The sequence below is a fragment of the Martes martes genome, assembly GCF_963455335.1.
Source record: "Martes martes genome assembly, chromosome: 2".
Lineage (NCBI taxonomy): Eukaryota > Metazoa > Chordata > Mammalia > Carnivora > Mustelidae > Martes > Martes martes.
In genome coordinates this window covers 15,848,255-16,136,612 of record NC_137889.1, presented here as the reverse complement: position 1 = coordinate 16,136,612, position 288,358 = coordinate 15,848,255, and the positions used below count along the sequence as shown (strand labels likewise).

Here is a 288,358-nt window from a genome sequence, read left to right as displayed (position 1 = left end):
CCATCCTTCTCTTCTCTCCCTGCTCTTCCCACCTTCTCTCCTTCCCTTCCTGAAATTAATCCAAAAGTAATCTTCACTTTAGGCTCTGGATGCATAGACAAAGTTAAGTCAAAAGAAGCAAGTCTCTTTATGTGATTTGCCCAGGGTCATGCCTCTCCTAACAGACCGATCCCAGATACACCCCCAATGCTGTAAATCCAGCACCCGTTTCCCAAATTAACTGTATTTACTGTAGCTTACACTTCTCTGAGAAGAGTTGCCTACAGAAGGAGTCATTGGATTCCTCTTCTTTCCCTTCTATTTATCCCTAAACATAAATCAAATCTGAAGTTCTAGTAAAAAGTATCATCAGAATATGCAAATGAAGCAAGACACCATTTGATATAATTTAAAAACCTATTCCACGTTTTAGATAAAAGATTTGAAAGCAAACCTATGCTAATTTCAGCATTTCCCCAAAGAAAATCCATATGGCTTGCTCGGATGAGCAGCACGACACGAGAGATCAATGACAACCCCGAGAGAGATCAGTCACATCTACACATAAATTGGGTTCTGTCATCAGCCATAAAAAGATGACATTCAGCAAGGTATTCTGCACAAGGAAATGTAAAATCAGATCCAGAAAGCTGGCACAATATCAGGGCTGTACATCTGAGGAGAGGTGCATTGCTAAGCCAGAGTGACTCAGGAGGAGAGATGGCCACCATCCCCAGAACCTTAACACTGACTGCAGCCATCAACTCCAGGACAGCCTTACGAGGGAAGAGGCGGGACCTTACTGCAGAAACACCCGCTGACCCAGCAGTCACTGTCATAACCACTGTGCCTTATAGCAGTAAGGGCAGTGAAAGAAAGAGGATTCAGAACCTCTTTCAGGAGGAAGCCACTCCCTGCAGAATTTGAACATTTCAAGGGTCCACAGGTTATGTTATATTTTTCTTCTCAGTATCAGTTTTAGTCTCCGCAAACTGTAACATTATCAGGGCTTGATTGTTTTGTCGGTTATCTTAAATAAGTGAAGAGGAAGCTGTGTTTCTATAGGAACCAGACATTCCTCATAGCACTTAAATGGGTAGGTAAGCTCCCTCATTGTTTTCATTTGCAAAATCTGTGTTATTCTGATTTGTGGTGTGGGATCCTTGTATTTCAGGATTGTTTCATGAGTTCAGTGTTCTGGGAGCCGTAAGTGCTCGGTATGGTCAGAAGAGTAGGAGTACGTTGAAAAAGTTGCACATAGTTTACATTTTGTTAAGGTGTAAAAGAACAAAAGTCACCTTTTAAATGTGCTTAGGTTTGCAAAGTGCCTGACACTGCACCCCATATAAAGACTATATGGAAATACAAATCAAAAAGATTATATGGTTATAGGGGAGTAAATATACAGTGTGTGGTTTTGAACAACTATATGATCAAAAGCTATATGCTACTTTTTTAAAAAAGATTTTATTTATTTATTTGACAGAGAGAGAGATCACAAGTAGGCAGAGAGGCAGGCAGAGACAGAGGGGGAAGCAGGCTCCCTGCTGAGCAGAAAGCCCGACGTGGGACTCGATCCCAGGACCCTGAGACCACGACCCGAGCCGAAGGCAGCGGCTTAACCCACTGAGCCACCCAGGTGTCCCTATATGCTACTTTTTGATAGTTGTGTTAATTTTCTTTGTTTTCCCCTAGCTTTATTGAGATATAACTAACACATAACACTGTGTAAGCTTAAGTTATGCAACATGTTGATTTGATCCACTTATATTTGCGAAATTATCACCACCATAATGTTAGCTAACACCTCCATCATGTCACATAAATGTCATTTCTTTTTTGCGGTTAGAACCTTTAGGCTCTACTATTTTAGACATTTTCGATTATATAACACAGTATTTTTAACTAGAATCATCATGCTGTACGTTAGATCTCAAGAATGTATTTATCCTGTGCTGCTCTTTTCTCCACATCCTCGCCAACATTTGGTATCTCTTGTATTTTTGACGATAGCCCTTTTAGCAGGTATGAGGTGATATCTTACAGTTCTTATTTGCTGCATAAACTTTCTATTTGGGAAATTATTTCTGAGTCCCTACATGGAATGGAGGGTTTAGCAATCACCATGTGCATGGGGAAAGAAGTTAAAGGAGAGAATGACCAATGTCACTTAACCTTGCTTCCTGAAACCCTAACACAGTGTTGGATTCTTAACAGATGCTCAGAAAGTTTAAATGAATAAGGTTTCTTTCCTTAATGTTCATGGAAATATTAGGAAAACAAATCCTTGATCAGTATTGCTTCTATAAATGGGACAACAGTGTACTCCTTCTAACCAGTTAGTATCACCTCATCAAAGTGGATTCTTAAAACTTTCCAAAAAAAGACCTGGTCCCAAGATTCACCTGGCAGCAGTCATTCTCCAAAACCTTTTCAAAGGCGATAATAATTCACTGCAGAAGGCACCTGAGAAAGCAAACCGGGGATCCTGTATGGTTCTCCCTGAGTTCTCAGTGCAGCATCAGCCTAACTAAGCTGACCTCAGAAGCGTGCTGGGCAGGGTTTTCTGGTGCTGCCAGCGGGTTTGGTCTCATTAGAGACACAGCTATTTTGATCAAAGTTCACATGGGATCAGAGACAAACAGTTTGAAACATAACACTAAAAGATTGGTTGTGGCTTCCAATTATTTTGAATGGATCTCCTTTGTTGGGATAAAGAGTTGGGAAGCCTATGGTAGATCATAAGAGGAAGAGAGGCAGGGCTCTGAGAGAGAAAAGTTTTCCGTGAGAGGCCGGGGCAGGTAGGGTTATGCTGTAGTGCGGGTATCTCTCATCTCCTGAAATTCCCCTAAGTTGGGAACCATCTTTTTACTGATATCCCTTTGCATTAGGTCTCGAGCTATGAGGGCACTCCTCAATGACAATTGCCTTTGCCTCACATAAAAGGCAGAGGAAGGCCGAAGTTTAGAGCATACAGTGGCCCAACTAGTTTGAAAATGTACTGTTCTAATTGTGGAACTTTATGTAGTGGCCAGTGGTTATAATTATTTCATTGCTAATGCACAGTACAGTTGATTGAAAGTCTTACTCTCTGAGGAAGATTTTTCAATTTTTTATTCCCCAGGGGCTTATCAACACAAAGAGATTCGCGGTTTTATGTTTTACGGTTATCTTTTATTTTATTTTTTTAAAGATTTTATTTATTTATTTGACAGACAGATCACAAGCAGGCAGAGAGGCAGGCAGAGAGAGAGAGGAGGAAGCAGGCTCCCCGCTGAGCAGAGAGCCCAATGTGGGGCTCGATCCCAGGACCCTGAGATCATGACCTGAGTCGAAGGCAGAGGCTTAACCCACTGAGCCACCAAGGCACCCCTATGGTTATCTTTTATTTGAAGGAAATGTAATAAAGTAACTGACACATTGAAATGATTCCTCAAAGAAACCCATTCTCCCAGAACTAGAAAAAGAATCTCCTTCATTTTGCAGGTGGGATATTTGCTAAATGTGCGGAGTCAAAAGCAGAAATGAGGCTCGGTTTCCAAGTTCATGCACCTGCCTAGTGACTACAGCAGTTCATTCCCTGCCTGGTCACAGCGGCAGTCACCCCAGCCCGCCTGCCTAATATCCAGTCTCCTTTCTTGCTAAGAGACCCCAGGCTGCATTTAAGTGACAACAAGTAAAAACTACATTTCCCAGCACCCATTGCAGCCAGATTGGGGCAATGAAATGCCAGCGTCAGTCCACAGCATGAGGCTTCAAGAAATGTTGCCATGTGCCTTCTTGCCCTTCCTGCTTTCTCCTTTTCTTTTCTGTCTGAAATATGAATGTGAGAGCTGCGGTTGCAGCAGCCATCCCGTCTGAGCGAAAAATGTGGCCATATACTAAGGATGGGAAAGCACAAAGCTAGGCAGATTCTGAAACAGAATAATAGAGTGGATCCTTCCTCAAAGCTTTGATTTGCCTACTTGACTAAAAGAAAATAAAATAAATCCCTAATTTGTTTAAGTTACTCAGGTTTCTCCTTACTTGAATGAATATTCCGACTGAAAGAATGCCCTACTGTAGTTCTTCAGTAAATCAGAAAGACCACAAAAACATTTTCTATCCATTATTTCTATCAGCTCTGTTCTTAGAGTTGGCTGTTTCGAATAGAGCACCGTCTGCCTGGGATAGTCTCTGGCTCATTGATGAGGTCCTCATCCTTCCGCTGTATGCTTTTCCGTTTTGTTTCACCCATTCCCAACCAAAAGCAAATTCTTACCCAGTAGCCTGAGCATCCACAACTTTGTCGTGATGTTTATTTTATGTTCCATAAAATCAGGGTGATTTCTCCTCTAGATCAACCCTGGAGGACTTTGTCTTTATCGCTTTGTACTTCCTGCAAAACATTATGACCTATCTTGAATGAACATCCGAGTTATATCTCACAAATTGCCCAACGGCTGCCCCAAACAAGGGATTTTCTGCATCAGTTCAGAAGCGATACTCTCTGGTAGTTATCTGACACAGCGTGGTATCCTTCTGGTTGTGGAGAACATTTCCCTGCCACTGAATTTTGCCACACGTCTTTAACTTTTCTGTCATCCACTAACCAGGCTTTATCAAAAGGGGTCAACATAAAAAAAAAAAAAATTACATGAGGTAACAGTACAAAAAAGAGAACATTTATTTAAGATCTTAAATAGTGGTAAGGTAATTTATTGAAATACCAATGTGGCTGTGGTTTGTTTAATCCCTTCATGCTTCTCTCCCCAGCATGAGTCTCCTTCTCCTCAGATTTTAGGGTTTAGACCTATAGAAAGTAGAAGTGTCTTATTCCTACCTTACTACTCTACTCTTCTCCATTCCTTGACTTCCCATTAAATGTTAGAGGTATCTCCTGTCTATCATAGCAGCTTAAATGAATTCAGATTAGGCAAGGGAGAAAGGATTTGGCTTTGGAAGGCCTCCAAGAGAGAGATTTCCTAACAGATGACATAGAGGGGGTCGTATTTCTCCTGTGAGTAGTCTGTGGAGTTAGTTGGGGGGAACCTCAGAGTTGGCCATGTGGTGCCTTTTAGAAAAGGTGCCCCTGAAGGCACAGACACCCCAGTTTCACCAGGGAGTCCAGAGCCAAGCGTGGCAATAAACAGTAGAGTCCCCAGACCTGAAGATGCTACAGAAAGGTTAGAAAATGGATAGAATTTGTACTTGTAACTGGGGCTTCTTCTCAGTACCTCTGAATCTAGAAAGATACCAGAACTGTCCACGATGGGGATGTGGTTCCAGAAAAAGAACCTCTGACGATGACGACGGTTTCAATTCCCGACAGTCCAACGGCCGAATTCAAATTGAAGTTGACTTAAACAAAGGAGGAATGTGACCATTCCTCTCCACCTGACTTCCTCTCCAAGATTCTCACTATAACATTGTTTCTAGGGGAAAGGAAGGATCGGCAAACAGAAATCTCACAACCCTGACGCAAAGTTTCCTCTGACCCTGACACCTTTCTAGTTCCATTTGTGCCTGTGTATCTTATCAGTTGAATAGGGATCATTGTGACATCATTCAGAATCTGGATTGGTTAACAATTAGGTAACCCTTTGCTGATAGAAAGTACTCTTCTGATCTTTAAAACAAGCTTGAGTATTTTGGTATATGCTGCATTACACGTGAATGATACCGCTTTCTCATTAGAGCACTGCCAGTATTACTGTCTGAGGGCTCAGAGCTCCTGCCTTCATTCTGGCGATTCTGAAATTCTGAAACTGAAAGAAACAGCTAGCTGAAATAAACAATCCAGATTAACAAACGTGCATTTATCGAAGCCGGCAATGCAGGGTATAGCAGCACTAGCAATAAAATAAATCCCGAGATAGCGGGAACCTGTGTCTTCTACCGAGGTTACAAGCCAACTGCCAAGATGGGAAACACATATATTCGTCCTAAGTAATTATTTTATTAAGATTATAATTAAGAAACGAGATAGAGGGAAAAGGGAAAATGGAAACAAAACAAAACAAAACATGGACTCTCTCCCATCTACAAATAATTTTTAAAATGACGAACTAGGGACGCCTGGGTGACTTAGCTGATTGAGCAGCTAACACTTGATTTCTGCTCAGGTCATGATGTCAGGGTCCTGGGATAGAGCCCTGCGGTAGGCTCTGCACTCCGTGAGGAGTCTGCTTGAAGTTTCTCTCTCCCTCTGCCTCTGCAGCTCCCTCCCAGCTCCCTCTCTCTCTCAAATAAATAAAATTTTAAAAATAATAATAATAAATGAATACATAAAAATGACTTGAACTAAATGCATTAAAACAGAGCAATCTTCAATTTATGCAAAGCAGGCTGATTGAATTTGTTATCACCTCCACTATGGATGATAGGATAGAGAATGGGAGGAAGGAAATCATGCCCTCGAATCCGATTCATAGCCCTTATAGAGCTGAATGTGTTTTGAAGGCAGTGTATGTGTATGAGGGTATAATTGCAACCAAGAAGGGTGGTTCTCTTTAACTCAAAATCATTTTCAGCATATGATATTTTATTTTGAGTGTTGTCATTAATAATTAAATTCAGTGAACAGAAATGAAATTTGATTTGGAGCAAGCACTCCTTTTTGGCTTCCTGGTAAACACTGCATTTGGTTTGTTTGCTGCAAGGCTGGGAACATTGGCTTGTTTGGTCTCAAGGCTGGTACTCGCCCAACACCAACCTCCCCCAGCTGCCCACTGGGAATAGTTACCACTATTCTTACAATCCCAACTGGCTGCTGACAGGGATATTTTAACTACAGAAGCCAATACAGGGATTAAAAAACAGGAAAACCCTCACAAAGATGACTACATTTTTGAGGACTTCTGGAATTTCCCCTGGCAACTTGTACAAATCATGACCTGCATTTCCTGGGTGAGAGTTCAAGAAGACACATGGCAAAAAGCCTGGTTAAATCATGTCATTTGAAACTGGTTCGTGGACAGTTTTTCCTTCAGAGCCAAACCTGTTTCATCACTAGAATAAAAATCTCAGCACCGTGAGTAAAATAAACTAAAAGATGGTGTTTATCAGGAAGAAGATAGAATGTTAGTTTTGGGGAATCTAATAAAAATTGGGAGAATTTAAAATGGCACTGTGGCTTGACTTGAGACCAGAACAAGAGGTTATGGTAGAGAGGACTAGAGACAAACATGAAGGGTCTGAAGTGGAAGGAAACACCTAGAAGCTAAGGTAGAAGAAGGCTGAAAATATCCTTAGTGGTGAATAATTCCTTTAGTAAGGATGCTCTTGGAAATAGTGTAAAATTTTCAGTGTTCCCACTTCAGAACGTAACACCCCTCAAAGCCTATATATATCCTCAGAATTTTATTTTTTTACTGGGTCTCAGGGGAGACAGAAATAGTCTGCTGATCGGAGGTCAGAGCTTTATATACGACACTTCAGCAAAGAGGATTATGCCTAACAGTTAAGCTAATTAACGGGTGTTGGGAAGGGTGGGCGTGCCAGGGCGCAGGGTGGAAGGAGCCACAACAGGAAAGAAACAGTAGGGGTTGTGAAGTCACGTGGGGCGACTGCTCCTGTGCTCCTGGGCAGGGGACTGTCCTGTATGCTATTGTTCCTGTGTCTCTATCGTAATCACTTGAGTTGATGATTAGACGTAGGTGAATTACTCTCTTTTACTCTTAAAGAGAACTCTTAAGTTACTCCATTTTGTCAGCCACATCAAAGACAGGAAAACACGGAAAGATAGGAAAACAGAAAGATGCCCAAGGTAACGTCTCAGCTGAGCACTCATCTGGGGCGGAAGGAAAGTTGCAAGAATTTGGGCTGGGCAAGGGCAAAGGGGAGATCTGTCCTAGAGCAACCACCTTTAACATCCCCTACTGCCTGCCAACTTCTATTAATCTTTACCTCCTATTCTTGCTACATACAGCTGACTTCCTATGGGATATTTTATTTGCCCCCATCAAGTTACTTTCTTTTGGTAAATTGTTAAATAACTCCTTGCCTGCCCCCTCTTTCCAAATTCTTAGAACTTAAATTTGATTAAACGAATCTAGTGATAGGGTGATGGCTTCAAATCCCCAAATGTGATAAAAATCTAAATTTCAGTTGGCATCTTTCTATCCCAACTTCTGCACTTTGTGGAAGAGTTTGCAAATCCACATGGAAAAGTCTCACCGTGTAAGTAATAAACAGAGCATCATGAAATGAACAGGACATGAAACCATTCATTTCTGAGGTACCACTTCCATTTGGGCTTTTAATATCTTTCTTTGAATCTAATGCTTTCTTGTGGGGAAAATTCAACGTGCTATTCTTTGCCTCAAAGGTATTTTGTTGGTTGGATGAGGGTTTTTTCCTTGAAACATGTTTTCACCCTTCTGGCTTTTTATAGTATTATGAGAACAATGACCTCATTCTCTCCAGTTGATAATAAGGCATACTTTTTATAACTTGAAAAGGCATCTGCTTATTGATATGGGAGTTAAAATTAACTATAACGTAAGAGTTAGCCATTGCATGCCTCGCCTTATCTTGCGGAACAAAATAAATAGGATGGAAAACACGTGAAGCTTGTGTTCATTTGAGTCTTTGTGAATGATAATCTGTGCGCTGGTAGAGAGACATTTATCTTCTTTTTGTGTTTTAGTTCACAGCTGAAAAATTATCCAGTATTTTTGAAAATATCCCTTTCTACATAAGACGAAAAAGGGGGGAATATAAAAGTCCTATAATGCAGAGGTCACATTTAATCCACAATCATAACATTTGACAGGTTAACAAGAATGTGAACACTGATAAGCTAATCCTTCTCTCTGGAGGTGATACATCCCACCTGGGTCTGGACTCTATCACATTTTCTGTGGGACTCTATTCTACTTAGAAATCACAAAAATACCATTAAAACTGATTAGAGGTTCAATCCTAAGCAAGAAGAAAGATGATAAATGAATTTAAGGAGTCTGGTGAGATAAGAAACCTGAAAACTGAATAATTGTAATAATTTTATGCAATGGCACTAATATTTCTGATTAATCTGTGAAATCACTTAATCTCCAATGGATGAGAAAACCATGCATTTAACATGAAGTCTCTAGTTTAAGAGTAGTCAAACCTGCTGGGATGGTGGGGTGCAAATAGTGATCAATTCCAGACTGAAATGAGGCTATGACTGTGCACAGTATTGCAATTATCTACTCACTTATGTGTCTTCCTCAGTGAATTAAAGTATCCTTACAGGACTGCTTATTATTTTTAACTCCTCGGTACTCAGCACATTGCCTGGCACACATGGGCACATGATAAAGGCTTATTGTTATTCAGACTATACAGATGGCTGAAAGAAGGCAGATCCTACAAGCTTTAACCTAGCCCAGTGTCCTTTGTGAATTTTTTAATACCATGCTCATCCTGTCGTAAAAATGCAAATACCATGTGGAGGGATTATGCGTTTGGTCTAATCAGCACTGCACACATGAGGATAACAGATCATTTAAGCTATTTGAGAGTTTTGCACCACCCTCTCCTTGTCCCATCTCACCCCTGCACTAGAGTGCAGGGCATTGGGCCTGGTGGGGATGAGGGTGTACGAAGGCTGACCCTAGACCACTGAGCCGGGTGAGCGGAAAGAATCCACAGGGCTCTAAAGGGTAGGGGGCGACCAAAGCTGAATTTCACCAGCTTCCCAACTGTAATTATGGCCAGGCTTCATCACTGACCCAGAAGGTGGCAGGTGTATGAAAGAAGGCAAGCCACCCCCTCACTACAAAGGGGACCAGGGATGAGGACAGAGGAAGAAGTGCCAGAGTCCCCAAGCCTTACCTCGGAGCCGACATAATCCCATACCATGGAACACTCATTCAAGAAATACTTTTTCTTGCTTATGATGTGCGAGTACTGTCTGGGCCTTGCTGGCTGTTTTCAAAAAATGAATCACAGCAGCTGCTCTGCTGCCTTCGGGGTGCAAAGAACTTAGTAAGCGAGCCCGGAGCTCCACGCGAACACGGCCGCAGCAAGGCCCACGGGGAGGTGGGCCACATGAGGGGTCGCGGTGAACCTTCTGTGGAAGAGAGGAAGACCCCTTAGAAAGCTCTCCCACCGTGATGTGAGCCCAACATCTGGGGGCCCTCCAGGGCTCTCTTCACAGCAGCCCCAGAAAGGCAGTGTTGCTCAAGGTCAGACTTAACCATGTCACTCTCCTGCCTGAAACCTCTCAGTGCCCATTCTTCATGGCTTCTCGGATAAATCAAACTCTGTACCATGGCCTAGAGGGCTTGAGGCTGTGCCTCATCGGGCCTCTTCGACCTAACTGTAGTCACTGCCTCTTCTGTTGTGTTGCAGATGCACTAGAATTCCTCTCCCTCCTACTCTCCCTCTGTCTCTCTGTCTCTCTGTCTCTGTCTCTGTGTGTCTCTCTGTCTCCTTCTGTTCTCTCTCTCTCTCTCTCTCTCTCTCACACACACACACACACACACAGAGTTTTCTATTCCATTTGCATAGTATGTCTGAAAAGTATGGTCCCCTCCACCCTCTCCGCCCAACGAATCCCCATGGTTTCATGTTCTCCCCTCTGCCGCTGCTCCCCGCTCAGGTCACCCGCCACTGTCTCTCACCGCCGTCGTCTCTCACCGCCGACGTCTCTCACCCGGACTACTGCTCTCATTGCCCTGCTTCCAGCTGCTTCTTCCCTGTTATCAAGAATCTACAGAGCAGGCAGTGCCCTTTATAAAATATAAATCAGGTCTCTTTTCACTTATTTAATTAAAATCCTGCAATAATAAAAGCCAGATTCCTCTCCAGGCCACCTAAGGCACTGCATTTGCTGCTTTCTCTCCATTTCCCCAGCCTCATTACACGAATCACCGTTTTCCTCCAACTCTGGGCTCGGCCGCACTTGCCCTCTCTTGGTTCCTCGGGGACTCTGAACGCCCTCTGATCTCAAGGACCCAGACACATCCCATCTGCCTAGAACTCTCTCCTTCCAGAGGTCCTCGAGGATTTTCTAGTCACTGAGGTCTCAGCATAAATGTCAACTCCTTAGAGAGGACTTTTCTAACCAGCCAAACCCAAGTACTGTAGCAGTCTTTCAGTTACGGTCTTATCGCATGGTCCTCTTTATTATCTTCCTGATACTCCGCACTATCTGAAATTGACTATAGATTGGGGTACTTGTTTGTTTACTTGTCTCTCTTCCCCTGCACTGGAATGCAAGTTCCCCAAGATAAGGAACAATGGCAGCCTTGTTTATCCAGTGTGTATTAAGTGACTGGTGATTTACAGCCAACAACTCTTCCCTGAATTAATAAGTGGGTCTTCTTTCTCTCACTCTTTTCAGTCTTCATTTGCTCATTTTTTGGTGTGTGTAATTCTATTTCATATCACACTCACAGTAGAAGGTTTCCCAGAACATACAGGTGCTTACAGAATTCCCCTTTATTTGTGGACCACCTTCAAGCAACCTCCGAAGTTAAATAGAAAAAAAAAGTTAATAAATAAGGGAAGAATATTTAGCATATGGTTAAAATTGTAAAAACTCAGTATCATTTTTTACCTACCATTCCTCTCTCTCAGTGACTCACAGTATTTGTGTCTTTATCTGTGCATTATTTCCAAGCATCTGTGCTTGGAAATACTAACCCCCCAGCATCTTAGGTTTTGTTCATGGTCCACACCCCTTGTTTCAAGTTCTTATCCTCTCTGCTATAGCTTTTCATTTGTTCCCCATCTTTCAATGGTCACGTATTATGCACCAGGCACCAAGAATGCAAAAATGACTCAAAAAGGGTGCCTGGCTTCAGGAAGCTTACAGTCTCCTAGTGAGGACTGATCTGTAAACCAACTAGAGCAAAATACACGGAAGGGTCTAGAATACAGAAATGTGCAGGAAATAGCGGTGTTTAAATAAGAGAAAGTGGCTGATTTTCCATGGTGGGTGGTGTGATGGGGCTGTGGAAGGGGGAGAGGTTCAGGACAGGCTTTGCAGAGGTGGAACAGGAATTCCTAGCAAGGAAGCCAGGTCAAAAAAACGTTGGAGTTATAAAATACTCCAGTGCGTTGAGGCACTGCACAGAGCTCAGCAAGTGTAGGACAAGAGGGGGTTGGATTAAGAGATGAGAAGAGCGAGGCAGGGATGGAGCAGAGCCTTCAGAGGATGAACTATGCTCTGCTGAAATCTTTGAGTCTTACCCATGGCAGAAACGGCCATGAAGGTGTTTATTTTATACCCTAAGGAACCCTAAGAAAGCCACAGTCCACTTGCAGAATGAATTTAATTTCTTCAGTCTTTTTGACTGAAGTAAGTCCTAGTAAGTCTAATATTGTATTTTTTAAAGACTTGACAGAAACCTCCTGACAGACAATGAACTCAGCCAAGATGGTTGTTGTGATTATTCTTTGGTTCATAATTTCCTCCATGTTTTCTCCTGTCATTGTTTTCCACTGTTCTTTTGGGTTCCCCAAAGCTAATCCCAATAATGATAAACTGTTAAAGGCTTGAGAGGAACTAATCAATAATTAGTACTTCGGAGGTATTATTGGAGACTGCTATAAATATCTAGACTCTTCTTGATGTTCTTGGCCTCTTTTGCTGTAAGAAATAGACAAAGTGGGGCGCCTGGGCGGCTCCGTCAGTTAAGTGTCTGCGTTTGGCTCGGGGCGTGATCCCAGGGTCCTGGGATCGAGCCCTGCCTCGGGCTCCTCCCTCTCCCTGCCTCTCCCCCTACTTCTGTGCACTCTCTGACAAATAAATGAAATCTTAGACATTTAAAAAAAAAAGAAATAGATAAAGTTATCACAAGGAAAGAAAATGGAAAGTTGTCACATCTTTTATTATACCTTTTGGATTTCCTCCAGTTCTTAGAGTAAATTCATGAAGCTAATTAATTCATTAGGTAAAAATTTGTTCAGGGGCGCCTGCGTGGCTTAGTCGGTTGAGGGGCTGCCTCTTGGTTTCCCCTCAGGTCATGGTCTTGGGGCTCCTGGGATTAAGCCCCATGTGAGGCTCTGTGCTCAGCGAGGAGTCTGCTTGAGTCTTGTCTCTCTCTCCCTTTCCCCCCAACTCCCATGGACATACATATACTTGCTCTTTTTCTCTCTAAAATAAGTAAATCTTTAAAAAAATGTGCTCAGATTTCTGTTTAAAGTAGATTTTGTTGTTATTACAGGGTAGGTTATGTGGGCTTCTTTAAAATGTTTTTTGTCCTCTTCCTTATGGCCTGCTTTGAAACACCGACTTGACCGAGAGACTGGTTGCCGTGTTTGCAGCAACCCCAGCAAAAAGGCAATTTATGGATCCGGTGGAAAGGAAATGTGTCAAATGGCAATCTGCAACAGCCGACAAATGCAAAGTGCCTGATTTTACCCTAGCATTTCCATTTCTGCTGTCTAAGGGAGAATTGTGTGTGTTGGGGGGAAGGAGGGTGAGACTAGGAAATATAAAAATAGGCAGTAAAAAAAAAAAGAGTATTTTAATCTATGATGCTAGGGGAAAAAAGTGGCTAGAGGGGCTTTGACACCAGTGAAAATCCTGAGATTTGCAAAATGACAAGGGTTTTAGCTGTCGGTAAGATAGTGGAGTGATTAAAAGGGAGAGGTGGGAGGAACAGAGAAGTAACTTGCCGTGTATGTCTTCTAAGCCAGGCAGCGACCCAGGCATATTAATTCATAATCCCATCTATTCCTGGCCCCAATTTTGAATCATTGTCAGATGGTATTGTTGGGATTTTTACCTAGGAGGAAGTAAGACTCAATGGCCACATAGGTGAGAGGGAATGGGATTAGAATCGTGCCTGGTTCTGAAGCCCATCATCTTTCTCCTTCATAAACAACACTGCTTCTCATTCTGCTCTAGGAACATTCTGGTTACGATGCATGGTTTAAATCGGACTTGCGACTAAAAGGGAGGAATGTAAGGGGTGCCTGGGTGGCTCAGTCATTAAGCATCTCCCTTTGGCTCAGGCCATGATCCCAGGGTCCTGGGATGGAGCCCTACATTGGGCTCCCTGCTCAGCGGGGAGCCTGCTTCTCCCTCTCCCACTCTCCCTGCTGGTGTTCCCTCTCTTGCTGTGTCTCTCTCTGTCTAATACATAAAATCTTTAAAAAAAAAAAAAAAAGGAAGAAACGTATGAAATGCACTGACAGGTATCCTAGCGTTTGTTTGCATTTTGTACTTTCTAATGAACAGTTCAATCTGAGTGGAAGTGTAGTATTATAATCTACAGTGTAGATTTATGTTAGACTGAGGTTGATTGAGTGCCGACGATATGCTGAAAATCTCACAGGCAGAGTTTTCATTAAAACAGATCGATTCAGAGCGCCTGGGTGGCTCAGTGGGTTAAGCCTCTGCTTTCAGCTCAGGTCATGATCTCAGGGTCCTGGGATTAAGCCCCTCATGGGGCTCTCTGCTCAGCAGGAGCCTGCTTCCCCCTCTCTCTATGCCTGCCTCCCTGCCTACTTGTGATCTCTGTCTGTCAAATAAATAAATAAAATCTTAAAAAAAAATAAAATAAAACAGTGTGATTCGTTCCATGAACCCCCAACCAAGGCAGTGCCTTACCGTCCTCTGACAGCTGGCCATACTTTACGTTGAGGGACTAAAGGAAAATGGCATCTTGATGCTGAACTCGTACCTCAGATGTTCATTAGAGCAGCAAACGGTGGCACTTCAGCAGGTGAGACTGTGCGGGTGAAGGAGCGCTTCTGGGGGCCCTGAGACCAGTGGGGGGTGTAGCGTGCGCACCCACAGCAGCTCGGACTCCCGGTGCAGACCCTCCTCCTTGTCCTGCTTTGATTCCTGATGACTTTTCAGTGTTTGCGTTTTCCGAAGAGAAGCAGACCTCTCCGGGTGCGCTTTCAGAAAGTGCTTTCCCAAATGGTTTGCTTTTCAGGGGGAAAGTTGTTTCCAGATCAATGTGCTTAAGGAAATGAAAAGCCCTTGATTAGCAGCCAAGAAACCTCCTAATGAAATGACATTTCCCTCCAGGGATTTCAAGTGCCAAATAAAATCTAGTGCTCTCTGCGTAGAGTGCTTATCTTAGTTGTGTGATTTTCCGAGGTGCACTTCATAAACATGGGTACACCCAGCCGGATGAATGTGTGCGTCCGCATTATGCATTGAGGTAAAAGCTTTATCGGCTTCCCGCACCTGGGTTGCATAGCTCAAGGAAGATGACCAAATCCACATCCCTGAATAAACTCCACAGAAGCATTGGGCCCCCAGAGAGGGAACCCCGTACTTGTTAGTCTGAAAACACCATGATCTCCTAAAATCCTGGAGAGAATGTAGGACTTTATTGTGAGGAAAAACTAAGTGGTTAATTCTTGGTGAAACAGATCATCTCTGGTGATTTTGGCAGAGGTGACCAACTGTTAGACTATGGTCTTTATTATGTCAGCATTTAAATGGGTATTGTAAAGCTATAAAGAGATTATAGTCTTTATGGTGTCTTCATATAAATGTATGCGCAGAAAAGACCAATTTTAAGTATGAGAAATCCATGAGTAGCACAGGGTTTGAAACTAGTAGGAAACATTCTAACGTTGTGGGAGAGTTTCATGGCACCAATGGGAAGTGTGCATTTGGGATCAGAGAACTAGCAATTTCTCTCTCTCTTTCTTTCTCATTTCTGCTTCTCCCTTTCTCTCTGGGTGGCTTCTTTATTCCTCTTTCTGCGTGGGTAAGATTTCTCTAGCCACGACAAGAATTTCTAGTTGTACATCTCTCTCATCAAGAGAATCTGTTTGGGAATAGAATCTTTGAGCTCCAAGTTTAGATCCATAATAGACTCACTTTATTTTACTAAAACACAGTGATATGTTCCAGAACATCTCTTAACACCAACTCTTCATATTAACATCTCTTAAGAGATTGTCATCTCTTAACAATCGACCATAGTTTACCTCAAGTGACAAGAAAAATAAAGTGTTTTAACCCCAAATTAGTATCCCAGATGTAAATGACAATAGCAATGCCTAGCTTGGGACAGCTGCCATTTCCTGAAACAGTTGGCTGTAGGCAGGGGCTCCGGCTCAGGCTGGCATGAGGAGCTTTGATATTATAAAAATATTTGAGGGGGGTGGACATAGACATTACCTCACCCAAAAAAGATGAGGCAAAGAAAAAGTCACTATGTCCCCCTTAGTGACCTTCTAGAATTAAAGAGATTTCAAGTTAAGATGGAACCATTGCATTTTGCAGCTAAACTTCAAAACAAAAAATTACTGCCACTAATGTTTTTGATATTCCCTATAAATCTGTCTCTACCTAGAATATCCTCACACCCTTGATGACCAACAAAAACCTAAAAGTAAGCTTTGCACAGTGGCAGTATCATAGCCAATGAGGTTTATCCAAGGCATAATTATTGCTAATTGAAAACCTAAAAGTAATGTCTCAATAATATGTCTCTATTTCATTTTTTTCACCTATTTGGTGCTTACTGAAAGGCTTACCAGAAGTCCTGACACATGTCAATTATGCCTCAGCTGATAATAAAGTCAGTGAGCATAAGAAAAAAAATCCTAGACACGAACCAGACTCCATAGTCTTGCCCTCACCTTAGAAAATACAAAATAATTTTCCTTCCATTTCCTTCTTAGACCTTGTTCAGGGTGCGTAGGTATCAGCCCCATCAAAAAGAAACTTTCTGGGGAACCTGGGTGGCTCAGTGGGTTAAAGCCTCTGCTTTCGGCTCAGGTCATGATCCCAGTGTCCTGGGATCGAGTCCCGCGTCCGGCTCTCTGCTCAGCAGGGAGCCTGCTTCCTCCTCTCTCTCTGCCTGCCTCTCTGCCTACTTGTGATCTCTGTCTGTCAAATAAATAAATAAAATCTTTAAAAAGAAAAAAAAAGAAACTTTCTGGTACACTCTCCAGTTTCTACTGCTTGTCCGATGGCATAATCCTATACGCATATACGTAAAAGAGTCTTTGAGAACTTACAAATATAATATAGAGAAAGAAATTCTGACACTTGTTTTAGATCTCACAAAAGAAAATTAAGTTTGCACATTTCTCCCCCAAAGTGGACAGGAGATATATCTCATTAAGTATCCCTCTGATTCTTTTCCTTTTACAACTAGAAGAAAGAAAGATTATACAGCTGTCGTCGTGTATCGCTATTTGGGCAGCTCTCCCACGCACCCCCCCACCACACACATTTGGGAAGTAGTAGGAATCCTATATGTGAACTAAAAGAAGTCAAGATCATGCCTCAAAGAATGCCAAGGTGACGAATTTTCTGGTTCTACATTATATATTTGGGGAAAGGATATGTACTTCATCTTAGAAGACTTTGGAAAAGTGATTTTATTTCTTTTAGCTTCAATTTCTTCATCCATAAAATCAGCCTTATAGGGGCGCCTGGATGGCTCAGTTGGTGAAGCAGTGGACTCTGATTTCTGTTCAGGTTATGATCTCAGAGTCGTGAGATCAAGGTCCGTGTCAGGTCAAGGTCAAGGTCTGCCCTGAGCAGATCAAGGTCTGCCCTGAGCTTGGAGCCTGCTTGAGATTCTCTCTCTCTCTCTCTCTCTCTCTGTTGTTCCCTCTGTGCCCCTCCCCCCACCTGCACAGGGCTCTCTCTTTCTCCTAAAAAAAAAAAAAAGAAGCCACCTAACACTAGCCTCCCTGGACAGTTGTCATGGCTACTATTATTTATGTAAACCTCCAAGCATCTGTCAAGTATCATTTCCCTCCCTGTGCTCTTCAAGTTCAGGTTGATACTCAGGTGGGAAGCGAGGCTCAGGGGCGCCACATGCACACTTGTGGGAAGGAGCTACAGTTGATGTGTGCACACCACTCATCGGTGTGCATCTTTGGCAGTTTGTTTCCACCAACCTACTCCCATCACTTACCTTTAGAGTATGGTGACCTTCATGACCCCCAAGGACCCATGGCAGAGATACAGGGTAGGGAGCCTCTACAGAACCAAGAGATCATACAGATCACAGCTTCCTGGAGTAGTGATTTGCTTGGTGGTGAATAGTTTAATGCACTGTTTTTATATTAATGCAAGTAATAAAGGAAAACTGGCAGGACACTATGTGCTAGTGGGAGACTGCTTCCAACTCTTCCCAGACACCCAGGATTTGAGTCCACTTTTCTCTGCATTTAGGGTTTTGGATGGATTTGAGAAGCGGTCAGAATGGAATACCCAGAAAAGCTGTGAGCAAAGTAATGTACCATGGAGATTAGACTCTGATAACCTACACTCAGTCTGAACTGCAACTCAGAAATCCATTTCTTTTTTCAAGACTTCCTGACATTCAAGGAAATCCCTTGAAACTTACAGAAATATGGGGCACCTGGGTGGCTCAGTCGGTTAAGCATCTGCCTTTGGCTCAGGTCATGATCCCAGAGTCCTGGGCTGGAACCCCACGTAGTCAGGCTCTCTGCTCAGCAGGGAGCCTACATCTCCCTCCCCCTCTGCCTGCCACTCCCCTTGCCTGGGCTCACTCTCTCTCTCCCTCGCAAATAAATAAGTAAAATATTAAAAAAAAAAAAAAGAAAGAAAGAAACGTACAGAAATGACAAAACCAAGGAACATCCTACAAAAACAACTAGCTGACCTGGGTTTTCTAGAGTGGACCCAGATTAAAATGTTTGCACCTATTTTCCCCACAAATATAATTGTGCTTGTTAGAGACCTACTTCCATTTTTTTGGCTGGATGTCAATTTCACAACTTTGGTCACTTTGTATCTGTGAAAGATGGCTACAATCCTCAGTTAATACAGAATAGTACCCAGCTCTGTAAACAACAGTTTGGAACCAAAAGGTGATAAAGAGGTCTATGGACATACGGCAATAAGCCTAAAGCCCTAGTTCCTAACCTATCTTCTGTTCCAACCTGCCTGAGTGATAGAACATGGTGAAGAGTAACTTAGAAACCATGGCTTTGTAAGAGGGCATATCAGGACGCAAGGAATGGGAGTAGAATTTATAGTTCTACAAAGTGTACAGAGGATGTTTACGGGGACCTGTTGCCTCGAGCAGCATTGAGTACATGGGTTTTGCAGTAAATTTACCAAAAGCTTTGAATTATAGTACACTAAAAGGGTTTACTCACTTCACAAAGGATTATTTCCTGATGTAAGCAGGCTCTACATTATATGAGGGTCTCGGTTACACACTCAAAGTTTTTCTCTACATTCTTCCAAGGGATGTTATTTTATTTTTATTTTTATTTATTTATTTTTAAAGATTTAATTCATTAATTTATTTGACAGACAGAGATCACAAGTAGGCAGAGAGGCAGGCAGAGAGAGAGGGGGAAGCAGGCTCCCCTCTGAGCAGAGAGCCCAATGTGGGGCTCGATCCCAGGACCCTGAGATCATGACCTGAGCCGAAGGCAGAGGCTTTAACCCACTGAGCCACCCAGGTGCCCCGGGATGTCATTTTAAAAGAGAAAATGACAGTGAGCGTGGATTAGGAAGATCCCATAAGAACAATTGTAAGTTATTACATATTTATAACTCCTTGCTTATTTCTCTTAGGCATGAGGAGGCCATCTCAGAAAAAAACGACTACTAATTAATCTATCTTTCCTTTGTCATCATATTACTATGTGTCCTGAAAGGAGTATGAGAACATTAAAAAAAAATCAGTTTGTAAAAAAAATTATAAATATCAAATCATGATCATTTGGTAGTTTAAGGTATATTTCTTTATTTCTGGGAATACACAGGCTTTCTGAGCTTAACAATAGCCACTTCAGGGGCAAAATACGGAAGAAAAGCTGTGCATCTTTTTAGCTCTGAGGAGTTTTTGACAAGGGCTCTAAGTATATCCCAAAGTCACTGAAATTGATGTCAGTCAAATGATGAAAGTGGTATCTTGCAAAATATATGGTATCCAGAGATCAGTATTAGCACAGGTGTTAGCCAGAGCAACTACAGTGTCTCAAAGGAGGGGGGCAGTTTAATCACCCATAAACCAAGGCATGAAGTCCATTTTCTCATGTACAAGAACAGAGCTAACATTTGGAGAAAACGTTTCCTAAAGCCTGTGAGGCCAGGATATCAATGAACTGTGTGCTATCGTTTGCGTGAGTTTTTCTGACAACCATGAAGAAACTGTCCTCTTTCCCTCCAGCAACTTTTTCTTTTCTTTCTTTCTTTCTTTTTTATTTTCATAAAGATGTTAGACTCAACATATGGGATAAGCCAATGGAGCAGAATGTTAAACTTCCTGTAATATCTCGGCATCTCTCAGGATTGCTGTGAGAACCCATGACATGTGGATGGCTAGGGAGTTGTGTGGTTTTCCCAGCTCTGTCATTACCAAGTGTGCAACCCACATGAAAGCCTCATTTAGTAGTTCTCCATATTTCAAGAGGAAATGGTGACTCATGCCTGAGAGGCAGGATGGAGAGAAAGGTCTCCTAGGCATCTCTAATCACATTCTTTTCTCCTCTGCACTTATACTGTGAACAAGTTTCATTTCATAACAAACCAGAGAGCAAGTCTAAATTAGTATCCACACAATCCTGAAGTCTTGAAGGCTTCTACGGTCGCAGTAGTTGTCCGCCTGGTTGTGGATCAAAAAGCAATGGAGACACCCTCATGCCATTGAAAACAGATTGTCTTCTCGAACTCCAGTTGTTTGTGTAATTTTAACAACCATATGCTTGTGTTCTGTTTTCTGGCAATCTAGATCTGCTCTTTATTTCTTTTTTAGTCTCAATAGAAATTAAGTGGTTTTGGCCGTCAACATTCCTGCCTGTCTTCTTTCAGTCTCCTGTGAAGAGGACCAGATGGAATAAGGCCTTTTATAGTTCTGACACATTCATCGGAATTGAAATAATGGTCTGCAAATGTCCCATCTTTCGAGGCAAAGACCTAGGCCTGCCCCATGGGAGCGTGGCATGCTGGGCTACTATCTTACTCTCCAACGAGGGGTGCAGCCTCTAAGATTGGCTCAAACAGAATAATTGCAGAGACAGAGGGTTAGTTAGGAGGAGAATTTCAGAGTGTATGAGTGAAGATTTATCCTTGCATTGGAGCTGACCTGTTTTTCATCGGAATGCTACCAGAATCTTAAAAAAAAAAAAGACGAGGGGAGGGAGAGTGGTAAATGACAATTCAACACAACCCGTCTGAGCCATCAATTCAGAACGTCACTTTGAATTCATGAATTCTTTACTTGTCCACTGAACAGAAATAATTAGGAAAGGCTTTTCCATCGGGGAAAATGCTACTTCAAAATACAATGGGCTGTCTTGCGAAATTTCAAGCCAGAATTCACAGCGGCCTTGGTGAAACTCCAGTGCCCCCCCTAATATAGAAGTGTCTGCTCTCCAGAATGGCAATGGAATCAACAAGCACGCGCCAAGATTCGAGGACCTTCTGAGACCCCTCGTGGGAAAGAGCTGCTCTATCATTCTGACAGATGGAACGGTGGGCCTTGGACTGAGAAGAGAGCTCAGATAGCTCTCTCATGACCAAAGAGCATTATCCAAGAGAGTAAAGACCAAGCTTTTCCAGACCAGTCAGTAGCCCAGTCCCTGCAACTCAAGTGTGTCACTATTACTTACTTCTTTGACACAATTAATCCACAGTGGTAAAAGTGTCACAGTAGATACTCCACTCTAGCTCTACTGGGGTCCTGCAACGATCTCCAGCAACTTGAGAATGTTCCGGATACATTATCGATAGGAAGGAAACAAGTAACTGTGCCCAGTGGACTTAATAGTGAGAGAAAAAACTTAAAACACTGTGTCAGGAAATGTCCTTAAAAAAGAATACACTTATATTTGTATTTCTAATGTCCTTGGGGCACCCGGGCGGCTCAGTCAGTTAAATGTCCAACTCTTTGTTTCAGCTCAGGTCCTGATCTCATGGTTGGTGAGATCAAGCCCCTCCTTGGGACTCCATGCTCAGTGGTGCATCTGCTTGAAGATTCTTTCCTCTGCCCCTCCCCCCAACATGTGTGTATGCATGCTCTCTCTTTTTCTCTCTCAAATAAGTAAATCTTAAAAAAATATAGTTATAATATCCTTATATAAAGGACAATTAAAACTTTGGTTTGATTCTGAACCATGAGAATCTTCATTTCTATGACAGTTTTCTTAGTTTTTATAAAGTTTATTTGTCATAAATTTGTATCTATTTGAATTTCCCTTTGCGTTCAGATAGATTTCCTAATTTCAAAATCACAGAGTCATGAAGTTATTGTCATGAAGAAAAACTGCCAAAGCAAAGGTTAAGACAGTGTGTCATGGGCGCCTGGGTGGCTCAGTGGGTTAAGCCTCTACCTTCAGCTCGGGTCATGATCTCAGGGTCCTGGGATCGAGCCCCGCATCAGGCTCTCTGCTCAGCAGGGAGCCTGTTTCATCCCATCCCTCTGCCTGCCTCTCTTGCCTACTTGTGATCTCTGTCTTCAAATAAATAAATAAAATCTTAAAAAAAAAAAGACACAACGGGATTTCATAGGGTTAAAAACATCCTGCCCCTACTATGAAATGACCTCCTTTTCCTTTCTTATTCCACAATCTTAGGGGATCTGTGGTTAAAGGCAGGTTGACCGTCACCCATATGACAGACAACTTCCTCGAAGACCTGACTCACCATAGGAACCATTAAATTTGATCTGAATCCTAAAACCTTTATGAAAAAAATTGTCATAGCTATATCCTTTCCTCTGTCTCCATTCCACTGTACCCATATAATGCAGGGGTATCTGGGGCCAGAGCGTAAAGCCCAATTCCCAAGGGTCTCTACAGTTCATCAAATTCTCCGGACTGCCCTAAACTCAAGCCGTGACTTGAGCACTAATTAGCATTCTTAAATTTCTGGATAGTTCAGATCCCAGGGTGGAGACCAGGCCAACCCTGCATCCCAGGCTGAATGTGAGAAGCTTGTGGAATGCCAAAGTACCAGCTAGCTCTAACCTGAGAGAGTCAATTATTCAGTGATGAGACCAGCCATCCAAAATGGTTGTAGAAAAATCCTTTCCATTGTGTAAAAGGCATCACTTGTTCTAGACATTTTAGTCGTTGTCTATTAAGTCACTTCCTGTCTGATGGACAAGTATCCTTAGATGTGAGCTCCCGCAGCGTAGTCATCATTCCAGGGCCCTAGGGCACAATGTATTGCTCTGGAGTAGTGCATTGCTAAGTAGTCTGTGGGGTTTAAGTTGTCACATTCCTTAGGGAGTCAAGGTTACTATAATCGTCACTACAGCAGCTCTGGGAAGGGTAACAGGGTGGAGGGGAATTTCACACATGCCATGTGTCGCTTACTCATCCTGTGAAGTCTGGCTTGGACTTGCTGCAGTTGGGAAGAGGGAGGAGAAGGATCTGGAGGCTGCACACACGGGGACCCCAGATCCCACAAGGCTGGATTCTGAGCTATAATTGCTCACCGTGACTCACGTGGCCAGCTGGATTCTATGGCACTAACATTTCGGCACTCAGCAGTCACCTCCACACTGGGCAGAGTGAGAATTTGGTGCATCAATCCAAAAGATACTGAAAGTGTTTGCAAAGGGAAGCCAAGTCAGATCGTTTCTTCCAACCCCAAAGAAAGTGACTTACCTCACCATTTACTAAGTAGGCAGAAGAGAAATTAGATTTTTTTTTTTTCTTATCTTAGAACAAATTGTTTCTGGTTAGTTAAGGCTCAAATACAAGGTGGTAAGAGAATTGAAAATAATATCAATACTGGATCTGTTATTGGATACAAGATGAGTGTAAGTTTATGGAACATAATTTCTCTAGTTGGTTTAGCTTGCATTTCCTGTTGTCATAAAATACCTCATCTCCATCGCCACTCCTGCTAACTGAACTCACAGTGAGTCATTCTCTTCTTCTGGGGATCCTCATTAAACAAAAAGGTTTGCCAAGCTTTCCTTTCCCTAGTTTTTATGTGATAGATAAGCTTCTTTCTCCAAATTAAATATCATAAATAAGATTATTCAAACGCAAATGCCCCTGGAGATGCTAAATCATTGTGCCCTCTTTCTGTCCCACCCCACTGCCCCCTCCCCACCAAACTTCTCTGGTTTTGAATTACAAGCCTAGAGGAAAAGACACATGGCAGTTTAACTTGATTAATGTAAAACTGAGCAGAGGCCCACATCTCATTCTCTGCAGAACGCCTTGCTTTCTACCTCATTGAATAAATGTATGCTATTATCTCAATCTTGCTTCAGGCTTTACCAGTGAAATTGCTCTCGATAGAACTGCCCAATGCCCTTTCATTTGCTTTAACCAACTGGTATTCTCCATCATTTTTTATAACCAGATTTATAAAAGTATAATTTATAATACAGTAAAATTCACCCCTTTTAGGTGTATGGTTATATGAATGTTGAAAAATGCATGCAATCATGTAACTCCCACCATATCAAGATATAGGAAATTTCCATCCATCCAGAAAGGATCGTTGTGTCCCTTTATAATCATGTCCTCCCCCAACTCCAGCCCCTGGCAACTCTTGATCTGCTTTTGGTCCCCATAGTTTTGCCTTTCCAGAATGTCCTATTAATGGAAACGTGCAATCTGCAGCCTTTTGTGTCTATCTGCTTTCACCAGCAAAACCTATTTCATATTTGTCCTTGTTCTTGGATACCTCAGTAACTTTTCCTTTTTATTGTTGAGTAACATTCTATGGTATGAATGTACCATTCTCCAGTTAATGGATATTTGTGATGTTTTCAGATTTTAGTGATTATGAAGAAAGTACCTATAAACATTTATGTATAGGTTTTTCTGTGGACACGTATTTTCATTTCTCTTAGATAAATACCAGGGAGTGGGAAACAACCAAACTGCTTTCCAAAGGCCCTTTTGCTTTCCTACTAGAAATGAATGGCGGTTACTGTTCCTCTATATCTTTGCCAGCATTTGCTCTTGTCAGTTTTTTTTTTAAATTTTAGCCATTTTAATGTATGTGTCATAGTATCTCATTGTGATTTTAGTTTGCATTTCCCTAACAACTAATAATATTAAGCATTTTATCGTGTTCTTATTTGCCATCTGTATCTCTTTTCTTTGGTGAAGTATCTGTTCAAAGCTTTTGTCTATTTTTTAAAATGAGTTCTTTTATTATTGAGTTGTGAAAACTTTTTATATATTCTGGATATGAATCTAACTTTGGATATATATTTTGCAAATATTTTCTCCCAGTATGTAGCTTCCTTTTCATTATCACACAATGTGTTGATTTTTGTTTTGTGTCTTCCATTTAGCATTAGTTTTCAAGGTTCATTCATGTATCAGTAATTCACTCCCTTTTATGACTAATATTTTAATGTACAGATGTACCATATTTTGTTTATACACTCATTACTCAATGGATATTTGGCTTATTTCCACCTTTGGCTACTATAAATAATGCTGCTATGAGCATTTGTGTGCAAGTTTTGTTTGAACACCTGTTTTCAGTTCTTTTGAGTATATGCATAGGAGCAGAATTGCTGGGTCCTATAGTAATACTATGTTTAATTTATTGAGGAATCACCAAACTGTTCTCCTTTGGCTTCACCATTTTATATCCCACCAGCAATGTATAGTACTCTGATTTCTCTATATCCTTGCCAATATTTGTCATTTGTCTTTTTATTATTTATCTTCTTATTATTGTTATTATTATCATCCTAATAGGTATGAAGTGTTACCTCATTGTGGTTTTATTTTACATTTCCCCGAAGTGTACTGAAGATTTTGAGCATCTTTTCATAGGCGTGTTGACCATTTGTATATCTTCATTGGAGATATGTCTTTTCAAGTCTTTTGCCCATTTTCAACTGAGTTCTTTTTTTTTTTTTTCTTTTTACCTTTATAGTTTTAAGTTTTACATTTGGTTCTATGACCCATTTCAGGCTAATATGGTTCAAGATATTTGTCAAGGTTCATTTTTACACATTCAGTGCCAGGCCATTTGTTTAAAAGACTATCTTTTTTTCATTGAATTGCCTTGCTTGAATAGGATTGTTGATGGCATAGGATACTCTTGGCCTTTTCTACTAATCTATGTGTCTTTCCTTTAGGAATGTGTTATTTCATATACTCTTGGAGTGTCCATTCTTAAACACTATAGCTTCATAGTAAGTCTTGAACTCAGACAGTGTGACTCTTCCAACTGTTCTTCTTATCCCAGATTGTGTGGGCTATTCTACTCACTTTGATTTTCCATATAAATTTAGAATAAGTTTATCAATATCTAAAAATACCTTGTTGAGATGAGATTTTGATTGAAATGGAATTTGATTGGGATTGATTACATTGAATCTAATGATCTCCTTGGGGAAAACTGACATCTTAACACAATTGAATTTTCTCATCCATGAACATAACATATGTTTCTTTCATTAATAATTTACAGTTATCAGCATACGAATCTTACATGTATCTTCTTAGATTTATTCCTAAGTATTTTGTGTTTTTGGTGCCATTGTGAATGTTATTATTTATTAATGTTAGTTTCCAATCATTTATTGTTAATGTGTAGAATTATGATTGACTTTTTATATTTACTTTATATCCTGCAGTCTTTACAAATTCATTTATTAGCTCTGGTAGCTTTCTCACACATTCTTTGAGATTTTCCACATAGCCAGGGTCATCTGTGTGAGTGAAGACAGTTTTCTCTCTTCTCCTCCTACATGTATGACAGCTATTTCTTTTTCTTGCCTTACTTCTCTGTTTAGGATCACCAATACAATAATGAATAATAGTAGTGAGAGTGGACAGTTTTTCCCTGTTTCTAATCTCAGTCTTGTTTAAGTGCTTTTTTACTTTCCCTTACTGAAATTCTCTTGACTTCTGTAATTCCACACCTCCCACATTCCCTTTGGCTCTTCTTCTTTTATTTCTTTTGTAGGGGACTCTTCTTGCAGTTACTCTTTGAGGTTCCACACAGTCTGCTTAACCAGATGCTCTGTGCTTTTCATACATACTCCCTGTGTTACCCTATATACTCTTGGAGTACCCAGTGTAACCTATGCACAGATAATTCCTAATTCCACATTCAATACCAGACCTTTCCTAACAGACTCCCCATCCAGTTGCTTGCCAGTTACATGTCCCAGAGGCATGTTAGATTTAATATTTTTAATATTTATCCTATCATTCCTATCCTCTGCGTTTGCCTTGACAAGTTAGTTGGTTTCTATAGAGAGAGTTTTTAAACGCAAATCTGATTGTGTTATTTTTTGGCTTAAACTTTCTAATATCTTATTCCAAACTCTTCACAATGGCTTATAATCCCTTATTACCATGGCTTCTAAGTTCCTATGTAATCTGAGTCCTAATAACTCTCAGCCTTCATTTCCTATTACTTCCCTTCTTGTCCACCAGGCTCTAGTCACATGGGCCTCCATTCTCCTCCTTGAGACAACCAACTTTGTTGTTACCTTATTTAAGAAATGAATTTTTGCATGACTAGTGCTTTTTGGCCACTGAGGCCATGCAAGGCTCAAATGTGGTCTCCTTCCTAAAGCTTTCCTCTATTTAATCTAAGTTAGCCACTCCACTACCTACACATTGTCTTTCATTTGGTCCTCTTTTATTTTCTTCCTGAGAGTTCCTTCCATCTGCAATCAAATTGCTTAGTTATTGGTTTCTTGTACTCTTTTATTTCTTCCTCTAGAAATTAAGCTCCAGGAGGGCAGAAGCAATGATCATTTCGACAGCAGTGACTGTAGCCATACCAATGCCTGGATGTATAGATGTTCATTAAATGATGAATGCTGAGTGGATGAATAGATACATTTTCTAATTCATCATCTACCTGATTACATAAGCCAGAAACCTGGGTATCATCTGATTTCATCGGCTTGTTCAGGAAAACAGATATTTTAAGCAGGAAAGGATTTAATACAGAGAATTCAGAAATTCCAGAATAAATTTTAAGCACTAAAGAAGGAAAGGTCAGAGAAGCTGCTGCTAGTCTTGAGGGAAAGAAAGTACAGACATTTTGAAGAACCTCCACCCCAAATCCCAGCAATCGATAGCACCCAAATTGGTGAGCCTCAAGAGATTACCCTGACACTACTAGCAAAACCACATTCTGCTGCCTGCTAAAACCCATGCTCCTACTCACCATGGCTGGAATAATAATAGACTTTCCTTCTTTTCTCTTTTCTAAATCTTTCTTGCGTACATATTGTGGGAAGAACCTAACATGAGAAACTGCTAGCCAGAGAGTGAGAAAAATGTATGTCCCAAGGCTCTGACATCTTCAATATAGTGTAAGAGTATAGAAGCAAAGAACGGCATTGAAACATTAACAACCATCCAGCCCAGGAACTCATCCTCCTCCAATGCATGAGTGAGTGCTCTAGATTTTACAGCTGCATTTCCCTTAGATATCTTAAATGTCTTGCCTCCACGAATCCCTTCCCCCTTTGCTTCCATTTAGGCTCTTATTATCTTTTGCTGGTGTCCCTTTCTTCAAAGCCTTGTTTTCTTAAAATCATCTCTCTAAAGTGTAACTCTGACTGTGTTATTCCTCATTCAGTTCAAGGGCCTTTAATGCTTTACATCACCTACAAGGTAAATTCAAGTTCCGTAGCAGGGGAAGAAAGGCCCAGCCATTTGACCTCCTTTATTCTTCCATAACGCGGTGCACACCACGCATTTCCTCACTGCTCTGTCTTTCTTCATCTCATCCCTTTTGCTTGGTGTGCTTCCCGCCCTCCTCTACCTCATTCCCACTTACTCCCTAAGACATAGCTCAGGTGTCTTCTGCCCTTCAAAGCCTTGCTTTATCTTCTCTCTCCTCCTTCCCCCAGGCCCTCTAACACCTACACCGTCTGAGTTAGGACCATCTCCTTAGTGCTTCTAGTCATATGGTAAGAGTTTATGGATTTGCCTCCCTAGCAAGAGAGTTATCATCTTCAGAAATCAGATTCTGTGGGCACCTGGGTGGTTCGGTGGGTCAAAGCCCCTGCCTTCGGCTCCGGTTATGATCTCAGGGTCCTGGGATCGAGCCCCGCATCGGGCTCTCTGCTCAGCAGGGAGCCTGCTTCCTGCCCCACCCCCGGCCCCGCCTGTCTCTCTGATTTCTAAATAAAATCTTAAAAGAAAAAAAATCAGATTCTGCCACCTTGTTTTGGTATGAAGTGCCTGACAGAGCACGCAGCAAACTTCGATGAACGGTTGAATGAATAAATAGATGCACACGTAAGTACTACATGTATTTGATCCCTTTATTATTTTTAAAGACTGTGCATATGCAAAGTGAGAATTTTGGAGAAACAAAATGGAAGTGTACCTAAAATGGGGCCAGCACCTCCTACTTCTCAGAGACCCCGTCTGATTTCTGTTCTAAGAGTAACACATTTTCTTTCCTTCTGCCTGGTTGGATTTGATGGAAAAAGAAGATTGGAATGGAATTAAAAGGGTTTTTGTACCACTCAGATAGCTTACAGCCATGCTTAGAGGAAATTAATAGCAGGGGCCAGGGATCAGATGTGCAGATACTAGCGTTGTTATTCTTTTGAATCAAGCAGTTGGCCACACAAAAGAGATGCTTGCAAAAGAACCACACCAGAACCCAACCAGATTCAATCTAGCATGAATGAGAGATATTTCTGGTCTACAAATAAGTAGGTACTTAATACTTTGGCATTCTCTTTGACCCATTCGCGTGAAGTTGCCTGCTATGCTCAGGGCATTTCTGTACTACCGGAAGATTTTGCTTTCATCTGTTTACCCAAACAATATGCTTAAAATGAACAGGCCCTGTCTGCCCAGAAAACACCCTGACTCTGCCAATAGGATAAACAGCACAGAACCTCCCTATTTGTCTTCACAGCTAGTGGTCTACACCTGTGCTCCCAGGCTGCCTGCAGTCATGTTCGCGCTTAGAGACAAGTGCTGGTGTGAAATCCTGCCTGGAGCTTTGCTGCTCCCAGCTGCTCCCAGCTGCTCCCAGCTGCTTTTCACCACCGTTTCTATTGCTTCCATGGGAAATGACTCATGGCGAGTACCAGTTTATCTCCTACCCAGCAAACACAGTACACGATGCTTTCTTCCTCCCCTCCACTCGCTGCTGGCCCTCTTACTTCTCTTCTCATGCCAATGCTCTCTGCTTTGATGACTCTGCACCTCGGAGGGCCCTTCCTTGATCAAGACAAACACCCGGTGCTGCTAGGGAATAACTTAAGATTTCTTGTTTTACCTCCCCAGATCCAAAGCACACAACATTTTAATTGGTACAAACTGCCTTGATTTGATGGGGCTATGGCTTGTAATGTACATTTTAGAGCAATAGAAGTGTGCCCTTTATTGAACAAGACTCAGAAGACAATCCCATCAAAAAACAATTCCTGACTGCACTGTACACAAATTACAAGCACAAGAAGGACCGTGATGCATGAGATGTCCCCTTCCTCTTCCTAGGTTCACCCCCATGCACCTTCCCTAGGGAACAAACAGTGCACTATAGCTTTTTTTTGAAATGGCGACTGCAGGATACATGGATGTTATAAATATCACCAAAAAGATCCCTTGCAGCCCTCCTGCTCAACTACTGGGGCCTGTGTCAGTCCCAGAATTGCATTAAGAGCATGCATCTTGAGTAAAATAGTCTGATTTTTCCAGATCTGCTACAGTTCTCACCTAGAGACTCATCCGGAAATTCTTAGAACCTTATTCATCTTGTATATGTCCTCTTTCTCTGCCTGGAGCCAGTGACAAAGATTTAATCAGAGGGCTGTATCTGAGTTTTCCTGGACATTTGCCATTTGAATTTGCCTTCTGATTCAGTTCTCTCCTGAAAAGTTCCTTTTTTCACCATGAAACATGATTCCCATTCTTACTGAGTCTCTCTAAAGATAGACTATACAATATAAGAAGAGAACTCTTGACTCCTCCCTTGGAAAATAACACCATGTAGCATCTGGACCTTGGAGATTCAGCGCCCAGTTGATGCCCCATGGAAGAGAATGGTACCTGCTAGAAGGACAAATATGCCTCATATGTATCATGTGGTAGCCAAGCAGACATGTTTGTGAGTGTCTGTGAGATACTTCCTGGTGATTCTCAAATCCTCACCATGAACTACTAAATACAGGAGGTTCAATGTCAAGGAGAAGACAGTATGGTTACAGTTCCTAGGTCTTAACCCGTTTCCCTAGAACACAGTTCAGCAGGATTTATGTGCTAAGATAATACTTTATGGAGGAAAGAAGGGAAAGTGCAATCCAGAGATCCAAGAGTAAGGGGAACTGATGGAGAGGCAGGCAAAGAAGAAAAGCAAATACAAGTTGATACATTACTGAACTAGCCAGAGTTTCTCAAGGAAATATGTATGGCTTTTAGGTAATATGGAGTGAATTACTACATCTCAGCTCTGTTGGCTCCTCCCTCTCCTTTCTCTCTTGGTCTGTGTTAATTCCTTCACACTCCCAGGTTCTCCTAGATGACCCCTTGGGTAGCCTCTGGGGAAAACAGAGTGCTCATGAGTTGCCCTGGGCCAGACCAGGGTGATGACTGACAGGGTGGGTGGGGCCACCCAGATCAATGGTGCATATAATATGGGTCCTACACGTGGTCCAGCATGCCACAGGTTGGGAAGGTGAGGGGAGGTACTAGTTGCAGCCAAGGTTTGTAAATTTTAAGTAACAACCTTAGAAAATCCCATCAACTGGAATTAGCGTCAAATGGGAAACCTTATAAAGGAAGTTGTAGAATTTCGGTAAGGATAAATACAGATTCCTACACTTGGCTAAACAGAAGAGTTGTTAGAGATCATCAACACATGCAAAAAAACCCTTCAAATAGAAGAGGTTAGGTGACTTCCCTACACAGCACCACAAAAGAATCCAGAATCATCCTTCCTTTTCTGAAAGCCGTGCTTTTTTTTTTTTTTTTTTTTTTTAAATAAAAGAAGGTATGCCTTTTGGGGATAGTCTGTATAGTTGTAATTTAGGTAATATTTGCCTTTAGATCCTTTTCATATTTACAATTTTATATTTTAACACTTTCATGATGATAACTACGCAGAGATTTACAGGCTTTTCAAAAGAAATATCTCAACATGTCTCAAAGTTGTTTGTAAAGAACGATCTGACTGCAGGAATGTTAACAATTCTATCAGGGGTTCTGATCATAAGTCTAAAGGAGAATACCACCTCAACTTAATTAGAATGAAAGCCATTTGAGCAAAGTCATGAGCATATATCTTCTTTCAACATAGTTGCCTTTAATTAAGGATAGTATGAGAACTTGTCCCACACTTGGCTTTTCTTCTGAAGTTTTTGAAATGCTTAAGGGGGAAAAAAGTATTTATTACAAGAGCTTTGAAACCAATAGCTTCCTGTTTCTAAAATGTAGAGAACACTAGAGCCTAAAAGTCAACAATTTCAAAAACATTTTTCAGGTTGAGATTCCCTGGCTCACCTGCAGTTCCTGGCCTGGAAGTAAATGGTTTTGCGACTTCTAGGAAATGCTCTGGCCGTCATCTGTGTTTAGACCTGCCTTTCACTACACACAAAGAGCGGATGAACTCTGTTTTATATGAAATTCAAAAATCCATGTAAATTCAACCATTTCCGGATATCAAGCTAACTTAGAGTCACATTAATTTTAACTTTTGCATATATTTATATTAGTTCTAATATACCTATATTAGTTTTAATATACCTACATATCAGAAAACAGTTCAATATTGATTTCTATAGTACCATGAAAAATGTGAGACCCTATGTATAGGCAAGAGATATGATATGAATAATGTAAGATCTCTCTTTTTTTAAAGATCTCTTTTTTGAAAAAACTTGTGGGTAAAAGAGACTCATGACTAAATACCAGTTGTAAAAGGCAGTAAATAGTTCTGATTCCAAGTGTTGTGTGATCATAACCATCATATAGTTTTAGAAGTAGAAAAAGCTAAGCCATTTTTGTAAACTGAGTACATGGGAGTCAAGAGATCTGAAGTGGCTATCCCTCGACCACAGAGACAGATTTTGGCAAAAATGCATCTTTTGAAAACTCCAGCAACTTGTATGCTTTCTTATTCAGCTCAGTCCTTTTAGGTATTAAAATTCAAAATAAGATTTGTTGTATGAGTAACTTGGAATAAGAGGAGCTTGATTCTTCTTTTTTTTTTTTTTCAAAGATTTTTTTTATTTATTTGACAGGCAGAGATCACAAGTAGGCAGAGAGGCAGGCAGAGAGAGAGGAAGGGAAGCAGGCTCCCTGCCGAGAGAGAGCCCATGCGATGCGGGGCTCAATCCCAGGACCCTGGGATCATGACCTGAGCTGAAGGCAGAGGCTTAACCCACTGAGCCACCCAGGCGCCCCAGGAGCTTGATTCTTCTTATCAAAGGCATTATAGTGTCATTATAGTGAATAGCCCCCGGGTTTGAATCAAGGCTACTAGTTGTGTGACCTTGGCAAGTTATGTAACTCTCTGAGGCTCAGGGACCTGGTCTGTAGAATGGGGATAAATTTTATGCCCACCTCATCGATTCATTGTAAAGATTAAATGAGTGACTTCCATAAAGCACTTAGTCATGGGCACAGAGGAAGCACTTAATGAATATTGTTTATTATGATAATTATTTTAATCAATTTATGAGACAATTTTATAATATACTTATCTTCACAATCCCTAATTTTTTTTTTCTGTATACCACCTGGCCTCTTCCTCAAGCTGCCTTTTACCTGCCCTGATCAGGACCCTGGCAGTGTAGCTGTGCTTGAAAGCAGAAAATAAAGCAGGTGTAGAAAGAGATGTGGAGAACTAGAAAATGGTGATGTGTACCGAGCCTCATCACTGGGGTGGTTTCATTGGACCACTATGGACTGTGACACATGAATTTCCCAACTACTTTAGGAAAGTACTCCATGATGATGCTCTTTAGCAAATGAGACTGGTTCATGATTAGAGTTCCAGTAGGTTTTTGTAGCTCTTAGCCTCAAGCTTTTTATCGGTGACGTGCCAGAGACCTAGCTGTTGTTTATTCTTGCCTAGAGCCCCCAGAATTAAACTCTTTTCAAGGTTTTATTTATGCATTTGAGAGAGAGGGAGAAAGAGCCTGTGCAGGCAACGGGGAGGGGCAGAGGGAGAGGGATACCCTGAGATCATGACCTGAGCCAAAGGCACTTAACTGAGTGAGCCACCCAGGTGTCCCCCCAGAATTAAACTTGACTGTCATAATGAGAGACTTCAACTCTGGATATGTCAAAAGGCTTCATATTTTCCTTTGAGTCTATCATAGATGGTTTATGGAAATTCTTCAAGGCTGAGCTGAGTCTCTTCAGAAATTCCTCATCTTGTGAAACTAAGTCTCCCACCTTCAAAGGAAGTTTTCAAAAAATTGAAAGTTTGACTCTCATGCCATTATATTGGTTTCTGGGTAGAGGAGAACTGACAAAAGTGTTTTTCTATTACTTAATACCCATTAGCTGAATACTGCTGCTGCTACAAAAAAAAATTTTTTTCAAAACTGGCAAAATCACAATTTAAATTTAAATTCCCTACATCCTCACTTTTTTGAGCAATGCTCATATAAATTCTCATTTGAATTTTTATTTATGTAAGCATATTCTAATGTTCTGTTGATAAATTTTTTTTCCACTGTAGTCTAGATTCCTCAGGGGGAAATGGGAATTGTTCACCTGAATGTAAGATGATATGAATTCCTTCCTTTTTCTACTAAACAAATCAATATAACATTGAACTCCATGACAATTGCAATATTGTTTTATTTTCCTTAACCAAGCGACATTCTTCTATAATCACTTATATGCTTTATTCCATCCCACCTTTTTCCAGTAAAATTATTAAAATTATTTTTAGAGGTACTTTTTGATATATTTCATAACTTTCAATGTTAGGTTGCTTTATAACTTACAAACATCTTTACTTTGAGGTTATGTTTTGAAAAACGATAGTATAGGTCCTAGCAGAAAATTATTATTTTTAGTGTGTTCAAATCAAATCAAATATACACTGATATTCTGTAATATCCATAATTAAGTCACTTGGTGTTAAAATGTATAAGGCCCAAACTTAGAATTATTTTAGGTAGAGACATTTATATTCATGATTTTGGGAAAATAAAGAAAAGTTCTCAGTAGCATATATCTGGTAGAGAAATATATACATATAGCATTGAGCCCACTGTACCTGATTTGAGAATTCTGTGTGTATATTTTTTCTTCACTTCATGAATCTAAACTTTTCAAGAGCAAGGGGACATATTTTGTTCCTAAACACATGGTAGTAACATACACATGTGTTTATCTAATTAGTGTCTCAGATGTGCATTTATTTTATACCTTGTGTTTATTTATGGAACATGTATTGTAAAAACACATTAGTGATTTCATTATCATCTGGATAACTATTAACTGGCATTTCTAATGTCATAATTTATATTGGTATTGTCCCTTGATAAATTCTAGAACTATCTGCTGTGCACATGTTACATTCTAGGAATTGTGCTACCCGCTCCTGGAGCTTTCAGTCCAATGAAGAAGTCAGACATTATTCATGTGATTCAAAAACATCAGGAGTCTTCTGAATCAACATTTAAGAATAATTATTTCCATCACAATTATAGGGTAGAATTTTATTACATTTTAGCTCTTTTATTAATTGCAATAAAGATTAGTTGAGAATTAGCATTAAATATTAATTGAAAATTAAATACTAAGATTAAAGAGTAATTGAATTAAATGGCCTGTGTCAATCCTTACAAAAGCCTACGATGCTATAATTCTCCTTTTACATATGGAAAAACATTAAGATGATATTCCATAGTCATAAAGTTATAAACATTGATAATCCTTTTGTATTTCATATGTGGTAGTAATCTATTACTGAAAAAAGTGTGTTTAAGGCATATATTAATTATATGGCTTAGTAATGCTAATTGCTTAGCTTCTTACATTTGATAGAATTTAATTAGGCAAACTTAAAAGCACAGAAGCTACAGTTTTACAAGATAATAATCCCAGGAGCCGTGTACATGATGTCATTTAATTAGTTTGAATGGCCAGGTTCTGGAATGTTTAAGCTTTGTTTGGCATTCAGGAACAAAGGGAACCGTGACCTCCCCATGAAAAGAATGCCGTGGATAAGCTGACCGGTTACTTATCAGCTCTGCTATTGTAGCTGTGCCAACCAGACATGTTCGCATTACTTGGACGTGATGTGCAGTGGTAGTTCTACTCAGACAGGGGCGATAAAAATAAAATTATGACTTCATTTCCCCTGGATAACTTATCCTTTGTTCTTTGGAATCCACCATTTTAAGACCACAGATGAGAAAAAGGTAATTCTGAAAAATGTTCAGCTTGTACAGTAGTCTCATTAATACTGTGTAACAGCTAGATGGGCATGTTCTTATAAATATCACACCTGATAAACTCTGCTGTTATCAGAAGAAAAAAAATTTTCAAAAAGTGGAAGATAAGTTTAAAAAAATAGCAAAGCTCAGCATTACACTTGAATTCTCACTAACGATTCATGATAAAGAATTTCATTTTGTTCAGAAGTGATTTCCAACTTAGATTTTGAAAATGACTTACAATGATTGTAGGATTGACTATAGTTATAACCAGAGAACACCAATAAGAGTGATAATAATATTTAACATTCATTGAACAGTGTGTGCCAGACACCGTGCTAAGCTGTTTGTAGGAATTTTTCACTTAATCTGTAGCTCTGTTAAATGCTATCATTAGTTCCAATTTAAAGATGAGGAAATTGAGGTCTTTCTAACTTCATAGTTTTGCTTCTGGTCAGCCCTAAGTAGATAAACAGGGATTGCATTTATCTATCTAGCTATCTATCTGTCTATTTACTTATTTTAAAGATTTTATTTATTTATTTGACAGAGATCACAAGTAGGCAGAGAGGCAGGCAGAGAAGAGAGGAGGAGGCAGGCTCCCTGCTGAGCAGAGCCCTCGATGTGGGGCTCGAACCCAGGACCCTGAGATCATGACGCGATCTAAAGGCAGATGCTTAACCCACTGAGCCACCCAGGTGCCCCAGGGTTGCATTTATTTTTAAAGATTTATTTTATTTATTTGAGAGAGAGCATAGGGTGGAGGGGTAGAGGGAGAGAGTGTGTTTAAGCAGACTCCACACTGAGCGCACAGCCTCGTATGGCGCTTGATCTCATGACCCTGAGATCATGACCTGAGCCCAAACCAAGAATCAGACATTTAACCGACATTTAACCACTGAGGCACACCAGGGACTGCGTTTCTTTAAAGCACCAATAACGTGGCAGAGTGTAGTGGGAAAAGCAGAACTTTAGGAGTCAAGAGACCTCCATGCTAGTCTAGACTGTCAGCTATCTGAAGGCTGTGTCTTGCTTACTATTCAATGACCAACACCTATCCTAATACCTGTGACATAATAAATACTTAGTATGTCTTTACGGAATAACTGCATGAGTAAATAAATAAACAAAAGGCAGGTAACTCCGTTTATGACCTGACCTTATGATCTCCACTCCTTTTTAATTCCTTATTAGTTTTATACCTTCCTTGTTTCCAAAAATGATTTCAGGCATCATAATAAAAGAGACAGCTGTGTAAGAGCTTTAAAGTAAAGGTAAATGATCAAGAGTGATGTACTTAAAGAAGGGGGGAAAACAGATCCAAAATCAAGGATAAGAATAGTGGTTTCATTTGAAATGAAATTTAGAGGGCAAGTTGCTGCAGAAACAGAGCATCTGCTTCCAACTACCCTACCTACCAGCTCTTCCTCTGCCACATTTGGTCACAGCAGTCTGAGCCTGGAAGAAGTCTTGGAGAAAAGAAGAAAAAACCTCCAAACATCATCTATGCTATTTAATTATTTTTAATCATTAAATCATTCCAATTCTAGGTGATCATGGTTAGGTCCATTTCAGAGTCATGATCTAAAATCCAAACAACAGAGAAACCTGGGGTAAAGAAACAGGCTTCTTTCTTTAGTGAAATCTGAAATACCCCCATTGACTGAAGCAATTAGGCTGGACTGAAAAGTAAGGAAGAGGTCTAAAGGGCAAGTTTAAAAGATCTAAAAGATTCAAGTCCCAGCAAACCGTGAGTATTAACGTAGCAGCTCAACTTAGCCCTGACCCTCACGAGCAGAATGGTTGCTGGAAACAAGAGAGATTGTAAGAGAAAGAACAGAAAGTATGTTTCACCCCCATCACACAAACCCATCCTTGACACCATCACTTGCTGCTCTAAGTGGATTGTTTGTTTTGGGTTCAGACACAGCAGTTTGATAAGAAAAGAATCCGATCCCAATGGTGAGGAAGGTAAATAATTAACCATGCTGCTTTGGCAACCAGTGGTACTCTAAGATACCCAGGTTATGCCTCAAAAAAGAAAGAAAGAAAGAAAGAAAGAAAGAAAAGAAAAAAAAAAAAGCATTAGTACCAGCAAGGGTCCATCCTGAGAAAATTTTCTTTACCTTTTGGATGTCAGCTTCTTTGCTTTTACTGCAGAAACCACCCCCTTTCTTGAGCTGGACCAGGTTATTCTTCAGAGATCAAAAGGAGGCCCTTTCCAACGCATTAAATACATGCTCCTACGTCTTCAGTGTTTATGATGTTTACTCAGCTGCTCCCTCCCATAACTGTTTTCTGTTTGCAGAATTAAAGATATCGGTGATACGCAGTGCTATTAAAAAAATGCTTTATCACCTTAAAGCCTCTCGTGGGTGTTCTGGATCTCCTGCCTCTATATGGTTATCTTGCCAATTCCTTAATTGGGAAATTTCCAATAGCTTAGTGGCTCATTCTCCAACCTATGGTCTGAAGGCATCTAAATGATTGACCAGAATGTAAATTTTCTCACTATTGTTCTGAGCACCTTTCAATTTTCTATCCCTGGGTTAATAATAGTAACCAGGGAAATGGGAAAAAAAAAGTGAAAAGAAAGAAGTAAAAAGAATACAACTTGATTTGAAAAATTGTCAGTATAAGTATACAGTCATTATGCTTCTTAAAGCTATGTCACACGTGAGGATTAGAACCCTTGGGGCAATTATGGTGGAAATTATTGAATTAAAAGATACAGAATGCATTAGTTATACTTCTCCTCCTCTTCTCAGCCCAACAGTCATTTCAACTGAAGGTTTAAATCTGAAGATTAAATTACTTATTTTGATCTACATAGCAATACATGTTTGGTACCACTCAAGAAATTGGTAGAGAAATTAGAAAGTATGGATTGACTGCATAAAGTACATGGTTGGAATTAATAATTAATGAAAAAATATCAAGGCATTCTATGTGAAATGATTTTTTCATGGATGTTTTATTCCAGTGCATAAGTACAGAGTAGGGGTTAACATTTTATAAATAATGACTATGTGACAGAAATGGGGTGCAAAGCTTAAAGAAAACTCAGTCCTCTATCTTTTGCTAAGTAGGCCATTCAATCTGCTTCATCTAATCTTTCAGAGTCATCTCTTGGTTTGTGTGTCTATGTGTCTAGTGGGTAGAATAGGGATGGGATAGAAATGACCTTTCCTCTCTCTTTCATTGTTTTCTCTCATTCCCTAAATTTTCCATGTTTTTCTGTCCAATATTTTTATTTATCTCTGTATATGTATATGGGCTTGTGTATATAATTACCTCAGTAAGATTGAAAACAACAACAACATCCAAACAAAATTAGAATCCACCATCTCAATAGTTGGAATGAAAGACAAACTGAAGTTTTACTCATCTATGCAAAGTCCTACACTAGCATAAAAAAAGGGGCCAGTTGCATTAGGACAAGACTAAGAGACAAATGGCTTTAAAACAGCTTTATTTACTTTATTTAGGGGCACCTGGGGGGCTCAGTGGGTTAGGTGTCTGCCTTCAGCTCAGGTCATGATCTCAGGATCCTGGGATCGAGTCCTGCATCGGGCTCTCTGCTCAGCAGGGAGCCTGCTTCCCCCTATTTCTCTGTCTGCCTTTCTGCCTACTTGTGATCTCTCTCTCTCTCTCTCTTTCCATGAAATAAATAAATAAAATCTTTGATTAAAAAAAAAAACAGCTGTATTTAGCAACCATATCACAGTGTTCACACAGCTTAGAGTCTAGTATTTTAATATTAGGCCACATGAAGAGAGGCCCAGTAGCAAGAGGGAAGATTGTCCCATTCTTTGCATGAGTTAGAGAAAACTTGGAGCAATCTTCACAGTTTAAGAGGAAAAAAAGGATAGAGACCAGGTATAAGTTTTAAACTATTACAAATTAAGAACAATTTTGGGAATTAAGTACACTTCACTCAAGAAGAAAATATACATGGCACATATGGAAGATAGAGTAAATCTATTCTGTTATCCTACAGCATAGCAATGGGACCAATGGAGAAAGTAAATCCCACTCACACAGGAAGAAGTCCCTGACAACAGATTAGGCTGCTTGGGAATGTAGTGAGCCTTCATTGCTGAAGCTGATCCCTCCAATAAAGATTGGATAGTGTTTGTCAGGGTCACTAAGGAGAGCTCAACCACAAGGCAGCACTTATATCAACTGACCTGCAAAGTCCCTCTCACCCTGAGACTCTATCATTCAGGGAAAGAAATGGGAATTGAAGAGTGTTCAATGCGGAGACAAGAGATTTTTGGTTTGGAATTGATGTACTATGCTATGTGTCTTCTTCTTGGGCCAGGTGGGATGTGATCTCACCATGACTGTGGGTGGAGAATAGTTCCTGGCCTTCCTAAGATGCTCTTGAGTTTTAGCTATAATTTGATGCTGCCTATCGGTGCAGCCCTATCTTCTCTTTCTTTGTTGTATTAGAGAAGAGACATGGAATGACTGTGTCCTCCAGGATTTCTTGAAGGCCATTTCAAGCCACAGATGATGATGGTGATGGTGGTGGTGGCAGTGGTGGTGGTGATTTTGCTAGACGTTGCAATCCCTCCTATCTTCTCCTCGGGACCAAGGCACACTCATTCACGCAGACTCCAAAGCGTGTGCTGCTGAAGACTGACAACTGAGTCTCTCTCCAAGAACGGCTTCACTCAAAGTTATGCCTCCGACACGTAGGTAGCCTGCATGCAATGAGTGGAGGCCCAGCCCCCTTGTCTTCACTTGGGACAGCTTGAAAGGGTTATCTCAGCACTGTAACTTCCTGTGGCCTCTCCTGAAACTTCGCCAGCATTCACCTTCTCTCCAAGTTTCCCTCTCACACTCCCTTACAGGTATTTTAAGGACAGGTGCTCACCAATAAACCTTTTCTAGTAAATCCCCTGTTTCTAGGGAACCAACCTAAGACTACATAGCAATTATGATGATGGGAATGAAGATGGTGATGACAAAGATGATGGAGGCAGGAAGGCCCGTGGCAGCAGTGGAGAAGGAAATCATGCCAAATTCCATCTCACTGCCCTTTATACTAGCAAATAAAAAGGTTCATTTGGTCCTCATAATAATTTGTGAGTGGGCAGGGGCCCGAAACATTCCCAATCTACAAATAAGGGAGCTGAGAAATGCAGTTGGTGATTTGCTCATGATCATATGGTTAGGGATAAGTTTTATAGTAATTCTGTCTCCTGGTTCTCATTTTAATGTTATTTCACTGATTATAGTGCCTGGCACATCAAAGAACTCAGAAATATATTTGTTAGCTAAATTAGTGTGATTTCATTGGTCCCTTATCTTTCTTTTTTCCCTCCACTAACCCTGCAAATTAGGATAAAAGGGGGGAATATTATATATTAATAACCCTGATTTTACAAGCAAATCATGATTTCGAATCTGCTGAATTATTTTTATCGACAAATTTGCTAATACTCACCAGCTGACATGACCAACTTCTTTTGTTTAGAAAATATGATGACATACTCAAATAATGTACAGGGCAAAGAGAAAGAAAACATGTGAAAGAAAACTGAAGGAAGATTTCCATGACATGTTGGCACAGGGCACTGTGATCCTGGATTTATGTTTATCATAGACTGGTGTAACTTGAATAACAGGTATTAATGGTCAAGAAATGTACATACCTCAGCCCAGTAAGTATACATGATGGGCTACTCTTGAATAAAAAATATTGCCACCAAATTGTAGATACAAAGAAAACCTTTAGAGAAAACCATCCTGGTTCTGGAGAGCATGGGAGCTCTAAAAAATGTTTGTTATTATATAAAATGCAGTGATATGGCAATGAATTTAAAAGAATTTCAGTCCACGTTTGAAGAGGTGTCACTGGTTAAAATATTGCTGACTACAATCTTGCTCCCCTACTTCGATTTTGCTTGAATAAAGTTCTTGTTTGGCTTCTTAAGCCATGGACTTTAAATGCTTTCAGGCCAGCTTGTTTAATTAACTGCAGAAAGACTCCCTGTGGTGACCTGGGCTATTTCACTTTGCAGGAGTTTTAGGTGAAGATATTCTGTTGCACAGAGAGGAAATCTTAAGTGAGGTAGGTCATTGCAACTGAGAGAAAATCAAAACCATTATTCTTTTTTCTTCGCAGTGGACTTAGACCCAGTGTAAAGAACAGCTGGAAACAGAAAGGGTTTCATTCATTTCAGGAGCAATTCTGTAGTTTGATTCTTAAGTGATGACTGTTGCTAGCAAAATTACCTAGCATCTAAATTCTGATAATGCTTCCTCTCTTTTCACGGTCCTGTGTGACTTCAAAGCAGTGAAAAATAGAATACATTTATTCTAAGACGAAGAAACTATAATGAGAATGATCAAAATGATTTATCCAAGATAAATGGCCAAAAATGTTGGGAATGTCACCATTGCTTTTTAAGTTGACTTCCAGTATTCTGATTCAAACAGAACTAACAGGAGTCTCGACATCTACAGGCAACTAATTAAAACAGTGTTTAATAAGAAACTTAGTATCGTAGAAAGATGATGTGATTCTCCGACCTTGAAAGCCATGATTTTTCAAAGTCTAATTTCTCATCTGTCCAACAAAAATAATTCCAACTTGGCAGGTCTACTATGAGGAACAGATTTAATATTTATAAAACGTGCAGCATGGTGGCTGGCACATGGTAATTTGCTAAATAAATTACACTGACAATTATTGAACTGTGCTTTGAAATTAGAAATGATTTCCAATGCACTAAATACGAAACAGAACAAAATGAACAATTAAAAATTGTTTTCCACGTGCCTAATAATTTTCTGCAATTTTAAGCTGCAATAACTGCCTTAGGTCACTGGTGGCCTGAAGCTGCTTAAACCGCTTGACCTATAATTGGAGGATGCTGTAATGTCTTTGGAAACCTGACTGAAGAAGCAATGTCTGCATTTGGAGACACAACGAAATCATACATGTTTCCTCTCAAAAACTGATAGCTAAAGAGAACTCAGAAGCCCACTGATCTATTTCAGAAAGATGCCTGCCCCCCCGTGTAAGACCACCTACTGCTCTAACGGGGCCGGGGTGGGGGATGAAATTTGAAGTGAAAGTATGGGTTTGGAGAAGGTTGCTTTGGATGATTCTTCTGGAAAAAGCAATCAATCTGGACGTGATCTGATAGGATCTTTTTGACATGGCAGATATATTCCTTTTGGTTATTGTTCCTTCGGTTTTTCATTGGTACAGTCACTCCAAATTCCGTAGACGAAATTTCTAGTCAAGTCAGTAAAGACAGAAAGCATCCAAATAAACATTTTGTTTGATATTTTCCACCCATTTCCTGGGAAATTCACTCACTTATCAATTCTGTTCAGTAGAATTAGCCATACTTCAGTTCTCTGCAGACCCAACTTTGAATAGAGACTGACAACTTTTTCCTCAGAAAGAGTAACAACAATAACACCACCATGGGTTCCATTGTGTCTCCGAAAAGATACACGGAGGTCCTAAGCCTCCAAACCTGAGAATGGAAACTTACTTAAAAATAGGGCCTTTGTTGGTACAACCAAATTGAGGCAATAATGGATTTGGGTGGGCTCTATGCCAATGACTTGTGTCCTTATAAGAAAAGAGAAATTTGGACACAGACACACAGAGGGAAGATGATTATGTGAAGATTGGATCAGAGATTGGGGGGAATTATATTGCCACAAGCCAAGGGGTACCAGGGGTTTCTGGAAGCCACCAGAGGCTAGGTAGAGGAAGGAAGGATCTTTCTCTAGAACCTTCAGAAAGCATGGCTCTACTAGCTTTTGCTTTTGGACCTCTAGATTCCACAACTTGGAGACAATCAAGTTCCGTGCGTAAAGCCAACCAGTCTGTGAAAGTCTATCCCAGCATCCCTAGGAAACAAATACAATACCCATAGCCATTTTGATGTAAAAAAATGAAGCTTGTAAAGTTAAAGCAATTGCCCAAGATTCCCTAAATAGTAACAGGTACTCTTTACTTCATATATGATATAGGCTGCACACGGTTCATGTAAGGTTATTTCTCTTCAGTAGCTGAATAGCTTTTGAGATATAATTTACTGAATTCTCTACTTGGCCTTTATATCAAACCACAGGCAAAACAGTCTGACTCATTTGTTTAAAAATCTCTACTCCATAAATAATTGACCTTGAAAACCGCCGAAGAAAATTTGTACATAATGCACAGTTTACATTTTGTTCTTCTATCCTCTTACTGTAATTTATGACTCACGCTTTTCTTCGAGTCTCCTGTGAATTGAAAAAGTCTCAGAATATAGGCCCCCACTTTTTCATTGTTGCTGCTGCTTAAATACAGCAAACGGGCACCTGGCTGGCTTAGTCAGAAGGACATGCAACTCTTTATCTCGGGGTTATAAGTTTGAACCCCATGTTGGGTGTGGAGATGACTAAAATAAATAAAGAGATATCTAGATAGACAGATAGATAGATAAGTAAAATGTGAACATCTTTTACGGCATAAATAGGAAAGTTCTAGGTTAAAAACTTCTTGCCTTCTCAGAGCATTCAATGTTCAAATGCCTGTGAAACTCGAAGAAAGGGACATGTTTTGCAAGATCTCTCACTCTGGCTTTTTCGTTTTGTTTTTGTTTGTTTGTTTGTTTGTTTGTGGTGCCCTTTGGGAATGGCCACTCACAGAACACACTTTTAAAAATATCATTCGATGTAATTATTTTTAAACACAGAACATCTTCCACGTGGCGATACCATAATCTATCAGTTTCCCTAATCTAGAAATCGAGGAATCATTACCTCTGATGTACTTCTTACATACTTAGTAAAACTCTCCTCCTTTTGAGAATAGTATAGGTCAAGGATTCTAGGATGCACACTGTTTGCAGTTTAACCTCCCAGGAGACAATATGTCTCCCAGGCAGAGAGCAGCTGTGCCACCCTTGTCCTGGATTACATCGAAACTCACCAAATGCAAGAAAATACTGAAAACATAAGTGGTACATTTGCTTGAAGAAGTGCCCCCAAGAAAGTAGTTCTCCTGATGGCATAGAGCAGTGCTTCTTAAACTTTGGGGGGTCTCAGAACGTCTTGGAATACCAACATAGAATCAGAGGCACAAAATGGAACGTAACCTGCACCTCTGTGTGCACCATTGTTCTAACTAATTCTGACACATACCAAATTTTGAAACTTCAAAAATTACCAAGTAGATGATGATGGTGTGTGTCAGGGAAGAGGGGAGCATGAATACTAACGACCCAGATCTAAATGCCATTCAGAAAAGTTGAACCCTGAATGTGAAGAAGTTTAGGAATATCTTAACTACTTTCATTTCTTTTTCTTTTTCATTTTCTCTTCCGATGCACAGAGTGAAAGATGGTGAAATTTAAATAATTACACTTAAAAGAGCTCTTTCAACAAATAACAAAAAATTGTAACTTGGAACACTGTTACAATGTCATTGGCAAGTTTTCTTCTTCTTTTTATTTTATTTATTTATTTTAAAGATTTATTTATTTATTTGACAGACAGAGATCACAAGTAGGCAGAGAGGCAGGCGGGGGCCGGGGGAGGGGGGGGAAGCAGGCTCCCTGCTCAACAGAGAGCCCGATGAGGGGCTCGATCCCAGGACCCTGGGATCATGACCTGAGCCTAAGGCAGAGGCTCTAACCCACTGAGCCACCCAGGCGCCCGTCTTCTTCTTTTTAATGGAACATAAATATTGGTATATCTTTGGATTTATGGGTCTTGCATTCTGTTGGTACTTCTTTTGGCACCTAACATAATACCTTACAGAGAGAAGGTGCTCAATAAATGTCCAATAAAAGTAAGCAATAAAAGAAATCAAAACATAAAGCCCTCTGAAAATGCATTTCCATTGAAATATATTGCCTAGGTAAATGTGTTCCAAAGCTATCCTAAAATACGAATAGGATCACATCCTTGTTCTTTTTAACACCCTATGGTGGTTTCCCAGTTCCTGAAAGATGAACTCCTAAGTCCTTAATGTGCACAAAGATAATTCACAAACTGTCACACGTCTACCTTTTCAATCTCGTCTCCTCTCGCGCCTGCCCCAGTCTGCACTTTAGCTACACTCAAATCTCCTTGGTTTCCCCAAACTGCGAGTTTGCTTTCCAGTCTCTGGAAATCCTGTCCCTGCTTTCCCGGGTCGAGCAAGCCCCTCGTTACCCTTTTGACCCAGCTTAGGTACAGCCCCTTCATGAAGCTCAGGGACAAGCCATTTCTCTTCTCCCATGACCGCCTGGATTTAATTGTGCTGCAAAGCAAATCACATTGTAACATAACTACTTATTCACTTGTATCCTCTCCCACCTAGAATGGGAGCTGTAATTTAGTAATCTAACACCAGATGAGGTTCCTGGCAATGTAGTACAGGATAAAGGAATGCTTGTTGGATTGGTTTGAGGGATGGCCTGGAGGAAGATACAATTCACTGACTTCCCCAGCCTGCTCATTCATTCATCTGTTCATTCATCATACCAGTCTCTATGCGCCAGGTGCTGTGCTAAGCAATGGACATAGGGTGAAGACAAGACAAATGATCCCTGCTCTCCTGAAGTTTATAATCCCACAGGGTAGAGTTTAAATATATAAGTGGACAAGGAAAATATAACTGCACAATGTGTATGGACTATCTGTAACTGGGCTGCCTGAGAGCCCCGTCTGTGAGTGGTGTCACTTTCAAAGTCCAGCTGTAGGCTTGAAGAAAAAGGCGAATCTTGCCTAAAAGGGCCACTCTCACATGCATCATGACTGGTGACCCCTGGCTACTGTCTGGCAGAGGCACCTTGCTGCCTACCTGTGATTGTTCTCCATTTCTTCCTCAATAATAGAGCACTGATTTATCTGGGGCCACAATGTGTCCAGCTGAAAGATGGCATTTTTGAGCCTCACTTGGAGCAAGGAATGGTCAATGAGATGTAGGCAGGAATGCTAGAGTCATGGAAAAGTTCCTTACAAGAGGCCAATCCATAATGTGATATGCTAATTGTATCTTGATTTAAAAAAAAAAATAGAGACCAACTCAAGTAGAAAATGTGCCCTTTTGCCCTCCTTTCCTTTTTCTTGTCTGGAACATGGACGTGATGGCTGGAGTACAGGTAGCCATTCTGGACCATGAAGATGCCTTGAGGATAGAAGCCATTTTCAAAAGATGGCAGAACAGAGAGAAGGAGCTGGCATTGCCAGGGTCCCCATGGCCTCATGGGGCCAGTTTTCTACTAACCCTGAAATCCTTGTCTCTCAGTTCTTAAGCACTGTAATTTGGGTTTATCATATATGCAGCCAATCCTAATCCTAATAGATACTGTGATAAAACTATCTGTCATGTTACCAAAAATTGAATAATAACTTGAGTTTGTTTATAATTGTTGCACTTAAAACTTTTTCATGCATTACTTTATCTGACCCACTAAAAATCCTATAGGAAAATCAAGGGATACATTTATTTCACCCAGTTTATGCAAGAAAATCCACCAAGCCCACTCACATATCTTAGACTTGGTTCATGTTATTCCCTTGGTTTACAGACTTTTTTTTATGTCTTTCCTTCATTAAGTCCTCCTTATTCTTCAAGACACAGTTAAGGTATCAGCTCTTATAAGACTCTTCTTTATCCCCCCTCACGCCTGTACTAAAGTTACTTGTGACATGATTTTTGTGCTAACTTGAACCCACAAGGACTGTTTACAAAATTAATCTTCTTCCTTTGACGCAGAAAGTGTCCAAAAGAAAAATATTCTCCCTCGTTGTCGGTTCAAGGTAACTAGCCAGCAATTAGGACCCGTGAGTCTTACTTTCGGAAACAAAGGAAATGAATTCTGATTTGGAGAGACTTGATAAAATAATTACCATTCTTGATTATCATCCTAACGTGATAAAATGGACCCCCATCTAGTACCTCGCAAGGTCACAGAATTCATTTCCCCAAGTGGTATATGCTGTCACTGGTGCTCCTTTAACTGAATATCTAGGACCTCTGGTGCATTTTTGTTTCCGGTGGGGGTGGGGGGGGAGATGTTTTTCAACCATTTTTCTCATTTGGTCTAAGACAATTGGATTCTCAAACAGTACCAAATCGTCTATTACTCAGACCTCATTATATGATTTGTTCATTTCGACGAATAAATCTCAATGAACAATTCTATCAGAAGTGCTTCTAAAGGCGGGGGGGTGACCCCTCGAATTTTCATCATTTCTCTGGGATTTGTGCATTTGGCAAATGAGGGCTTTGGTGTTTGCTACTCCAGAGTTCACAGGAGCTGCCAAGTTTCACCTTGGGCCTCCTAATTTGTTCCAGTGGCTCGGGTGAAACTAGCAGCATTTGTTTGAAAAAGCTTCTTGCCAGGTTTTGTTTGCCAAGGCTGATGGGTTTCGTTACTGATTCAATAAGGCGGTGACGGCAGAGCCCGGCGGTTGTGCCATGTGGCTGGGCATTGTGGCTCCCAGCCTGGGGGGGTGGGGGTGGGGGACCTGGGAGCCACTGTTTCCATAAGAAACAATGGTTAAGTGGAAAAGGTCACTAGAGATACACTCTGTTAATTTGGTCAGAGTGCCTCTTGGAGAACAAAGCATGGCCCCTCATAGCCGAGGGAAAGCAAGCAACCTCCTCTTTCCAGGTCACTTTTGAAGCTTATCGTTATGAAGTATAAACAATCCAATTTCTTGGAAGCAAGTGCAGCCTTTTCAATAGTGCTCACAGGATCTCTCACACTGTGCGCTTTAATAAAAGGCGAGTATGCTTCTCTTCCGCAGGGCCAAGCAAGACATACTTGTGCTTGGGTTTACCAGGGCTAGGGGTGGGCTGGCTGGGGACGGGATGGATAACTGCCAGCTGGTTTTTTTTTTTTTTCTTTTGTTATTGGTTAACATTACAGTTTCTTCCCCACCTGGTAGTGACACGTATTAACGCCCATTTCAAGATAAAGTTGTTCTTGTGAGCGACTGGGATGGAAGGCATTCACAAGCCCAGACCTTGATAAACCTGAAATATTTAAAACAATGCTGTTATTAGAAGCCAGTCAAGACCAGGTTTTCTGGGTTTAGGCCTGGCCAGATCTTCCTCCTCCTGTACCTGCTGCTCTGTTTTTTCCTGTTCTTCTTCGTCTGTGGAGGGATATAGAACTTTAAGCGGGTTGTGGTAACTGCTAATGAGCGTTTCTTCTGCGGTGCACACGTGTTAATTTTGTGTTCATAGATTTTACTTCATATTCAGATTTTTAAAAACAGTTTTATGTTGCCGACATTTCTATCAGGTGCCCTTTGCTAAGGTTTTGTTCTTCTACAATCATTGTCTCATTTTTCATTATTCGGTAAGTAGATTTCCATAAAGCCTTCCGTCTGCTGGGTTTGGTTTCAGGTACCTCTGATTTATCAAGGTCATCCTGGATTCTTATCAAGGTCAGACTCTCTCAGAGGATTTTAAGGCATCTGATTTAAGTGCCTGTGGGTCAGTCCGCTTCCTACCCTACATTTCTTAGAGGATGGAATCTTAAAAATAAATCCAATTTGCTTTGCTGAGATACTCCAGTCCTCTGTCTAATCCCGTCCAAGGTGGTTGTCACCCTTCCCTTCTTGGCCCCGTGTTCGTAACATAACTAAATATGCTAGTTTTAGGAACAGCCTTACGTATATTATATTTTACTTGCCGTTTGGAATTAGAAACTCAGTCTAAGCCTCCTAACAGCCTGTGCTGTCCTAGTAAACAAACCAGGCTCAAATTCTATCCCCTAAGTTGTACAAAGAGCTTCTTTGTTATACCATGGACCGGATCCCTTGGTAGACCGTCACTCAGCTGTGGAGGCTGAAGGGACAGGTGGGACTGCAGGAGAACACGTTGCTTTGATCAATGATGATCTTGCCACACTTGTACGGTGATGAAGGAACCAGATTAAGATGGATTTCAACGTGGGAACCAAGGGAAAGTAGCTCAATATTAGGATACAATGAAACAGTTAATGCCGGGAAATAACAGACTTCTTTCAAGAAAATGAAAAACATTTCCAATATTTTCTACCCAAATGGCCTCTCAATAATGTCAATAATAGTAACAGTAATAGGGGCACCTGAGTGGTTCAGCTGGTTAAGCATCTGACTCTTGGTTTTGGCTCAGGTCATGATCTCGGGGTCATGATATCGAGCTCCTTGCTCATTGGGGAGTCTGCTTATGATCCTCTCATTCCCCCCTCTGTTCCTCCCCCTGCTGTCTCATTTTCTCTCAAATAAATGAATAAATCTTTAAAAAAATAGTAAAAATAATAATCACCTTAATTCATATCCTTATCAACTTTAATTTTAATTCTGATAAACAGGCCCTCATCAAGTAATGTTACCATAAAACAGATTTATGTTTTCATTCGGAACACTGTATTTTATTCTCATTTTATTTATTTTCTTAAAGCTTTTTATCTTGGGGCACCTGGGTGGCTCAGTTGGTTAAGCCTCTCCCTTTGGCTCAGGTGATGATCCCAGGGTCCTGGGATTGAATCCCACATCAGGCACCCTGCTCAGTGGGGAGCCTGCTTCTCCCTCTACCCCTCCCCCCATGCTCAAGAGCTCTCTATCTCTCTCACTCTCTCTCACATAAATAAATACATAAAAATCTTTAAAAAAATAAAGCTTTTTATCTTGACAACAAAAACTTTAAACGTGAAGGGAAGAGTAAAATAAACCAGAAATACCCTTCACTCAAGATTCGCCAAGTGTTGGTGTTTTGCCATATTTGTGCCAGCCCTCAACAGATAGATCCATAAGTATTTCTCTATCATTGCAAGAGCTAAATTATACCATGCGCACACACACTACAAATATACTATCATGCATTATTATTCTTTCTGAACTACACGACACTTTACAATGCTGCCTAAGAACTTTAACACCACAATATAATTATCAAGTTATGAAAATCTCAAATGCAGGCACCACCACGACCTAATATACAGACCACATTCACATTCATCTGTTGTCTCAGTGATGTACTTTACGGCACCTCCTTCTGGCCCAGCGCCCGACCCAGAGCCACACACTGACCTCTGCTCATCTCCTTGCCCTCCTTCCATCTATGCCAGCTCCTCGGCCTCTGGCTTCATTCATGCTATTTGTTACTTTAAGCATGAGAGCAGTATTATTTTTGCAAGACAATTCTACTGCCAACATTTTCTGTGATGAGATCTGTATGACCTTAGGGTTTTATATATATATATATATTTTTTTTTAAAGATTTTATTTATTTATTTGACAGACAGAGATCACAAGAAGGCAGAGAGGCAGGCAGAGAGAGAGAGAGAGAGAAGGAAGCAGGCTCCCCGCTGAGCAGAGAGCCTGATGCGGCACTCGATCCCAGGGCCCTGGGATCATGACCTGAGCTGAAGGCAGAGGTAACCCACTGAGCAAGGCAGGCACCCCGACCTTAGGTTTTACTTTAGAAAATCATTCTTCATATTATGGGAGTAGTAATGTTTTCATATTGGAAAAAGAAAAAAGAACATTCTGCATGAAGACTTCACCTACTTCTGAAAACAATTAGCTGTGTGAATTACTGGTTTCCCTTTACATATCAATGGAAAGCTCCTTAAGATCTAATTATGTAACAAATTTAATTGTAATGCTTAAATATATAAACATTTTGAAAATGCTTTTTTTTGTTTTGTTTTGTTTTTTTTAAAGATTTCATTTATTTATTTGACAGAGAGAGAGAGAGATCACAAGTAGGCAGAGAGGCAGGCAGAGAGAGAGGGAGAAGCAGGCTCCCCAGCTGAGGAGAGAGCCCGATGTGGGACTTGATCCCAGGACCCTGAGTTCATGACCTGAGCCAAAGGCAGAGGCTTTAACCCACTGAGCCACCCAGGTGCCCCTGAAAATGCCTTTAATGACCATTTTGTTAAAAATTCCACACTAAGACAAAAACCTTAATAGAGAAAACAGGTTAAAAGCAATGAACAGGAAATGTATAGAGGAGATAACCCACAAGACCATCAAACATGAGATGTTTAATTCTATCAGTAATTAGAGAAATGCAAATTAAGACAATAAGGAGTATTACTTTGTACCTATTGCATTGGCAAAAATTTGAAAACAATGTAACATCCAGTGTCCTTACCATACCTGACTGGACCAAAGACGAGCTCCTGACATCGGGCATTCTAGGTATAAAGTTGCCAGCAATGTATGAAGTCTTCTACTTGGCTCAGAAAGACGAAATAGAAAAATCCTATTTGTTCCTTGAAAATCTGTATTCAGCAATTAAAAAAAAAACGAACGAGTTAGATGGGACAATGGAAGTCAGAAACATGAAGTAGAGCAGAGCCAGAGGGTAATAGCAACACCGACGGGCCATGGTGTCCAGAGCTATGAGGGGTAGGGGTGGGGGTAGGTGAAGAAGACAAAGAGCCCAGAAATAACAGAACCCCCTGCAGAGAGTAACATATAACAATTACTAGAGATGCCATCAGGGGCACCATAGAAGCAAAGAGATTAGCCTGGGTTTCTGCCAACCTCCTACCCTGTGTAGCTTGGGTATTTTCCAGTTCTCTTTTCGGGGGAGTAATAGTTGAGGGTGTCGTGGGGCAAGAACATAAAAGATTTTTAAAAAGAAAACCTTCAAAATCCCAAAGGAAAAAATGACTAAAAAGATTCTTGTACCTAGTCAAATCCTCAATCGGGTATAACAGTAGACTAAAGACATTTTCAGACAGTGCGAAGAAAACCCATCCTAAAATTCAGAGTGAACGAAGATGTTTCTTGATAACTTTTTAAACATGCCAACATTTAATCAAAACAACTTAAATTCTTCTGAAGTTATAATGTTGACAAATGTGTGATACTGAAGAGGTGAATTAAAACAGACTTCACATTATGCCGTCCTTCTGCACCTGTTCAAACAGTGCTTTAGGTCTTCCTTCAAAATGTTTTAAGATACTAAAATATCTTAAAATTAAGGGTGGCTCAGTCGTTAAGCATCTGCCTTCTGCTCAGGTCATGATCCCAGGGTCCTGGGACCTAGTATCCGCATTGGGCTCCCTGCTCAGTGGGGAGCCTGCGTTTCCCTCTCGTTCTGACTGCAGTTCCCCTTGCTTGTGAGCTCTCTCTCTGTCAAATAAGTAAATAAAATCTTCAAAAAAAAAATACAACATCTTACATTTAAAAGTAAAACCTGGAAGACAAATAAGACATTGATGGACCAAGTTGGCTTCTGGAGGTTTGACAGAGCAGTGTGGGAGTCAGACATGAAAGGAAATGGGCACTACGTCTGCAGGGTGTAACGAGTTTGGTGATAGTAGAGGGAGATCCCAGGTACAGGACAAGCACAGAGGAGGCCACGGCATACCCTTCCTGGGAGTGCCATTGGTGAGGTGGTCTTTTGGAGCAAAGCGTCGAAAGATAAAGTAGAAGGCAGATTGGGATGGAGGTAAAAGTTGCTGGGAGGCTGAAATGTGGCTGAGAAGCTTTTAGGTAGCAGGGTATCTGCTAGACAGAGAAGCAAGGCATAGGATGTAATTCAAGACAGCTGACATGCGGGGAGTGAAGAACAGATTATGGGGCTAAAGTTAAAGGCAGGGGCAAGAACAGGTGCCGCAAACTCAAAATAATGTAAGGGAAGGTCATTTACATGAGAACATGTGAGCAGGCTTAAAGCAATATGGAGCGGTGAGGACTGTGCCAGGCGGAAAGGGCCATTCACTTTACTTCCGTAGATCCGCTGAACCCTGAGCTGGCTCAGTCTTACCAAACGTGAATCTGGTTGCAGAGGTAAGGGAAATGGGGTCACCAAGTCTGTGTCCACAGGATTCTCCGCGTACTAAAGCTGGCAAATTGCTGCTGAAGGCGAGAGTGTTAACGTGGGTCAGGAAAGGCAGTCCTTCCGAAATACTAAGTCAGTGACTACTAGCAAATGATGCATCTATGTTTACAAGTCCGAAGTGTTAACACAGCTATTTCAAATAGGTTGTTAGAAACAAAAATGGATGGGATGGTCTCTTGGCAATATATCAACTAGACTATGACCGATGACGGTGTTAAGGAAAAGGGTGGGCATTTTGCAGAAAGTATAAATGGTTAATGGTATTAACTGTGGGATTCTCCCTCATGAGGTGACCTTTCAAGGAAGGGTGAGGTGTGATCTATCTAACAGAGAAAGCAAAACTATTCCTGCTTTGGAGGGAATGTTTAAAGCAAAGGGTTTTTAATTTAGTTTGGATTTTTAAAGTTTTTTTTTTAAGATTAAGTATTTTAGAGAGAGAGCATGAGCGAGAGCAGAGAGAGAGGGAGAGAGAATGTCAAGCAGACTCCACGCTGAGCTGGGAGCTTGGTGCGGGGCTCAATTCCAAGACCCTGAGATCACTACCCAAGCTGAAACCAAGAGTCTGATGTTTAACCACACCCCCCAGACGCCCCTTAAAGTATTTTTAAATTACAAGTAAACTATAATTAAGTTAATCATTTTCTGCAATAGGGAACAAGTGGGATTTTAAAAATTCTATCTTAAGTTGTACAATACATAAAAATACATGAAAGTAACTAGATACATGAAATCCATTGGTTACATCTTATAAAATATCCTTATCAGACTTGGTTGTTATCTGGGCCGTATGTAATGAGTCCTAGGGCTTTGTTTCAGTTAAGTGGCTATAAGCTTATCATTTAAAAAACCCAAAGTATAACCGCCCCCATCTGCCCATCTCCCTTATGCCCATTCGATGACGTGCAGGTAGAATCTGTTATGACAGTGGTTCCAGTTAGTGTCTCTCCGGCGACCTGCACGTTATTAACCTGGAGAGACCCGAATCCTTTCTCAATTTCACATGCAGCGCCGGCTGCTAACGGAAGTTCCTCAGGAAAGTTGAAATCTCAAAGCACTTGTGCTCTTGGTGAAATATTTAGAAAGCTCGCAGAAGCTACCCTCCTCCCCAAATGATGAGTCTGATGAAAAGAAATTAACAAGCCGTGTGGGGGAGCCGCACATGATCAGCCATGCCTGCTGTCTAAGTCTGTCTGTTGGTTGTTGCTATGACTACGGAAAGCCCGTGGAACCCAATGAGCTGTCTGCAGCAGTGCTGAGAGCACCAGCCATTTTACTTATGGAAAACAGTGTGGCATATTCTGCTGAGCTTCCCCCTGGAAGAAGCATTTATTGAAGAATCCATTCAGAGAAGAGAGAGGCAAGGGGCATGCTGGCATGCGGTTATTAGAGCCCCGCACGCCTGCGAGCTGCCGTTTGGACAAGCCGTTGACGGCTGCTCTGATTAGCTGATTCGAGAACTTGGAATGCAGAGTGATAATGCTGCCTGTCGGCTATCAGACAGCAGAAAAGGGTTTTGTCTTGGGAAGGCAAGCCTTCCCTGCAATATCATCGCCGCCGCTCCCTGGCTGCTCGCCCTGAAAAGGAGTGACCCAAAAGGAGGGTGTCACCATCTGCAAACAGCGGTCCTGTGCCTGGCTGCTGCCTATGAGCGGCGGGGCTGAAGAAGCAGGTGTGTGCTCGGATGGGCACGGGGCTGGAAGGCAGGCGGCCGCTCTCGGGTGTACCTGCTTCCGTTAACAGATTGTTGGCTCCCAGAGCTGTGCCTACCCGCTGAGGCTGAGGCTGAGAAGGTCCCTGTGTAGCCACTGGACGGACAGAGGTAAGTTTTTTTGTTTTTTGTTTTTGGTTTTTTTGCCCTTTTTTAAAAGCACGGTGTAACAATCATTTGGAGCAAAACTTAACCTACAAGATTTATATTCATTGTGTTATCTGGATTTACCAAAGCAGCGTGCATGTACACATACACATGCATACATTTCCACAAAATAGTGCCAGAAACGTAGAATTGTTTCAGTGATATGTCCTAGAAAAAAAAAATTACCAAAAAAAAATTTACAATATGCTTTGGAGTTTAAGATATTTAGTGTTTGAACAAACCATGACAGCTTGTTGTTCTGGACAGTCTTCAGAACAACAGTCTTTCTCCCTCATAGACAATGGGTCTTTTTATTAACTGCACTGGAACATATATTAAGAGAATTACATGGGAAATCAGCAGCTTGGAAATTGTGGAGCATTTTTGAAGCCTCATCAAGGATTTATTTCACTCTCCGCACACCAATGCATACATTTAAATTCAGGAATTCCGTAGGTCACCATCGCCAGTCGGTTTTGCACTTGCTTATCCTGAACTTCCAGTCTTGGGGTGCCCTTTGATTTCATTGAGGGTAGTTGTAAAGCAAACGGTGTCGATACTGAAAGCTGCTCACACGTCCTTTCCTGGTGTCATGCATGCCACGCTAGCCCAGAGCACAACACCCTCATTGTGCTCCCCTGGCTTGGAATCCAAGGGAAGAAAGGAAGCGAAATCTCTGCATTGAGTTCAAGCCCAGCTATAGTGTGTGCCGGTAAAACTTCTTTTATTGCCCTGTTTTTCTCACAAGCAGATAGGTTTCGGAGATAGTGAAACCAAAAACACTACACACCTCCTACAAACGTAAGCTACCGTTCCCCGCGGATGTTTGCTGTCAACCGCTACAGGATAATAGCACAGACTTTGGATTGCAGTAGAAACTGCCCCTTAGTGAGTAGTTCTTTGATTTAGAGTCTCTTAGGAACAAAGCTATTACTGTGAATTGAAATTGGTCAGTCCAGTTGAAATCCTTGTTGAGGAGACGACCAGATGAAGATTACATTTGGTTTTAGCAACATTCCAGCCTTACCCAAGTCAGTCCTATGGTTGGTCTTCCAACACATCGGATCATTTACAGTGATGGGTAATGAAAAACATTCCGTTGAAAACTTTGAATAAAAACCTCCCCTGAGGGGCGCCAGGGTGGCTCAGTGGGTTAAAGCCTCTGCCTTTGGCTCAGGTCATGATCTCAGGGTCCTGGGATCGAGCCCTGCATCGGGCTCTCTGCTCGGCGGGGGAGCCTGCTTCCCTTCCTCTCTCTCTCTGCCTGCCTCTCTGCCTACTTGTGATCTCTGTCAAATAAATAAAATCTTTAAAAAAAAAAAAAACCTCTCCTGAGGATTGAATCTGCCGTGAAATATAAAATAGTGTCTAAGATCTACTTCAAAGAAATATGTTTTTATTTGCTACCTTCTCCCCCCAAATATGGATGACACCTTTCAATCACCTTTTAATTAAGTATAATAATATAATTGTCATGGCTACATATGAGCATACATTTACCCATTTCACAGGTACAGCAATGTCAACAGCCCTCAGAGAAGAGAATTATAAAGTATACGATAATATTTTTCACAACTTATGTTCTAAAGGTCACCAGTATTCAAGATATCAAGACACAGACTGAGAAAACTCAGTCTAGGGATTCATGTCCAAATGTTTAATGATGAGAACAAATAGGAATCATGTCTCTCTGTGCCTGGGAGCCTTGTATGGGGGAACATGGTGAAGTGATAGCATTACACTTCACCTATGTTTCACTTTCAAAGGAGAGCTAAATGAACAGACTTAGTTTTGAGTTAAATTCTATAAATAAAAATACCCACCAAGGAAGTGATTCTGTTGCAACAGAATATGAGGTGGAGAGAGTCTCTCTCCAATTTAATTCCCTTCAGAGCTTTGCACTTAAAAAAAAAAAAAAAATTAGAATTAGCACAGTGAGAAGACCTGCAGCGAGAAAACAATTTCTTGTCAGTTTCTCTTAGGGCAGCTTGTAGAAGAGCAAGGTGCTGGATACCTGAAACGTACCTGCCTGCTGTGCCCTGTTGCCTTCATCAGAGCACCGTGTGTGACAGAGCCTTGTCACACTTGGGTGTCACACAGACTTTATACCTGTGTTCGTATTTTTTCCTACATTAATAACCTTTTAAAGGCAAAATGCTATGAAATATTAGCATTCTAAGTCCACTGGTGTGCGTACATCAGCTGTTATTAACTCATCACCTTTGAGAACCACATAACAGAGAAAAAATTCCTATCCTTCAAGATTGCCCCTTAGCTTTTGTCTATTTACGTATCCTTATTTTCCCAGCTCACTTGCTAGCAATATCAAATACTTTGTAATTTCCCAGCTCACTTGCTAGCAATATCAAATACTTTGTTAATTTCCCAGTTGCATTATTCCAAAGTTTTGCAAAGCCTCTGCACAGACTTTTTCTTTAAATCTCCCCCGGGTGGCAGGCACCTGTCATGCATCTTTCAGAATATAGCTAGGCTGTCTCCGCAGACACTTCCTTACTTTCTCTTTCAGCTATATCTGAACCCGATGTCTATATTCTGTCCACTGCACCAACCATATTGCATTTGTCTCTGCCCACAGGCTCCCAGAGTTTTATTGACCCACGAGTGTACTTTGTCCAGGGTCTCTGACTTTGCATTCAGTCATTATCCTGTTAACCTCAAACGTCACTATTTTCTTCTTAGTTACTGTAAATACAGACTTGATCTTGAAACAGAATCCTATTATATATTATACTACCTTTTATCAGAGAAACTCAAGATACTTGAAAACAGCAACGAAGCTCTAATTTCCCCGATACTGAAAATACAGCTTCAGGAACACAATTTGATGAAAGCTCTAAATGTCCTATACCAGAATTTTTTGAGGAAAAAAAATTTACAACATGTAAATTTTGAACAAAAAAGGGGCTTGAAAACTTTAGTAGCTAGAAGAGGCAGTTTTTCTACTTACAGGTATTATGAAGTTTGCCAGGGAAATAAGCATACTAAGTGCTCCTATTAGAAATTTATTCTAAAATCAGACCATTTAAAATTAATTTTGAATTGCTGATAATTGCTGACTCTAACAAAGATATTTATGGGGTTGTTTTTCATACTGAAGCTAGAAAAAGGTAGAGCTCATGAACTGGAAAGAGATCAAATAATTGACACAAAATCTATGACCGCAGAGTTTCTTTTAATTTTCCTAAATAAGCCTAAAAGGTTACAGGTAATCAGTAGTTACATTATGCCTCCCTAGAACGTGGGTTCCTGGGTGAGGGAGAGAATATTCTGTGAGTACCTCTCTTGATATAGACACACTTTCGGTTATAGACACTTTTCACATTTTTTCTATACCAGATGGCATGGTAATTTTTTAAGTAGGCCTAAATGTTTATAGCCATTTCATGGAAAAGTTGCCACAAAGCTGCAATCAAAAGTAAGAATGGATTAGGAATTTTACTAAGAAGAAATAATATAAAATCCTCTGTCTCCAAGATAACCATTTGGCAGCAAAAGTTGTAATCAATATTATATGAATTTTTGTGGATAAATTAACAGAGATTAAGAAGTTTAAAATATCTAAATGTTTGGAATTAGACATCAAAATATTTAGGAAATCCCTTACGTTCAGATTTGTAGGCTTTTTCACATTGTATTCCAGCACTAATTTTATAATAAAAATAAGATAAATGGCAACTCTTAATTATCATGCTGTCCTTTTAAGGTTGACTGTGGCCGCCTTCCAGCTGATTTTAAAGTATAGCATGCTAATTAAATAATAGCATAAGAGGACATTTGTTCTATTTATCTTAAAGACTAATCATGTTTAATCAGTTTTTTAAATTATATATAGCATTTAGATTTCAGGAAACACGATTCCATAGTAGTTCTGCGTCATTTTTATTATTTTATATTTTAAGTAAGTTATTATCGAAGGCCTAAATTATTTATAACTATATTTGATATTCAAACAAAATGAGTGTTTGCTTTTTGCATTTTGTAATAAAGTGTTATACTATTTGATTATATTAGATACTTTTTAAAAAGTTCCTCAAATTAATGATTTTATTATGGGTATGTCTATTAAGTTCTAAACTCTCACTGCAAAAAATTATATGGTGATTTTTAAAAATCTCTTTACATCATTACTGAAAAAGTTGAGACTTAAACTTCTAGCCATAAGGAAACACCTCTGTAACTATTAAGTTCTAAATACTGACAACTATGAACTCTTATTCATTTTCAGCTCAATTAAGATAATCTTATTTGAATAAGTGACAGAGAATCAACAAGGACAAGTTTCTTTGTTTGTCTGTTTTTTAAGTTTTAGCAGATAACATAGCCGTATAGAACTGCACTATACTTTATTGTCCCCTTGTTTTCAAAACAGAAATGTCTGTTTTACCAACTAGCAATTTCAGCCAAAAGACGGTGGTTTCCTCTTCCCCATACAGGTCAGATATGCATAAATCCAGCATTGATTCTGCACCTTTAAAAAGCATTATTTGAAGGGGGGGGGAAAAAAGCTTTCACATTTCCTGAATCTAACCAGAGATCTTTCAAAGAAAATTTTCCTACCTTAAAAAAAAAAATCTAGCAATATTCTCATTATATTTACTAATTTATTTTTATGTCCATGTTATAATTTAAGGGCAATTTATTTTTAATGAAGTACACTATTTAACAATTTCAGTGATTTTTAAAATCTGTACTGTTGCGTACTTTTAAAATTTTTTATTTTATTTAACGTAGACATTCAATCTTCTAGCTTTCTTTGAGATGTCTTCTCAGTAGTTAGTATAAAGTGCACATTAAAAATACTTTCTTATAATTAATCAGACCCTCTGCTTTAAGTAGGAGATTTGGTGTAATCAATGTAGCAATAATTCTTCTTTTTAGATTCTTTTTCCTAATAATTTTTTTTCAGGGATAGCTGAATGTGAGGAATGGCATAAAACTTGGAAGCTCTAAACCCCTAGATATTCTATCCAGAACAGCATCCTTTAGGAACTAATGTGGCTCTGAGGATTGGCCATAAGGAATCCAAAAAACTATGGCAAAAATAAGCTTGTAACCAGGTTCTGAAGCTCATGTAAAAATCCTCTATGAGTAAAGGCAGAGAATGGCATGAAGAATGGTGTTTTTTAAATGCACAGAAATAACATATGCAAATGAGACATTCTACTGAATTATTATTGGCCATGCTGTAGAAAGTGTTTCGGTATAAATGTTCGTTCTGTCCTCCTCTAAAAAGTCAAAGTTCCTGTACCTTCTTCTCAGTAGGCGTTGTTAGCTTCTTCAAAGACATTTGAGCTTCTGTGAAGGTGACCATGGTAGAGACAATAGCCCGTTGATTAAAACAAAACAAAACAGAACAAACAAACAAACAAAAACGTGCATATGTTTTTGATTTTGTGGGAGGTCAGCGTGGTGACAAGTTTGGACTGTATTAATATTAGAATATAATGCTTTATAGGCCTTCCTACACTTAACATTACTAACCAAAAAAGTTTAAGAAAGTGACACTGGGCTGCTTTAAAAGTAAGCTAAATTTTGTAGATTTTCAAGATGCTTTCACATCTAAGTGTTTCAATTCTCTGTGCTAAAGTTAACATAGGAAAAAAGATTCGGCAACAGTTTCATCTGTCCTGTGCTCGTTGTGCTGTCTGGTGAACAATTTGAGCCCTCTCTGAAATAGGGATACTTAATCTGTCAGATAGATAATTGCAGTAGAGTAAATGTCTTGTACTATATCCTGTGTGGATAAATAATTTCTAGAAGAATTTGCCTCGTAACATCTAAATTTGAAAAGGTATACAGCAAAGCATTATCAGTAGTGACGATTAAAAAAAAAAAATTTACAGCCACTTAGTTGTTCTGGAACAGTGTGAATTAACTTGTGTTGTTTGATGTCCCTTGAGCACTGGCTTGAATGAGTTTCGGTCCTGGAAGTCCGCGAGGGTGGGGAGTGGCCAGAACTGACAAGAGGAAGGGTACAGGTTGCTTGGGCAGAGCGAAAGCTATAGGGAAAACTCAGCTCACTCTAAAACAGGGGCTGGAATGCAGCAAACAACTCAAAATATTGAATATTAAGTCTTCAATCAGTATTAGTTGAATGATAAGTGACTCCTAGTGATCAATTCTTCCCCCTGTGTTGTATTAATGCCAACACACTGATTGGAAACCACTGCTTGAGTTTAGAGATAAAATAATAATTTATAAGAATTATGATTTTTTTGAAATCATAAATCAAAGGAAAAAAACATAAAAATTTTAGAAAGTGCTATTACTTTAGAAATTAAAATATAACCATTCTGGTAAAGGAGATATATTGAATAATTTATATAAAACAAGTCAGTGATATGACCAGCTTCTAGACCATGTATCATATAAAAATTCGTGTTTCTAAATAAATTCAATTTCAAAGAATTCAGGATTTGTTACCAGTCATCTGAATTATTGACCTAAAAAAAGCTCTTTATTTAATAATTATATAAAACAAGAGTGGAACCAAATGCCTAGATAAAGCTCATTTGGTGAATAATTCAGACCAAGAAAAGTTGATTTCTACTCTCAATTTTCTTAAAGCTTCTGGTTATAGTCATATTCATCAAGCAATGTGATCAACTAGAGAGTTAAATTTTTCCTTCTTAAATAAGCCTAAGAGAGAAAAATTCAAACCTAGAATTACAAAATTTAAGATTTTCATATTAAGGCCTTAAAATATAGCTAAACAGAGAATTCAGGATAGAAAAAGTGTCAGTCTGGGAGGTATTTTCAAGTTAAAAACCATATGAGCTGGAAGACTTTACAAGGTCAGTCAAAATGTCTGCTTCTGGTTAAACCTAAGAACACAATAAAAACCTGAATAGCTAGATTTCAATAAACTATAGAAAAAATTATTCAATTTCTTCAATCCAAAAGATGTTGATAATATAAAATTATATAGAGTTTAGTCTGTGCTAGCTACTATCCCAAGAGCTTTATACATGTTAATTTATGATGAAGGATCTGGAAAATCACAAAACCTTTAAGGTCATTTGAACTGAAATTTTCTGTAAGTATTCAAATGATCTTAAATTATTTCCCAAAGAGAGATTTCATCAACAACACATTCAGTGAATGTGTTGTTCTTCTTCTCAGAAGAGAGCATCTTCTTAGATGCTCTCATCTCAGTTTGTACATTACATTTTTTATCTCATTTTAATGAAGTTTTTGTATGTGTCTAATATTTACACAGAAGTGAACTCCATGAGAGAGCAATAGAGTTTTCTTTCTATTTTTACCACCATCATCTTGCCACATGTATGACCAAGAGTAAATGAGTAATGGCTGATTAGCCCAAGTAAGTAGTTGTATCAAATGTCAACAAATAACATTTACACCAAAAAAAAAAAAAAAGATACAGAGTCAAAGTAATATATACTGTATGTGATTCCATGTAACTTTCATCATAAGAAAATTAATTCAGTCCACACATCCTTAGTGTTTGCTAGTTTGTTTTGTTCTGTGGGTTTTTTTTTTTTTTTATAGTTTGGTTGGTTGGTAGTTTTGGTTAGAATGTTTTTCATTTAAACACTAGTTTAAATGTCAGAGCAATCCTTTTTAAGTCCTCAGACTCCTCAACAGAGGAAACACAATCTGAAATATCTGGCTGGTTTAAACCACTATAGACTTCTTCCCTGATTTAATCTCTTGAACGACTTAACAATGTATTGGTTATTTCTGACAATCAGGAAAACAAAACTGTGGGAAAGCATAGATACCTTTTGTCAGAAAAACTATTATTCTATTTTAAAAAATAGATCTGTTTTGGGAAAAGGGCTTTTTTAGGTCAATAATTCAAATGACAGGTAATATATTCTGATTCTTTGAAACTGACCTTATTTAGAAACATGACTTTTTAATATGATACGTGGTCTGAAAGCTGATTACATCACTGAGTCCTTTCTATGAGAGATTTAGTTTTATAAGACTAACAGAACTAATGACTTTTTTCTTGAATCAAAGAAAAACTTCCTCCTGAAGTACACAAAGTGTTTTTAATATGTTTTAAATTAATTTCTAGATTTACTGGCAGCAGAGAGGAGCTCCATCACCCTCATTATATAAATAAAACCAAATGACAATCAAAGCCCTAAATAATCACTTTGGTTTGAGAATCACCTTCCTTTGACACAAGTTCCAAATGTCCCTACAGTGGGACATGTGCCTCATACCGGCAGTTCTCTGGTAAAATAATTTAACTTGATTTATATATTATTACATGGTGCACTAATGCACCGTAACCATTTTGAAGCCTATACTTTTGCTTCCTTTGAAATGACCTGGGAGGACATGCCCTCAGAACTCTGGTTCACTCTTCTTGGCACTGATATTTAACTATGCAACTGTCAAGAACTGAAAGATTAGGATCATGAAATTAAGTTTCCTGGGGAATGTTCCATTCATGTACTGCCTGGTTCCCAGACTCCTCCGTCATTTTATTGCATTTTGCTTCTAACTGAACCTGTGAGAAGAGGTGCTAGGTTTCCATGGTCCAGAATAAAACCTGAAAAGAAGAAAGAACAGGACCTTTTGAGCTAGGACCTAAAGGGACCCTGGTCTTCCTAGTCTTTGTTATCAGATGGGGTCATGCCACCAAAAGAGCTTTTGAGTTCAGTAGAAATTAGGAAAAGTATTGGTTTAAAATCTATTTTGTTTCCAACCAAAAGCCAGGCGTTTTTGAGAAATCTCTAAGGGGAAAACTCCAGCAGGAGAGGGGGAAGGTGCAAGAGGAAGTGTGTCCTCCAGCAGCAAGACCCCAGAGGGGTTAGTTTGCAAAGGGAGCTAAGACTCAATCAAGGACAGGGAGAGGCCAGCCTCAAAGGGTGTGGGGGAGACTGGGACCTCTGGAGCAGTAGAGGGAGTTGAGTAAATGGGACTACTTCCTGAGAGCTAGAAGAAGGTTGAGAGAGTTCCCAGTGGAAGACCTTGTCACACTGAAGTATGGGTAAGGCCCAGGGATTCAGGTGAGGTGCAGTAGAAGCCTGGCCCCATCCATGGTGGAGAATCAACAGAGAGGCACAAAAAATGGAGTAAAAGCCAAATGACTCAGAGTCAAGAGTGAGAGCATGTCCCACAGAGCACTATCTCACGTGCTCCCCTCCTGTATGTCACAGCACTAAATGTTTAAAGACACATTTAAAAAATTATTACTATAAATTACCATGACTTTGAATGTCTGATGGAGATGAGATTTTCCTGACCCAGTCTTTTTATTAGGAAATAGTATGTCACAGGCTGGGGGCCGGTGTCTCCAAGCATGGATTTAGGATGCCTACATTGCTGGGTGGGATGCCTCGTTCCACGATCTACTTATGGTGAAGCAGGCCAAGGTACCAAACCTTCCTGCAACATGGTTTCCTCCTCTAAAATGAGCATATGCAAAGTCCCAAGCATTAAAACTACCACATTGGATATAGCAAAGCATCTAATATAGAGAAGGGTCCTATCAATGTTAACCACTACCATCGGCTTTATTTGTTCATGGATTAGAAGTATATAATAAGATTCTCCTCATTTTTGTGGTCCAGTTACCAGCTCCGAGTCCTCTCAGATCATCAGAAGCATATGCATCCATGTGTTTTGAAGGGATAGGACCACAGCTACTCTTTAGGGAGATCCTGGTTTCCTCCCGCAGGTGTGAAGTCTCAGCTTCCTGGGTCTCAGACCAACTCTCTAATGTTCATCCATCAGTTGATCAATTCAGGGTATGAAAAGATGTAGAATTCGAGGGGTATCAGAGAACTGGGTAGATGATACCATCAACCAAAATGGGAATGGAAAAGAGCTTTTTTGCTTTGTTTTTCATAGTGGGGAGAAGATATTTGCACATATAGGATTAGACATATTTGTTGTAAACCTCTAGATGAAGGTCCCTTAAGTAGGCAGCTGGAAAGACCTTTCTAGCTATCAGGAAGAAGTGAGGCAAAATCTGGAACAAACTGGAACCTCAGATGTAGCCTAATTCAATATAACAATGAACAGATGACCATAGATGGCTTGAAAATATATAACCCCTATCAATACTATATTATTACTGCCATTAATATTATATGTTACCACTATTAAACCATTTCTGATTAAAACATTTTTAATTACTAAAAGATTATAGTGATGTCTTTTTAGCCCTCTGTAGAAAAAGATCCACATTTCAAAAAGTAGGTTTTGTTTTGTTTTTTAAAAGCCATTGAACATGGTTGCTTAGTATACTTAGGTCAAAATATTTAAACTGTCTCCACTAGTTTTCTTTTTTTTTTCCATTTATCTTCACACATGAACTTTAAAAGCAAGTAATATTTTTTTATTTCCTTGGCTTAAAAAAGGCATGAAATCTTATTGGTCTAAATGCAACTCTTGGGAAGAAATAATGCAAATTAACTCCCTCCCACGTATTGGGCAAACTTTAGTTATTTTACAGAGTTTGGTATTGAGCAGAAGTTTTTTTTTTTTTTTCTATTAAAGTTACAAGTATTACTAACTGAACTCTCCTGGGAAACCTAAAGAATTAGAAAGAAATGATCTCAGAAAGTTTTGTGAGGACTAAGTGGGCTGTGCCTGTTCTGTGCTTTGTGCGTGCGCTTTGACCCGGGCCTGGCACGTGGAAAATGCTCAAGGAATGTCACAAGTGTTATCCTCATTCTTCTAGAAATGAGTTAAATAGAAACGCCAGTGCTGTGGATCAGTGATTGTCCAGGCTGTCTCAGTTCGGTGCTGAGCGAGTGGCAGTCACAGCTCCTGAGGATGGTTCATTCCTCAGGGATGAGGGAAGGGAAGCTGATAGTCATACAGCATCACAGGCACCAAGAGGGAAGCAAACACCCACACTGGGTATGAGTGATCCGCCCAGATGACTTCAGAGGTGTGCAAGGCTAACGGGGAGGGTGTGGATCAAGAGAAATACCATGTGCAAATGAACCCGACATGGAAGACCATTGGGAATGGTTTGATGGGTCTGGGATGTGGGAACAAGAGGGAGAGCGGGTCTGGTGTGGTGTGGGGGGAGCCGGTGGGTCTGGCAGTCACATGGCCTTGGATTTCATGTCCAGCTGTGTGATTGCTAATTGAATATATGGCAACAAGTCCGTCCAGCTCCCTAGACCTTTACTTTACCACCCACAGAGTGGAGATAATAGCACTCACCTCTGGGGATGATCATTAGGGGTAAATGAGATTATTATAAAGGATTGGCCTAGCCCCTGGCATGGAAGGAAAGGTATTTTTATGACCAGTATCAGGATCAGCCTCATGCAAAGTCATTCAGATTAATTCTTGGGGAAAAATGAAACCACCATTGAAGTTTCTTTAGGTGGGGAAAAGTCATGCTCATGTTGGTGTGTAAACAAGATGTAACTGTTAACAGTGTATCAAATTAAATGAAAAGAGTGGGAAATGGTATAGAGAGACAGTGTCAGTACTTTAGGCAGGAGAAAAACAGCCATGAACTAAAGCAGTGGATCCGGGAGAAAATGGTGAGGGATTTATTCAGCCAAGATTACTATGTATCAGTCACTCTTTGAGGGATCTGGAATGCATTTCAAACAGTGACTGCTAAACAATCTTTAATATAGGCTATCTTAATTCGGCATGATACTGCATTAATGGAGAAGCTGTGGAGAATTTCCTGAGGCATCACGGAGGAAATGTTTAGGGGCTAAAGAATATGTGCACATTCGTGTGCTGAGCCCACCATGAAGAAGGAACAGTATGTGCTAAAGCCCAGAGGCCAGAAGGATGTGTTCCAAGGAGTAACAGCCTTTGGTATGATTGGAATGCAGGGTGCCCGATACGGAGACGTGGAAGGTAAAATTGGGCAATCAGACCCGATCCAGATCAGATCGTAACATAACTGGGTCACACTAAGTGTGATGGGAAGGCACTGAAAGGGTTCAGTCAAGAAAGGGAATTAGTGAGATTTCTGTGATAGAACATCCAGCAGTATCAAAGCAGGGGAGTGAGAAGTGAGGCAGGGATGGCGCTTGGAGGGATAGTGCAAATTATAGGAAGAAAGGCTGAACGCCTCAGCTAGGACAGGACAGTAGGTCTGGAGAGAAAGTGCTAGAATCGAGAGAAATGGAAACAGAATTCTGGGGGTGAGGGCAGAGGTACAGTTTGATTGCCTGTTTACTGGCTTGGGTAAGTCAGATGGAAAAAGAATATTTAGGGGAGAAGATAGTGACCCTGGTTTGATACTTTTAGAGATGGAGATGTAAGTGGGACATGTAGGTAGAATAGTTCAAAACATGTTTGTTTGTTTTCAAGGGAGATTTAGACCAGTAGAAATACATTTTAAGCTGCAAACTGAAGCCACATATAGATTTAAATTTTCTAATAGCCACGTTAAAAAAGGGTAAAAAGAAACAGATGACATCAATTTTATAATATATTCTGTGTAACTCGACATACCGAAAAGATTTGAATAAGCAGTCAATATTAAGAAAAAGCAATGACTTATTTTACAGTCGTGTATGTGTGTGTTTAAAGTGTGTGTTTTACGCTTCCCAACACATCAGTTTGAACTAGCCACATTTCACGTGCTCCGGAGCCCGCAGTGGCTAGTCAGTTCCTTATTAGACACCATGGCTCTTGACCTTCAGAGCCTGTGCAAAGATGTCTGTTTGAGAGTGACCAGAATAGAAATCATGTCTGAAGTTGTAAATGAAAGAGAGCTTTTTTTTTTGGTAAGGGGTGGGGGGTGGAGAGGGCAGGGAAGGAGTAAAGAGAGCTTATACAGGGGCAGGAGGAGAGAGGGGAGATGCCACAATTACCTCAGACCCTGATCTTCCATCTTTTTAAGGATGTGAGATAAGAGATTAGATTCTCAGAAACTTGGGGAGACTTTCATTATTTCTGTTGACCTTTTACACAACCAGAAACTGCTACCTAATATCCAGAGCCTAGTGCAAGATTAAAATGTGGTGCCCCTTATTCAAAAATTATTAATAATTTCAAGACGATGACCACAGAATATTGAACCCAACACCCGGCTCTTCTAAGGGCAAGGTCAGGTGCAAATGTTCAGGTAACAGTCCCATGAAGCCAATGCTGCACACGACTTGCATTTTTACGCGCCGTACATGAACACTCTTGCCTTTTGTGAATCAAATGTGATATATTTAATAAGATGATTAATGAGATGAAACTCTGGGGTAGCGCTCCTGGCAGCCACTCTTCCTAGCTTGAGGAGAGGCAACTTCTTTCCAAGCTGGGGTGCTTGAGATTCATGATTCCTGCTCTACGCCTCCCACATATACCCCCCACACAGGCAGGACCTCAATCATGCCAGAACATCATTGCCCCAATTCTTGCCTCACGTCCAAGGGGCCCACTGAGCCCCCAACCTAGGAGATATCTGGCAACTCCCCAAAATCCTACTGCCTTCTAGAAAACCCCTTTTCCCCACCCCTTCCCATGATAAGAAAGCATCTGACATGGACGTCTAAAGATGGCGCTTCCTCCTCAGAGGATGGGAGGAGCATTGGACCAGGGGAACATGACCTGGAATTCCCTCAGGCAAACAGAATACCTAGAGTTCAGGGTAGGCTGTGCATATGCAGCTTTATTGCCAGGCAAGTGCTTGAAGATGTATTATTTGAATTTTTTTATCGATAGCTTTCTGTGAATGGAACTCCCTCTATCTCTAAATGTCACCCTAATGACAAATTTCAGACTATCCATGAAAGTAGCGGTCTGCTGTATTGAATGGCGGTAAGCCCCAAAATGGCGCTAGACATGCAGGTGTCAGTGTGCGTCCCTGCAGTCCTTGCTCTGGTCTAGTTCCTTCCTCCTCCCCCTTCTGTCTCTCCAGGCTCCTTTCTGTGCCGTATCTCCCAAGGCTGTCGTTGTTGTACGTGATTATCATAAAAATTCAAATTACAGTTTGCCATTTACTATATTTAGTAAATAATTTGATGTTATTTACTCTTGGTTGCTTAGCTTTAGAAGTCAATAAATGACAATCCTTTTTTCTTTTGAAAAAGAAAGTGTGAAAGAAAGACTTGTTCATATTTGATATCCCATAATTGATCCTTTCTGTCTATGCGCCTTATCAAAGACAAGGTTCCTCTGATCCTGCATGAAAGGCCCCTGATTTTGCAGGAGAGGAGGGAGCAGGCAGGGCAGGAGCCTGTGGTGAACTGTAGAGTATAAGGTCCAGCTGCTGACCTGGCCATCATGGAGGTGTGACCCCTGGCGTGTGACTTAACACTCTTCAGCCACAGGTTTGGTACCTGAAACACGAGCCCGTTATGCCTAGATCAGAGGACCACTCATGCTATCGTATGAAATAATTAATGCGAAGCACCCATGTCAGTGCCTAGCACATAACAGGCTCTCAATCAATAGTCGTGCTATTACTAAGAACATTTCCTGGGATGAAAGAGAAATGGAGATCGTCCAGAGAGCTTGACATAATAGAGCTTGACTGGGCCCAGAGCAAAACAAACAAACAACAATAACAAAAAACCCTACACGAAATAAATAAATAGATAAATAATTACATTTAAAACCCTTTAGATAGATAATTACATTTAATTATATAGCTATATAATTACATTTAAATAGGTAATTACATTTAGACAAATAATTACACCTAAAACCCTTTAATATAAAACCCAACAGACTTTCAATAATCAGAAGAGTTCTTAAACTTGAAGTATACCTTAAAACTCAAAGAAACTTCTAAGAGAATAGCAACACATGTATCTTCTGGTCTTCACTGTATTGTATCACACCAAGGCAAGCCAACCTTTTAGTCATAAATTGTGCAATGGCAAAGATGAGGGAGATCGCTGTTTTTAAACATCTTAATTTCAAAAAATAACCATCCTGCCTATTAACTATGCTAACAGAGAAGGATTTTAATTAATCCTATAATTCTAAAGTACTGGCTTGAGAATGCATTATATGGTCTCTTTCCAATAGATTTACCTGCTTAATTATGTTTTTCCTGGAATGATCTAAAATTAATCTTCATGTCACATGGTGGTGAGCTTTCTGACCTACAAGGTCAGTTAGGAATGTAAAATAACAGTAAGTATTCTTATAAATAATAATAATAATAGCTAGCATTCATTGAATGCATACTGTGTCAGGCAGCTTGCCAAATTCTTTAAATACCTCTCATTGACTATTCACAGAAACATTCTGATGAGGGTATTATTCTCATTTTACGGAAGAGGAAACAGGCTCTAAGTTAAACAACTTGCACAGGGTCACATATGAGGTATGATTCAAACTTGGGTCAGCCAGATTCCAAACCCTGTACTCTATTTTTCTAGACTGCCTATTTGTGGGAAATACAGATCAGCCAAAAGAAAATGTTATAACTTCCATTTTATCATCCTCTTTATGTTTTTGTTTTGGGCTTTATGAAAATATTCATTTACAAGAATGCACCAAGTTTCTTTTTTCAGAAAGACCAGAAATAGCACAACAATAAAGAGGCAGAGAGAGGGGGGAAAAAAACCCTAGAAGGTCAATAATGATTATTTCTTTGTGCTAAAGTTGTGGATGGTTTTTCCTTCCTTCTTTTTGACTATCCACATTTTCTAAATCTACTTAAAGTTAGGAAAATTTTGAAATAAGGAGGCACATATAGATGAGGAACAAAGGAAGTTTGCGTGGCCCCAATCATGCTTAGTCATTTAATAATGATGTTACGATGCTAAGCAATAGAAATTAAAAACAAAACAAACGAACAAACAAAAACCTCAGGAAACAAATATTTTTGTCAATTCCCTTTCATTGTTATAATTTGCCTCCACTTTAATTTAGGAGGTAATTTGGAAAATGTACCTCCGGGAAACTGATGGCAGCCATCTTGGTTTTCTGCACTCAAGGTCAGTGGGCCTGTTTACTGGCAGTAATGACTTTACCTCCGGATTAAGAATGATTAGTTCTACTTTGGAACCAAATACAGTTGAGCGGGAGTTCCAGAAGAATTAAGAGTCTTGTGGCTATGTACATGTTGAACAATTTCCCTTTGTAAAGAACACTCTGATCTAAAGAAGAAAAGTGGCCACTCTGAGAGTGTGTAGTGTTAGGGAAAAATAATCATTTTTTTCACATTCTTAAGAGATTACCTAGTATGAGAGATAGCAAGTGTGAGTGATAACATTTTTGATAAATTCCATTTCACAGTAAGTTCAACACACTAGATGAAAGAGTTTGTTCATCATTCCATCATTCACTTTCGTCAGCATGGGATAACATCTCCCTATGAGTTAGACACTATACTCTAAGAAGGAGAGAGCAGTTCTTGCCCTCCTGGAAGCTCGTACTCTTAAGGTCTGTTTATACTTTGTATATGAGGCTGAATTGCCCAGTTCATGAATATAGGAGCCTGAATAAAGAAAACATATAACCATATGTAATGTGGAAACAATTTTTCTCAAGCATTTTTAATATTCATAAATGTATTTCTCATACTTTATTCTTATGTAGGTGGTAAATGCATACTCATTCCAACTTCAACAGGTGTCATTTTTAAGTTGTATTGAAAATTAGCATACATTTCAGAAATAGCACCCAGAAAAACCTTCAAAGTTGCTTACGAAAAATGCCATTTTAGTCAGCATCATTACAAGCAACATATTGCAACATACCTTAAAAGCACATTGATATTTTTATTTACCCTTCCCCCTACTCATGGTTTTCAATTCAATGTTCAAATTTTTCGGAGAAAAGACATTAGGGAATATTTATAACCAAGTACCCAAATCAGCTTCTTTCCATTTATGGGATTGGGAAGAGGTCAATTTCAGTGGTATGAGTCAATGCTGAGTCACTAAGGTGGCTCATTTCAGGAAAATATGAGCAGGGAATCTTGAGCTGTGCCCTAAACGAATAAAGTAAATTATTAGGTGATAAATACATCTTAGTGTATTTATCTGTGAAACGAGAGAGCCTTCTACCAGCCCATGGGACTATTTGTAAGAATAAGGACATTAATATGCTTGATAATAAAATCTTAACAGCTTTTTTTTGTGTGTGTGTGCAGTAAGTCTTTTTATTATATAGGAAACTATATCCCAACCTTAAGCACACTCGCGTACGGGAAAACAACTTTTAGAATGTGCGAAATTAAATGAATAAGGTCTTGGTTATTCTTTATATCTTCAGTGAGTCTTAAACTGGGAACCAGGGCAACTCACAAGCCATTTTTAACAGCTTCATTTACTTGAACTGGCCATCTCAAAGTGTGAGTGGGTGTGCTATCAAATGGAGTAAAGTATGAGTCCATAGATTACTTGGGTCTTTTGAGATGGAAACAATTTCAATTTTACAATCACTCAGCTCCTCAGGTATCTTGTAATAATCCCTGAAATTAACAGTCCTTATCCATTTGGGGGAAGCCATTAGTGCCTACTCAACAGATGAAATGACAAAGATACGTTGATTTCGCTCATAGAGCCACAGTGATTATCATGTAAGTGAGAATCTGGAGTGTCTCAGTTTCAATGTGGCATTGTGTGTGAGTGTGGACACTAATCAGTACGTGCGAAGAGACTGATTTACTTACTTCATTGTTTCTGCGTTTTAACATAGTACCCCAATGCCAGTTCCTCTCAGAACAGAGTTCACATAACCACCGAAGCAGGGAGTGGAGCTCAGTCATGAGAAATTAGGCACTAAATCTCCTGCCTCCTCAGAGTCTGTGAAATGAGAGCCATGTTTCATCAGCCTAGAAATTAGCAAGGACTGTTCATAAACCTTTTAATCAGAGTAGATAAATTGTTTCTTGTTGAAACGGAAATGGCAAACACGGCCCATAAGGAACTTCTCGCTTTGGTATTTCTATGTGTATGAAGAAACTTCAAGTTCAAAACTATTGAGTTTCCAGATAAAAACTTTGGAACTTCCAAATGCCCTAAGACAGTGAAAAGCAAGGTTAAAAAGCAAGAATAGGAGCAAAATTACATATGAGTTCCTCACCTTGAACATTTTCAAGAATTCTCTAATACTTAAAAAGGAGTTTAATGAAAATATTGCATTAAAATTAAGGTGGTATAAATATATCTCTCTTGAATGATTCTGTTTTAAGAGACTAATGTGTTCTGAAGTTACCATGCAATTATCCTTTTAAAAACAAGAACAAAGATGAATTTGTAAAATAAAATTGTGTCTTTATTTGATAAATTATATCTAATGTATTACATAAGTTTATTTATATTATTACATTTATAATTATAACTTATATATAGTTAATATAATCATAGTACATCAATTATCATTATAAATGTAACATAACTGATTCGGTAAATTACATCTTGACAGATAAAATTATTTTGACTCTATTTTCAATAATTTCTGCATGAAACATGAAGGCTCTGAGTGTCTTTGAATTTGATTTGAATCTGGATCAGATGAGCTACAGTAAATAAGAATGAGTTCTCAATGGAGATGGTCAGGAATAGAAGGAAGGTAATACCATTTCCCGTGAATAATGATTCCATTTCAAAATAGCACAAAAGTAAGCTTTAAAAAGGGACATCAGCCTGATTTTATTTTTATTTTTATTTTTTTAAGATTTTATTTATTTATTTGACAGACAGAGATCACAAGTAGGCAGAGAGGCAGGCAGAGACAGAGAGAGGAGGAAGCAGGCTCCCCGCTGAGCAGAGAGCCCAATGCAGGGCTCGATCCCAGGGCCCTGGGATCATGACCTGAGCTGAAGGCAGAGGCTTTAACCCACTGAGCCACCCAGGCGCCCCATCAGCCTGATATTTGAGGGTTAAAGGGACGGGAGAACAGTACAATGTTACGTTAACTGGAAGAAAAACATCATCACTGCAAAGACGACCTATCCTGGTCCAGATCTGTCCGTCAAACACCAAAAAATGACTGGAACCTGCAGCTCAGATGTGCTCTGAAACCTTGGACTCCTGTATTCCCCAGTTCAGGCTCTTTAGCTGATAGGTTGTGGTGTTTATTACTACCCGAAATTTCCAGCACCTCTGCGGTTACCCAAAATAGAACGTGGTGCAGAAGTCCAGTTCGGAGTCTCAAAGGTGTGTTCAAGTGTGTGCCAGGTCTTTTAAAAAAGAGGCCAAGGGGATAGATCTTAATCAGCAACATGAAAAACAGAGTTCGGGTTACAGAATGGTAGAGCTGCGGCAATTTATAGCTCAGGTTTGGCCCCGAGAGATGGGCATCGTTTGCTAAGACCTTTCCAATTCCTTCTTCCCTTACCCACTATTGTATATGTGAACTTAAGGACAACCTGAATTCCGTCCTCTTTGTCTTTTTTTGTAGGTAGGATTTGTTACAGGGTGTATCTGTAAAACTTGCTCAGTAAGTCCATTCTAACGTAACACTATAAAATAAACTCCGCTGTGGGTTTCTACTTTTTAGGAGAGTTTTGCGAAACGAGCCCTGCATTAATAAAAATAATTTCTCGTAGAATTATCACATCTTAGGCCATTTTTCTACTCACCATAAACTGTGTTAATGTCCTCTGATCGTTGACTGATCGTAGGATCACTTACTCTACTCAATGGTCTGGCCAATGCCTCAATTAAAATGTATTTACTATTAAGCTTCGAAGCTCCAAATTTTACTTTTCTCTTTAAGGTATAGTCTGTTCATTTCTTTCCCCAATGGATCCCTTCTCACTAAATTTATTGAGAATTTCTACTCTTCTTGTCTGTTTGACAACCTCTTTGAAAACCTCTTTTAGTTCCTGTTGAAGCTATCCCCTGATACTTGAGTGAGTTTACTATTATGGGTAGTGTGACCCTCCAATTTAATTCACCAGGGGTGTGAAGGACATGAAGATCTCATCTGTTTCAAAGCTACTTACAGGCAAAAGAAAGTAGCAGTTGGTGCTGGAGTAACCTTGGTGCTCAGGGTACAGATCAACAGGACCCCCGGGGAATTCTCCCCCATCTCAGATCTAGAATATACTCTCAATGCTCTTTTGCCCCCACTGTGATTGCCTCTCAGACCCTGGTCCAAGTAGTGGCTTTCCCATAAAGAGATCCTGTACACCCCAAAAGTCAAAACATAAAGGGGACGATTAGGTAGGTTGTGTCACGTTTCCTCCAGCCATGATTTAAGGTTAAATGAAAGGTAAGAAATATGGGATGCCAAATTTGGAGCTGAAAATCTCCAAACTATGCCATATCTGGGAAATACTGGAGGCCAAGATGTAGGGTAGGAATACCATATAAAAGCTGTCAATTTAGGATTAGCGTCACTGGGTTGAGTGATAAAACCTACGAGCCCCTAAGGTGGAAACACCCTGTGTTGGGAAGAGAGAATGTGGGAGGGGGCAGGAGGGGGTTGAGAAAGAACTTAGAAGATTTGAGTTTTATATAAATTCCTGTGAATTAAAGAAGAAATCGGACAAAGTTAGCAAAAATCATGGACCCAAAATCATTACCATCTTTCTACAAAGGAAGAAAATAAAGGTAACATATAGAAATTGCCCCATTTAAAGATGCTATTTGTAATCCCTTCAGGTACCATAAGGATCACCACGGAGCACCCTTCCCTGTCCCTTACAGTTTGTCTTTCCCTGCTCAGTATGTTGTGTGAGGAAAATGTTGTCCTTTACTTACTCTTTACTTAAGTCCATTCCGCACAACAACAGTTCCATTGGCCAATGCCTGTCTCCTTCAGCTGTTTTTCCTTAAACAAATGAAGCCCCCTATGCATGTCTGTGGTTGTTTCAGTTTTCCATTCAGGGTATCCTTGTCTTGGTTCATCTGATAAACACACACACACACACACACACACACACACACACACACAAGCACATGCACACAGTACCTTCTGGTGACAGACATCTTCTAGGACCAGGCTGTGCTTATGTTTTTAAAGGGAGTCCTGTCCTTAAGGAGCCTATAATCCAGTAAGAAAAAGACCCATAAACAGAAACAACAATGTATTAAACCAATATTAAGTACATTAAACCCTATTCTGCAGCAGACTTTTTACTAAGTAACTGATTTTCACACACAGTCTCATTCCATCCCCTCAAAAGGCTCCTAAAAAGGTAGTTGGTATTGTCTGCATTTTATAGACAAGAAAATCAAAGTTCAGACAGATTAACTTGCCCAGAGTGACAGTCCTTACCACTTGGAAAACTAAGCTTTGAGATCAGCTCTGTGTGATTCCAAAGCCTTGATTCTTTAACAATGTAATAATTGCTATAATGGAGGGATACTTAGAGTTCAATTATCATTCGTTATAATTGTAGTCAGTGGATGTGTTTGTAACAAAGATGAATAAGATTATAATTCACTTCTTCCATCTGCTGAGGGTATGATAGACCCTTAGGAGGGCCCTACAAAGTCAATTCTATGCTTTTTCCAAGTTATTTCTTTCATGCCAATATCTTTCCTCTTCAGCCTTCTTCTAACTCACCAGATAAGATAATGATAATATTGTTGTTTAAAGAGGCTAAAGCCATAGATAAAGTCATTAGCAGAGATGGGGATTTTCTTAATCTAGTTTGACAATTCCATGGCTTCTTACTTAAAATTAAAATTGAGCGAAAAATACCCATAAAAGTCTGAATATGAGCTACCTGAAATGTTATAAGGAAGTTAAATTCTGTATCTGGGTGTGTCTGATCTGTTTAATTTTCCCCATGAACAAAGTAAAAGTACACGTATTTGTGAAGATTAATTAATATGTTTGCCAAGATCTTTTTCTGATTTCCAAAAATTACTAATGATTGCTGGGGTGCCGGTTGTGGTTTCCCCTCTTCTTAATAATGCTCAAGGGTAATTACGGTATCCCCACTTTTCAGATGAGGAACTGAGACCCAGAGACCATGCCCAAATCACAGAGCTGATAAGGGGCAGAACCAGAAAACTAACTAATGACTATTTATCCTCAAAGCCCATGACTTAACTTTATGTGTTGTGCAGTCACTGAGATAATGATGATAACAGCAAAATCAACACTTACGAGTACCTATTCTGTATCAGGCATTGTTTTAAAGTTTATTTATTTATTTAAGTAATCTCTACACCTAACATGGGGCTCAAACTCATGACCCCAAGATCAAGAGTCCCATGCTCTAGGGACTGAGCCAGTCAGGCACCCCATATCAGGCATTGTTTTAAAAGCTTTGCGTTTATTAAGTCATTCTTCCTCATAACAATCATCTGAGTCAAATACTGCTATGATTCTTATTTCATTAATAAGAGAACTGAGCATGAGGAAATTCAAGTAGCCCCACTGTTGGAAGCAGTACAGTCAGATTTGATTGTTGGCAGACAGCCTCCAGAACCTTGTTGTCAATTATTACACTCTTGGCAAATATTGATAGAAAGGCAAAATATTTATACATGACTGCCTATTATAAAAAGGAATGTATTATGATTTATAGTCCTTTCTTCAATTTATGGTATTTAATCAGAAGTCATGAGACAAGAATGCTTAAAATAATTTCCACATTGTATGAGTCTCTTTAGCTTTATTTAAAACTGGAAGATTATTGGCTTCCTCATCCAACATGCCTTCCCCTCAACTATGCCTGTTAGCATTCAGCATTTAAAAAAATTTTAAGCAGAAATCTTAAAAGATATTTTAATATTCAAACTCAATATATTACCAGCCTTGAATGTCTTCTCAAAAATTACTCTTTCTGCAACAAGGACAAATTCTATCATTCAATTTAGATTTTAAAGGCTGGGTCAACTATGTAGAAGTTCAAAGTTTTCTGAACAATGCTGTGGCCAGGGACACTAAGAACAGGATAAACAATGGGTTCCTGTTTTGTATTTCCTGTAAATTATTGCTATGTTCTTATTTCTCTTGATTTCACTGATCATTCAATGTTAGTTTTAGGGGGAAAAAGAAGTGTCAACTCTATTACTACTGTATTTAAAACCAAAGATACTCAAATGATGCAGCTCTTAGGGCTTTAAGTACATAGGGTCTGTCATGGCAATTTTCACTCCATTTGGAAGTGATAACAGGCTTGAAAACCGAATACCAACCTGTTGTAAGGGCTTATCGTTGACGCCAGAAGTTCTTTCAAAACTTCTGAAACTGTATAGGCTATTAGTCTCTTTCCACCTGCCTAATATCATAAAGCAGTTCTTAGATGATTGTGTCAGGTACGTGTCCAGCTTCAAGTAAGAGATTATCTCAAGACAACCATTTAACCAAGTGAGAGGTTGGTTTACTGCAAACAAGAAGCAGCCCGGGGGGGGGGGGTAACTCTGTCACCCCACCCTCAGCATGTGCCTCCCAGGACGGAATCGGCATTTCTGTCGGCTAAGAGGAGCAGGGTCTGGTTAAGAGGCAAAGGGCAAAGAAGCCATCCTCCCTGGAGTCTCCTTGCTCCCACCATGTACCAGAGGTGTCCTGCCTTTAGCATGTCGGCCAGAACAGACTGCAAGAAAATCTGGGAAACTAAGTTTTGAAATACGCATATTCTCAGGGTTCTTAGTAAAGATGAAAGCAAAAATAGATTCTCAGTAAGGAGAAGGCAGTGTCTGCCACCACTATGTTATATAGTTTATTTATTTTAAAGAGTAATAAGCATGCAAATAGTGACCTGATTGTAAATGAAATGTATCAGAGAGAAACTTCATCTGAAAATGCCACTTAAGGAAATACTTGCTGTGAAAAGAAGGGCCCTTGCTAGAAGGCAAAAGGTGAGTATCTGCTTCCATTCAGAGGTCCCTCCCACCCCGGTCTGAACACAAAATACTCCCCCTTCAGGCAGTCAGACTCCCTTGTACCTTCCACTGAGACCAGTCCAGCTCCAGCTCAGTCCCCAGAGTCTAGACAGATTCCCACAGCCTCCCATCTTTTTCCGTAAGATTGAGATATCATTACTCATTTCTTGACATTGCTAACATACCCCTCCCATAGCATCTAATTTCTTATGTTTCCTTTTGCGAATAAGACTATTGTTGCTGGGGCGCCTGGGTGGCTCAGTGGGTTAAAGCCTCTGCCTTCGGCTCAGGTCATGATCCCAGGGTCCTGGGATCGAGCCCCGCATCGGGCTCTCTGCTCAGCAGAGAGCCTGCTTCCTCCTCTCTCTCTCTCTCTCTGCCTGCCTCTCTGCCTACTTGCGATCTCTGTCTGTCAAATAAATAAATAAAATCTTTAAAAAAAAAAAAAAGACTATTGTTGCTGTTTTTAGTAGGTTGACCTTGCTGGTTAGAGCATTCCCTCCCAAACCTCTCTATCTGGCATACATAAAAGGTAAGAATATTTGCAGGCACACTGAGGGAAACAAGTGCGGGAACAACAGCCAGAGGTGACTGGTCTGGGAGCTCCAGCAGCCCCGGGCTTCACCTGATAACTGGGGGGATCGTTATTGTAGCAACATCTGTAACCCACGCAGAACACACAGAGGTCACACAAAGAGATAGGAAGGTCTGGCTCCGAGGACAGACAACACGAATAAACTATTAACATGTCCAGTCTCTGAAGTTTCCCATTTCCAACTTGCATTCATTTTGGAAGAAGTTTCTCTTATGCACTTGATATAATGAATCTACAGTTCCTTCTGACCTTTGAAGGCTAGTCAACTGTTTCTTATTGTTCTTTGCTCACCTATCATCCCTGAGTTTTAAGGATACTTTTCTAACCTTTTGTGTACTACTTATGTGTGTGACTATCCTTATAAAATTAGCTTTTATGGTCATAGTAATTAATGATGGAAATGTGCCATGACTTTTTGGGTTAATTCATTTTTTGAATGCCTCAGAAAAGATATTATTCATACTGCGCCTTAATGATTTCAAAGTGCTTTACAAACTTGTGAAGAGAATGTACAGAAGTACATCTTCAAACATTCTTATCTATAACAAGAATCCTTCTGCCCATGGTAGAAGAGAGGATCCCACAGCTTCTAAATATGGAACACAGACGTCATCATGTGTTGCTTAATGCCTTCTTCAGAACCTACTGAATCATTTATTCAAAAATATACATTAAGCACTTACTTTGTGCCAGGTGCAAATATAATATACGTGTGGGAAACACAATGTGAAGGGAAAACAGGAGCTCATAGGCTAATGGAGGAGAAATACACTGATTGATCACAGAAATAAATGGAACCAAGTCTGACACTCAAGGAAATGCAGAATATGATTGTTCAAGAGTTAAAAACACATGACCTTGTGTGGATCAGGGAAGCCTTCCTGGGGAAGGGGCACTTTGGCCAAAAGGTGCACAGCATTAACGGCTGAGCAGGGAAGGTGTTCCAGAGAGAGAGAACTGTGCACGCAAAAGGCCTAAATGTGGCCCATTCTAGGAGCTGAAAGACCAGAGAAACTGGAAGAAAGGAGCTAGAGGGTAGGTAGAGAGATGTGGGTGGAGATGTAAGAAGATCGTGCAGAGCTTTAAATAGGCCACTTTCAGAAGGCTTATCTTAAAGATTTTTATGACATATTTAGCAACTGTTGCATATGCCTCAATTTCAATAGAATATAAATATCAAGAAAAGCTAAGTCATGGTTATATAAACAGCAGAGTTACTTTTTAAATATATGTGGGATTCAGACAGCACATATAGAACCAATAAAGTTTTAACTAGAAAACGAAGTTTTAACAGGTTTTCAGAAGTTATTTCTATATAATCTCTTGCATTTGCTAATAGTTCTTTGGCCATTCCTTAGCATTTTCACCTTATTTGGTAAAGTGCAGCCCCAGATTGCATAATGACACATATGATGGCATGTCAGCCCCTAAAAAACATTCGCTTCTCTTCAGTAACCAGGTAGTTGAAAGAGTTGGATATGCGACTTGACAACTTTCAAACAATTACACCTGCCGATGTCGATTATGAGAGGGATTGCCAAATGCAATTTATACACACTCAAACAAAAGCATAGATGGTAGCGTTAGGAAGGAGTTTATAGCCTGGTCCCTCTGCCTGTGTTTCAGAGCACACGCATAGAGGGCTTGCATGCCTGGTCTGAAATCACCCAAGCTCCTGGGCTCGAGTTCCCCCCTCGGTGCTTTATTACTTACTCAGCTTTCAACATATGGAGGTTCCTGTAGATGGCCTGGCTGATGCTTACTAAGTGCGTGATGCCGCCAGGCACCAACATTTTTATTGCAGGTGCTTTACTTTGTTTCGTGTGGTAGAAGCAGACAAGCGTCAAAGATGTTATTACACTTAATCTAGCCCTCATTTTGCATCTCACATGCCTGACGTGGGGGTCCACCCCTTCCTTTAATCAGCATTATCTGATGTCTATAGTCTCTGTAGTATGAGACTCTTACTGCCTTTTCAATACATCTTTGAAACTCATGCCAGTGTTTCAGGCAGACTTGTTGCCTTTCCCTGAGCACTAAAATATTTGACTAAGAGAATGATACATTGTTCTCCTGGAATATTAGACAATGCTACTCAACTGACATGGGCCACTGAAGCCTTCAAACATTTATAGTATAACTTACTTTTCAAAGGACTTCAGGGGGGGAAAAAATGTAACCTAGAAAACAATATTCATGGGAAAAGTACCTTCACTTCCTTCCTCCTGAGATCCTCGCAAATAATAGGAAGTGACGAGGAACCAATTGAGAATTCTGAGTTCTCTCGGGAAAAAAAAAAATTAAACAACTCTCAAAGAAGCTTTCAAAATACATGTATTCAAGAGATCACTCACATAAAAGTCCCTGGAAATCACTGTGGTATCCAAAAAAAAAAAATTACTAAACTTAACCATATTTGGAAACCTTCAGTTATTTTATTGTATTTTAGTTGTTAAACCAACAATAGCACTTAGACTGTGCCAGTCTTTTCTATCTTCTTTTCAGACAACCCTTTTAATGCTCAACAATAAGCCAGTGAAGTCCTAGGACAGAAGAAGGTGAGGTGAAGTAATAGGCCCATGGTCACACGAAAGTGGCAGGACCAGGATTCAAACCCAGACACATTGGCTCCAGACTCTCTATTCTTAAGCATTATTACACATTTTTAAGGTCTTCTGAAAACAACCAAATCATCAAGTGAGAAGGGACGCTACAAATGGTCTTTGCATACAGAATCAGGAGTTTCAAATATCACCAGTGTGGGTCCACGTTCTCCTTTACAGTGAGGATTTTATTTTTCTGAAGCCCTCTGGAGCATACCGTTGTTCTGGTACCACCTGAAAAAATGAGATCATTCCAGATAAGGTGCTCACTCCTTTAAAGGTAGAACGAAGGTGTGCTGAAGAATAACAGAAGGTCTCTCTGCTCCAGAACACCGATCTGCCTTGTGGTTCTCACAATGGGGCGTTCCACGATTTATCAAGATCCTCTCTTGAGATACAGATACCCTCCGGGACAGTTTGGTCTGTGTCAACTATGTCTTAGCATAGAATGTTCTTAATTTGACCACTGCTTAGCTGAGAGCTGCCTCAACTTGTATTGCACACAATAGGAGGAGAGAAAGAAATGTACCACTCAACTGACTTCCAACGCTTCTGTCCACTTTTTTCCCTCCTCATCTCTGAAAGATTACTCCAGATGGAGCTTCTGAAACCAGTCCTGTCTTTATAGAGAGTTTAAGAACCTCTGTTAACATGGCTGCTGGTCCCACTCATGACTTACATGACATTTTTTTTTTCTAAGTATGTCCTCCTCTTGTTTTGGGGGCCTGCATCTCTGCTCGGTGAACACTCGGCCTAGTGTTCTAGTCCCTCAGAGACCAAGGCTTATCCATTCTCCTTGCAACTCCAAACCTGGGGCAGCTGGGGACTTGGGTCAGACTTGCAGAAGCCAGGGACGCTTCCTGCCCGTCTCCGCCTGCTGGCTGCAACACTCATCCACCCCATCATTGTGTGGTTTCCACAAGCTCTGTTCTGTCCAAGTCTTGTTCTCCTAGCACCCGACAGTCCCCAAAAATCTGCTTCTCACTGCCCCTCCAGAACTTGTCTGGTTTCTGGATCCTGGCAATTCTGCACCTGGTCTGAGGGCCCCACTGCCCACCAAACTCAGTGCTCTTCCATTGGAATCACCTGGGACGGGGGGCGGTTTTTAGATATGTTAGATTTCAACCAGAGTAGTTAAAGCAAACTCTCTAGAGGTGGGTCCAGTGTACTGGTATTTTAAAAAAATTTCCAGATAAGCCTCATATGTACCCCATTCCTGGGGACCCAGGAATGAGTCCCCACTCTATATTAGTTTCTCTCAAATTTCAATGTGCACACATATAACCTGGGGATGTTGTTAAGATGTACTTGCTAGTTCAGTAGGTATGGGTGAGGCCCATGATTTCACATTTCCTACAAGATCCCAAGTGATGACTTTGATGTTGGTCTGTGGACCACTCTTTAAATAGGAAGGCTCAAGACCAGTGGGTTCTTAAAGTGTGGTTAAGAATCACTTGGGGACCTGTTAGAGATGCACAATTTCAGGCCTCTCCCCAAACTAACAAAACAGAAACTGGGGGTGGGGTCCAGCAATCTGCATAATAACAAGCCTTCCAGGTAACTCTGATTTTGCTACAGTTTGAGAACCCCTGGCCAAGATGGTAGTGCACAACAGAAATAGAATGCAAGCTGCATATTTAATGTAAAATGTTCTAGTTGTCACATTTTAAAAAATAAAATTAAACAAGTGAAATTAATTTTAACTAAACAGTTTATTTAACCTAGGATGTCTGAAATATTATCTTTTCAGTATATAATCCATATAAAAATTAATATGATAGTTTACATTATGTCTTCTCATACTATGTTGGAAACTCAGTGTGCATTTTACAGTTACATGACATCCCAGCTTTGACTAGCCACATCTTAAGTGTTCAGTAGCCTCTACATCCGCCATATTGGACAGCCAAGTAGACTTACAGCAGGGATAATAGCAGACATCAGTCACTTATAAAAGCCATTGTAGATTGAGTGAGTAGAAAAGTCCAAATATGTTATCCTCTCATTTTTAAAAATCCAAATCCAACTTGGACTATTCTGTGACATCCAGTCTGTCGAAAGGTGCTAACTGGGAGGCTGTTTGGACAGTTGGGATCACTGGGGTATGACATGATGGGACCGGGTGACTCATGTGGCCACACAGGGCTTATGCTGAATGGAAGCAGATAGCAGGGTCAGAACCCATCCATTCAACTGCAGACCATGACCTAAAGTGACTAATAATAGTTGAATGTGAGGCAATGGGCTTTTCTCAGTGCTGGTGTGGAAAGCAGGCAGGTTGGAATTTAAAGATAATGGTTGACTTAGTAGTCCTCATTTTATTAACTTCAGTAGATTCTCAAGGACAGCCAGTTTTTAATGCATTTTTTTTCATTATAAACTACTATATGGAGGAAAAGGTAAAAACTATTAAAAAGAATTTCTATCTGCAGCTAGAATTTGCCAGACTTATAATCTATCATTTTTGACCAAGTAAAGTACATATCTTCTTTTTAAATGGACAGGCATTTAAGACATAGTAAAGTGTGACCATTTAAAATAAGTGAATGGAAAAATCCATGATCCTATAGAGATCTCCTAAAACTCTGCTATCCATTTTTAAAATAAAGTTACTCTTATTTTAAAAATTTTGATTAGCTATTTCAAACTTAAATGATAGTTCTTTTTAAATTTCAATTTAAAATTTAAATCAACAAATTTTAATTTAATTTCATTTTAATCTAAGTGTAGGCTAGCTGAAGGATTTCACTATCTCATCACACCTGAAAAAGCAGTCATGTAACCGTTTTTCTTTAGAGATCATGCATAATCCTCAGTATTTTCTATCATCAGTTGCAGTGTCTTTCTTTAATTGCAAAGAAACAATTGGATCTGATCTGAGCCTCTAGTAACCACCCTTCCTAACATCCATTATAAAATACATCCCGGTCGTTTCCACACGGGGCTAAAGAAGGATCAGAGAATCCTCTCCCACCTCCTCTTAGCTCTCAGCAGTACTTTCTCATTGTTGACACTCCTCTATGTTACAGGAGTAGGGAGTTGAAAGAATTCAGGGGTTTCATCTACATGGATTCAAAGCTTTTAATGCTTAACTATGTTTCCTCGGGTAGGAAGGAACAGATTTCCTTCTTTTTTTTTTTTTTTTTTTTTTTTAAAGATTTTATTTATTTATTTGACAGATAGAGAGATCACAAGTAGGCAGAGAGGCAGGCAGAGAGAGAAGGGGAAGCAGGCTCCCCGCTGAGCAGAGAGCCCGATGCGGGGCTCGATCCCAGGACCCTGAGATCATGACCTGAGCCGAAGGCAGCGGCCCAATCCACTGAGCCACCCAGGCGCCCCGAACAGATTTCCTTCTAAGGGGTGTTGTACAATGCAGAGTAAACCACAGAAGCCAGAAATTGGTCTGACCACCACCCATCGTGTATCCTCCTTCCGTCACAGTAGAAAGAAATCCTGATCTCCAGTTGCTAAGGTGTGAAGAGATCCTCATGTGAAAAAGAAGCCATCAAAGATTACAACAAATTCTCTTTATTCTTTATTCTTGCTGCCTCTCTGTGCTATAAACCTGCTGAGGCAAGGACACAATATTTTGTGCCCACTATTGTATTCTCAGAACGTATGACAGAGAGGAGGCTCAGAAGTACTTGCCTCATAAAATGCTGAATGAATGAATAAATGAATGAATGCACAGAACATCCAGATCTTAATTTATAATTCTAGAAACAAAGGGAAGGCGCAAAGTCTGCTAGTCGTTGCTGGCGGCCCAATCTGAATCACTTCTTTGGAGGCAGAAGCAGGGGATCCGTGTCTGTCTCATCGTGTCACTGAATGGTCCCCAGTCTCTGCCAACAGATAAGAAATGTCAACAGCTTAACCCAGTAGCTTTCAAAAATAGCGTAGTTGATGAAAATGGAAATTTAGGTGCATGCTAGAAATAAACCATTTGTCTTCAGTCCTAAGAAGGATAGGGTGAGAACAGATACTCCTCAGAGAGATCTAAAATATTTTTTAAGACCCACCTAAGCGAGGAAATGTCAGAAGAAACCTCTTCCCTCTCAAGAAGGCACACATAGTCCATCTTAGTGTGAACAAATCCGGTTAAGTCATTCTGAAAACTTGAGGATTATGGCAAGGCACTGTGTTTCCTTAAGATTTCAGTCAAGATTTTTTTTTTTTTTTTTTTTTTTTTTTTTTTTTTTTTGCTGTCATTTCCAATAGCGCTGGCAGTTTTCCCCAAAATTTAAATGAGTAGTTGTACGGTGAACCAAGTTGTTGTGGGTTTCCTGGTGCGTGCACCCCCCTCCACCACCACCACGTGGGGCAAGGGGGAGGGAGGTGGCCACTCAGGCACGGCTTTTTCATCCCTTTGCAGACAACTCCGGCTGCTGTGAATACTGAAAATAGCTCAAATGCTCTCAGAACAGTAGCACCACCCAGCAGCTGGGATTCTTTCCCTCTCTTATTTGCCTCCTCTCTTGTCTTTTTTTTCTTCCCCTTCAGACACTTGGATTGGACTTAATCTTAAACCTCTGGAGTTCAAGACCTTTTAAAAAGGGCTAAATAAACAATCTCTACATGTAAAAGGCCACTGACTCCTACTTCCTCTGTTGAGAGCAACTGTTGAACCCCAGCTGCCTGTAGGTAAGATTTTTATTCTGAAATTATTTAATTGGTTTATGATATGTTTATGACTAAGATCTTTTCAATAACTTATTTCTGGTGAGAATAAGCGGAGGCTGCCAACGATTTCCAGGTAAATACGGGGTTCCCGACTACAGCAGGGGTATCTGTGCATTTTTATGCTTGTGCTTTACTTTTAAACTTTGCTCCCAGCTCTCTGTCACGTTGATCCCTCTACACACACACACACACACACACACACACACACACACACACACATACACACACCTGGGTCTGAGCTGCATCGGAACTCTAATTAACCTGCCTGCCAACAGTGAGGGGGGGCTCCCAGACATCATAATTCTGTTGTTTAGACTGTTTTACTTATTTTTAACTTTCTCATGGCACCGAGAGGAAAAAAAAAAAAAAGGAAACGCTTACAATCACCTGAGCAAAGAAAATGTTATAGTTGGTCTTTAAGGACAGTGAGACAGCTCTATTTTGTTTTGTTTTTTCGTCACTGGTTTGTGGATTGCTAGGGCAGAGTTCGAACAGCTTTTTTTATTAGTGCGTTTCATTTTTTGTATGCTCCTAGCACAATTCAGGTGACTCAGTTTTGAAAATGCCTTACCTAGCCAAAGGTCTTCCGCTAGCAGGTTTCTCTAATGTTGACAGTACAATATTTCGGTGAGGTTTCTGTGCCTCTCCTCTCCCCCTCCTTATGCTCACACTTGACATTTTGCAAAGTACTTTGATCTGTGGACTTTAACTTCAAACACAGCATTTACTTTGATTGTGGGTATTTACCATGGTCAGTAAAAAGTCTTTTTTGTTTTTTGTTTGCTTGTTTGTTTAATGCTTTTATACCATTTCCCTTAAAGAATCTATTGGGCTTGGGTTTTCCCCCACTGATGATGTCTCAGGTTAACCCCCAAGTCAAGGAAAAAGACTTTTCTATGGCAAGGTCTCTCACCATATAGACTTTATGACTCTGCTGCAGATCTGTGAACGCAACAAAGGCTGGTGTGTACAACCCGGCTCTATCAACCTCTCCTTTGATTGCCCTCTCTTGCCTCAGAATTACAGTGTGCCTTGGGGCCTAATGTAGCTTTTTTCACATGGACACTGAAATCCTTGGAATTTAAAGATTCTTGTCTCCAAAGAAGTTTATTGGTATCTCAGGCCACATGTCAAAAGAAAACATGCATTTTAAACACAGTGTGATCTTCTGGATAACTCTAAAAAAAAAAAAAAAAAAAAAAAGTAAAAAGAAGAAAACTTAAAAGGAAAGAAAGGAAAGAAAATTTTTAAAGAGGAAAACTGGGTGGGGGGAGTGGGAAATAAAAATAAAAAAAAAACCCAAAAAGCAAAAACCAAACCAAAACAAAAACCTTTTGTAGTCGGAAGTTTTTATGCTGGTGAAACTTTGGCTGAGTGAGGGATAAGAAATTTTTATAAACAAGTGTATTTCCTAAAATAGGCAAAGTGGAGTCCTCTTTTGCCATTCAATAGACTTTTAGATGTTCCCTTTACTTTAAAGAAAATTCATGGGTTGATTACACTGGTTTGTTATTTTCCAAGTCCTCTGCTAGAGCGGAGGTTGGCGTCCCGTGGCACGCTGCCCACCGCTAGCTGGGCTGCACGTTAGGAGTAGAATGAGCCTAACTAATCCTGTCAGGAGACTGTTTCAGTCCCCGCCAAGGACTGTGGCTCCTTACAGCTGGCCCCGTCTGCTCTCTGCACCCTGTGCCTTGCTAAGAAGGCAGGAAGCAAGTGGCCACAGGGCGAGTTTCCAGAGGGGCGTAGCTCTGGAGAAGGCTGCGGGAGAGGTCACTTCCAGAGGAGGCATCAATGCAACGTAATCTCCAGAATTTGAATTTAGTAGGAAAACCTTGAGATGTTCAGTCAGCCTTTTTTTTTTTTTTTAAATTTCCAAAAAGTTGGACATTTAATTGTTACCTCTTCCCTTGCAAATCTGTATTCTAAGGCCTATATTAATAATCACATTCCTGCATACAGTCAACATTTTAAATCCTCTGGCTATTTTGAGCAAATGTTTCACCGCTTCCTGGGGCCTTTAGGGGTCTAGAATTTTCTCCCCCTTAGCGCCAGGAAGCCTTGATTTGACATAGCTGAGGGCAATACGAGTTTAGTTGGAGAATCCAGCGGCACCACGATGAAATGGGTGTGGAAGAAGATAGTCATTCCATTCTCCAGCAAGTCATCTTTTCCTGCTTTGTCATTGTTGTGGGGTCTGTTTTTTTGTTTCTCTTCACCCTTTAATTTTGCTCCGAAGCTTTGGGTTGTTTGAATGTGAAACTCAAGGTGAGACCCAGCCAAAGCCACTGAGTTTCACACAGGTTGCACATGAAAGAGGCCTTCTACTCAGCCTTGCTTGAAACTTGGCCCACGTTGCACCAGAAGTTTCAGGAATGTCAGTGAGCCTGGATTTGAAACATAATCCAAAACCTGGTGACTTCTGGTGACTTTGAGACCTTATTGTATATGTAGAGACTCTGTCAAACAGGGACATCCCTTATTTTCATATCTTCTAGTGTAATTCGTGTGTACACACATTTCCCCCCCCACTAAACTCTCATTATTCTATGATATTTTAAGGCCAGGTTCAATCCTAATATGAATTTTTATAGCCGTGGTATTTAAACATTGGCAAAGAAAAGTCTGCATTTTAAATTCCAACACGGTCTGAACCACAGTGGTGTGAACATGTTGGTATAATTCAGCTGAAGGAAGGAAGTCCCAGGAGAGTCATGGAATGTCTTTCTTTGCTTAAATATACCTCTGTGCTCGTGAGGAACAAACAGTAACATTTTGTCCAGGTCTATCCGTTTGACAGTATGCCTTTTGTTCCCTTCCAAAGGTGGTGTCAAATATATTGGTGGAAAAATAATAAACTTCCAGATTTTTTTTTTTTTTTGCTTGCTCAACTGATACACTCATAGGGAACATTGTAAGCATTGAAAAGTTTAGTACTATTGCTTGTAATGTAACTTACACGGAGAAGAAAAGAGTACTCAGCAGAGTCAATTTCCTTCAGAAAAGCTGGGTGACCTAGAGCTGATGTGTGTATTAACAACAGTGAGACAGAGCAGGGTTGTAAAGGGCTGTGTGTGTGTGTGTGTGTGTGCATGCGTGCGCGTGTATGTGCGTGTTGAGTGGGGGAAATGGGGAGTAGAGAGGAAGAGGGGATTCATGAGCTTTGTTCAGCAAATATGTCACATCTAAATCAAAAAATACTCAAGCCTAGGATCTGAAAACCTTCCTTTATTTTGTTGATCATATAGATTGGCCAAACACTGAATTTGGGACAGGGGGACACATTATTTTTCTCATTAAAGATTCCAAGGATTACATTCTGATCATTAGGACTCCGGAAATGGGAAATAATCCCTAAAAAAACATGACCAATTAGGCGACCTACATAGTTGTAGATGAACTTGCATGAGCCAGTCTCTGGCTCCCGTGACCATTACAGATGCTAAGGCACCTAGAGAACTAACATTTGATGTCTTTCTATCAGCTGGAGGATTTCTGAACTCATATGAGGGATTTTCATAAAAGTAAATTTATGACCTCATGAAAGATTTGACAAAATTTATGAGGTTTACAATTATTCTTTGAATATTTTGTTATCTTATTCTTGATACAAAAAAGCATTTTATTAAAGATACAGTTTGCATTTTTAGCAGGTGATGCTCAAAATGACTATAATTAATTCCATACGGAATAAGGCATTTGAAAAGCTGACAATAACAGAACTTGGGGACCTTGTATGTAGGAGCTGCATTTTAACACTGACTTCACTATTCGTAATATGCCATATATGATTTTGTTATCCCAAAACTAATACAATAGAACAGAGGAGAGAAAGGTGCACAGAAGGAGGTGTAGAGGAACCAACCAAGAGGAAACAACCCAGGACCATCCTACCAAGGGTTCTCCCTAAACACGTCATGGTACAAAGAGTTGACATTTTGAAAACTATCATCCATAATAAAATAGAAAAAAGGAAAGGGTAAAAATACCAGGCTGAAAATAAACATCAGATATGTGCATATGCAAATGTTTCTTTAAATCATGAAAAGACCTTCTTTCAAGAGTGACCTCACTAGGGCTGCCTGGGTGGCTCAGGCAGTGAGGCATCTGCCTTTGGCTCAGGTCATGATCCCAGGGTCCTGGAGTCTGGCTCCCTGCTCAGCGGGAGTCTGCTTCTCCCTCAGTCCCTACCTCCCCACCCCCGCTACTCAGGCTCTCTCTCTCACAAATAAATAAAATCTTAAAAAAAAAAAAAAAAAAAAAGGAATGACTTCACTGGTTATTTAAGAACACAAAAACCAGTCACTTAAAAATCTTCTCTTGTGCTTACTTAGTTGTCAGAAAAATTGACTCCCTGTAGTACTTATCCATTGTTTAAGGATATATTATTATAGCCCATATTTATAGCACTACATTAGTTTTCTTTTAAAAAAAAAAACTTAGTGCCAGCGAAAGATATCAGTGATAGATGATGACATAAGAGGGGGCTTGTCCTGATAGGTCAAAGGGGATTATTGACCTGAAGCAGATAAAACAATCATTTCCAGGAAAGTCATCATTCTCTACCTAAGTTTTTATTTGTTATTTGGATATTATAATTTTCTGTGAAATAGAGTAGTATTTTAAGTAATGCTTTAATAATTATATACCAAAACACCATGGTGATCTTAAGGCCTACTCTTGGATAAGATGGACTGTCAAAAGAATATGGGCATTTCTTGTAGGTTTAAATGCAGACTGCTGTCAGGGGATAGTCAGCTCTCCTTAGCAACACTCCTATCCTGGAATTTGTCCTGGGCAATCATGGAGTAGGAAACCTCAGGGACCCTCTACAGCATCCCTGTACCCATTAGGAAGTGCAGCCGACTTGGGCCACTGGCTAATGTTAGGGTAGAGATGGGAGGAGGAGACTCCCCTTTCCTCTGCTCTTGGACAGAAGGCCTTTCTGAGTCTCTTCATTCAATTATTCTTTTTTTCTTTTGTCATAGTTCTTCTCTATATTTCCCCTTCTCTTTTTCCAGGAGAAACTGAGGTCTTTCCTGTAAATTTTGCCATTCTTGAGTCATTGGAGAAGAAAAAAGTCCAAGGGAGTTATCTCTGGGGGCTATGAGATTCATACCCATTCCAAGGCCAGCCCGTGGCCCCCTGAGCTTGGAAGAGCATTTGCATGGGTACCATAGCTAGAGCTATGTTTAACTCTTGAATGACTCATAGTAGGATAAAAATAAAGTAGATATGAGGGAGTGCTTCCAGGTCAAAACACAATATCCACTCTTTCAACCAAACTGTTTATTTTACAACAATTTTAAACTTACCGAAAAATTGTGAAGATAGGACCAGAGTTTTCCATATATCCTACACCAGGTTTCTTGTATTATTAACATCTGACAGTAATATGGTAACTTTGTTACAATTAATGGACAATTACTGATACATTATTATAAAGTCCGTCCTTTATTCTTACTTCCTTAGTTTATACCTCCTGTTCTTCTGTTCCAGGACCCTATCCAGAATGCTATATTACATTTAGTCATCATGTTTTCTTAGATTCCTCTTGACTGTGGGAGTTTATTACCCTTCCCTTGTTTTCGATGACCTTGATAGCTTTCAGGAGTACTGGTCAGGTATATTGTAGAACATCTTAACATTGGAATTTGTGCGATGTCTTTCTCGTGATTAGATAGGGATGTGTTTTGGGGAAGAAGGCCACAAAGGTAAGGTGCCATTCTTATCACATCATAACAAGGGCACATACTGTCAACATGAGGTATCACTGTTGATGTTGACCTTGATCACCTGGCTGAGGGAGTGTCTGTCGGGTTTCTCCACTGTAACATTACTCTTCCTCCTCCTTTCCTTACTGTACTCTACCAGAGGCAGTAACTTCATGCACCTCACACTTAAGGAGTAGGGAGTTACATTCCTCTTCCTGATGGAGTATCTACATAAATTATTTGGGATTCTGCAAGGGAGACTGTCTATTCTCCCCAGCTTCTTTAAATTCAATCATTTGTATCAATACAAACACATGGATGTATGTTTTATACTTTGCATTACAATCTCATTCTGCTTAAGTAAAGTAGCTGCTCAAACTGCTCAGCAAATGGCTCCAGCTGTAGCCATGGGCAGCTCTTACAGGAGGCTGCTGTGCCTTCTCTTTCTTTTAAGATTTTATTTACTTACTTGAGAGAGCGTGCACGAAAGAGAGCACAAGCAGGGGGAGCTGCAGAAGGAGAAAGAGAAGCAGGCTCCCAGCTAAGTGAGGACCCTGACATGGGGCTCAATCCCGGGACCCTGAGATCATGACCTGAGCTGAAAGCAGATGCTTAACTGACTGAGCCACCCAGGCGCCCCAGCTGTGGCCTTTGACATAGTCCCATCGTTGTGAGGATTTTTTCCCTGGGACTACAAGATGCTTCAACCTCATTGTATATATTTCCTGCCCCAGTTCTAGAATCAGTCATTTCTTCAAGGAGGTCTAGTTCCTTTTATTAAAGAATGATAGGCCAGAGTACCTATTTTAACTTTTTGAATGTGACCTTACCCGCCACTTGTTTTTTCACTTGAAGAAAATCTTTTTTGTTTATGGATTTTTCATTCTGTAACTGGTAATAACTTGATACATATATAAGGGTAGTCTTTCTTGATTTTTCAGACTCAAGGGACACAAGCTGCCCTTGCATACTCACCATTCTGTGATTTTGAAACAAATTTAATCCAATATGATCAAATTTGCTCTTCATTGTTAGTTTTGGTGGGAGATTGAAAGTCTTAGATGTGGTCTTCAAGTCTTAAATGCACAGTGTAAAGGTAGAAATTAGATGTTTCCTCCTTAAATAGATGTAAGAACATCTTACATTATTTAAAATATGATCAATCAAGATTATTAAATGACTATGGAACTCTCTTGCCAAGCCTTGTCACTAACCATATTTGAGGAATTGTGCCACATGCCGCTTGAGTCCCATAGAGGACTCAGTCAACAGAGCCACTCAACATACATCAGAAGATGGACAAGCGGGTCCGGGTGGCTCACTCAGTTAAGCATCTGCCTTCGGCTCAGGTCATGATCCTGGGGTCCTGGGATGGAGCCCCATGTTGGGCTTTCTGCTCAGCAGGGAGCCTGCTTCTCCCTCTCCCTCGCTGCTCATGCACTCTCTCGCTATCTCTCTCCCTCTCTCTCTTTCTCAAATAAATAAATTAAATTTAAAAAAATATATAGCCAATGCAGAGGTCCACACTGCCATGGGAGCAGAGTTAGGCTTTAATAATACAAGAAAATCAGAAAGGTTCTCACAGAGGGAAGAGCTGTATTTGAATGGAGTCTTTGGTCCACAAAAGAGGGCATTCAAATGGAAGAAGGTAATTGTAAATAAAGTCTCCAAGGAGAGAAAACTCAGTAGACAGAGAATGTCCAGAAATTTGGTATTGCAAAAACTTAGGCCCGACAGGAGACCCCTGGAAAGGTATGTAGGGTTGGTGTTCATTTGTTGAGAAGGAAATTTTAAGTTAGATCCCTATGTTATTATGACTGCTGTCTCGTGTTCAAGATGATGAAGGAAATGAAGCATAGGACAAACCCTATTAGGCAGATATAACTGAGAAGTAGGTAAAGTAGAAATAAGAAAAGGAGACTAGCTGCTACAGCGCATGAGTCATCGGGACTGTTCCGTATTGCCATCTTCAACTAGACTTTGCCCTAGAAACTGAAAGCCTACCTGCAAAATGATTGCACCTGTAAAGTTTTAATATTATCAGAGCTAATAGGTTGTATGTTTATTGTTTTGCCAAATGCATAGCTATTTCATATTCAAAAATTACTTCGATTTCCTTGATTGTCTATAAAATAGATCTAGGGTGGTATTACTATTAATATGGGGTTGGTCAAGCAGGCATTATGCTCCCCAGTGTACACCTGAGGACACTGACACCCCGATAAGTTGTTGTATCCTCCATTTTGTGTCCCTAGTAAATAGCAAATGGTAGATTGGCTTTCATGTCAAGATTTTTCAAAGTGTGCCATTCTACCCAGTTATAAAAAGCAAAGATATAAAATAGGTTAGAAATAATAAGAATAATAAGAAAAGGGTTTAAAGCTAGTCCATGGGGTGCCTGGGCAGCTCCGTCGGTTAAGCATCCAGCTGTCGATTTTGGCTCAGGTCATGATCTTAGAATGGTGAGATCAAGCCCTGCATCAGGCTCTGCACTGGACGTGGAACCCACTTGAGATTCTCTCTCTCTCCTTTTGCCCATCCCCCTCTCTTGTGTGCTCACTCTCTCACTCTTTAAAAAAAAGAAAAGAAAATAATTAGTCCAGGCAATGAAGGTCCTATTTCTGTGACTTTCTATACTTCACTGAGAAAAAAAAAAATGAGCAAAAGAGAGATGAAGATTACAGAGAAACACATGAATGTGCCAACAGTACAGTGAACCATCGGTTATAACCAGGCTGACAGAAACAAGATACAGGTAGCAAAAATAAATAAATAAAGTTTAGAAACTTGATACAGTTTAAAAAAAATAATGTACTCTCTTATAAAAGGTCAATTCCATGTTAGAAAGGATAGAATAGATTACTAGTCTCTTGTTCTAAATCTAAATTTGGGCCTGAAAAAAGAAACTGAGTTTAGTTTAATGGAAAACCACGTGTACAGCATGTGTTTTTAAATTACTGTATTTTGGTTACTTTGACTTGTTGTATATCCTGGTGCAAGTACGACTTGGAATTGGTTTAGTTCTAGCGGAGCCATCGCTGTTGACATGCATTCAGCTTGGTGGTCCTTCTCCTGTTCAATTTTGCAAACCTAAGAAGTTTGGCTGGTTTTGAATTTAACTCCAAATAGTATTCAGAAGTTTAGCGTTTGTTTGAGCTGACCATTTAAATATTTTAAAACTAGGCAGCATTCAACTTTTAGAGCTAATTCTTACTATTAAAAACAGCCTGGGCGCCTGGGTGGTTGGGTTGGTTAAGCGACTGCCTTTGGTTCAGGTCATGATCCTGGAGTCCCAGGATTGAGTCCCAAATCGGGCTTCCTGCTCAGCAGGGAGTCTGCCTCCTCTGATCCTCTCCCCTCATGCTTTCTCTCTCACTCTCCCTCTCTCTCAAGTAAATAAATAAAATCTTAAAAAATCAAACAAACACAAAAACCCAAGAAGGTTGAAAAAATTACTTATGGGTACATTTTAAGTGAATTTAATGAACATACGGCCAAATACAGTTAAGAAATGTATTTTTGAGGGACGCCTGGGTGGCCCAGTGAGTTAAGCCTCTGCCTTTGGCTGAGGTCATGATCCCAGGGTCCCTGGGAGGGAGCCCCACATCAGGCTCCTTGCTCACGGGGTCTGCTTCTCCCTCTCCCTCTGCTTGTGCTCTCTTTCTTTATCTCCCTCACTCTCTCACTCAGTCAAATAAATAAATAAGAATCTTTTAAAAATGTACTTTTGATCTAAGACGAAAAATATTTTCTATTCTACGTTTATTTTTTTTATTATGAAAGTGTTCACTCTTTAAATGGAAAATTATCCAAAACCAAATATGGCTACCTAAATGTGCAGTTAGATTAGAAACTCCACGCTGTGGTACCAGCAGAGCCACGTGTTAGAAGATGCCACGTGGCATCCGCCTGACCTTCATGTGCAGTCTGTGAATAGACCAGAACAGGGAGACTATACTGAAAGATTCAGCAGGGGAGTGTTGGAAATAAATGAAGACATTTTGTACTTATTCAAGAAGTGTGTTAAATGTCGAACTAAGAGATCCAGGCCTCACTCTCAAGTAGGAAGTGGCCATTGTCCTTGACTGTACAGGGCAATAAAATGCTAACTTTTGGGAGACATAAACAACTTCCAGGGTATCACCTCTTAGTGACTGAGTTTAAATAAGAAATCAAATTGTTCACTATAAAACTCATTTTATAACTTAGAGTGTAAATTGTTTTATAGTTCTATTTATGTAACTAATATAAAATTTTAAATAAACCATGAATCATTTTATAATTTGAAATATAAATTATTTGCAAATAACATGTGAATTTTGGGGGCACCTGGGTGGCTCAGTGTAGGGTAAATCTCTGCCTTCGGCTCAAGTCATGATCTCAGGGACCTGGGATCGAGCCCCGCATCGGGCTCTCTGCTCATCAGGGAGTCTGCTTCCCTCTCTCTCTCTGCCTGCCTCTCTGCCTACTTGTGATCTCTCCCTCTCTGTGTCAAATAAATTTTTTAAAAAAATCAATACTTTACCATTACTAATTCTAACATGAAGTTAAATCATTGAAATTTTCTTTTTGTGTCAACTCTAATTATTTTCTTATTTTTTTTAAGATTTTATTTATTTATTTGACAGAGAGAGAGATCACAAGTAGGCAGAGAGGCAGGCAGAGATAGAGGGAGGAAGCAGGCTCCCTGCTGAGCAGAGAGCCCAATGCTGGGCTCGATCCCAAGACCCTAAGACCATGACCTGAGCCGAAGGCAGAGGCTTTATCCCACTGAGCCACCCAGGCGCCCCAACTATAATTATTTTCATTCAAGGCAAAATAAAACCAAAGCTAGATGTAAACAAGTTCCTAAACTTTATATTGATAACACAGAAGACTGGGGCTTATGATAAACTTTTCAAAAATAAATGGAAGAATAAAAAGGTGAGTGAAAAAGTATATTCAGTAGGAATTAGACAATTTTTAATAGAAAGAATAATGAAAGCTGTCTTTTATTTAAAAAAAGAACTTTTAAGATGACTACTAGTCTTCAATACAAAACACATTTTATTTTAACTTGTGTTTGAGCAACCTTACTTTAAAAATTAATGAATGCATTTCACGTTCCAAAATTAACTTAGAATTGGCACTCAGGCTTGGTCTCACATGGGGAGATCCATCACTTACTAACCACAGCTTGTGTAAAAACTTGTAAAAACTTGTCTAGAAACAAAGTGATAATTTTTATGCTAAGGTGAGAAAACGTGATTGCAGTGAGATTTTTATCTTCCTTACAACCCTTTACCTATTTTAGTCAATGAAATTAAACAAAAAGCATTGAGAGTTCAAAATCATTTGTGTCCACATCAGAATTTCCTGTATTCACACATATCCTTTTTTTAAATCAATATTCTGAGTAACTAAATAAGAGCATATGTGTAAAAACACTTGGCAGAAGACCATTTTGTATTTCAGTGAACATCATAGCTTGGCAAAGTTAACACTTGACTGTGCTTATTAATATAAGAAGAATGGTCTATGTATAAATCAGAAAGGAAGAAAATTGGGAGTTTACTGTAAAACCGAATACTGTTTTCAGTGACCCCTAGTGCCTTAAGCAATTTCATATTCATTGACTGAGATATTGTCATAAAGATCTTTTTACAATGTCTCAGTCATTTGTTTCTGAGAGATTCCTCTTCCTAGCATATGTGAATCATATGGGGCTTGAGGATTAAAACCTTACACTCTGATTATAGACCCACCTCAATGCAGGAAGAATTGATAGCACTTTCAAGATAAAAATTCCACAGACTTAGGGAGGAATTGCTTTAAACTTTAAAAAAAAAAAAAAGCACCAATCAAAAATCTGTATCATACAAGTTCACAGAAATATATGGACTGAAAAATGTGAAATTCAGACACTTCTTTTAAAAAATTTACATACATACAACTGGTCCTTACTTTTGACACTTAACACTTCTTGGACATCACGGGAGAATAAAAACCTAATGATCTTTCATTACCATTTGGCTAGAATCAAAATTTAATTTTGAGAATTTTTATTCTGATTTCTTCCGTTTGTTTTATGTAGAGAGTCATTCCAATATGCTAAAATGGAAAAGCTGGCAGACATCACTATATTTTTGAGAGTTTTGATAAATGATAGATAATACTGAATAATTTTTTCTGGATTTTTTTTTTTTTGGTTGTTACAAGTAATTTTACATGTTGTCTGAAAATTCAGTACAGGAGCCAAAAAAATTAATTATTTGAAATCATAAAATTCAAAGAAGAAGATATTTTGTTTCTAGGTAAATTCCACTGGGGTATATATAAAAAATATTTAAATTATTAATAATAAACACATTGAGTAAAATAGTGAAGTTCTAATAACACAAAGAGTGACTTTGAATTTCCTCTTGTCAGTGTTACTAAAGCCAAGAAACCTATTTTTATATTACTAATACAGAGTAGTATATGGAAACGAACATGAGAAAAGGACTTTCAGATTACTGCCCTTAGACAGTGCTGCTTCTCTGACCTTCATTAGAATCTCTTCTTTGTCTTCTGGGACGCTGGAGTGTTTTCCTCCAATCTCTCTGATTACTCCTCAATTCTGCTTACAAGTGCCTCTTTCTTTGCCTGGCTTTCAAGATATTCCCTTGGGTTCTGTCCCTCTTGTCCAGTCTCCCCTGATTTCACCTGTTTCCTCCCTCATAATAATCCCCCAATCTATGTCTCTATCCCTGATCCCTCTCACGAGCTCCAGACTCACATTTCCAAGTAACTGGTAAACATCTCATATGAACTTCGGCAGATGACCTTAAACTCAATACTTCTAAAACTCATCTTCTTCCCGCTCCCAACTTGCTCTTCTTCCTCAGGGCTCTATTTTAATAACTGTGTCACCCAGTAATTCAGGATTAGAATCTTTAACAAGTATTCACATTTTCCTTCATACCAGTTTAAGTCACTATTCATTGATTCTACCTACCCACACACGTCTTCCTTGAAGCTAGAGTTATTTTACCACAATAAACAAACTTTGCATGTGGATTTACCATCTACCAAACTCCCCTATCATAGAGTAAATACATCACCTTTGCTTTCTCATAAGTCTTTAAGCACCAGGAAAGATGGCCATGTGGACCAATGGAAGTAAATTTGGTGCATGGGGTTTAGGCATCAATAGCCTTGTGTGTGCCCAGATAAAAGACAGAGTTGGCTACTTTTCCAAACTCATTAGTAAGAAAAGGGTGTGGCTTATTGTGCCTGACATGGAACAGAGATCTAATGTCAGTCCTGTTACATATCTCAAAAAACGCTTGTCCTCAAGATTCTCTTTCCAACAGAGTAATGACAATGTTCACAAATCACCTGTTTTGTTGCCACTTACTATGTACTGTTGTGATGGTTGTAGGCAAATGCTAAATTATAAATATTTGTTTTAAAAAATGGAATATGATCACAATGCAAAGCGTTAAACCACAAACTCCATATGATTCGTGTGGTAGTAAATGAAGTCTTTAAGAAATTAATTATTTTTTTTTATTTAAAGATTTTTATTTATTTATTTGACAGAGAGAGAGATCACAAGTAGGCAGAGAGGCAGGCAGAGAGAGAGGAAGGGAAGCAGGCTCCCTGCTGAGCAGAGAGCCCGACGTGGGGCTCGATCCCAGGACCCTGAGACCATGACCCGAGCCAAAGGCAGAGGCTTTAAGCCACTGAGCCACCCAGGCGCCCCAGAAATTAATTACTTTAAATAGAGATTTAAATCAAATAAAATATGCATATCTTCAAAGCTAAATAGTAAAATAAATGACTGAAGCAATATAAAAAGAGGGCGTGACAACATTTCATCCAATAAATATGAAATTGATTATGCATTAAAATTCATTATCCATGACCAGTTAAAACACTATTTTGTTTTATTACTAAACCCCTAATTTCTTTCCCCTGATGTATATGTTAGGTCATTCTTTTTAAATATAAGCACAGCCAGGTGTCAAATGTGTGAAGCTATAATGTTCAGTAAAAATATAAAAACAAGAGATGGAATCATATGCAGAGAAAGGTCCTACTCATTGAATTATTACGATGATTAAAGTAAATATAGCTTCATTTGAATAGCATGATATAAAGGATAAAATTTGAACTATCAGTCTTCTGAATCATCTAATATTCATGGCATCATTTGTCTTTATGGCATTTAATCAATAACCATTTGTTGAGAGTCTACTTGGTACTCTGTCCGCCGTGCAGTAGGAGACAGTTGTTGGAAGGTAATTACCACAACCATGTGATTGAAATTGTAAAGAGAACTATGAAAGAAAATTTCAGAAGGCTGAGAGCAGAGTCTGCAATTTTGAGAACCAGGAATCAGTGACAAAGAGACTTCTAGATTCGGAACTTAGTGACATAATTACTTGGAGTAAGATGAATTACTCGGAGTAGGAATCAGAAGACATGTTGCATTATTCTTAGAATGAGGGCCCTTTCATGAACAGCTGAGATTGAAGAATAAAGAGATTCTGAGCATGATCCCTCCAAAAACATATATATCAAGACCACCCCGAATATCTCCTCTCTAAATATAAGTCTATTTGTGTGGTGGCCCTTGTCTTTTGGAGAAACATCATGAGAATGATAGCTAGCTGTGCTACTACATATAAATTCTCCATGGATTATAGAGATAATGTTGTATTTGCTCCTATTTAAATATTGAAGGAGTATGATTTCTGAAATGATCTATGAAAGATGAATGTGACTTTGGAGAAAAACTTATTTCAGCTTTGAGTAGGGATTTTCAAGATAAACATCCAAGAAAAAGTCTAACAGAGGGATATTGAAACAAAATTTCTCAATGAATAAAGACCTTACTGATTGCAGCTGTGAATTTGAGTACTTTAACATGTATTCAGGTGTTTGCAATGAGGCATATGAGTTAAAAGTGAAAGAAAATGTTTAAAGTTTTCTTTCTCACTTTTAACGACATTTCAAAGAAATACATAATTTCAACATAAAAGACATATTTCTTCCATAGATGAACACAAGTGTATGTGTGTGTGTGTACGTGTGAATTAAATCTTGTAGTTGGAGTGATATCTATTCATCTTTATTTTGTTACTGAAATAGCAATCATTTAAAATATTTTCTGCTTTCATAGTATGGTAACAAATTATTCGGAGTAGATTGATAACAATTTTTTCTTCTGCTCCTTAGACTTAATCATATTTTTGAAATCGGCAGCAAACTATTCTAAGGATGTCAATGTTTTTCTAAACAAAAATAACTGCATGCAATGTGGGAAATGTGGTTTTTAATGCATTACACATTTTACTGTTTCTGGATATGTTCATGAACTCATATTTTTATTTTTTATTTTTTTTCTTTTAAAGATTTTACTTATTTATTTGACAGACAGAGATCACAAGTAGGCAGAGAGGCAGACAGAGAGAGAGGAAGGGAAGCAAGCAGGCTCTCTGCGCGGCAGAGATGCGGGGCTCAATCCCAGGACCCTGGGATTATGACCTGAGCCGAAGGCAGAGACTTGAACCACTGAGCCACCCAGTCAACCTATTTTTAAAAGGCAGCTAAGTCCTCTTGTGGTATTTCTTTTCCAGGGATCAGTATTACTCTAGAAAATGCTGTTGAAATGGCAAAGTGGATGTCTATATAGATACATTTTATTAATTTTTCAGATTATTCCTTCCTCATGTTTGGCTAAATCATTGACAGTAACAAAATGGAGTAAAAAAGACTCATAAAAGATGAATTACCTTTAATTCAATAAATATTAGGTAATAATTAAACAATTAAACCATTGTTCCTGATATAATAGTTGAACACAAGAGCTGGGAAATGTGGGCATGGATGGGGAATGGAAATATGTCAAATAAAGTGGAAATCAAAATGGCTGTTGGAGTCCCCTAAACTGTGCTGTCCTTGAGTATACGCCATTTCAAGGAGCCATCTTGCGATGGAAAACAGAAATTTGCCACATAAGAATGTCGAAGTGCTATGGCATAGCATATTTTACAGAAGTTGAATATTTAACCTTAGTTGATTGCTAAAGTTAACTTAGAATACTGATTACAAGTATAGGATTTTGCAAAATGTGATCAACTTTGAAATAATAGTAATATAAAAGCATATAGGCAATTAATGGAATTATAGCTATGGAGTCTTGCAGATTTATTGTATTGATGTACTATCTGAAGTATCACCATCTATCTTTGAATATTTATCATTGAGGAGAACTCCTTACAGCTTTCTAGTTTTATACTATCAAAGTATTCCATCTTCCACATTCTTTAACAATTCATCTATTTCAGAAATCTCTTAGGTCTTCTCTACTTTAATACTCCACTGTTACGAGATTTTGTGAATTGTACCTATGTTCCCTTTACCCACTGTCATTAAATATACCTCATAGGAAAATGTATCCCTCTTCTCATCCAATGCATGTGCACACGCACGCACACACACACACACACAGACGCAAATCTTATTCTCTTTCTAGGTAGATCAAACTTTGAAAACTATGCAACTATGAGAAGAGTACAGCAGAACCCAATAATGAGTGGTATGGTGACTGTTACTGAGAAAAAAACCAATCACCTCTTCAAGTTTTTTAGCTGAAAGATGCCTTCCTTTTACGAGGCAGAAATAGTTTTTCCTCCCACCTCATCTCTTTAAGCAAGAAACTTATCTTTCGCTCAGGCGTTTGGCGTACCACAGGACATGCTTCATTTCTAAACTTAGAATAACACTGACATCGCCATCATTGCAGAGAGCGCTCAGTCATTCACGTACGCAGATATCGTCCGAGCACCTTTAAGAGGAAAGCACTGTTCTGAGTGGTGGGGACTTATCAGTGAACCCCAACTGGTAAAACACAGGTAAAAATTCCTGCTCCCAAAAAGCTAATACTCCTCTGGGAAGAAAAAATAATAGAAGATAAAGAGAATAAGAGATTACATAGCAGGTAAGACAGTAAAAAATGCTTTGAACATAGAGCAAAGTAAAGAGGATCTACAGAGTGGAGGGAGCCCTATGCGTAGAGCTATCTGGGGGAGATGTGTTCTAGGCAGAAGGAACTGGCCCAGCAAATGCCTAAGGCAACCACTGCATCCTTGCTTGAGGTATAGCCAGGAAGCCTGCAGAGAGGGGAGATGACTGGAGAGGAGCTCAGAGAGGCAGAGATCCTTACAGAAGGATCACTCCCTGGTTGCTTGCAGTAGAGCGGTATAATTCCGAAAGTCCTTTGCATGAAAAACTGGTGTTTCCTTTTGTTGATGATTGATTATTCTTTTTGTTGATTTAAACACACACATTATTTATAGCCCATATACCCAATGGTCACATATCCAAAGCCCCTAGACCACTTGCATCCATAAGCACTACTGTTTAATGAAATATTTGTATTCAAGTCTGTAGACCTAACACTATGACTCTGAGTGCTTCCCGCAGATGATTCCAACTGCCGAGTAGGTAATCACGATGCAAAGTCACATGGACCACGGTGACAAAAAACAAAACAAAACAAAACAAACTTTTATATACGTGGATTATTTCGTTGAATTATATAAAATGAGTATTGATAAATGTATTTACTAAAGAAAACACTGACGTGTAACACAAGCAAAAGTATTTTGATTTATTGGCAACTTGTGAATTATTATTTAGGGCCCAAGAGTTTCTGCTCCGCTGTTCTTATTAATTGTGGGAACAGTGGGATGCTTTGATGTCAGCAACGCTATGAACAATAGTCTCTAACTACCCAAGAGATGTCAAATACAGAAGTCTTTATTCTGATCATCAGCTTCTATGTTAATAATCTACAACAGGTTCCATTTATTACTTCGAGTCACATCAGGGGCCAACCAATTTGTATAAGCTATTGCTCGAAGCTAACTCCTATAGTAAGAGTAAAATAAGAGAGCTACCATTATGTCATCATTTTTAAACACCTAAGCCTGATCTTTGCCATCCAGTTGTATAGATCTAACTGGAGGGAAGCCGGATGTTTTAAGGACTTGAAATGGCTGGACTAACTTGTCTTTGTGATATATTATACAATAGGGAGCAATTCTATACCAAATGGATTTCTCTCTGCTAGACTGTTGTGCCTTTATGTCTTGATTATACCACCTTGAAGTGGTATAATACACTGGCTCAAATTCCTAGGACTGAGAATAACCATTAAAATAGAATTGTGGTGTTGGTACAAAACAAGTGACATCAAAGATAAATGCTATTATCAGACCTTGAGATTATTTTATGAAGGCATTAGTTTCTGAAGTCTCTTGAATATGAAGTTAATGAAGAAAAGAAACATTAACAAAAATCTCTAAATGTTATAAGGTACAATGAAAGACCAAAATTTAATAGGAGGTTTAGGGATCAAAATTGAAGGGCAGTAAGGGCATTTTTTCCCTGCCCTGCCTTCATCACATACATGAATTTCCCGTCTCATTTCTGAAGTTAATCATGAAATGACAACAAAATCAGATGCTTCTTTTTATAAAGTCATGTTTCCTGAAAGGGCGTAGCACACACTCAATATCTTATGTCATAATAGAAGCTACTGTAGTCCAGAGAAGTGAACTAAACTTGACAATATCTTAAAGTCTTCTAGTAGAAAATCAGGCCACCTGAACAATGAGCTTCTTGGTTTTCCATGTAGTTCAACGAGGAAAGCAGCCCAAAAGTGGAGAAATGCAAAACCTCTTCAGGATCCAGCCCTGGGTGTTGACTTATGTTACCTATAAGTGCATATAGCAGATAAATTTGTGTAGGCTGACCATGTATAGTTAAAGCTATGCAGAGTTCAGGCCATACTCAACAGTGAGTAGAATTTGAGCTTTGGATACTTCAAATATACACTTTTTTTTTTTTAATTTTGAGGACTGATTGATATTACTTCTTTAGAACAAAGATCCTAGAACAAAACAGTAAGCTTCATGAAATAGTCTTGTTTTTGGAAAACATGATGAAAAACCCATCTAAAGTAAACAGAAAAATTATACTCTACGGTATGATTATACTGTACTGAGGCGAAATTTTTAATCCGAATTACAATAATCTTTAAATCTTGCAGAGATACGTGTTCAAATGTGAGTCATGATTTTTGATAGCATGAACAAATTGACAATCATGAGTTGGATTGACAGGAGATTCTGTTGCATATCTTCTATTTGATATTCTTGGAAAATTCTCCCTCCAAGAAGCTGTAAGTGAAGGGTCCAGCTAACTTTACTTCTACCACTGGTCTAAATCATATGCACACCATTAAAATTCCTGGATGTCTTCATTTGTTTAACATCAAGCTGCCTTGATTTTATGGTTGCTTTAAAACACAACATTCGTAAATGTTGTAAAACGTTTGTAAAAATTAGGGACTTTAAACTTTTTTTTTTTTGGTTTTTGCCTTACATTAAATCAGTGTATGATCAGATAATACACTGATATTTACTTCAGATCTGTTTTCTAACATTCGAAGTTAAATTTGTTCTTTTTATCAGTGTGACTGTGTAGGAGATCAGAATAAGTGAGATGAACAAACGAAAGATTTTTACTTCAAATGAGATATGAGAAATGAGAAGCCATTGCCATCTTTATATGTAATTAGAAGGAAAGGTCTTGAAAGAATGACTAAGATTATTCATAGTCCAAAATGGTATTGATGGTGTGTTCTACGTGATGTTTGTTGAATGGTAAGAAGGTCAAAATGAGACCTTTGGCTCTTGTGATCTGAGTGAATGGTACTCTGGTCCCTGCTTGCTAGCCAAATCTGGTTTTTTAAAACTTGTTGCTACTTCCGAGCTCTATGACAGTTTTTGTTGTTCTGTCTTCTTTGCTAATTGTCTGCCAGTAAAATCGTGGCTAGCATAACTCGGGATCTGATGTTTATACCAAATTTCAAGTTGTGTATCTTAGAACTAAGAAAGTGTCTTACATGTCAGAGGCCTCACATCTGTGATATTTCTGGTGCCTATTATTTTCTTGTGACTTTCCCTTCAAATACTTTAAAGGAGCATGATTCTACAGTCTAAGCAGAGTGGAGTCCATAGTCTCATTCCAGGTGGCTGTGACTTTTCCCCGTGTTAAGACAAAGATATGGGTGATACTAATCAAATCTTTCCCACAAACTAGACACGACTGCTATGGGAAACAAGACTGATAGTCACCAAGAGAAAGGAGCATGATGCTTGGAAGACCAAGGGAGTGGTCCAGCCATGATGACCAACTAGGTCTGTTCCCAAATTACTGCTTGGAACCGAAGCCTTCCTCCACCCCAATTCTCACCCCCACACTCCACTGACCTGCACTGGTATAAAATTTCCTTGAGTTGCATCCTCTAGAATTTGAAGGTTACAGGTTACAGACATTGGCCAGCTTGACACAGTTGATAAAACGACAGAACTACATGACTCTGTTGTGTAATATGTCAGTGTAACTTAATAGGTTGTATAATTATATATGAAGATACATTTCTCAAGGATACATTTTTTAAAAGATAGGTGAATAATTTTAGAAAATCATGGTGCCATGACTTTAAAACAATAGGAAATCATGATAGAATTTAACTTTTTTTTTTACTTCATTTGAAAGTATTTAAGTTACATATATGTCTTATGGACAATGCTGACTAAATATTTCTGCCTTCTAAGAGGATACAAGTTAATGATTGAAAGTAAAGAAGGGGCATCTGGCTGGCTCAGAGTTGGTTAAGTGTCCAGCTCTTGATTTCGGCTCAGGACACAAATCTCAGCATTGTGAGACGGAGCCCCGCATTGGGCTCTGCATGGTGTGGAGCCTGCTTAAGATTCTCTCTTTTTCCCTTCCCTCTATGCTGTCTGTCTCTCTCTATAAAGGAAAAAAAAAAAAAGTAAAGAATCAACAGGACTTTTTAAAAAAATTCTGCCAAATAAAATTGTTATCCTTTTTACTTTATCTGAGAAGAAAATTTTTATAAATAATCTTTAGAAACAGACTTGAATCTGTCAAATCCCAAATCAGTACTCCAACTAAAATTTGTGAGATTAAATTTTTAGAAATCCTATTTTACCTTGAAGTCCTCAATGAATTAAAATAAATTAAACAAAGGAAATTAAGATTTTATTATTATAAAGTACATAATATTGAATCTTTACACACTTTATAATTCTCCTGATAATATGTGTGTATGGGTGTGTGTTTATACCATAACCTGTCATTTAAAAGAGACTTCCAGACAATTCTTTATCATCATCAAATAACTTAGAGAAATGAAAAAGTTAGTGGTGTTAAAATGGCTTTAGTTCTATACCCACACCCCCAAAACTTTTTTTTTTTAAATTTATGGGTCACTGTCCTACAAAAGCATTATGGATACAGAATTAAGATTCATTCATTAGGTCTAATTAGGATCAAATATTTATTATGCACCAGTAGCTGCACTAAGTGTACTTCCTAGGATGGAAATTGTTTGTGGCTAATGTGCTGTAGCAACCCATAAAATACTCATGACTGTGTTAACTGGTCCTGAGATCAGTAGCCCCCTTGTGGAATGCCTTTCATCTCAGTAGCTGCTTTATATACGTGGCTGAGGGTTCTCCTGGTACTCTAAATGTAACATATTAATGCTAACTTAAAGATAAATATTATGAGTAAGAGACATGCAATGTTTTCATCTTTGATAAATATCCATTCATTGCCTCCGAAGGGATACAGATTATTTAGAAGATATATTCTGTCATGACTAAATAGGTCAGAATTCTTTGCAGTTTGGAAAGACAAATATAAAATGGGACCAGTAGCTGGGTTTAATTAAGTTGTCACTTCCTTCCATCTTTTCTTTAAGGCAATTTTCCACTCGTTATATCTGAATTCTTTCTGAAAAGAAAGTGTGCTCAGCATATCATGGCTTTCTATTGGCATGATTTGATGGAAGTTATTTTCAGCTTATTAAAAAAGGGTGATGGGGCTGAACATATTCTTTTAAAAGTCTTGCAGTAGATGGATATATTAAATTCCAACCATGATAATATTTGTTGCTTAAATTCATATTTAACCAAGTAGGTACTGACTCTAGAAACAAACCCTTCTCCAAAGCATCTTGGACTTGTTCCAACTGTTTCTGTGCCTAAGCTTCTCCCGGGGAATGTCAGGCATCTTTCCTTGGTTTCCTGTTGTTCTGTATTTTCTCTGCTCTTAGACCTCCATCTGCTTACGCGCATGGATACGTGTGGACACACACACTCTCTCTGTTGTGTTCAACATGTATCTACAGCATTCAGAACACCCCAACTATCTTCCGAGGACAGCTGGGCAGCTGCCTCTCCTGCCCCTCACAGCCCTCGATCTGCCTTCCTCAAGCTTCAGCAGAGATTGACTTTGCCTAAGGATGCGTATTCCTTGCTTGTTGGCCACCCAATTTAGCAGAATGTCCAAGATGTGCGCTGGCTTTCTGTTCATCTCACTTTGTCCTGGGTTTGCCTCATTTCAGGTTATCCTTGGTCTTCGGCATCACTGAGTCTCAGCACTACTTCCTATGTCCAGACTGACTCCGTGCCACCGACATTCTTTTCATAGGGTTCATTTCCCCCCTGCCCTCTACCTCAATCTTAACTGAAAAGCTCATGGATTTCTCTCTTTTCCAAACGCATATGGTATTTAGGACTAATAGCACTCATGAGTAATTAATTTAGGTGCCCATGTTAAATAACAATTCATGTGTGATTGGTTTGCATCTTTGTTTAAATCTTCTATCATGAACTTTTCATGGGATTGGTTTTGTCTCCTCCAAACAAGGTTATGAACTTTTTGAGACAGAAACTGTGTTGTAAATTTTGTGCATCCCTTGAAATGTGATACATGTAGTGGGGATTTGATTGCTACTTGTTCATGTGATTTGAATTTCAACACCCACATAAGGTCAAGAAGAAGAGAAAGTAACTGTATCAAAAGAAGAAAGAGAGGAAAGAACAAGTGCTCCTAAGTAGCTTTTAGTTTGTCCCCCAAGTTCCAAAGTCCAAATGAAAGCCAGAAAACAAAGAACCACATTTTCTCATTTAATTTCCCTATCACTCTTTAGCACTACTCACTACACCAAGAGGGAGCATTTAATTCTCAAATGAGCAACACAGTAGGAAATGTGGTTGAAAGTGGTGCTCATTTGTTACTCTGGAATTAGTTCATTTATTTTCCATATGCAAAGAGTGTACTGACTTTATCAATAAACCTTGGTGAAAACCGTATTTAGGGATTCCACAGCAGTCATTGATTGACTTCTAGAACTTTTCATTGTGCCACATGACTAGAACAGAACATGCTTTTTATCTTAACTATTATTATGGATGATACAATGTTATTGAATTGTGAAATTCTTTTTAAATATATGATTTGAGGGATACAGTGTCTAAATGCGCGTGTGCTCCAAGTTCTTGATATTTTCCAATGGGGAAGAGGAAGTATTGCTGGAGTTACAAGCAATTTTAAGCCCACAGCCCATTGGTGATTGAAGGAAGCCGAATTTTATATCTGATAATACATAGTTGACACTTAAAATGATGGTTTATAGCATCCTTTTCATTTACAATGGGGAATAGTTTCAGAAGATCTAAAGAACTTGCTCCAAGTCACACGTCTAGTGAGTGGTAGAGCCCGGATTCTAACTTGGGTTTGTGTGACTCTCAGCCTCCGGGATCTACACCAGAGAGTCTTTCCACAATGTGATGATGGGTTCAAAGGGAAGTATTTGCATGTATCCATCCAAGTGGTCACATATAAACAGTTTCTTATTTCCCCAGTGAATATACCTAGCAACCAGCCTAGCCAGTGTTTACAGATGGAAAATGAAGCTGTAGCACTCAGTTGGGGCAGGAGGTGAGCAATAATCTCCAAAGAATAGCTTCTAATTTTTTTTGTTTATAAGGAGATTAATGGGAGTACATTTGGCAGTATACACTTGGTAGGCGTGGTAGGTATGCACTCTTTCTTTCTTTCTTTCTTTCTTTTTTTTTTCTTTTTCTTTTTTTTTTTTTTTTTTTGGTTGCATTAAAGGCTTTGGTCTCCATTTCTGTATTTTTTTGTCTACTTGGGCAACTGAAAGTCTCCCATGAGATCCAGAAACTCTAGGCAAACTAGTCTACTCTGACCCATTCTGCTTTTGCCTCTGCCACAGCTCCAAAATTATTTCCTCAAATGTTACTGCATACACGGGACTAATTTACCTTTAGAGTTTCCTCCCTTCATAAAATTCCACTGGCCCCCAAATCCATATGCCCAAAGGTTCTACAACTTAATACAAGTGTCTCTGTAAATTTGACCCAGAATGACCGGGAATCAGAGGTCCATGAGATTAAGTAATTGTGTATAATTAGCTCTGATAGCCAATTTCCTCCAGCTTTGAGGGGAAAAATTTCTTTCTTTCCTTCTCCCTTTCTTTCTTTCTTTCTTTCTTTCTTTCTTTCTTTCTTTCTTTCCTTCTTGTTCTTGCTCAATACAACATGAGCACTTTACCTCCTTCTCCCTGAAGGCTGACTCACAGTGGGAGATCAAGAAGGCAAGAAGCTCAAAGCAATTAAATCTTCTCCGACAGTGTCTGCTGGTCCCAGAGGTAGCTCAGAGGGGTCAATTCCTGGAAGCTGTTTGCTCTTGGCAACATAGTTTTTTACCCCAGGCTGTGGCTCCCAGCAGTCCCAGAACTCAATGGCTTTTGCAACAGCAACGACTACTGACTGTCCCAGTGCTTCCCTCCTCATATGCCCTAAAGACCCTTCTGTGTCCCAGGAAGACTGTGTTGCTCAGTGCCCTCCCTTGGTACCACTCCAGAGTTTGAGTAAGGGCAATGCAGACATTGATTTCTACTGGTGACAGTGGAATTCTATGGCTTTATCAGGACCAGTTTTTATGAAAAGGGTCTAGATCGCAGTTCCCTAAATGTATGTTAAAAACAAACAAAAATATCAAGCCATACCTGTAGCAAACAGAGCCGTATTTCTAAACACACTTTTGGCACTGTCTGCCACCCTCTGGAAAAAAGACCATCTCAGTTTGGGGTTTCCTCGCATTGTTGCTCAGGGTATCCTCCAAGAATAATATAGGTAGAGCCCTTCATTTCTTCAGGTGGAAAGGTGCTTCTTCGTGCAGGAGAGCACAGGAACTCATCAATAAACTAGGTTCCAGAAACAGCCCAGGGAAATCTGAGAGCTGCCAAAGGTAGAATGTAAACCAGCTCTAATATATAGTAAGTCAGGTCTGGCCATTATTTTTCAGTACATTATTTGGATTCCTAAAAACAAACAAACAAACAAAAATGATGAATTAGCTCATTAACAAAATCTAATTAGACTGGAAAATTGCTTTGAGGTAGTTAACAAATCAATTCTATGCCCAAATGTCACGGATGTCAAAACGACAGATAGAAAATCCATAATAAACCTTCTCTCACCCTCAGTTTTCCTCTCCTGAAACTCCCCCAGGGACCCTTCCTTGAGAGCTGGGATTGGCTATAGAGGGAGGGTTTCCTGCGCTGTGCAGAGAGACTGTGCAATCCGTAAAGGCACGCTGGTCCGCATCACACCTCACTTCACATCCCAGAGGCAGATGGACATATGGAAGGGCAAGATGGAGGGATGCTAAACCAAAAATATTTTCAAGGACAAATGGCGTGAATCAAAGCCAACATGATGAAAAAGAGCTTCACCCAAGAGACCTAAACGTGCTCGGGTGGCAGGTGCGGATGTGTGAGGCTCCTGAAAATGGACAGTGATTCCTGAAAGCCTGTTTCACATGCACTGGGGCTCTGCCCCACGGTTTGCTTTCTCAGAGCCTGGTCCTTGCTGATGAAGCCAAGGTCACAGGTCTGGGTGTTGTACAGTTAAATGCAAATTACCTAGTTCCGCAGTGTCCCAGAGAACAGCCGGTCTAACTCAGGGGATTATCCCAAAACTCACAAGATGTGCTTCAGATAAAGCGAGCTTTGTTAAACCAGCTCTTACCACAGTTTAGACTAATCTGGGGAGAAGTGGAAGGACCCTCGTCCAAGAGGCAGCAAACGCCGCATCCTTCTCCCCTGCAGGCCCAGAGCAGTGCATGCGGAGAGAGGGCAAGGAAAAGCCACTGCCGTGATCACCTGTGGGTCTGATGCACCTGTCTGGGGCCACCGTGGGAACCAGGAAGGGACCGGTGGTGATGCAGTCCTGGAATTTGAACTTCCAGCTGTCCTTGAGAGAGGAGAGAGTGTTTTCTCTTCTGTGGGGCTCTGACCGAGAGAAGTCAGGCACCCCTGAACAGACCCCATGAACTTGTACCCTCTAGTCCTTTCCAAGCAGATTACTCCAAGCAGATTAGCTTGTTTGAGCTCACGTTCAAACATTTGCAACTCAGTTCAAATTTCTGCATCACACAAAAGAGATGCATCTCTTGCTTCTAGCTTAAAGCCTCTAGACTGCACTAGTTCAGAGGACAATCTGGTTGATGGGGGGTAGAAAGTCTCCTCACAAAGGCAGAGGAATGTTTTCCGGGGCCTTCCTAACTGTACATCAACCCAGGATGAATTTAGCCCATGGTAGCCTGTCCAGCCTAGAGCCACAATCTGCATTCCCACCTAAGCAACTCATCAGATAAAAGAGACCCCAAAGATCCCCAGAAATCCATCACGCTTCTGAAAAATAATCCTAAAGACACGCCCTAGGGTGATGCCAGTGGAGGACTTTTCAGGAACAACTAAATGGGTTTGAATTCGGTCACAAGGGAATCATCGTTCTATAACATTTCGGGCCACCTAAGTGTAGGGGAAACATTCTCTCCTGTACATCTTACCAAAGGGCGCCCATGACAAAAAGCCTTTTGCCTTTTCCCCGCCTCTGTTTCTGTCATTTTGTTATTCCTTCTATGATTTCTCCCTTAGTTGTCTTTTGCATGGTTTGTAGTGTAGAGAGACACAGTTGAGGTTTTGCTGATGAGGGAAGAGAGCAAAATATGATAAGAAAGACATAGTTATGACGGCTGGGCTGGACCCCACTTTTCAGGAAGAACCAACATGGCAGGAAGAGTCGTGGCCAGAAGATAGCGCCCACAGAGAACAATGAAACGGGCTTTTATCACAGGACCTCACCACACAGCCCAGGTTGTGTTGGTGTGGGTGGGGGAGAGGTCAAAGGTGGGGAGTAAATGCTTAAAAATGAAGTTTATCAGCCAAAGGGAACCAAAAAGAGAAATGCCAGTTTGCTACTTCTCTGTTGCTACTTTATTTTTTTACCCATGAAATTATTTAAGTTTAAATTCTCCCCAAGTATTCTACTGGGGCACTTGGGTGGCTCAGTTGCTTAAGTGCCCAACTCTTGAGTTTGGCTCAGTGATCTCAGGGTCATAAGATCAAGACCCGTGTTGGGCTCCACGCTCAGTGCAAAGTCTGCTGGAGATTTTCTCTCTCCCTCCGACTGCCCCCCCCACCCTGCTCATGCCTGTGCATGCTCTTTCTCTCTCTTTCAAATAAATAAATCTTTTTTTAAAAAGATAGTATTCTACTAAATATTATACAGTGCACTAGAGATTAGAGTAACGGACTAATTGAGTAATACAGAAAATTGGATCTAATCCCCACCAGGTACTCTTGGGGACCCTGGAAAAGGCTTCAAGGAACCAGTATGTTTCCAAATCAGAGAGGAATGACATAATTTAGACAGTAGGGTATGCTGTTCTGAAACCACCGGCACTCCCATAATCATAGTGGAACCGTATCACTGTAACAGCATCTGGCCAGGTGAACTTTTAGGAAGCAGAAGTGGGGGGCAGAATGATAAGAAAACAAAAAGAAGATGGGAGGGGGAAGACAGAGAGAGGAAGAATTAGGAGAAGGAGGAGCAGAAATTATAGGAATCAAGTTTGCCTTGTCTAACCTAGTGTGTGGGAGTAGGACAGGGTATACAAAATAGTAAACTACAAAACCAAGAAACAGCTCTAAATGCCTGGGTGTTCCTCAAAGGAGGCAATAAATCATTGCATATCATACTTTTTGGCTCTCTGTCTTCATCCTTGGGAATAAAAGACAATGGGGAATAAATAATAAATAAATAAATAATTACAAACTTGTAGCCTGGTTTGACACTGGTTGCCTGAGGGGTTATTGATCCGCTCCTTCACCATCCTACAGAGTCGTGAGAGAGCAGGTGGGGCAGTCTTTATAAAATCAACAGCAATATCAGGGGTTAGTGGGTACACAAGAGACCGCGAGCTCAAAATGCTTTGGGTTTTCAGGCTGTGCTGAAATTTTTTTTTTAAAGATTTTATTTATTTATTTGACAGACAGAGATCAGAAGTGGGCTGAGAGATAGGCAGGGAGAGAGAGTGGGGAAGCAGGCTCCCCAAAAGCAGAAAGCCCGATGCGGGGCTCTATCCCAGGACCCTGAGATCATGACCTGAGCGGAAGGCAGAGGCTTTAACCCACTGAGCCACCCAGGCGCCCCTGCTGTGCTGAAATTTAGTGAGGTCAAATAATTTATCAACCTTAAATCTCCTGTAAGCAGCACCTTGTCAAACTAGCCTGCCTCACACTAGGATGCTACAAAAAATATGTAATAAACAGAAATTATTGTAAAAATATGGCAACTTAAAAAAAAAAAAGATAGTGTGTCTAATAAAGAGTAAGTGCAAAACCTCAATGTTACCCCATCTGGACATCTGTGGTCCAGATCTAGGGTGCTTTCAGAGATGGGCATGAATGAGATCCTTTCTCAGGAAACTAGAGCTGGTACTGCCCACGCCCGCAGGGCTCACAGCCACTGGCGGCCATGCTCGCTGTGCCTCTTCAGAGTTAAGGAGGGCGCTGACACATGCTGAGGGCTGTGCGGCTGTGGAGTGGTATTGGGCAGTGCTCATTAAGTAGGCGCTTCATGTATACATGTTCCCAGTTGGAACCACCACCTCAAATAGGACAGGTCACTGATTAGGAAACCCTGAGAATCTATTTTTTTGATGCCAGATTCCTGATTTTTATTCCTCTCTCCTGACTTCCCTATGTTTTCTTACCTTTTTCACTCTAACAGGTGTATCTTTATTTTTTTTTCAACTTTGAAACTTCTGCTCAAAGTTTATGGTTACGGCTGAGTGAGTGAAAGACCAACGTATAAACTAGATACTACTACTATTCCCCTTTCGCAGTGTGCAAGGTTAAAGGGCCAGTCAATGGTGAGAACAGGATGCAAAGCCCAGGAGTCTGTCCCCACAGACAGGGCTCCTGATGTGTGCAGATGGGTACTGCTTTTACAAAGGTCAGTGGGTTTTGTTTTGTTTTTACTCACTGCTTGCTTTAAGAACTGAATAATCCTGAAGTGACAGCTGACAGGTTTGAAAGATAAGATTCTCCAGGGTTTTTTGAACTCCACACCCAAATTCTTGGAGCGAGGGCTGTCCCCTGAGAATCAGAAATTATAATCGCCACCAAGAAGGAGCAGAGAAAAGAAGCCAGTCGGGCAAGTTAAATCAGAGACAATGCAAGGGAATGGAGAGAGCGATTTCAGAGAAAGGCAAGTGAGAGGATCGGGAAGGGCCTCCAACCTTGGGGTGACTAGAGGCCGCGTGGAAGTCCTGAAGGGTCAGGGGAGGACAAGCCAACAGGGGCCAGGCCGGAGTGCAGGCCCAGCTGTGGTGGGAGGTGGTGGGTGTCTTCATAATCACCCTGAAGACCAAGCATTCAAGTTTGCTGGTGGAAGCTGGCCAGTGTGTGGTTGGGGGCTGAGCCAGTCCCACTTGATCGACCAGACATAAAGCAGATAACAAAAACAGAAGTACATTTTGGGTTCACTTTGTGCAGATTCTAGTGCAGTGTCCAATCAGGGCCGCCAAAGCGAGGGTGCGTAACGCAAGGTAGAGAGGACGGTAAGTCTCAGGCCTAACATCTGGTTCCAAAGCAGAGACAGGACTGGAGAAGAGGAAGGTACTTTCCAAGCATTTCTCTCTTCTCTCTCTTACTCTCTCTCCCTTTTTCCTTCTTGACTCCTGTTCTCTACTACCTAAAGTTAAAATTTCCAAATGATCGTCTCCTTGATGTCTTTACATCAGTCATGGTCAGCATTCTTGTATTCACAGACATTGTCATAGTCAAGCAAGGCACAGACCACAGGTCCTAATTTTGCAATTTTTACTTAGACTTTCTCTACACAATCGTTGGCTCCAATTCTATGCCAAAAAGAAAAAGAAAAAAAAAAAAAGTTCACACGTTGAGAGCTGATCTGAGGTGCTTATTTTGCATTTTGGCCTTACAGCATCTCACTCTCTGTGCCACAACACAGACTGGGTGACCTTCCAGCCTGGATGTCACTGTCTTCCGGCTTTCCTGATGCCAAAGCCACAGAACACTTTTGTGTTGGAAATTGCCTTTTTGCAAAAGCAAAGAGAATATGCCAAGCACCATAAATCACTTGGCCTACCCACCCCACCGTGATACTCCATAGGCTGAAGTTTCTATGCCAACAGACTTCTAACAGGAGGGCATACCTTTAGCACTCTGTCCTCTCTGTAAACAGAACCAGGCATCCCCAGTGCGGGCACCACCCGGCGCCCCAACAGCGACGGCGCGAGTACGCGGTGCACGTGTGTCTGCTGGCCAGCGTAGGATGAAGCCCAAGTTCAATATATAACTAAGACCGTTTCGCTCTGCTCCAGTCCTGTAGAAGCCACACACAGCAGACTTGTATTTCTGTCAAAGGCTTCGGTTTTCCGTCATCTATTTTTTATAGCACTGATACTAAACCAATTGCAGCAAATGGAGGGTATTATTTCTGGCTTGGGTGTATCACGATGCTGATTCGCCATTCTTAGGAAGCAGGCTCACTGTGCTGGGTTTTATCGTTTACCATGGGAGACCCGGTTCAACAAAACGTAAGTGCTCTGAGATGCTTGACAGTTTCAAAATGTAAATAACTAATTCCCCACGAATGGGGGAGAAAGGGCCATGTGATGATTAGGTGGGATAAGGATGGAAATTTTATTGGGTACCATTTGTGGCGGGATGACTGTGGGTTGAAGACGAGCAAAACTATTTCTTCCATCCTTCAGTTTCTCAGTGTAGCATTAATCTTTGAAGACAATCTTGGTTTACTCTTCAAACAACGTTGCCACTTTTCAGAATCATATTTTCATGTGTTCTTTCTGAAATGTTTGCATGTCCTCATCTGTATGTGCTCTCCAAATAGAATAAACTTGTGGTTTTTAGATGTTTAAGAATGGCAAAGATTTATAAGCCAGAAAGTTTAGAGGAAACCATCTATAAAGGACCATAGCCCCCTCCCTGCTTCCAGAACACACACGCACATGCAAAGACCCCTTCACACACTAACACACAGAGATTTTTAAAAATTAACCAGCTAACTAGCAATAGCATTATATATCAGCTTAGAATACTTTTTACTTACACTAGATTTACTTACAATGATTTGTTACACATCAGTAACAGATGACCATGTATTAAAGTTGTCCAATGTTAAGCTTTAAATCTGTACTGTATTTCACCAGGTCATTAGTGGTTTATGAAGCTAATGCTGCACAATTTATTTCTCTATAAATATTGATCACATGTTAAGCATACAACAATCGCTATTTCAAGCATGTTGTTGTTTTTATCCTGTTTTCTCCACTTTCAGATGATTTATTCAGCTTTTTGACTGTGAATGTAATTACCATTTTTAGCTGGTAAAAAAGAAAATACTGAACGAACACATATGAAATGCTGCTTTTCAGTGTTCCTATGTGTCTGTGTTTTACCTAAAAGCAAAATCAATAGGACTCCAGAAATGAAAACAAGTCAGCTCTGGGTGGTGTTATTCACTTGCTATTAAACTTGACAGCTAATTTGCAAGTTCACACTCTTTTAATGCTAGAGTTCTTGGAACCCTGAGGGCTGAACCCTTCTAACCCCAGCTAAATATGCAGATAGAGAATAGAACCCAGAGGGTTCCCTTGCATTGGTATCATTTCCAAGGTATTATTTTGGTCAAAGACAGAAATTAATTCTTATTTAATGCTTTCTAGCAAAACGGAATGGTATGAGGGCAGTGAGAAAAAAAAAAATAGAATTGGAAGTGTTATAAAACAAGCCTGAACTTTCCATTAAGAGTCACATAAAGAATTCAAAGACCAAATATTTAATCAAACTTAATTTAATAAAATCATATTAAGCAAGGATCCCTCCTTAGACTCACTGTGGAATGTTTCAAATGCCTTTTCTATATAAAGATATGTTTAATCTGATAGAACAAGTGGCATTTTTATACCCCAGAAAAATGATTTATTCTTAGGAAAGAAGAAATCCCGGACATGTAGCTAGATATGGGAAAACATATTTATGGGGTGACATTTTTTGGCATGAAATAGAAAGAAGAGAGTTTTTTATGAAACACTTGGCAAAACAGAAAGCTTAAAAATATTTCCAAACTTGCCCAGTTGCAAAACCACACTGCATGTTTTGCTTTTTCTTTTAGGGAAGAAAGAGTAACTCCGGGCTGGGACTGGCCTTATGAGTCCCATCACCTCATTTCTCCTGACAGGGATTAGCTAAATTAACTAAACTCCTGTTGGAATGCCCAGCCTGTCATCTCCTCTGCGCAAAAATGAAACACATGGCATTCTAAGAAAGAGCGTCAAGCAGCCAATTTCTCAGAAAATATTTGAATGACCCTTGGAGGTTAGCAGCACTATCATTTACACGAAAATTGCTTCAAATGTGAATAATGTGTTCTTTGGGTGTCAGCAATGTAGCTGTGTCTGCTCAAAGCTGCACAAAAACAAGCAGCCTTGATTAAATCAGAAATGTAGGCGGACGTTGGAGAAGACACGGAAATCACAAAAATGTTCTACAGCCATTCCTTCTGAATTCTCTAGCTTCTTTCTCTCCATGTTTTTTGTCCCATAGTGTGTGTGTAAAGCAGTTTCACTGAGATTGTTAGGCAACTAGCAGATTAGCTCCTCTGAACTAGTAAGCCAGGGTGCCCTTTTTGCCTCCTGTTTGGAGTAAAGGAAGTGAGTGGGAGTGAAAACATTTGCTTATTGAGAGGAAACTTCACTGTATTATTAAATTTTTTCCCCTATTTTACCACAGAGCTCAACAGGAGGTCTAGGTCTTTAGACGCTAGACAAAACCTGATTTTGTGGGGATTTTGTATTATATGTGGGAAAGTCCTTTAATACCTTCTACCTGCTGTCCCTCCTATGTAAAATGCAAACCATCATAAAGGCACTCTACCTTCTCCCACCCTGGGATGATACCATGTACCCCTAAGCTTCTCACCCATGCTTCAGAAACAGGACCTCTAAACCTCTAACCTGCCAGGGGTCTTATAGACCATTTACTGCTGGAAAAGACAATGTTTTATGTTTTTTTTGTTTGTTGGGTTTTTTTGTTTTGTTTTGTTGTTGTTTTTAAGGATAGAATTCCCCTCCTCTCTCTATGCCCAACTTAAAAAAAAACAACTCTTTTTTTTTTTTTTTTTTTTGTATTCTACCTGCATTGTCAACACGGTCTCTAACAAATACAGCCATTCTAGGGAAGCATTCTAAAGAAGCAAATTCTTGACACTGACTGAGGAAAGAGGAAACCCCGGAGATCCTGATAATCCCTATTGTTCTCCCCCACTTCCCTCTCTCCTTCAGTCCTGAAGCAGGCATCAGCAGGCAGTCAGGGTTGGACAGCTGCTGCTCTTTGTACCCAACCCCTTTAAGCCCCCAAACTGAAACTTGAAAACAGTGGAAAGTCTAAGTACAAATGCCAAGTCACAACAATCATTGGAAAATCAACCTCTCCTTCTGTCTTGCCCTGAAAAATAGTGAAAGAAGCCATACTTTTAAAGCACTTAAATAACCACTGGAAAGGGAGAAATTGTGGGCAATCTCAATGCCAATGAACGTTGCCAATTCTTATCTTGGTTACTATTCTTTAGTATAAAGGACAGAAGTTCAGATTAATAGATGTTGCTAAGAGCAACCCAGAACTTTGACATTCTTATTATGCCTTACTTGACATGCTAACTTAGAGTAGAATTGTGAGTGATGGAAACAAGGGAAGAACTTCAATGTGGTATAGTTAGATCAAATAGATGATGCTTTCTTGTTGGGGAACTTCTCAGTTTACCTCTACCTGGACTATCAGTTCTGATTCCAAGTGACCTGCTGTGTGGATGACCCTCTTTCTTTTTCACTCTGTGGTGGTTGTGGGACAAGTAGGTGGCAAACATGGATGAATGAATCTGGAGTGTAGTCTTGGAGTACCCTTCGGTTTCATGGATTGTGTAAGATTGGTTAAAAAAAAAAAAAAACACAACCCTGGAGAATGGGCAGGGACTAAGTGTCACCCGAAGTACATTCCTTGTACCTGTGACTAATCAAGTAATGGCTCCATTTGGCAAAGCTAGTTCATCTGAAGCCTCACTTTCAGACTGTCAAAGTTCACAAACATTAAATGTCATCAGCTTCAACCTCTCTTTAAGGTCCACCTTCCCCTCCTGCTTTTTCCTGAGTCCTCAAGTCTGCATAACCTCCAGTATACCAGCAGACTTCTTTTACGTTAATAGTCCCAGGGCACTCACGAGGAAAAATTATTTTTTTCTCTCTCCTGAGTTCTTAGCTGAGACCCATGTAATAAAAGAGAGATTAATGAGAGAAAAACAGAAGTTTATTATCATGCATACATCATGTATAGATGGGAGATAGCGAGAGAAAAATGAGTAACTCCTTGGGGTAGCTTAGAATTCAGGCTTAAATTCTATCTTTATAGTGAAAAGGGAGAGGGGATGCAGGCTTCTTAGGGGAGAGTAAATGATTTCTAGGAAAGATGAATGGGCCCTTGGAAGAAAAGATGAGAGGTGTCATAGTTTGTGACAAATTTGTCTGTGTGTGGTGTCAATTTCTAGTATTCTCTCATGTGACAAGAGTTAGTTCTCCCTGGTTGACGACACTCCCAGGAGGGGATTTATGACAACTGAGTTCCTTTTGGAGGATCTGCCTTGAGGCAGATGAGGAGAGTTCAGAGAAAGCCTCTCCCTCCATTTGCTTTTCCAAGTGCCTATGGCCCCAGATAACCAATATACAGTGTATGTGGGGTTGCATGTCCCAAACTCCTATAGTCATATTTTGGGGTGGCACATTCTGCCTTTCACTTTTACATGAGAATATCCATTTGCTATTTGTTTTAATCCTATGAATTGCCTTAGGTGCAAAGCATACTTTTGTTGTTTTCTAGTTTAGTACAAGCTCAGACTTGCTCTATAATGCCTGCATGAAAGTTGGTGATTTTTTTTTAGGATATGACAAAATTTATTGAGATTGCTTTTTCATTGACTTAGTATCCAAGCAGTCAAGAAACCATGATAAAACAAATTATTTGGGACTATTACAATGGATCACTTTTATTTTTTTTTAATCTTAAAAAAAAAGGAATATATTTTATATCAAGTGAGGAAACTTACACTTCTGTACATGAATTTACATGAGTTTATTTGTCCTACTGGGAGGTCAATTTTCTTTGCGGTGGGGGTGGTGCTGTTAGGATAGTCACAATGGATCACTTTTTTTTTTTTGGATCACTTTTAATTCAGAGTATGTCTGAGGACTGATTCTGATGCCAGGCCGCCTGGGTAAGAGACTGGGTCCCACTACTTATACCTGGGTAAAATGGCAGGCATAAGGTAAATATAAGGTAAATAGCCCCACCTTATGTATTACTGGGAAAATTACCAGAGTGCTCAGAAAAGAGCTTGACACATGGTCAAGTATGGTAAATGTTGGCTGCAATAAATACTATAATTGTGTTAGTGGGAATCCAACAACATTAGGATTGTATTAAAAATTAAATTCTAACCATTTTCCAGGATATTTACTAATCACAATTGTTAAATAAGTTGAACTTCGCCTAGGCACACACACAGAACTTTGGTTATCTGTAGATAAACCACTTATTTTGATCCATTATCAATGAAAGGAGCAAAACTAGACACACACACTCAAATACTTGAATGATACGGCCCAGGAACAGAGATTTAACTGAAGTTTAATATAAAAGCAGATGCATTTTTAGTGAGATGTTTATCAGATATTATTTATAAGCAGGTAGTTTAAAGAGAATGAAGACTTGGAGGGAGTTTGGGGTGGGGCAGGAGACAGGGAGAGGTGTGTGTGTGTGTGTGTGTGTGTGTGTGTGTGTGTCTGTGTGCAGTTGAGCTTTTCTTCCTTCTTCCTTCAAAATAATTCCATTAGGAAACAACTCTCTTTCCAAATTTGCAGATATCTGCAAATAGTATCCTTGCCCCAGAGGAAAAAAATAGTTTACCATGATTCTTTTGAAGCAAATCTCCTAGGATGTCCAAGTGGATTATTTATTGCTATTAGAGGATTGATTTATCTGCAGAAACATGTATTCCTTCTCAGCATGAAATCAAGACTATCCCTTGAAATAGGTTGATTAGACAGCTACCTCTGAAAGGGATATGAGGACTCCTGACAAGTTCTCACCAGCCCCCAAGGAGCTCCCCACATCCCATGACGCTCACTTCCTACCTGGTCTGAAACTCCCACCCATGACGTCTACTTTGTGTTTCGGAAGTACAAATGACTTGCTTAAGATATCTTCCAATTTATCTGAGAGCGGAGAATGTACTCAACTTCTGTTAGCATAGTTTAGAGCCTTAAATGGTCTCATAAGCTACTGCACCCTTTTAGGCTGCAGAGAGATGTCCCTGAGAGTTGATGTTCAGTAGTGAAGAGTCTGGGCAACAGAAATTTGAATTGCAGAGAAAGAAAAGACTGAGTTGGAGTACTGATCAAGGAAAGATTCTTTGAAGAGGGGGACATCAAGGAATCTCCTTATATAATGAATTTTTCTTCGGGTGGAAGGAAAACAGCAGAGCACTAAGTGGGGGACAGGGTGGGAACACTCCGGGAGGGTTTACTTTATCCTGCAGGAAGTGGGTTTGCCTCCCTCTTACCCTGTGTCTCCCTGCTCTCCCAACCGGCTCCACGCAGATCTGGAAAGGACTGGAGAAGCAAAGAACAGATGGAGGTAGCAGGTGTAACACACGTTAACACTACGGTCTTTGCTGTACAGCTCGCTTCTATCCTATTAACATGCTGGTCAGTGGGAATGAAGCTTTGCTAGGGAAAGTTTGTTTTAAATAAAGAAACAAGGAAAGTAGAAGTTAATCAGCAAAACAAATCAAGGCTGCCAAAGTCACACTGCCCACTTCTTCCCCCCCCCGCCCCCACCTACAAGACCAATCCTGGGTAACACAGCCCTGTTTTACCCGTTTCCATGCAATTTTGGTGACTAATTGTGATATGTAACAAACTAAAAATAATGGCAAGTATTTGCACAATTTCCTTTTCACAGTTTTTTGTTGTTGTTGTCGTTGTTTTCCTGAGAAGTAGGTATCAAACTTTGTGAAGAAAAAAGTATATGATGGTAGAGTTAAGTTTCCCTCAGTTTGATATCACTGGTATTTTGGTTGCTTCGCGATCGTGGGGCCGATCCCACCTACCTATTCATTGTAACATTTCTCTTCTAGAGCCAGAATAGGACAGACTCATATACCATTCTGATCTGGGTGCATTTCTTCAGAAGGTACGCTGTGCTCATGGGGGATGGTGGCTGCCTGGGCTTGGGGCTGGCAAGGCCAGTTGGAAGTCTATGCATGCTTTTCAACAAAACGATTTCTTAGTGAAGTCAATGAAATAAAATGATGGGCACCAAAGAACATGAGTATACCCGGATCTCTCCTCCCATTCATGCCTGTTGTGTTCCCAGTAGAATTTCTGTCCTGAGACTCTACACGAAATACTGTTAATTTAAACTGATTGACTTAGGGCCGCCTGGCTGGCTCAGTTGGTTAGGTGGCTGCCTTCAGCTCAGGTCATGATCCCGGGGTCCTGGGATCGAGTCCCACATCGGGCTCCTTGCTCAGCGGGGGGCCCGCTTCTCCCTCTGCCTCTGCCTGCCTGTGCTCGCTCGCTCTCTCTCTCTCTGACAAATAAATAACTAAAATCTTTAAACTGATTGACTTAGAAGAAGCCAGTGGGGAAATCAGAGGAAACGAGGCAAGGAAGGTGAAAGGGTTATCAAGACAGCACTCTCGCCGAGTGATTATTTTGGAATTCTTTACTCTGCCTTATTTCGCAATGGAATGTTTGGGGGTCTTAGGAACACGGTGGGGAAACCGAGCCTCATCTTTGTCCTAAAACTCCTTCCTTGGGCAGCTTCTCAGTTGCAGGCATCCCAGAAAGCCCCTGCTTGTTAGAGGAGATGCCTCTTGCTTGTTAACCCTTCCCGGGGACACAGGGAACGCACTCATTGCTGTGTAGCCACTCTAGGCCACTCCACGCCTCCTGTGCGGAATTTCCCCGGGCTCTCTACCCCCATTTCCACTCCTGCGGTGAACAGGACAGCAAAGCCCCACTTCTGGGTGTTGCTGTCTGCTGCTCCGAGCTAGCTGGATGGCTTCCGCCGCTGACTCTCCAAGCTTCTCTGGCTCTTTTTCTGAAATCACCCGGGGCCGCGTATTACCCAGATTCTACTTTACCATATGTGACTCCTCTAACTCATCATGGAGAAATCTACCCACATCTAGCCCCTCAAAAAGCAGATTTACTCAGTCCTCTTTACCCTTTCAGGACAAATTGTTTCCATGTTTGGATCTCAAAAGTGGAGAAACCGGGAGGATATATTTTAGTTACTGTGTCTATAGTCTAGGGCTGCCATAACAGAGTGCAACAAATTGGGTGGGTTACAACAAAAGAGAAACATTGTCTCATAGTTCTGGAGGCTAGAGGTCAGAAATCAAGATGTGAGCAGGGCCTTGCCCTGGCTAAGGACTCCAGGGAAGAACACCCTCCTTGCCTTTCCTTAGCTTGGGGTGGATGCCAGAAATCCTTACATTCCTTGACTCGTGCCAGATCATTCCAGTCCCCGCTACCATTGTCAAGTGGTATTCTTTCTTCTTCTTATGTGTCTTTCTCTCTTTATAAAGACACTGGCCCCTGGATTGAGGGCCCACCGGAAACCAGTAGGACCTCATCTTAACTCAATGACATCTGCAAAAACCCTATTTTCTAGATGAAGTCATTTTCCCAGGTGTGGAGGATTAGGACTTCACAATATCTTTCTGGGGCACAATTCATGCCACAGTAATCACTCCTGGACACTGGGTCATCCTCAAGCAGGAAAAGAAGCTCCAGAGAATGTATCCCATGCTCAAAGCACACCCATCAGTCCCTTGTCACAGCGCTCACCCCCACCCACCCCCATCCGTGAAACTGACCCCCTCTGCAGGGGTCAATGAGACCACAGTCTAATACCTCACTGGAAGGACTGGCCCGCCTGGCCCAGGCTATTTCTGAGTGAGACCAGAGTACAGATGACTAATTGCCCCTCACCATCACCGGGCACTTTGGTCTCCCTGAGAAATCCTGAACTGCTAAAGCAGAACTAGTCCCTGGAAAATAATTACGTGAACTCTAAACCCACAATTTACTTTTTCCTAGTTACTGTGATCATCCTTTCAATAGATGACTCTTCTCTGACATCTTTTCTGTCACACTTTGAGTCCCTTCCTATCCACCCACAAATAACTGAGATTGTCTTTCAAGAAGATGAGTTTTTCTAAAGCTTGATGCGTCCCTTGATTGTTGTGATTCCGGAATGCTACAGAAAGCCCTGGAGTTATGTTTTTCCCACAGAAAAAGTTTGTAAGATTCACCAGTCTCCATCGCGCTTTCCAAATCCCCCTGAGGCGTTACTTTTAAAAAGGAAGTTATGACTTCCTCAATTCTAAATCAGGTTGTCAATGTGCATACTTTTCCACAAAGGGGATTGGATATCAGGGCACAGATACCAGACGGTAGAATGTATTATTCTCAGGGTGCCTGGGTGGCTCAGGGGCTTAAGCCTCTGTCTTCAGCTCAGGTCATGATCTCAAGGTCCTGGAATTGAGCGCCACATCCGGCTCTCTGCTCAGGGGAGAGCCTGCTTCCCCCTCTCTCTCTGCCTACTTGTGATCTCTCTCTGTCAAATAAATAGATAAAATCTTAAAAAAAAGAAAATGTATTATTCTTGATGGATAATAATAATAATCTGTGTGATACTTTTAGTCCTCCATTTGCATGCCAATTTGACTGAATAGCTAGAAACAGAGAGAAGAGGCAGAGGGAGAGGGAGAGTCCATTTTCTAAAAGTCAGTGTGTGGTCACTGCATCAGGCTGTGTAAGGACAAAAGAGAATCTACTGAAAAAAGAAATACCAACAGGCTTAGTTAGGTATGACAGTGCAAAGCCTTTTTATAAATATTTTGGGAAGTAGATACAAGAGAAAGTGATTTGTGAGGTGGTTATTTTGCATTTTGCCACATGCAAAGCCGATTGGAATTCCTCATATGCATTCAGCATCTGAGCTGTTGGCCATTTGGAGACGAGTTCTAGTCTAAGTTCCAGCTCCTTCCATATTAGCAGCCCGGAGACTTCTGTATCCTGACGAGAATGTGCACTGAAGTGAGCTGTATGGATAACAGATGAAGGAAAGGATTTATTTATTTTTTATTTTTTTAAAATATTTTATTTATTTGACAGAGAGAGAAACAGTGAGAGCAGGAACACAAGCAGGGGGAGTAGGAGACGGAACGCAGGCTTCCCACTGGGAAGGGAGCCTGATGCGAGGCTCGATCCCAGGACCCTGGGATGACTGAGCCACCCAGGTGCCCTAAAGGAAAGGATTTAAATTCATCACTGGGACTGTTTGGGTTTCGTTTTTGTTTGTTTGTTTGTTTGTTTTTTAAACCCATTAAAAGAGCATGGATACTTGACCTTGAGAAAAAGATGCAAAATAGTGAGTGGCATGAATCTTCTGGATTAGGGGAAAAAGTCTATTTAGTGGTTTCCATAAGAAAGATACTCAAAAGCAGATAACATCAGTTTTTAAAATCCTATTAATATACCATTTTAGCAGTCACAGCGGGATTGGGTGCAAGGTCAGAGTAAAGCCGCTCCCAGGTTTCATGGTGGCTGATGCTTGTTTACCTGTTCCAGCAGGGAGGGCAAGGGCCTGGGGGCCTGGCTCCCCCTTTGGGCTGGATCTCCTCTGGTTTGTGAGTTCTGAGGCAGGGCCCCTAGCTGAGCTATCCCCATACTCTGAGACAGGCCAGTGCAAACTGCCTTCTGCCGCCTGGGCCTCTGTCCAAAGGCCTGCTGGATTCCCATAAGGGATCTCTGACTGTCCTTTCTCGTAGGAACCCAAACCAAACCTCCTCAAGAACATCTTACCAGAAATGCTGTGTCATCAGTGTTCTATTATAACTCATTGAATGCATATGTTGTTGCCTTTATTTTTGACGACGCATAATTGCTGAAACATGACTTAGTCAAGCCTCTCAGTGGTCCAGACAGGTTTCTGTGAATGGGAGAAGGCAGGTTTCTCAAAAGAGAAAAGGACCGTTTTACAAAAATTTATCCCACCCTCGAGATGATAAAATAAACATTTGGGGATATTTCGTTCCTGTTTTTCAAAAGAAAAAAAAAAGTTCATAGTGACCTTTTTAAAAAACAGAATTGGAATTATACTGTGTTGATTTGCATCTTGTACTTTTATGTCATTGTTTTGAGAATATTTTCCCTATCATTAAGTATTCTTTTTAATTCATTAGCTGCAAAGGGAATTATAGAGTAAATAAATAAATTACAACACACCCCAATGATAAAATACTAAACATTTATACCTCTTAATGTTAAAAGAGTCAGAAATTCTTCTGCATTGAGTGTTGTATTTTTCTCATCCCTTGAAAAAAATTATATAAGTTACACAGTACATAAAATGTTTTTTTTTCCTGAAAAGTAGATCATGATAATTCTAAAATTGGACAGAACCATCTGAATGTGAGTCATTAGACTGAGAAGAGAAAGAGAAAAAGGAATAATGTGCCTTCCCCCAAAACTGAAGATCTGCATTACTCCTTGTAGTTCACAGGCTGGAAACTAGGGATGTGGGCAAATGTCAAATTGGATGATTTTCTAGAAGTAACTGACCCTGAGTAGTCATGATTCAGAGCCTTCAGAACTGCTACGTCAAGTGGCTGGACGGGAGGGGTGTTATCTCCAAAAAATCAGTTTAACATAAAGATGAGGCGGACAGAGTAGGCACTCTCCATCCAGTTCTGCCCTTTACTTTTTCAGAAAAGGGAAATACAGAAGAAAAGCCTGGCTGTAGACCCTTACAGAAGAGTCCTCTAAAAGACTGAAGATTTGTTGGGATGCCTGGGTAGCTCAGTCAGTTAAGCATCTAGCTCTTGATTTTGGCCCAGGTCATGATCTCAGAGTCCTGAGATCAAGCCCCATGTCTGGTTCCAGGCTCCCTGTTCAGAAGGGAGTCTGCTAGAGATTCTCTCTCTCCCTCTCCCTCTACCCCTCTCTGTGTTCTCTCTCTCTCTCTCTCTCTTAAATGAATGGCTACATCTAAAAAAAAAAAGGAGTGAGGATTTGCCCAGCTGCTGTGAGAAATGGGTAGAAAGTCAATGAAAAATCTAGACGCCCTTTGTTTTTCAAGCATACAGACTTAAAAGTCTTCAGCAACTTTACTCTGAACAAGAGTTTTACTTGTTTAATACCAGCAGAACTTACACTGTACCACATAAGAAAATAAAGGAGAGTAAAATAGAAAGAAGCAGTCTCTATGAATTAGAGATTCAGCCTTTCTGTATGAGGATAAAATAACCAACAGTAATAGAATTCTTATCATTTGCTATTCCCTGCATGAAACACTTTACATGTTATTTAATTCTCACACTACCAGTGGTAACTACATATCATTCTGTTCTACAGCTGAGGAGGGAAAGTCAGGAGGGCTGACTTCATTCATTCTTTCATTACTCCCTCATGCATTTGTCTCCTAAGTGTGACCACAGAGTTTAGGAGTTGGAGATACTGCTAGGAAAGGAACAGGCCATCATCTCTGCCTCCTCAAGGAGCAAATGGGACTCACAGCTGTGATTTCCATTGTCTGCCTGTCTTCGAAGCCCTGAAACCCAACACTATTAGTGTGATTTAATGACAAACCTGCGAGATCTCCCAAGAGACCAGTAAACAACATTGCATCTTCATTTATTTTCTTCCTGATTTGAAAATCACCATAATTAGCTTTAGAATTAGGAAATAAAATTATTAGTGCCATTTTGCATCATCTTGTGATGGCTAAGTGAATGCAGGAGGTGTCTGATTCACCAGATTTAGAAACAAGGCCATGTGGTTTTGCTAGTTCACCAAAAATAGTCTTATCAACCTCGACAGAAGAGACAGGAATGCTTGTATGGTGGGGGCAGTGAAGGAAGTTTTCACCAGTTTTTGCTTAGAACACAAGATCCCTCACGATTATCCAAGTTAGAGAGAACAGCGAAGACAGAACCTTAGCAAAATATTTTCAATGATTCCCAGACACAAATACAGTTTGTATTTGTATTCCCAGACCAATACAGTTTGTTTGTTTGTTTGTTTGTTTGGGGGATTTTTTTGTTTTTGTTTTTTGTTTGTTTGTTTGTTTGGCAATTCAAGGGTCCTTATCAAGCTCACAGCCAGGTGAAAACATTTGCTTGACAAATGGTAGGTGCGGGATGGTAGAACCAGAGCCTGAAAGCATGGATTCATGACCACATTCTTTCCACCACACCAACCAAGGAGACTTCTTGAGTCACCGGCATTCTGTTAGGTCTCTGTTAGGTCTCTGATCTCCACGAGGCAGAGAGAATCTTTTTTTTTTTTTTCAAGATTTTTGTTTATTTATTTGACAGAGAGAGAGAGATCACAAGTAGTCAGAGAGGCAGACAGAGAGGCAGACAGGGGCGGGGGGGGGCGGGGGGGGCGGGGGGGGGCGGGGAACAGGCTCCCTGCTGAGCAGAGAGCCCAATGCGAGGCTCGATCCCAGGACCCTGGAATCATGACCTGAGCCAAAGGCAGAGGCTTTAACCCACTGAGCCACCCAGGCGCCCCAAGGCAGAGAGAATCTTAACAGAGTCCTATTCTTGGGCTGGTTGGATAAGCCCACAGACCCAGAAAATAAGAAAAAGAAGCACTCTGTTTTTGAGATAAAAATCTTCTTGTTTTTTTAACATTCTAATAATCTTCACAAAAGTTATTCCCCAAGGTTTATTAAAACTCAAATTATTTAGAAGAAATTGACCATATACACTTTAAGCATTTTTTTTTTTTTTTTTAAATATCAGACTCCTGGTCAAGGGTTATATCACCAGGATGCATATAACCTTAAAATTAAGGCCCATCATATTCCCACAAGAGTTATTCCTCAAAGAAAGCATAAAACCTGCCTGGAGCAGATTCAGGGACAGACATTAACTAGTAATTTAAAACAGTGACTGAGGTGGTTTTATTTGGGTTTGATTATTTCTCCCAAACAAGCTGTTTTTCTTGCTTTATCTTAAAATGTGTAGAAAGCCTGGCTTTATCAAAATAAAATAAGCCTAATCACAGGGCATCATTTAGAAATCAAATTTTTTTTAATGCATAATGATTTAAGAACCTTGACAAATAAGGCCTGTGTCTTAATAAACACATTTTTTTTAAGATTTTATTTTTTTATTTATTAGAGACACAGCAAGAGAAGGAACACAAGTAGGGGGAGTGGAAAGCCGGAAGCCTGATGCAGGGCTCGATCCCAGGACTCTGGAATCATGACCTGAGCCGAAGGCAGACACTCAATGGCTGAGCCACAAGGCATCCCTAATAAACACATTTTAAAAGAAGCTTATTGAAGAGAACCCCTCAGGCATTTCTTTTTTTCATGTAGATCTGATTTGGGGGAAAAAAAAAAACAAAACCTTAATTTGGTAATCTGGTAACAAAATTATTAAGTTTTTGCTAATTTCAAAAGAAAATCAAAAGTACTGAAATAAATAAGATTGACTCATCAAAACTGTCCTACACTGAGTATGATAAAGAACCAATTATTGAATTTATTAAAATCTTCCTAACTTCTTCTAGGTGAGTACTATTACTTTGAGAGTAAGTCACTAATACACTATGTTGATTCTGCTAGAGATTCTCTCTCTCCCACTCCCCCTCTCTGTTCTTTCTCTCTCTCTCTCAAATGAATGACTACATCTTAAAAAAAAAAAGAAAAGTGAAGATTTGCCCAGCTGCTGTGAGAAATGGGTAGAAAGTCAATGAAAAATCTAGACGCGCTTTGTTTTTCAAGCATACAGACTTAAAAGTCTTCAGCAACTTTACTCTGAACAAGAGTTTTACTTGTTTAATACCAGCAGAACTTACACTGTATCATGTAAGAAAATAAAGGAGAGTAAAATATAAAGAAGCAGTCTCTATGAATTAGAGATTCAGCCTTTCTAACTTAAAATCTATTTCAGTTAGCTGCCATGTGACCACAAGAAGTAATAGATCATTAATGCAAACTGTAGACATTCCTTAAAAATCTGTCCACTTTCCAGAGGAGAAGAGAATTTACTTTGATGAAGCTATTTCTATCATGTCAGTGTTGATTGAAGGGAGTGGCTCATTTAGTAACCATGGAGACGAGGCCAAGGAGTGTGAAGAGAGGAACGTGTGTGCGCACTTCCAGATGCTGCTGCTTTTGTGAACGCATCTGGTCGGAGATCTAAATCTGTTAGAAGCACATGGAATGTCTCTAAAACCAAACTCATTTGGTTTTGCTTTCCCTTCACACTTTTGTTGATTCTCTGTAGTAGCCTCAAGTAAATATAAAACAAGGCAACCCAATACTTCACTCACAGGACCCTGTGTTCTTTCCAGAAATGTTTCTCATATTTAAAGATGGGTGTCCCAATGTGCTAAAAACAGACCCTCCTCTCAGACACATTTCTAATACTTCTATTTCTGAAATCCCTGGTCAATGTCCAGGCTCCTATACTATATTTATCTTTATCTGTATATTTATGTTTTTCTATTTTGCTTGCATCTGTTTCCATAATTTTCTAATATATCCATCATATATACTTGTAGGACAAACAGTACAAGAAAAGAACATCAAGAAGATAAGCGCCCAACCTCCTTATTCACTCAAGCTAAGTCTAGTGTGTTAGTGTGTGGAGATATATATGTATCTCCTTACATCTCCTTAAATGTGGTTTCCAAAACTATCAATGGTTCAGCTTAAGTAGTTCCTACCAAGTGACCTTTGTTAGATCAAGTATCTCTGGGGATAGGTCTTTAAAAAAAATGAACATGTGAGGTGCCTAGGTGGCTCAGTTGGTTAAGCATCTGTGTTCAGCTTGGGTCATGATCCCAGGGTCCTGAGATCGAGCCTCCCTGCTCAATGGGGAGCCTCCCTCTCCCTCTGCTGCTCCCCCTGCTTGTATTCTCTCTCTGTGTCAAATAAATAAATAGAATATTTTTTAAAAACTAGGATGAAGGGGTGCCTGGGTGGCTCAGTCAGTTAAGCATCTGCCTTTGGCTCAGGTCATGATCCCAGGGTCCTGGGATCAAGCCCCGCATCAGGCTCCCTGCTCAGCAGGGAATCTGCTTCTCCCTCTGCCAGCCACTCCCCCTGCTTGCGCTCGCTTGCTCACCCCCCCACCCCGCTTCTGGAAAATAAATAAATAAAATCTTAAAAAAAAGATTATAAAAAATAAAAATAAAAAATGAGGATGAAAATTTTGGATATTTTTCTACTTAAAGTCAAATTCTACTAATATGCTGCCTTGAAAATTCAGCAAGGATTTCCTGAAAGCCTACTATTTATAAGTCACAGTGAAGAATACAAAAGTAAATAAAGTATGGCCCCTAGCCTCAAAAAAACCCCATAAACACAAATAAAAAAGCAAGACAAGATGAAGTATCTCAGACAAAGAAATACGTGAGTTTAAATGAGAGAATGGAGAATTTATGTTGTTTGTGAAGAGCCTCTAAGAAATGGGTGTGATTTTAAGAGTAATTAAGAGTAAACCCAATGGAGGAAACCTATCACAAAAAAGTGTGGCTCAAAATCCTATCTACCATGCCACGCCAGTCATGCGCTCTTGGAAGACAGGGACCTGTTTTTATTATCTTGGCACCCCAAGACCCAAAACAATGTCTGACACATGGCTGGCCCCCAGCTAAAATGTGCTCATAAAAGTCAAATGAAGGCTAAAACATAAAATGCACCTAAAAAGGAGATGCAAAAAATCCAGTTTTACTAAAGAACGGACTATAATAAGGGTAATAGAGTATAACGTCCTGAAAATTAGGTTGGGAACATATTGTGCTGGGCTTCACTTGGAATTTATTAATAGATAATGTGAAGTCACTGTTCCTTTTCAAAAGATTGACCTTGCGACAACTGCACCATGCCATCGAGAGAGAGAGAGAGAGGGAGAGAAGGAGGGATGGACTGGGGGTGGGGGTGGGGGGAGAAGAGACAAGAGATAGAAAAACCAATGAAAAGATGATGATGATAACTTATTTGATAAAATGAAATTGGCTGAAGCGATGAGCCAGAAATTAATAGCAGTGGCTACACATACTATCTGAACAATAGCAAAACTCGTAATAAAATCAACAGGACCCAATATTTAGTGATCAGTGCTATAGCCAAGCACAAAGTTAGAATTTTGATGAACTACCTCTTGGGATTCCCACCACAGAATTGAAATACGCAATTTCCCTCAGTGGAGAAATTGAGACTTGGAGAGATTAAGTAACGTCCTCAAGGTAGTGCTGCTAGAGCAGTACAGGATGCTGTATTTTTTTGGTCCTCTGGGATAGAGTTCTACGTGGCAGGTGCCAGGAACCGACATTTAGAAGCTGTGTCATAGGCAGCTTCTCCTTTGAATACAGAACAGGATCCGCTAGAATATCCAGCACCCGTGGTGCTAATTCCAAACTAGAATGGCGGCTGCATGGTACATTTTGCGGGATATTTCCCACCCGTTTGTGATTCCTGGATGAGAATAGGCTCTGACGGTTTGTAACTGTTGACCCAAAGAGGGCTGAAGTTCACTGTAAATATTAACAGGAGAAATGCTCGAAAATAGATGTCTAAATCTTTTTATGGAACTAGTCAAAGATTTACTGTAATTGCTTTTTTTTAAAAAGCTCTTCATTAAAATATGGGGCACCTGGGTGGCTCAGTGGGTTAAGTCTCTGCCTTTAGCTCAGGTCTTGATCTCAGGGTCTGGGCTTGAGCCCCGCATCGGAAAAGTATTCTAGTATCACTTGAAGATTAAACAGACTAAGAGCATTTTTCAAAACACATAAAGGAAGAGTAATTAACTCTGGGGTTGAAAAGCCTTGAAGAATGGGTGGAATTTGGGGAAATAAAAGGTTAAGGAAGTTCTAGATCCAGATTGGGAAGACAGCATGATATCGTGGTGGTTGTGTGGAGGGATGTGGTGGAAATTGTGATACTGAAAAAGGAAAAGAGAGTCAGATCAGGGGATGGCCCTGAGGTCATTACAGACCATCGGAAGTTGGCCTCTCCGGGGGCATCTGGTTGGCTCAGTCCGTTAAGTGTCTGACTCTTGATTTCAGCTCAGGTCATGATTTCAGGGTCGTGGGATCAAGCCCCCCATTAGTGTGGAATCTGCTTAGGATTCTCTCTCTCCCTGTGCCTCTGCCCCTCCCCCTACTTGCACTCACTCGCGCTCTCTCTCTCTAGGTAAATAAATAGAATCTTAAGTGGAAAAAGAAATGGCTTCTCCAAGGATGAAGAGCCCCTGTAACTTCTGAAAGAAGGGAGTGAGGTAATTGGGTTAGGTTTTAGGGAGACAGCTCTGACAATAGTACGAATGGTGGCAAAGAGAGGTAGGAAAGTTCTGTGAGGCACACCTACTTGAGATCTTAAAGACAAACTATAAATCTGACCATGAGATGGCCCAGCAGTACTCTGTCGCAAAGATCAATTCTGCAAGGATCACAGCACTCCCCAAAATAATTGTTGAAAGATAACTAACTAGCTCCTTCTGGTAGCTATGAAAACCATTAACTAGCTGCTCATTTTTTGGTATTTCTGTGCATGAAACTATCCCAAGTATTCAATGAAAACACACAAAAGTTGTTCCAGCACTGCTTAGGATCTAAATTTATACTGTCTTTTTTTTTTTCTCCCCAAAATACCCAAGCATCCTCAAAGAAAGCCAAAGCGGTTACATGTAAGTCAAGGAACCCAAGATCTTTTTAGTCCTAGGTTTCTTGGATTGTTGACTCTACTTGGAAGTTGAAACAATGTGAGGCTAACTTAGACCCTCAGAACTGCTTCCTGCTGTCGGGTTGGAAAGGAATGGGCATGTGGAATAGAGGAGCAAAATTACTTGGAAGGATCAGGCGTTGACAAGCGCGCTAAAAACCATGAAAATTGTCACTTCTTAGGGACCTGCACCTCGTATACAGGGCATACCCAGAAAAGTGTGAAGGAAGTAAAGGGGTTGTAAATACGTCGCGTTGCTGGAGTGTGGATTAGTACACTGCAGCTGCTCTCTCCTGTTCCTTATGAACCCAGGAACTTGACATTCACTGAAGCTGGGTCAGTGTCCTGCTCTGTGGCCGTGAATGCCACCCCTTCCTCAAAGACCCTACAGAGATAACTGAACTAGAAAGATACATGCTTAAAAAAAAAAATCACTGGTAATTCCAAAGACATACTCCCCCCATGCAACCCCCAGTTCTCTATGCCTTAACAAATACTGGAAATTATTCTAAGGAAATGACTAGAATCAAGGCTCAGAATAGCGCCTGAAACAAATCACTGTCTCTGCTTTTTATGTGTATTGCGCATACTTGGTATTGGCCTGTGGGTCTTTTTTTTTTTTTTTTCCCTCCTAGATTCCCTCAAAACCTCACAGTTATTTTCTCATGATCCTCATAGAAATAAATCACTCTGTTAACATATGTTGCTTTGGTTTAAGCTCATTAAAACATATCCCGTTCCATGCAATCCATAATCCAAACTGAGTTGGTACTGATTCTCCAAAAACAGAAGACTGTTTTCAAAGTTCTTAGAGGAGACGGAGCGAAAGAGTCCTTTTCTGTGTTCAGTGAAGTTGTTGCTATGCTGGAGAGAAAGGTGTCTGTGTTATTTCAGGTGCTTCCTTCAGGACCACAGTTGTACCCACCATACAATATGCCTTTAAGAGGCTCTGGGATTGATTAATTTCTCAGATGTTTTCTTTCTTTCCCCCTTTGATGATGGGAATTCAGCTCTGGCCCACTTCAGCTATTAGGCAAATTAAATTATACTACATCTTAGAAAACTGGTTATTTTCCTGCACTCTGGGTACCCATTTTGGGTAGAGTTTTAGGTAACATTAAAGGACTATTAATAAAAGCTCAGGTGCTTCTAGTGGATAGACACAGACTATCAATATTATGAGGGCTTCAGCCTTCAAGTGAAGGAAAAAAAACAGGTGATGTTTTTAGAGTCGACGCAGGGACGAAGGAAAAGGATCCTTCTTGTTTCTTCAAGTGTTACCCTTACAAAACCGCTTCAAAACTCTGACCCAGAATAACTACTGATCCGGCCCTGATTATGTTCTGCTGTGAATCAGATGCCAGAAATGATTCACGGTAGATGACCATTCTGTAAAGCCTGAAGTGATATTCAGGATTTTCACACCTCAAAAAATGCCCAAAAGGGCAACATCGCTGCAACTCCGTTAGACTATATTGCAGAAACAGTTTTCCATATAATGCCACTTCTAATTAAATGCCCATGTGGATGATAATAATAATCATTAGTATTATTACATGTAATTGCTCATAACTGATGAAGATTGAAGAATCATTTTGAGATCTCAAGAATTAGGAACTCTCCTGTCTTGTCAGAGTTCCATGGATGTTTTTATTAAAAAAACAAAAACAAAAACAAAAACAAAAAACCCAGAAAGTAACATACATCCCTGACACCGTTCTCCAGATAAGTAGGCAAAGCTTATACGTTTCATCAACCTGTTTCATCACCCTGTCTGCCCTCTCCCTACCAACATTTATTTTTGTGTGGGTTATTCTGAAGTGTGATTAGCTCCAACATCTCTTACTGAACTCATGACCCTTTCACAGGTATCCGTGGCATCCATTTTTTAAAATGACTTGGGGCTTAAATTATTGTTTTGGCTAAAACCTAAAGAACTCATTTTCCTTCCTTACAGCGTTTTGCTACACATTAAAAAGGTTGTTTTGGAGGAAAATTGTAATCTCACATAATAGTTTCCTCTAAATTATTTGGACGTTGAGCAACACAGACCTAATTATAAGGAACCGAAGTCTGTAATTACTAAGAGGAAGACCTCAGTTCTCTGGAGCAGGGCCCTTCCTCAAGTGATGCGTTTCGTCTCCTAAAACGGGGCTGGCTTCCCTTCTCTTCACTGCATGTGTAAACAAAAACCATTTTGCTCTTGCAGAAAGATCTGGTATTTTCTTATTCTACTTTACAGTGAAATATTTGGCTCCTTTGAAACTGTGGTCCAGGGTCCATCCTCTGGTTACACCAAAAAAAAAAAAAAAATTCTTTCTCCATAGCGTTTGCCTCCCAACCTCATTTGCATTTTGCATCTGGAGCAAAATGGCAGTCGAAAGTGAGAAAACAGTTTTGTCTTTCCCCGGCGGCTGCGGAGTTTGCTTAGGGGGGTTCGCCGCTACCTGTTCTGTACTCTTCCAGAAAGTCAGGGCAAAGAGTCAATCACGGCGGTAATCTTGTCTATAAATAGATGACAGATCAAAAGTTGCTGTCACACTCAAAGAGCAGGAGAATTAGGAAGTTGGTTTTTATTGCAATTCATTTTTTGTTCACAGGATCCTAGATTGTCTCCTGTTTAGCCCGACTGCTCCCAGGAGGTAAACAAAGCATGACCTTTAGCATCACTCCCATTTCAAAGGGGAGAGAACAGGTAGACAAAGTGACAGGCCTATGGTCACAAGGATAAGGAGATGGTGGAACCTTGGCTAAACCCCAACTTTTTTTTTTTTTTCCCAGCTTTACTGAGGTATAACTGACAAATAAAATTGTAACTTATTTAAGGTCTACGATAATTTGATGGATATCCTCTAAAAGGATTCCCCCATGGAGTTAATTAACACACCCATCATCTCACATGTTTACCCCTCCCCCACCTTTTCTTGGTGATACCATTAAATTCAGCATCTAAACCTTTAAAGCCTGATTCTACCTTCCTCATCCTACCATGCCTCCGCCCAAGGGACAGACTTCTCAATATCTCCACAGAGAAAAAATAGTAATTCATTCGTTGAGAGGATACCGTAAATATCTTTCAACAATTCAGTAAATGCATTCTGTAGGTCTCAGAATCGAAGGATAGTAAACAAAATGTCTCATGGCACCCAGTATAGTTTTCACGTAAAGTGGATTAGCGAGGAACACCTGGGACCCAGGCCCACCCTCTTAGTTATGGGGAAGCTTTTGCCTTTTTTGGCCGAGATAGGCTTCTGCAAATTTTTTTAGAAAATGTCTATGAGCCCTAACATTGTCCCTATCCCTGCATTGTAAAGACAAAATGCTTTATAAGCACAATGCATTGTATATGGGGGAAGATACAGCTTGATTCATGGATTGGTTGTAGTTAGCCTCTCACTCACAAAGAGGTTTACACTAAATGGGAATATTCAGAATCTACTCTTACAATATCAACTCAGGAAAATGAGGAATTTAAGGCATTTTTTGCAATTTATTTTCTAAACCTCAGAATAAGTAATTTCATTTCCTACAATACATTCCATGAATATTTTGTCTTTTGTGGTTTTGGCCTCTCTTAACTGTCAGCTAATTTTTACTGATTAATAAGGGAATAAATATTGGTCCTTAAGGGCTTTATATTTAAAGACTTTACAGATTTACAAATTCCATCTTATTAAATATATCATGTTACTGTTTGATGGGCCTCAGGTTGTTTCCTGAGGTACGGAATCATTTAAAATTCCACTGAAATTTCTCTTTAAATGTATCGTTGTCATTAATACGTTGTCTGGAAACTTAGAAATTAAATTTTGTATTTAATTTAGGCAATTGTTTTCAATTGTTCATTTCGGGAATTCAATTAAATGCATGGTAAAGTTAAATAAACGTGGCTTCATGCATGTCTTTTGAATATTTCTCTAACAAAGGCTCAGTAAGGACTGTTTAAATGTGTGAAACACTGTGTTTAGTACTTGGGATAGAAAACCATGGAACATGGGAGTTATGTCTTGTTCTTGTCAAGGTACTTATAGTCCTGTGGAGATGATAAGGCATTCAAGGATGGAAAAAAGAAAGGAGGGGAGAGAGGAACGAGCAGAGGGAGGCATGGAGGGAGGAAATACGATCTTCAAAAGAGGCACAGAGGTTCCGGTGCCACCAAGAAAATGTTTACTGCTAGGAACATGTCAACATTTCAACATGCGACAGAAGAAAAACAAATTTACCCTAAAGTTGCAGACTTTCTCCTTGTAACTATGCATACATATAAATTATATTATATATATATTATATATGCTAATATGTTCTATTTATAATGTGCTGGGTTCCAGATGTCACAATCCACGCACTGGGATAAAAGCTCAGCGCTGTTACAGAGACCCCAAAACAATAGAGGCTTAAACGGGAGAGATGTGGATTGGCCCCTCAGGGAAAAGTGCAAACTGGTGATCTAAGATGAAGAGCCCCGTAATTATCAAAGACCTGGGCTCCTCCCTCCACCTTGAACAACACATGGCTTCCCTTTTATGGTCAAGATGGCTGTTCCAGATCCTAACACCGGGTCTGCATTCCAGCCCACAGGGAGGAAGGAGAAAGAGGAAAGCAAGAGGAATGTCCTTTCCCTTTAAGGTCACAGCCCCTTGGAAGGTACACACGTCATTTCCATGTGAGACATTCATCGACCAAAATTTGGTCACCAAGCAAGGGATACAGAAATGTAGTCTCTGTCTGGCTAACGCCGTGTGCCCAGCTAAAACTTCTATTCTAAGATAAGAGGGAAAAATTGGGGAGGAGAGGACACCTCTCTCTGCCAAGTGTAGTAACCAGGCTATAAGCCTCCGCGACAGAACTCAGTTGTTATGTATAAGAAAGGAAGGTTCTTTGGGGTTTTTTTTTTATATCACATATTACTTGGGCTTTCATTTTCAAAACAGATTAGAAATGCATCTTGGATGATTTCACAATCAAAGGAGGAGTTCTCACCTTGTCAAGTGCTACTCATTTGCAGCTGAAAACTGACACCTTATGCTAAGCTAGTCGGAGCCAGAGATAATTAATTAGATTAAGCTTGTCACTAAAATATCAAGACAAATGGCTTGAAACACGGCACTTTGTCCCTTTGCCTGGCCCACCCCCCCCCCCCACCCCGTGTGGTTTATTTACAGTAAAAAAGTAGGTTGCAGGATGGAGTTGCAGAACCTGATCCTTATGAAGGTTACTCTGTACATCACATGACTGATCACTGACCGCCCAAGAGAAAAACGTATCCGAATTGTGTTAGCGTAGACTGCCTTAACCCGAATCACGGTTAATAATTGATTACAGTGTATAGTTCACACTGGTTTTAGAGTCTATAAAAATAATACTGGCGAGTCTGTTTACGTCATTCTCCTAGGAACCTTCTAGATTTAGGATGAGAGCTGGGACTTGCACCTGCCGCCTCTCCAAACCAGAAGGACTGAATTTTCCTTTTTCATTTTTCTTGCTAACCCCTCTCTAAGCTAGTGATTTGCCAGACTAGCTTTTTTAAATGCGCCCTTTAGACAACTCTATTACGTACTTTTCTTTATACAATAGGAAACCGGTAAGCTGTTTTATTGAAAAGCAGGTTCTATTTTCGAGACATTGGGCTGCTATGTAATGGGATCCGATCATCCATTTATGGAACACATTACTCGTTCGGAGAGCAAAAATAGATCATCTAACCGTTCCCGATCTATAACTCTGGGTTTCCGCACGACAGGTTTGCCTAGAGCGAACCTGCAAAGGAGAATATTGCCCAAAACTGCTCTTGTGAAGATAGAACATAAAATCACAAAAATGTGGAGATCGAAGAAACAAGGTCCAGCTACCTCATTTGCAAATGAGGAGATGGAATTCCAGGAAGGCAGAAGGATTCCTGAGGACACCCGTCCAGCTAGCGGCCAGAAACTAGAACTTCCAAATCCCAGAGAAGTGCACTTTTACAGCCGGGTAAACATGACTTGTAAGTGTCACAACATAGACGTCCTTGTGCACGGGAGCTGCTAACTACATGGCCAACCTTAGGTAGTTTGAAGCACGAATATGCCTAATTTCGAGAATAGGATAATAACCCACAACCGACGAGAGAGGAGATTAAAGAAATTCTCAGCTTTCTCTTTGGTTCCTTGAACTTCCTGCTTTTGTTCATCTGCCCTATTTATCTAAACTTGTGGCTTCCCAGCTTTGCGAGTCTCATATGTCTGACCCTCAAGCTCTTGGGTGGTCTTGAGCTGTGTCCAGGACGCAATAAAATAATGCTAATAATCATAGTGAATATCAGACCTTACATTCCCTTCATCAATTTTTTGTAGCAGGTACTTTTCTAAGAATATTATTTTCTAAGTATATTACATATATTGTTTCATTATAATTCTGGAGATTAATTCCTCCCATCGATCCTGTGAGGTGTGCACTATTCTTTTCCCCATTTTAGAGTTATGGAAACTGAGGCACAGAGGATGTAAGTAATTCAACCCCATTCACACAGCTAAGAAGTGGTAGTTAGCACTTTTAATCACTCTATTGGCTATGATAGAATGAGAAGTACTTGTCACATAAACTGTATATCGTATGTATATAACCGTAACCAATAATGAAATGAGCCACGGTGTTGGGGCCAGAAGAGCTACAATCTTTTCTTTTTTTTAGTTTACCTCCCTCCAGAGGTTGAGTCAATTAACACTCCTCAATTTCTGGGCCTTTATCTCTTTTGACCCGTGTCAGGCTCCTACAAAGATGTCTAAGCACTTCTTTTAAACCATAAGCCATCTACCATGCCTACGCATAATACTATTTCTTAAGAAATTACTAAACAATTATGATTTAGTTTGAGTGAACAGATATGCATTAGACATTGGTCACACGTTGACTCTAATTGGAGAAATACAGGTCTTGCTCAGAGAATAATTCTTGTATTTCTCCTGCATCGATCTTTTGAGCTCCCTTAATGTCCCTTCATGCAAAACAATCCAGGTTTCAATGCTTCCCTGCAGGTAACAGGAAAAAAATTCTTCTTAAGCAATCACTGCGTTTTTGTTTTTTTTTTAAACTCTTGGCATTTTGACAGTGGGGCAGTTATGCCCTATAATCAAAGGAAAACATAAACGGGCCCTCTCCTAGCAACTCACTGAAGATTACTCGCAGGGAATAATTTGTGTAGCTGACTCTGAGTGCAGATAACTTTGAACTTTGGAGCCAGCAGAAGGCCATTAACTCTTTTTCGGTATCCTGAAAATACGATTTTTGATGGCGTCGCAGGAAGATGGCGCACTAAAATATTCCAAGCATGGCCAGTTTGATGTGAAAGAAAATGAAGAGCTTTAAAAATCTTTTTTTTTGTTATTGCTCACAATTCTAATTGCAATTAAATGTCAGTAGTAATCAAGATCGTTTTGCTGCTCTGCTGTTTCCCTTTGCTGAAGCCTGTTCTCCAACTCTCTCATATAAAGGGACATCTGTCGCCTAGGGTTGGACTGCGTCATGCCATCCTTATCTTCCCTGATATCTTCTCCCAGCGGGCTTTTTATCTGCCCCCACAGTCTGGTGTGCGGGTGAGACCCATCAATCAAAGCCAGCTCCTAGTCGATCTCAGGGAGCCGCTGTTCTTGGAGCCTTAATGTACCAAATAAAGGTGCAATCAACACAGATTTTACTTAGCCATCTGTGCATTAAAGAAACAAATGTGGCTCTGGGAGGATTTGTTTCACGTCTTCCAACCAAGATTTAGTACACTTCGAATATAATTAGTTTATAAAAAGAGAAGACCTGAGTAGAGAATTCATCTGAACAAATAACCAAGGCAAGAAAGGGACCCATATCTGGAACGATTGAGCCACTAGTCACAGTATCAACACCAAAGAAACACTGACTTTAATAGCAGTAGTAGTAACATTTTTGGCATTATGTGCCAGACCTACTTCTAAGTGCCTTATGCATATTAATCATTGGAGCCTTCAAAAACTCTAGGAGGTTGGCACAATTGTTCTCCCTATTTATAGAGGAAGAAACTTTTAGGTTCAGAGAGAATAAGTAAAGTTGCCTGAAGTTATCCATGTGGATATGGTAGAATGGGCTTTTAACCCAGTTGGCTTGGCCCCAAAGTCTCCACCCTTGATCACCACGCCAGCCCGCCCCTGCGGTGAACATTATCATGTCGCAATCCCACCTCTCTTTCAGGAAACAAAGCAGAAGCTGATGCTACAGTCCTTGAAGAGACCTCATGGTTTGGATCATAAACATTAGTTTTGAAATACTTTTTCTCTGAAATCCAATGTTGTGAGAGAACTATTGTCTGTTTCTATTTATTAGGGAGAGGAAGAAGACTGCTTTCTTTTAGGTCTCTTGCTTGTGATTTGCATATAGAAATTTATCTTCAAAAATAAAAAAGGAAAGTATCCTTATTTTGAGCAGACTGAAAGAATGTAACAGACTTTCGGTTTGCTCAGTGTTCTTCAGTATTTGCATTAGAGGATATTGTACAGTGACCATGAATAGTAGTCTTCAAAAAAAATATTCTGTTACATATCCCAGAAACATTTACTGAGCAGTTAGCATTTGTCATGTATCTATCAAGCACTTAAGTATTTTTCCTGATCCCTTAAGATCTCTGTCCTTCATCCATTCGTAGCCAAGAGAGGGAAACATGAATGAAGCTGTCACTCATGCATCCTTCCAGAAGATTTTGAGTCTACATTTGCAGTCTTTTGCATTTTAAATTGTTGAGCCCCAGAAATTTTCTACTTACTAGTTTTTTAAAAAATTTTATTTATTTATTTGAGATAGAGACAGCATGTAAGAGAGAACACAAGCAGGGTCGGAGACAGGGGAGCAAAGGGAGAGGGAGAAGCAGACTCTCTGCTCAGCAGGGAGCCCTACATGGGGCTTTATCTCAGGACCTCAAGATCATGACCTGAGTTGAAGGCAGGTGCTTCACCCACTGAACCACCAGGTGCCCCCATAAAATAGGTTCTAATCTACTTTTATGAAAAAAAATTTTTTTTGAAGTTCAGTTGAGTGTCTTTTAATCCTGGTAAGTGAGGGCTTAGAAAAAAAGTAGTTAATGTTACCAGCACTTTTTCTGATTTTAAAATGTCAGCCCCCTTTTTTCAGCCTTCATTATTTGGGACTTAATTTAAAACTTTTCTTCTTTAACCTGAAAAAGTTATTTTGTTTTACTTCTGTCCTTTGGCCTCGTTATGTCTTTTCACAACTTTGTTATCTCTTTCTTGGAATGCAGAAGTATTTCTTGGAAAGAAAAGCTATGTGTTGCTAGAGACAATATTAAAACAAAATAAATTTTGTTAAATCAGCCCCTTTTTACCTATTGCCTGGAATAATCCTTTTTTATGCCTGTGAAGTCAGCATAAGTGTTAATGACACCCCTTTTTAATATTGCTCTATCAGTTTATATAAATTATGTAGACATGCTTTCCAAAAGCCATATAAGCCTGATGGTTCAATAAAATAAGTTTGTTTTTATTTGCAAACACTTAATATATATATACTAGAAAACTTTGATATTTCCTAAAACCCATAATGAAAAATGACACTGTAAAGTAGGTTATTTTTTTTTTTAATGATGATTTACAAGGCTTTAATTTGTGGCCCCAAACCACAATTCCTTATCTTTTTATGGAGTCATGTGTTCTGAAACAGGACTAAAGTGAAAGTTTAAAATTATTTGAGATCTAGAGATAGCAAGATGGTTGGTATTACAGTCATTTCCCTCCAGCCCTTATCCTGGGGGGTACATTCCCAGACCTTCAACGGATGCCTGAAACCACAGATAGTACCAAACCTCATCTATTCTGTTTTTTCCTATGTGTGTGTATCTACGATAAGGTTTAATTTCTAAGTGAGGCACAGAAAGAAATTAACAACAATAACAAAATAGAACAGTGATAACAATATATTGTAATAAAATCTTGTGAACGTGGTCTCTCTTTCTCCCAGAATATCTTATTGTTCTGTACCCCCCCTTCTCACACTGAGGTGAGACACTAAAATACCAACCCGAGGACCAAAGAGAGGTGAATGACGCAGGCGTGTGACATAACATTGAGCGACTGTTGACCTTCTGACGCGACGTCACCAGGAGGAGCATCTGCTTTCAGAATGCCCTTGACCCTGTAACTGAAATGGCAGAAAGCAAAACACAGATAAAGGGGTGGGGGGGAGAGCAATGGTACTTATTGCTGTTGTAAAACATATTCCTGAGCAAATTTTTGGTTACAGGTTCTGTGTGCTGATGAGGTAGAGAAGAGCAGACAGCAAATTTAAATAAAGATAGATAAACCTTATGTTTGCACGATCTGCCATTATTCTACAGGATGTCAACTCAATGTATTCATGAAATTCAAGTATAGACCAAGTATAGAGTCAGAGGGCTAGCTAGGGGGCCAGTGGTATGCTTTGAGGTTCACTGTAAGACATCGTTCAGAAATATCCTACCCTCCAGCCTGCTGGCTCTTTCAATTATTTGGGATACTCTTTTGGAAAGAAAGTGAAGATGAATCATTAAAATGCATGTGTGTTATTTGCATACGGCAGTACCTCATTACCCATAATCTTAACAAAACGGTTAAATGTAAGATTGGAAGTCAGCTCCATATACAACTAAAAGGGAAAATTGTTACTACCAAACAATTTTTTCATTATACCTAGGATAGACGGTAGCTCTTTCTATCACACTTACGGAACTGAAAAATCCTAAGTAGTGGTGGTGAGCCCAGATTTCACTGAATTATGTCAACATTGTTGGGAATCAATGCCCATGATCAGAGTCCAAAGTTTGATCATGATGTCTGTCCAGTTTCCCATGGGAATACAGCAAAGACAAATAATGGTGTTCACCATGGAACAAATGGCAATATTAATTTATGCAATGCTGAAATACAATGATAGTGCAACTATTAACAAATAATCAGTTATCAAACAGTTTATAGTTATGTAACTATCAAGTAGTTCTCAAAGAACTATATGACTTTAGTTTCTCTTGATCAAATTACAAAGCACAGACTTGTCCTACTTTTAGATTTTCTCTTGCTCTGTTGTCCACCACGGCCACATTTCCCATAGCTGCCTAATGCTAAAGCTGATAAAGCTGTCTAAGTGGTAAAGTTGACAACCTCTTTGCATCTCCTAAGGAAAAAAATATATATATATTGACCTACTAATGTGTCCTACTCATCCCTTCCCCTAACCACCCTATGTGAGCCATAGGACACCATCCTTCAGGTGGAAACTCCATGGGCTCCACCCCATGACTGAATTTCCTGAATGTGAATCACATTCTCCCCATAATGGTCCTGGTCTTCCGAGCTTACATTCTCATGGTGGAAAGAGATAATAAACAATCACGTAAGATGAGATGATGAGAAGTGCTCTGAAGAAAAAAGCTTTTAAACGGTAAAGGAAATATGGAGGAGAGCATTTTATATGGAGTGCTTAGGACAGGTCTCTCTGAGAAGGCGGAATTTGAGCACAGACCTGAAGAACTAAAGGAGAGAGCTGGGGATTCGTAGAGGAAGTGTTCTAGGCAGTGGCAAAGATTCTGGGATCATTGTGGCCTTGGCGTGTCCAAGGAGCAGTGAGATGGTCAGCAAGCCTAAAGGAAGGAAGCATGGAGGGACAGTAGTAGCCGTGAATCCAGGGATATCATGAGGGCCCAGGGCATGGAGGACCCTGTGATAAAGTTACAGAAGAGCAGGCAGAGATTTGGGTGATCGAGCCTGGGTGGGGGAAGATGGGAAGCCGTGGAGAGGCTTTGAACAGAAAATGAGTGATTGCCCTCCAATTTTGGAGACTTCATTCTGAGTACTTAGGGGATAGTAGAATGTGAACGATCTAAGTGGAAGAGAGGAGACCGATCAGAAGTCTACTGGAACACTTCAGACTGAGACAGAGCTATCAGGTGGTCATGAAGAAGACAATGAGAAGGATTTGGATTCTAGATATATTTTGAAGCCAGAGATGGTAGGATTTGCTCATAAATATAAGAGAAATAGGTGTCATATCATGTCACTGTTTTTGGTCTGAGCAACAGAAATGGTGATGCTGTTTGCAGAGACATGAAATGCTACAGGGAGAGAGGGTAGTTGGGACCGAATGGGAGGTCAGGTGGATGTCCCTGGTGGACATCCAAGTGGACACTGTGGATGGGCCATTCACACTCCAAGTCTGGCACTTGGAGGACACGTCAGGATTTGAGAGAGAAATTTAGGAATCTCCGAATGGTTCTGATTTAGGTTACAGAGCCCCTCTTTCAAACACATTCATATTTTACTCTGTGACTGCCTCAAGTTGGGTTGCCTAAACCCTACATAAGTTTGGGAATTTTGCTTGGGAGGCGTACAGATCCAGTTGTGCTGAAACAAGAAACAATGCAAGAAGGTGATGGGAGAGGAGAACATGGAAAGGTGGCAGGACACGGGAGACACGCTTCCCCTGCTCTGCAATTTTTATAGGTTCTCTCAGCCACTTGGCTGATGCTGTACAATAAGAGTCCACATGCACTGAAACATCGAGGAGACCTATACATTTCCACCAATCTCTCTAGTTGGAACTTAGACTAAATATCTATGCTAAAACTGTTCACCCAAAGAACTTGGCTTCTCTATGCCTCATCAGGCAGGTAGGTCTCCCCACATCGCCAGTGGCAGCCCATCCCCTAGCCTCCCAGCAGACTGGCCAGTGCTCACTTCTGCCATTAGCAGGCACAGCTCTTCAACTGGTAAGACAGGGGCTAGGTAAAATTGCCGTGTATCTCACACAGAGCACAAAAACAAAAATGAAAAGCAATTCACAACAACCATAATACAAATACAGGCATCACGCCATTGCACAGGAAAGAACATCAGTGATAAATACAGGGGAAAGCACATTCAATCCATCTTGAAAATTTAGGGTACATATAGATCTAGAATAAAATGTAAGGCTTCAGACATACTCAATCAGGAAGAGAAAAATTCCCTCATGCCTATTGAACAAAAAATGATGTAAGTAATGAGTTTGAACTCTTAATACCTTTTGGCCACTGACATCTCAGAAGGAGGAATAAGAAAGCCTCCACAGGACTGAGGGATTGCCCTGTATCTTCTCGTTTAGGTTTTAGGATCTCTGGGCTAGGGAAAGTTTTTGCGCAAAACAAAGCTAAAAGAATAAGCGAGACTTTCTGGGAACAAGAAACATAGCATGCGAGAGTTAATAGAAAGTTAGAGGTCTAGTCCCGTTCATTTTACAGATGAGGACACTGAGGCCAAAAACTTTAAGTGACTTTGTCTCTCCCCTCAGGGTACTTAGAATGTAGCTAGAACAGCGATGCACATAACAAGTTAAATAACCACAGTCCCATCCAAATGCCGCCAGAGTTTACAACGCGAAGTCCGAGGAATGGCACCTGTGGTAAGGGTACAGAAATGCAGGCAGAGATGTGGGTGATGAGGGCAGGGTGGGGGGTGATGAAGAGCTGGAGGTAAACTTGGAAAAGCAACTTTTAGTAAGGTAACCGAAGCTGTTGATGCTTTACCTTAAGGAACAGTCGGTCGATTTTTCCATCACAGTGGGGACTATCTTCTTTAAAATGCAGGTGTGTGTGTATGCTGTAACTTACTTACATGTTTGTTTTCATTTTTCTCTAAGGTAACAAAAATGGATCACAAACACCTAGAATATTGGAGGAAAAAGTCACTAATAATTAACCTTACCCAAGATTATCACCCAAGATTGGTCTTTCTTTGAAACCTCCCATTTAGTTTAAGCAAAATGTAGGCTCCTTCTTTGTCAGTTGAAGTGTTCTTTTATTAAAAAAGAAGAAGAGGGGTTCCTGGGTGGCTCAGTGGGTTAAGCCTCTGCCTTCGGCTCAGGTCATGAACTCAGGGTCCTGGGATTGAGCCCCACATTGGGCTCTCTGCTCAGCAGGGAGCCTGCTTCCTCCTCTCTCTCTGCCTGCTGCTCTGCTTACTTGTGATCTCTCTTTTTTTCTCTCTGTCAAATAAATAAATAAAATCTTAAAAAAAAAAAAAGAAGATGAAAAGCTGAAGAGCTCTTTGGTTCACAAGAAGTGAACTGAAATTTTTGACAAATGATAGAAGACGAATTCAAGCTTACACGTAATTGGCTCTGATTTTTAAGTGTTGAGGTATACTGGAAAATCCGTCTAGGGAAAAAGAGGAAAGGGACAGAGATACATACATTCACACACACATAGATACAGATAGAGCTAAAGAGGGGAAATCTGGAAATAACGTTCTAATTCAGATTTTAAAAGATTGTATATAAAAACAATGATAAGGATAATATTAAACTGTCTTGAAAGTATTTGTATCTTTGAAAGATGCTCACTTTTAAAGGATTACTGCTTTGGGCCTCTTTCTCTTGCCTTAAGGGTCCGAAGGTTGTTAAAACCACACGTTTACTCCTGTTTTCCTATTTTATTAACATGAGCAGGAAAGCAGCAGGCAAGGACAGAGTGGGACCCAGGCGTCAGGGAGGGTGGAAAGAATGGGTAAGATAATTCCAGGAAGAACTCAAAATAGCTAATTAGTCTTTTGCCAAACGTATATGAAGTAACTTACTTTTTATAAGGTTCGTTCAGCTGAAGAAAATGATTTCATTTTTGAATGTTCCTGTGACTATAACAAAAAATATGACTCACCCAACTGATGGCTCATTCTTCCTCTTGAGACCAAGCCTTCAGAATCAGGATGACCAAGAAATTCATGGAAGCCACAGCGGGTGGCCTTGAGGATGGCTTTGGTGCTCATAACATCAACAAACTACGTCTGCGCTTCCTGCCTTTTCTTTCACGTGTATCTATGGCCGCAGAGTTTCTTAACCGAATGTGTTTATTATGGGCTATTCCGTAGTCACATAGAAACTTCAGGAATGTGTGGGCGTGGGGGCAAACATCAAGCATATTATCCAGCTTTACTAACGGATGAGCATTTTCTCTTCACCTAAGAGCATCCCTTCTGCTGGAAATCAAGAATCCAAGTCACCTCTGCTTTAAGTTCCTGGTCTGACTGTTTGAGAGCCACCCAGGGCCCCAACTGGGCTTCTAGGACCGAGGCACAGAAACAGCCTGGGCTCCCTGAAGGGGAATGAAGACGGGCCTGGAGCAGGCTGTGGGTGTGATTTGGAATGACGTGCTCAGACATTTCTGTGGGAAATGCCTCCGGGAACAGACGCCACTCTTCTTGGAAGCAAATCTGTGTATCACAAACAGTGGTCTTAGGGGTCCCTGGCTGGCTCAGTCAGTATAGTGTGCAATTCAGTCTTGGGGTTGTGATTTCAAGCCCCATGTTGAGTGTAGAGATGACTTAAAAAGAAAAAACTAAACACAGTGGTCCTCTTCTCGAAACAGATTTGCAAAGAATCTGATGCCTGTGAGATATATATATATATATATATATATATATATATATATATTTATGTGCAACATGTTTTGAGGGGTAGTTATAAAATGCATGGACATCTTCAGTATTGCTCATGGCAGGTTAAATGACCCATTGGTCAATACAAATTCTAACAGTCCCGGACTGAAATTTTGGTCAATCCCTAAGATAGACATTTATAAACTCTTGTAATCCTTCCGGCTCTTAGATCTAGGAAGGACATGATAGTGCAATGTTTAGGAACATAAATTCTGAAGCCAAGCCGCCTGGATTCCCAAGCTTGACTCTGCTCCCTGAGAGCTGCGTGGCCTTGTGCAAGTTTCTTAACTTCTCTGAGTTTTGTGTTTGTTTTTTTTTTTAATCTGTAAAATAACAATAGTATTTTCCTCCTTGGTTGTTGTGGGCCTCCAGTGAATTCATATATAGGCAAATACTCTTAGAATCGTTCCTGGCACATGGAAAGCACTTAAAACCTACTATAGCCACTTCAGTTCTCTGGCAAGCAGTAAATTAACAAGCAAAGCAACAAAAAACCTATATGTACATATTCATGGCAGCACTATTCAAATTAGCAAAAACCCAGAACCAACCCAAATGCCCATGAGCGAGAAAGTAGACAGATAAACTGGCATATTCGAACAGTAGAATATTACGTAGGAGGCAAAATGAGTGCGCTATAGAAACAAGCAACAATATGAATGAACCTTAACCATATAATTATATCCAGAATGAGGACATCACTATAAAGATAAAATCAGCTAAAATAAATATACTTGCAGAAGATACAGACACTCCATGAAACTACATAAAGAGGAGAGCAAGAGAATGACCTACTTGGTCATGGACTGCGTGGACTTCAGAACGATGGCGACTTCAGGTGTGAGGCAGTGACACATGAGATAATAACCCAGACCATCTGGGCAGATGCAGGCTCCTATTTAAAAAGTCTGTCTTTTGCTTTAGATGACAGGTGTGTAGGTGTTCGGGGGTAAGGGAGGAAGAGAGGGAAGGAGAGACACATGGACCTATCGTAAGACTCTGTCATGAACCAAGGATCACAGTTTATCCAGTCGTGTTATCCTTAGGACAGCCCCCAAAGAAAGAGCCATCATTGCCCATTGTTACAATCAATTCCATTCATATCATGAAAAATTTTAAAAAACCAGAACCATGGAATTGCTTGTTTGCTTTGTGTTGATCCCATTTTGATTGGGATAAGGAGTAATTAGGTAGATGTAAATAGCATAACTAGGGAGGATTTTTCTAAAATATTGTTATTAGTCTTCCTCTCTTAGAAAAATAAAATGACAGGTCATGTGAGTGTCTAGGGTTCAGACACCACAAAGTGCTTTTGTTTAAAATGTATGATAGAAATTACTGATTTATTATTGGTTAAATCCGTGCAGAAAGTACAGCATGTTCATTACTACTCTTGAGTGATCCCAAATAATTTCTTCAATACACTTCACATTCCAAATAAAACCTGTGACGCACAGTCTCTGAGTGTGTGTGTGTGTGTGCGTGCACACATGTCACTGCTTTTTCTCCCACTTTTTTAAAAAAAAAGATCTTATTTATTTGGCAGAGAGCGATCACAAGCGGGCACAGCAGCAGGCAGAGGGAGAGGGAGAAGCAGGCTCCCTGCTGAGCAGGGAGCCCGATGTGGGACTTGATCCCAGGACACTGGGATCATGACCTGAGCCGAAGGCAGACGCTTAACCGACTGAGCCACCAGGCACCCCTTTTCTCCCACTTTTATCTGCCAAGCTGCCCCTACCATATTCACTGGAAGGTCACCCATTTAGTGTCCACTGCTTTCATGGGGACGTGAGGCGGTAAGATTAGTCTCTGTATCACTATTAGCTGGTCATGTGCTCCATCTCCTCTATACCCATCTCTGGGTATTAAACGATGCCTAACCCACACTTGTCCCGTGTCAACCCCCCCAAATACTTATCCTATGTCAAACCCCTAAAAATACTTATCATCTCACACCCAAATCTTTTGGCCAAATGAACTGTGGGGCTGAGATGGATATATATTTTCCTTTCTAGAGTTGGGTGTCTCTTGTTTTACTTTTCAAAACACAGAGAGTTACACGAGAAAAAAAAAATGACAATAGTAACCACCAAGTTCTACTGATATAGTGACTGATTCTCAAATGTTTTGATTAATGGATTAATTAATTGACTTATGAATACTTGGGGCCATTCTCTGGGTTAGGGAATGGAGAAAATGGGCTGAGGTTTGGGGAGAGAGGAATATCATGCACCCAGCATAAAATGGGAAATAAATATAAAGTAGATTAAAATTACACCTTAAATGTATGCTTTAGAAATTGGGATAATTGAATGAGGGTCTAGGTGTCATTTGCCTTTGATGATAGTAATCGCTAGTTTATTAAAATGCTGGCATAAATACTTAAGCTACATAAACCCTTTTTGAAACACTTAATCCATGTAAGTTGACATGGTATGTACAGATCATTCTTATGTATTCATTAATATAGGCCCTCAAGGGACCCAGTTTGGACTTTATTTCCCAGACCTAACCTGTATTTTTTAAAAGAAAATAAGTTACTTCTTTACAACCATTCCATAATTCACTCTTCTCCCCAATTCAGATTTTCTTTCTCAATCACTTCAAATGAATGACACATTTATCACATAGTGGCCTTACAAATAGCCAAGCATATTAAATCATAGTCTACATCAGGTCAACATTCTAATTCCAAAGCTTCTGAAAAGGTTAACAGGCTGATTGAAATTTCTGTGGGTCATAAGGCTTTGGCAATTTGTTTGTGAGCCTGATAGCAAACTTTTGCAACAATAAAGCAAACCATAGAGCAGCAATCATCCACGTGAAAAATACCTCGAAATGTCACAGTCCTTCCCGTGCTATGGCAATTTAGCAAGTGATGACATGACAGATTCAGCCAGAAAGGAAATGTAATGAAAATATTGTTTTGGAACACAGTGTGCCCAAGATCTCTCAGCCTTCTGTGTCCTCAAAGGTCAATAGACTTCACCCTTTGAAATATGAGACATGCAAAAGAATGTAACATTTGGAATGGGAACATGCATTCATGACTTATCTGCTTTGAAGGCCTTCTCTACTGCAAACTCTAGTAATACACAAAACAAAACAAAATTAATGATTCTTGTCACCCCCAAAGTCCCTACCACCACCATACCATCTGTGGTAAAATAAGGCTCTAAAACAGTGATGATCATGTACTGATTGATGTTTACTTTTATGTAAGTTGTTTTGGTATAGATTTATAAAATGGATGCGATTTTAGGTAAGACGAACTAAAATGGATCATCTCAGTTGAAGGGCTTTTGAGTTAATAGGGGAGGACCTGTTATAAAGAGAGAATCCTATAGATCACGTTTCTGCAGTTATGTGACCAAGGCAGCTAAGAGGAAGACAGATTTGGATAATGGCTCAGACTTGTGTTAATACATCTCCATCTCATTCTGATGCTATCAGAAACACGGGTCTTTTAAAGTCTCATTTTTCTGAATTTACATTAAATATAAATATAAGATTATAAATATAAAATATAAATTATATATATTTATTTACATATTTATATAAAATATAAATATTAAATATATTTATATCAAATATAAATGAGTCATTAAAATACTGAGTTCCAGTTAGATTCTGCTTGATATCATAGACAATCAGGTTAATAAGCATATTGGTTTGCACATGAAAGATCAATAAATATTTGTCAACCAAATATACCCTTCTTTGACTTAGGAAAATTTCAGACCATAAGAGGGCCTTTTGTGCTTTTAAATTTTAAAAACAGGTCTTTCATTTTATAAATGAAAAGGCTCAGGCCCAAGGAAGTGCAAAGGTTTTGGCAAGCACACATTCACATAGAAGACTTTATGTTGACATCCACTTCAGTACAATGAAGAATATAATGGAGTGTTAAGAGGAAGTACCTGAAAGTTGCCTAAAACCTGGGGGGTTGAACCCTGGCTCTGCCGCTCACCAGCTTTTGATCAACCTGTATGTATATTTCTGAAGTTGCCACTCCCACAAGAAAGTTCCTAACTTTGGGCTTATCCATTATCTTTCGCTCCTTCCCAATAAGAGCTACATTTTATTTTTTTTTAATTGAGCTATAACTGACATATCACATCGCATAAATTTAAGGTGTACAATATGTAGATTGGATACATTTATATATTGCAATATGATAACCTACATTTTCTTATCCTTAACTCTGACACAGGAAGGGCAGACAGCCAGCATGCCAATACTGAGTTCACATTAGAAACTTTCTGTGTACTATAGAAAAGTGATCACTTTCCTCAAATGTGATTGCTGGAATCGGTATAATGGCACGTGGTCACAACTCGGTTTCCAAATTTCCATTACCAACTGCTGCAACAGATATGAGGAAATGCTTTGGCTCCCCCGTAAAAAAAAGAAGAAGGAGAAGAAGAAGAAGAAATGATACCGAAGTCAAGGACTATCGGATTTTTGTTAAGGGGTTGTCTATGCAGACACCTCCACCTGTGAACCTGAAGGAGAGCAGTAGCGTCCAGGTGAACAAAGAGCCCAACCTGGGTCTTGAAATTCTAGACCATGCCACTGCTTAACCCCTAGGAGGAACAAGGCTGCCCTGAAGGGGCTTATGTCATGCATTTGGGAAGTCAGGATGAAATCTTCTCTGCTTTTCAGAGCAGTAGAAGTCCAGGACATATGGGGGAGGGAAGGAAAAAAAAAAGGAACACTTGTTTCCATAGAGAAATGGGGAAACAAGACTAATAAAGAGGAGGTAAAAAAAAATTTAACTACGTATGTTGAAATAAGCCCAACAATCATCATAAAGAACATTCCAAGCATTTCTAGATTTAGCCACGGTGTCAAATAAGTAAGGATGTTGTGAAACGACAAAATCTTCGTTCAAATAAGTTTCAGTGTTCTCCAATGTATAATTTAAGTATAAATTTGTATGTTGTTTTCTTTGCCTATTTTAGGTGGATTGAGTGAAAGTTTTAGCTTTAAATAGTGGCACGGTATGAAGGACTATATTAGGTATCAAAATGAAGAATGCTGGGAATATGTACGTTGGGTAAGAACTAGAAGTGAGGTCGTTCGGGTAGGCATTTTGCCGAACAAAAAGGCAATAGATATCAACCCCTATTTTGTTGTATAATTCAGAGATCTTAAAGGTTTTAGTTCTAGGATAGACTCACTTTTTTTCTGATGAGAGTTGTAAAGCAGATTGTTAAAAACCCAACAATCTGGATATCCTGTTTCTTAAATTCAGGTACATTTTTAAAAAGATTTTATTCATTTATTTGTCAGAGAGAAAGGGAGAGAGAGAGAGCACAAGCAGGGGGAGCAGCAGGCAGAGAGAGAAGCAGGCTCCCCACTGAGCAGGGAGCCCGATATGGGGCTTGATCCCAGGACCCCGGAATCATGACTTGACCCGAAGGTATCGGCTTAACCAATTGAGCCACCCAGGTGCCCTTAAATTCAGGTATATTTTAAGGGAATATTGAAACTTCTAGTTGGGGGGCACCTGGGTGGCTCAGTCAGTTAAGCATCTGCCTTCGGCTCAGGTCATGATTCTGGGGTCCTGGGATCAAGCCCCAAATCAGGCTCTCTGCTCAGTGGGGAGTCTGCATCTCCCTCTCCCTCTGCCGCTCCCCCTGATGGTGTGCTCTCTCTCTCTCTCGTTCTCTCTCAAATAAATAAATAAAATCTGTAAAAAAAAAAAGAGAGAGAGAGAGAGAGACTCTAGTGGGAACTGTTATCCATCTGTCTTCCTGCCAATGCAAAGCATAAATATGGATTACTTGAGAGCATTAATCTTGAAATCCACAGAGATGATTTCCCTGAAATGAAAGGGGAAAAAAAATAACAACAACAAAAACAATGTATGTGTCACTGATTTTTTTTTACTGCTGCTAACACTCACCTAGCAGTCGCTACGATGTTTGTAGCAAATCCCTCAGTGGCCTCACCTGGTCTCCCTTCTGCGGTCAGTGACAGCCCCAAAAGCCCGCTCAGCCACTCACCTCCATGACAGGCTAGTTCCTGGACAGACACACAAAAAAGGGCATTTTGAAATCGAGACAACAAGGTCCTAGCATGAAAGTGGAATCACAATCTCTCTTGATTTATACGGTAACCACTGTTCATATATATTGACTTAATTATATTTTTTAAACAACTGGGTCACTCTTAGTGCACAGTCTAATAACGCCCTCGGACTCAATTCAGATAAAGTGATTTGGTTTCGCCAAATTGCAGAACTTCTTATTTATCTCTGTTAAAGTTTAATTCAGTCTATCAAGGTAATCTGTCTTTTTACTTATTGTAGATTCCTCTCTCACGTGTGTGCCTTCCGTAGACTTGATAAGCACGTCACTATTTTTTCCCAAAATAAAAATGTTGAAGACACACAGCCAGGGAAAGACACTCCTAAAAATGATTTTTCACTCACCTATGATTCCACCTACTACTTTCACATTTAGTCCACAGAGATACAATGAAGAATTTTGCCAAGTTTCTTGCCAAGACCTCGCAAACCATTCTTGCACTCCAAAGAAACAGCATGAACTGTTAGTATAAATGACAATAGTAAATAATAAATAATAAATAGTATGAAAATAATAACAATGCATTTCTTTTATCAGAAGTAAATAATTTGGGGGCGCCTGGGTGGCTCAGTGGGTTAAAGCCTCTGCCTTCGGCTCAGGTCATGATCTCAGGGTCCTGGGATCGAGTCCCGTTTGGGGCTCTCTGCTCAGCAGGGAGCCTGCTTCCTCCTCTCTCTCTGCCTGCCTCTCTGCCTACTTGTGATCTCTCTCTGTCAAATAAATAAATAAAATCTTTAAAAAAAAAAAGAAGTAAATAATTTTAACAATAAAAGATATCTATCATTATTACCCATTTTTGTTAGATCCAAAGGAATAGTGTCCTAAACTCTCCACTATTCAACAAAAATACCAGAAGTTTTGAATTATTATAAATTCAAAGTTTCCTCAAAGACAGTATTTTCCCCAATTGGCCCATTATTTTCTACCATGAGGTTTTTGTGTTTTTTTTAAGATTTTATTTATTTATTTGACAGAGAGACATCACAAGTAGGCAGAGAGGCAGGCAGAGAGAGGGGGAAGCAGGCTCCCCACTGAGCAGAGAGCCCGATGCAGGGCTTGATCCCAGGACCCTGAGATCATGACCTGAGCCGAAGGCAGAGGCTTAACCCACTGAGCCACCCAAGTGCCCCTCCCATGAGTTTTTAAAGAGCAAATTGAAGCAAATTTCTACCACCCCCCCTTTTTTTTTTTTCAAATTTCACAGAACAAGTAGAGTCTCACTGTTTGATATCTGAGACACATACAAACACAGGTTTGTAACAAGACAGGCAGTATGCTGTCAATAACACGGTCAAGGTAAACTTTGACATCGCTAAGCTATAGAAGCATTATTTCAGGTGCTCAAGAAGTACATGTGTCAGAAGATAAACGTGACTTTCTTTCAAACAGTAAGCAAGATTATTTAGCTGTCATAATTTCATAAATTAACACTGCATTGGAAATACATTAGAATAAACATACGTATTAATTTAAAATTCTGAGGTTTTCTAAAAATATCATCATCTGTAGTGATTGGTCTGGGCTTTAGCTAAATAAAGCTTTCCATTTGGACTGCTGCGGTAGCTGGGCAAAAGGATTCCTTGTCATAAGCAGACACTATTTTCGTATTAGTAGTTGAAGAATAAGTATGGGGTGCCTGGATGGCTCACTCAGTTGAGCATCAGACTCCTGACTTCAGCTCAGGTCACGATCTCAGGGGCATGAGATCGAGTGGGGTGTTGGGCTGCTTGGGATTCTCTGCCGCTCCCTCTGCCTGCCTCTTCCCCCCACCCCTATTGCTTGCAGGCAGGCCTTCTCTCTCTGTGTCTCTAAAAAAAAAAAAGAAGAAAAAGAAAAGAAGGAGAAGGAGTTAGAGAAGGAGGGAGGAGAAAAAGACGTAGAGAAGGAAGAGGAAGTAGAAGTGGAAGGGGAAGAGGAAGAGGAAGAGGAAGAAGAAGTAGTAGTAGTAGTGTATGGTCCTCTGTCAGTAGCCCTTACTTATCCATCCACAGGTTTAGCCTTCTCCCACACATTCTCCTGATAGTTCATTCTTTCCTTTAAACCCTGCCACGTATGAATCAGAACTTAAGCACTATGCTTAACGTAATTAACTGTAATGTGTTGAGGGGGATTATCATGATCTCAAATGATAGTTTAAGACATCTTAAAGGGAGATGCCTATTCTTTGCTTACAGCCAGGAAGGTGAAACCACTTTGGGGCATTTTTTAGTGTATTTGCTCTTGGAGCAGTCATTTCTCCCAACCCAAAATGCCTAATCTCAAAAATGACTCGACTGATCTAAGATCCTTTTCTGAGGGATTTTACAAAATAAAACACGCATAAAATGATCCTTATCTTCTCCTGCCACAGCATTTAATGTTTGTATCCATTTGCGTTTTAAGTTTGTGGGGCATCTGGGTGGCTCAGTTGGTTAAGAGTCTGACTCTTGGTATCGACTCAGGTCATGATCTCAGGGCCCCAAGATGGAGTCTGTTTCTCCCTCTCCCTCTGCCCCTTTCCCCCTGCTCCTGCTCTCTCTCATTCACACACTCTCTCTCAAATAAAATCTTCAAAAAAAGAAAATAAAGTGAAATGTTTGAAAGTTAAAAGTAAGAGGGGACGCCTGGGTGGCTCAATCGGTTGAGTGTCTGCCTTCGGCTCGGGTCATTCTGTAGGCTGCCTTTTCTTTAATTGGGTTCCTTTCCTGTGCGGAATTTATTAGTCTGATGTACTTTCACTTGTTTATTTTGGCTTTTGTTGCCTTGTTTTATTGTCAAATCCAAAAAACCATCATCAAGATCAATGTCAAGAAGCTTATCTCCCATTTTCTTCTAGGATTTTTATGGTTTCAAGTTTTATGTTCGAGTCTTTAATCAGTTTTGAATCAATTTTTGCATATGGTGTAAGATAGGGGTCCACTTTCATTCTTTTGCACACAGCTGTCCAGGTTTCCCAAACCATTTGTTGAAGAGATTATCCTTTCCCCATTTATTTTCTTGGTTCCCTTCTCAAATTAATGGACCACATATGAATGGGTTTATTTCTGGCTTCTGTATTCTTTTTCATTGATCTATGTGTCTGTTTTATGCCAATACCTGTTTTGATTAATATAGCTTTGTACTATAGTTTGAAATCAAGATACGTGATGCCTCCAGCTTTGTTCTTTCTCAAAATTGTTTTGGCTGTTTGGGATCTTTTGTGGTTCCATACAAATTTTGAGATTCTTGTTCCATTTCTGTGAAATACATATTTTGATAAGGATTGCACTGAATCTGTAGATTGTCTTAGGTAGTATGAACATTTTAACAATATTAACTCTTCCAATCCATGAGCATGGTATATCTTTCACTTTTGGGGGTCTTCATCCATTTCTTTAATCATTGCGTGATAGTTATCAGTCTACAGATTTTTTATCTCCTTGGTTAAATTTATCCCTAGGTAATTTTTCTTTCTTTTCTTTTAAAAAAAAAAATTATTTATTTATTTTAGAGAGAGTGCATGAGAGGGAGAGGCAGGGAAAGAGAAAGAGGCTTGATTTCATAACCCTGAGGTCACTACCAGAGTTGAAACAGAGCTGGACACTTAACTGACTGTGCCACTGAAACGCCCCAAAGATTTTATTTATTTATATATTTTATATAGAGAGAAAGAACATGTGTGCACATGTATGCATGAGCAGGGGTGAGGGGCAGAGGGAGAGACAGAATCTCAAGCAGACTCCACACTAACCATGGAGCTCATCTCGGGTCTCAATCTCACAACCCTGAGAGCATGACCTGAGCTGAAATCAAGAGTTGGATGGTCAACTGACAGTTACTCAAGCGCCCCTCTAGGTATTATTTTCTTTTTGATGCAATTACAAATGGGATTGTTTTCTCAATTTCTGTCTCTGGTATTTCATTATTAGTGTATGGAAATAAACTGATTTCTGCATATTGATTTTGAAGCCTGAAATTTTACTGAATTTGTTTATTAATTCTAACATTTGGTGAAATTTGGTAGAATTGTTAGGGTTTTCTATGTATAATATCATGTTATCCTCAAATAGAGACAGTTTTACTTCTTCCAAATTAGAAAAAAAAGTAAATGATTCTTTTAAAGGATCAAAGATTTGTTGCTCAAAATAGAAATAATGGTACTCTACAATGGTAGAAAAAAGGGGAGATACTTTCACTTAGGAAACTAAACAGAAATGGCTGTCGTGGGGATGTTATCACTGCAATTTGTCACACAATTCTTCGTGTGACATTTTATGGACATCTCTTTCCCCCAGCTGTCACCCTTGGGCTCTAAGCTGCCAAAGGTAATGAAAATGGATTTATAAGAAGCTAATTGTCACAACCTTTAAGTGTTTCTTTCCCTTAGGTGCACTAGCAATGACTTAGCTGGACTAGGAGACAAGTGTTTGATTCAACTATTTCTTAGGTCTATTTCCCCTTATCACTACAATGTGGGAAAAAGAAAATCACAATTAAAAAAAGGTCTACTGGGGCGCCTGGGTGGCTCAGTGGGTTAAGCCTCTGCCTTCGGCTCAGGTCGTGGTCTCAGGGTCCTGGGATCGAGCCCCGCATCGGGCTCTCTGCTCAGCGGGGAGCCTGCTTCCTCCTCTCTCTCTGTCTGCCTGCCTCTCTGCCTGCTTGTGATCTCTGTCAAATAAATAAATAAAATCTTTGAGAAAAAAAAAAAAGGTCTATTTAAGGAAGAAAGAAAAGTTGCCTAGAAAGCAGAATTCCTTTTCAATTCCAACATGTTGCTAAGTTGGGGATGGGATAATTGGGAGATGGGACAATCTGCACAAATCAATCTCATAAACCATAGATGCTCACTTTAATTTAAAGCAATAAAATAATGTCCTAGGTGTTTTCAGGGAAGTCTAGATTGTTTTCTTAAGACTCAGTCAAAGACAAAAGGGATGCCTCAACCTATTTGAAGTATTGGTGGATAAGAATGATGCCGATTTGAGTGAGGGTGGTTTGCTGCAAGGGGGAGGGGAATAGGTTTGATCCTGCTGCTGTCACTACAGTTGAAGGGGATGATAATGACATTGGTATAAATCATTTAGATGACTAGGAATAGGCAGAATTGGACTTTGAATCCAGGTTTGCCTGACTCCATGACCTTTCTTTCCAACACCACTCAGTTCACCTGTACCATGTGTTGCTATATTCTATTAATTCGTCACATGTCTCTTAATAATGTGCCTGACTCATCAGATCCCCATTAAGAATCTGCTTTCTTTTTTTCCCCAATTAGGAGCCCATTTGGCTTTGGATTTACATAATAGAAGTCAGTGGAATTTTTCCAGTACTTTTGGACAAATGACTTTGTTTTAGAAAAAAAATTGATACAACTATGAGTATTTAGGTGTATCATTAATCATTCTCAATATAAAAGTTAAAGACACCATGAAAGTAGGATACTAGAGTAATATTAAATCACATGACCATTTATTGTGAAAACAAGTTCTTTGTAATTAAATAAGAGAGTGAGTCACAGACTTTTAGGCTTTGGAATAGCTTCAGAAAGAAAACTATTTACCAGGTGATTGAGTTCTTCTATCCAGTATGATCATTTTTTTGTAAAAGATTTCATTTATTTATTTGAGAGGGAGAGAGGGAGAAAGAGAGAGAGAGAGAAGAGGGGTACAAGAGCAGGGGGAGGAAGAAGCAGACTTCCCCCTGAGCAGGGAGCCCAAACAAGGCTGGATCCCAGGATCCTGAGATCATAACCTAAGTCCCACGACCCTGAGATCATGACCTGAGCCGAAGGCAGATGCTCAGTCCACCGAGCCACCCAGATGCCCTAACAAGTATGGTCTTTAGGAAAAATCTGTTAAGTATTTGACTAGCTTGCTTTGTAAAGTCTCAAAGGGAAAATTGCTAATTTCCACATTAAACATGCTTTGTTCTGCAGGAAATTCTTCCAGGTATCAGGAAATTTGGTATAAAAGAATGTTTTGATTAAATTCAGTTAAAATTGGTATATTCTTATAAAAATAATCAATGGCCTCATGTTCTTTGTTCTTCACTGTTCATGGTTATGATTTATCTTTATTCCTAGAAATGATATTGTACATATTCTGATGCCAGCATTCATGTATAAATGTGGTAGATAATTTGTCTCCTGAATAATAAGGACCCATCTTCAGGCACCGTTAGCTCAGGAATGTTGGGAGGAATTTTGAGTTCTTACGTGAAGGCCGAGCATGGACAACCATGTCCTCACCATGAACTACAAGAACATGGACCACCCACTCGGAGGCATCTGAGGAGTCTCTGAGTCGGTGTCATAAACCAGTTATCATCAATTCAGAGAAACCATTCAGAAAAGTGGTTCAGGTAGATTTGTATGTTTCTAAATTCAGGGACTATAAAGGACAAAATCACCTACTTGGGGTATTTCCTGTGAAAATTGTAAAACAGCATATTGACAGAAAAGATAAATGTAATCAACCTAAGATAAGTCATTTGATTGTAACTGAACAGTAAAATAATTTGGCACTTAAGAATGCCTCTAATCCGGGACGCCTGGGTGGCTCAGTTGGTTAAGGGCTGCCTTCGGCTCAGGTCATGATCCCAGCGTCCTGGGATCGAGTCCCACATCGGGCTCCTTGCTCCACAGGGAGCCTGCTTCTCCCTCTGCCACTCTGTCTGCCTGTGCTCGCTCACTCTCTCTCTGACAAATAAATAAATAAAATCTTTAAAAAAAAAAAATGCCTCTAATCCTACCACCATTAGGGAGAACGAGACAGAGAAAGAGAGACACACATTGACCACTCAGTATTTATTCCAGAAAGAATGGTTCACATGATCCATTCCAAAGTAAATTTAGGTTAAGATCCCATGCATAACCTCGACAGGCATCATTTTTATTCTTGTGTCTAAACCATGTCTCTAAAAAATCTAACATCCTTCAAATGTTTTCCTACCACTTAGACCGTGTTTCCTTTCTTCTAAACAATACATGAACTGTGAATAGATCAATTTCAAAATAACCCTAGCAATTACTGGATTAAAATTATTCTATGGAAAATCTTTTGGGCAACTTCTCATATTGGCCAAGATAAAACTTCATCCTATAGTTTTATAGATGGTCTTGGTGCTTGAATTAGAGTCTACAAAAATAAAACGACTTACACAGAATCTTGGCCAAACTTGAGGAAAGGATTCTGCCTCTGCCTCTTTTCAGAATGGGATGCCTGATAAACAAAAGAACTCAAGCAGAATTATAAGACTACGAGCACAAAATCATGTTAGTGTCTGTGCATGGACAATCAAACATCTTCTTAGGACCCTCATTCAAAACTTAAATTATCTGATCTATTGTCATATGCCTGGGATAAATAAAGACTGTTCTGATCCATAAGAAAAAAAAAATGGATGTAGATAATCAAAAGAAGTTCAAGAAGAATTAAAAGGCTACGGACACAAAGTCACGTTGTTACCCATGCAGGAACAACAAACACAATGTAATGCCATATGCATATTGGAAATGAAAGCTGCTCTTATACAGAAACAAACTGATCGCTATATCCAAATTAGTATATATATAAAGTTCCTTTTTACATAAGACTTGGCAAGAACTGAACTTAAGTAAATGCAGCTCCACACCACCTGCTGAAAATCATTTTGACACCAGTGCACAGAGAGTTCTTTGATCTGTGGATTATTTACTGAGGTTCAAGGTAGTCTGCGTTTTATCATCGGTTTTCATTGTCTTGGCCCTTGTTCAATCCAATTTAAGAGAATACTTGAAACACTGTCTCTTCTAGTAGCATGCAAACACTCTAGGAATTTTGTGCTTTCCTGAATAATCTACGCTTGTTCTGTAGGTACAACCTAAGATACTTTTCCAGAACAGAACAAAAGAGATTAGATTCGCTTTAGTTTAAATTGTCCAAAGAGAGTTCTCGGTTGTAGATGTGTTAATGACTTTAGTACAAATAATAGAAATAGAATCACACATTTTTATGAGTCATCCAAGAAGACTTTCAGTTTTAGGTTCTTCTGGAAAGCTTAATCACCCTGGCTCTTCTTTTAACAACTTGGAAAATGTCTTGCCTGATTAGGAAGTTAGTCATTTCACATTCTGACATCTAAAACAATGAGAAGCTTAAAAACCTCACCAATTACATTTATAAGTAACAGGATACATCACTTTAAAAATGAAAAGCCCAAGGACCTCTGGCGCCTTTCTTTGTTCTTATTAATTTTATTTTCCTTTTTGAGTGGCAGATGTTTTGTAAATATCTGCCTTTGAATTCAAACAACAAATGTTGACAATTAGGTCTCTAGCCTAGTTTAAAAACAGTATGATTTTGTATTAGCAGGTTCTGTATTCTGAGAGTTGACTTTCCTTCTGTTTGATGTTTTCCTTAACAATCAGCATTATACCAAGGCAAACGCGATCTTTGTCATTCGGCTTTAAGACTTAGGACAGTTTTAAACAAAACGTGTTCTGGAACGGAGTGATAACGTAAAATTTGGGAAATGTTCTTCCAGTCCTCATTTTCTGGAGACTGTTTATTCCTTCTTGTTTTAGCAGTTGCCTCAGACTTGGTCACAGACATCCCCTGAGGCTTTTCTTTTCTATTTATTTTATCCATTTAAGGTTAACATATTAAGAGTTTTGCTACCGAGAGATTAAAATAAATATGTTTGATGGAGCTTTCTCAAGGCTCCTGGACTGACCACGGCTTTCCTCCCTGACTTCACTGGCATCTCTTCAATACAGGCCATGTTAAGGCTTCCAAGGAGAGTTTCCCCATGAGTTGCTACATTTTTCTGTGTTTTGGGGGGTGGGGAAGATCATGTGCCTCTTATTTGTATGCACTGAAAAATCAGAGATAAAATTCATCCTAATAAACTTTCCTTCATTCACTTTTTTGAAAGTCAATTGCCCTCGGGACTCTGGGATGACTCAGTCGATTAATTGTCTGCCTTTGGCTCAGGTCATCATCCCAGGGTCCTGGGATCGAGTCCCTCATTGGGCTCCTTGCTCAGTGGGGAGCCTGCTTCTCCCTCTGCTTTCTGTTCCCCCTGCTTGTGCACTCTCTCTCTCTCTCTGACAAATAAATAAGTATAATCTTAAGAAAGAAAGAAAGAAAGAAAGAAAGAAAGAAAGAAAGAAAGAAAGAAACAAAGTCAATTGGCCTGTGAGATTTTACTGTAAAATTCACAGTAACATTTAGTAACTCAGCATAAGAGACAGCCTCTCCAATAAGAATGTGACACTCAACACAATCAGGTACACAAAAACACTACATAACAAAGCTACCATCTATATTGTTTTCAACTTATAGCTCTAAAAAATTAACTGGAGTGACTATCATTGCTGTGATTTTATCCATTCTCTATCTTCACTGCTTTAGTATTGATTGAATACCAAGGTGTTAGGAATTTAATCTGTCATTAAAAAGAAATCCTTTGCCTCTTGGTTCATAATTATGTCTCCTGTCATTTAAGTGGGTCCCCCCCCCCATGCTATTGTATTTCTCCATTTCTCGCCAACCCTGGGAGAGAAGATAGGTATCGTTGTACTTCGTGGGTGTTCACATTTTATCATTATAATGTCGCAGTAGTGATGAACAAAACCGGGCTTTCTTTCTATAAGAGGTGATCCTGGATTGCCATATTGAAAGGAAATGATGGATAATGAATAGAGCCGACCACACGAGGACCGGAAGGATAGTCAGAAAGGACGAGAGGGCACGAACTCTGGCAAAGACAAGAAAGTCAGGGAGCTCATTGGGTGCACTTTCTGGAGACTGAAGGGAAATATATTTATCAAAAGTCCTTCTTGGTAGATCATGACAGATTTTTTCATTTCAACCTTATCCCCACTTAGCCATAATGTATAAATATTTTAAATTATCAGATGTTAGAGTGCTAATAAACATGGAAAAGGAAAGTGTGGGGCTAGAGAAGTTCATATTCATTTAACCACAGGTCCTATTCAGAGGCAAAGGCAGGGTGGTTGGGGTGAAACATCTCTTTCAGAGCTCTCACTCAAAGAATTGCTTCTTCCTATGACAGCATGTCCCTCCCCTTTGGTCTTGGTGTGTGGATAAGTAAGAAACTCTAAAAATGGCCAAAGACAATATCCCAGGGAAAGAACTAAGTCATCTCAGATATCATAAAATAATACACAATATCTTAAAACTTTTTTCTACATCAAGCCACATTCCACCAACCATTTCTAATGAATTAATCTTAATTGTTATACATCAAACACGTCATTGGGGAAAAAACACTGCATCTGGGGCTCCTGGGTGGCTCCGTGGGTTAAAGCCTCTGCCTTCAGCTCAGGTCATGATCCCAGGGTCCTGGGATTGAGCCCCGCATCGGACTCTCTGCTCAGCGGGGAGCCTGCTTCCTCCTCTCTCTTTGTCTCTCTGCCTACTTGTGATCTCTGTCAAATAAATAAATAAAATCTTAAAAAAAAAACAAAAAATGCTGTATCTAATCCCGAATCAGAAATAGGTTTTGTAGTAACTATTTCCTGCATCTTAAGAAAAAAAATAGGTGAATCTCATCTTCCTTGACTGTTTGCTCAAAAAATATGTTCAATACATTGACCCAATAATATATTGAATAATGTAAGATCATGATCTCAAATAAAATAAATTAAATAATGTTACAAATTGAATAATATAAGGGAATGACTTCGAAGTACCAGACTACCTTCCAAAAGAGGACACTTAACAACCAATTGACCCCTTCAGGCTTAGGAAACAAAACTGTTAGTATAAATGTAAAAGAAATTTAATTTTTAACAAAATTCCCTTCGACATCCGTGAGTGGTCACCATTAAACAAAAACCTGTGTTTATGTTTATGATCATGAACCAGTAGTGACTGAAGTTTAACTTGAATACAATTATAAATTCTGCCCCCCTTATTAAACCCTGATTTAAAATAAGACTAATGATAATGTGATATTAACTCACAGGTGCACCAGAAACAAGACAAAAACACTCTTTCATGATATTTTGTTCCACACATAGTGAACAGATTAATGCATCATTTTTTTTCTACAGGAAAACTGAAGACTTTAATAGCAAACCCTCCAAGGTCAAAATGAATACAGGTATGCTGTCTCTGTTAGTTTTAAACTCTTTAGCCTTCCTCTTTAAAAATCATCTTGGCCCCAAATCATTAAGTTTGGTACTCTGCTGATCTGATTAGTCTAAGTTCATTACTTAATTTCTTTGTCTTTGTACTTCAGTCCTATGACTATCAAATGTAGAATTTTCTGTTTTGCTATCTTCTCTTACTCCCTTTTTCCATTACCATATCTTGAAATTAACTCCTCAGGTCCCAGGAAAAAGTAGCATGTCATTTGATGCATACATTTGAAATTTCTCACTTAAAATAGGCTAAATTCATAGGCAAATTGCTCTAGTGGAAAATATTTAAAATTCCCCTTTCTATAAACACTTTATGTTAACATGTTAGCAGATAGAGTACCAAAGCTTCATGTGAGATCAGCTTCATTAATCTAGACCTGATACACATAAAGTCATAAGCATTATATTTTCTGAATGAAAACAGTGTCTCCAACTACCTTTAACAACATTGAGGTCTCTGAACTCTGTATTATATACAATTAATTGTAACAGTGTTTGGGACACACGCTAGGTACATATGAAAATTTTTTTCCATAGTAGAAATATTTTAACATATTTTCAGCTTTCCTCCCTGTAATTGTTATATTCTCTATCAAGTAATTCTGTAAAATAACTTACCCACTGAAATTCTGTAACCTATGTTCTAAAAAATGCTATTTCCTATCCACGGATGATCACTGGAAAGTTGTTTCAGCCAGTTAACTCCAATGCAAAGGAGGAAAGGTAGTTCAAGACCTTTTCTCACACCAAGCTGCCTGCCTTTTTGCTGTTGCTTATTATTAGCAAAATGCCCTAAGGGAGGGTTAATAATCATTGGTGGAACCAATATATCTAATCCCTAGATCAAGTGTAGAGACATGGACACTTGTCTTTGTCCATGAGTCTGTGGCTGTCTCTTAGCAGAAACCTACAGCAGTTGACATCAGCTGGCCCCCGAAAATGGAGTTATAAATGTGGAGAGCCACAGGCAAGATGAGGCTATTGGACATAGTAAAATTTATAAGGAAGGCTTGGAAATCAAGAGAAATGATAGCCTTAGAAATGGACCAAGTAAAGGCACTGGGACAATTGGAAATGTGGCAGGTAGACACTGGAAATGAACGCAGAAATACTTTTAGGCAAAGGGATTGAAGAAAGCAAAAAGAGTAGAGAGGAACAGCTGAACAGGAGAAGTCATGGTGTAAAGTCACTCCAGCAGAATGACCACAGCAGGAAATTATATTTGCTGATTGTTCTCAGGCATCTTCCCACAGATGTATGCTGAGGCTAACTTCCCAGGATCCTTCATTTTGTGGAGTGCTGATTTGCCTTTATATTATAATGCTGTATAATTGATTATATTAAATCTGCTGTATTCATTACAATGCATTCAGTAATTAATCTTCCTAGTCATAGAATGCAATCCCTAATAGCAAAGTAGGCAAAAGGAAATTTGTACATTTGCTTAGGTCCCTGGGGTACTTGAGCCAAATTACTGCTCCAGCAGCATGAATGTAATTCTCAAAAACATGCTCTCATTAAAAGAAGTAAGCTCAGCTCTATATGGAATGCAAATTTGCATAGTTATTTTGCTTGTCTGGGTGAATTTACACACGTATATGTATATAAAATATGATATTCAAACATACGCATACAAAGTCGATTACAAGTGACTGGAACCTTTTGTTTAAAACTCCAAAGTAATACTATAATGTTTCTGTAAAAACATACATATAAATATTGCTGTAGGAAGTTGATACATATATACATATACATATAAATATATACATATATACATATAAATATTATATATATACATATAAATATTGCTGTAGGAAGTTGAAGAAAGCATTGCTGCTCTATCTACAAAATGAAGTAGAAATTAGTTCCTAAATATCTGTACATAAAATTGGTCTTGGTTATCTACTTATCAATAATTGAAGAGATATATTACTATTTCAGTGTCCATGCATCAGTCACTAACAGGTTTTGAAAAAATATTAAGTTAACTTTTTCATTTTTAGTTAAATACATTATAGAAGAGCCAAAGAAATGGAATTCATTTTTCATACAAAAATACCTAAACAACGCATAGAAATATACAAAACATGCTGTATTTCCACTCTTAGAATTTGCGAACCATTGTTTTCTAAGGAAAATCTTGGCTCTTAAAGAAAGGAAGGAGAGAAAGGCATCAAATAATGCGTAGTGTGTGATTTACCCATGAGTGTTTCCCAGCAGCTGGAAATGGCTCCTAGGAGGCCTACAGCTGGATGCAAAAGTGGACCACTTTGCAGGCTGGGGATGAGTGTGAAGGTGAGAACAGCATCATGATTCTTTAGAATGACCTCCAGTGTGCAATACAGTATCCTCATTTTGAGATCTTAAAAAAAAAATCTTCAAGGAATAGCAGAAATTATCAACACATAAGTAAGTAGAAACAGAACAGAATAGATTGCTCTCTCCTAGCAATTTCATAAACGTCTCAACTTTTCGTGGGGAGCTCTGTATTAAACTGTTAATAAAAACTGATGCCCCATTCATTTTATGTAGGTCTGAGAATGGCTTAGAACACAGAAATTGTTTAACACAGAGGTTCCTACCCTTTCTCGTTTTACAGAGCCAAGATATCTTAGATATCAAGCCAAAAGAAATACCTAACTGTTCTATTTATTAATTAGTAGGGGCAGACAACTTAATAAGTACTTATGTTCTACCAACTGAGGAGCAATTTGAAAAAAATAATATACTCTAATAAAAAAATATTTTTAAAATTCTTTATAACCATAGTTACTCACTAATGGGATATGTTTGTCTGTTGGACACACCAAAACACCTCAGATCATGGAATTTGAGCATACATTGCCCCTCTCTTCTACTGGTCCAAAATTATTTTCAGAGGGTACTTCGCTCTTTGCCACAGTGATCACCCAAACCCAGCTTTTCAAAGATGTGATATCATGTCAAGGAAGACAATACAATCTATTACCCTGAAAATGGGAACTAGCTCAGGCTAGTGGTTCACAGTGTCTGATAGGTATTACTGTGTTCTCCTCAAGGACATAAAATAGCCTTCCCAAACCCTTGTGAATCTCCTGATGGGGCCCAGGGTGCCTCTGTGCAATTTTGGAACAATGTGTTTAACCAGTGACTCTGAATCTCCTCATTGTGGAATGTTTCTTCCTCATTCCTGATGGTTTTCAGATGTTCGGAGTTAAAAGAACTAGAAAATAAAATTTCTTAGAGGCCAGTTTCCACTTTCAACAGCCTTGACTACCCAGTTCTTTTAGACCATTGATAGCTGCTATCCACTACATCTTCACTGACATCACCTTTATCTGCAACACTCCTCCCTTGTAGCTATTTTTTTTTTTTTTGCAGTTTGATAAAATCCTATTGGTGCCTCTCATAAAGATACCTTTAGTACTGTATGTTTCTACCATTTCTGTCTTTCTGTGTTTGATCTTTGATTTATTTGACTTCACGTCTGTTGCTTCAAATCATTTTTCTGAATTCGTTATTGTCTGCATTAGGAAACTGTTAAACACATTTTTAAGAAATTATATTCTGATACCAGAATCACTCTACCAATGTTAAGTTCTACTGACCTTACTGCTTGTGATTTGGCCAATAATTCATTCAAATCGCACCTCCACGTACTCTTAAATTCTCTCACTTCCAATAAACAAAGTGGTTACTTTCCTTTCAGAAATAAAGAAAAAGGGGAAAAATGAGAATACCATGTGGCAATATATAATGATCATGTTATCATATTGGTGGTTCTATTATTTGTTTTTCTCGTTCTAACTTTCAAAAAGAATTCAATTTCGGTTGTTTTCATTCTGAGGGAATGAGCAAAACTATTTATTGCACATTCCATATACAAAGGAATGTGGGAATGAAATTGGAATCTGTTCATAAATAGAACATGAACCTTCTAATTTTAGAAGACTAAACTTCTCGCATCACATTGAAATAGCTGATGCCTTTTCACTTATTTTATTTCACATTGTGATTTGCATAAAGTATAAGTATATAGATCCTCATATACATAGTGTTCCAAAGTATAAAAACAATATAATTTTTTAAACATTGGTCCTTTCGATACTGTATATACCAATATTACCTTTGATTCCAAATAGGCTAATTATTTCCATAACAATAATAACTATGAGAAAATGGAGAATTTCTCTAATAATAGATGTTTCTTTATGAATCCTATATATCAAATATACCATGCTGTATAGGTTAATAACTTTTACTTCAAGAAGTGATCTCAGGGGCAACTGGGTGGCTCAGTGGGTTAAACCTCTGCCTTCGGCTCAGGTCATGATCTGAGCAGGGAGCCTGTTTCTCCCTCTCTCTCTGCCAGCCTCTCTGCCTACTTGTGATCTCTCTCTGTCAAATAAATAAATAAAATCTTTTTTAAAAAAGTGATTTCAGCTACCTTTAGGAATCATAAGTAGTTAAAATACAGTAAAACCCAAATGATGGATACAAAATATGTTACCCCATAGCTCGCAACGCTGAGTCAAGACAGGTTGTCCCTAACCCTAAAAGCTACTTGCACCACTTATAAATTTAATATTAATCGAATTTCAATGGTGTAAACAAAGTTGAGTTCTACATTTGTGTTTTCATTAAAGAAAACCTATAACATCTTAAGTGTAAAATACAAGCATCTATTTGTAAGACAGACCCCTGGTTTTTTGTTCCATTCTGTTTGTTTTAGTTTGGGGTGGGTGTGAAATTTTCAGATGTCTTCCATGGTTACTAATCCTGACTGTCCGTCTTCCTCCTGGATGTCTGGCACCTTCCACTTGAAATGCATGACTGTGCATGTGCTTTCTCCTTTGCTGTGGCCTCTGCTGTGTCATTTTTTTGCTTTCAGATAGCGGTGGGTGTGCTCGCAAACGTGCTGCCATGTCTGTTACAATAACATCTGTGAAGAGAGTTCAGAGTTCTCCAAACCTATTGACTGCAGGTATAATATCACTAACTCACAGAATGTCACCATCGAATGGCTTAATCTGACCTTTCTCTCTTTCCAGAGTTATCTCCTTGGGATGATGAAAGCAGCTGTAAATACCTTTCTAATGCCCGACCAGTTCTTATTTTTCTTGTCTCAAGAATAGCTCCTATCCCTTCTGTTTTTGTTCTAAAAATAAAAAGCCGAGGGAAACCGATATCTTATTTTTTAAAAAATTGTTTAAAAACTAATTAAAAACAACAGTCACCTGCCAAAAATGTGTTGAGGAACAACTACAAGTGTTAATAACTATTTAAGTGGGTTTTTTTTCTCTCGTGAGTTAAAGTAATAGAATATTTAGTTACGATAATTCACAGGTGCTTTAGTTGTTTTTTACCTAAAAACTGCTGGGGGGGTGCGGTGGGGATCCACGGGGGGCGGGGAGAGGGGGCAGGGCAGGAAAAGGCATTTGCAGGAAAGTGAACTGTTACTAATTCACTTCTTCGCCAAGGGTCACAGAAAAAATGGGATCAAATATTAGTTTTGAAAAAGACCTTAAAACATCCTTTAATCCAATCTGCAAAGACCCTGCTAATGTAAATTTTTAAACATCTTGGTCCAGTAAGGAGGAGCGCCTACCCACAGATATAGGTAAATCTGTAGAAAGCAGTTGGGAGTGTGACCTTTCGGCCTCTCCTGAGGTGTGTCTCTTTATGACTTAACACCTGTGGGTACAGTCTGCACTGAGAGGGGTTACTGATCTGAAGGATCAAAGTGAACCCAGCAACCCCCACGACCTGAAATAGGGCCATGCCTTCTCGTGACTCACTGGTTGATTGGCTGGTTGGTTAGTGGGTGTTTCCTTGTTTTTTCTTTATAGTATTTGTGGGTTTGGGAAAAGTTGGAGAGAGATAGTGTTTACATAATTTTAGTTCACACTGTGCCTAGCAGTGTCTTTTACACATGTAAATTTAGTAGTTAATTAATACTGAAGATGTCCTTGGTTAAAGCCCCTTTGATCCTAAACTAGCCAGCCATGTTGAGGAAAAAAAACAGGCTTTCGTGTGTAGAATTCCCACCCTTACTCACCACCACCTCCAGTTCACAAAGGTTTAAATACCAGTCCAGGTGGTTCCATAATACGGTGTGCATTTTAAAAAACAAGTTGCATTGCAATGTATATAGTATGATATCATTTTGGTTAAGAAAAATCTCTCTTTATATATTGGTACATGTTTGTTCGTATGTGTATGCCCATGGGTAAATGTTAGAAGAACTCAAATGTGGATACCTGAGGGAAATGGGAATGAAGGAAAAAGAAAACAAACAAACAAACAAACAGATTAAATAAATAAATAGAATTCTAGGGCCAGCAGGTAACTGGAATACCAAACCACAAATATCATTGACATTTCAACCAAGTAAAATTCTGTTCCAAGCTACTCGGATGTGGACCCCTTTGCGTGTCCCGTTTGGGAATGTGGCACTATTTCAACAATGCCAACTTGTTATGATTTACAAAAGTAACCACGAAAGAAATAACAGTAGATTGAAATAGAGATTGCCATTCTGGAGAGTCAAAACTAGAATATCAATTTCATTTCACTCAACTTAGTGGAAAAATTTTAATGCTTCAGAATCAAAATAACAGAAAAGATATAATACTTCAGGAACATGAAATAATCTTCAGTAGTAAAAGTAGGTAATGGCTCTGGGCCATTTAAACTTTTGTATCACTAGGAGTAAGATTTCTAGAGAATGAAGTCCCTTGAACTTTGTTTGTAGTTACATGAGAAATGGATCTCTTTTGTATTAATTAGACACATGAGATATGATTCCCTTTGCAAGGAAGTTTTAATTACATTTTGAAGAAAATTACATTTTCTGCCTCTTTATGTCTCTTATAGTATGTGGTAGCCTTCACTAGAACTTATTTGACACAGTGTCTTTTTGTGAATCAAAGGGGAATAAGTAAATATTTACGACATCAGATATTATGAAAATAAAATAGCCTTTAAGCAAAAGACCACCTCCACAAAGGATTCTCAGCTTCCCTCTGTCCACCCTCAGGTCACAAAGTCAGGACGAGCTGCTGGTCATTAATTATTTATCCCTTAAATCAGTGTGTCTTGGTCAACCCTTTAGAAGTAAAGTCCCAATGGACAATTCATAGCATACCCTGATGTTTTCAACCTAAGTTAGAACCGCAAACCACAGCAATGACTATGGTGACCATTTTATTTTACCAAAACGCTTGTCAGTCTAAAATAACACTGATTTGGTGGTACACTATGGTGACTGAGTCCGGCCAACACCACCCACGTGTTTTATACATGGCCTTGGGAAATGTCATCTGTTTGTACCTCAAGTTTCCTTTCTTTAAAAAAAAAAATTATTTGTCATTTTCCTACCTCTCTGAGAACTTCATCATTTCCCAGACTCACAAGGATTTGTCATAATTAAATAAGAGTAAATGAAGAAAATAAATAAAATGGCTTATCACAGTACTTAGAAACATAGTAGGCATTCAATTAGTTAAATTGAATTAATATGTTTAATTAATTTTTGCAAAGCATTTGAGCTCTCTAAAGAAAGGAGCTATAAGCATTAAAATCATCATAATTTTCAAGAAAAGTATACTTTATAATGTGTAATATAGCATACCAGTTAAGAGGAATTTAAATAAAACCTCAGAGTAAAGATTACAATGTAACAGGTACCACAAACACAGCTACGTAAAAATCATAATGTTGGAATCATAAAATCAGAAAGGACCTTTGAGGGCCTCCAGCCCCATCCCCAAACTGAGTCGGGAATGCTTTGCCAACTTCTGTGACAAGTGTCCACCACCTTCTGTCTGGACATGGGAACATTCATTGTATCAGTGAAGACTGCTTATAGTTTTTAATTCTCATAGACCATATTTATATTCACATACAAAATAGCCAGGGAATGATAAATCTGTCCCATTTATCCATTCTTGAATCTTCAGAGAAGCAATGACCATCAACCGAGGAATACCAGAAATCAAAGCCTCTGATCCCTAGAATTTTGACGAGTGAACAAGATACTGGGCAAAAACCATTTTCACCATGAATCTGCCAAATCGTTTACATGCTAGATCTGTTTTGTTTTGTTTTCAACCAATGTTCTCTTTACTTGACATGGTTCCAGGATGCTTTCTGTCACCTGCTCCAAGCCACACTTGTCCTCCCTTCCTAAGCTTTCTTGGCAGAAATTAAATAAAAGCAAGCCTATGGTGAATAGTATTCATGTGGGATGGTATTTATCTTTGAGGGCCTCTGAAGAATTATAATAAAATAGCAAATCAGGACTGGGCACATTAAATATACAAATATGTTATATACATTTATATATTATGTTTATATATGTAAAAAATTATATAAATATATAAATGTATTGGTTAAATTGAATATAACTGGTTTATGTTAAAAAAACAAACATTGTACATGTGAGTGTCCTTAAGAGACTACCCACTTAAAGGTAGACTTTAATCATTAAGACTCATTAAAGTACAGGTTCATCGTGAAGTTTTAATCCGTGACTGTTTTTTCCCCTTCTCCTTGCTCATAATTCTACACACTTGTGTCTACCATGTTAATCAGGGCTCAGTAGAGTTCATCTATATTACTATTTTTTAATTTGCGTATAGTTTTAAAAGCTCACCATTCTTAATACCTCCTATTTCCTGTAGCAGAGGTACACTTTCATTTGGAAATCCCTGGGCCCAGTACAGGGGGAGAGAGAAGCTTCTGGTGGAGCTCAGAGTGACTGTCCTCTGAGTCTCACACTTACTGTTTACCCCACTGCAGTTTTCATAATCTCCAGTATGGTCACCGGTAAGAAGAAACAGAACTGCCCCCTCTACAAACTGTCAGTTAAAGGGAGTTTATTTCAAGTGTCCTTCAAATCTGCTCAATCAATATACCTTCCCCCACTACACCACCTCTGTACCCCTTCCGTGCCCAGCACATACCCACACACCCTTCCTTATGAGCTCAGTTTATCAAACTAAGAGTGACATAAACTCCCTATTCTTAAGCAAATAATTATAATATAAATAACAATAATTCATGCTTCTTCCCTTTTAGTGCCTTTCCCTCAAGTCTCAAAACGTGTTCCTTGTCCACAAACAGTATGTGATGTGCAGGTGGTCAGGACATCTCTCTCCCTGAGTGCTCCAAAGCAGAATTCTAACGATTGTATTGCTACCCTTTTTGTCTTCTTTATGAAGTCCTCATCATTATTTAAGTGATAGAGAATTTCCATCACTTCTGCTTCCATTAAATCTTAGAAATAGAGTCCAGTAAGCATTCCACATATAACTCTTGAAAGCTATTTTTTACTTTGCAGTACCCATTTTATTACTCTGATTTTGAATTCATTGGAGATAAATTTTGCTAAATTAGCTATTATCATAAAGGATGAAGATTTAATAGTGTTCTCTAACTCACCTGAGCTAGAGACTTGGTAATATACTCTGTGCTAATTCACATTTCTTTTTCTTCCTTTTATTTGGAAAGAATATCAAATATTTAATCTAAAAATCAAACTCACTTCTCAACTCATTTTTATCACTCCAAATTCATTTGTTTAGATTTCAAAATATTAGAAAGAAAAGGACGAGTCCTTTCACATGTAACATTCGTGTTCTATTAGGCATTGAAATATAGCAGTTTAATCATGGTCTCAGGGATTCTGCTGGAGGAGTTCAGGATTGGACAGATCAGGCTGGATGACCCTCCAAGGTCCTTTCTAAATGTCAGGCTTTATATTTCTATGTGAAGTTGACCATGTGGTAATAAAGAGCCAAACAATGCAAACAGATTACCTCAAGTGTGCATAAGTTACGGAAGATTCTTGAATGTATAATTTGAATAAAACCGACAGTCATTGAGCCTCTTTCCAACTGCATTATCAAAAGCAATTTATTAATACTGGAACTCATTTTCCACAGCTTACTGCAAGACAATGGAATATATTGTAATAACTCTTTCACATTTGAATACAAAATGACTTTAAAATGGTGGTAAGGAGAAAATTCAAAGTCTAGAGTAGAGAAAGATTTGAAAATATCACATAATGTGGGAGAAACAAGTACACTTTCTTAAAGTACAAGAATGAATTGCAAGCTACAAAAAATCGATTTCTATCCAACACAGGAGTTGAGTATGGTCAGTAACACCAGAGCACTAGAAGCTAGGTACCTGGTGTTGATTTAATGCTTGGAGAAAACCATCACTGCTTACAAACTAGATTCCTTTTGATCCTTTAATTTGGTATTTTAAAATTCACATATCCAGCTTGGGCAAAAATAAGATAGAATTACATGGTTGCAATATTATTGAAGGAAAGAAATCAGTGTTTGTCATATGTGTCAATTACATATTCTATTTAATGAATGATACTTTCATGGAAATAAAAATAAATGCACAAACCTCCCATTTAGTACCTTTGACTTACTTTGAGTCTTAGAAATGAGATAATGTTTGCAAAAAAAAAAAAGTGGATGTGGCTTTTTGCCAAATGATCTTTACTGGATTATTCATTTCTTTTTCCCTAGTATTAATGTCAACATTTCTTTTTCTTTTAGGGCGTGATTCTCAGTCACCAGACTCAGGTACAGAAAAACTACTCTGAATAATCATTACATTTGTTGTGAGTTTTTCTTAACATATCCGTAGTCACATTGTTGCCCTCATAGTAAACTTCAATTGCATATACAGTTATGTCTATTAAACTAAATTTAATGTCTAAAAAGAAATCTTCAATTTTGGAAATAGAAATAAATTTTACCCCCTAAAAAGTGTTAAAAGTGAACATAGATATTTTTGTATCCAATTTGTTTTCCCTTAATGAAAGCTTGGAGATCTTACAATGATCGAAATCAAGAGACACTGAACGGAGATGCTACATATTCCTCTCTTGCAGCAAAAGGTTTTAGAAGCGTTCGACCAAACTTACAAGAAAAAAAATCACCAACCCAGGTAATCCTCCACACTCTTGTCTATGGTGTTATGTGAAAGCATGGTTATTAGACTGTGCCCTAGGCCTTTTCTCTAGTAACAGGTGCATATTTGGATACATATTTTATCTTTAATGTTTTGGTTTTGTATTTGTATTCCTTGCCAACCTTATATTTACAACACAGAAGACATGTTTTAAGTTTCAAAACAGGTTTTGTGGGGTTTTATTTTTAATTCAGCTCATAAAAGTAGATCACTTTCTAACATACTGTTAACCATATTTTCTAATTTTTATAAAGCTGTTAGCTGATGTTTGGATTTCAAAGTTATGAGGTCAGCAATATGTTATTTATTCAATAAACATAAGTCATGCAACTGTTTATTATATTAACTAAAAGAACACTGTGTTGGAGATATTAGCAAAATGGTGTCCCAAAGGTGGACAGTTTTATTGAAACAATGTGACTAAACATACAGTACCTATACCTCAAAGTCTAAAACTATGCATATACCTCAAGGTCTAAAAATATGCCAAGAGAACACGTGTTCAGTTTTAACATAATTTTCAAGAATATAGATGGAGACAAACTTCATAATGTATTCTCTCTAAAAACTATTTTCTCCCAGAAGGCAACTATTGATAATAAGTTAAAATGCATTCTAAGCAGAACAAAAATGATCATTTAATCTAGCCAATAAAATGTGTAGAATAAGAAGGTATGCCATTGCTTTACTTTCTTTAAGGGTAAGGTTGACACTAGTTTCTACAATGACTAACTTTGACTTTCTCTCTGTTTTTCCTTCAACATTATTTCTCTCTCCGGATGTTTTTGGCAATCCAGGCACCCTTTCCATCACCCAGAAAAGAGAGCTCTTGTAGCTCTTTGATAACCAATCACCAAAAGTGTGACATTTTAGACCAATTAGTAACTAACACACAAACTCCCTCCTGTACAAAGTACTCTACTAACAAAAAACCTCTTGAGGGAACTATGTATTCTCATGACGACTCCAACCAGACAATTGTATATTCGGAAGAATCTAACACAACTGTGTCGTATACACAAAAAATCACTAACCCGCTACCAACAGCTGCCAGCACTGGTCCCCTACCAAATGCTGATATTAGCACTCCATTTCTACAAGAAGATTACATGCAAGATTCTCAGACTCGAAGAATTTCTACATTGAAACTAATCCATAACCAGGATCTAGGAAGCAGTATCCACTTTAATACTCCACAGTTCTCCCAGTCTGTGGAAGTCCCTTCATTTCTCAAAAGGCCTTGCTCACCACCCCCTAACCCAGTGCCTGAGATACACACAGCATCTCTTTCCATTCAGATAAATCCCGTTTCAGGACATGATCCTGAAAGCCACAAACAGCTACCTGAGCTTTCTCCAGAGACTACAAAGATACCTCTTCAGCAAGAGAGACAAAAATCTGCAGTTGCTGCGGCCTCCCAGTCCTCAGACTGCCGGGTGGTACATTACACTTTCCAATCTCTTCTTACAGGTGTTCCGTAGAAACCCTAACTCTTTTGGTTTGGGCTTCTTATATAACCTAATGCTTTGTAGTTTCAAGCAGGAAGGGAAAGGAGAAAGAAACCATCTTCCTCATCTCTCTAGTTAAAACCCCACTAAATTCATCAATAAATTTCTAGGTACCTTTTAATTAAAAAAACAGTAATATATATCAATATATATTGTATATGTATGTAGACATGTGTACACACAGATCTTTTATCCAGAAATCATGTTCCAAAATTTCTTCCTTCTAAGTATTTATTAGAAGTCAATGATGGATTGGTTACTCTTGACACTGCAAACCACTTCAGTGCTCAAAGTACTTTTAAGTTTTACAGAAATATTTTTATGCCAGACCTCTGAGTACCTAGATTTACTTTATTTACATATACCAAGTCTCTCAAAATAATTAGCAATTATAATTCATTTTGGCAGGAAACATGTATCTTAATTCAACTAGTGCTGATTTATTCCTTTGTAGCTCAGTATTCATTTTCACTGAACCTTGATCAATTCCCACTTCTTAAAATTTATTTCAGAAAGTATATTCATCAATCTTCAATACCCAAAGAGTGAGGAAGTAAATTTTTATTTCCATGTAAGTAAAATTCTCTCATAGTGTCATTCTGCTGACACTTGTTCATCATTTAGAAGAGAAATGTGTTCTTGATTTCTGCACAATGGCATAGTGTTAAGAGCATGAGCTTTAAAGATAAACAGATTTCCTTTCAATTCCATCCCTTCCCCCACCTGTAAAGCAGAAACTTTAAGCTTAGATGATTAAAAAGACAAATGGGTGATTTCATACCACTGCTAAAATACCTCCTTCATCAGCTAACTGTGATAGGCAGAATTAATTCACTAGAGAAAGTTCTTTGAATTAAGGTAATATCTTTGGAAAGACCCTATAAAATATGACAACAATAATTATAAAAGCAACTAACAAATACTAAGAGTTTATTATATGCAGGTGCTGTTACAACTTGTGTGTATTTATTAATAACTTCCACAATCTCAAGACGTAGGGAGCAAAATCAAGACACTACAGACAGGGTTCCTGCCAGTGTCAGAGAGCAAACTTGCGTCTGGGGACACCTGCCTCCAAGAAGCAAGGGTGGGAGAAGTCACAGCAACACCATTACATTAACAACTTGGGTTACTCATCTAGCATAGTTTGGTTCTTCTAAATGTTTTATTATGCTTGAAAACTCAAGTTTGATAATTTCCTTTTTCCGTGGGTTTTGTCACTATCCACGCTGACCAGTGATAGTTGATTTCATTACATAATCCCCAGAAAATCAGATGATCCACAAATTAAGATTTGAGACCCTCTCACTTTTTTTTCACTCAACAATTATTTATTAGTCATCTACTATGTGTCGAGTCTGTTCTAGTCACAGAGCTGTATTTGAAACCATTGATAATTAAAATCTTGCCAGGGAGAGGCAAACATTAACAGAAACTTACATAAGTAGATTACCTACATCGGAAGGATATTATGTTAATAACTAAGCGCTGCTTAGCAGGGATCTGGGGAGGAGAGTCCATGTTACTTAGGATAGTCAAAGAATCCTCACTGAGAAGACAGAATAGTTTGAAGGGGGAAGCCCGTCCCTACAAGAGAGCGCTAAAGTATGCTGGGGATGCTTGAGGACCAGAAGGAAGCCAGTGGGAAGAAGAGGGAGAAAATGAGGTGTAGAGTAAGCAGAGGTGAAGTCAGAGGTCACAGAGGCCAGATGACAGTAATCCCTGCAAGCCACTGCAGGATTTCAACTTGTATTCTCAATAAAAAATGGAGGTCATTGGGAGATTTGGAACTGCCACAATTGTTCTTGGACTCATCATCTAATTGAATCACTCCAGCAGCTCGGTTGAGAGCAAACTATAGTGGTGCAAGAAGGAGAGTAGGCAAGCCAGTCAGGTGGCTCTTATAACTAAGAGACAAATGATGGTGGCTCAAAATAGGGTGGAAGCAATGAAGGTGGTGAGAAATCAGATTCTGGCTGTATTTTGAAAATGGAGAAAAGAGGATTTGCTGACAGACTGGCTGTGTGTGGGACATGACAGCAAGAAAAGAGTTGAGATTGATTCCAAGGTGTCAGTCATCGCAACTGAGAAGGATAGAATTTGCCATGCTTTGTCCATGGAGACTGGATAACTGTGGATAGAGCAAGTTTGAACAAAGTTCAGAGGTTCCGTTTGGGACATGCTAAGTTTGAGGTCTATTAGATGTCCCCATGGAGAGGTCAAGTATGAAGTCTGAAATAGGAGTCTGACATTCTGGTGGAGGGTCTAGGTTGGAGATATAAACCATCAGGCTCTAAATGGTTTTTGTAGGCAAGAGACTGAATGAGATCACCAGGGCATGAGTACAGAGAAAACAGGAAGCCTGAGGACTGAGCCCAAGAGCATCATCATAGTAAGAAGAGGAACCAGCAAAGGAGACTAGAAGGAGCGTCTGCTAAGGGAGAAGGAAACCCAGGACCATGTGGTGTCCTAAAGGCCCAGCCAGGAAAGCGTATGGAGAGGGTAATTGTTAACTGCACAAATACTGCTGATAGGGCAAGTGTATGATGAGCCCTGCTAACTCACCCTTGACTTAGTGGTGGGGACAGAGACTTTCTCAGATGGGGCTTAAGAGAGAGTAGGAGAAGAGCAATTGGAAAGACATCCTTTCAAGGTGTGAGTATTGTAAGCCCTTTCATCTAGATATTCCCCATCCCTGAGTTTCAGTCCTTCATCTGTAAAATGGGAATAATAATGGCATTCATCTCATAGCACCACAGTGAGGTTTGAATAAGATACTGTGTATAAGAAATTCAGCGTAGTGCCTGCTACATAGTAATCCCTCCATATGTAGTAGTTGTTTTTGTTTTTGTTTTTTAAATAATACCCTTTTTTGGGGCACCCGGGTGGCTCAGTTGGTTAAGTGCCCCACTCTTGGTTTCAGCTCAGGTCATCATCTCAGGTTCCTGAGACTGAGGCTCGGATCAACTCTTCTCAGTGTGGAGTCTCCTTGAGATTCTCTCTCTCTCCCTCTACCTCTCCCCCCAGCCCCACCCCTGCTCATGCTCACTTGCTCTCTTGCTCAAATAAATAAATAAAATCTTTTTTAAAAAAATAAAAAATAAATTAATGTCCCTTTTCCAAACTGCATCTGATTGGGAAAAGGAAATATATTGTTTTCAACAATACATTTTTAAAAGATTTTATTTATTTATTTATTTATTTATTTATTTATTTATTTGATAGACAGAGGTCACAAGTAGGCAGAGAGGCAGGCAGAGAGAGAGGGGGAAGCAGGCTCCTCGCTGAGCAGAGAGCCCGCTGCGGGGCTCGATCCCATGACCCTGGGATCATGACCTGAGCCGAAGGCAGAGGCTTTAACCCACTGAGCCACCCAGGCACCACCTGATATGTCATTTTTAAGTCTCATTTTCCATGTGATGGCCTTTCACAGTGGTGACCTTTTCATTTTAAATACTTACATTCCACATTCTAGCAATAACTCCCATTAAACGCTGGGAGCTACACTCTGTGAGTCAAGCCGATATAGGCTCTATTAGAAACAAAAATTCTCTATGATGAGAAGTGAAAAGGAAACTTCAGTGTCCAGCAAGTTTCATTTACTTTTTTGTTTGTTTGTTTTTATTAAAGTCTGACCATGGATTTAGGAAGAAAACAGCAACCTACTTTTAGGCATTTTAACTCTCTCCGTATTTGATAACTTAACATACTGCTTTATAAACTTCACACATTTTAGTTTTCTTCTTACAAAGTTATGAATAGAGAGAACACAAAACGAGGTGTGTTCCTCTTCTGTTACTGTGGGAACAGATATCCTGTTGCTAAAAATGTCACATTGTTCTTCAATGTCAGATAAGTGAAGGTCTAAGCCAGAAGCTTTGAAAAGACAGCAAAAGCAACACCCTGAGCATTTTCCCTGGCATTTGCGAATGCTGTGCCCTTTGCTTCAGGAAGATAAACTCGACCCTTCTATTATGAAATAACATAATCAGTCATTTGCCAAAGCCTTACTTTCACAGCTGCTGCGGCACATGTGAACTCAGAGGAGGATTTGTCTCATTGTCATATAGGAGAAGAAGAAAAGTCATCTCTTTTGCCCCATGGGATCAAGATGGATAAGTTAAGGCAGGCAGAATCATGAACAAATGTCAGCAGTGCGGAATGATAGGAAAGTTACAGAATGCAGAGTAGGCTTTCTAGACCAATCCCATCAAGACCAGCCCAGATCACTCCCCTATGCCGTCACGCGGGCCAACCAATATCCCACAGCTTCTTCTCCATTGGTCTGCTATGCTATTAGTTGATCAGGTCTTTGGCAGTTTCATCATCTAATGTATGTTGTGTGAATTTTTGAGTGATTGAATAGAAGAGCACATTCTGGAGTCCAATATGAATTTAGAAATCCCTGAGGATCTCCTCCACAGAACCTCCAAACCAATGAACATGAACCTCTTCTTGAATACACTTGGGCATGGAGAGCTCAGTCACTTTCAGAAGTAGCTCTGCAGGGCTCAAGCCATTGTTGGGTCTAATTATGAGAAAGTATTTATAATATTGAGTCATAATCTGCCTTAACTTCTGCATATTCTTCCCACAGAGCAAAAAAGATGAAGTTCTCTCCCTTTTCTATATGACAGTTTTCATATTTTTGTTCTCTCTTCCCTACTCTTTGCTTTGTGCAAAGCATTCCTGTGCCTTCTAAGCATTTCATTTTTTTTTTTAAATGACTCATTTATGGAGAGCTGTGGCAACACACCAGACACTGGACTAAGTCCTTACATTTCCACACCTGATTCTCACGAGCTTTAGGAGGTGGGTTTTATTAATGTCCACATTTTGCTCACAAGAAAGTTGAGGCCCAGGGAGGTGACAGGACTGCCCCAATCTGTCTGACTCCAGATCCACAGGTCAACCAGTAGCTTCCACAACCTCTGTTTTCTGATATAACTTGACTCTTGAACCTTTCTGGCACCGTTCTTAAAATATGACACCTTCCCATGATTCAAAATCATATTCTCTGTCTGAGTACAGAGGACTTGCAACTATAGATAGCTTTTATTTTTTTTTCTTTTGGCACTGAGTTCATTTTATTTTTAATTTGGCCACTTTAAGGAGGAACATGCCTTCTCCACCCCACCATGGTCCCACCATTCCTTCTTATCTGACGCCTGGTCCGATCTGCACATTCTAGGTACATTCCTAGCCCACGGTAGTCACCTGAGTTGGCTAGGCCTGCCTGCCACCACCAATACACCTTTTCCACTGCCGACACTCATCTTTCATGAGTCTCCTTGCTCCTTAATTTCTCAAGGAACCTAACCTAGAGTTAGTGATCTCTTTCATCAACAGCTTCCCCTTAGCATTCTGGGTTGAATCCATTTGGACCAAGATGTTCAATGCTACTCTGAATAATAATGCTGTCTCTTAGAAAATTAACTGTCTTGGAGTTTAAGTGCTGTCCCTTTCATTTGTAGAAACCGGGCAGCAACAAACTGGTGTTTCTAGCTCCTCCCCCCCTCACAGTTCAACAGTTGGAAAAAAGTAAAAGGGAACATATACCAACAAAAGTTCATGTGCCTTGGCCTAGAGTCAAAGACCTTAACCTTACATGTCCTGAAAGGATGGAGACACAAAACAACTAAGATGATTTTCTGCAGTCATCTGTCTGTCTGCCACCAAATTCAGTAGGAAAAAAATTTACTCTTGTTTTAAGTTAAATTTTCCTACTCAAAGTAATCCAGATTAATAACATATTTCCTCTCCCCTCTTCAGGTTCTTGTTCCTACTCTTACCACATTCTCCTCAGAGAAACATGTCTAATGTGGTTTTCTCTCCTGATATCTCTGAGAGAGAATTTCATTAATGAGGAGATCAAAGTGAAAAACTAGTCTAAGACATGATTTATATCTTTATGGCAAGATATTTCCAAGCTTTGTGTAGGTAGCCTGTAAAGCTGATTTTTTTTTTTTTTAGTTTTGTCTCTAGCAATTTCAGTGTGGTATGACTCACCAAGTGTTATTTCATCTGTTACACACACATATATTAAGACTCAAAATTGTGAACATATCAGGAGATAGTGAGAGAAGTTCAAAAAATGAAATAGTTCTACACTCTCTTGGGAGAACCAATAAATGGATAAAAACCATTCTTATACACAATGCTATACAACCAAATTGATCATATTACCCATGACAACGATGGTTTTAGACAGAACAGGCTTTAGTACTTGCCATGTAGCAACTCCAAAAGGATACACACAGGGAAGTCAATCCAGTAAGGGTTGCAGCCATTGGATTTTCCTTTTAATTTTGAAGGCAAAAAATTCCTTTGAGCACATAACTCAAATCCTCTGGCATGATTTATATTACTTAACAAAATTCTCACTTAGCATAAATAAAACTGAAGAGACTCATGTTATATGGAAAACTCTTCAGTGAAACTGCATTATTATGAGACATTTCATGGATGCTGCCCTCACCCAAAATAGCTTTATACTGAATTGCATTTAGACCTCTAGCAAGATTCTAACATTTTAAATTATAATTATTGTAGTTTCATAACATTATAGTCTTACTTCACAATAATACAGTTTTACTTTATTATAAAAATTTACTAATACCATGGATATATTCCTTCTAGAACATTTTAAGTTCTGGCTAACTTGAAGGTTTCTGTCAGTTAATTCTAGAGATTTTAAAACTGTATACAGTAAAAGAGTATCACTTTTAGTGAGTGTGCTTAAACAACAACAACAACAACAATCTTATTAAATAAGAATAGAATAAGGAAATCTGTCTTTTTACCCAGGGTGGGAATTTCTTAACTTGTTAGATTAAGACATTCTTTCCAGTATCCACGAACCCCTTTAGTTTATGCAGAATTTTATGTATGTATGAATTTGTGTATTTTTCCTAAGAGAAGAATCAGTCGTTTTCATCAGAATTTTTTAAGGTAGCTGTGACTAAGAGAAAGAGATATATTTGATTTTTTTTTCAAAGTATTCAATTAAAAGTCTGAGAAAAAGAATTATGACTTTTTATGAGATCGATACCCTCTATGACATCAACCGTTATTATAATGATGGTTGGCCAAGAATACCAAATAGTACCATTTAAACCTTTACTAGGCAAGATTTCTAAGTTTACACAGTTTTCTTTAATTCATTCCCCATCCTTGCATTAATGCCCTAGAATACTTCTGGCTATCTGTCTTAACAACTGGCACCACATCAAACACTCAAAAAAACCACCTCTCTTCCCAGGGTGGGGTAAGGGAGAGTCGAGAAAAAAAATTTGCATCAGAGTTTCCTTTAGTCATGATGAGGCTGATGCTTATCATCATATTTGACTGTGTGGGTAGACATCACAGCGGTATGCAGGGAGAGTTAGATAGTAATGAGCCTTCCACTCTCTTCCTTTCACGGACAACCCCTCTACCATGTTTAGCCTCTTAGGTTACATAGCCTTGGAGGTATTAAACATTTGTTTCTCCAGTTTCTTTCTCCTTTACCTAAGACTTAAAACCAACAGCAGCTCTAACCAACGGGGGGTACCTTCTAACCATCATCAGGGGCTGGTGTCTGTGTCTACTTCATTTTCACACCCAGGTACCTCCAACTGCACTGCTCGGATATTTTAAAGCTCAATTCTCTTAGTATCTTAGAGTGAAATCAAAAAAAGAGATTCACTGAGTGGAAAGGAAACAAAATTCCCTTTCCACTTAATCACTTTTAGTTCATGATTCTTTAGGTCTGTAAGTCAGGGGAAAAAAAGTGAGACGACCTGTTTTATTATATTTGGGGGATAATTTCCAGGGTGGGGGAGGCAGTCAGGAGACATCTGCTGTAAGATTTTTCTATTAAAGGGAAACGAATTCTCCGACCAATAGACAACCTGATACTAGTTTGCTGTCACAGGTACCAAACACAAAACTTCTGAGGGAAAAATTCCATGATGCCAACACTCTCAAAGCTCCCACGCGACATTACAGTGCAGTGCTGTGTGAAAACTGGTCTTATTTCCAAAAACACTTGGCGGATTCATTTTCTTCCTGTTTCCATGCTTGTTCTGTGCTGTGTACTGGCTGGTACACAGCACTGGCTAATCCTCTGAGTGGATTCCTTAAAGGTCTTGCAAATACAGCTGATGAGAAAGCTGAATAAAGCCTTCTCTGCCACATTGCAAAAAGAGAAGTTTTTATTAATGGGTAATGTATATCTCTTTTATTCTTTCCTCAAACTCAGCCTGGAAACCAGAACTTAGCTGCCCATGTGCTGGAGGTAAATGCTTCACAGACACCCAGACAAACCACAGCAGAAGCCTCTCCTTCACGCCTTCCTTCTGTGGTGCTTTCTAACTGAATCACTTCTTACCTGACAGTGGCTCCAGCTAAGGTCACTGATGCGGCCACCACCTGCTGATTTGGGGCTTCACACCTGCACAGACTTCCCTCCATCCCCCCACCCACGTGACACTCTCATATTGCTTTTCGTACACCCCTTCTCCTTGCTCCTGTCCTCCTGACCCATAGCCATACCTCAGGCTCTTTCACTACAGACTGGTCCTTCTCCTCCAGTGAGTCCTCCCCTGCCATCCTAGATGAGCTCAGGTAGCTGACTCTTGATACCTCTAACCATTCTGGAACCTTCTCCAAACATGGGTCAGAGGTCAGCCATGACAGATGCTGCCATGCGTTAAATTATTCCTCCTTCCTTTGCCTCCATCACTTACTGAACAGATCTCCATGGGCCAAACAAAGGACTGGTTGATTTCTTGTCTGTCATCTCATTTTGCTGCTGGGCATTTTTACTCACACAGATGTAAATTAAATCTAAACCAACTCCATATAGTCCGTCCATCCAGAAAATCCTTTACAGTCATCCTCACAAGCCTACTTGGAGATGGAAAAGTCAACTCTATTCTCCTCACTCATTTTAGAGTCATTTATATTTACAGTGTTGTTCTAGCTACTGACATGTACAGTGATTTGCCTTGATAAAATTTTTTTATTTCAAAAAAAGTAATTATTTCAGAAATTTAGATAAGTATATATATTATGATGATTAGATTATAGGGAAAGTCTAAAATTTTTCAAGATTTTAACCCAGTAATAAATCCTGGTAGATAATAGTTTGCCTCTGAGATTCATACAAATGTGTCCTGTGTAAATAGTTCATATAGCCTTGTTGCTCACATACATAATTCCTGACCGCATGGCGCTAATTCTTGCTTCTCTCTCATTAACAACTACATCTTTTGAACCTCTGGTTCATTACAGGGATGAATGATGTAAATACTGTTTGTCTACACTGCAGAAATTTAGTCCTCTGATTTTTTGGAATTCCTTTTCCTGGGCCATTCTGACATAGAAATGTGTGAATTCATTTATGGTTTTATATAGCAATAATTTATTTTCCACTCAGAGCAATATAGAAATATTTCCTATACATATGACATCCTTTAAATATGTCTTTATGACAAGCTGTCCCTAAGAAATGATTCATGAATGACTAAAATGCTTTCAAATTTTAAGGTACAGATTTTCAATCATATATAATGTATAGATAATGGCCTCATTTTGAAAGGTACACAACGCTGGGCCAAAAAAAAAAAAAAGGAATTTTTTTCTAAAATTGATTTCATAATGCAGTTCAAAATAAGCACTGTTATAAACAAAATTTTAGTTGTGGTACATAGTATTCTATGTTGTGTCAAGATCATAAACCTGAAAATTTCATGCAGCGAGAAATACTGTAAGCCACATGTTTTTCAAGATTGCAATTACAGAAGACAAAAGATACCTTATAGTATCTTTCTTAAATACTTAACAATACTTTAGATGGGGTTTCATATTCATTCAATGGCTGCATGTAAAACTTGGCCTTGAAAAGTTCCAGTTGGTGACTGGGCTACAAAAAAACAAAAACAAAAAACAGACAAACAAAAACCTTAAAAACTCACTTTCCAGGTCACACCCCACCAGTCACTGCAGCCAGGGAGCTCAGCAGGCTGGGCCTCTCCTCATCTTCTCCTGTGTTTTCAATAGTTCTTCACTTTTAAAACTTTAAAGAACGGTAGGGCCTTAGACCAAAGATACAGAACAGTGATAATATATTAATTTGTATACTAACTGATTCAATTTGGTATTTTTAAGACTCTTCAGGAGCTCGAAATGCATACATATAGTCTTGTGGGCACAATCAAAGCTAACTGTAACTGAACTTGGTTTCAAGTTACAATTGAAATTGTACCTCCGTTCCCCAAGAGATGATTTTCCTAATAATTATTTCAGTCTAACAATAAAGTATTTTCTAAAATTCTAAGGGTATTATTTAATTAGTAAACTCCTAGCTGGTTTAACAGGATGAAAGCCTAAGTGTATTTGCAGTATTTATTGATTTTTTTTAACCCATAATCAATGTTACTGACACCATCCAAGCAGGATTCAAGGCAATTTTCCTACGTTTAGTAACAAAGTAACATGATGGTTTTTCACAAGAATTTTCACAAGAATCTTCCTGCTTTTAACACTCGCTGTAACACCTTATAACAATAGGATTGGGATTATATTTACAAAACAACCAAACTGATTCGGGCGAGGTGGCAAAAATATTCTCAAGGAATCCATCAAAGTTACAGACAGCTCTGAAGCGTTTGGGGTAGGTCAGTGCCTCCCATCGTTTGAATGTCCAGGGCTCTTCAGGGAGTAGACCTATAAGACACGGTGGCTTCTGATGAGAGAGTGGTTTCTGGAACAGCTTAGAGAAGTACGTAATCAGTAAGCACCATCATTACAATGGAATGTTGACTGTGGATGTGGTACGGCTACGAAACAGTGAAATTAGATTAACTCTTGGTCCTTTCAAACCATCTGCTTTAAAGTGAAAAATCATGGAAACATGCAATTAATTGACTACCTCCATTTCAGGCCTGTATTTTAGAAGTTGAAACTGTTTAAAAATAAGTAGAAAAAGTTCACAAATGGTGGTTTTTTACCTAGGGGCATATGTGTGTTTGCGTGTATTCAGCTGTAAGGTATTTTAACCAAACGCTCTCACTAATGTTTCGTCTCATTCGCATGCATTATGTGATCTCCACCATGCCGTGTGCTGTGTTGTGGATAGACAGGCATCCTTAACAGTGGTGAGCTCAACTTCTGAACTCGGTTGATCCAATTCAAACACAATATATATCTGTTGAATGTCTACAACATTATTAGCCCAGGTTGAACGCATGGAAGCATATATATGACTCTCCCACAAGTATCTTGAGATATCCCGGGGGACATAGAATACTCAGAGATTAAAGCAATCAAAACGGTAAATTATTAAGAAACCAAAAAGAGGCCTATGAAGTGCTAAATGAGTTTGGAACAGGGAGAAGCCAGTGGCTTAGCAGAAAAGCTTGATTCTTCTAGAATAGATTACTTCATTAGACATAAGCCCAAACAGTTGTGTTCCTTATGTTATTTCCCTTGCCTAGAAACATCCATTCACTAGAGGATAGCCCTAAGTCTGAGAACCAGCACCCTTCCTCCTGTCCAAGAAGATTCCTTTCAAATCCCTCACACAGAGCAGAGTAACAATGTTCTGACCACTCTCAGGACCATAAAAGCCAAATCACCCCCTACGTGTATTTTACATTGACTCCCACAGATGCTTTTAGCATCTCTTGTTGGTAGAGGGGCACGCCCACTGGCCAGCTGCTTCTGTTCTTCCTAATTACCTCCTGTGCCCTCTGACACATAAGACAGTGATTTGAGAAATAAAGGAAGATAGAGAGGACATTGAAAAAATCTCTAGACATCAGTTTTCAAAGTAAATAAAGTTTGACAGCTGACTACTGTCATAAGAGTGAAGTATCTTATTGTCATCTAAAGGGATGATGTTAACAGCGGACTGTGTGCTATAACAGGATGTCTTTGCTCTTTTCTCAGAGCCAGATAACAGTGAATGGAAACTCTGGAGGTGCTGTGAGTCCAATGAGTTACTATCAAAGGCCGTTTTCCCCTTCTGCTTACTCTCTCCCAGGCTCGCTCAATTCAAGCATTATCATGCAGCATGGCCGCTCACTGGGTGAGTCACTTGATAGCCCTGATTTCCATGACAACTTCAACACAACAAGTACAAACCACATGGGAAGATACCAGAACAACTTTTCAAAAAGGGAGCAAGAGACATTCAACACTCCACTATTTAATGACCCTATCCTAGGGGAGGAATCAAGAGCAGAGGATTCAACACCAGAGGACATAGGCGTCCAGGGATTCCAAGACGATGGCTGCATCTCCCTCTGAGGCTATTAAGTGTTCGGGGTTTGGGGTAGAAAGAAAAAGGGGGCCACTTAGGCAGGAGAGTTCACACGACCAGAACATTTGCGTAGCGCATGTCCACGGATGGCAAATCCCATCTATGTTCAAGACAGCCTGTTCTTTTGTGAAAAAGCTTTCATTGCAGAAAATGGTCTTGGTATTTGTAGAGAACTGTTGAACAGTTAAAACAGTCTAACAAGGGGACAAGCTGCCTCATCAAACAGTAAACAGTAAACCACTGCCTCACAGAGTAGTAAACGGCTCCTCGAACTGAGACCAGAAGACCATCAGTCAGGGGCAGGTGTTCCTTTCAATAATGATCCTTGAATTTTATAGAGAGTTCTTAATCCTTCGAAAAATTTAGAATTTGATGAAAGAGAGATGTCCTCCAGGAAAAAAAAAATGAGTATTTGTTCATAAAAAAGTTGTAAGTCTGTAGTTTCACGGGGCTTGGGACCTCTTTGAAGCCTCTGGGATAAGAACTTGCACTATATAATGACAAACATTTTTATGTGGCAAAATATATTAGAACTATTTAGAAAATAACAGAAGTATTTCTTAGTTTTTAAAAACATTAACCAAAAAACCCCACCCAAAACACTAAAAATCAAACCAAATCAAACCATCATCCAAATTCCAGCTGAGAAAGTTTCCATGATGTTGAGCGCCTGGAAAGGTTCCAGGCAGCAGGGAGGAAGGTGGTGGAAAGTGAGCCAGCTACACACCTCTCAGGAAATCAGGGCAGGACCAGTGCTCTGGGCACCACCAACCAGCGACAGAAAGAAAGTTGAACACAGGACTTTCACTCCCATTTTTTCATTAACAACAGCAGCCCCTCATCTTTCCCAACATTGTTTGGTGAAAGACGTGATGCCATCGACTTACTCAGGACCATTGCAGATCTCAGCTTCTGTGGTCCGCAAAACCTCTGTAACACTTAGGTGGAGCCCTGAGACTCATTAAAGAAAAATCTAAATATATTTGTGCCTTCTCTAATACTGCTCCTGGGGGTCATCTGTGAATCTTAGAATGATGTTCTTTTGAAGTGTAAGGAAGTAGAATGCTCTTGTGCCTAAATGTTTCTCTTAAACCATCAGTCCCTGGTGCAGTATTATGATGGGAGTCTCTTATACGTAGATTTTTTACAGAGCTATGCATTATCACACATCTATAGTAAAACTACAAGTTATTCTAGGCCCTAATGTTCTCCCAAATAATTTTTATCCATTTGACTCTCTGTCCTCATTATCTGTCTTAAAAAACACAACTTTGTCCCTTCCACCGTAAGAAACAAAAGATACAAATACTCGAATGCAGACAGGCTTTGATATTAGAACATATCAATGGGTAGAGTCACACACAAACCATACTACATGGAAAGAAATTCCCTTTATAAACACACTGGAAAAGATTCCCATCTGACAGTGCTGAGATAGGTCCTGAGGAGAGTGTAGAAATCTATTCTGCCTTAGAGAAACTTTATATTGAGTTGAGGCCAAAAAGATGACAAAAATGAGAGTGAGTGGACCTATAAAATACAAATGAAATAACAGGCTAAACTCGTATTATGTAAGCTATAAATTCATTGAATCTTGTGAGCCGTGTGTGAAGACAGAGTTAATACTGTTTGCTGGGGCTGGGATTTTGCACAAATGAGGTGCTCAAAAAGTATTTGTTGTTTATTTGAAATACCATCCTCAAGGTTCCCAACTCAAATCCTTTTGGGGATTAAGTGGGAAATCAGAGTCAAATACCACATGTGTCTTAATTTGGAGTTGCTTGGAAAAGACACTGGTTTTACGTACAATGGCAGGTGAGGCCATTCTTCATCAGAAATGGATCGAAAATGCTTTTCTGTTGCAATTCAATTGAACATAGCTGTAATAAGAGTGACAGCAGTTATAAATGTTATAATAGATTTTAGCTTATAGGCATCCTCACCGGACTTAACCCTATAATGATGAGTTAAATCTTTGTAAAATCTTACTTATGGAGTTTTATATAAATCTGTTACAAAAACACAGTCATATCTTTTGAGAGCGAGAGAGAGACAATCAATTAATGCTACTATGAAACATTAGAACTTTTCCATACCCACATAAAAAGAGACCTTTCTGAGTCCCGTATCAGACAACCTATGTCAAGAATCATTCTTGCTCACCAAAATTTTAAAATTTATTGTAAAGAAGCAGGAAGTCATATTATCATTTGTACAAAAGGAAGGGTAATGATGTTGATCTTCAGACATATCTGTGAACTAAGAGTCAGTGGACTATATAGTACTTAAAGTCCCCTCAGTTTCTTAGGAAAATATATGAAAAGTTAATAAACATGGCATGAAGATAGGAACAGGAGAAATCACATCTAATTTATAGGCCTAGGGCAATTTTTAAACTCAAGGGGCAAGAAGTGGGTTTTGGTATTTTAAAGTAAAAGCAAAGATATTATGGTCCTCATGGCTACTTAGCTGAACACCAATGCCAATAATTTAAATCATTTATTTAATCCATAAGCTTTCACATCTAAGTATATGTTCGGGGGTGAAGATTTCTTAATGTGATTTTTGTTTTTATTTTTACGAAATGGCTGCTGTATACTCGACAGTCCTCTCTTATTCTCAGGACATTTCAGCACTTTTCAGTACTAGCGGTCAGCAGTTTCACAAAAATAGCATGAACGTCTCAGTTTCTGCCTCCTCATCTATAAAACGGACCCCCTCCCCCCAACACAGTAGAAGGATAAGAGGACGTCGTGCAGGTGCTTTCTTAACACAATGGCTGCTCCACGGTCACAGGGTCTTCCAGCAAGTGCTAGTCGCCCCCCTCCCCCTTCATCAGAAAACGACGAGGACCTTGTTGTTACAGTTGGGCTGGGGTACCTACCTGCACGCTAGCAACAAACAGCTCGAATGTGAGGGAAACGGGCTCAAAGAGACAGTGATGGCAACAGATTCTGGGTTACAGTTGCCGTCCATGCACAAGAGGCACCATCAAGTCCTGATTCCTTGTGCGTGCGATACATTGTGTCTCCCCACACTGTCTCCGCAGACTCCGCAGAGTCGTATCCCCAGCACGCGCAGTCCCTGGACGGCACCATGGGCAGCTCCATCCCACTGTACAGGTCCTCGGAGGAGGAGAAGAGAGTGACGGTCATCAAAGCCCCGCACTACCCGGGGATCGGGCCGGTGGATGAATCCGGAATCCCCACAGCAATTAGAACGGTAGGAAACGCCCGGGTGCGCGTCGTTGCGGGGCTGGGTGCAGAGGCTACAAAGGGTGGATTGTCCACGGCTTGGTGCATTCCCCTGCTCTTACGTAATGAGGATGGCCCTCTGGGCCCTCTGAGTGCTCATGACTATTATGCTGTGTGTGGCTGAGAAAGAGAAAAAGATCTCGTGGATCGAAGCTGATCACACAATCTGTGTTTGTGCATTTTGATAGAAAATCATGAAAATTGTGATCGTGGGAACCTCCTCCCCAAAAAAGGAATATTTTGTTTTGGTTTTACCTTTTTCCAAGGAGTGTTAGGGCAATAGAGAGAAAAGAGAAGGAACGAGAAAATGTGAATTCTTTGGCTGCATTGAATTCCCACGTGCATTGCAAATAACCCAGCGATTTGTTTCTTGAAAGGGCTGTGTGTTCCCATCGGGAGATTGGGAGCTGTGAATTGGGCTCTGGGAGGTGAGATGATTGGAGTGAAGGGAGTTAATGTCATGGAAAGGAAAAACTGTGAAGAAAAATACACATCTGAGCGTCCCTCTTCAGCTGCGCCTGCTGCGAGCCCTCGGGGATGATAAGGGAAAGTGTTTGGATTTTTTTTTTTTTTTAAGTCTTTAAACTCTGCCAAAGCACTGCTCAGTGTGTCAGGGCAGCCCCTTCTGGCAAAGCTCAGCAGCGGCTGAGGCGGCTTGCTGACCAGTCTCCTTGCAGAGAAGGTTTGTGCTAGCCGCAGAAGGAAGACTCTGGGAGCCAGGATGAGAGCAGCCGCACCCCTGCAGGTGAATTGGGGGGCTGTGCGAGAAGGGGGCGCAGGCTGAATAGAAGTGCCTGCAACACCCACATACCTGGGGGCTCGGGTTGGGGGAGCGGTTGCCAAGAGCTTCTTCCCTGGAATGCAGATCCTGGGGGGCCAAAGACAATAGTGGATAGAGGAAAAGAATGGGAAAGGGATGGGGGGGGGGGAAAGCAGTGGTAAGCTTGCCTCTCTCATGTGGGAGTTGCGCATTCTAAGAGTTAAGAATTGATTAGTCCAAGCATCTGTATTAGAACCGAAAGCCAGAAAGTCAGTCTGTAGGGCAGTTGCTGGGGTTGTAGACTTGCTACACTCTGGGAACGCTGAATGTGGCTAATTATAAAGTCCTACAATCTATGTTGAGACTGATGATTGTCATATTTAAGTAACAGAAGAAGTTTGGGGATTGTCACTAACAGTACTGTGATGACTACATGTTTCTGGTGATGGCGTTTTGTCATTTGTTTGCCTTTGAAGATTTCTGACTCAAAATGGTTAAATTTGAAATTATTATTTTTTTAAATAATGGAGGGATCCAGTGTCAGACAGGAATGGTGTCACTGGTTTTGTTTCCTTGACCCTCCGGTCACAGTAGATACACATATTAGGAGATCCCTGGTTCTAATGTTGTTACAGATTTCTGTCTGAAAGGATTTCTGTCTGAGATCTCTGGGTGTGTCTTTAACATGATAAATGATATATAAGAAACAACGCAAAAAGCTGAACCATTTTTTTAATCCATAAGACATACTTTTCTTACATAGCAAGGACTTGCTTGTTAGTTTTCAAAAGAAAAAAAGAAAGCAGACATCATAGATGGTTAGTGAAAATCAAGGAGCATTAGAAGTCTATATTGTCTATCTACTTGCAAATCAAAAGCATGTTTAGATATGCATAAGCAAATACATGTACTAAACCTTTGATGTTAGTTTTTGTTCTATAAAGTAGAAAATAAAATATAAGCAGCCCAGAAGTTCCTTATAAGGAACCAGAATTTTTAGGTACAGCTGTGCTCTTATTTACGCTTTTAAAACTTTACAAAGAAGGTGCAGGTCTGTGAAGACTCTTATTCTTGGTCCCTACTTTTCAGCCTTGCTGAGCACATCCCCAAGTATAGCTGTGTTTATAAATGTTGAGTCAGGCCATCTCTGAGCCACAGCAGGCCAAGAATCTCCAAGGTTGTTTTTTCTTTCTCATCCGAGAGTAATGATGATCAGACTCAAATTGCTACACATGGAATTCTGCTCGGTGTATCCACCAAAGGCAGTCCTGTCTCAGTGTATCATGTTATGGTCTCATTTTAGACAACCAGCCTATACCAAGGAAACAGAATTTTTTAAAGTAAACTAGAAACTCTAGAAAGCCAAAAGTCAACAAATGTACCTTTGAGTGATTTGAATGAAGGCTCCCCAGTCTGCCCTCTCTCATGTGACCTGGGATGTCTGTGTTAGCCTTTTACTACCATTCTTAACCACAACAAAAATCGCTAGGGTTCAGGTCCCAGGAGGCTGTCTAATTAGAGCCGGCTAGTTAAGTGAAATACAAGATTCTTTTCTTCTAGTTCAAATATAACACCGTGTGAGCCCTTTCAAAGCTAGAGAGGGGCAAAAATAGAATAGAATCACTGTATACTCGTGTGTAGAAAATATGTGTCCTTTCCCTTTTTGGAAGTCTCTGCCTGATACATCAATGTAGAGCTCTGATACTTTGTAAGCTGTAGCAATGTAAAACGCAGATGTATTCTGCCAAGATTATAGAAAACAACCAAATAGTGAATTGCTAGTAGTTAACTGTCCATGTAAAATAACCCTGAAGGACATATATGAAAGTAAACATCCGTAAATTTGAGTAGACTTCTATTTACTTCATCTCAGCAGTAGCCATAACATGTCTATGACGTCATTTATAAAAGAAACTTCAAATGCTTAGAGTGCCTCTTTTAGAAAGGGACAGAGAGTTTTAGTATTGCCTTATACCAGTTTCCTATTCTTTGCCAACCAGTTGGGCACTTCCTGGCATCTCTGTGCTCACCATATAAAGCTAGCAGATGGCAGAACTGAGCTCCTGCCTGATCCATGCCCTCCAGCAAGTGAAGGGAAAAAAATCCTGTCTGTCAAGATGCATTGCCATATACAGTGATACAACTTACTTATTTGATTTCTTCGTTGCTATTGCTTGTGTCCAGGTATGGCTGGGAGACGTGTGTCCACGAAGTGATGTCTTATTATCTGTTGCTGAATACCTAAAGGAAATACAGCTTAATGAAAGAGAAGTTGATCTTTTAGGAACATGTCCCTTAAAGATACATGTTCAGTTACTGTATTTAAGCCAGCAAATAATAACTAGACGCCTGCCCCCCTCCCACCAGCTCCCGCCACTCGAATATAAGGTCAATCAACAGTGTCCTCACTTTTTCCATTGTATAAAAGAGCCTTGAATGAATAAAGGGGTGACTCCTAACAAAGTCAAGTAGCTCTTAATGTTAATCTATATTTATGGCGATTATCAGAACTATCTATTCTTAGAGACGAAAATGAATGTAAATATGGCACCCCCTCAATTTCCAGATGAAAAATGCAACTAGCACATTTCTGAGAAAAAAAAATAGGATATAAAATACAGGAATATTTCTGTGGCGGTCCTAACACAGAGGATTTTATATCAAGAGAATTGTCTCAAAAAGTCTGGTTTCTTTATTACCATTCACAGAATGATCGAGTTTCTTGCTGGAGTATGTCTGGATATATTGAGATAAAGATTTGGCTAAGCAAAATCTTTAATTATGATTATAAAGGTAGAGATCTACTTTCACAGGTGTATAATCAGGTAGGATTCCATCCAATTAACCTGGATTCATTCTTTCTTTTATCCTTAAATATGTAATGTTCCTTGAGCACAACCTATATTCTAGGCATTGTTCTAGGTCTTATTGTATATGCGGCTTCATTCTATTTCCATACAACCCTTTGATGTAGATATAATCTCATCTTAGAAGGGACAAAACTGAGGCCTAAAAACTTACCTGACTGCCCCAAATTCATATTGCTAGGAAGTATAAAATAATAATTACAGGAAGCGAGATTTGAATCTAGGTTGAGCCGACACTAATTTCTTCTTTCCACTACAGTCCACTGTTTCTATCATGCCCAAATCCTGGGCTGTGTAAGGAGCTTCTACTCTCAAGGAATTTACAATTTAGCTAGGCAAATGTTGCATACATTCTATTATCATGTTTGAAAAATTTCAAGATAATATCTACATCTTTTTTAGGTTTGCTGCAGAACTATATCATATTTTTATTTCTCTAAGCTTAAGCTGATCAGAATACAGTTTGAAAGTCAAAAATATCCCCTAGTTAATTCTAAAAATAATGTTTTGAACAGAACACTCACTGAAAGGTTTTTAAGGATAATGATAATTATCACCAAAAGGAGTTAAGCAAACCATTGCAACACCACAACTTTTATTCCGTGAATTTTATATAAATATGTTTGTGCAAATACCAACCATCTAGTGCTGGGCACAGTATGATTTGCAAAAAAATTAAAACCATAGCATATAATATGTCAATTCAGCCTCAACGCAAACAAGGGGTAACATATTTACAAACTGCAGCCATAACTGGTTACATTACTGGTACTACCGTCATGAAATAGATCTTTTCTTTTTAATCCCAGAACAGAGATCTGCTATGAGAAAAGATACAGTATAGAAAGAAGAACATTGAGGAACACTGTTGATTTGGAATCCGTTTTTTAACTCCTGGACATTCTCTTTTACAGACAGTTGACAGACCAAAGGACTGGTACAAGACAATGTTTAAGCAAATTCACATGGTGCACAAGCCAGGTATGTATGTTACTGTTTTCTGATCCGATCCTCCTGGCTGAGGGAGGTATATGTCTACTCCTGTAGAGTTCTCGTTCACACAGACTCTAACAGCCTAGCAACACCACGGCCCTCCCTCTTTCTCTTCTCTTCTCCTTCTGTCACCCTCCAATCACAGACACCTGTGCTCCTGCCTCACTCCTGAGCTGCCAAGAAGCCTCTCATTAGGTGACCCTTGGAGGGCTGCCTGGCGCTCTGCTCCCTCCCTCCTTCCCTGCCCACAATCTGGAGCGAGTTGTGGGGCCCGGTGGGTGCATGAACAGACTCATTGTCCCTCTCTGTCCGCACATGTCAGCTTCTTTTCGAGAGAGTGAGCAGAGGTGCGTGATTCGGAAGAGAAAGCTGCTTAAAGGAGAGGAAAAGGCATTGACCTCGTATGCTGGGGAGAGGGCTGCCCGAGCAAATAGGTCACAGATAAGCAGCGAGGGCAAACTTCAGAGCCAGCCACAAAACCATATTAGAAAAATTTTTATAATGGCATTATGGACTAGGCAAAAGACATTGATTTTTTAAAATATTTTATTTACTTACTTGTTTGACCGAGAGAGAATGAGAGAGAAAGAGAGCTCCCAAGCAGGGGGGAGGAGCAGAGGGAGAGGGAGAAGCAGACTCCTCATTGAGCAGGGAACCCGATGTGGGACTCGATCCCAGGACCCTGAGATCATGACCTGAGCTGAAGGCAGAGTCTTTTTTTTTTTTTTTTTTTAAGATTTATTTATTTATTTGACAGAGAGAGATCACAGGTAGGCAGAGAGGCAGGCAGAGAGAGAAGGAGGGGAAGCAGGCTCCCTGCTGAGCAGAGAGCCCGATGCGGGGCTGGATCCCAGGACCCTGAGACCATGACCTGAGCTGAAGGCAGAGGCATTAACCCACTGAGCCACCCAGGCGCCCCCGAAGGCAGAGTCTTAACCGATGTAGCCACCCAGGCACCAGGCACCCAATACACTGGTTTTCGACCAAATTTTTGTTTGTTTGTTTCTCTGAAGTTCTACTGTCTTGTTATGATATGGTGACCGAATCTGTATTACCGTAATATTTATGTTTCGTTTTCTAGATGATGACACAGACATGTATAATACTCCTTATACATATAATGCAGGTAGGACGGGTTTCCTTGCTGACGATGAATGCTGTGTGCGCGGCAATGCTTGGAAGCACCTCACACTCACTTTTTCACCCGTTTGAGCTGCATGTTTTCAGTTTGTGCAATCAAGAGGTTGCTGGTTTTCTTTTCTCAAAGCATGCATGACCCGAGGATCGATCTTTTCTCATGGAAATGAGAACTAATACTGTTTTCGCTCATTCATTCTCACTGTCATTTTATTCTGGGCCTCAGGAATGTTTAACCCAAGTCTGAAGGACAGCGTGAAAGAACACGCTGTCACTAGAGTACGAAGTCAGATAAAGATCTCCTTTTATCAGCAGCGAGCGTGATCACGATTGCGTAAGATCGTTCAAATACACTTCACAGAAAACAAGTCCAGCAAAGTATTCTGTGACTTTGTCCCTGCTTGTGCTCCCAAAATGCAAACATTCACTGAAGGGTTTGTTTAAAAATCCCACTCTGCGGGGCCACTTTCCTGATGTGGAGTTGCCAACAGTCCTGATGACACGACCGCAATTCTGGGTGTTTCTCCTTGCATTTGAGTGCATTGGTGTCGTGTGACACAGTTGCAGGCTGAAATGAAGGACACCCCCCCCCCCGCGGGAATATTTCCCTTTCCTCCTAAATGTCACATTAGGGGACCCCATGGAGGGCCTCCTGTCGCCGTTCAGCCCCAGGCTGGAGACTGTTGCAAAGCCTGGTTTTCCTTTCCTGAGATGGGGCTGCTCCCCTCTCCCCCAATGGCAGCAACCTCGCCTCCCCTAGAGGTCCCCTTGTCAGCCGCAGAACCGCACAAGATTCTCCCCTCCTTGATGCCTGAAGGCCAGCGCTCAAGCCCCTTAAATGTTAGGGATTCTACTGACTGGTCTCCAAGGACAAACAGAGAAGAAAAACCGGGCAGAACAAGGTTAGCAAACCGCAAGACCTCTGAGGTTTGGGTCCTCCCTCTTCCAGGTGACAGCAGGAAGCCCAGGGAAATGTTCCCCTCAACTTCTCTTCCTAGCCACAGTTTCTCTGGACTCACCTCCTGGGTTTAGTTTGTTAAAAACAAAGCAAAACAAAACAAATTCGGCCAAGTAAATTTTAGGTATTATTGGCTTTATTCAACGATTCACGAATCTGGCAGCATCCAATCTAGCAGATAGAAAGGAGCTCTGGGGAGCTGTACAAATGGAAAGACTTTTATAGGGCAGAAGGGAGCCAAACAAGGAAGCTATACTAGGCCAAAAAAAAAAAAAAAAAAAAAGTGGGAAGGTGATTGCAAGATTACTTTTCCTTTTGGGCATGGCAGGTGAGCTCACTGGTGCTGGTCAGGCAATTCCTGATCATCTGGTTTAAGATTCCATTTCTAGCAAAGCCAAAACTGTAATTAAGTGTCCATTTGGTGATGTGGGGCTCAGCATACAGAAGTGACTCCATTTAGGGCCTGTTTTGTTTTCTACAAGCTGTATAGTTGAAGTCTGATTGTAGAATCCAGGCAAAACAGTAAGTGCAGACATTGTCTTTTCTTCCTTCCTTCCTTTCTTTCTCTCTCTCTTTTTAAAGATTTATTTATTTATGGGGGGGGTACCAGCTGGAGGAGGGGCAAAGGGAGAGGGAGAGAGAGAAGCCTCCGGCAGACTCCCCGCTGAGCAGGGAGCCCAGTGGAGGGCTCCATCCCATGACCCTGAGATCATGACCTGAGCCAAAATCAAGAGCTGCACACCAACCAACTGAGCCACCCAGGCACCCCCAGACATTGTCTTTTCATCTGTCACCGCAATGTGTATGACCCCTCAGGAGAAGTCGATGAATGAAAATTGACCTGACTCAAAAGACGCAGGTGGCAGGAAATTCAGAATTTTTATACTGATTTTTACTACTGAAATTTTGTATCCTTTAGTAATTAGTAAATTGAACAGTAGTTACATATAACCTCACAGAGCGCTTAGAGATGGTTTTGCTATTTCTTTGGTAGACAAAACAATTGGAACGAGCCTTTCCGTTCTCTATAAACCCTGCGTCCCACTGTGCTCTGTCTAGTCGTTCCTGCCTATTTTTGTGGGGTTTTTTTCCCCTAAGCCATCTCTGCTGCCCACTTCCCCCACCCATGCACCCAAACCAATCCTCCCAGGCTCACTCTAGTGCCATGGGTTCCATAATATCTTCTCTGACCCATCTACCGTCTTTTAAAATCTTTAATTTTTAATATGTATTTTCCTCATTTGCCCTTTATCATGTTCCCAATTATCTTCTTTCTCTTTCTTTCTTTCTTTCTTTCTTTCTCTAACAGAGAGAGAGAGAGAGAGAGAGTGAGCACAAGCAGGGGGAGTGACAGGCACAGGGAGAAGTAGGCTCCCCACTGAGCAAGGAGCCTGATGAGGGACTCGATCCCCGGACCTTAGGATCATGACCTGAGCTGAAGGCAGACCCTTAAGCGGCTGAGCCACCCAGGCATCCCCCAATTATTTTCACAGTTCTAACCAAGCCTCATTTCCCCAGATCCACTACAAGCTTAAAGGGGATTTTTGTGTCTTTAAGCCTTGCTTAAGGCTTATACGCAGCACACGTACAACTTGCTCAATATTTTGTTCGATTGCAATTAACATGTCAAAGGTCATATGTAAATCAGAACTTTTAAAGTAATAGAAGATATTTGGAAATGGTTCTGGGAGCTATTTTTTAAACTTAACTATGTTATTAGTTTATATGAGCCAGGAGAAAATTTGCTTTGAGCACCTGTAAGTTGATTCCTAATACCCGTCTGAATTATTACTAATTTCAAAATGATTGTTGAAGATTCACCGTAATCATTGTGTACAGAATATATCAATAACAAATTAATATATTAATCATGCTTAATAAATTAATAATATTCATAAATCGATTAAGAAGTACTCCCCAATGCATGCATCATGGATATTTTTACTGATAACAATGTTGGTAAGATCACCGGATATTTTGTGGGGCGTAAGTAATTTAATGTGCTTTTAAAATGTTATCTGCTTCTGTTTGTTTTGTCGTGTTGTGTTTCACGATAGGCCTGTACAACTCACCCTACAGCGCTCAATCACATCCTGCGGCAAAGACCCAGACCTACAGACCCCTCTCCAAAAGCCACTCGGACAATGGCACTGATGTCTTTAAGGATGCCTCCTCCCCTGTCCCTCCCCCACATGTTCCTCCTCCGGTCCCACCACTTCGGCCAAGAGATCGATCTTCAACAGAAAAGTAAGGCATTTCCCCCCGAAGTGGCTTATATTCAGTTTAGTATAAAAGTAAGGCCATCTGGCAGGAGACTCTCGTAGGAGACTTGGTGCTTACGTTACCCAGATGCTAGGCGCAGAACCTCAGTCAGCGCATGCGCCCTGTTGACCTCCCCTGGTGCGACTGTGGCAAACAGAATCTTGATTCATAATCTCATAATCGCCTGGGTTTGAAGGCGATTGAGCACTGTCTTTTTGATCAATAAATGTATATAAGAAGACAAAAAAGTAGAACTAATTGCCACCTACTTCCTTTGACATTGCATGTCAGAGACTCTGGGGTTAATTTTCATTTTCCTCAGATTTGAAATATTAGGTCTATTAATAATTTACAGTTTCCCCTCTGGTACACAACAGTCTCTTTTTGAAAGCAGGCAAGGTTAGTCATAAATAATTAATAAGGCAGTAGTTAGTGTCTATTTGTGACTCATTTCTACCAGCTTTTCAAGATGATACTAATTTTTATTGCCCCACTAAATTTTTTATAGGAACTATTCACACAAAAATAAAAATTTATAAACACACTTTCACTGTGTAATTTTTATTAAGATTACGACTAATCTACTTATAGGTAACCTTTGTTGAGAGCTCACTGTGAGCCGAGCACTATGCTAAGTACTTTCCCTCTATTATGTCATTTAATTCTGAGAATGACCCAATACGTTCTATTTTAAACCCATTTTAGAGAGAAGAAACTGTGGTTTAGAGAATTAAAGTAAATTTCTCAGCTCCTACAGCTCATATGTCCAAGCCAGGATTCAAACTTAGCTCTGACTAAAGCCCATGCGATCCTGGCAATTAATGACAATCTAAGAATCATTCAACATTAATACTAATTATTAAGCATCCACCTGTCCTATTCATGCCATAAATATTATATTTATCCCACTGTACCCTTAAGAGTAACTGACGAGTATAGAGGATACAAGATACCATGAAACAGACACACATCACGTGTGAAGAGGTCCTCACTTTAATCTCCTCATGATAAACTGTATGTTTATAAGTGTGATGCCCTAAATTTGAGAAATAATTATCTAGACACAAAACGACATCCCTGCTATTATAAAAGAACCAAAATTAACTCAAATTTAAATGTATTATTTGTCCTATGCTTAGTAGAAATAAATTTCTCATTAAGAAATATGATAATCTCTTAAAATTTTCTAGCTGGCTTCCATATACATTGTTTCAATAGAAGCCTTCTTTCGCCCCAGCTACCTAGAAAAGCTTTACTTTCAAAGTTTTTCGTTGACCTCCTTTTGAAGGATATTAGTTCAGGAAAAAGAGCTGCTTCCAAGGTCTCTTATGCAAGAGGGTGGCTGTCTGACTCGGGTTTTTCGAGGGTAACACCAAAGGAGGCTCTCCCCGGCCACACAGCTTGCTTCTAGGGACGACAGCCCAAGTGACACTTTTGTACTTTTCCCAAACTGTGACGCCACTTGCAGGATAAGTAAGATCAAGCATGGCGTGTGCATTACTCCTTGTCACTTTGGATCAAGGATGCCAGGTCACAGAGCGGTGAGCTAAACTCACATAACTCAATGGACCATAACCGCCATTTACTCTGACATGAATATACACAGCTGTGATTTGTACACCATCCCCAGGGTTTCCAAGGAGAGCACTGGCTGCGTGCATTTCTGTATACCCCTGTGTGAGTTACTGAGCCAGCAGGATCGTGCATGAAAAAAAAAAAGAGGGAAATATAATATGAAATAAAAGAATGGCTTTCCTTAAATCGTTTATATAAAAAACATATACATGTAGTGTTTTTTGCAGATTAACTTTCTATACTGAGATACTTTTTAAAAACCTATGCTAAGATTCACTTTGTAAACAAATAGCAAGTGGTTTTATAGTACTGCTTGAAGCATCCAGAATTATTTTTATATAATTGTTGTTTATTTCTAGGCATGACTGGGATCCTCCAGATAGAAAAGTGGACACAAGAAAATTTCGTTCTGAGCCAAGGAGTATTTTTGAATATGAACCTGGGAAGTCATCCATTCTCCAGCATGAAAGACCAGTAAGCACTTGCACTAAACAGAATGCCGGCTCTCTAGGTTTCTGGGTTCCCAAGCAGACTTGAAGTTTGTATCATTTAGCAATGTTTGTCGCAGAAGTAATTTATGGATTTGGCAGTGTTTAGAAATCAAGTTGATTTTGTATCGTGATTCGTGCCTCTTGTCTGAGAATTAGAGATATGCTCTCTAATATATTATCCCTACCAACCAAACAGGGGACCCATTTTCATGGAGCTATAGCTGTGCCTCATCACAGCCCTGAGCTTAATTTTTTTTAAATTCATAAATGCAATACTTAATTGCTAGTCTACATTGCTAATGAGAAAAATCACTCATTAGTGTCTCTGATACAAATGGGCCCACAAAGTCCCATCCCTTCCACATCGGTTGCTTAATGTTTCTTTGAATTAAGGGGAAATTTCCCAAATGCCTTTCTTTTAAAAAACAAGTTGTTTTAATTGATTCTTATTAAATCTCTCTCAGGTTACCAAGCCTCAAGCTTCCTGATTGTCCATCTAATGGATCAAGATTCTATTTAACTTGGCAGAGGTTTTTCCTAGTTATTTCATCCATGCAAACAAAAAGATACATTAACTTGAAAATAACCACTTGGTTCTTCCAAGTGCAATGTAACAAATAGGGTTATTCTTTGGCCCTCTTGGTTTTTATTTTCCCAGTCCCCCTTTCTGAGTCCTCTGCCTTTCCCTTCTCCACCGTGCCCTCAGGATCTCTTTGAAACTGTAATTCCTTTGCCTCTCTCTCAAAACCTGCTTCTAGAGGTCCATTTATAATTTACACTCCTCACTGTCTTACAAGAATTTTGGGTGCTGTCAGTGAAGAGGAAAAAGAGTTTTCTTTGTTCACTCCTTTAAGAGTATCCAAGAAGCATATTATTACATATAATGCAAGCCCAGCCCTGAAATTTGATTGGAAACCTTTGCCTTACCACACCCAACATGAGCGCCCTTGATTTCGTTTTGGAAACCCTGTATTTATGGTTATGTTCTTGAGAAACATGTTCAAAAACCTTATAATCACACAATTCAAACATAATGTTTATGTAAGCCTCCTTTGCCTTTCTTCAAATAACTCTTATCTTTTAGAGTAGCAGAACTTCACCAGAAAAACTGAAAGAAAAAAAAAAAAGGAACATCACTAGTTTGAAGGCTGAGTGCAAACTTTGAACTCGTTTACCAGCTTGTACGATTGCATATCATGCTTTGAAATTTCTAGTCTGAGAATTGAGTGAACCATGACGTTACCATTGCAAAAAAACTGAAAGTAGCAAATAATTCTGCAAAATAATGAGCCTCCGATTTAAATGTAAATAACAAAATGATCATTGATGATCTTCCTGACAATTTATAAGAACGCTGTGATTGTACTGAACGCTTTCGTAGCTGTGGTCTCGGGAAACAGGATGGGTTTTAGAAGCTCCCTCACCAGGATATTTCCATTATTGAGTCATTCGGTAGCATTTACTGAGCACCAACTCTGTGCCTGATGTTGTATTCGGTGCTGGGACACAGTAGTGACCAAGACACGGTCTCCACCCTGAGGAGCTCTGAATCTTTCATTCGATGAGTATGCAAAGCTAGACTTGTATTCTAAGAAGGAGAGAAAGCTCTGGGAGCATGGCATTGCTGGAGATTTGGGTATGGCCAGGGCTCTGCAGCCACAGGCAAAAAGAAGTGGAAGGAACCAAGAAACCTGGAAAGAAATGAGAATGGGTGTCATATGGAGAAACAGAAAGAACCAACATTTTTATTCCTCCTAAACAATTTTGCAGGGGGCCAGCGGTATGTGAAAAGATTTGGGCTGGTCATCTATGTCATTTTGGCCTGGCTTTTTCTATTCTAGGAACAGGCTATCGTCTTTTTTTTCTTGTCACCCTGAATTCATTCTCATTGCCTCCCTAAAGCAGAAAAAAAAAAAAGACAAAAGTCTAACTGCACGGTGATATCGCAGAGACTGCTGCGGTTTCCTTAAGATTCGGGAGCATCTTTAATCCACACGGTGTAGGAGATGAAGAGCAGATTTGCTAAATGATCGTGATATAGTAGCAAATGAACAAAACTTCAGGATTTCAGTGGAATGCGCTCTCCTGTCTTTTTACTCCCAGATGGTTTGTGAGCATTCCTTTGCTCTTTTACTATTTAGTTTTCGTAAATTATACAAAACCTCTCGGTAATTTTCTGTTGCTCTTTTGACTGCCTAGATGACCCCATCATCTGCCTAGTCTCTCCAAGTGTCACCCTGGCCTCCCCCTGCTCTCCCAAAGTTCTCAAAGTCCTCCCCCTGCCCCTCCTCTCTGCTGGCCACAGTGTGTCCATTGCCTGCATGACAGGGACAGCCACCCAGTTTTCCTCCCTGATGCTCCTCAAGTATCCTGAGAGCAAAACCCAAATTTCTTCATGTAATTTCCAAAAAACCTTGTGATCTGGCCCCCACTGACCTCTCCAGCCTCATGTCTCTTCCTGCCCTTCCTGCCAACTCGCCGTAAGCCAGCTAGACAGACAGCCTTCAATGCCTGCCTTCTGGACTTTTGTATAGGCCCGTTCCTCTGCCAGGAAAGCTCTCTCTCCGTCCCATCTCACCTGTGGCCTTGTCTCTTTTTTCTCCAGGGCACCACGGCTGACACCTGGGGTCGGGGATGGGAAGTAAAACTCCCTTACTGTGTGCCTGTAGCAATGGGCATTTCCTCCTTACACCCTGAATTCTAATGGCCCGTTGACTTGTCTGTGTCCCTCATTAGATGTTAAGCACCTTGAAGGCAGGGACCGTGTCTAGTGCACCCATTGTATCCCCAGCACCCAGCACAATGCCTGGCACATGGTAGGTGTTCAGTGAATAGCCATCGAACTAATAACTGAATGAATGAATATAGGTTTTACCCTTGCAGTTTGTGGGTAAAACTGGTGAGGGTTGATCCCTGTTCTGTGGCTCATCTGTAAAGTCTATACTTTCCTAGCAACAAACGGCAACCTGGGTGTCCATCAAAGTACACAAAGGGGATTTGACACACGGCTATTAGTAACTGTGGTTCACCAATCCCCTGATTCCCTGAAATACACAGTGGGCAGAGAGGACCATACCGCTTGAATAAAAGTCCTCCCCCAGACTCTGGCCAAAGGGATCCCCTTCTTCCTTAGGAACCAATGGAATAAGTGTTCCTGGTTTTAGCAGGAAAGTAAAGGTCAGTGCCGTTTCTTTAAGGCTGTAGATGTTCATTTGACTGTAAATTTGAAAACATTGATTAAAGGGGCCTAATCTTTGATCTACAAAAGTACTTCACAATTACCAGGGATTTATCTTTAATGGACTTGAACCACATGTAGTCCGTGAAGCAATCACACAAACTCTCTGCTGGGATTATATTAATAAAAAGTTTACATCCCATCTGGATTGGATATATTTATAGGTGAGCCAAAATTAAATTACATTAAATGAAATCAAATCAAATTAAGCACATATTCAGGATCTCTCTGCCTGTGGTAAAGGAAGACATTACCTTCCTTTACAGTAACTAAGTCAGCGCATACTGATAAAAGTGGAGAGAAATAATCACCGAAAACAGAGCTGAAATGCAATTTAAACCCCCAGTGAACTTACACTTCCTTATCAATGATGATCGTCAAAGCTTAACGTATAAAAATTCGGGGCGTTTCATCTGGTGGTTTGAATCCAGCTGACAATACGTGTATCACTTACTGCGGAACCAGAATAAATATAAAACATAGTGGTGAATACCATTAAAGCTTTAAAATCTAATGAGCATAAATTTTTAAGAACTAAGTTATGTGAACACTTCTTTTTGTTTGGAACCACATATAGAAATTACATGCCTACAATGAGAATATGGAGAAGAGTAGAATTTCTGTGACCTCAAAAGCAACTGAATGCTTTGAAATTGTAGAAAACATAAAACCTTTAAGAACGGCTCACCCTTGGTTGTCTTTAAAAAAGAATCCGTCCGATTTATAGTTTTAGATGTTCTTATCGCTTCCTCTTGCCCTGAAACACATTTGTTTTCAGCACAGATTTGCTAGGTTTTTCAAAGTAAGAAGAGAACAAAAAAGATTGGAAAAATGCGCAACAGTGTATCTGCTTTTTTTGTTGTTTTTATGAGCAGTTAGAGTAACACATGATCAGGCTTCCTAAGTTTCCCAGTGTTCACGTTGGTGTCAAACAACTCAAAGGAACTTTCAAGTTTTGCATGGGAAGTGTTGATTTAGTGAGATTCTGAGTATGTATATATGTCTGTGGGCGGACCACGTGTCTATCTACCACTGACTTTTGTGAGGTTTCTGTGTACCTTAGCAGGGATCTAGATTGCTACGTAATACGTATCATCGTTGCATAACCAAAGCGATTCAATAGGTCAACCACAGTGAAAAGAAAATTCTAGTTCTGCCGCTTGCATCTCTCTACCATAAAAGCTATACTCAAATGTATGCCTCTCATTAAGTTCCAACATTATAGATAATTATCAGTGATCATTGTTTGGGGCATTCTCTCTAATTTCTGTGGGCATGGATTCTAGATGACACTAGAATCTGAGACTATACATTAAATTTTTAACCTAAAAAATCATAATTAAAAACTGTCATTCAAAGTTATGGTGCAAGATGGTGGATAGTCTTCCTTTTCCACATTCTATCATAGAAATATACTTCTATACATCAGGATTTTGTATATCTGTTTGTTATGTATTTTCTTAAGGTGAAAGTCAAAGTGAAGTTGTAACCACTGATAAATATACTTATTTTTTTAGTAAATTTGCTGCCCTCTGCTGTTCAAAATATTTTTTAAACAAATCTGTTTACTCTAAGAGAAATTTCTATCTCCCTTTAGCAAAACAAAACGCTAAATGTGAAACGAGATTCATAAAATCAAGAATTGGTAATATTATTAAGTTTATAATATTAAAAGCAAGGAGATGTGAAAGAACCAACGATTCATTTTCTTGTGGAAGAAGTACTAGGCCTCTATAGACAGAACAAAAACTACTAGAAAATTCTTTCCAATGTCAGGGTGCTTGAGTGGCTCAGTCCGTTAAGTGGCTGCCTTTGGCTCAGTCATGATCTCAGGGTCCTGGGATTGAGTCTAACTTCAGCTGTGAGTCTGCTCCCTCTGCCCCTCCCCGCAACTTGCGCATGCCTTCTGTAATAAGTAAACAAAAATCTTTGAAAAAAATTTAAAAAGAAAAAAAAGAAAATGCCCTCTAATGTCAATTACTCTAAAAATTCAGCTCTAGTAGTACTACTCCATAAAATATTCATATCCTATGGCCATTATCTAAATGATAACAGGAGGAAAACAATATTTTAGTTAAGATCAAAATCTCGATTAGTACTTTGCACTATTGAATCAATTGTAAATTGAATCACGTTTTCTGCAACATTTACATTAGTAGTTACAGGATATTCTCCACAACATTATGATAGTAAAGCAAAATAAGATTTTATTTTTTTATTTTTTATTTTTAAGTAACATATAATGTATTATTAACCCCAGGGGTACAGGTCTGTGAATCACCAGGTTTACACACTTCATAGCACTCACCATAACACATACCCTCCCCAATATCCACAACCCAACCACTGTCTCCCTACCCCCCTACCCCCAGCAACCCTCAGTTTGTTTTGTGAGATCAAGAGTCTCTTATGGTTTGTCTCCCTCCCGATCCCATCATGTTTCATTTTTTCCTTCCGTAACCCCCAAACCCCCCGCACTGCCTCTCAAATTCTTTGTATCAGGGAAATCATATGATAATTGTCTTTCTCTGATTGACTTATTTCACTCAGCATAATACCCTCTAGTTCCATCTACGTCATTGCAAAAGGCAAGATCTCATTTCTTTTGACGGCTGCATAGTATTCCATTGTATATGCAAAATAAGATTTTAAAAGACGGAAAAGAACAATCTCAATACCAGAATGCCATTGTGAGTTGTTTTTGTTGTTGTTGTTTGGTTTTTGTTTTGTTTTGTTTTGTTTTTGGTAAATGTGTGTGTTTTCTTCCTGTGCTCATCCAGACACAGGCTTCATGATATCATTGCAAATACTAGAGAAACACCTGATTGAATTCAGCTTTTATCACTCACCATTCCACATAAACATCCCCCAGAATTACTACAAGGTCTTTATCATTTTGATCATCACTTATTTTGGATAACTTAGGTCCTTTCACTATTTTGTTATGATGCCTCAAATTTTCCTATCGCTGTCTGTAGCTACCATTATAATCTCCTATTATAAAATATTGAAATAAAAAGCTTATCTTTTAAAATACTCTGGATATAATTGATTCTTGCACACAGACTCTATCCTATTAACAAAATGATTGGGAATTCAAAAAGGCAATAAAACACTTGGACAAGATAATGTCAAAATAATGGGTTTTGTTTGAATAGGGACTGCTATCTCAAAACCCTCAATATTATGAAGATTATGTCCTCTCCTGGCCAGGGTGAATGGCTTTTAGGGAACTGAGATATATATTTTTTTTTCCTGACTTAAAATATCACTGTCCAACTGCACCATGTTTAATTAGTGTCATGCAATAATGGTTAAAGAAGTAATAACCCATATGTGGTACTTTAAGCATCTTCATTTAATATTCAGTCAATAGCATGAATCAGTCTGATCAGGCGTATATTATGTAAAAGCATTCAGGATATTGTTGGATAAAGTAAATGCTCCATGTCTGGATTTTCCATTACTAAAGCAATTGTATGTACTTTCTCAAGCTGTTTATATTAACACTCCTAGTTTTCACAATACTCAGAAACCACCGGAGGGGAGCAAGTCAACTATGAAAATTGGCTTTTTCTCTGAATTACAGTGTCAACCAAACCAGAGTGCAATTCTCCCCACACTTAGCCAGCTACGGCAGTGTGAAAACCCAACCACCTCCAGATCCATTTCTCCAGCTGAAGGTAGACAGGAGAAGGGGATTCTCGGGGTGGTAGCTCATAAAATGTCATCCTGCCTCACTTTCTAGGAGGCTCCTTGTCTTCACAATTTTTCAGGGGTCCAGACCATTCTCTAAGTTACCTGGGTCTCCCCAGGGACACCTTACTTTTCTGAGACATTTCCTCCTGCTAACTGGTGTCCTCTTCGTTCCATCAAGAACCTCCGTCTAACGAATCAGTGTTTCCTTCACCCCTCTTTCTTACAGCCCCCTCTCCCAACAACTCTGACACCTGTTCCAAAGGAACCCGGCCGGAAGCCTCTTTCTGTTTCAAGAGACGGAGAAGTAACGGGTAGCCCCTCCCCTCCGCCCAGGACTGGCCTCCCCATACCAAGCCCGTGCACCCCAACTCTTTCCCCCACCTTGGTGAGCTCCTTCCTTCATTACCTTTTCTAATGCCCTTCAGGAAACTCGGGGGTAGCCCTTGCTTTCCAGAGGCTAAGGGGACAACCTGACCCCAGCTACTTACCACCACTCCACCTTGCTGCCCCTTCCTTTCTCAACTAGACCCCAGGTTCTTCATGCCAGTTGACCCCTAACAGCCTCCCAGCACCTTTCACTCCTCCCCCCACTTCTCTTCCCACCTTCTCCCGCCCCCTCTCCGCCACACTCTCCATATACCTGCACCCAAGCCAACTGTCTGCGGAACGCTGCCTTACATGCTGGGATCAATGAGGGCAGGGGCGGTGGAGTGACTCCCCCAGATGAGCTACTTGGTGACTAAGTTGAGTCTATTTTAACTTTAATCGGCTAACGTTAGCCTATTTCTGGGATGCTATCCGTGTTCCTTCTGGCCATCACAGCGTTTTTCATTATTTCTGCAAATTCAAAAAAGACAGAGATGGACAGAGGAAGGGACTAGGGGCCTAGGTGATGCCATCGAAGCTCATCTTCATATCCTCATTTTACTCATTTTGCTTTACATCCTTTGTTCTCTCCTGCTAAGATTTGTTGGATGAGAGTTGGTGCATGTTTGCGTGCAAATGCGCGTGCGTGTTTTTCATACCACACGGCGTTTCCCTCACTCAGCTCAGTGTGCCTTTTCCTCCCCTTTTTCCTTCACATCTGCTCCAGACTGATCGCATAAATCCAGATGACATAGATTTAGAAAATGAGCCCTGGTATAAATTCTTTTCAGAACTGGAGTTTGGACGCCCGGTAAGTGAGGCTAGACTCTTAATATAAGAAAATTAGGGGAATGTTGTTTGACTTATGAAAAATACCATGACCAGAAGAGATAGGTGTCATTTACAAACCAAAAGTCGAATGTATTCTGTTTAGACACATTGGGTACGGCTGAGCCCTCATCCGCTTCTGTACCAAATGGTTAACCCTGCTCAGACCCTTCCTATGTGCTTTGTCTCTACCATGCCTCATGCATTAGGAAGATCATATCTAAACAAACTCATGACGCTGAGATAGTTTCTGTTCTAGAATATTCAGGCAATTGTTAGAGGTTTATAGAAGACATATTTGTTTACAGTCCATTTTGGTCTAGTTCAATCAGAAGAAATATAGTGACATTTATGAAAATAATTACTATTATTATAGCTCCCATTTGCTGAAGAACTACCAAGCACTGGCGAGTGCTGGGTTCTGAGCTCATCATCTCAGTGAGTTCTCTGGAGGCCCTTCCAGTAAGAAGAAGCTGGAGACCTGAGAGGTCAAATACTTTGCACAGGCTAGCAAGTGGTAGAGTCAGAAGTTAAAACCCCAGGCTTATTGAACACACCAAAAATCTCTGGCCAATTCCCTCAGTACTATACTGTCAGTATAGAAATACCTCTATAAAATATCTCATTTACTCTTAGGGATATGAGGGAAGAGAAAAATAAAGAAATCCTGTGGACCTTGATTTCTAGTTTCATGTTAGTGTAACATCTTGGCCCCAGACCCCCACCAAAGGTGGGCCTAATGAGAATTGCTTAGTGTACTTGGGCTAAAGAGTCAACTCCAGCCCTAACTGACAATTTCCTTTATTAAAAGTTTCATTGGGGATCTCCATCTACCAATAGCTATACGTTTGATAGGCGTCATTTACGTATTTTTTTAAAGTCTTACTGATGTTCCTGAATTTTAAATTTTTAAAGACCAGAACAATTCCACTGCACAGAACTTTATTGAAGATCAGAGAGTGTGATCTTTCTTTTACCATATCAGATACTGATTTATATACTCATAAACTGACCATATATATATTGGTTACTGGGTGGTTATAGTTGTCCCTGTCATCCATTAAAATGCAAAGGACACTTGGTTAGGTTTCTTATCTTATTGAACAGGATCAAAAGTGACTGTAAATGAATATAAACCAAAGAATTTTTCCTAGACTTTTTATACCCAATAGGAAAAGCGTTTTCTCTCATTTTTCCCCTTATTTCTACAAGTATTCATATAAATGCATTTTATTTTAGAGAAAAAAAAATCCTCTAGCTTTATTTTATATGTATTGATATTACTGATTACATGGTTTATAGGGACTAGATGAATTTCTGTTCTGAGTGTAAACTATCAGCATTTTTCTATAATCATTTTCGGCCCCACATGGAAACTCACCAGCATGCTCTCTACCTGCGCCTTTAATGTTTCTTTAATATAACTTGGCTTCCTTTGTGGCTAGAGACCATGAGTGCTCATGTTGATGTGACCAAATGAGTTTATAAATATACTAATCCCATCACTAGCGATTTTGCCCAGTGCTTGAGAATATTTAAGAACACTGCCCTCTTCCTCCTAGGCCCCCCCCTGTTTGGCTCCATTCGTGCGCTCTTTATGTGTGTCTGACGCTGTCAGCACTCAGTTTCTAACTGTTGTCACCTTTTCCACATGTCTATTCCTTGCTGCCATTGACTCTCCTCCATTCCATCTCTACACCTTCTGCTTATGTGGTGCATCTACACTCAGCCCCCTAAAAAGCCTCTGGACTATGTTCGAGATCATTCTTCGGGTGTTTCCAATGAGGTAAAAACAAATGATTCTCTTTTTCAGATGTCTCTCTTAGGAGCTGATACTGTGATTCTGAACCGTCCGCGTTGTAACAACTCACCACAGTGTCTAAGCTGTTTTGGAAAAATCTATCTTTGCATCATTGTGTCGTATCCAGCATCGTTGCTTAGACATTAATCATTCCAGAGTTGTGGTTGGCTCTTTCTGAAACGTAGGTGAAGAATCACTCCAGCCGTCAATTTCCGTTGAACTATTCAACACAGTCCTGGCGTCCAGGAGTGTGACAGTTAAAAAAAATCAAAAGTGCACGCTTAGTGCTTGTATCAAGCATCTGTTTTGATTAGATGGTCAAAGACTACACAGAGCCATTTTGCCATCACGCTTGGAGGTGCAGAATGACAGTTAGGTTCTTAATTACATGTTTATGGCCCACATAGTCTTAAAATTTATGTAAGTCTTTTCATTTTCCTAAATACGATTTGTGGATTTTAGCACCAGCGAGGATCAAGAATAGGGTTGACAAACAACCGGGACGCATATCCTGATTTCCCAGTTCCACATCCTTGACAGGCATTACTTATCCTTCTCAATGCTACCATCCAGGCAGCCACTGTAATGGGTTATAACTGGCAGATGAGATGAAATGCGTTTGCTGTCTCTGTTTTAAAATCCTCACGGCAATCCGCTAGGTAAAAAAAAGTATGCCAGGCAGTGCCACATTTTATTTGATTACGTCAAAGAGAGTCTGAAAAAGGAAGAAACAATCCAGAGTCAAAGCTTTTTATCCCGATTTCTGCAAAGAAAAAAAATGAAATGATCTTGGAAGGCAGATTTAAGACTTACTGGTTGACCAAAGCAAAAGTGACAATTTTGCTAAATGTCAGCCTCCCTGTGGTAATTCTTAGAAGCAGCTAGAATGGGAGCAGAGTATATAAACTGGTTTTACACAGTAGTTTCTCTGTGGTCCTAAGTATATATGAAAACATTTAACAAATAACTTATCGTCATCAAAAAGTCTTAACTGGGTTAAATATGTGCAACTAGAAAATAAAAGTAGGAAGACACCGATGCCTCAGAAAGTACTCCAGACACGCAATGGTTGTGGGCACAGCCTCAGCAGGAAATCTCCACCCCCCTGAAGCTTCAGTCTGCGATTCTGAACTAGGCATCAGAGCGCATGCACACACAGAAGTAATCAAAATATTTATATATTCAATAAAAAGCAAAATAGAGTACTCAAGAACATTCTAGATTAATCGCAGTCATTTCTAAAGGCTTATAACCTAAAGACCATCAAATATAACAAGCCATTCTGTTTTGTGTGTTATATTACCTTCACAACTGAGGAAAGGCATTTCAACATACAAAGGGAGCGAGAATTTACTTTGGATTCAATCAGGTCAGATATTTTTCTGATATGTTGGTCAGATAGTTCTAGGATGTTTTTAAGGTGGATCATTGAGAATGGACAGAAAACTTTGAGATTACCATATTCAACTCACTCATTTTTAAGTCAAGAAAAGTAGAGCCCAACGATTTTTAAAACTATGTCCAAGATCACAAGGTCAAGTGACAGCAAGTTAAAAATAAAACACAGATCTCATAGCCTTCACTTCCATGCCATTCCCTTTCTACCTCACTTCTTAGCATGTCCAAGAGATGTATGTAGAATTCAAGACTTTAAGAAACAAGTTATTTACTTAATACTATTCCATGTTAACTATTTTTGTGAAAAAAGTTTCCATAATTAACATTACACTATAACTCTTGGGCTAAAGATAGCAGAAACTTAACTGCATTCTACATGTGATGGTATTGGCAAAAAAAAGTCACATAAAAAAGCACTTTGCTGGTGGTTAAACTAATTTACCATTATGTCTTTGGAACTGAAAAGGACTATTGTATGATTTTGTAGCATATTAATTTCCCATTATGGTGTTTCAGTGTGTACAAAAATATTCTGATAAGGTACTGGATTCTATCTTCAATATCCTTATGTAAAACATTTCTGGTAAAATCTGTAATTGATTACACATTACCTTAACTACCATTTATCAAGTGCCTAGTGTATGCCATGAATAACATACTTTCTAACCCATAAAACTGAGAAACTGGCATTAAGGGAGAACAATTAAGGACTTTTAAGCAAAGTTTAATCATACAATCACTTAGCAGAGTGAGTCAGTGTCCATACTGTATTAAAATGAACTTCATTTAGGTAGGTTAAAATATGGTAATATATAAACTCAGTAGATCATAATAGGTAAAAGAGGTTACCTCTTTTCTGGAGACGATTTCCATTTCAGAATGAATATCATTCACATAATTATCATCAAGTTTCTCTCTTAGTCATCTATCTAGACCTTTTACTACTTCCTTACAATTTAATATTGAACTTTTTCCTTTGACCTTACATGAAAATCACAAAATTGGTTTCAGTTTATTTTGGATTGTGGAAACCAGCACAAGGAGGCATCACTGTAATTTCTTTGCCTAAATCTGAAACACCATTGATTTATCAACGGAAAGCCATCACTGCCTAGGCTGTGTCTTATCCCACATTACAATTTTGTTTAGGCTCATTCCAAGCTGGCCATTCAAAGTCACTGATCACTCTGGGGTGATTACTCTAAGGACGTTCTGCAATTGACACTTCTTGACAACCAGCTACGGTTTGTCATTGGATTGTCCGCGAAGGTTGTGACCCACACAAGCCGCAAGGCTCTGAGGCCGTTTGGTGTTGCTCTTCCGCAAACGTATTGAATTAATATTTCTACACCAGAATATAATTTGTTTACTTGTTTGCTTTCTTTCTTATTTAGTATTCATTTTTTTCACCTTTCCAGGGTCCAATCCAGAGTTCAGCAAGCTAAGTAATCACATACATTCATCAGATTAGTGGACCGAATTTTTTTCTTCTAATTTTATATTAGTGGAGAACCTAGGAATCTAAATGTTTTCTAAGAATTACAAATATTAGAATATGCTTTTTCTGTCTAGAAGGAAGGGAGGATGTTCTCTAGCAGAAAGGTGCTTTTGTTTGCTTCTGGGCAAGGTTCCATTCTCACTCAGTAAGATGGAATTAAATGAAAATATTAATTAAAAGAACCAATTTTAGAGTTACGCATAAGAGGGCTTGTCAGACTGATTTACATAAAGAATCTACATAAAGAATGTTAATATTCTAATTGGTTAATTGGTACTAATTTATAAATAGAAAATAAAGTTATGGAAATAGTTTTTAAAGTATGGCTTAATTTCTACCAAGTGGGTTTGTAATACTCTGGTAAACTATTTCTATGTGATGGGAACTTTAGATAAAATCTGTCAAATCCTACTCTTTTGGGCTGACATTTTTAAACTTCCATAGGGAAGCACATTTTCAAGCTAGAATTTCAGTTCTTCATCAGACCAAAGTTTGGGATAAATAATTGACCATCAAATATGCCCCAAAGAAAGACAATATATATATCATATATATATAATATCAGAATATTACTAATATATATAATACTATATATATAAAATATCACACAAAAATACTTGTATATACATTTCCCTGTACATTCTAGACATCACCCCACAACTACTTTTGCTCATCTTGCATTGTCATTTCAAATACTCGAGAGCTCAATACAGATCTCTCTTGCCTTAGATATTTCAATGTTTATTCTGGTAGACGGTCGTGGGGAGTGAAAAAGTCCTATGTAATATTTTTGCCTAATATCTATTTCACTGTACTGTTCAGAATTGAGTATGAAAATGGTGTGTACAATAAGCATTTGGAATTATGTATCAATTTGTACTTTCTATTTTTCTTTATTCCTACAACCATGGACAACTGAGAGTTGATGTTCCCATGAAAATGTTAAAAATCTACTTTTTTTAAAAAAAAGGTTACATTTTGGTTTATTAATCATTTATTTTAAATTGACCCTGAACTTAACTATTTTGAAAGATGGCAGTCTACCCCTGGTTTAAATACCAGGCAGTTTAGTTTAATTTCAAACCAAATTCTGTGGTATTATTAAGATGCCATGCCTGTGTTGACAGAGGAAAGATATCTCAAGTTCTGCTTAAATGTTATATTCTAAAAAGAATACCAGGCAACATGACGGAAAAATTATAAAGAAGGTTTATGTTGTATAAGGGCTGAATGATGGTTACAAATATTTTTTTAAACATCAAACCATTCCTTGATGCAGAAAATTTCTATTTACAGTCTATTTCCTATATGAAGGAGTGCTTAACGACTTTTCTTTTCTCCCCCAGGCAATGTTTGGGCTGTGGATAATTTGAGTTAGGCAGAGAAATACAGTGGGGTATATCAAAAGAGAAAGTAGATAGAAAGAAAGTAGAAATCAGGTTACATGTTTTCTCTTTGAAAGACATTTTATGATCAAGATAAATGGGATTTTTCATCTCAGTTTTTGTAATACTCTTTTTTAGGATACCTAGTTTAATGTCCAAGGACAAATGAAATTTTGCCCTGGTAAAATTTTCATGGAGCTCTTTTTCTATCTTAACAGGCCTCCTTGTACCAATCCTCTATAGACAGAAGCCTGGAAAGACCTACTAGGTAAGAACGTCACTGCAGTGTGCAACCAGAATATTATATACCAGTGATCTCTCTTTTAATAGGAGTGCTCCTCAGCAAAATAATAATGAGGGTTATGTTATCACTCATTATTATTTGGAGCACCTTACTTTCTGAAGTTGTTTTATTTTGTTTTTACATCATTTCATATGATCATATTCAAAAGTTTATAAAAATTAAATGAAATAATTCTGGATTCCTTTACTGAGAAATTCTTCCCTTCCCTGTCTCCCTCTAAGCTCAGTTTTCTTTTCTTTGAATGGGAATTATAAAATCTAATTTTCAATATTATTAGGTGACGCTTATGATAGTATATTTGAAAAGCGTATAAATTACTAGAAAATTTCTAAATTATGTTCTATATATTACATGCTCACCACATAAATCAAAAACATTGTTACTACAATAAATGGGGTCTTATTATATACTAGACATTCTAAATACATAAACATATTCGATCCTTAAGATACCACAATGAGCTAAGTGTTATCCTCCCTACTTTATCTCTGAATAAACTAAAATTAGGCCTTATAACTTACCAAGTTCACACCATTGGCAAGGAGCAGAGACAAACTAGAATTGAACCAGAATAATCTGGAACCACTAGTCCTAACTGTTCTAGAAGTCTGCCAAGATAAGTTCTGATGGTTGGCTTTAAATATCACACTTACTTCATGGCACTACAGAAATTCAGACACAGTTCAATAGCAATAGTGATTAATACAAACTCTCAGCCACATTGTACCATCAACAACAAGCCGTAGGGAAACCGTGAGGTAAGAGAAATTTGTCTCACCAGATGTCTTCCTTTTCAGTCTTTTCCTCCCCTTGTGGCATGTTGTGGGAACTCTTCTTTAGAGAGAAAAGATACATGGCACAAATCACAACACTGAATTGTCAGTCACAACATATTGCACTAAAAGGAGTTTTTTTTAAATTTCAAAACATGATTATATTCCAAGAAACAAGGCAGAGGATCATAGGGGAAGAGAGGAAAAAATGAAACAAGAGAAAACCAGAGAGGCAGACAAATCATAAGAGACTCTTAATCTCAGGAAACAAACTGAGGGTTGCTGGAGGGGAGGGGTCGGGGGGATGGGGTGACTGGATGATGGACTTTGTTTCGTATTGTATAAGACTGATGAATCACAGACCTGTACTCTTGAAACAAACCATACCTTATGTATTAATAATAAAATATGCAAAAAAAATTAAACATACTTAAGGTCAGTACTTTCAAAGAAATAAAAATAAAACATGATTATAAACATATATACACACACACACCAAAAAAACCAGCACATGGATGTTTGTAACAGCTTTATTCGTAACTGCCAAAACTTGACGCGACCAGAATACTGTCCGGTAGGTGAGTTGAGATACAAATTTGTGCATCCATATGAAGGAACAGTTTTCCGCAATAAAGAGAAATGAGCTATCACGCCGCCAAAAGACACCGAGAAATCTTAAAAATCAGGAACTTTAGTGGGAAACAGCCTTAACATAAACTATGGACTTTAATTACATTTAGTAATAATGAGTCGAGATGGTTCATCAGCTGTCACAAATGCATCACAGGAACAGACAATGTCACGATGGGAGAAAGTGTGTGCACGAGGAAAGGGAGCTTAGGAGAACTCCCTGTACTTTCCAATTGATTTTTCTGTAAACCTAACAATTCTCTAAAAAAAAAAAAAATACAGTCTATGAATTTTTTTAAAGAGAGGATTATAAAGAAATAGTGTTTAGTAGCAAGGAATGCATTCATAAAACTGCCGTTTGGGGGAAGTGAGGCAAGAGACGTGCTGTCGCCAACGCTTCCCATCAGTCCTTCTGCGTCACAGGGGAACCTCCTCCAACACCAGCCTAAACCAAGCCGATTCCTTCTTTCAGTTCTGCGAGCACGGCCAGTGACTTTAGGAAAAGGAGGAAGAGCGAGCCTGCGGTGGGGCAGCCCAGGGGCTTGGATCCAAGTGCGAGCAGGACCAGCCCGGGGCGAGCGGACCTCCCGGGATCGGGCGGCCCCGTGACAAAGTCTTTCATCAGTTCTTCTCCTCCATCCCCCTCAAGAGCAAAAGGTGAGCGATCATAGGTTGACATGCAAGCAATTTACCAGTTTAACTTTAATCAAGGGTACCGTGTGAGGGCTGGTCCAAGATAACCATTCAGAGAGAGTTAGCATTTAAATACAGCATCTTGAATGCAATATGGTTTCAAAACAATAATTTATCTTTTTTACACAGACTAGGTCGAGTTGGTGGGCCATTTGATGGCTCCATCTAGCCTAATCATGCTTTCTTCCTCCAAATAATCCATTTGTGGGTTTTTTCTTGAACAAATTCGAAGGATCTAACTTACTGTCAGGCTATTAAAAGATTACATTTATAAATATTTGCATATTGTCAAAAATGTTCTAGTGTTACTACAGCCAGCAAAGTTAATCACATTTATAGAATAGGAATTAGAAGTAGCAACCAAGAATACTGTTGCCTAAAACACTTTGATTTGGGTTTTTTTTTTTTTAAATTTAGTTCTAAAAATGTGTCTGACCGATTAAAGTTATTTCTTTAGTAATCTGTTTTATATTTTGGTGAACATTTCTATAGACAGTGGAATATCTGTGTTCCGCATGGAACATGGTGTTTGATTCAGAACATTCCACCAGTAAGAACTAACTGGTTTCAAGCCATACTTAGAAAATTGAGATAACACCAAGTCATTTTTCCATATGGCCTGTCTCTCTGGAAATTCGATGAGCTGTGTTGAGAGAGGGCAAGCCTCTCCTCCAGGTCTCTGAAAGACCATTCAGTGCATTATTGCTGGGCTAACCAGAACATTCCCGAGATGGAGACTGAGGCTTGAACTGGCGTCTGCAAGTATCTGAGGCCATACCACATTTGGGGTCCCACAATCTCCCCCAGTCTCCTAGGCTTGAAACAAAACACCAAAGAAATTTGAAGTGTGTGACGACCTTGAGCTCTAACAGAGGTTTCCATAATACAGCACAGACTCAGCTACACTTATCAAACGTAAGCGCTGAAAGTGTTGCCATGTGGTGATTAAAGCTAAGCGGTAGCTGGTTTATGGGCAGAGGACAGGCAGGTCTGGACGACCGGACTCTGGGTGGGTGGGAGGCACTAGCCATCTTCCCAGTAAAACCGTGCATATTATCCGGAACATTCAGGAGTGAGCCCCTCTCATGACACCTTTCATCAAATTCACTGAGATGCTTGGATCAGATTCTACTCATTTATGCAAATGAATGCCTTAAGAAAATAAGTAAGTCATGAAAGACCACTGATTCATTACACTTGGATAGCACCCAAAAGTTAAAAGGATTCTGATTAATTTAGATAATTGTTTTTATCCCAGGGAGTGTTAAGTCAACTTCCTTTCCCAGATATTACATATCTACTCAATGTGCTAATCTGCTTTTGAAAAATGTGGGTAAGATGGTAAGGCAGGAATCAATAGATATTTTCCTTCCTGAGGTTCCCTTCTAAGAAGGAAATTTCCCATTAGATGTACTTTGGTCATTTGTTTATTAGTGAACTCGGCACAGCACAAGAGTCTTTCCAAACATCTTCTAAATTGAGGTCAATTTTAGCTCTCTATTACCAAATTGCAAATTATTAAAAAAAAAAAAAACTCCCTGGAAAAAAGCAAGATGTGTTTACCTCTGAAGGAAGTTTTATATTCTATCCCGTTACCTTATAAGAACCTGCCTCATAAGAGGTTAAAAGTGGAGCAATTAAAGAGGTAAATTCATTTATTTAAAGAGGTTCCACTTGTGTTTTTTTTCTTGGAAACATATTAGCAGCAACAGTGCACAACATCTTGGTTTTGCAATTTTAGAAAATTTGTATCACCCTTTTTGCATCTAATGCCCATGAAAAATTATTTGGTACAGTTATGGGACTGGTATTTAAAAGCAAATTTATAAATTACTCTTATTCTCTGTCATTATGAATCAAATGAGACTCAAATCCTGACCCTATTAAGTTGATTAAATCGGTAGCACTTTTGGTCTTAATTGTTCAAACTTGAAATTACTACCCGGTCATGCTATGGATTAGCTTTCGAGGTTCGCCATGTTTGCGGAAAGTTGTGTGAACACCATAAAAATAGGTAGATTTGCTACATTACCTTTTATACAGGGTTTTGTTGACTCTCATATCTGCAAAGCTACCTTCATTGAGAAAGTATTGCCTTGCTTTAGAATCTGGCTTTTTTCTCTAGAGTTGAAGCTACATGTTTAACAATCAGTGTCTAGATCAAACCATGCTAACTTCTTTCTCCTTGCCGTGCTGTCTGTTGCTAAGTGACACGCTCTCCTCTTTGTGAACCTTTTAACTTTTCCAAATGTCTCTCTTCCACCACGCTGCCCTGGATTAAAAGGTGGGGATGATATATGTCCGTCCCTTTACAGTTACTCAGGGCTCAACGGCAACCCCTCCAATGAGTTAGATTACTGTAACGCTTACAGACAGCATTTGGATGTCCCTCGTGACTCACAGAGGGCCATTACTTTCAAGAATGGCTGGCAGATGGCCCGACAGAACGCAGAGGTCTGGAGCAGCACTGAGGAAACGGTGTCCCCCAAAATCAAATCCCGCAGCTGTGACGATCTCCTAAATGACGACTGCGATAGCTTCCCCGACCCCAAAACCAAGTCAGAGAGTATGGGTTCTCTGTTATGCGAAGAGGACTCCAAGGACAGCTGCCCTATAGCGTGGGCCTCCCCCTACATCCAGGAGGGTCGGAGTAATGGCAGGTCAAGGCTCCGGCACAGGTCAGCCCACAACGCCCCAGGGTTCCTCAAGATGTACAGGAAAATGCATCGCATTAACCGCAAGGATTTGATGGCGTCCGAGGTGATCTGCTCCGTCAAGTCGAGGATAATGCAGTACGAGAAGGAGCAGCAGCACAGGGGCCTGCTACACGGATGGAGCCAGTCCTCCACCGAGGAGGTGCCCAGGGACATGGTCCCCACCCGCATTTCTGAATTCGAAAAGCTGATTCAAAAGTCCAAGTCCATGCCCAATTTAGGAGATGAAATGTTATCTCCCATCAGCCTAGAAGCTCAACAAAATGGTTTATGTCCCAAGAGGCGATTTTCCATTGAGTCTTTGCTGGAGGAAGAAGGTCAGAGCAGACACGCTTCGCATATGCAGCGGAGCTACGAGCCCCAAGCCCTGGTACCGATTCATATCGAGGTCACCAGTGACGAGCAGCCCAGAGCGCACGTGGAGTTCTCTGATAGTGACCAGGACGGCGTCGTGTCTGACCACAGCGATTACATTCACGTCGAAGGATCGTCCTTCTGCAGTGAGAGCGACTTCGATCACTTTTCTTTCACGTCCTCTGAAAGCTTCTATGGGTCCAGCCACCATCACCACCATCACCACCATCACCATCACCGACACCTGATCAGCTCCTGCAAAGGCAGATGCCCGGCCTCCTACACCCGGTTCACCACGATGCTGAAACATGAAAGAGCCAAACACGAGAACACCGAAGAGCCCAGAAGACAAGAAATGGACCCTGGGCTCTCTAAGCTTGCATTTCTGGTCAGTCCCGTGCCTTTCCGGAGGAAAAAAAATTCAACGCCCAAAAAACAGACTGAAAAGGCAAAATGTAAAGCTTCTGTATTTGAGGCTCTGGACTCTGCCCTTAAAGACATTTGTGACCAGATTAAAGCCGAAAAGAGAAGGGGAAGTCTGCCAGACAACAGCATCCTGCACCGTCTCATCAGTGAGCTTCTGCCGGATATCCCCGAGAGGAACTCGTCACTTAGAGCTCTGAGAAGGAGCCCCATGCACCAGCCTTTCCACCCACTGCCTCAAGACGGTGCTATGCATCGTCCGTTGTACCAGAACGATTGTGGGAGAATGCCTCACAGTGCCTCTTTCCAAGACGCGGACACCACCACCGCCAACTACCGTCACCAAGACCATGACAGTGCACGGAGTCTCCAAGGTGGATGAGCTTTTCTTTCTTTTTCCTTGTGGTTCAGACACCCGCCATCCAGCTCTCTCACCTTCCATTCCTACATCTCATCATTCCTAAGCCACGAGACCACCTGGCATCGTTATGTGTTTTTTGAAGCAAATGCTTGTTGTGCAAACGGGTCTTACTAGATTGTCTCATTTGCCCATGTGATATCCGGGCTCCATGTGTGGCTTAAAGTGATCACTAATTCACAAAAATTTACTCATTCAAAATCAAAAGGGAAAACCATCTCGTAGCTTAATGTTAGGGCTGCAACCACTTACATCAAAACACCAAATTAAACTTATTTTACCAATTTAAGAGGATTCCAAGACAGAGACCATGATTGAGTATCAGTATCCTTAAGAGACTGACAACTCTTTTTTTGTGGTGAAGTGAGTCAAAACCAGTAACTTAACAAATAGCTTTTTCCTTGATTTTTACGTTAACTTTATAAAGTTATATTCACTCAATAAATAACTTGCTTACATGCAATGTAAAGATACTACATCAAAACACTCAGGAAGCAAAATTGAAGTATGTCATGTAGTAATTGATGGTCAATGAGAAAAGAATAGGATTTGCTTAACGACTTTCTTCATTTAAAGGACATAATGGGATAAAATTTTTGTGAATGCATCTTTAAGCTATATATACAGAAATCTCTTCTCCATCACTCAGTGTATTTCATTTTCTCTGTCTTTCCATATCTTAATTTATTTGTTTTCTATTTCCGCTGAAAGAATCTTACATCAACATTTGAATTAGACCATGTAGGTTAAAAGTGACTCCCAAGTCCATTGTCATAGATGGATTATCACCTTGAAGTGGCAACACAAGGACAAATAACAGTGCAAATGCAGAGGACTTTTTTGAGATTTTGGGGGGTGTTTTTACATTTTCATACAATCTTTATACAATTTTTTTTGTTAATCCTTAAAGTACATCTGTTTACTACATAAATTTTAAGAAGCTGGAAAGAATATTGCATGTTGAAATTTGGATTATCAACAGCCTTCTATGCACGGGACGCTGCAAAGTGCTTTACAAACGTTATCTAGTTAACACTGGCCTGAACCTAGGTGATAGGTGTCATTATAAGCACCATTTTCTAGTTGAGACCCAGGGAAGGTGAGATTTGACCAAAGTCATTTAGGGAGTAGGTAGGAGAAAAGAGATTCAAACTCCTAGTAATTCAGATTTTATAGTCTAGAATATAATGTCTATAGTTAAAAAAAATCAAATTTCATATTAATGTAGTATGTGCGGCTCAGTTGTTAACTGCCATTGCACACATTTGCTTATTTTACTAGCGTTTATCTTTGCTTTCATTTATACTATACGATGTGCTTCAAAAATAATAAACTAGAATTTTTAAATCAATGCCTACAGTTTGAAATTTTCACGGACTGAGATTGAGATGTCATAGTTTGAGTTTTTAATTAATTAGCTACCTTTCCCCAATATTGGGCAATTCCAGTTATTTAGTTAAGTACATCAATAATAGGATGCCTGGGTGGCTCAGTGGGTTAAGCCACTGCCTTCGGCTCAGGTCACGATCTCAGGGTCCTGGGATCGAGTCCCACATCAGGCTCTCTGCTCAGCAGGGAGCCTGCTTCCCTCTCTCTCTCTCTCTCTGCCTGCCTCTCTGCCTACTTGTGATCTCTCTCTGTCAAATAAATAAATAAAATCTTTTTTTAAAAAAAGTAAATCAATAATAATAATCCCTTCTCAATTTTATGCACAGGTAGAGTACATTATTGAAACATGATTTGAGAGAGCTTCGAAAAGCATTTAATGAAATAAAAGATTTACTTTCCAACTTTGTTTAGCCCAGTTGAAAAAGAGTTTATATTCCAAAGATTAGCAAAAAGGGTAATTTACAATTTAATGATTGGTATGAGAGCCCTATGATCATAAAAGGTATATGATTTAAAACGGAAAATAAATGGCACATAATCCTATCTCACTCTTGAAAATAACCAATTAAGTTTTACATGAAATATTTGTGGCCTTGCTACCTTATTAAACCTAAAGACTTTGGAATTCACAACTAATAGAGAGTTAGACCTTTATCCTTATGTTGTCATGTAACTGATATCCCACCTGCTTTTAAGCAGACAATTCTTCCTTATAGTCAAAGCTGTCAAAATCTTTAAACAATGTTTTCCTTTTATGAATTGGCATTTTAAATTCCTTTCTGGCTGTATTTATTTTACTTTTAATGCTTCTTGTTAACCAATATAACTAAATTTATTAAAGGCTAAAAGAAAGAATTTACTAATTTTGACCCAGGTATACTGGTTAACAGAGATTACTGGGGTACTTTTAGCCTCGAGTTACATTTCTACGTATCAATGTATGAAGTATTGGACCATTAAGAGGTACTTGTAATCATAATTTTGTAATATAATTATTTATACTTTGTTTTAAGGTAAACAGAAACTATTCAGTATTTCATAAGCAGTTTGGCAACCAATACGATACTATCTGTTTAGAGAACTTTTATCCCTTTGTTTCTCAGAATAAAAAATACTTTCTGATAAGGTACTTGAGCAAAAGGGGAGGCAAAAGATACAAACCTTTTAACCCTTTAAATGACATCTTAGATTTAACACCTTAGATTTAATGAGGCGGGGGGCAGCAAGAAGGGCTGGGGGAAGGGACACATCCATAGTTCTGCCATCACCGTACTTCTTTTTTTCTTTTTCATTACTGCATTCTTAAATTGTTCCATAAAATGTTTTAGTTTTTGTAAACTGTTGCTATTTTCCAATTGCCCATCTTCTATCGGTCCCGCCGAGTAATTATAAATTGGAGGCAAAAGGAATAGAAAGTATTAAGTCTTTGAGATGGGAAATCCCCAGGACTATGAATTGTCTACACCGAGTGCTGCAGCATTAAATACATCAACAATGTAACAATTATATGTGTGATTAGAACACCTCTGCCACCTCGGATATTTGTCCCTTTTGAAATGCACTGGTTTTGTGTCTTTTCTCGCAACTCTGTAATGACCTATGAGTTGTATACCCATGTCTTCCATTGTGGTGTCTCTCTAAATCTGAAGGAGAAAAGAGTTGCCACCAGGAAAATGGCGAGAAGGGTCAGCTTTTAATTAAGTGGATACTCACTCCGGCCCCGTCCTCTCCCACAGACCATGAGTCCCCTCGAAGTTACGCCTCCACCATGACTGACCTGGGGAGAAGCGCACCTCGGGAAAGAAGAGGAACTCCGGAAAAAGAGGTAGTGTGTTTAGTGCTACTTGAGTCTTTTTTCTGCAGCGTATTTGGCAAAGCACTTGTCAGCCGTGAGGCTTCTCTGAATCTTGAACTGACCCCCATGCATGAACAATAGAGCTCTGCGAGAGTCTCGAGCTGGGTTGCCCCACAGAGGAAGGAGATTTCCCTGTACAAATGTCCCCGCTGATGTAGGGGAGAGCCCTAGGTCATCTGTGTTGCAAAGCCATACAAATTGGGCATAACGATTTTTGCCGGCCTGCTTTTATTGGAGAACATCTCTGAAAAATCGAGGCTCCTAGGAACGGCCTACCAACTAGCTCTTTGTCCGCGGCCCCGACTCAGGGCCGGAGCTCTGGTATGTGCTATCCTGGAGCTGTTGGATGGCAGCTGAAAACAGGTCTCGGACTGGCAGTCAATCCAGGAGGATCACTAGGCTGTGTCTCCTATAGTCTAGAGCCTGTGGGACCCCAGAGAAGTCAAGAATGTTCCAGGTTGCCTAAAGTTCACAGAATAAGGAGGAAAGAGAGTGGGGAGAGGGGATTACTGGGAAGTGGAGAAGGAAGATCTGGAATGGCTAGCTGTGGGGAACAGGGTGATGGAAGGAGAGTGTGTATCACGTCTTATCATGACCAAAAGGCTGGTTTACCGTGTGCTCAAGATGACCCAGCCTGTGCTTTGGGCCACTAACTAGCTTCCCAGTGATAACTGGGCTAAGATTTCTTTGCTACTATGTTGATAATTGTTTAGGAAAAGGGATGATGGTCTCTTTCATGACTCTTCCCCGTCTTTTGATTATGATTCTGAAGGAGTTATGTCGATACATAAAACCTAGAGCAACTAACCCTCGGCATTATCCCGGGAAAAGCCAGATTCAACCCTGGGACAGAACCCTTGGCAGAGCCCTATTCCAGCATTCATCTTCCTTAGTTTCTAAGATGAAATATGATATTCGGTGCTTATGATGAAAAAGTCATCTACTATATTCCTGTTATCGCTTAAATACCTAAATGAAGGACTGATTGGTTGATTGATAAATTGCATAAAGGATTTACATATGTTTCATCATTCTTTGTGATTTCATTTCCCTTTGATTCACATGAAATTACTTTCTTGAAAAAAAAAATCCAGATTGTAAGTGACTGCTAATTGTTTACCTTCCCTTTCAGAAATTGCCTGCAAAAGCTGTTTATGATTTTAAAGCTCAGACATCTAAGTAAGTAAGATAAGTGTTCATTAAACAACTTAGGGTGGCTCAAACACTTCAGTAATATTTAAGAGGTAAATATTGCAATGAGATGTATTACAAATAAGGTCTAAGTCCCAGTTGAGCAGTCGGCTGTAATTAGCGTTTCCTTCACAATTAACTGGGATGGGGTTGATTTTATTTTCATCTGAAGTTTAATTGACAAACATTGAGTTTTAAATGACACTAAACATGTTAGAGCACCATGAGTTCAAAACGACAGGAAAACAAAGTGATATTAAGAATCTTTGTTTCTAGAATTTTTGTGTCAAGAACGGAATAAAAGTAAAATGTTGGCGAGTAAACACTAACTGAGAGAATTTGATAACATTTATTTATCCAACCATATCCAGGATAGTTTGTAGGGTAGAAGAGTAGAACAGTGAACAAAGATTCCCATAGTCAAACCTCCATGTCTTAACACTTTAATGTTGAGATTCTGAGCAAAATTTTCGCCTCTGGTCTTTTGATGTTGCTGTTTTCATACTCCTGTGGGGCAGTTTTTTTTGTTTTGTTTTGGTTTGGTGTTTTTGCCTTTTGTACTTAGGAACTTGTTAATCAGATGGGCATGTGTTAGTACTAAGCACATAAAGAGGCTTAAATAGGAGGGAACCTTCCAGATCTGTCGTGGCCCATGTGTATAGACCTGATTTCAGAAACTCTGATCTCCATTAGAATTCAAGATATTGAAACCATTGTATATTGGCATTAAATTATCTTGTGTTGTTCAGACTGAATTTTTATAATAATAAAATATTTTATTCATAAAAATGTATACTAATATTATATTAATCAATTAATAGTTCTAGAAACTGTCTCTGCCATAAGACATACAAAAAATAAAATCACTCAGATGTGGGTAATACTGCTGAGATGGTGAATGAACTAAACAGGAAAATGCTATCTAGAAATTAAGATGGCTTAAAGCTAGTGTTTAAAAATATCCTGAAGAAAAGCTTTCCTACCCCTTTTTTTTTTTTTTGATGACATAAGTAACATCTGCTTGCTTTGTACTACACTCTACTCGCCGTGACCGAGCTCTTTGGATACAGTGTGATGATTTGTATGACACATGCCAATTTTACAAAATAATGACTTAGAACATGTACATTTCATTTCTTCCTTGTGACAAACAATCAGAATGTATGAAACCCTGAGGAATGATGGGGCACATAACACAGGAAAGGTATCCACCCAGGGCCCTCAGCTTTTTAAGAAAGCTTAATAAAAAACAGGCTTTGGGAGAAAGATGATGTACAGTGCTGAGGAAAGTGTTTGGGGTGTTAATTGTGTCACTGGATTTTGTTTGCTCCAAGTGCCAAGCCTTATGGCATCCTCCAAGGCCCTGTCCTCATTGCAGAAGCTCTGAGTTAGCAAAGGTTCAAGGCTGGCAAATGGCATAGCCTTTCTGAATGGTTGTCTACGCCACCCCCCCCCCCTTTCACGAAAATCTTTCTACACCTACAAAATCTAATTGCATAAGCCTTCAGAGAAGTCGATCCAATAACCACCCATGGAAGCCAACCCATATTTTTCGTAAAAAACAAAAACAAAAACAAAAAACGTTTCCCACATACCATAAGTGAGCTGGTGTGATGGCTGCTTAACCATTTTCCTCTGGTTCTGTTCTCAGGAAATGTAAAGAGCAGTCAGTCCCCAGTTGTAGTCGCCCTATTTGACACAAAAGTCGAGGTTATGGATGACTCGTGCAGCTTTAAAAGGCTCACACCCCCAGAAGCACTGAATGTCCTGGAAATGCTCTTAATTAATAGCTAGATGTGAGTGCTTTTCGTGCCTAACATCTTATAAACAAGAGACCGATAGATGTATCTGTTTTAAATAAATAGGTTTTAAAAGCTATTTTTCTTTACCTAATGCAAAACGTTTAATTTACAAAAACGCAGCTCAGTAACTCACCCAATGTAATCTCTCAATTGTAAAATAAGAAAAAGAGATAAAATGTCATTTCCAAAGGTTGTCAATAGCCGCAATTCAAAAGGTTTAGGGGAGGGAGGAAGCAACCTTTACCATAATGGGGCTCAGAAAATCTAGGTCTGAGATGAGAGAGACACAGTTTTGAAAACCATTAAGTGAGATTTCTGTCCTCTATCTAGAAGCCTTCAAAATTTTAAATACAAACCTTTAAAAATAGAAAAGATTTCTTTTCACATTGAAAAGAAAAAGTTAGTTTTCTCTAATTGACATTTAAAAACAAAAAGCTAAGCTTCCTAGTCTCCTTTCCAGAAACAAAACACACCTGGTGCTAACAAAGCTGTTGGACTATAAACATTAAATATTTTGCTTTTTGTTTCCTACATCAGGCACTTCATAAAACAGGGAAGTACTACAGTGAGGCTCCATCTTAAGCACTTAAATTTAAGTGCATTAAATTTTCAGTCTCCTTTGTCTTTAGGGTTACTGAAAATTTAATGCACTTCCTTTTTTTTTTTTTAAGATTTTATTTATTTATTTGACAGACAGAGATCACAAGTAGGCAGAGAGGCAGGCAGAGAGAGAGAGGGATAAGCAGGCTTCCCGCTGAGCAGAGAGCCTGATGCGGGGCTTGACCCCAGGACCCTGAGATCATGACCCGAGCTAAAGGTAGAGGCTTAACCCACTGAGCCGCCCAGGTGCCCCTGCATTTTCAATGTGAATATTTTAGCACTTCTAATTGCTCAATCATTCTTTTAATATGCAACATCTTTTTTTCCAATTAATTATTTTAATCAATAAGAAATATTCTACATCTGGTATCTACCTGTCTCTTCTTTATCTATTCGGCATCAATAAACAACCCAACTCCATATTCTGAATGAAACAATGCAGAAGATCCAAGAGTGGGAAGGCCGATGTCTAGGAAAGTGGGACTCTTGGGAAAAGATGGGAAATAAGTGTCCTCCGACAAAACATAATTATGGAACAAAACAACAAACAGACACAATTCTCTGGGTAACGAAGCCGTGAAAAACAGACGCAGTGAGGGTGAGCAGGCAGGCGTGAATGCTCCAAAATAATGAATGTCTTTAGAACTTAAAATTACATACCCACACTTACCGGTTTAGGAAAAAGCAGGTAAGTAAGCTTCTTCTTTGAAAGAGCCTAGATGGAAAACCATAGTTACCATCTTGAAAATATTTTTATTTTTTAAAAACAAGGAGCACCATGTGTGGCTCAGTCAGTTAAGCGTCCGCCTTCACCTCAGGTCATGGCCCCGGGGTCCTGGGATCGAGCCCTGCGTCGGCTTCTTGCTCAGTGGGAAGCCTGCTTCTCCCTCTCCATTTGCCTGCTCTCTCTATAGATATCAAATAAGTAAAATCTTTAAAAAAAAAAAAAAAAAAGATCTAGAGGTGCCTGGGTGGCTCAGTCTGTTGATTATCCCAGGGCCCTGGGACTGAGCCCCACATCCAGCCTCTGCGCTCAGTGGGGAGTCTGCTTCTCTGCCTCTCTCCCCCCAATCATGTGCACTCTCTTTCTCCAGTAAATAAATAAATCTTTTTTAAAAAGATACAAAGTAGGCCGCAAGCAATTTGTATATGTCTTTACACTCAAAACATGTTTCTCTCTGTGCTCCACTAAAGAACAAAAGCTCTTTCTCTTTACACAAAATACATCCCTCATCAAAACATTCCACTTAAATGCCTGACAACCAGCTTCAAGGACCCATCAATAACAATTTTCTGGTGATGGTCCTTCTGTGCCACAGCTAAATATTGATTTTCCTTATTGTAAGCTTTAGCACATCAAAAGGAGACAGGAAGAGAGACGTCAGTTACCCCCGCTAACTAGCTGACCGGCTTCAGGACAAATGAAATCAGTGCAGACCTCACCTACCATTATACCAAACTTCACCGCTCCTCCACGATAAACCCCTGATGACACAGCAGTCGCCTGTCCCTGCCTTTAAATCTCATAGGCATCTGCCCGTGATTTATATCCAATGTGATGTTTACACTTGTTCTCTTCTGAAATCACTTCTGACGTTGTAATGTGATCAGTGAATTCTAAGAGTTTGCAAGGAAAATCCTTACGCAACTGGGCTCGGCCGATTATTTAATAGGGACAGTATATTTCGCAGCCAAATGCCAATCGAATGAGAGTGTTGATCTCACCCGTCATTGCTCTACCTCAGGGGAAAACCCACTGAAACCTGTCTCTTCCAGGGAGCTGTCATTTAAGAAAGGAGATACTGTCTACATCCTCAGGAAAATAGATCAAAATTGGTATGAGGGAGAGCACCACGGCAGAGTGGGCATTTTCCCAATCTCCTACGTCGAGGTAGGTCCTTTCCTTTCCCTCTTCCGTGGTCCTTGCTTCCAGACTCAACACAGATTAAGACTAAGTCCCTGTTTTCCTTCGCAGAAACTCATGCCTCCCGAAAAAGCACAGCCTGCAAGACCCCCTCCGCCAGCGCAGCCTGGAGAAATCGGAGAAGCTTTGGCCAAATATAATTTCAGCGCTGACACCAATGTGGAGCTATCGCTGAGAAAGGTACCCCAGCTGTTTTCTCCAACAGCGCCTTTTGAAAGGCTCTTATTTTCAAAGCTAAAATAGGTTACCTTTTTCTTAGACATTTTTGTGCTTCCCCCACGTGCTACAAAGGACTCTATAAGACCACCCTGAGGCGATGTTACCCACGCTCCTGTGTCCTTCCAGATGAGGTCCCCTGCAGGACACAAAGCTTCTCGCAGCGACCTTCCCTCCCGGGCTTAGCAGGGCAGGCTCCGACTCCTCTCCGAGGGGCGCCTGGGGCTGAATCTCCCGGACCTCTCTCTGTGGAAACATCAAAAGGAAAAGAACACTTTCATGCACCTCGAAATATTGTTGCCCTGCTGCTTTATTATTCAAATTTTTTTCAAAAATACTGTTCCAACATTTAATTTTATCTTGGCATCAAGGAATGGTCCTTCTCGCGCCAGAGCCTTTCAGAGGAGTCATTTGCGCAGTGCTCCTCCCTTGATCAGCACCCTCTGGGCCTCAGGACCGACCCAAATTCCACTAGCAACTTACCCGGTTCTAGGAGCTCTTCTGAAGAATGTCGGAGAGAGCCCCTTGACTTGAAGCAACTTTACGCAGTGAAGAAAGAGCAAATGAACGATTTTCGTTCTGTGAAGCTTAGCCGTCATGTTCATGTGCTGGCAGCAAGTACAGGTCTGCACAGAGGACGGGCTGGAGAGTCACCTGCACGGTGGTTCTAGAACCTCATTGTCCACCAGGGCAGTCCTTAGCCTGGAGCAAGGAAGGGAAGCCCCACTGTTCTTATCCTGGCAGAGCCTCCTCCCGTCCTCCCCTCTTTGCCCTGGTCCAATCGATTCTTGACACACAACCCCCCCGCCCCGGCCCAGCCTGCAACACAGCTTCTCATGAACCCAACCAGCTTCTATTTCCTAGTAAAAGAGAAGCTTCTACCGATGCAATTTAAAGCTCCAGCAGCAGCCTAGCCACAGTGGGGTGTGACCGAGAAAAATCAGTACAGATTTTAAGAGTAGAAATCTGCTTTCCTTCAGTGTGTCCCGCCCGGTGGCGGTGTGGGACAGGCTCTAGGAAGACTTGCGCCTTGAGCGTCCCCTGAAGGAGGTCTCCCTACTGCGCTGAAGCTTTGACTCTGTCCTCCTCGGGGCCCCATCAGCGGCCCAGACTTCCCTACCACCTGCTGGACGCGGCTGCGGAGTTACTGCCATTTAACCGCAACTTGCCTCTTTATTTCAGGGCCACACATGGTTTCAAGTTGAAATTTCAGCTGAGTTGTGTGGCATTGGCACGATCGCTGCCAGGAGCAGCAATGGTAACCGTAGAAAGTTCTATTATTGCTAAAGCCAGGGGTTCTGTGAAAATGTCTAATGACCACCTTGGCCTTGTCCCCAGCCAGCAAGAATGGACAGCGTTGCTACACCATCTTAACACAAAGCAGGTGGAGGTCAGCCCTGGCCGCAGTTAGAGATTGTGGAGGGGACTATCTTTGCCCCGTCCTGCGAGCCATACTCTTTGCTGCTATTTCCCACGTGTAGATTGAGGAAGAAAAACACTGTGCCCTTCAACGTCATCCCTTCCAGATACTGATTTCCGCAGTCCGTTTCAGACACGCTGGCTGCACTTCCTGCAGGGGGTCATTCCCTTGAATCCGTCAGTGATAGGATAACGCTACTGTCAGTGAGATTTTCCCTGTTAAACTATTCTGCTTTTTAAGGAAATGGATTCGGGTCCTTCCACATGGTACCAGTGTAAGAACACGTGTAAGTCCATTCCCATTAACCAGGCATCCCTAGGGGAGATTCTCATGTCATGGACGAATGATGAAATTGCCTATATGTGGATAATCTGTGATTTGGGAGTGAACTCAGTTTATTTGTGTTCTCCTTACAAAAACAAACAAACAACAACAATAACTAGGGGTATCAGACTTTTCCCAAACGGAAAACTACTGTTTATCAGACAACAATGACAATTACACTTTTTTGTTGTTGTTGTTATCACGTCTCTATTTATAACACATTTTCCTAATATTCATTACAGGGAGACAGAGTTATTCTCCTTAAAAGAGTTGATCAAAACTGGTATGAAGGTAAAATTCCAGGAACCAGCAGACAAGGCATCTTCCCTGTTTCCTATGTAGAAGTTGTCAAGAAGAATCCAACCGCAGGTGCTGACGATTACCCCGACCCTCCAATCCCCCACAGCTACTCTAGTGATAGAATCCACAGCTTAAGTTCCAATAAGGTAAGAAGACATTCTAACATATTGGTATAATACTTGGGAGCCTGAAGTAAGATCGTCAATATGTGACGTTAGGCATTAGATTAGAACATCAAATCTATTGCAAAGCACAAAATGTATATGTTATGTTTCTAAGTGTGCGCGCCATGTCACGTCAATATAGTTTCTTCTTCTGAGGGGCGCTAGCACAAAGGTTTAATGCTGGATTTTGATAATTTTATTTTTGAATTAAAATACTGAAGGAAAAAACATCAGTATCACAATTATCTCATACGATATATACATGTGTACATACACATATATCTGCTTTTTGAAAATTTTTCTGAAGCTTGGTTTTTTTTCTAAAGCTTGATTTTATTTTTATAGGTGCATCTTTTACATGGATTTGTATAGGTATAAGTCATATATATAAGTATAGGTAGATTGATAGATCTCAAAATGGTCTCAAGGCATGGTAATTAAGTTGACAAAATTCTATAAAAGTCTTGGTTTTTTTTAATATAGAAAAAGAGGAAAAAAATTTAACTAAGGTCTGTAAGTCAGTTTGCTTATTAGTTTGAATGAAAATGTCATTGGTTATTAAGTTTAGGGTGATTTTGTGCCAGAACTACTGTCTCTCTTGAGCTGTTAGCTGAAAATCATTATTTTTCTCAATATGTAATCTAAAAGGGGCTTTGCTTCCTGAACCGGTTAATTAGAAAAGGCTCTTTTCCTACTTTTCTTACTCACAGTGTGAAGTTTTCCTTCATTTTCTATGGAATTATAATATGTTGTGTTCTTCTCATGGATGGTATTTAGGGATTTCTTTCTCCTTCTCATTAACTTTCAAGTGTAAAACTTTAAATTACCAAGGAACTGTTCCACTTCCCAACATTTTAAACATTTTATTTTGCATAACTTATTAACCATTTTGGCTGGGACATAGAAAATAAACCATTTAGAGCTAACAAAATGACATCAACGTATCAAACATTATCCAAGTGTGAAGTCATTGCATGTCCCAGTGCAAAAAAACATCCCAGGTGACCCAAAGTACTCCTTGACAAGGAGCCTAGAAGGATTTTACATATGTAAATGATCGAAGAGTCTACCCTCTCAAGAGAAGCATTCTCTTTTAAAAGGGCATTTTATTTATTCTACTCCTCTTTGAAGACTGGGTTTCAGTTGGGTAATTGCTGGGTAATTGCTCTCAATCCTTTATCACTGGATAATATCATTGGGTAATAGAACAGTTTGGTACTCTCTGATTTTGTCTGATTGATTATAAAGTTTTTCAGAAGCTCCTTCAGTATGTGTATTTCACTACCAGAGCTTAGTTCTAGAGATCAACGTCCTTCCTTCACAGTTCCTACTGATAAAAAGAAAATATCAGAATCTTCATCCATATATCTGTCTTAATTACCTTTCAGTCATCTCAAAAGAACTACCAGCTAAATTTCAAAGAGGCCGTACCTTCAAAGAAAATTTTATAAGAAAGAATAAGCATGTATCTACAAAGCCTTATTTAACATGTAAGAAATTCTTCCATAATGTCCTAACTAATACTGGCAATGTAATATTATAGATCGCAGCATTTTAATCTTGATTGTTAATGATTTAAATGTATTTTCAGTTTCCTAAGTTTTTTTTCTTAGAACACCAGATTTTACATTTTATAAATAGAGAAATTTCACTAATAACCAATTAGTGTTTATTCTCACTGCTGGGAAGAAAACATGTTGAAAAGCTCATGTCTATAATTTGAAAAAAAAAATACTTAATGGTTTCATCCCATCTGGTAATCTATGCAATGATATCACTGGCTTAATGAAGTAAACTTCTCAGGAGTGTTGAACTGAATCCTTTTCAGAAAAGGAACTATAGTATTATATATCCTAGTTTCTAACTGATATTTGCAAATAGAGAAGGAACTCATTGACTCTTGAATCACTCTTTGACACACTCAAATCACATTTCTCAACATACTATCTTTACGTCAGGGGAGATTCAAAGGTCGACACTATTTCTGTGTTGAGTGTAGTGGAGTCCAACTCTAATGCTTTGGGGAGAAAAGATAATTCCATGATTTTCGAATTATAGGTATATTTATGTTATATCGGTAACTCAGATACTTGGTTTCACTGTTAGCAGAATCAAGTCCATTGTCAAGCTAAGCACTTTGAACCTGTTAGCATACATACTGCCCACCATGGTCCAAGAAAAGGAGCAGGCAGTAACCGTGATAGTGGCAGTCATGACAAGAGTGGGATTTAAACGTCTTTCTTCCTCATCCACATAATATTCCTGAGCATGAGAAAAAAGGGAAAGTGAAAAGTCATAATCCTGAATTTTTACATATTTCACAGATTTTCAAAATCTTTTATGACATTATATAACAAAGAGCATAAAATAGAACACTGGCCAGTAGGAGAACTCCTCTAAGCTATCAAAGGAGACTTAGGTAATTTCTGTCTTATTAAAAATTGAACACAGACAGGACTTGCTAGGAGTGGCTGTCTATCTCCTAACAGACCACAGTTGTAGTATCACTTTCTATCAGGTGCTCGGCAGTCTTAGTCCCAAATCTTCCGGTAGAACGCTCTCATGAGCTTTGTGACTCTTTGCTTCATTTATCCCACCCCCTGCTGACAGGACATCATATTTCCTTTAAAAAAAATAGCTAAATAAATTCTATTAATGCCCCATTCCTCTTATAGCACACAGAAGTCGAAAGTTACGTGGCCCTGGGGCCAAGAGTGCTGAGTACATGAGTAAAGTCTCATCCTAAACAACCAACTAGAAAATGCATCTCCAAAATCTTCCTTTAAGATTTTTTTCTTTCTAAACCCAAACCGTCTACCTAGAGAGAATGAAAGTAAAATGCCATCCATGTCTAGCATTCTTTGTAGTTCAGCAACAATAGATAAATGTCTTAGAATGTTCCTAGGCAGAGCTCCTAGAACTATTTTTCAGGAATTTCCACTAAAATTCTGTTTTGTTCAATATATCTGAAATATAGTGATAATATTAAGATACACAGTAGTATATTTTTGCCTCAGAAGATTAAGCTTCATAAATTATATTCCACAGGTTTACATAAAGGAATGGGAGTCCTAGCAGAAGTTTACTCCCATTAAAATCGTATGTCCCCATACTATGTAAACTTTTACTTTGGATTTTTTTAACTTTGAAGTAGAAGTTACCGTAAGTCAAGTTGTGTTCCGATGATGAGTTTCTGTTCTTGAAAAATATTTTTCAGAATTTATTCATTTGGAAATGTGTTCATGCATAATGAGGTAAAAATATCTTATGCCATATGTCATAATTACCTTGCAAACATAAGTGAGAAAATTATGGAAGTTCCAAAGTTTTGGCACCATTACAGGAAGAAAGAACACTAAACAAATTCAAGGGATAAGAAAAGGTTTCATTATTGAAACCTTCATTTACCAGTAACATTATTGAAAACTTTGTTTAACAGTAACATTATTGAAACCTTTCATTTTACAGTGACATTATTTCAGAGACACACTAAGTCAGTACCTGAACCCTAGTTTAAAAGAGCTAATCTATTAAATAAAATCACTTACGGTTTCACAGTCTGACCTTGTGATCTCTACAATAGCTTTATCTTATCCTGACACCTAAGATCTCTTACCAAATACTAGGAGAGTTTCCATGTTCAGATAATCTTCTAGTTAACATGCTAATGATTTCATTTAAAGTCAGCAAAACATCTTTGAGTCGAGACTGTCGCATAAAATATTTTTATATGTATGACCATACCTTTCCTGCATTTCTCTGTCTCTGTGTTTTGATGTATTATTATTATTATTACTTTCTTGGTTTCTTTTTAATGCCATAATCCCTGCTCATTTCTAAGTTGGCTTCCAGGGAACCAGCCCCCGCTCCCATGCACAAAGCTTCACCTGGCTCAGATAAAACAGCCCCCGGGTGGCTGTCCCTGACAGCCACGAGTCCACCGGCAAATCCTTTGACCCCAACGCCACCTCCTTTTCTGGACAGCTTCTTGGATGAATTAGAGAAGCTTGGTGCTTTCACCTTATCAGCTGACCAAGCCAAACCAAGTATCCTAGAGGAGATCGTCCTTGAAATTAAGGAGGAGCCCTCAGTACTCCTCCCGCTGCCTCCAGCTTCTGGACCTGCCAAGCCAGCTTCCTCTCTGCTACCTGTCCCCGGCTCAGGGAGGACCTCGGCTGCACTCCAGCCTTATGAGGCCAAACCACTGCAGGATCCCAGAAAGACGACTCAGAACAAGTTTGCCGATCTGACAAAAATGGGAAAGGGCTTTGGAGGCCCCGAGAAAGTACCTGAAGTTCTAGGTGATAAGTTTGTGGCCTCTGCACACACGAATATGGGTCCCTTGCCCCAATGTCTCCCTGTCATTGGAGAGGAAGATGAGGATATCTGTGAGGGGTTTATGTCAGGCATCCAAGGAGGGCCAGAATCTCAGAAACCAGGGGCCCTGTGGTGTGCCCATGATGGCCCAGAGGCCACACCAAGCCTGCACATTGAAGAGGAGGAAGAGGAGAGGAAACCCACCTGCTTAAAATATCCTGTAGCCACCCCCACAGATCCTAGGACCCCTAAGGAAGACAGCAATGCAGCGAAGACCAGTAATGAGGTACTTTAATCTTGCCTAATTACTGAAGAACTAACCAGTCTTACTATATTTAGATAGTACAGTTAATCACATTAATAGACATCAATTTTAGCATTGCCCTGGAAGGTGTCCTCTTAAGAAACACAAGCACTGCCTAAGCTGGGGGGTGGAGGAATGGATGGAAACACACCAGATTTTAGTAAGATGATATAAATATATGATATAATTCCAGTATTTATTTGTGACTACAAATTCATATTTAAACAGTCTATAATGTACAGTCTTCCTGATTTTTGTTACTAACTGTGATAGCTACAGAGTTGAGCTCTTACTATCAAACACTGTTCTAAGAACTCTTCATCTTTACTTTCCATAACTCAATGAGGTGGGTTATATTATTAACCCCACTTTAGAGATGAGGAAATTGATACACGGAGATGAGTCCAATTCCAAAGGCAATTTGCAAAAAAAGGAGAGAGAGAGAGAGAAGGAAGAAACAAAAAAGTACTCCTGTGCCCTTTTAACTCCCTGAAGAAATAATTTCTTCAAGTTGGTGGCTACATAAGACTACTGATGCATTTCCATCTTACAAACAAAGAATCTTGGGCAATGATTTTAATTAGAAAAGAAGGAAAACACCTTAAATCTTTAGCCTGTAAATTTTTCTCTTACAACAAAAGCAAAAGCAAAACTTGATCTCGCAAATATATCACCTGTAAATTAAATTAAAAAGAAAATTTGATTACTGGCAAAGACTGAAATTATGAAACAAAAAGAATGTTTTATATCATGTTACTATGCAAGTCACTTTCCCCCCATGGATCCTTTATTTATTTTTGGAAAATAATTTTCCAAAAATCCCATAGTTTTCTATGAAGACCTTACCAGGAACACATATAGAAGCGCAATTGACCTACACTATAGGGTGTTCTTGGGCTTAAATAAAGATCAGCGCCCACGAGGACCCTCGACACCCACGGAACCCTGAGGCTTGGCCAAGTTCCTCACCCAGAAGAGAAAAGTTCACCTGAACAAAGAACCCAGCCCCACCTGCACTTGTATAAAATAAACACACTACTGAATACAAGAGATCATTCATTACAGGAAGTCAAACATGTTTCTAGGTCAGTTATTTAAATAACTCATTTTCCCTCCAACGTAATCAATAGAACAAGGCGATTAGATAGGTGGCTTTGTTCCCAGGAGACCGTTGCCGGCAGGCAAGGGGGGTTTCACAGTGGTTCCCACCAGGCACCCACAGGCACACGCCCCACAGGCACATGTCATCGCTCCCACTCCCCTAGCTTTGCAACAAACTCTCTAGAAATCGCGATCTGCTTTACCAGCAAGTTACAAAGAGTCATCGCTTTTCATCGTTTCTCCTTCATGTTTAGAAGGAGCCATCCTGTAAATATAAAGTTGTAGAATCTGGGGGTTCCTGTCTCCAGCTACCCACCTCAGAAAAAGGATGCCACCCACTGGGAATTCTGAATCAAATTCAATAGAAAAAGTTAGTGCTTTTCAAGCAAGAACTTGTCATAAATGTCAGTTGCCAGGGCATTTGGTAATGTTAACATAATTCGAGGTTGGGGGATAATCTCCAGAGACCAGGTGACCTTGTTCTGGACACAAGCCGTAATCACATCTTGTCTTTCCTCAATCTTTAAGCTGCCTTCACTTTCTCCGGGAGATGGAAAGTCTACACCTTTTCCCAGCTGTCTCCTTCCCTCCCTCCCTTTTCATTCTCCCTCCACCTCTGTCTCTGACCTGAACTCCACATTTTCTCAGATTCCCCAGCCCTACTCCCCTCCCCTCCTCCCCAAATACCCTTACCAACAGGAGATAAATTCACCAAAACTAAAGGTAACTGCATCCTGAGTGTGGTTTTTTGCATGTCTTTAAATGAATTTTGTTCATTAGCTGTATTTAGATTTGTGCCATCTTACAAGTTCTAAAACGCCATGGAAATATTGGTTGCTAACTTTTAACATCATTGGCATGGCCTCTGTCCAAACCTTTAAAAGACACACTTACACAGAAGCTATACCCAGATTGAGGAGTAAAACAAACAAAAATGTATATATAAGAATAAAAGTAATCACTAGATTTTTTTTTTTTGAGAACCATCCCATTTAAAGACATCGACTCTGTGCTTGTCATCCTCTGTCCCTTCTCAGTGGGCTCATCGTCTCCCACGTGTCCTGCCCATCAGCGGGTTCAGCAGAGCCCGAGGGTAGGAAGATCTTTGGCACTGTCTTGAGTGCCAAGACACTTTTCTTCCACAAAATGGAAGTAGGTTAATGAGGATTGCCGGAATGACACTTTCCTGTTAACAGTTCACAAATCACCCAACTCTGAGTAGCGCCGGCTGGCAGCCCTGCTGGGTTTTTAACTCCCTGTAAGGATACCGTGAAAAAAGATGTCCAACAAAATTAGTGGCTGGCCCTGGAAAGGGATTTAACCACAGCATGAACGAACTCATCACAGGAGAGTTCTGGTTCTACAGTCAGAATGATCTTGAAATCTCTTCCTTTAGACAAAAGGTGATAGACGTCAGATAATAACCTATCCTCACCTCCAGTCTGTGGAAATTGAAATGGGAGCCTCTGCAGTTAAGTGAAAACACAAAGGTTGTGCTAGAGTCGAGTTTCTGTGCTAGGAAGCACCAACACCCAACTCCGGAGAAATGCCATCTGCACTGTTTTCCAAACTCCCATCACCGCCTCCATCCACCCCAATAGTCCAGTAATGTGAATTCATCTTACCTATGAAAGGGGTTTTTGAAAAAGTGAAATAGTTTAAAGACTAGATGCTCTCTACCCTTCATGGTTTCATTTTGGCTGGTGTGAAATAATTAGGAAATTTTAATAATAATAATACTTCAGATAATATCTAAGACTAAGAATTTGCCTTTCCCCCACTCTTTCTGTGGTTTTCATTTTAAGGCCAAAGTATTGCTTCCTTGCCTTTTCCTTACTTGTTCTTTAGCCCTTAAACTTTGTCAATACGTGGCACAGTAACTTTAGAATTGGACCTCTCTAATTTATTATTCTTTTTTGAAGATTTTACTTATTTATTTGAGAGAGAGAGAGAGAACAGGCAGGCGAAGCAGTAGGCAGAGGGAGAGGGAGAAGCAAGCTCCTCCTCTGAGCAGGGAGCCTGACTTGGGGCTTGATCCCAGGACCCTGGGATCATGACCTGAGCTGAACGCAGACGCTTAACTGACTGAGCCACCCAGGCACCCCATGAACTTCTCTAACTTAGAGGGATAACAATCTCACCATTGTAGTCTCAAGGACAAAACCAGGATTTACACAGGTTTATTCTCCTGCAAGAACCATGCTCAATCTCATACACACATTAGGTTTCAGTTTGTAGAATGCTATGAGAGAATGGAGGTATTCACAACAATGATGTTTTCAAAGGATACTTTCACAACTACATCAAATAACTAACTCCAGAAAAATGGAGTGTTTTTTCCTCTATTTTATCTTACTCGAGAGCAAATAAGCATTATAAATCCTTCACTGAGCTTTTCGAAAACCTTATAAATCTATTTTTTCCATTCATGGGAAGAATATAAGTTGGCTGAAGTTATCTGTGCTTGTAAATATAGAAGCAAATCAGCAGCAACGTTTAGGCCATCATTATAGTTTAACCCCACGTCTGACACTAATAAACTGGGCTGACCTGAGTCCTCTAAGAAGGCTGCCTGTTTCTTCCATGTCAAGAATGTTACAAGTTACACTGATTACAAAGTAAACCTGCACTAAAAGCAAAGACAAAATCAAATTTTAATAATGTATTAGTAGGTATGGTATAGTATGCATGAAATCATTAAAATACTTTTATCAACCCCTACCAACCACTGTTTTACTTAGTGCATGCTAACTTAATGCAGTTTTAGTCTTTTATTTTCTGAGACAATGTAAGTCTTTCACATACAATCTAAAATCCTTCATAAAAGTAAAATTCACCAACACTTTATAGATGACAGAAGACTGAAATGTACATATAAATGATGAGCGATATATAAATCAGAATTCAATATTTTCTCTAGTCTTTTGAGCATTCTTTTTGTAAATAGTGGTTTTTCATACTAAAAATTATCATAATTCTCTATTCCTTTATAAGCTGAACTTCCCCTTCCAGCTAAGAGACTTATGGCATGTGGACTCAAACTGCAGTGTAAGCTCTTTATGAAGAGACAGAGATACTCGTCTTTGGGTGTCTTCCAAAAAACATTGTGGGCCCCTAAGGAAGACTGCTCACTCTAAAACCATCCCACCAGAAAGTAATCCCCTTGAGCACATTTCCAACATGGAATTAAGCACTAATTCTTCCTAATATGTCCAGATGATCTTTCTGGCTGCTTATCCACATCAAGCCAACAGCTAAATGTTTTTTTTCCCTACGAGCCTTAATGTTCATAGAATCCCTGTATTAGTTGAGATTGGGGCAGCTTCTGCACCAGAAAATAATTATAGCTTAAACGACGTACAAGTATATTTCTCTTATGCATGAAGGTAGAGCATCTAGGGCTAGTAGGTGACTCCATAGTCATCAGGAAATGCCATTTTATTTTAGCACATCATCTTCCCCAACGAGAAGTTTCCACCGCATGGCCCAAAGTGGCTGCATCAGTTCCAGCAGTCCCTTCCTACTGCATATATCCCATCTGTCAGAACTTATCACATGAGCACATCTTGATACAAGAAAGGTTGAGAAATAGACTTTATTCAGAATGTCCAAGTCCCTGTTAGGATTCTGTTACAGAGGGTGGACAAAGAAGAGAATGAATACTGGAGAACATCAAGCATTCTCTGCCATAACCTCTAAAGAAAAATACTTAATGCATTTCTTATCTAGAGGCTGCAGATGTGAGGTCAATCATCACTAATTATTATAAAAAACATTCCTCAGTGAGAGTTAACAAAACCACACACTTTTCTTTAAAAAAGTCTTTTAGTCCTGCTGAATTTCCCATAAGCATATCAAATACTTGCCTAGCAGTTTGGACAAGTAGTAGATCTCGTCTACTCCTGGAAAGAAAATAAAGCATACTCACCCAAGAAAGGTTAGTTGGTTCACTGTTGTATTAAAAATCTTGCTTTGAAAGAATGCCAACATAGTCACAAGATGGAGTCAGGACAATAGTCAGTATTTCGTGATATTTTACCATTTTTTCCAGAAAAGCCATGTTTTCTCCTGATGTGTTTTGTTAGAAAATGTGCCCCTGAATAATGATTGAGACTTTTTATGAAACTCGGTGGGTATTAAGAGATATTTCCCTCTATCTTACCTTGCATCTGGTCGAATAAGCACAAAGGAAATAGGTCAGATCTGAGGCTGTCTTGAACCCCATTGTTAAACATTCTTGTATGTGTTCTTAGCCATCAACATTGCACTCAAACATCTTCTTGATGCCAGCTTCTCTCCGTAAGTCTCTCTCTGCTCTGCCTGTTGAGTTCCTTCTGAAAGCAGCACTTGCCGCCTGTGGTGTGAAAACTGTGGGCAGCCGGGAGAGCTGTCTGCAAGGCTAACTGGTAAACCCTCCCCGCTCTGCAAGCGTTCAAGAGTTTGGCATGCTGCGTGTGCATGAAAAAGCTAAACAGGAAAGCTCCTCCTGAAGGCTGCAGAATGAGGACAAGAACTAATTAACTTCTTATGGATTTTCCAGGCTGACTTAAAAAGCGAGATATTTGTCTTGGGTAAGCCTCCGCGCAGCCCAGTGATGTCTAGGAGATCCTGCGGCTCGCCTGTCAGAGGGCTCAGCAGTTCCCACAGGGTAGGGTCAGAACACCCCCCGTGGGGCCGGGCACCCTGGCCACCCGTCCTCAGTAGGCTGGCTCTTCCTTCGTTGCCGTTGCTGTGCTTTGCCTCTAAAGTAGAGCTAGAGATACCCCTGAGATGAAGGGACCATGATGATGGGCTGTGAAATCAGACCAACTCGAAAATCCTATCTTGTCTTTGGGCAACGTGTTTCCCTTTTACATCTGTATGTGCAGCTTTCTAAACACCAAAAAGACAGGATGACACTCTCATCAGACACATAAGGGTGTAGTTAGTATATGCTGTCTTCTCCAGCCGTCTCAGGCTTCCATGTTCTCTGTCGGTTGCTGCTTTCCTTCTCGTCACCATTTTTAGTGCAAAGAATAAAGCAGTTGCTAATCATATATGGGACTCACACACTTTCTGCGGCATTCAGTTTATTTCAATTTTTTTTTTTCTTGAATCCATGATCCTTGTTGCAAAAATAGCTTGTTGCTCTGGCAATGTGTGCTACATTTGCTCCACGATCCTTTTTAAACCTAAACCAGAGATTGGAGGGTATTTCAGTACTCCAGTCTTTTGACAGCTCTGATTGAATTTAAAGGTGAAATTACTTTTCCCTGTAACTCCTTAGCTCTGTAAGGTCGAAAGCACTTTCATATAAATGGGTTCCAAATGGGACGATCAGTTCTGAAGAAGGCAGCCAAGGCATTTGGGGATTTCTGTCTCTGCAGAAGTCTGCCTTTTCACCATTTTTATTTGATAAACGCGGGTTTCACCTTGCCTGGTCTGCAATGGGACTGTGGTTTCCAAATTGCTAAGGGTGCGTGCGATTGGTTGTAAAGAGGATTTCCTTTTCCGCTTTCAAAAAATGTAGCTATCTCTCTGTGTTTCTGCCATTTTTGTGCTTTTTGCTGGCATCATGAGCTGTCGCTTTGTTTCTGAGCAGAGATTTGGGTTGCCATAGAGAAAGAGGAATGTTGATTTGAAGAGATTCTTAGTCTCACTCACAGAAGGGCCTTCCAGAGCCAAAACAAAAAGGAGGATTTTTTCCACAATTCATATGGCCCGGCCATAAATTTCCCGTGGGTCAGTGAGATGCTATGTTTTAGGTCACCTCAAGGTTTTTTTCTTTGCCAGATTTTTACATTATGTTCTTAAAAGTTCTATGTGTTCATGGGGAACATAAATATTCTATATTCCTTAGATTCATGCAAAGTTGTGTGTCATAATTTGAGAAGGAAAAATAAGGCTATCAACATAAACATGGGATTGTTATTAGGAGAATTCTATCGAATTCTGGTGGGCAAGTACTACCACTAACATTTTCTGGAAAAAAATTTGACTGAAGAACTCTAGAAGTGCTTATAACTCTTTCAAATACTCTTTCACATTAGAACTTTAACAGTCAATTCTTATTAAGAATTACCAAATACTAAATATAGCTAATCCCCAGAAATGCCTCTGCAGAAGCAGAGATAGAGAGATGGGTTCTGGACTGACTGCGTCTCCCCATCTGAGCTAGGGAAGTATATGGTTTACTGTAATCAGAGATTCTAGGATATTCCAGACTGGTTCCCTTAGGAGCAGTGGGCTGGTTCTGGCTTTGAATATTAACATGTGTTTAAACTTGTCTCATTTGTATCCACTTTTGATAACCTTTAAAAATAGCTACACTAAAAGGTGGGGGGAGGGGAGATTGTTACATTGCCAAGGGAAAAAAGTTAAATATTTAGGATTCCGTGAAAACAACATGGTGCCTCACTGGGTTTTCTTATTTTTATTGTATTCTTCAGACACATGTCTCTGAATGTCACAAATGTATATGCTATATTGATCACAAAACTGTTAAGAAATTATGAGTAATGAGCAGAGTTAAAATAGAAGCACGGACCCAAAATACTGGTGGCCAAAAAGCGATCCTTTCTCAAAAATTTAAAATGTGGGAAGGGAAGTACATAGTCAGAAAAACAGATGGATATCTATTCCACAACACTCCGTGGTCTTTAAAATACCCTTTCAAAATGCATGCAGGCCGGAGGGACTTTGTAGAGCGGTCCCGAGGTATATTAGCATGTTGCTGCCACTCCTCACCACTTGGGGGCAATAGAGTGCAGATTCAGGACAGATCTCTTCTCAAGGTTTGTGCCCTTGGAGTTCTAACACCGGAGTGGGGGGAAGGCAAAAGATAGTCTCCTAAGATAATTTCCTTGAGTATACTTAGAGAACATAAACACTCGCCTAAAGGACAAAATGAGGGTGCTGATTTTAACCAACTTAGGCCATCTATTCCATCAGAGTAATTCAAGAGAGTGCCAGTCAAAATTGCAATTGTTTCTTCTTTTTACTTATTCGTGATATTAAGAAATGATCTTTGAGTTTGGGTTTCCTGATCTGAAAAATGAAGCTGAATGGTTAGTAGGATTGTTTTTACATGGCTGGAACACTTGAGAATTAATCGATCCATGTGAGCTGTCTCGGCTCTCTGACAAGAGAGGGGTAAGGTTGATGATGGCACCTATACGTAACAGAAGAAATATATCTGTGGAAATGTGGTTTCCTCCATGGATTCCCTGAGAGGGACAAGATTTTAATCTCCGTCTTGGCCAACTCTGAATTTAGAGATAATGGAGCTGAGGTGCATATCCAAAGTTACACTGTCAACGCCCACACCAGAAAGACACAAAGGTGCCCTCATGAACAGCTATGAGTGCTACTTTTTCATCTATTAACCAAATACGCTTAAAATAAATTAATTCAAATACTGTAACTAGTCATCTTTCCTCAAAACTGGTTCCTCACTCTCCAGATTCACATGGAGATGATTCCTGTTAAGATAACCTTAGAAAAATTCTAGAAGTCACCATCATCTTAATAAAGGCTGTGATAAATCTTGGCCTGAGCATGTGAACAGAATAGAGACCCGGGAAATCAGAAAAGAGGGTGAGGAGTGTGGTTCTCTTAAAGACTGTAGAAGAAAAGAAAAGACATATTGCGAGGGGTTGATAAAAACAAGGACATTGCTGGCTGGCACACCCAGGAACACGACTCCTTGAGACGTAGACACCTATGGCATTAATGGAGCCACATAATTCTAGCAACAGCCCGATGTGCATAATTGTCAAAGGGGCGATTCACTTAAATTACTTATGATGTGAGTCAAATTAAAGGACTTAAAGGAGTAGAATTATAATGATGACAAGGAAAAGGTTCTATATGGACTTTCAAAGTAGATTGTTTGGTATCAAAGAACAATCTGATTTTTAAAGTCATAGTCACATTTTAACATAAGAGATCAATGAAATTAGACCAACCAGTTGTACCAAGCCTTGGATGCCATGATGGAAAAGTCAAACTTTGACTCAACTTAAACATACTAGAATGATTTAAACATGTAGAAAGAGCACAATGAAATATATTTTACAAAACATTTTTCTCTGAAGATAAGAACAGGTAACCAGATAATATTTTCTTATTTATAACAGTGCTATGCACTGTAAAGGGTGCTATGATGTTCTGTGAGACAAGAGCATCTGTCCTGGTATGTGCTTTGAAATACAGCATTTTCCATTTTTTTAAATTAATTTTTATAATTTTTTGAGGGACTAATAGCAGCATTTTCACTATCATGTGGCTTGAACATATAATCTTTGGCAAGAAATTTTACTCCTGGAAATGTGCTTTAAATGATCCAAAGCAAGGAAATAACTCTTTGTGTAAAAATATTTATAGCACTTTTGCTCAAGATAGTGAAAAAAGGCTAGACCAACCTCTACTTCTAAAGCAAAAAGGAGGAATGGTTAAGAAATCTAAAAAATATGTCTACACATACGTGAAGGAACATTATTCTGCAGTGATTTATGCAAAATGCAATAAAATGCAAAAGAAGACTGAGAAAAGAAGACTGGAAAAGTATTATAAAATATTAATAGCAGTCAATATACATATATCCTATTCCTGCATAAAAGTTATGTATGCATGATTGGACAAGAATTTAAAAAATTTAATAGGGTATAAGCTTATGGTTGACTTGTATTTATTTTAGATATATTTATTTTTATTCATTTCTTATTTATATATAATATAGAATTATTCAATATATTTACATTGAATTAAATGGACAACAAGGCTAGAAAAGAGTTTAGTCTTCATAATTCTTAAAATTGTGTATCTTATTTTAATAATAGGTACATTGTCAGTAACTTTATATTGACTTAAAGAAGTATTGTACTCTTAAGTCATGCATGTGTTCAATAATTCTTATCCACTCTTTAGTCTTGAGTTTATATATTCCATGCACAGACTGTTGAGTGAAGTTTCTAAGAACAGTGTGAGTAAACTTCCAATAGATTGACGGCTTCAAGTTTTAGTAACATAAATATTTAGTCTTATGCTAGAGAGTTTGGATGGGAACGGAGTGAATAAAGAATTTAGGAAGGAGAGCAGATTATAGACTCAGACTGAAAGAAACCCCAGACTTCCTCATGCATTCTTGGACCAAAGGGATTTCTATGGACAATTTGCAGAGGAAAATTCCCAGCTTGTCAGTAATCCATTCAGAACTCTGGGACCCAGGAATTGGCCCTGGTGTCTAAGGACATGGACTTACTAACTAATTCAATAGTCATCAAGAAGAGGATGATTTTGAAATGTGTTATGAAATAATTGTAATGCTTTTCTTTTCCTGAAATAGTAACATTTAGGTAGTCGGTATAAACAATCTCGAGTTTACATATTCAACAAACATATTAACTTTCATTCGTTGCAATATTTATGTGGATATATGGGATGTTAAGGTTTGTCATTTCCAATATTATAAGTATCTATTACAGATACTGGTCTTGATGCTTAGTTTAAAAAGAAAGGAAACTCTTTTGAGAGTTCAGTGCACTGGAAATTTCTACCAATATTTCTCTTCTAAGGTAAAATGTTACATGTTACCTGGATATTGTTTGTTACATTCTATTTAAAGTTCTCTGTTTTCTCTTTTTAAAAATGCATGTGTTCTCTCCACATTGAGAACAGAGAGTGTTAATTCCAATGTAGCATGGGATGTCTGCCTATCTATATTTTCATCCGTACTGTACGTGAAAATGTTGTCTGTGAAGGAAAAGTAGAATGAATGTGGATACTTTGCTGTTAGACTAAATGTGGCCTATTTTCTGCTTGTTTGAGAAAACGCTGAGGAATAAGGTTGTATGAAGGTGTCCAGACTTCCCATTCTGGTGGTTTGGTGTCTATGTTCTTGCCATATTCCTGGCCTTTGAAAAATCAATGGGACTAAACCCTGACTTTTCCTTAATGCTTGAGCAGACTAGATTGTAGATATATTCAAAACATTTGAACCTTGGTTATTTTGATTTAATGCAAAGCATCCTTCAAAATATTTGAATTATTAATCCTGCAGAACCCCTTTATTTGGTTTTTTTCCTTCCTCTTGGTTTTTTACAACAGGAAATATTAAATGTCAAGAAAAGTACCATGCCATTATCCAAATTATTTTTTACTTAGTACCAGTTTAAACACTGATTACATTGAAAATCATTTCATTTCAGCCACAGCGTCCTGTGTTTACTCATGAAAACATTCAAGGTGGGGGGGAACCGTAAGTATTCTTCTTATCTTCTAAGTTCGAGACTAACCCTGACCCACAAAATAGACAATCGATGTACCAAAACAGAGGCCTGTTCAACTATGCAAATGAGAGAGAACAACCTAACACGAGGCTCTTCGATGGGGAGAAACCGCAACGCTCTCCATCTTTCATAACAGAGAGCGGAAGTTCAAAAGAAACCTGTGAGTTTGGGTAGAAGACTGATTTACACACCAGAAAAACCTTCCAATGTTCCAGTGATGCCCAAGATTTATCAATCTGCCTCCCTCTCTGTTCTACTCACCATGCAAATTCTAGTTACCGCAGCTTGAGAGACACAGAAATGTCCTAACATTGTCTGTACACATATCCAGAGACGAGAAGAATGTCAAAGCAGACCAGAGGTGATGAGTTAGTAATGCAATTCCAGAGTTTCGTTCTTACAAGGGTCTTTGGAAATGGCAGTGTGGTAAGACCTTCGCTGTCATTTCGCTCAATGCCTTTCCACGCTTTCAAACTCCCTCTCCTTTCTGAACTACAAGTCAATTTAAATTGAAGCTATCACACATTGTCTTTAAGATTCTCTTTTGGTGTGTGTCTCTTTCCATTCCATTTTGCCCATCACAGATGTTCAGAGGCTATCTAGTTCCTGCTGCCTACTGCCTAATCTGTAAGTCAGGAGTTAGACCCCTGGGAAGGAGCAGGGAGGGAACTAAACCTTGTCAGGCAGACCCGAGCCCCAGCAGAACCTCCCTCTGGCCCACTGCCCACGTTCTGCTCACCCAGGGCCTACCTAGTCAGCAAGGCCTGCTGTGGGGCCTGGTGCCTTCTTACCACAGACTCCCTCCTCACTCCTTGGAGACCTGGCCCTGAGCTAACAGCATGCTCTCAGAAACCATCTCTCACCTCTTACCAAGTGCATCCAGAAAGCTCTCCTCCTTAGGGAAAAGCTTAGGCAAAGTACAGGCTGGAAGTAAGAGTCCCTTAAAGTTTCATTTAACTGGGGGAAAAAAAATCCAATAAGACTTGTAATTCTAAAGTTTGAGTTTGTTTCCTTATTCAAGCAGATGATAGGAACACATCACAAAAAAGTAAATTCCAAGCCTGTCCAGGTCTGTTTCATTACCAACACATTGTATTAAGCAGCTTTAAGGAGCTTATGAATTGACAGGTATATTGTGTTTTACCGTTTCAAGTCCTATAAAGTTAATGCTTCCATGTGTGGTCATTTGGGTATTTATGAAACCACAGAGCTCACAGGTGGGAAAAGGCATGTTTTCAAGGCCCTGCTATGGACATTACAAAACATTCTGTACTAAATTTCTATCTGATGACAACCCCAATGAGTGGATCATGGGGTGTCACTAAATCCCTTTCATGTAAAAAACTGGATTGGAGTACAAATAGGAACATCGTGTTATAAGGTTGCCACAATTCAGAATTAGGATAAAATATGTTCTAGGAAAAGTTGCAAGTTTATAGAGAGAGCTTGGAGCTTGGCTGAGCATTTCTTATTTAAAAGACAATTTCTTTTTGAAACATCTTGATGCCACCACCATCATTCATCTCACCAACACATCCTTCAAAACAACATTTTAATTGTAATTTAGCTCCATTTCCTGTCGTGCAACACTGATTTTGAAAGCCAACAGAGGCAGGGGGGTTTCCGGAAAGTTTGTTTATGTTTCCATGAAACTCCCAATTTTTTTTGTGTGTGTGGCCTAATTAAACCCGAATGGTAAGTAAATTTTGACAAGCACACTGGCTTTTGTCATACCAAAGTGAAGTAGGAGTTTGTGCCAATTTGGGGCTTTTTTTTTTTTTTTTTTTTTTTTTTAAGCTCTTGGGACCTTGAGATTCCTCCAGCATCTGGGGTTTGATGGCCTTAAAGAGGCTTTTCTCCATATGAGGTTGGACAAGTGCCTGAGGGAGGGAAGGGCTGGAAAGCCCAGTCAGAGAATCGGTGTTTCCCAAAGTGAGAGCTTCAATGTACATCCATTGAATTAACAGGCCAGGAATGACTGTCTCCCTCAGATGTGACATTGGAAAAGGGACCAAGTTGAAATCAGCTTCCCCATATGAATATACAAAAGCTACCCCCCCCCCCTTCACCTAAGCAGCCTCAAAATCAAATCCTTAAAGCAAACAACAAAAAAATTTGTCTACTCCAACCCTGGCTGGCCCTATTGCAAACATCCAGATTAAGCAGTATTGGTATTTAACCCTTCCCTGTCTTTTTATTTTATTTTTTCCTTTAACCACGGCTCTGGGAATCTGGCTACCTTTCTCTGTCCTTCGCCATAGTCAGAATCCTTTCTCAACAGAAGACATTAGATGCCCAATTTCAAAAGCATATAAATGGCAGAAAAGATTTTCTAGGAAGACAAATATTAACGGAAAGAAATCTCTAATGTGATTTCTGGGTTTGGTGCCAGCCGGGGTAGGTAATGTATTCTAGGAGACGATGTTCTCTCCCAGACAACTACCCCCACGCCCAACCCCTGCCAGAAGCCAACTTTATCTGGGTCCCCCAATCTAAAAAAGTTCATGGACAGAGAGGGAAGCACATGGAGCCATGTCCCAGATTTATGACATGCTTGAGTTCAAATGATAGGAAAATTTTGTTCCACCAAAATGTGATTTTCTGACAGAATGAAGTAATTAGAAATAAATCATTCTTGTCCTAGCAGTATTCAACATTATCTACTTTCTAAAGTTGACTTAAAAAAACAAGTCCAGAATACCCTGAAATGCAGTTCTTATTATCATATATTGGCAGAATTACATAACTGTTAGAAGAAACAGCAAAAACAAATTCATTGATTTTTTTTTTAAATCCCCCTCGTGATACTGGTAATATTTTAGTGGTAATATGAAGTTTTCATGTACCTGCATATCAAATGCTTCCTGAGCTGCACAGCTACTAGAATTTGTGTTTTTACTTTCCAAGATGCCAGTCCCCATTAATATGCATTAAAATACATACTATTTTATTACCACAAATTCCATTTTACTGATCAGTGTCACCAAAATAAAGGCTCTCGACGAATTCATGTAGAGAAATGAAAGTGGTAGCATTCTATCAGTAATTCCTTTTTATATAAAATTATTTCCAGGGAGAGTTTCCACATCAAACACAATTTCTTCAGGACCCATTTTAAAAAGAAACTTATATACATAATCTACTGTTTGATATTGACTCAGTCATCACTGAGCGCAGAATTCATCTGCTTGACTTCACAGGTGAATTACATCAGATTTTCAAATTGTAAATCCTCACAAACACTGATTCAAACTATGAAACTAAACTGCTTTAAGGAATTCCTATTGGTGAAAAAAAAATAACTTTCTCTTTTACAGTAATCCCCACATAGTGATTTAGAAGACATGTCTGAAATAGTTTGTACGTCTCCATTTAGAACCATTGAAAATTCAACTTGGAAGTTGCAATTATTTGCTTTTGTTTATGGCCAACTAAAACAATAATCCCTTCTTGTTACATCCCTGGATAATGTACACACCACTTCTTTTATATTCTTTGCTATTATTTAATGTCCTCATGGTACCTACTAGACAACTGGAATACAGGTCTGATTATAAGTGTCAAAATGTTTTAATCCAACTTGTGGGTATTACAACCTTCCACAAATATTCCTCCTTGCAGTTTTAAAATGCTATCAGAGTGGTCTAAACCCCATGAAAGCCCAAAGATTTCTATTTACATTACATGCTTACCAAAGACTTACACTATCAAGTTTCACGTATTAATAAGGATGGAAATGTTAAAAGTAAAATGACTATGTACAATCTTCTGTAGTATCACAAAGGTGTAAAGATTTGTCTTTAAACACATCCATTTGTCCTGTTTAAGGTTTCAGGCTCTGTATAACTATACTCCTAGGAATGAAGATGAGCTGGAGCTCAGAGAAAGTGACGTCATTGATGTGATGGAGAAGTGTGACGATGGATGGTTTGTGGGTATGTGGACAACTGCCTTTCAGATGTCTTTGGCCATTTTATAATTTGCTTGTGTTTGCTCATTTGTGATAGTCAACCTTCCTTTGCTTTCATGATGCCTCTGATCCTTCACACATTACATATGCACCGTGTATGCACCGAGGCAACACTGCATTGCGTTTTTTAAAGTAGGTTCCACACCCAGCGTGGAGCCCAAAACGAGGCTTGAACTCACAACCCCGAGATCAAGACCTGAGCTGAGATCAAGAATCGGACGCTTAGCCAATTGCCCTGCATTGCATTTGTAATATGGTTTTCTGGTATATGTGATTTTCTGCTAGTTTTACTTCCAATTCAACTGAGAGAAGAAAGTTGCTTTGGATAGCACCAACCAGGAGAGCCTGAGATCTAAGAACCATAACAACAGTGTTTCCTAGATGAGAAATACTAATGCCCTCTTTGGTGGGCAATGTTAGGTGTCAGCCATGGGGATCTAATTGGAGAAAACAGGATGAAGTCAGCAATTCGTCTACTTACTAAGCCTGATGTTAAATAACCCTGAAAGTTCAATGATTCACCTTCATTTTAATTTTTGGTAGAAGTCGAGAGACATTCTTACCTTCCTAGAAGAATAGGGGGTACCCGGGTGGCTCAGTTGGTTGAGTGGCTGACTTGATTTCAGCTCAGATCATGATCTCAGGGTCATGAAATCAAGACCCACATCAGGCTCCCTGCTCAGCGGAAGTCCGCTTGTGGAGTCTCTCTCTCTCCCTCTCTCTTGGCCCCTCCCCCCATTAATGCACACACACAGTCTCTCTCTCTCTCAAAATAAATAAATAAAGCTTAAAAAAAAAGAAGACTAGAGCTCTTCTGAGAAAACATTTGTAGACAAGCTCCTATAATGGGGCACACAGGAAAGAGGGAACAAAGAAATAAAGGCACAGGAAGACAAGAGAAGACAAGGTGAAGGAACGAGGGCTTTCTATAGACAGGCCATCCGTGGGGAAAATGATGAAAGGACGAAGGTCACATCCGCAGCCACAAGCCTCTGCTTCTGTTCATAGAACTCTCCCGTTCCGCGTGATCCCCCATGACATAGTAAAACGGGATGGTGACAGTGTCCCCCATAATGCCATTAATATTACACCCTGTTGAAGAGGGTGTCAGACTCCCGGCTCACCCAACAGAACCTTGCTGCTGGGCCATCCTGTCACCCTGCCAGCCTCGACGTCCTCCCAAGAGTGTTCCACTCCTCCCTCTTGTCTGGCGTCCTTGGCGATGGAGCATCGTCCCACTTAATATCATGACATTAAAACCCACCTCCTCGCAGCGCGGCCTTTCCCTTCTGGCTGAGAGGCTGAGCGTCTCTGTTTAACCCGGTTGTGGGTGGGAGGGCAGCCTTCCCGCTGGAGAAACAATGAAGGCATCAGGCAGTTCAGATGAAACTGCTCCCTTTGTCTTCCCACTGTGCCAAAGTGAGCGCTTTCTTTTCCGAAGCCCGCGAGGCTTGCTTGCTTCATGACGGCTCGTAAGTGAAGAGTGTTCTAGCCCACATACATAAACTGATATTTCATCGTTATTCATTCCATTTATTGCTTCTATTTTCAGGAACCTCAAGAAGAACCAAATTCTTTGGTACTTTTCCTGGAAACTATGTCAAGAGGCTGTGAATCGCTGTCCCTACATTTCAAGCCCCATTTCAGCACCACATCGGCAGACCTTTGCCCGAAAGAGCCCCCTCAGCCCCCCCCCCCAACTGTCCTGCCTTCTGGTCTCCTCTAGAAGTGCCCCAGCCCTCCCCACCTCTACCTGCCGCCAAACCACCAGCAGAGGGACTGCCGCTGCCCAGCCCTGGGGAGGCTGGGGGCTTGCTTTTGCGTGAACGTGTGTCATCCTGATTTCTGCTTTAAACTTGGAAAAGTCACTATGCGAGATCAGAGAGAAGATCGTTAGAGTTAGAAAGGGAGAAGTATTTGAGGCAAAAAAAAAAAAAAAAAAAGAAATATCTGAAGAATCTCTCTCGTCCACTTTGAAAGGCATTCTCCCCTCAGGCAACCAGAGATTGTTTATTCCTAAATGCTGTGGTTTGTGTTTTCACATTCTTAGCTTGGCAGTGTATTTTCCTCTCACGAGTTTGCCTAGTGTCCTGGTTTACACGACATGAAAAACTGTCCTTCGGCTATTGTTTGCCTGCACTTACATATTGTAATACGCACAGTGATTTACACAATCTAAAGCAAGCGTAGGAAAGTTAATTCGGATGAGTGTGATTTTATTGACTGAATGTGAGTTTTCAAATAGGAGTCTTTTCCTGCAGTTTTTTTTTTCTGTACTTTTTAGAAGTGCAAACCGTAAGTGAATAAGAGCCTTTGGTAATAATCATGAGACTATAAGAGGTTTAGCTAGACTCTAAAAAAAAAAACAAAAAAAAAACCAACAAAAAACAAAAACCTATTGTGTTGTAAAGTTGCATTGCTATTTTATATTAAAATGTAATAATCAGCATCATGAACAATGAGCTCTTAGTGTTTTATTTATCTGGTAAAATTTTAATAAAAGCAGTGTTAGTGAGAGGTGCAAAGAATTATTCTAACGTAGACACTTGAAAGTATCTGTAAGCAATATTCATAGGTAAGTTTTCACTGTGTGCACACATATACATTTGAGATTGTACGAGAACAGACAATCCGTATGGTGTGTTGTACATTTTATGGAAATGTAAAGGAATCCCACATGTTATTTTATAGAAATAGAGTACTTCAGAAGCATCACAAGTATTATGGCTGGTTTTAGCAAGGATATGATCAATACAATTATTTTTACTACGATAGTTATTTTTCTTCTATGGAACTCAGAATCCTGGCAACATTTGAGGACAGGAATATGTTGAGCCTGATTTTCCTGGTGTGTGTGAAATATTTCCTCGGAATCCATGAGGCACTTTCAGAAGCAATGTTAAATCCTTCAGGTTATATTTTCTGCCCTGAAGTAGAAATTTACAAAATGGCTTTGGGACCTGAAAGATTTAATGTGGCTAACAGTGCCTGAATTACACATACCTTGAGAACTAGCTTTGTATTTCTTATGACTTTGCATAAGAACTATTCATATCTGGATCTTGAGCACCTTATAGATTAAACTTTTTATGGCATTTCTTCTGTGGACAGTGATTGATCTTTTCACAATGTACGTAGACTCCAGAATTTTGTACATATGTTTGCTCCTTTTTTTGTACAGACTATTTAGTTGTCGAGAAAAACGGAAATTTCCTAATTTGGTCTTTATCTTTCACTTTAAACTAAGCTAAAACACTTTCCAACAGATTATCCTTTACATATCCCACAGATCACAAGCACGCCTTGATTGTGCAATTCTGTAAGATAGGATTTATGCAAAAGTTTATGAACTTAACAGATCTTAGCAGCCAAACTGAAATGTACTGATTACAGAGGAGTTTCATTCGTTAGAAGGTAAAGAAACATCTTCGAGTAGCCTACCTTGATAACTGTCAAGTTCGCAACCAGCTTTATATCTTAAAGGCTTTGGGTTTGAAATTAAGTCAACTGCATGCAGCTTTGCTGATAAATGAGTAATTATCCTTGATGCCATTTATGAGAAAAGATTTCAATATCTATTGCCTGTCATATTTAAGGAAAATTACTGTTTCTACTCTCTGTATCTGATTTTAAAAGAAAAAAAAATGTTCATACCTGGCTTTCAGGTAATTGACTTTGAATTCTTACAAGCGAAGGTCATTGTGTTTTTCTTGAATAGACACCTAATAAATTTTGCTTGGAAGTATACTTCAGTTTTTCTTTTTGACATTTATCCTTAAGAAAATTGTGTAGTTTACCTCAATTTCTTTGATAAACCAAGAGAAAATGCTTTTGTTCTATGTTCTCTTGATACACAAATGGAGAAAAGAGGTACATGCATCATCTCAGAGAAGAAATGTTCTTTAAACCTGCCACTAAGACTTGTTTGCTGAATACTCTCGGGCTGAAAATTACTACTCAGCTAAAACAACACATAATAATTATGCCTAAAAAACAGCTATTTTGGGGCGCCTGGGTGGCTCAGTGGGTTAAGCCACTGCCTTCGGCTCAGGTCATGGTCTCAGGGTCCTGGGATCGAGTCCCTCATAGGGCTCTCTGCTCAGCGGGGAGCCTGCTTCCCTCTCTCTCTCTCTGCCTGCCTCTCTGTCTACTGTGATCTCTCTCTGTCAAATTAATAAATAAAATCTTTAAAAAAAAAACAGCTATTTTTTCCAAGAAGAAGTTACTTGCAAGAAGTTGTAAGCACTGTCTCAATTCAATCACCTTAAATTTTTAAAAATTCTTGCCCTAAAAAGCTTTATCACCACTGGCATGGCAGTCTCTTGTAATACCCACAAGCTTTCAGGGCATTTCAAATTATGTGCTTTACTCTCACACAAATAGTAAATAACTAGCTTTCCTGCTTGGATCCTTTTTTCTTTTTAAAAAATTTTTTATTTAAATTTAATTTAGTTAACATATAGTACATAATTAGTTTCAGGGGTAGAATTTAGTTATTCATCATTTGCATGTAACACCCAGTGCTCATTCCATCACGTGCCCTCCTTAATACCCATCACCCAGGTACCCCATCCCCCCACCTCCCCTCCCCTCCATCAACCCTCAGTTTATTTGCTAGAGTTAAGAGTCTCTTATGGTTTGCCTCCCTCTCTGTTTTTGTCATATTTTATTTTTCCTTCCCTTCCCCTGTGTTTATCTATTTTCTTTCTTAAACTCCACATATGAGTGAAACATATGTTATTTGTCTTTCTCTGGCTGACTTTTTTCACTTAGCTTATTACCCTCTAGTTCCATCCACATCGTTGCAAGTGGCTAGATTTTATTCTTTTTGATGGCTGAGTAATATTCCATTATATTTTTTTATATTCCATTACATACTTATATAAATATATCCCATTCCATTATATATAATTCCATTATATAGTTCTGTAAATATATATATAATTTGTGTATACACACATACACCACGTCTTCTTTATCATACTTGGATCCTTTCTAACAGACCTTGGACCCTTGTGGCTCTATGTGTTTTGTCCCCTCCCACATCTATGTCTCACATATTCAGAAACCCGTACATTTCCCTGTTGGCAATTCAGTGTTTTTTTCATGTTGCTTCTCCTTAAGGCCCACCTTGATCTCTTCTATTTCATTGGAAAATTTCCACTGTATATTAGCTTTTCACTAAAATGTGTTCCCTTTGTGTGATGAATATGCTCCAGAATATTCTTTTGCACGTGTTTCCATCAGAGCATTTGTGGGTCATTTAACTAGGTAAATCAGAATCCGATAAGATCGGGATGCTTGTCTGTGTGTACTCAGGTCGCTCCCTGTTGCTCTCCTCCAGTGCATCTCTTGCCAAATAATCAGCATTCTAAAAATATAAATCTGGGATTTTAAAGGCACATGCATCAAAATCTAGATTTCCTCTTTTACTTGAGAATTAACACTTCATACTTCTCTGTAAAATCTGCTGAGATTCCACGGCAGCTTTACCAAAGCCCAGAGGTCAGAAACCCCTTTCTATCTTTGAGGTTCACCAAGACTTCTGTCACAGCCATCCAAGTACTGCTGTGAGGTCCGGAGCAGCAGCAGCCACTGTGTGATCTTCCTGCCAGGCTTTCTCATTGTGGACGTCAGCATTCTGGATGGAATATTGAACTACTGTTTGCTTTAGAGTCGTTTGATCCTCAGTAACATACCTTACTCGATTTTATGCCAATGCACACTCCTCAACATACACCACAAATTACTTCCAGAATCTCGTTTAGGCTACTAAAGCCGCCCCCCCCCCAGTAGGTGGAGTAGGATCCATTGTTGTGAACCCCACACCACCAGGCCATGGAAGGCACTGTCTGCTTCTCTGCCTCTATCTGCTGTGGCTCACATCTGAGCATTACCTGGCCCAGGTCAGTGGAAGAGTAGCAGCAAGGGACCCTCCCGTATGATAGGCCAAATTTTAATCCTTCTTGTCGCTACACTCTCGCTAAGAGCTAGCATATATATGTCCATTTCTTATTTGATGGAAAGCGAAAAGAACCTGTTTGAGTAACTGTTTCCACGAACTTTCTCTGCTTGATCTCTCTGTGTAGGTGGTCACTTTGTGTGGTCTGAGCATTTCTTCCTACCGTTTTCCAGATTTTAGCCACAAAAGGAGATATTCTTTAAAGAATCACTCAATCAAAAAGACTAAGTACTCTGTCAGCTTCTGAAAGCCTGTTTATTTAAAGATTTAATCATTTCATCCTCCTTTCCAGACTGTAGCCTTCTAACCATTGTTTATGTATCAGTTATGGTTTCAAATTATTTCCTCATCATGAATGACTAGGTCAGAGTACAAGCAGAGACTGGTATTATGAATGAACGGTCTACACCAGGGATTGGCAACCTAAGTCCTGTGGACCAAATTCAGCTTGCTACCTCTTTTTTTATGGCTTGCAAATTACGAATAACCATGGTTATTCCCATTGTTTGTACAGATATTCATTGGCTATCTATTTGGTGTTAGGGAACACTAATTTTGAACCCCAGTTAAGTGAGATGTTGTCTCCCCAGAAAAAGAATTCCTTTCTCTTTTTCACTGGTAGATCTGTATTATAAAAACTTTACCCTGACACTGTTGTATTTTGAATTTCATCAATTAATTGGTAGAAATTTGCTTTTTTTTTTCGTTATGTGAGTATGTGCATAATATCTTCCATTTTGCCTTGTCCCCCACAAAACCTAAATATTTACTATCTCTATACAGAAAAAGCCTGTGAACCCCTGGTCTATGCCAATTGCCAGCGACAAACATGAAAACTGACCAGAGGGAAAGGAATGTTGAACATGGGCTGTATGTCCAAGTGGTAACTTACATGTGTTCCACTTCTCCTCAAACGAATCTAAAAGGATATCTGCTTTGGGCCCATTTTATAGGTGAGGAAGTTGAGGCTCCAAAAAGTTGATACAAAATATGGGATGGACATTAAATTCAGAATCTGGTTTATCTATCTCCCGAGCCTGTGCTCTTTCTTCTAGATCATCCAAGCATTGGGCTAAATATCCTGTTGATCAAACCGTGCACCCATAGTTAAACAGCTACATCCACTGACCTCCTTCGTCCCCACCATTCTCACAAACTCTTCCATCACGAGCAGCCAGCGACCCATAACAGGCCCTCATGGTGCACAGGACGACAAGGGAGAGGTATGTGCTCGGTCTAGCGTGATAGTGTTTCCCGGAGGAAAGCTAACTTTGGTTTCTAAAAGCACGCAGTGACCAGAGAGGATGTAACTTTGATTACCGACGTGCTTTAATTGAGCATAAGCCTGTCCATGCCTTATGATTCATTATGGCCCTAGAGGCGACTGCTTGGAAGCCAGCTGCACGGCGGGTGGAGTTCTGGGAAGGGCTTGGTATTGTTGAGCCGCTTGGAGACAGACAAGCCCGGCATGCTCTAGGAACACAGTGTGCTTACTGGACGTCTTTTCAATAGCCTAAGTCCCAGGATACACTAGCCATTCTCCACTGGATGACTTGCTAAGCCTTAGCTCACTGCTAAATTCAGCCACTCGGCTCAGGAAAATTCCATCTGAGCTCATGCACATACATATATCTTGACCCAAAAAACTTTCAGTACAAGACAGAAATCTGCCTAGCAAATCTTCACCTGTTCTTTTGGGGTGTCTTGTTTCACCCTTTTCCCTAAAATACGATGGGTGACTCAGTTGGAGTCCCAGTGTCTTCTAAAAATAAGTGCCATTTCAAACAAAACTCCTGCTGCCATGAACACCACCGGTAGACAAGTGTCAAATCTTGCACTGATTCTACAAGAAGCTTGAGAATGACTTCTTAAAGCACTATTTCCTTTAGGCAACAGACACTTAACTATAGAAAAAACTAGAAAATACAAATGAGCAAAAAGAAGAAACAAAGAATTACTAACAGGCCCATTTAGGGTAAAGATTATACTTTGGGGGGCTCAATCAGTTAAGCGTCTGCCTTTGGCTCAGGTCATGAGCCCAGGGTCTTGAGATCGAGCCCCACATCGGGCTCCCTGCTCAGGAGGGAGCCTGCTTCTCCCTCTGCCCCTCCCCTTTCTTGTGCTTTCCCTCTCTCTCTCTCTCTCTCTCTCACAAATAAATAAATAAAAATCTTTAAAATAATTTTTTAAAAAAGATTATGTTTGGAATATATCCCTCCAGAGCGTTTTCTACACATGTGTATTGGTGTATGTGCAGTATCTAGTACGTAGGCAGAAGTGGGATCATATTGAACGTAAATACTATTTTATAACCTGCACTTAATATTGAGCAGGACTCTGAAAAAAAAAAATAGAAATCAGGTTTTCAAGTCAATTTGACATGACCAAAGTTTATAAAAAGAGTAAGGAAAAGTCAAAGTCAATCCCCAGGATTTATGAACATGTAATTAATTCAAAACCAAGAGGCAAGAATTACAGAATTACCACTGAGCTAGAAAATCGGTCAAAATCTGAGGAATTACTACAAGAAGGAAAGAAAAGAGGAAGAGGGAAAAGAAAATAATATTTATTATCTCCCTACCATAAGCCATCACATGCTTTATGCATTTTTATAGCTAAGGAGTGGCCAAAGGAAGAGAGGTATTAAATTCAGATATACGTGAACTTCAGATCACTGGGATACAGCATCCAAACCATCCTGGGGGTTAGCAAAGTGCACAGGTATTTGAATTGTCTCTGTATTTTCCCTACATCTGGTAATAGCAGATCCTTTGGGAGAAAGCAGTCCCTCCTCCCAAATTTTGGAGGTAAGAACAAAATACATATGAAAGTATGTATGGGGGCACCTGGGTGGCTCAGTCGGTTAAGTGGCTGCCTTCGGCTCAGGTCCTGATTCCACGGTCCTGGGATTGAGTCCCACATCGGGCTCCTTGCTCAGCGGGGAGTCAGGTTCTCCCTCTGCCCCTCCCCCTGCTTGTGCTCTCCCTCATGCTCTCTCTCTGACAAATTGATAAATAAAATCTTTAAAAAATTTTTTTAAAAAGAAAGTACGTATAGAGTAAGACAATAGGTGAGATTTGATGAGGTGCAAATCAAAGAAATGCTGACAGAAACATTCATCGGTGAGAGCATTTGGTCTGCCACTAGAGCCCATTGAGAGCAGAGGACGTCCTCTCCTACAGGGGATCCCACAGACAGTGTAGTTTTGTCAAGAGGTGAGAGGAGTTCAGTTATTAATAAGCTGTTCGTAGGTCTCCTGGTTGGGGAAGAGAGACTCCACCTCCTTCCAGAAGACGCGCAGACCACAGGGAGCTCATGACAAGGCTAGCCTGGGCTCTGAGTGGGAACCCGGACCATGCCATCTCTGGAGGCTTAACTTGGGGCCCCAGTTGTGCTCCTCTGATCATTCACACCATCCGCAGTGAGAGTCCCATCCATGTTGCTAGTAAATAAAAGAGTGGGAATATTCTCATTTCTGGTCAGCATCTACAGTGATAGGGACTGTTTAAATATAAAACCAGGGGCTCAGTCTTTGGTTTGGCTGCATTATGTTCCCCAATCCATACGCTGAAGCCCTCACCACCAGGACATCAGGACTGTGACTGTATTTGGAGGTAGAACCTTTAAAGAGGTAATTAAGGTAAAATGAGATCATGTGGGTGATCCCTAATCCAGTATGACTGCTTCTCTTACCTTAAGGGGAGATTCAGACAGAAATGAGCACAGAAAGACCATGTAAAGATGCAGAGAGAGAACAGCTACCTACAAGCCAAGGAGAGAGGCTTCCTGAAGAGTCGAAACCTACTGACACCTTGATCTTGGACCTGTAGCCCCCAGAAGTGCTGTTTAAGCCACCTGGTCTGTGGTAGCCGAGTATGGCAGCACCATACTTGGAGATGGCCCCTCCTTCTGTGCTCCTCAGTTCTCAGTGGGCGATAAACACAGGACACACATCTCGCTCCAGAGGTGATGACTGCAATTCCCCCTCCTCCTAACCCTGTCCTCAATTTGGAATGTGCATATAAAAACAAGATATAACAAAGGGTAACTATTGAGTAGTTCTGGCTTAGGCCTTCACAGAAAGAAGAGACCCCCTTCCTCTGGCAAGCATGCATGTGCACACACACACACATACCCAGAGCCACCTTAACAAAAAATAGCCAGTGGTATAATGCAGAAAGAAAATACTAGGTCCCCAGGAGGTAAAAAATTTAGCAATGTCTTCTTACTCCTTGTTAATTACAGATAAACTTGCATTGACAAGAAAACCCACCATCCACTCACCCTCCAGCAGAGGGCTCTGTCTGAGTCAGGGGCAGTATCCCTCACAGGAAAGGGGTCCCTGTCTCTGATGTGAACTTGCTCCGTTGTCTTTTACGTGGCTGCACATCACGCAGAGCTTGAGTACCTCCAAGGAGTTTGGAAGGTTCAGTAGGAACATACTTTATGGAGTCACAGGTCACTGAACAGCATTTTGCTCTATCTTGAGGGTGTAAAGACCAGGACCTGACGCACCATCTCATTTCAACAAACTTGCTGAAGTCATCTTGGTGGCTAAAACTGTCTGCACAGGGTCTGTTGAGAAGCTACCCAAAGCCTTTTATGTCTCCGCAAGCTCCAGGGACTTCTGGTTTATTCTCTTGTTAGCCTTTCAGAACCCTGGGTCCCTAGGTTTTACAAAGGTGCTGCCATGATGGCCACCCCCTAAGTGGGGCACACCGCATTTCTAATGATAACTGCACAACTCGGAAAGGGTGAGCTGGTGAGGCAAAAAAACAACAGCAACAACAACAACAAAAAACAATAAATGGGTGCCTGGATCGTTTCAGATGATACCCCAAGCCCTCAGACTCTTTTGAGGTTTCTGGCTTGCAGTTAATTCCACAAGACCAGGCTATTTGACTTATATCATGTCATCAGATGTTCTTGATACGATGCTTCAAGAAGTCATCTCAAATACATACTCAGAAGAGCCTTTAAAGGAAGTGTCAGCAGTCTGCTAGTCTCCCTTCCACAAGGAATGGAGGATGACATTGAAATAGCTCATCAACTCCTATTTGCCACTGAGTGTATAAAATATACATATGAATATGGAAACATTTATAAAATGTGTAAATGCAAATTTAATTTATGTATATATCTTTATGGACTGGGTTAAAATACAAAAAGATACAACTGATGGCTATTAATATCAGAAGTTGTTAACTGCATAATCATGAAATGTCAATGTTCTTCCTTAGGGTACAAGTATTAAGGCCATGATGAGTTAGAAGCTCAAGAATTTGCAGATAATACTTATCCCAGAAAAATTCCCTTGGGCAAAATGGCAAGGAATCAGTATGCCTTTTCTAATGACTTAATCATATCAAGTAAAATTGGCCTCAAAATTACAGTGGCATAAATATTGATGTTATTGGGTCCGTAATGTAATACTAACCAACAGCACATTTTTATTGTCATTGCTCAAAGACATTAGACTATATTTGAGCCAATGCCACTGGTTTTTTTCTGCAGATGAGCTTTGATACAGGGAATAGGATTTCAAGACCAAAATTCCACACAAAGTTGGCACGCAAGGCATTCCAGCATGAAGATTCCTGACTGAATGCCACCAACATCTCAACTAAGGGCCCCGGGGGGGTTGACACTCAAAGCTGTTGACACAGCAAGTAATGACTCTTTCAGATAATGCCACTGGACTCCTCTTGGTGACTCAATGTCAATAAAATATGTCTGATTCAAAACAGAAGAAAGTGCACACACAGACATCAAGATATTCACAACCTGTGTATGTCACCTTGGATCAGACCAGAAATCTAAGATTTGTTCACTTACAGGGTGGCTGATAGCATAGGCTTCTCCCTAGAATTATTGGCATTTTCCCCTGCTAAGCCTTCAGCAAAGAAACATAGCTACTGACAGACAAATACGAGTTGGAACTAGCAAGTTTATCTTTGATCTACTCCTTAGGAAAAAACACTGATACTATTCATTCGAAGTATTTACAACAAGGTCTCTAAAATCCTCTCTTTTTCTTCTTCTATCTCCTACTGGAGAAATCTTAAAACGCTCATGAACTCTAAGCTAGTGTTATCTAGACCTCTCACCCATCCAATATCCCTCAACACACACAGTTATGCCTTTGGTCAGCTGTCAGATGATATGAAAACAAACTCAGCAGACATCTGCCCATGGATTAATGGGCATGGTATTTCTTTCAGTATCAAAGATAAATTGCTAGACAGCTGTATTGAAAACCACAACATACTTCTCAACACTGATGATGCACACATGAGATGACCTATTTCCTAAATGGGGTCATGAATAATCTTCCTACCTCGGGAGACATTTTTCCCTATACGAAAAGATTTAAAGCAACAGCAAGGGCCACACTGTAAACTTCCAATCCAAATGTGTCTAAGCTTCCTTCTTGACCATGTATGGGTGTTATTTGTGGATCATTCTGGAATCCAGTTTACAAAAAGAATAAGCATAAAAGAGTGAATGCCTTGCTTTGCTGTCACCAATCCTACAAAACAGAAAAGCATATTTTTCAAATGCAGACTCACTTGGGTTTCTAAGGAAGTGGCCCTACACTGGTGATAACTTCATTTAGCTTGTAAAATGGGTACAATTTTTAAAAATCACATAGCGTTTATCTGAGAAGTAAGTGAGATAAAATATAAAGACAGACTAGCACATAGCTGGCACTAAATAAAGGCGAGTTCCATGACCTAAATAAAGGCGAGTTCCATGACCTTTTCTCCTTTTGAAGCTACCGTTTTGGCTGATGCTAATTGGCATCAAACATTTGGATTTACTGTTCAATACTCCTCTTGGCTACACTCCTGAGTTGTAGAAGTGGGGTGTTTGAAGAGGACAATCAGAATATTTATTTGAGAGAGAGAATGAGAGAGCAGGGGGAGGTATAGATGGAGAGAGAACCCCAAGAAGACTCCCCGCTGAGGGCAGAGCCCAACTCAGGGTTCCACCTCATGACCCCGAGCCGAGATCATGACCTGAACCAAAATCAAGAGTCAGACACTTAACCAACTGAGCCGCACAGGTGCCCCTAAAAATACATTTGAAGCCAATAAGATTTTCAAAGAAAATGTCGTGTCGTATAAAACAGGTGTTGTCATTTTTCATCCCAAGCTAATCAGCTCTAAAGAAGGAAGTGATATCAAAATGGAGATAAAACTAGAAATAGAGAGGGAACAGAGCAGAAAAATTAGATAAAGTGCTACCAGCCATTGGTTCCTTTGATGGTTCCAACATAGAGATCTACAGTAGAGGCAATAGAAACCCTGGTAGGACTGAGGGGCATTATAGAGCTCAGAATTCTGTCCCCATATGATCTGTGACATGAAGAAGTTACTGGAATAGCAAAAATGTCTCTATCCTCATTGGTGACATGGAGAAAATCAACCAAATCATCAAGATTCTTTCATTTCTACACTACCCATGAAATCTTTATGGAAAATATTTTGGAAAAAAGACCAGAAGACTCTGTGGCAACTGGATATGGATCTCAAAGGAGTGGAAATTCATTAACACTGGTTCTGAGGCTAGCAATCCTGCCCTGGAGTGGGAGTGGGAGTGGGAACTGGGGACAAGAGGTCAGACTGTGAGCTCAGTCTCTACCCACATAGGTTCAGTGAAGAGTACAGCACAAAACAAAGGACATGAAGAGACTCTTTTTTTTAATAGATAAAGACCAAAAAAACATGAAAGTACTAAGCATATGAATAACTAAACAACCTTAGAAATAAAAAATAAATAAATAGGTAAAATTTATTTTTTACCTAAAAAAAAAAAATAAAATAGGTAAAATAAATAAATAAAATAAATGACCATTTTTCAACTAGCAAATTGGCAACTATGCAAAAGTTTATCTCCATATAGTGTTGGGAATGAATATTCAAATAACCTTTTGGACGACAATTTGACAATTCATAACAAAAGCTTCAAAATACTATAAATCTATTACCAGCAATGTCATTTCTTTTTTTTTTTTTAAGATTTTATTTATTTGACAGACAGATATCACAAGTAGGCAGAGAGTGGGGGGGCAGGAGCAGACTCCCCACTGAGCAGAGAGCCCAATGCGGGGCTCGAACCCAGGACCCTGGGATCATGACATGAGCCGAAGGCAGATACTTAATGACTGAGCCACCCAGGTGCCCCAGCAATGTCATTTCTATATATTTATTCTATGTATTTCAATAGATACTTATATGTTATTGCTATATATTCCATATATATATATGTATTTACCAGAAATAATTATGAATGTGTTCAAATATTTAGCTGCAAGTGCGCATTGTCATGTTATTTCTTGACATCAATCAATTTTTAAAAGCTTAAATATCTAACAATAAGAATTGTTAAGTAAATTGTGGCACTTCTTACTATGAAATACCATGTAATCATTTTAAAAGAGCTCATGGAACAATATTTAATGATCCATAAAGATATTCACAATACATTGCTAAGTGAAAAAAATGTTACAAAACAATCTGATCCTGTTTTTGTAAAAACAATATATATTTTTACATATGTGCCCATGTACCTAGAAAATAGAAGGGGGTGTGTGTGTGTGTGTGTGTGTGTGTGTGTATACCTAGAATAAATGCATTAAGTTGGCCCTACGAAACTGCCAATTTCATAAGTCAAAAACAGTCAGATAACCATCACTTCATAGGGTTCATCCTAACATACAAATACATAGATGCTGAAATGAGACTAGAAAAATAGTCATAAAAATATTGACTATGACCATATCTTAGTGATTATGGTTACCTTTATTTTTCAATTACACACAAGTTAAAATTACACACAAGTTAAATAAGCCTAAAATATATCATTTCTTAGCTTCCAGATCCCCATCTTCCGGTTAACAGAAATACATATTATAGATAATTTATGTAATATTTATTTATAATATATTTATGTGTTATGTACATATATAATTAACCTAATATATATATAATTATACAGTGTATATATAATTAACCAAATGTGTAATCCTGTTTCAGTGTAATCCATTCCAAGGATTTAAGCCTCATATTAGGAAAGAATCACTCATCAGGATAAAAATACTTGATCTTTCAGAATAGCCTCCTCACCCATGCTTCCTTCCCAAGATAGTTCCCAAGTGAATGGGAAGAAAGAGAACTTAACATTCTCATGGTGGTGGGAAAGATCTGGGGGATTTGGCACAATGTCCTCTACCTCTTGGTCTCCAGGGCTGTGTCCTCTATCCCCTGGGTGTCTCCTGGCCTTCGGGGCTGAAATCTGAGGACAGTGTAACGGGTGATCTGATCTCCCTTGGTTTGGTCAGGAATGATCACTTCCTGGCTGACTCAGCCTCACGTTAACCCCTGCAGGCTCCAGACTCCTGACCATCTGCCATGCCCTTCCTACAGCCTCTGGCCCGGCGAGCACACACACCCAGGCTCTGCTGTGGGGACACCTCACCTTGCCATCGTGTGCATCATTATGGATTCTTCATTTCTCAATTCTACATCCCCATGAAGGCAGTCTGGAAAAGCTAAATCCCAAAACCCCCTTTCTGCTTGACCCTACTGCATTGTTCGGCTTATTTGGATGTGGCTAAGTAAGCTACATGGGTCCACATTGCTCTTGAAGTTAATTAGCCTTAAAGCAGAGGCCTCCAGAGAGGAAATCAAGAGACACCCCACTCTTTTCATTCTTTCTCTCCTTCTCCATCTTTCCATCATTTCCCATATAGAATATGGCCCTGCTTTTCTTTTACTTCCACGATACCCCATGTCCTCCTACCCCTAAACCAGTTATGTATACAGGGGTCTCTTCTCTGCACTGTGAAAAACACTCTGAATGGTGCCCTCAATGCTCAGTTATTATTTTGATAAAGGGAAGTAGGAAGTCTTTCTCAAGAAATAGCTTGCAAGGTACCAGCTCACATCATTCTCATTTTGAATCACGTAATATTAATATTGAATATTACCTTCATCTTTATCCCAGCACATCTATGAAAATTTACACTTAAGTAAATACTCAGGGCAGAAGAAGCAAAGGTTGTTGACTCAATAAAGCAAATAAGAAAATATTTTATAACTTTATCTCCATTATAGAGTTATTTGAAAAAAAGAGATATACCTAGATAAAACAGGGAGACACCAGGAGAGGGAGAGAAAGGCTTAAACAAACACTTGGAAGCTAAAATATAAGGAAGGGAATTCAGAAAAACCAATGTAAAATACAGAGAAGGTTTGGGCGATAAAAATAAAAATGTCCTGTATATTTTTATTTGTAATATTTACCTTTTCTCTATACACTCAAGTTGCCTCAAAGAGACCTAGTTATGGTACACACAATCTTCCTGCCTTGGGCATTAAACTTTCAGGAGAACAAGATAAATAATCAAGACACCAAGTCCATAGTTCATTTCTCTACCGTCTTGTTTCAGAAAGGATTTCAGGCAACTAACAGGGATAACTCTCAACACCACAGGAAAAATTATTAGGGAGCTTCAAAAAAAGAATGATTCTTCTTTCAAAAGGCACTTAAAGATGTAAAGTTTCTCCTTCACACAGACAAAACAGAATTTGAAGAGAAAGAAATGGTGGAAATGAAATAGCTTAGTGAGGAAGATAAACCAGGTGTGGAAGGAAATGAGGGCTCAAGGGAGCCACGGTGACAGTGTGTGGGGGAAGAGACCTGGGTGGCTTGAAGCTTTAGGGAGATGACCCTGGGGGCTTTAGGAGAAGCAAGACGGAAACCGAGAAGCCAGCAGCCATCCTGATCCAGGTTGGGACATACTTGAGAGAAGGATTACAAAAATACAGCAAGCAAAACTTGGCCAGCGATTGGATGTAAGGATTGAAGGAGAGGGTTGGAATCCATGAGGACTATGAGGCTTCAAACAAGCCAACCAGAGGAATGATAAGAACATGACAAGAAATGGCCCACTTTCAGTCTTGCTCTTAAAACAGAATGACTGCAATTTATTTTCCACATATGTGTTTTCTGTTTAGCAATATAAGTAGGCCAAAAGTAAAGAAAGAAAATTTTTAAAACTCAAAAATTTGTACTGAGTAATAGGTATATTTAATGGCAGTAAGAAGTCCAAAGCATATGTTTTCAACCAGTCCTCTGATATAGAACATACATCTATCTTATCTTCAAAGGGTGAACAAAATAAAAAATCAAAAACACTTAACCAAAAGTATCTGAACTTCCATGTCATCTCAGCTGAGTTCATACATGTTTATACATGTTGGGGATTGCTTTATTTTTGCATTATCTAAGAAGTTATCTAAGAAGTACTTTTTGCTTCAAGTGGTAGTTGAGTTGCATTCTGACCCCCAATTAAGTTTTTTGAAGTTTATTATTTTAGCAAAACAACATAAAGCTCTATATAACTACTATCCAACATGGCACCGGATTAGGACATTTGGAAGATCAATGTTTGGTTGACAGTTCCTATATGGAAGGGACATTACTCATACCACTGCTCAGATGTGTGAAGAAAACTCACAGCTTCCTTATTTTCTTTACCCAACCATCTTTTCCATGTATTTTTTGTTGAGATAAAATTCACATACCATATCCCTTTAAAGTGTACAATCGAGTGCTTTTTTAGTATATTCACAAAATTGTACAACCATCACCACTATCTAATTCCTGAACATTATTGTCACTCCAGAAAGAAATGTCACACCCCTTAGCCGTCGCTTCCCGCTCTCCATTCCCCTCGGTCCCCGGAAAACTCTAATCCACTTTCTGTGTCTCTGCATATGCCTATTTTAGATATTTTATGTCAGCTGAATCATGTACTATATGACCAACCAAACTGCCCCTATGAATTCCAACCCCAATGGGGGGCAGTAAAAATTTACTTTAGCTCAAATTTCACAATCGGTAGTATCTCAGGTGTTTCTAGTTTAAGGCAATTTAATTTTGGTAAAGACTGAGGAAGCTTCTGGTACACTCGCTAACAGATTTTTTTCTCCCCTTTCTTGCTCCTTCCCAAGTTGATCTGGGCACGGGGGGAACTTTATGAGTCCTCCAAGCCATGGTGACAGGGTGGGCTGCCGTCCTGAGCTGGCCTCATGCTGGGCTCTGGATCAGTGCCCCCTCAAGACAACTGGTCCCAACAGGACTTTTGGCAGATGACAGCTTCTCTTGCTGCTGACACCTGAGTCCTACACCGCCTCTTGTCAATCCAGACCACTGCCCATGACAGCCTCCTCTTGCCAAGCTCCGGGCTTCTGCCAGCTCACAGCACCTCTGCGTCCACTCTGAGGGTGAACCTGGGCCTTTTTTTCCCACTGTCCGCCCTGCACCTCTCATAGAATCTAACATATAGTAAATATTCAACAATACTTTTTGAATGGGTGAATAAATCCTTCAAAATTCAGCCAAAATATCTCCTCTGAAACCTTTCCTCAGTACACCGACATTTCCCCATCCCCAACTGCTTGCTCTATGCTCTCACAACAAGTGAATCTTGCTGCCGGTCGTGCATTTAAAGCTACATGATAACCCACTGTACGCGTGTCTTCTCTCATACGTGATAAATCCCAGCTCTCCCTCACTGTCCGGGTGAGGAGCTTCTCAAGGCCTCCCTCAGACCCCTGTCACATGAACAATATTATTAATCAATCAATTGGTAAATATTAATTAATCAGTGTTAATCAGCATTCACTCAATTAGTAAACATGAAAAGTCACTTAAACTTTGTTATTTCCAATTAGCTAGATTTCTTTTTTAAAATAATAATGTGTAAATTTTACCAATAACATAACACGAGTGAGTATAAACAGGAAGCAAATTCTCCATTTCCCCTTTTAAGTAGGTTCCTATTTATAGAAATTTACTGTTTTGAGCATTTTGCTCTTCAAATTTGTTTCATTTTTTAATTTTTTCCCCTCAAATTTGCTTTTATTTTTATTTTTTATTTGTCTTTTTGAAAGAGAAAGAATGCATGCGTGCACATGCAAGGGCATGCATAGGAAGGGGAGTGTAAGGAGAGAGAGAGAGAGAGAGAATCTTAAGCAGGCTCCTCACTCAACACTGAGTCCAACTCAGGGCTTGACCTCACAACCATGAGATCATGACCCGAGCCAAAATCGAGTTGGCATCTTGACCAACTGAGCCACCCAGGCACCCCTCAAGTTTGTTTTTAAATACGTGGATATTGTGCAATGACCTGAGTTAGTAAAAGAGAAAATTTATGATAGAAGTTTCTAGTAAATGGCAGAGCTGTGGTCTGACTCCAGGCAAATTGTGGTTCATTCAGAACCAGTGCTTACAACCCTCTGCAGAAGGAAATAAAGGCAGATGGAATTACATTTGCAGAATCACCTGTAGAAGGATGGATAGGTGGCTCGAGGCTTGTGGGCGGGCAGTCTGAATTTCACCCTGAAAGCAAGGACAAGCCCTGCTTCCTCAGTTTTATGTTGACCTATAGGTATCTCAGCTCTTCAACGGGATTTAAATCTCTCCAACAGGAACTTAAATTTTTCTTCACTGATGACGAGTTGATGCCCTGACGCCATATACTTATGGATCATTTCTGACATGGTTTGGACACCAGATTAAATAAATCCGGTTAAAACAGAAAATGTGGAGTAGTGGTACTCAACGGGAAAAGTTCAGATTTTTACTGTGTATTGAAAAGAAAAAAAAAAATTAACCTTAAACCTTTGCCATTCTTTTCACATCGAAGTTCCACATGTTTCTTTCAAAGTCGTTTCCGGATTCTACACATATGATGCTCCCTTAGGGGAAGTAGAAGGGGAAAGCAAGCCAGGCATTCTCCCTACTAATTCAGTGAGAAAGCTTTCTTGGGGCAGTCTCCCCAGAGACAGGAGAGCTGTTGATCAGCTATTGAGAGATGGGGAATGAAGTCTGAGACTTTGAGAACCCCTGGCAACCAGATAGAGATAATACCGTGCAGCGGTTCTGAGCCCTGGTTCCGAATGGTGCTTTCTGGATTCAGACCCAAGTTCCACCACTTACTGCACATTTTAGACAAATTATTCATGCCCTCTTTCCTCACAAGTTGAGATTATCATAGTACCTGCCTGCTGGGGCTGTGCCGAGGACGAAATGAGTTGATACAATGTAGAGAACATTAGAAGAGTGCCCCACCGTCGTCCCTGGCATCAGCCATTGCTAACGCTAACCTCTCAACATTATCCCTGAGTAAAGACTAAATGCCCATCCTATTCCCACTAGACCTCCTTTTCAATGAGCATCTTGTCACGGCCCTCTATTTCATCCCAGACAACTGTTTCTTTGATGCTGGAATTATGAAATGAAGGACTCAAATACCCAATTATATATCAGTGTCAGACAGAAATCCACCTTTGTCTTCTCTTTGCCTAATGTTTTTCTAATTTCTAGCCCAAATGACATCATCCCGCTCTAGGACAACACTACCAGAATGGAGTAAATCCCCTCAAAGAGTCAAGGAAGGTGAACGTGAATGCAGATCCTCCTGGCTTCCCTTTGTTGGTGTGTGATACCTCTAGCCTCTGACCCAAAGCTAAAAGAATCCTGTTCTGAAAATGGATACAAGTCCTACTGAGATTTGGCTCCTGCTAAGCAAAAGCTTCTTTGAGAAAGAAAAGACTATGCCATTTTACAATCTTCTCAAGTGATACAACGCTGATTTCTGGAAATGAGTTTGTCATTGGAAGCATGAGGCAAACACCTTTTTAAATGATTTCAAGCGATCTGTGAAAGCATGATGCCAGCCAACCCTCTCAAAGACCTCATTGTGAGCGCTTATGCTCGGAGGCTGCTAATTGCTGGCTTCCTTCCATCCACCTCCTGCAAACACAACACCATATTTGTCTCTCAGCTGTCACTATTTGTCAGGGGCCTATAAACAGAGAAGATGCTTTCTTAGCAACCACTGTGAGCAAGTAGAACCCTGCCTTCCCCTCCCCCCGCCTCAGAAAACTGAGCCTGAAATGAAGGAAGAAAGCAAAAAGAACCTTCCAAAGTGATTCGTGAAAGTCAGAATGACAAACCGACATGGAAAGTTTCCAAACTGCTGGCTGCCTTTGGCTTGGGGGAGGAAAAAGAACTATGGAGAAGCTTTCAGAAGCCAGCAGCCAGCAGATTAAAAGGCGACTAGAAATGATCTCACCACCATTCGCAGACGTCTGGTCACGCGGCTATCTGCAAGATAACCGAGAATAATCCAGTTACGTTGCTCGATTTCATTTCCTCAGAGAATGCTGTAGGCCTCATCTTGCTATTTTTAGTCTTTGGGGTCAGACGCCCTGGGAAGCCATCGCCAAGGCAGCCCAAGCATTACATGTTCATCCAGAACAGGTAAAAGTTCTGGAAACCGACATCAACAACAACAACAACAAAGCAGCTGGAGATCAAAGCATTCTAGAGAGTCTGGAAAGAAGGGGCAGTGGGAAGACAGGCTTTTTTGGATGACAGCTGTAGCAGCCCCTGATGGCTGTTTGGGTTGGGACAACTACAGAAAATCATATGGTTAAAGAAAGCATGAACCTTGACCCTATGAACGAATGCTGTAGTGTATCTGTGGGAGCACCCCTGGCCATTGAAGCTTTCAGGAAGTTTAAAATGTTTCTGGAGTTAAATCAGTTCACTCTTGCCAGCCTGAGAACAGCCAGTTTGGAAAACAGGACTTGTAGGCATGGAAACAGCAGGCATCTTGGTAATGAAACTCATCACAGCGTTTACTGGAGAAAAACCGTGGAAGATCCTCAAGAGGGAAGGACAGATTTGGTCCAGTTCTGGGAGGCCGGACAGTATGAAATCTACACAGAGAATAACTAGAATAAGCTTCAGTGATTAAGTGGAAAGAATTAAACTTTTGTAAGCCCTGATCTTTCAAGGGCTGCTTATCTGCAAGTATCAGTACTAGTTTTACTGAAAATCTTGCTAAAATTAGCTAATTTTGCTAAAAATGAAAAGAGTTAAAAGTAAAAGACACTCAGAAGAACCTTTCTTCAATTCTGTATTCCCGTCATGCTACTGAAGACGCGTGACAAGAGATTGTTCAGAACTGAGCTCTCACAAATAGTGTTTCAAAACTGGAAAAATGAGGGGCGCCTGGGTGGCTCAGTCAGTTAAGCATCCGACTCTTGGTCTGGGCTCTGGTATGACCTCAGGGTCCTGGGATCGAACCCCACATGGGGCTCAAGCACGTAGTCTGCTTAAGATTCTCTCTCTCCTTCTACGCTGTCCCCCCACTCACACACGCTCGCTCTCGCTCTCTCTCTAAAATAAATAAAATCTTTTAGAAAAACCTGGGAAACGTGAAAGTACTACAACTCAGTATTCGCTGAGTGCCAGTTTTCACATCATCTTTGTGATCTTCACAATAACCCTTTAATAAAAGTGTTAACTGCGGTGTGACAGATGAGGAAACTGAAGCCCGAGGAGTTGAGGTTGGGTAGACCCAGAGCCAGGCTTCTGATCTCACGCCAGGACTCATCCGTCCCGTCCCCCCTTCTCCATCCCGCACAGGCTGTGATTTAGGTAAGAATGCTGTGACGCATCCAGGCCGAACAGCTCCCACCGATGGCACTGGCGTTCCCCCACCCAGTGCCACGGCAGGGTTAGGCAGAGGTTATAGTGGGTATTTTTCGTGTCAAAATGGGAAACTTTATTGTATACTGTTTCATATTTTTAAAAAAAGTTCTTAAAAACACAAATAAAAAAAAATCTCTTTCCTTGGTCACAAAGGTTTCCCTTCTCTTTTCTCTTCCTCTCCTTCTTCCTCTTTCCCCCTCTCTCTCCACTTTTACCCACTCACCTTACACTGGAACCCCACACATTCTTACACACCATCAGCATGTCTGAGGGAGTTCTCGAGAACTGAAGAGCCCCCCAAAGGACTCAATAGGGCGAGGTGACACTTCACCCTGCCCCTGTCCTCCTACCCACCTAGGACTTCTACTCCTTTCCCCCACTCCAGCTGCTCTGTGGGCTGCTGACTGAATAGTAAGGCACAAAACAATGAGTCGAGGCTACTGCCAACTTCTTATGATCTTGGTCTCTTTGGAGGCCCTGTTAACATAGCTGGAGGAACAGCAGAAAGTGGACGACTGAGGAGAAAGCACGCTAGAGGTTAGTAGGTGTGGTGAGGCCCAATTTGGCTACCCAGCCTTTGAAATCTAGAGGTAGAGCTATGGTTTGAGGTCATCAAACAAATTATCATCATCAATACGTGGTCATCAATATGATCACATATAATTGGAACTACTGTGGAAATCACCATACTCCAACCTATTTCCCCCTGTCCCACATTCAGTTTTTAATCACTTTTTCCCCTTCTCTATTCTCCCCAATCATAAATTAGAGAGTTAAGAAACAAAAAATTCTTCCTGTCAGAATACTAAAAGTGGTCCATTTTGTTAATGTCACCTACAGTGGGTTAAAAGGTTCCTTGGTGACTTAAAGAATATGGATTTTCTTTCCTAAGTATCCAATTTAACATAACATAAGAAAATAAAAGGAAGAGAGAGGTCCCGAAACTTTTGGTCACTAAAAAACAAAAATTCTCTAGGATTATTTGTAATACATACAACTGTACGCATATGCAATGGCTAATTTACATGAAGTTACACTTCAAGAATATGCACATATACTGATGATGCCAAATGTTGGAAGGACGTGGAGCAACCGGAACGTTCATACACTGCTTGTAGGAACGCAAAATGGTACAACCACTGAGAAAAACCATCTGACCGTCTCTTATAAGGTTAAATATACACCATCCATAGGATCCAGTCAATCCAAACCTAGGTATTCACCCAAAAGGAGTGAAAACGTAAGTTCACACAAAGAGTTATACAGAAATGTTCACAGAAGGTTGATTCATAATAACCAAAAACTGTAATAACCCAAATATTCATCAACAGATATGGATAAACAATCTGTGGGATATCCATAGGATAGACCACGGCTTAGCATGAAAAATTAAAAGTTAGGGGAGGAGTCTGTGTAGACAACTGTCTGGTCACTCTGTCATAGTGTACATGCTAAAAGGCAAATGGCGTTACATGGTAATGGAAAGAGATGTGTCACCAAGAACTATAGGTTTGGGACCCAGGAGTTTTGTATGGGATGTTCTTGACTGAATGTGAGCATGAGGGCCCCCCGGAATAGAGACTCTATTTAGTGCCCTTGGTGACCCACAAGGAGGCAGAGATGCTGGTGACCAGAGAGACCTGAATGTGCAAAGCCAGGTTTATAGGGTGAGAAGTACTCACATCTGGCTCCAAGGCTCCTTCTTCCCAGAAACCCTATGGGCCTACCTGATGTACAAATATGCCACCTAAGTACCACTGTCCCACTAGGAGGAAAACAAAAGCAGATGTGCTCTTGTCACCTATATCTGGACTGCCTGCAGGCTGAAAGGAAGAGACCACAAAAGAGCAAACTGGGAAGATTGGTCCTATGGTGCTGAGAGTCAGCATCTGAGGGAAAGAGACCCAAACCCATTGCAACATCAATAACACTGGAAAACTTGGAGCCTATCCCGCTCCACGTTCTCCCAAATGCCAGAGGCCTGCTGGCATTTCCATCTGGTTGACTCCTTCCTGCAGCACATTAATGGCCAACAGGGAAGAAGGGTCCCAAGGAGACCCGAACCAGGGAACAGAGCCAGTCATTTCCATGCTTAGCATCACTATTGACTTCCCAAGGACTCTTATCTAAGTGCAAAGTCACATATATCAATTGATTTTTTAATATTGCATACTTGGAGTTTATGACTTTATTCTTGACTTAATCACAAGTACAGTCTGTGCTTAGCTAGCCAACTAGGGGAGAAAAGGAATGTATGTACTTTCCAGTTTGGAAAGGAATGTGTACTTCGTGCACTTTGGTCTTATTCATCATGTTTGCTCAGTTTTAAGCTTTTTGAACCATAAGATGGGTTTAAATAAAGTAAAAAGGAAATTGGATTCCATCAGTCAATACACTAAAACACAACCAGAATTAGATGTCATAAGGTTATAGCGTTTCATCACTTGTAAGTAGTATTGTCTGTGGGGGCCTCTTCTGAGAAAATATGTATATAATGCTCCATTTCCTACAAAGAAATTCATCGTCTGGCTTCCCCACAAATTGAAAAATTACATAGTGAGTGAGGAAAAAGAGAAGACTATTGTAATTTTATTAACTAATGTTAAGGAGAAATTTATTATAGAAAAACATTCAGAAAATGAATTGATTTTGAAACTTTCTATTTTTCTTAAAGAAAAAGGTCTGACTTTAGGGTAACTATAGTTTTTAGGCCATGTAATGACACTTTTACTCAAATCAAAATTCAGTGCTAATATATTTACCAGGAATAACTAGAAGAAAATGTCTGAAACATAGTTTTTTTTCTTTTTCACTAGAAATTTTTCATTTCTCAGATCAGAAAAGATAGTTTTTCTCATCTTTCCCTCTTAGTGTGTATTAAATAGAGTTTTTTGATTCATTCAAGGAATTATAGCATTTAGCAATGAGGGAGCTAGGAACTGGGCAAAGAGCCCCAGAAGCTAGAATAGAGCTCAAGAATTGGAAGATTTGGGTGCCTGGGTGTGTCGGGCAGAATTCTAAGATGGTTCCCAAGATTAACACCACTGGTGTACACACCTTGTATAACCCCTCCCCTTGAATGTGGAGAGACTGTGAGTATGGTAGGGTAGTCGCTCCTTGATAACATTGTTCTAGAAGACACCACAGTAGAAAAGTGGAATGAGATCCCCTCCGTTGGCCTTGAGCAGAGGACCAAGTTAAGTCATGCCTGGACTTCAGACCTACAGAAATTGTGAAATAATAGATTTGTTTGTCTTAAGCCACTAAGTTTGTGGTCATTGTTATTCAGCAATAAGAAAGTAATACACTGGGTTACCTTCTTGCCCCTCAGAGATAAAAATGCGGCAATTCCCACCATTCTGGTAATAAACAACACACAACTTTTCTTCTCAGCCTTTTGGCTCCTCTTACTCATGGCTCCCTCGTGGTTTCTTCAGGAGTCTCCGGCTTCATGTCTATGTGTTGTTTCTATTTACGTTCCCACCAATAACTAAATGCCTCTCTCTGTCTCATAGAAGCTGGACAGAAAAATAGATGTCCTTATAAGCAACTCAACTTCGTGAAGTACCATCAAAATGTCATCTTCCCAACAATGCTTTGAAGTGTCATTATTATTCTTGGTTTTGTAATAAATCAAGGAGTTAGGTGACATGAGTGGGGAAGCCAGCCTCAAACCCAAGACATCCTGCATTGTGTCTTTTGCTTTTGCCTCCTCTTCTGCACTGCTGCTAGCTTGAAATAACAGGAGGTTCTCCTGAATGCCACACAGGTAGTGAAGCCTCTACCCTGGGAAGCACTGATCATACACATTCGATTCTTTCCTCTTGAGACAAACCAAGGACAAACCACTCTGAAGCCATCCCAACTTCTCTAATTATGCTGCTCTTGTTTCCCCAAGTAGAACCTGAATTGGGAAGGCCTGAGTGCAAACATGCTGGCTCTATGACCTTGGGAAGATTAGTTACGTCTATGAGCTTCAGTTTTCAGCTACAAAATGGAGCTATAGCAGTAAGCTGTAGCTTACTCCTAGGGCTGCCAGATAGAAGCTCACAAAATGGTACTTGTGTGGTGAGGGCAGTAGTTATTCACCAAGGGGCAGCTCCCATGTCTTATAACTCTACAGCTTGACATCTGAGTAGGGCTCAGACGAATATGTTACTTAATTACCTCATAGACTAATTTGAATGGATGTCCATACTAGTGGAGGAGTTTCCACCAAAAAAAAAAAAAAAAAAGAACTGGCTCTTCTTTCTTACGGGAACTAATTTCTGAAGAATTTAAAAGTATTCAAAGTCTCTGCAGAAGCATACTAGAAATGGATGTATTCAAGACATATGGAAATCCTGCTGTTTGGAGCTCTCTGAATGGGCCAGATCCTCACCAGCAGAAAATTGCCAGAAGGTTCCACATCATATGTTAACTACATAGAATCAATGAGTAGAAAAAAGGTTAAGGCAAGAGCATGGACTTCAGGATTCCATATACTCAGGGCTCCCCTGAGTTAGTATTTACCTTATTGTGTCCTGGCCTCCTCATAAGTAACATGAGGATATTAATGATGTTTTTGTGGTGTTATGGAGAGTACTAAATGAGTTCATATACATCCACAGTGCTTATAACCGTGTCTGGAATGTGATATGCACTCAGTAAATTTTAAAGTCTGTATATTCAACCACAGTTATTGAGTTCCTACTATGTGCCCAGCACGATGCTAAGCATTGTGAATATGAACGATGAGAATGGAGGAAGGAAAAGATGAATGTTTATTGAGTCTTAATGAACAAATCACTCTGACAGATGTTTTACATGTATTATCTTGTTTTTTTTTTAACTAGTAACCTTATTAGATAGATATTATTTGCCCTATTTTATAAATGAAGAACATGGGTAAAGAGAGATGAACCATGTTCACAGAGCTAGTAAGTAGTAAAGCAGGGATTTAAAGCCAAGACTAGGGGGCGCCTGGGGGGCTCAATGGGTTAAGCCTCTGCCTTCCTCTCAGGTCATGATCTCAGGGTTCTGGGATCAAGCCCTGCATCGGGCTCTCTGCTCAGCAGAGATCCTGCTTCTCCCTCTCTCTCTCTGCCTACTCATGATATTTCTCTCTCTGTCAAATAAATAAATAAAATTTTAAAAATAAATAAATAAAGCCAAGACTAGGTTCAATCCTGCTTTTGCTATAAATAAGACACAATCCCTGTCCTTAAGGAATGAACAATTTATAGAGGAAATCTGCTCATAAATGAGGAAATATGAGAAGATAAGGGCCAAAGTTGAGTTACATACAAAGTGGAGGTATTTACCTACAGGAGTAATTCCTCAGGGTACAAGAGAAGTGACATGTGAAGGACGAATAAGATTTCTCCAGGAGAATAAGGGCACTCAGGGGTGGAAGAGGACAGGAGGGAGATAGTCATAGATTCAGAAGCACCAAAAAAAGTGCATGAAGTATCACTGGACCAGCAAAGAGAGTGACCAAGAATACTGTCCCATAAAAGGGAACTTGGGTGGGAGTCCAGCCATCTTCCCACATAGTGTGGTGCTCCTCACAGGGACTCCGACGTCGGCCAGCAGCTCTCGTGATAAGCACCAAGCTGCTCTGCATCACTGCCTTTCTTCCAGCAGCCAAACCTCGGTCTACTGCACACCCAAGCTTCGTTCCATCTTGAAAGGACTTCTGCTTCCCTCCTTGTTCCTTGGTGCCCATTGCAGTTTTTGTTACTGCACGGACGCTCTTCTCATTGTGTCTGGATTGTTCCACAAGACTGTCTTACAGCCCTCTCCGTCAGTTTCATCTGCTTTGGATTTCTTTCCACCAGTTCCATCTGCTTAAGAACATACACTTCCCCAAAGTTTTTTTTAGCCTTGCCTCCATTCCAGGCAAAATTAATCCTTCTGCTCTGTTACCAGGCTACTTTCTACAGACCTCTTTAGAACCATTATGTTGTATGGCTGTTCATGTGTGTCTTTTCCCTAATGGGAATTCCTTCAGGCATCAGTCTTGTTCATCCCCAACGTCTAGCTCAGTGCCAAACACATAAACATTTGATAAATAAATGAATAAGCAAATGAGGGAATGACAACCCAAAGGCCCTTTCCAGATGTTTAAGAACCTCCATCAGATGGAGCCATC

General features: G+C 39.8%; 1 protein-coding gene across 6 annotated transcripts; it reads left to right on the top strand.

Annotated features, from left to right (window-relative positions):
* Positions 1 to 55,262: 55,262 nt before the first annotated feature.
* Positions 55,263 to 263,319, top strand: SORBS2 (sorbin and SH3 domain containing 2). 6 transcript variants are annotated; one of them, XM_080796668.1, is made up of 26 exons: positions 55,263 to 55,825; positions 87,244 to 87,384; positions 168,840 to 168,889; positions 173,800 to 173,892; positions 179,492 to 179,518; positions 179,761 to 179,885; positions 193,352 to 193,490; positions 196,774 to 196,946; positions 201,520 to 201,586; positions 202,680 to 202,724; positions 205,751 to 205,940; positions 207,890 to 208,004; positions 215,185 to 215,343; positions 216,052 to 216,135; positions 217,882 to 217,938; positions 222,453 to 222,502; positions 224,414 to 224,598; positions 226,919 to 228,499; positions 231,669 to 231,757; positions 232,920 to 232,966; positions 237,157 to 237,271; positions 237,356 to 237,484; positions 239,507 to 239,710; positions 255,638 to 255,687; positions 259,547 to 259,653; positions 261,241 to 263,319. In XM_080796668.1, the coding sequence occupies exons 3-26, from the start codon at positions 168,880 to 168,882 to the stop codon at positions 261,300 to 261,302; spliced, it is 3,903 nt and encodes a 1,300-aa protein (XP_080652794.1). In that variant the 5' UTR covers positions 55,263 to 55,825; positions 87,244 to 87,384; positions 168,840 to 168,879; the 3' UTR covers positions 261,303 to 263,319. The 6 variants fall into 6 exon arrangements, with proteins under 6 accessions (XP_080652794.1, XP_080652789.1, XP_080652790.1 ...); XM_080796663.1 differs by lacking the exons at positions 215,185 to 215,343; positions 216,052 to 216,135; positions 217,882 to 217,938; positions 226,919 to 228,499; XM_080796664.1 differs by lacking the exons at positions 215,185 to 215,343; positions 216,052 to 216,135; positions 217,882 to 217,938; positions 226,919 to 228,499 and having other exon boundaries at positions 55,283 to 55,825; positions 179,830 to 179,885.
* Positions 263,320 to 288,358: the final 25,039 nt, after the last annotated feature.

What these genes read in the sequence shown, in the direction of transcription:
- SORBS2 (XM_080796668.1), top strand. An exon ending in GCAGCATGGCCGCTCACTGG is followed by an intron (nt 193,491 to 196,773) that starts GTGAGTCACTTG and finishes CTGTCTCCGCAG; the next exon opens with ACTCCGCAGAGTCGTATCCC. An exon ending in TGACGATGGATGGTTTGTGG is followed by an intron (nt 259,654 to 261,240) that starts GTATGTGGACAA and finishes TTCTATTTTCAG; the next exon opens with GAACCTCAAGAAGAACCAAA.